Source organism: Aspergillus novofumigatus (assembly GCF_002847465.1).
Source record: "Aspergillus novofumigatus IBT 16806 chromosome Unknown P174scaffold_1, whole genome shotgun sequence".
Lineage (NCBI taxonomy): Eukaryota > Fungi > Ascomycota > Eurotiomycetes > Eurotiales > Aspergillaceae > Aspergillus > Aspergillus novofumigatus.
This window is the reverse complement of record NW_020194274.1, coordinates 2,685,832-2,915,590: the sequence shown is the minus strand read 5'-3', so window position 1 is coordinate 2,915,590 and position 229,759 is coordinate 2,685,832. Positions and strand designations below refer to the sequence as shown.

At 50.1% G+C, this 229,759-nt stretch overlaps 81 protein-coding genes and 2 non-coding genes across 83 annotated transcripts; 33 read left to right on the top strand and 50 right to left on the bottom strand.

The window, feature by feature from the left end:
- Nucleotides 1–970: 970 nt before the first annotated feature.
- Nucleotides 971–4,730, bottom strand: P174DRAFT_437327 (ATP-dependent 3'-5' DNA helicase). The gene is made up of 14 exons (XM_024826266.1): nucleotides 4,597–4,730; nucleotides 2,305–4,549; nucleotides 2,195–2,283; nucleotides 2,058–2,173; nucleotides 1,999–2,033; nucleotides 1,948–1,974; nucleotides 1,822–1,926; nucleotides 1,720–1,794; nucleotides 1,579–1,698; nucleotides 1,436–1,545; nucleotides 1,375–1,414; nucleotides 1,325–1,350; nucleotides 1,209–1,300; nucleotides 971–1,187 (listed from the first exon to the last, which is right to left on the bottom strand). Exons 1-14 carry the CDS (start codon nucleotides 4,710–4,712, stop codon nucleotides 1,096–1,098), a joined length of 3,288 nt encoding a protein of 1,095 aa, XP_024687485.1. The 5' UTR covers nucleotides 4,713–4,730; the 3' UTR covers nucleotides 971–1,095.
- A 134-nt stretch (nucleotides 4,731–4,864) lies between these two features.
- Nucleotides 4,865–7,463, bottom strand: P174DRAFT_437325 (Ran-binding domain-containing protein). Its single transcript, XM_024826265.1, has 7 exons — nucleotides 7,352–7,463; nucleotides 6,975–7,135; nucleotides 6,872–6,910; nucleotides 6,228–6,772; nucleotides 5,646–6,162; nucleotides 5,273–5,580; nucleotides 4,865–5,217 (listed from the first exon to the last, which is right to left on the bottom strand). Exons 2-7 carry the CDS (start codon nucleotides 7,009–7,011, stop codon nucleotides 5,152–5,154), a joined length of 1,512 nt encoding a protein of 503 aa, XP_024687484.1. The 5' UTR covers nucleotides 7,012–7,135; nucleotides 7,352–7,463; the 3' UTR covers nucleotides 4,865–5,151.
- Nucleotides 7,464–7,590: 127 nt separating this feature from the next.
- Nucleotides 7,591–9,302, bottom strand: P174DRAFT_447457 (Yip1 domain protein). Its single transcript, XM_024828665.1, has 4 exons — nucleotides 8,893–9,302; nucleotides 8,362–8,779; nucleotides 8,144–8,296; nucleotides 7,591–8,077 (listed from the first exon to the last, which is right to left on the bottom strand). The coding sequence occupies exons 1-4, from the start codon at nucleotides 8,978–8,980 to the stop codon at nucleotides 7,828–7,830; spliced, it is 909 nt and encodes a 302-aa protein (XP_024687483.1). The 5' UTR covers nucleotides 8,981–9,302; the 3' UTR covers nucleotides 7,591–7,827.
- Nucleotides 9,303–9,411: 109 nt separating this feature from the next.
- On the bottom strand, nucleotides 9,412–12,331 carry P174DRAFT_437323 (pentatricopeptide repeat-containing protein). The gene is made up of 3 exons (XM_024826264.1): nucleotides 11,466–12,331; nucleotides 10,228–11,388; nucleotides 9,412–10,198 (listed from the first exon to the last, which is right to left on the bottom strand). The coding sequence occupies exons 1-3, from the start codon at nucleotides 12,078–12,080 to the stop codon at nucleotides 9,677–9,679; spliced, it is 2,298 nt and encodes a 765-aa protein (XP_024687482.1). The 5' UTR covers nucleotides 12,081–12,331; the 3' UTR covers nucleotides 9,412–9,676.
- A 1,667-nt stretch (nucleotides 12,332–13,998) lies between these two features.
- P174DRAFT_416591 (putative C2H2 transcription factor (Con7)) lies at nucleotides 13,999–15,706 on the bottom strand (the record flags this gene model as incomplete). The annotated part of the gene is made up of 4 exons (XM_024824515.1): nucleotides 13,999–14,348; nucleotides 14,652–14,832; nucleotides 15,012–15,278; nucleotides 15,362–15,706. 4 exons carry the CDS (start codon nucleotides 15,704–15,706, stop codon nucleotides 13,999–14,001), a joined length of 1,143 nt encoding a protein of 380 aa, XP_024687481.1.
- Nucleotides 15,707–19,713: 4,007 nt separating this feature from the next.
- On the top strand, nucleotides 19,714–20,190 carry P174DRAFT_32608 (uncharacterized protein). Its single transcript, XM_024821656.1, has 3 exons — nucleotides 19,714–19,813; nucleotides 19,869–19,987; nucleotides 20,056–20,190. Exons 2-3 carry the CDS (start codon nucleotides 19,877–19,879, stop codon nucleotides 20,131–20,133), a joined length of 189 nt encoding a protein of 62 aa, XP_024687480.1. The 5' UTR covers nucleotides 19,714–19,813; nucleotides 19,869–19,876; the 3' UTR covers nucleotides 20,134–20,190.
- A 3,901-nt stretch (nucleotides 20,191–24,091) lies between these two features.
- Nucleotides 24,092–25,319, top strand: P174DRAFT_362021 (SGNH/GDSL hydrolase family protein; the record flags this gene model as incomplete). The annotated part of the gene is made up of 4 exons (XM_024821827.1): nucleotides 24,092–24,204; nucleotides 24,270–24,402; nucleotides 24,484–24,623; nucleotides 24,677–25,319. The coding sequence occupies 4 exons, from the start codon at nucleotides 24,092–24,094 to the stop codon at nucleotides 25,317–25,319; spliced, it is 1,029 nt and encodes a 342-aa protein (XP_024687479.1).
- Nucleotides 25,320–26,122: 803 nt separating this feature from the next.
- Nucleotides 26,123–28,707, bottom strand: P174DRAFT_363402 (DEAD-box ATP-dependent RNA helicase DBP2; the record flags this gene model as incomplete). The annotated part of the gene is made up of 6 exons (XM_024821918.1): nucleotides 26,123–26,343; nucleotides 26,408–26,590; nucleotides 27,026–27,133; nucleotides 27,193–28,161; nucleotides 28,220–28,374; nucleotides 28,655–28,707. The coding sequence occupies 6 exons, from the start codon at nucleotides 28,705–28,707 to the stop codon at nucleotides 26,123–26,125; spliced, it is 1,689 nt and encodes a 562-aa protein (XP_024687478.1).
- A 1,150-nt stretch (nucleotides 28,708–29,857) lies between these two features.
- P174DRAFT_468065 (putative thiamine biosynthesis protein (Thi-4)) lies at nucleotides 29,858–32,318 on the bottom strand (the record flags this gene model as incomplete). Its single annotated transcript, XM_024830558.1, has 9 exons — nucleotides 29,858–30,423; nucleotides 30,462–30,677; nucleotides 30,735–30,834; nucleotides 30,912–30,977; nucleotides 31,034–31,184; nucleotides 31,236–31,780; nucleotides 31,841–31,923; nucleotides 32,022–32,203; nucleotides 32,266–32,318. The coding sequence occupies 9 exons, from the start codon at nucleotides 32,316–32,318 to the stop codon at nucleotides 30,245–30,247; spliced, it is 1,575 nt and encodes a 524-aa protein (XP_024687477.1). The 3' UTR covers nucleotides 29,858–30,244.
- Nucleotides 32,319–32,640: 322 nt separating this feature from the next.
- Nucleotides 32,641–37,493, bottom strand: P174DRAFT_447451 (DNA-directed DNA polymerase alpha catalytic subunit POL1). Its single transcript, XM_024828664.1, has 5 exons — nucleotides 37,013–37,493; nucleotides 35,243–36,961; nucleotides 34,636–35,193; nucleotides 33,835–34,575; nucleotides 32,641–33,782 (listed from the first exon to the last, which is right to left on the bottom strand). The coding sequence occupies exons 1-5, from the start codon at nucleotides 37,397–37,399 to the stop codon at nucleotides 32,799–32,801; spliced, it is 4,389 nt and encodes a 1,462-aa protein (XP_024687476.1). The 5' UTR covers nucleotides 37,400–37,493; the 3' UTR covers nucleotides 32,641–32,798.
- Nucleotides 37,494–37,688: 195 nt separating this feature from the next.
- On the bottom strand, nucleotides 37,689–39,971 carry P174DRAFT_500471 (uncharacterized protein). The gene is made up of 7 exons (XM_024830973.1): nucleotides 39,742–39,971; nucleotides 39,467–39,682; nucleotides 39,296–39,420; nucleotides 39,160–39,264; nucleotides 38,934–39,081; nucleotides 37,952–38,877; nucleotides 37,689–37,894 (listed from the first exon to the last, which is right to left on the bottom strand). Exons 1-7 carry the CDS (start codon nucleotides 39,882–39,884, stop codon nucleotides 37,854–37,856), a joined length of 1,704 nt encoding a protein of 567 aa, XP_024687475.1. The 5' UTR covers nucleotides 39,885–39,971; the 3' UTR covers nucleotides 37,689–37,853.
- Nucleotides 39,972–40,181: 210 nt separating this feature from the next.
- P174DRAFT_416585 (putative DNA repair protein rad9) lies at nucleotides 40,182–41,849 on the top strand (the record flags this gene model as incomplete). Its single annotated transcript, XM_024824514.1, has 7 exons — nucleotides 40,182–40,295; nucleotides 40,357–40,506; nucleotides 40,557–40,692; nucleotides 40,760–40,975; nucleotides 41,032–41,603; nucleotides 41,656–41,778; nucleotides 41,823–41,849. The coding sequence occupies 7 exons, from the start codon at nucleotides 40,182–40,184 to the stop codon at nucleotides 41,847–41,849; spliced, it is 1,338 nt and encodes a 445-aa protein (XP_024687474.1).
- Nucleotides 41,805–43,349, bottom strand: P174DRAFT_32333 (RCC1 domain-containing protein). The gene is made up of 2 exons (XM_024821655.1): nucleotides 43,259–43,349; nucleotides 41,805–43,208 (listed from the first exon to the last, which is right to left on the bottom strand). The coding sequence occupies exon 2, from the start codon at nucleotides 43,101–43,103 to the stop codon at nucleotides 41,967–41,969; it is 1,137 nt and encodes a 378-aa protein (XP_024687473.1). The 5' UTR covers nucleotides 43,104–43,208; nucleotides 43,259–43,349; the 3' UTR covers nucleotides 41,805–41,966.
- A 114-nt stretch (nucleotides 43,350–43,463) lies between these two features.
- P174DRAFT_437312 (putative MFS phosphate transporter) lies at nucleotides 43,464–46,278 on the bottom strand. Its single transcript, XM_024826263.1, has 4 exons — nucleotides 45,640–46,278; nucleotides 45,392–45,559; nucleotides 45,191–45,333; nucleotides 43,464–45,125 (listed from the first exon to the last, which is right to left on the bottom strand). Exons 1-4 carry the CDS (start codon nucleotides 45,954–45,956, stop codon nucleotides 43,753–43,755), a joined length of 2,001 nt encoding a protein of 666 aa, XP_024687472.1. The 5' UTR covers nucleotides 45,957–46,278; the 3' UTR covers nucleotides 43,464–43,752.
- A 4,759-nt stretch (nucleotides 46,279–51,037) lies between these two features.
- Nucleotides 51,038–52,580, top strand: P174DRAFT_32291 (SUR7/PalI family protein). Its single transcript, XM_024821654.1, has 3 exons — nucleotides 51,038–51,320; nucleotides 51,377–51,763; nucleotides 51,855–52,580. The coding sequence occupies exons 1-3, from the start codon at nucleotides 51,201–51,203 to the stop codon at nucleotides 52,170–52,172; spliced, it is 825 nt and encodes a 274-aa protein (XP_024687471.1). The 5' UTR covers nucleotides 51,038–51,200; the 3' UTR covers nucleotides 52,173–52,580.
- Nucleotides 52,581–53,806: 1,226 nt separating this feature from the next.
- Nucleotides 53,807–54,973, top strand: P174DRAFT_362226 (mannitol-1-phosphate 5-dehydrogenase; the record flags this gene model as incomplete). Its single annotated transcript, XM_024821839.1, has 1 exon — nucleotides 53,807–54,973. The coding sequence occupies one exon, from the start codon at nucleotides 53,807–53,809 to the stop codon at nucleotides 54,971–54,973; it is 1,167 nt and encodes a 388-aa protein (XP_024687470.1).
- A 252-nt stretch (nucleotides 54,974–55,225) lies between these two features.
- On the bottom strand, nucleotides 55,226–55,937 carry P174DRAFT_32196 (enoyl-CoA hydratase/isomerase family protein). Its single transcript, XM_024821653.1, has one exon. It carries the CDS (start codon nucleotides 55,737–55,739, stop codon nucleotides 55,416–55,418), a length of 324 nt encoding a protein of 107 aa, XP_024687469.1. The 5' UTR covers nucleotides 55,740–55,937; the 3' UTR covers nucleotides 55,226–55,415.
- Nucleotides 55,938–56,580: 643 nt separating this feature from the next.
- adaB (chromatin-binding transcription regulator ADA2) lies at nucleotides 56,581–58,835 on the bottom strand. The gene is made up of 3 exons (XM_024826262.1): nucleotides 58,357–58,835; nucleotides 56,889–58,283; nucleotides 56,581–56,831 (listed from the first exon to the last, which is right to left on the bottom strand). The coding sequence occupies exons 1-3, from the start codon at nucleotides 58,447–58,449 to the stop codon at nucleotides 56,763–56,765; spliced, it is 1,557 nt and encodes a 518-aa protein (XP_024687468.1). The 5' UTR covers nucleotides 58,450–58,835; the 3' UTR covers nucleotides 56,581–56,762.
- Nucleotides 58,836–59,617: 782 nt separating this feature from the next.
- P174DRAFT_360972 (serine/threonine-protein kinase) lies at nucleotides 59,618–61,908 on the top strand (the record flags this gene model as incomplete). The annotated part of the gene is made up of 6 exons (XM_024821755.1): nucleotides 59,618–59,639; nucleotides 59,728–59,871; nucleotides 59,995–60,763; nucleotides 60,819–61,234; nucleotides 61,292–61,656; nucleotides 61,711–61,908. The coding sequence occupies 6 exons, from the start codon at nucleotides 59,618–59,620 to the stop codon at nucleotides 61,906–61,908; spliced, it is 1,914 nt and encodes a 637-aa protein (XP_024687467.1).
- A 1,243-nt stretch (nucleotides 61,909–63,151) lies between these two features.
- On the bottom strand, nucleotides 63,152–66,228 carry P174DRAFT_509024 (coatomer subunit beta'; the record flags this gene model as incomplete). Its single annotated transcript, XM_024831512.1, has 7 exons — nucleotides 66,045–66,228; nucleotides 65,868–65,930; nucleotides 65,791–65,812; nucleotides 65,704–65,735; nucleotides 64,375–65,643; nucleotides 63,351–64,314; nucleotides 63,152–63,321 (listed from the first exon to the last, which is right to left on the bottom strand). Exons 1-7 carry the CDS (start codon nucleotides 66,060–66,062, stop codon nucleotides 63,152–63,154), a joined length of 2,538 nt encoding a protein of 845 aa, XP_024687466.1. The 5' UTR covers nucleotides 66,063–66,228.
- Nucleotides 66,229–66,774: 546 nt separating this feature from the next.
- P174DRAFT_437302 (complex I NDUFA5 subunit family protein) lies at nucleotides 66,775–67,808 on the bottom strand. Its single transcript, XM_024826261.1, has 3 exons — nucleotides 67,195–67,808; nucleotides 67,029–67,133; nucleotides 66,775–66,973 (listed from the first exon to the last, which is right to left on the bottom strand). Exons 1-3 carry the CDS (start codon nucleotides 67,740–67,742, stop codon nucleotides 66,898–66,900), a joined length of 729 nt encoding a protein of 242 aa, XP_024687465.1. The 5' UTR covers nucleotides 67,743–67,808; the 3' UTR covers nucleotides 66,775–66,897.
- Nucleotides 67,809–68,311: 503 nt separating this feature from the next.
- P174DRAFT_416576 (putative disulfide isomerase) lies at nucleotides 68,312–72,307 on the top strand (the record flags this gene model as incomplete). Its single annotated transcript, XM_024824513.1, has 8 exons — nucleotides 68,312–68,553; nucleotides 68,614–68,695; nucleotides 68,755–70,278; nucleotides 70,333–70,688; nucleotides 71,605–71,760; nucleotides 71,930–71,983; nucleotides 72,096–72,243; nucleotides 72,299–72,307. The coding sequence occupies 8 exons, from the start codon at nucleotides 68,312–68,314 to the stop codon at nucleotides 72,305–72,307; spliced, it is 2,571 nt and encodes an 856-aa protein (XP_024687464.1).
- A 1,303-nt stretch (nucleotides 72,308–73,610) lies between these two features.
- Nucleotides 73,611–75,417, top strand: P174DRAFT_363148 (amino acid permease; the record flags this gene model as incomplete). Its single annotated transcript, XM_024821900.1, has 3 exons — nucleotides 73,611–73,857; nucleotides 73,918–74,029; nucleotides 74,094–75,417. 3 exons carry the CDS (start codon nucleotides 73,611–73,613, stop codon nucleotides 75,415–75,417), a joined length of 1,683 nt encoding a protein of 560 aa, XP_024687463.1.
- A 2,172-nt stretch (nucleotides 75,418–77,589) lies between these two features.
- P174DRAFT_437298 (uncharacterized protein) lies at nucleotides 77,590–78,519 on the top strand (the record flags this gene model as incomplete). The annotated part of the gene is made up of 1 exon (XM_024826260.1): nucleotides 77,590–78,519. A coding segment is annotated over exon 1 (283 nt), but the record flags the coding sequence as incomplete, so codon positions are not given.
- Nucleotides 78,502–78,973, bottom strand: P174DRAFT_32048 (uncharacterized protein). The gene has a single exon (XM_024821652.1). The coding sequence runs from the start codon at nucleotides 78,883–78,885 to the stop codon at nucleotides 78,595–78,597; it is 291 nt and encodes a 96-aa protein (XP_024687461.1). The 5' UTR covers nucleotides 78,886–78,973; the 3' UTR covers nucleotides 78,502–78,594.
- Nucleotides 78,974–81,403: 2,430 nt separating this feature from the next.
- P174DRAFT_437296 (uncharacterized protein) lies at nucleotides 81,404–81,883 on the top strand. Its single transcript, XM_024826259.1, has one exon. The coding sequence runs from the start codon at nucleotides 81,577–81,579 to the stop codon at nucleotides 81,754–81,756; it is 180 nt and encodes a 59-aa protein (XP_024687460.1). The 5' UTR covers nucleotides 81,404–81,576; the 3' UTR covers nucleotides 81,757–81,883.
- Nucleotides 81,884–83,327: 1,444 nt separating this feature from the next.
- Nucleotides 83,328–84,873, top strand: P174DRAFT_361828 (putative C2H2 transcription factor; the record flags this gene model as incomplete). The annotated part of the gene is made up of 2 exons (XM_024821814.1): nucleotides 83,328–84,024; nucleotides 84,092–84,873. 2 exons carry the CDS (start codon nucleotides 83,328–83,330, stop codon nucleotides 84,871–84,873), a joined length of 1,479 nt encoding a protein of 492 aa, XP_024687459.1.
- A 1,881-nt stretch (nucleotides 84,874–86,754) lies between these two features.
- On the top strand, nucleotides 86,755–87,991 carry P174DRAFT_437293 (uncharacterized protein). Its single transcript, XM_024826258.1, has 2 exons — nucleotides 86,755–86,882; nucleotides 86,946–87,991. The coding sequence occupies exon 2, from the start codon at nucleotides 87,217–87,219 to the stop codon at nucleotides 87,853–87,855; it is 639 nt and encodes a 212-aa protein (XP_024687458.1). The 5' UTR covers nucleotides 86,755–86,882; nucleotides 86,946–87,216; the 3' UTR covers nucleotides 87,856–87,991.
- A 224-nt stretch (nucleotides 87,992–88,215) lies between these two features.
- P174DRAFT_456495 (MFS transporter) lies at nucleotides 88,216–90,134 on the bottom strand (the record flags this gene model as incomplete). The annotated part of the gene is made up of 7 exons (XM_024829437.1): nucleotides 88,216–88,296; nucleotides 88,470–88,900; nucleotides 88,968–89,070; nucleotides 89,140–89,774; nucleotides 89,838–89,895; nucleotides 89,950–89,970; nucleotides 90,030–90,134. The coding sequence occupies 7 exons, from the start codon at nucleotides 90,132–90,134 to the stop codon at nucleotides 88,216–88,218; spliced, it is 1,434 nt and encodes a 477-aa protein (XP_024687457.1).
- A 1,181-nt stretch (nucleotides 90,135–91,315) lies between these two features.
- Nucleotides 91,316–92,582, top strand: P174DRAFT_382564 (urate oxidase; the record flags this gene model as incomplete). The annotated part of the gene is made up of 3 exons (XM_024823124.1): nucleotides 91,316–91,455; nucleotides 91,516–92,162; nucleotides 92,223–92,582. The coding sequence occupies 3 exons, from the start codon at nucleotides 91,316–91,318 to the stop codon at nucleotides 92,342–92,344; spliced, it is 909 nt and encodes a 302-aa protein (XP_024687456.1). The 3' UTR covers nucleotides 92,345–92,582.
- P174DRAFT_437290 (mitochondrial 54S ribosomal protein uL13m) lies at nucleotides 92,351–93,509 on the bottom strand. The gene is made up of 3 exons (XM_024826257.1): nucleotides 93,334–93,509; nucleotides 92,908–93,268; nucleotides 92,351–92,852 (listed from the first exon to the last, which is right to left on the bottom strand). Exons 1-3 carry the CDS (start codon nucleotides 93,352–93,354, stop codon nucleotides 92,716–92,718), a joined length of 519 nt encoding a protein of 172 aa, XP_024687455.1. The 5' UTR covers nucleotides 93,355–93,509; the 3' UTR covers nucleotides 92,351–92,715.
- A 206-nt stretch (nucleotides 93,510–93,715) lies between these two features.
- On the top strand, nucleotides 93,716–95,015 carry P174DRAFT_437289 (40S ribosomal protein uS9). Its single transcript, XM_024826256.1, has 4 exons — nucleotides 93,716–93,810; nucleotides 93,886–93,908; nucleotides 94,091–94,162; nucleotides 94,256–95,015. Exons 1-4 carry the CDS (start codon nucleotides 93,765–93,767, stop codon nucleotides 94,544–94,546), a joined length of 432 nt encoding a protein of 143 aa, XP_024687454.1. The 5' UTR covers nucleotides 93,716–93,764; the 3' UTR covers nucleotides 94,547–95,015.
- A 398-nt stretch (nucleotides 95,016–95,413) lies between these two features.
- On the bottom strand, nucleotides 95,414–97,011 carry P174DRAFT_362550 (RNA-binding protein; the record flags this gene model as incomplete). The annotated part of the gene is made up of 4 exons (XM_024821867.1): nucleotides 95,414–95,923; nucleotides 95,987–96,448; nucleotides 96,858–96,867; nucleotides 96,959–97,011. The coding sequence occupies 4 exons, from the start codon at nucleotides 97,009–97,011 to the stop codon at nucleotides 95,414–95,416; spliced, it is 1,035 nt and encodes a 344-aa protein (XP_024687453.1).
- A 1,403-nt stretch (nucleotides 97,012–98,414) lies between these two features.
- Nucleotides 98,415–100,691, bottom strand: P174DRAFT_509016 (putative ATP-dependent protease (CrgA); the record flags this gene model as incomplete). Its single annotated transcript, XM_024831511.1, has 2 exons — nucleotides 98,942–100,691; nucleotides 98,415–98,682 (listed from the first exon to the last, which is right to left on the bottom strand). The coding sequence occupies exons 1-2, from the start codon at nucleotides 100,552–100,554 to the stop codon at nucleotides 98,415–98,417; spliced, it is 1,881 nt and encodes a 626-aa protein (XP_024687452.1). The 5' UTR covers nucleotides 100,555–100,691.
- A 752-nt stretch (nucleotides 100,692–101,443) lies between these two features.
- On the bottom strand, nucleotides 101,444–105,866 carry P174DRAFT_31414 (putative cytosolic regulator Pianissimo). The gene is made up of 3 exons (XM_024821650.1): nucleotides 103,753–105,866; nucleotides 101,862–103,700; nucleotides 101,444–101,806 (listed from the first exon to the last, which is right to left on the bottom strand). The coding sequence occupies exons 1-3, from the start codon at nucleotides 105,496–105,498 to the stop codon at nucleotides 101,636–101,638; spliced, it is 3,756 nt and encodes a 1,251-aa protein (XP_024687451.1). The 5' UTR covers nucleotides 105,499–105,866; the 3' UTR covers nucleotides 101,444–101,635.
- An 848-nt stretch (nucleotides 105,867–106,714) lies between these two features.
- Nucleotides 106,715–108,933, bottom strand: P174DRAFT_437286 (prephenate dehydrogenase (NADP(+))). Its single transcript, XM_024826255.1, has 7 exons — nucleotides 108,803–108,933; nucleotides 108,375–108,435; nucleotides 108,213–108,324; nucleotides 107,999–108,147; nucleotides 107,337–107,940; nucleotides 107,139–107,269; nucleotides 106,715–107,025 (listed from the first exon to the last, which is right to left on the bottom strand). Exons 1-7 carry the CDS (start codon nucleotides 108,895–108,897, stop codon nucleotides 106,867–106,869), a joined length of 1,311 nt encoding a protein of 436 aa, XP_024687450.1. The 5' UTR covers nucleotides 108,898–108,933; the 3' UTR covers nucleotides 106,715–106,866.
- A 395-nt stretch (nucleotides 108,934–109,328) lies between these two features.
- On the top strand, nucleotides 109,329–110,241 carry P174DRAFT_437283 (40S ribosomal protein uS11). Its single transcript, XM_024826254.1, has 4 exons — nucleotides 109,329–109,414; nucleotides 109,471–109,543; nucleotides 109,656–109,816; nucleotides 109,892–110,241. Exons 1-4 carry the CDS (start codon nucleotides 109,348–109,350, stop codon nucleotides 110,026–110,028), a joined length of 438 nt encoding a protein of 145 aa, XP_024687449.1. The 5' UTR covers nucleotides 109,329–109,347; the 3' UTR covers nucleotides 110,029–110,241.
- A 128-nt stretch (nucleotides 110,242–110,369) lies between these two features.
- On the top strand, nucleotides 110,370–112,504 carry P174DRAFT_509013 (AAR2 splicing factor family protein; the record flags this gene model as incomplete). Its single annotated transcript, XM_024831510.1, has 2 exons — nucleotides 110,370–110,393; nucleotides 110,792–112,504. 2 exons carry the CDS (start codon nucleotides 110,370–110,372, stop codon nucleotides 112,208–112,210), a joined length of 1,443 nt encoding a protein of 480 aa, XP_024687448.1. The 3' UTR covers nucleotides 112,211–112,504.
- P174DRAFT_437280 (branched-chain amino acid aminotransferase, cytosolic) lies at nucleotides 112,504–114,251 on the bottom strand. The gene is made up of 3 exons (XM_024826253.1): nucleotides 113,556–114,251; nucleotides 112,889–113,490; nucleotides 112,504–112,833 (listed from the first exon to the last, which is right to left on the bottom strand). The coding sequence occupies exons 1-3, from the start codon at nucleotides 113,968–113,970 to the stop codon at nucleotides 112,657–112,659; spliced, it is 1,194 nt and encodes a 397-aa protein (XP_024687447.1). The 5' UTR covers nucleotides 113,971–114,251; the 3' UTR covers nucleotides 112,504–112,656.
- Nucleotides 114,252–118,093: 3,842 nt separating this feature from the next.
- Nucleotides 118,094–120,307, top strand: P174DRAFT_362800 (putative C6 transcription factor; the record flags this gene model as incomplete). The annotated part of the gene is made up of 5 exons (XM_024821879.1): nucleotides 118,094–118,246; nucleotides 118,395–118,991; nucleotides 119,047–119,198; nucleotides 119,285–119,863; nucleotides 119,920–120,307. 5 exons carry the CDS (start codon nucleotides 118,094–118,096, stop codon nucleotides 120,305–120,307), a joined length of 1,869 nt encoding a protein of 622 aa, XP_024687446.1.
- A 1,650-nt stretch (nucleotides 120,308–121,957) lies between these two features.
- On the top strand, nucleotides 121,958–123,533 carry P174DRAFT_360911 (putative eukaryotic translation initiation factor 3 subunit EifCl; the record flags this gene model as incomplete). The annotated part of the gene is made up of 2 exons (XM_024821750.1): nucleotides 121,958–122,266; nucleotides 122,412–123,533. 2 exons carry the CDS (start codon nucleotides 121,958–121,960, stop codon nucleotides 123,531–123,533), a joined length of 1,431 nt encoding a protein of 476 aa, XP_024687445.1.
- Nucleotides 123,534–124,255: 722 nt separating this feature from the next.
- Nucleotides 124,256–124,806, bottom strand: P174DRAFT_31063 (HesB/IscA family protein). The gene is made up of 2 exons (XM_024821647.1): nucleotides 124,798–124,806; nucleotides 124,256–124,655 (listed from the first exon to the last, which is right to left on the bottom strand). The coding sequence occupies exon 2, from the start codon at nucleotides 124,536–124,538 to the stop codon at nucleotides 124,290–124,292; it is 249 nt and encodes an 82-aa protein (XP_024687444.1). The 5' UTR covers nucleotides 124,539–124,655; nucleotides 124,798–124,806; the 3' UTR covers nucleotides 124,256–124,289.
- On the bottom strand, nucleotides 124,650–125,536 carry P174DRAFT_31047 (uncharacterized protein). The gene is made up of 2 exons (XM_024821646.1): nucleotides 124,828–125,536; nucleotides 124,650–124,655 (listed from the first exon to the last, which is right to left on the bottom strand). Exon 1 carries the CDS (start codon nucleotides 125,435–125,437, stop codon nucleotides 124,934–124,936), a length of 504 nt encoding a protein of 167 aa, XP_024687443.1. The 5' UTR covers nucleotides 125,438–125,536; the 3' UTR covers nucleotides 124,650–124,655; nucleotides 124,828–124,933.
- Nucleotides 125,537–125,685: 149 nt separating this feature from the next.
- bna5-1 (kynureninase) lies at nucleotides 125,686–127,597 on the top strand. The gene is made up of 4 exons (XM_024826252.1): nucleotides 125,686–125,997; nucleotides 126,072–126,418; nucleotides 126,486–126,969; nucleotides 127,031–127,597. Exons 1-4 carry the CDS (start codon nucleotides 125,808–125,810, stop codon nucleotides 127,471–127,473), a joined length of 1,464 nt encoding a protein of 487 aa, XP_024687442.1. The 5' UTR covers nucleotides 125,686–125,807; the 3' UTR covers nucleotides 127,474–127,597.
- Nucleotides 127,598–127,650: 53 nt separating this feature from the next.
- Nucleotides 127,651–128,367, bottom strand: P174DRAFT_427096 (ER membrane protein complex subunit 4; the record flags this gene model as incomplete). Its single annotated transcript, XM_024825415.1, has 3 exons — nucleotides 127,651–127,726; nucleotides 127,798–128,147; nucleotides 128,227–128,367. 3 exons carry the CDS (start codon nucleotides 128,365–128,367, stop codon nucleotides 127,651–127,653), a joined length of 567 nt encoding a protein of 188 aa, XP_024687441.1.
- An 897-nt stretch (nucleotides 128,368–129,264) lies between these two features.
- On the top strand, nucleotides 129,265–131,656 carry P174DRAFT_362757 (putative AP-2 adaptor complex subunit beta; the record flags this gene model as incomplete). Its single annotated transcript, XM_024821877.1, has 5 exons — nucleotides 129,265–129,512; nucleotides 129,581–129,656; nucleotides 129,715–130,079; nucleotides 130,138–130,566; nucleotides 130,618–131,656. The coding sequence occupies 5 exons, from the start codon at nucleotides 129,265–129,267 to the stop codon at nucleotides 131,654–131,656; spliced, it is 2,157 nt and encodes a 718-aa protein (XP_024687440.1).
- Nucleotides 131,657–132,061: 405 nt separating this feature from the next.
- Nucleotides 132,062–133,568, bottom strand: cwc25 (U2-type spliceosomal complex subunit CWC25; the record flags this gene model as incomplete). The annotated part of the gene is made up of 3 exons (XM_024830972.1): nucleotides 133,466–133,568; nucleotides 132,453–133,396; nucleotides 132,062–132,417 (listed from the first exon to the last, which is right to left on the bottom strand). Exons 1-3 carry the CDS (start codon nucleotides 133,489–133,491, stop codon nucleotides 132,062–132,064), a joined length of 1,326 nt encoding a protein of 441 aa, XP_024687439.1. The 5' UTR covers nucleotides 133,492–133,568.
- A 190-nt stretch (nucleotides 133,569–133,758) lies between these two features.
- On the bottom strand, nucleotides 133,759–138,369 carry P174DRAFT_437272 (SH3 domain protein). Its single transcript, XM_024826251.1, has 5 exons — nucleotides 138,270–138,369; nucleotides 137,755–138,153; nucleotides 136,212–137,716; nucleotides 136,049–136,144; nucleotides 133,759–135,989 (listed from the first exon to the last, which is right to left on the bottom strand). The coding sequence occupies exons 2-5, from the start codon at nucleotides 137,943–137,945 to the stop codon at nucleotides 134,149–134,151; spliced, it is 3,633 nt and encodes a 1,210-aa protein (XP_024687438.1). The 5' UTR covers nucleotides 137,946–138,153; nucleotides 138,270–138,369; the 3' UTR covers nucleotides 133,759–134,148.
- A 124-nt stretch (nucleotides 138,370–138,493) lies between these two features.
- Nucleotides 138,494–139,942, top strand: P174DRAFT_437271 (Rtr1/RPAP2 family protein phosphatase). Its single transcript, XM_024826250.1, has 2 exons — nucleotides 138,494–139,281; nucleotides 139,323–139,942. Exons 1-2 carry the CDS (start codon nucleotides 138,804–138,806, stop codon nucleotides 139,784–139,786), a joined length of 942 nt encoding a protein of 313 aa, XP_024687437.1. The 5' UTR covers nucleotides 138,494–138,803; the 3' UTR covers nucleotides 139,787–139,942.
- Nucleotides 139,943–140,151: 209 nt separating this feature from the next.
- P174DRAFT_382534 (40S ribosomal protein eS17) lies at nucleotides 140,152–140,902 on the bottom strand (the record flags this gene model as incomplete). Its single annotated transcript, XM_024823123.1, has 4 exons — nucleotides 140,152–140,336; nucleotides 140,408–140,605; nucleotides 140,669–140,794; nucleotides 140,882–140,902. The coding sequence occupies 4 exons, from the start codon at nucleotides 140,900–140,902 to the stop codon at nucleotides 140,262–140,264; spliced, it is 420 nt and encodes a 139-aa protein (XP_024687436.1). The 3' UTR covers nucleotides 140,152–140,261.
- Nucleotides 140,903–141,199: 297 nt separating this feature from the next.
- Nucleotides 141,200–142,804, bottom strand: P174DRAFT_437269 (mitochondrial 37S ribosomal protein bS1m). The gene is made up of 2 exons (XM_024826249.1): nucleotides 141,979–142,804; nucleotides 141,200–141,902 (listed from the first exon to the last, which is right to left on the bottom strand). Exons 1-2 carry the CDS (start codon nucleotides 142,762–142,764, stop codon nucleotides 141,348–141,350), a joined length of 1,341 nt encoding a protein of 446 aa, XP_024687435.1. The 5' UTR covers nucleotides 142,765–142,804; the 3' UTR covers nucleotides 141,200–141,347.
- A 192-nt stretch (nucleotides 142,805–142,996) lies between these two features.
- Nucleotides 142,997–144,382, bottom strand: P174DRAFT_437268 (SDR family oxidoreductase). The gene is made up of 5 exons (XM_024826248.1): nucleotides 144,311–144,382; nucleotides 144,202–144,253; nucleotides 144,007–144,139; nucleotides 143,637–143,927; nucleotides 142,997–143,577 (listed from the first exon to the last, which is right to left on the bottom strand). Exons 1-5 carry the CDS (start codon nucleotides 144,330–144,332, stop codon nucleotides 143,071–143,073), a joined length of 1,005 nt encoding a protein of 334 aa, XP_024687434.1. The 5' UTR covers nucleotides 144,333–144,382; the 3' UTR covers nucleotides 142,997–143,070.
- A 688-nt stretch (nucleotides 144,383–145,070) lies between these two features.
- Nucleotides 145,071–146,040, bottom strand: P174DRAFT_437266 (uncharacterized protein). The gene is made up of 2 exons (XM_024826247.1): nucleotides 145,269–146,040; nucleotides 145,071–145,150 (listed from the first exon to the last, which is right to left on the bottom strand). The coding sequence occupies exon 1, from the start codon at nucleotides 145,739–145,741 to the stop codon at nucleotides 145,478–145,480; it is 264 nt and encodes an 87-aa protein (XP_024687433.1). The 5' UTR covers nucleotides 145,742–146,040; the 3' UTR covers nucleotides 145,071–145,150; nucleotides 145,269–145,477.
- Nucleotides 146,041–146,284: 244 nt separating this feature from the next.
- On the top strand, nucleotides 146,285–153,629 carry tor (putative TOR pathway phosphatidylinositol 3-kinase TorA; the record flags this gene model as incomplete). The annotated part of the gene is made up of 4 exons (XM_024821902.1): nucleotides 146,285–146,411; nucleotides 146,477–147,428; nucleotides 147,478–153,163; nucleotides 153,240–153,629. 4 exons carry the CDS (start codon nucleotides 146,285–146,287, stop codon nucleotides 153,627–153,629), a joined length of 7,155 nt encoding a protein of 2,384 aa, XP_024687432.1.
- Nucleotides 153,630–154,220: 591 nt separating this feature from the next.
- P174DRAFT_361611 (uncharacterized protein) lies at nucleotides 154,221–156,032 on the top strand (the record flags this gene model as incomplete). Its single annotated transcript, XM_024821798.1, has 4 exons — nucleotides 154,221–154,504; nucleotides 154,585–155,014; nucleotides 155,088–155,224; nucleotides 155,288–156,032. The coding sequence occupies 4 exons, from the start codon at nucleotides 154,221–154,223 to the stop codon at nucleotides 156,030–156,032; spliced, it is 1,596 nt and encodes a 531-aa protein (XP_024687431.1).
- A 142-nt stretch (nucleotides 156,033–156,174) lies between these two features.
- Nucleotides 156,175–157,633, bottom strand: P174DRAFT_30818 (uncharacterized protein). Its single transcript, XM_024821642.1, has 3 exons — nucleotides 157,581–157,633; nucleotides 156,543–157,524; nucleotides 156,175–156,487 (listed from the first exon to the last, which is right to left on the bottom strand). Coding segments are annotated over exons 2-3 (930 nt in total). The 5' UTR covers nucleotides 157,471–157,524; nucleotides 157,581–157,633; the 3' UTR covers nucleotides 156,175–156,485.
- A 445-nt stretch (nucleotides 157,634–158,078) lies between these two features.
- Nucleotides 158,079–158,150, bottom strand: P174DRAFT_t8. Its single transcript has one exon. It is a non-coding gene; the product is annotated as a tRNA-Glu (tRNA).
- A 384-nt stretch (nucleotides 158,151–158,534) lies between these two features.
- P174DRAFT_437262 (putative NAD binding Rossmann fold oxidoreductase) lies at nucleotides 158,535–160,120 on the top strand. The gene is made up of 2 exons (XM_024826246.1): nucleotides 158,535–159,243; nucleotides 159,303–160,120. Exons 1-2 carry the CDS (start codon nucleotides 158,917–158,919, stop codon nucleotides 160,041–160,043), a joined length of 1,068 nt encoding a protein of 355 aa, XP_024687429.1. The 5' UTR covers nucleotides 158,535–158,916; the 3' UTR covers nucleotides 160,044–160,120.
- A 520-nt stretch (nucleotides 160,121–160,640) lies between these two features.
- Nucleotides 160,641–161,867, bottom strand: P174DRAFT_30735 (inositol oxygenase). Its single transcript, XM_024821638.1, has 2 exons — nucleotides 160,866–161,867; nucleotides 160,641–160,803 (listed from the first exon to the last, which is right to left on the bottom strand). The coding sequence occupies exons 1-2, from the start codon at nucleotides 161,754–161,756 to the stop codon at nucleotides 160,747–160,749; spliced, it is 948 nt and encodes a 315-aa protein (XP_024687428.1). The 5' UTR covers nucleotides 161,757–161,867; the 3' UTR covers nucleotides 160,641–160,746.
- Nucleotides 161,868–163,086: 1,219 nt separating this feature from the next.
- On the top strand, nucleotides 163,087–164,446 carry P174DRAFT_437260 (putative glycerol dehydrogenase). Its single transcript, XM_024826245.1, has 5 exons — nucleotides 163,087–163,258; nucleotides 163,314–163,610; nucleotides 163,664–163,896; nucleotides 163,962–164,043; nucleotides 164,111–164,446. Exons 1-5 carry the CDS (start codon nucleotides 163,195–163,197, stop codon nucleotides 164,308–164,310), a joined length of 876 nt encoding a protein of 291 aa, XP_024687427.1. The 5' UTR covers nucleotides 163,087–163,194; the 3' UTR covers nucleotides 164,311–164,446.
- A 323-nt stretch (nucleotides 164,447–164,769) lies between these two features.
- P174DRAFT_467948 (uncharacterized protein) lies at nucleotides 164,770–166,944 on the bottom strand (the record flags this gene model as incomplete). The annotated part of the gene is made up of 4 exons (XM_024830557.1): nucleotides 164,770–165,265; nucleotides 165,289–166,015; nucleotides 166,079–166,591; nucleotides 166,653–166,944. 4 exons carry the CDS (start codon nucleotides 166,942–166,944, stop codon nucleotides 164,770–164,772), a joined length of 2,028 nt encoding a protein of 675 aa, XP_024687426.1.
- A 973-nt stretch (nucleotides 166,945–167,917) lies between these two features.
- P174DRAFT_30713 (uncharacterized protein) lies at nucleotides 167,918–171,711 on the bottom strand. The gene is made up of 2 exons (XM_024821637.1): nucleotides 171,670–171,711; nucleotides 167,918–171,559 (listed from the first exon to the last, which is right to left on the bottom strand). The coding sequence occupies exon 2, from the start codon at nucleotides 171,442–171,444 to the stop codon at nucleotides 167,938–167,940; it is 3,507 nt and encodes a 1,168-aa protein (XP_024687425.1). The 5' UTR covers nucleotides 171,445–171,559; nucleotides 171,670–171,711; the 3' UTR covers nucleotides 167,918–167,937.
- A 3,872-nt stretch (nucleotides 171,712–175,583) lies between these two features.
- P174DRAFT_500426 (uncharacterized protein) lies at nucleotides 175,584–176,812 on the top strand. The gene is made up of 2 exons (XM_024830971.1): nucleotides 175,584–176,086; nucleotides 176,154–176,812. Exons 1-2 carry the CDS (start codon nucleotides 175,837–175,839, stop codon nucleotides 176,711–176,713), a joined length of 810 nt encoding a protein of 269 aa, XP_024687424.1. The 5' UTR covers nucleotides 175,584–175,836; the 3' UTR covers nucleotides 176,714–176,812.
- P174DRAFT_437257 (acyl--CoA ligase) lies at nucleotides 176,762–179,074 on the bottom strand. The gene is made up of 3 exons (XM_024826244.1): nucleotides 178,529–179,074; nucleotides 177,838–178,473; nucleotides 176,762–177,779 (listed from the first exon to the last, which is right to left on the bottom strand). Exons 1-3 carry the CDS (start codon nucleotides 178,626–178,628, stop codon nucleotides 176,809–176,811), a joined length of 1,707 nt encoding a protein of 568 aa, XP_024687423.1. The 5' UTR covers nucleotides 178,629–179,074; the 3' UTR covers nucleotides 176,762–176,808.
- An 816-nt stretch (nucleotides 179,075–179,890) lies between these two features.
- Nucleotides 179,891–183,372, bottom strand: pex1 (AAA family ATPase peroxin 1). Its single transcript, XM_024826243.1, has 2 exons — nucleotides 183,328–183,372; nucleotides 179,891–183,266 (listed from the first exon to the last, which is right to left on the bottom strand). The coding sequence occupies exon 2, from the start codon at nucleotides 183,132–183,134 to the stop codon at nucleotides 180,021–180,023; it is 3,114 nt and encodes a 1,037-aa protein (XP_024687422.1). The 5' UTR covers nucleotides 183,135–183,266; nucleotides 183,328–183,372; the 3' UTR covers nucleotides 179,891–180,020.
- Nucleotides 183,373–184,180: 808 nt separating this feature from the next.
- P174DRAFT_437254 (DNA replication licensing factor MCM7) lies at nucleotides 184,181–187,126 on the top strand. Its single transcript, XM_024826242.1, has 5 exons — nucleotides 184,181–184,618; nucleotides 184,672–184,802; nucleotides 184,852–186,229; nucleotides 186,256–186,768; nucleotides 186,832–187,126. The coding sequence occupies exons 1-5, from the start codon at nucleotides 184,298–184,300 to the stop codon at nucleotides 186,904–186,906; spliced, it is 2,418 nt and encodes an 805-aa protein (XP_024687421.1). The 5' UTR covers nucleotides 184,181–184,297; the 3' UTR covers nucleotides 186,907–187,126.
- A 137-nt stretch (nucleotides 187,127–187,263) lies between these two features.
- On the bottom strand, nucleotides 187,264–188,168 carry P174DRAFT_437253 (putative adhesin). The gene has a single exon (XM_024826241.1). The coding sequence runs from the start codon at nucleotides 187,721–187,723 to the stop codon at nucleotides 187,367–187,369; it is 357 nt and encodes a 118-aa protein (XP_024687420.1). The 5' UTR covers nucleotides 187,724–188,168; the 3' UTR covers nucleotides 187,264–187,366.
- A 514-nt stretch (nucleotides 188,169–188,682) lies between these two features.
- Nucleotides 188,683–190,391, bottom strand: P174DRAFT_437251 (ATP-dependent (S)-NAD(P)H-hydrate dehydratase). Its single transcript, XM_024826240.1, has 6 exons — nucleotides 190,217–190,391; nucleotides 190,109–190,148; nucleotides 190,005–190,051; nucleotides 189,935–189,945; nucleotides 189,845–189,877; nucleotides 188,683–189,785 (listed from the first exon to the last, which is right to left on the bottom strand). Exons 1-6 carry the CDS (start codon nucleotides 190,305–190,307, stop codon nucleotides 188,904–188,906), a joined length of 1,104 nt encoding a protein of 367 aa, XP_024687419.1. The 5' UTR covers nucleotides 190,308–190,391; the 3' UTR covers nucleotides 188,683–188,903.
- Nucleotides 190,392–190,496: 105 nt separating this feature from the next.
- Nucleotides 190,497–192,233, bottom strand: P174DRAFT_500420 (uncharacterized protein). The gene is made up of 2 exons (XM_024830970.1): nucleotides 191,989–192,233; nucleotides 190,497–191,939 (listed from the first exon to the last, which is right to left on the bottom strand). Exons 1-2 carry the CDS (start codon nucleotides 191,992–191,994, stop codon nucleotides 190,932–190,934), a joined length of 1,014 nt encoding a protein of 337 aa, XP_024687418.1. The 5' UTR covers nucleotides 191,995–192,233; the 3' UTR covers nucleotides 190,497–190,931.
- A 163-nt stretch (nucleotides 192,234–192,396) lies between these two features.
- On the top strand, nucleotides 192,397–193,392 carry aspf8 (ribosomal protein P2). Its single transcript, XM_024821635.1, has 4 exons — nucleotides 192,397–192,421; nucleotides 192,473–192,551; nucleotides 192,639–192,804; nucleotides 192,876–193,392. Exons 3-4 carry the CDS (start codon nucleotides 192,646–192,648, stop codon nucleotides 193,047–193,049), a joined length of 333 nt encoding a protein of 110 aa, XP_024687417.1. The 5' UTR covers nucleotides 192,397–192,421; nucleotides 192,473–192,551; nucleotides 192,639–192,645; the 3' UTR covers nucleotides 193,050–193,392.
- Nucleotides 193,393–193,704: 312 nt separating this feature from the next.
- On the top strand, nucleotides 193,705–194,385 carry P174DRAFT_437249 (uncharacterized protein). The gene is made up of 3 exons (XM_024826239.1): nucleotides 193,705–193,734; nucleotides 193,811–193,829; nucleotides 194,048–194,385. The coding sequence occupies exons 1-3, from the start codon at nucleotides 193,717–193,719 to the stop codon at nucleotides 194,254–194,256; spliced, it is 246 nt and encodes an 81-aa protein (XP_024687416.1). The 5' UTR covers nucleotides 193,705–193,716; the 3' UTR covers nucleotides 194,257–194,385.
- On the top strand, nucleotides 194,279–194,712 carry P174DRAFT_456465 (40S ribosomal protein uS19; the record flags this gene model as incomplete). The annotated part of the gene is made up of 2 exons (XM_024829436.1): nucleotides 194,279–194,586; nucleotides 194,643–194,712. 2 exons carry the CDS (start codon nucleotides 194,279–194,281, stop codon nucleotides 194,710–194,712), a joined length of 378 nt encoding a protein of 125 aa, XP_024687415.1.
- Nucleotides 194,713–195,119: 407 nt separating this feature from the next.
- Nucleotides 195,120–197,278, bottom strand: P174DRAFT_399802 (S-adenosylmethionine-dependent methyltransferase). The gene is made up of 3 exons (XM_024823885.1): nucleotides 196,655–197,278; nucleotides 196,292–196,591; nucleotides 195,120–196,216 (listed from the first exon to the last, which is right to left on the bottom strand). Exons 1-3 carry the CDS (start codon nucleotides 197,057–197,059, stop codon nucleotides 195,287–195,289), a joined length of 1,635 nt encoding a protein of 544 aa, XP_024687414.1. The 5' UTR covers nucleotides 197,060–197,278; the 3' UTR covers nucleotides 195,120–195,286.
- Nucleotides 197,279–197,382: 104 nt separating this feature from the next.
- Nucleotides 197,383–201,978, bottom strand: P174DRAFT_399801 (carbamoyl-phosphate synthase (glutamine-hydrolyzing) CPA2). Its single transcript, XM_024823884.1, has 3 exons — nucleotides 201,204–201,978; nucleotides 197,939–200,994; nucleotides 197,383–197,874 (listed from the first exon to the last, which is right to left on the bottom strand). The coding sequence occupies exons 1-3, from the start codon at nucleotides 201,565–201,567 to the stop codon at nucleotides 197,767–197,769; spliced, it is 3,528 nt and encodes a 1,175-aa protein (XP_024687413.1). The 5' UTR covers nucleotides 201,568–201,978; the 3' UTR covers nucleotides 197,383–197,766.
- Nucleotides 201,979–202,985: 1,007 nt separating this feature from the next.
- Nucleotides 202,986–204,814, bottom strand: P174DRAFT_437244 (uncharacterized protein). Its single transcript, XM_024826238.1, has one exon. The coding sequence runs from the start codon at nucleotides 204,705–204,707 to the stop codon at nucleotides 203,085–203,087; it is 1,623 nt and encodes a 540-aa protein (XP_024687412.1). The 5' UTR covers nucleotides 204,708–204,814; the 3' UTR covers nucleotides 202,986–203,084.
- Nucleotides 204,815–206,033: 1,219 nt separating this feature from the next.
- Nucleotides 206,034–207,230, top strand: P174DRAFT_437241 (uncharacterized protein). Its single transcript, XM_024826237.1, has one exon. The coding sequence runs from the start codon at nucleotides 206,480–206,482 to the stop codon at nucleotides 207,146–207,148; it is 669 nt and encodes a 222-aa protein (XP_024687411.1). The 5' UTR covers nucleotides 206,034–206,479; the 3' UTR covers nucleotides 207,149–207,230.
- A 269-nt stretch (nucleotides 207,231–207,499) lies between these two features.
- vip1 (putative actin cytoskeleton protein (VIP1)) lies at nucleotides 207,500–208,800 on the top strand. The gene is made up of 3 exons (XM_024826236.1): nucleotides 207,500–207,639; nucleotides 207,698–207,784; nucleotides 207,896–208,800. Exons 1-3 carry the CDS (start codon nucleotides 207,557–207,559, stop codon nucleotides 208,521–208,523), a joined length of 798 nt encoding a protein of 265 aa, XP_024687410.1. The 5' UTR covers nucleotides 207,500–207,556; the 3' UTR covers nucleotides 208,524–208,800.
- Nucleotides 208,801–208,840: 40 nt separating this feature from the next.
- P174DRAFT_447393 (uncharacterized protein) lies at nucleotides 208,841–209,209 on the bottom strand (the record flags this gene model as incomplete). Its single annotated transcript, XM_024828663.1, has 2 exons — nucleotides 208,936–209,209; nucleotides 208,841–208,906 (listed from the first exon to the last, which is right to left on the bottom strand). The coding sequence occupies exons 1-2, from the start codon at nucleotides 209,059–209,061 to the stop codon at nucleotides 208,841–208,843; spliced, it is 192 nt and encodes a 63-aa protein (XP_024687409.1). The 5' UTR covers nucleotides 209,062–209,209.
- A 479-nt stretch (nucleotides 209,210–209,688) lies between these two features.
- On the bottom strand, nucleotides 209,689–214,079 carry P174DRAFT_437239 (putative nonsense-mediated mRNA decay protein (Nmd5)). Its single transcript, XM_024826235.1, has 8 exons — nucleotides 213,718–214,079; nucleotides 213,559–213,637; nucleotides 212,969–213,429; nucleotides 212,726–212,910; nucleotides 210,797–212,664; nucleotides 210,568–210,746; nucleotides 210,396–210,513; nucleotides 209,689–210,341 (listed from the first exon to the last, which is right to left on the bottom strand). The coding sequence occupies exons 1-8, from the start codon at nucleotides 213,805–213,807 to the stop codon at nucleotides 210,175–210,177; spliced, it is 3,147 nt and encodes a 1,048-aa protein (XP_024687408.1). The 5' UTR covers nucleotides 213,808–214,079; the 3' UTR covers nucleotides 209,689–210,174.
- Nucleotides 214,080–214,380: 301 nt separating this feature from the next.
- On the bottom strand, nucleotides 214,381–218,902 carry P174DRAFT_382493 (SKI complex RNA helicase subunit SKI2). Its single transcript, XM_024823122.1, has 6 exons — nucleotides 218,369–218,902; nucleotides 215,813–218,315; nucleotides 215,475–215,754; nucleotides 215,236–215,423; nucleotides 214,994–215,173; nucleotides 214,381–214,937 (listed from the first exon to the last, which is right to left on the bottom strand). The coding sequence occupies exons 1-6, from the start codon at nucleotides 218,596–218,598 to the stop codon at nucleotides 214,437–214,439; spliced, it is 3,882 nt and encodes a 1,293-aa protein (XP_024687407.1). The 5' UTR covers nucleotides 218,599–218,902; the 3' UTR covers nucleotides 214,381–214,436.
- Nucleotides 218,903–219,567: 665 nt separating this feature from the next.
- Nucleotides 219,568–222,080, bottom strand: P174DRAFT_456459 (uncharacterized protein; the record flags this gene model as incomplete). The annotated part of the gene is made up of 5 exons (XM_024829435.1): nucleotides 219,568–219,652; nucleotides 219,708–221,327; nucleotides 221,383–221,856; nucleotides 221,920–221,988; nucleotides 222,058–222,080. 5 exons carry the CDS (start codon nucleotides 222,078–222,080, stop codon nucleotides 219,568–219,570), a joined length of 2,271 nt encoding a protein of 756 aa, XP_024687406.1.
- A 1,846-nt stretch (nucleotides 222,081–223,926) lies between these two features.
- Nucleotides 223,927–226,534, top strand: P174DRAFT_437235 (Hsp70 family protein). The gene is made up of 4 exons (XM_024826234.1): nucleotides 223,927–224,066; nucleotides 224,139–224,250; nucleotides 224,307–224,375; nucleotides 224,480–226,534. The coding sequence occupies exons 1-4, from the start codon at nucleotides 224,040–224,042 to the stop codon at nucleotides 226,258–226,260; spliced, it is 1,989 nt and encodes a 662-aa protein (XP_024687405.1). The 5' UTR covers nucleotides 223,927–224,039; the 3' UTR covers nucleotides 226,261–226,534.
- Nucleotides 226,535–228,327: 1,793 nt separating this feature from the next.
- On the bottom strand, nucleotides 228,328–228,429 carry P174DRAFT_t7. Its single transcript has one exon. It is a non-coding gene; the product is annotated as a tRNA-Ala (tRNA).
- Between the last annotated feature and the right edge of the window lie 1,330 nt (nucleotides 228,430–229,759).

Sequence of the window (229,759 nt, the reverse complement as noted above, 5' to 3'; positions counted from 1 at the left end):
TCGGGTCTACAGCCTGCCGCAGTTATGGAAGGTAGAGTTCCTGTTTCCTAAAGCTCATATTGAAGTTCTAAGCGCATGTTATGTTGACGCAGCGGCTTGCTATTAGGTGAGATTCGAAAGAAGGAGGAAACAGTAAAGACGCAAGGTATGAGAAACACTGTTAGCTGTGCTTGCTATCATACTCAAGCAATCAGGGGCAGTCTCTCTCTTTGCATAATTAAATTAACACCCACCGCCATTCTAGGAACCACGGCCGAAGATAGCCACGAGTTGGATAACAATGGGACTGAGCGTCCTGTGTGACAGAAATTGAAGGAGATGTCAATCGATTCTAGTCAGCAGGAAGCAAACACCAAGAACGATAAGGAAGTGGCCGGTGCGAAGGTGACGTCGACTACAAATGCACAGCAATCAGCGGATATCAACAACACCACCGAAGTCGGCGGAGGTTCGAATAGCCGGTGGAGCAGCCGACGATAACAATAGACGCTCTACAATCTGTTTGAGAGATGACTACTTCGTCTCTCGAACCTGTCAAAGGTGTTCGATACAAGCTGGATCTGTCTCAAAATCTAGCACATACGACCATAGGGTGTGGAAAACAGGGCTTCCCGTCCGCTCAGCCGTACTTAAGCCACACGCCGGCCGGTTAGTAGTTGGGTGGGTGACCACCAGCGAATCCCGGCTGTTGTATGTTTTTGTTTCTATTAATTATTTTGCTTCGTTGGCGAAACCAGCGGAGGTCTACGCCTGCGGTCAGATAAGATAACTTTCAGAGTGATTTGGGCTTGCAGAATGAGGTCCGCGCACTGAGATGCATCTACTTGGACAAGAAACTTTACGCGGACCTGTCAGCCTCCATCAGAAATCATTGCTGTTTTCTACAGCCGATGGAGAGGACTGGCCTGATTTTGAGTGCTGCGTATGTGGCCGTTCCATTGCAGAGAGAGAACAGAGGCCATCCAAGAGAGGACCGGGAAAAGGTCATGACTTTACTCTAAGTACTATATCATATACACAGGAGATAGAAGGCACGGACAACAATGCTGGATGATATGCGCACTGTGATACCGGCAATACACACTGGAAGTGTAATCACGCACCATCGTTACGAGACTGACGACGTAACGGTACTTCAGTCGCCGGGATGACGGTTTCCAGTCCCCCCGCCAATTCCCTTAGTCCGTCTTCGCCCTCAACGTCTTCACCCCAAGGCAGAGCATCGATGTCGACATCCCAACCAAGCAGACAGCGCAGCACGACGCGGGCCCCCGCCTTGCTCATCACGGAATTCAACTCCCTGCATTTCTCATCGCAAACGCACTCCATACATCCCTGCGGTGTGATGCACTGGCACGCTTCGATGCGCGCCACCGCGCGGCGAAGCAGGACGTCGATGAACTCGAACGCTTTACTCGCAATCCCGGAGCCGCACGAGCCGCCCTTGGCGTCGTAGAAGGTGAGACGCGCTGGTCGTTGCCGGGCCGGGGGCTGAAGATTCCTGACGTTCTCTTTGATTTGTTGATCGCGCATCTCGTTCGCGATCTTGAGGTTTCTGCCGAGTTCCTTCTTTGCGACTTTGCATTCCGTTTTGACGTCGCCGGGCGAGGAGATGACGAACGTAGGGAGCAGGGAGAGGACAGCATGTTCGGCTGCGTGAATAGCGGCAGCGATGTTGAGGCGTCTTGATTCGAGGATCTCTAGCGCGCGTTTAGGCACATCGAGCCACATGCCTTTGGTGAAGATGTCGATCGGCGGGTTGTCCACCGCCACGGCATCCAGCACACGTCCGCGCTTGTCAATTTTGAAGAAGCCGTACACAACTGCGTGGATCTGCACCGAGCCGTAGAATGCGCGAGAGGCGGAGGTCTGATTGATCTGCCGCATCAGTTCCGTTTCAATGGGGTCAATATCGGTGTAATCGCGCTGCATTGTGCTCCAATCCACGTGAACCTTGAGAACGCGAGCGAACCGCTGATCAGTGTTCAGTTCCTTGACGAGGTATGTCTGGCCCTGATGCAGAAAGATGCCGCCTTCGTAGATAGTGAAGAAGGCACGAGAAGCCTCCACTTCCTCCAGGATGACATTGCGTGCGTTTGTCGCGTCAATGATGGCAAAATGCTGGTCCTCTGTATCACGAATGGGCACACAACGGGAAGGATGAGGTCGGAATCTCTCGTGGCAATGGTAGAACCCAAAGGTGTCCTTCACGAGTCTCGTGGCCGCGAGCTCATGCAGTTGCTCTCCAAAATAGACTCGATCCTCGTCTGGCCGGATCGGCATCTCGAATGCCGCGCATTGAACATGTCCTTCGAGAATCAGCTCATTGGAAAGATCAATTTGTAGCTCGCAGTTGGGTTTTGTGAACAGTTCATCTGGATTTTGCATGTAGTATTGGTCGGTCGGATACCTATCGCCAACCAACACAGACAAAGAATCCTTGTTTCGACGTCCAGCTCGACCGCTCTGCTGGCGCAGGTTGGAGATGGAATAAGGGAAGCCAAGAGTGATTACAGCATCGAGAGAGCCAATATCGACCCCCAGCTCGAGGGCGTTCGTAGCGACAATCCCTAGTAGGTGGCCCTCGAACATCTCTTTCTCAATTTTCCGTCGGTCTTGCGGACTGTAGCCGCCCCGGTAACCCATGACGAGTTTTCCAACTTCTGGTCTATCGATGGCCTGAAACTCGTTCCGTACGGCTTGTAGTAGTATCTCGCACGTTTTCCTGATCCTGCAGAAGGCAATTACTCTCGCGCCTCTGAGGATCAACTGACAGAAGAGGCGGGCAGTTTCAGCAACACTGTCTCCGCGTCCTGATGTGGAGTCATTAGGGTCTTTGTAAGGGGTGTTCCAGCATAAGAACTCCTTGCGGCCTGACGGTGAACCGTCGAAATCAATCAGTCTGACATCGTCAATGCCAAATACTGCCTTCATATGTTCTTCAGGGTTGGCTACGGTCGCAGAACAGGATATAAACCGGACGTGTCGGTTGCCCACCGCAGCACAGATCCGATGCAGCCGTCGCATGATGAATGCAACGTGTGATCCGAATAGGCCGTTGTAGACATGCAACTCATCGACGACAACAAATTTCAGGTTCTTCAGAAAGGTGCGCCAAGAACTTTCCTGCGGTAATATCGTGATGTGCAGCATGTCCGGATTGGTGAATATAATGCGGGCCTCGTCACGAATGAGGTTGCGACTCCCCATCGGTGTATCGCCGTCGAATGTTTCGACCATGACGTCCTGCAAGCCGTCCATAAATTGCAGAAGCTCCTTCATGCTGCGCTTCTGATCCTGTGCGAGAGCTTTAGTGGGGAAAATGTACATGCCGCGGCTGTTAGGGTCTCTTCCAAGCTCATGAAGCATTGGGACCTGGTAGATCAGTGACTTGCCGGAGCTTGTAGACGTAGATACAATGACATCTTGACCGGCGTATAAGGAGTTGATCGCTTCCGCCTGATGCGAGTAGAACTGTGTTATGCCCTTTGTGTTGTACAAAGCATTAACGAGATCTTGCGAGAGCTGAAAAGTCAAGTCTCCGTAGACTGGCAACTGAGCCTCAAACACTCTATGGCCTTCAGGTACGATTTGAGCGAAGTACCAATCCATTGCACGAATCTCTTCAATAATCTCTGCCATGGATTTGCGCTCCTTCGGTATCTCGCGAGGCGGCATCGAGAGGAGTTTCGCCGTTTCTAGGTTGTCATCCTCAGACACAGGAGGACTCGGAATCCATGCGTCCTTCTCCCTTTCCAGCCTCTCAACTGGATCGCTGCCGTCATCCTCGCACCGCACCAGGAACGCATCAATCGCGTCAGAGAACTTTTTATTCCGTTTCTCAATCAAAGCAAGCATCTGCTTTTGACTGTACACGGGCATCTTCAGATCCTCGTCCTTCATCTTCCGCACGGGTTTCGTGGGCTCCCCGTTCTTCGGATGTCGCACCTCGCGCTTCAGATCCCCGTCCAGGAACTCAAACAGCAACACCTCCTTCGTCTGAACATCCGCATCAATGTCAGCCGCATCGCATTCCGGATGCGAGAGGCCATAAGACTGATTCCTCGCCGTTTCCTTCTCCCCCACCGTCATAACCTCCAACTTGGCCTCGTCCACATACTCGAATTTCACCGCCCGAGGCACAAGAACCCTCACCCGTGCAATATCCTCGACAGTCAGCTCGCGACCATGGCCCAGTTGCGCCTGCACCGCTTTCCGGATATTCTCGAACGTCGTGGCGAAGTGTTTGCGCGTGCAGCAGAATGTGTACACCAGGTTCAGGGCGCGGTGGGTCTGAGCTAAACTTTTGAAGGCCTCCGGCCAGGGTGCGGAGGGTGTGCGCTTGGGTGATGGGCTCTTGGTCACCTTTTGGGCTCTCGTTCTGGTAGACTTGGAATTTGGCTTCGCCTGTTCAGATTTGCCGGTCTGGGCTATCGCGTCGCGGTTCGAGTCTAGACTGTCGCCCTGGTCGGTCGCTGTCTTACTGGACGCGGTCTCTGTTTCGAGCGCCGCATCCGGGGTAGTTGCCTTTCGCGGTCTTCCGCGTTTTCTTTTGGTATTGGGGCCTTCTTGCAAAGGGGGTTGTGCTCCGTGGACGTGTTGCTAAATTCGGGTGTGTTTGATCCGAAATCGTCAATTCCGCCGAGCTCATCGTTTCTTTTCCTTTTCAATGCGAGGCTGGAGGGAGCTGAGTCTGGCATTGGGCCAGTCATGTCGACGCTCCATCGTGGTTGTTGTTGGGATGCGACAAAGCTGAATTGGAGGTGGGCAAAGCAGAGTTATTCTAGTAGGGGAGACGCGATATCACGTGTTATCGCATTCCATATAGCCACTTACGGACTAGCGTACTCTACCACTCGCATAGGTAGAAGTGCAATATGTATTAAAGAAGACAGAAGTTACTCCTCAGTCTAGGTAGTTCAAACCATGCTCCAAAGCTTCATGCTCCAGAACTTCAAGCCCCAACAACCCAGCCAGAAAATGCAAGAAAGTCAGCCCACATCTCCAAGCCCGCTCTGTCAATTGCCCCATAAGATCTATTGTCGGCCCAGGTATCGTAAAGGTTTTCAAGTATGGACAACTAATAATTTGGTGCAATGTACCATCGTCGAATGTGTCGCGTCGTTGCAACCGAGCCTTTAGTGACATAGTCTACTGGTGCTGTAATAGATCCTGAATGACATGGTAGAGCTCTTTCGCGGCGTCCTCACTTCCCACCTAGTGTTATGTCAGCAACGATGTTACGATGGGCACTTGTAGAGGAATGCCTTACCCTGAGCAGGAGGGGGACAGTACGGCCGTCCTCGACACCAACCAAATGAATCTGCTTGGACTTGGGTTCATTGCCCGACGGATCTCCGACCTTCATGCCCTTGAAAAGGGGGGTGTTGAGCATGACCCTCAAGACGCCATCCGCTCGCATGATCATGCGAGCCGCCTTTTTATCCTCCTGGCCGTCCGTTACTTTCACATTCACCTTGAATGTGCCAATACCGCGCTCCTTCCATTCCTTGTTCGTGAACTGGAAAAGCTTCGCTTTGCCGCTGAAGTACGTCTTCTCTTGTTCCTCGCCTGTCTCAACTGTGGTAGAAAGAGAAGACGTCAGTTTTGGAGCAGTCCGTTATGAATAGGACAAAAACACATACTCTGCCGCTCGAAGAATCTCTCGTCGGGTTTCTCTGCCTCGAATTCTTTGGGACCTGTTTCGGCTTCGTCCTCTTCCTCCTCTTCTTCATCCGCATCCGCCGCTCCAAATGGCTTGTCCTTACTGCTGCTGCCAAAGGTGCTAGGCGCAGTGCGAGAAGCGAAGCTGGTGAGCCCCCCGGATTTAGCAGCTGCTCCGAATCCACCACTGAACCCTGAAAAACCTGATCCTAAGCCCGCAAAGCCGGAGGTACTTGCTCCAGCTGCAAATCCCGTGGCTGCTGGTTTCTCAGTCTCGGACGCGGCTGGCGACTTGAAAATAGATGGAGTGGACGCTCCAAGCGAACCGAAAGGCGACTGCTCTGACCCAGCAAATGCTGCCAGGCTTGACGAGGCAAAGGCAGAGGGAGAGGTTACAGCCGCCGCTTTGGTAGGTACTTCTTCCTTGGATTTTGATGCGCCAAGGGAGCCGAATGGAGAGACTGCGGACGTATTGGCAAAGGCGCTCGTGACAGGGGCCTGCCGAGCCATGCATGTCAGCGCCATTTCCCGGCCAAGGATACAATGTGACGATCAACACTTACCGGCTTTCTTTCTGTGGAATTGTCACGGTGTCGCTTCTTCTCAGGCTGTCCTTCAGACTCGGGCTTCTCTTCTGATTCCACATTCTCGGTCTTCGTATCCGTCTTCTCCGTAGCACGTTCCCCGGACCCGTCTTCATCGAGCTTGTCCCGACTTCTCTTTTTCTTTGGGCTCAAGATCTTCCTTGGAAGGTCATTCTCGCTCCGTGGCGGCTGCTCGTCACCTTCGCTGGTAGAGTCGCGCGATCTCTTGCGTCTGTGACCATGTTCCTCGCCATCACTTTCCGCTTCTTCGTCATCGAATGACCTCTTTCTGCCTCGGCTGCTCGACCGGCTATCCGAACCTCCGCCGAGTTCCATGGTGTGGTTGGTATCCGCTGATTGCTGCGCATCTGTAGTTGATGTCATCTTCACATCGGTTGCTTCCTCGCCGTTCTTGGTGATTGTTTCCTGCTGAGCAGAAGCGATTGACGTCTCCTTCAGTTTCTGTCGCACGGGACGCTCGGTTCCCTCGTTGTCAGACGCCTGGCTATCTTCCACCGTGGTTCCTGTAATCGCATTAAGTATTAATTCAATTGTGCAAAGAGAGGAGGCTTTCGGTGATCGCTTGAGTATGATAACAAGCAAAGCGACAGCGTTTCTCATACCTTGCGTCTTTCCCGTTTCTTCCTCCTTTTGAATTTCACCTAATAGCAAGCCACTGCGTCAACATAGAACTCCAATACAAGTTCTAGGAAATAGGTACTCTACCTTCCATAACTGCAGCAGGTTGTGAATCCGACGCCATATTTACCAGTTATTTCCACCAGTAAACTCATTCGATAGTGTAGAGACGATTTTTCCACGGCCAGCCCAGATCGGATTATCGTAGCGCTGAGCGGCTGAACTGGTAGATAAGGCTGTGTATGAAACTGAGACCTGCCGTGTCAACTCAATGGGCACATCAAAAGGGTCATTCGACAAATATAAATGTCGTCTCAAGTGCGAAGACTCAGTCATAAATCCAGTAAGGGTCGAGCGAGGGGGAGAAGGGAGAAACAACACAGAGTAGCTGCAGTTTAAGCCCCACGCACGGTACAGTGAGGTTTGTACCAACACGTGCGATGCGAACCAGCCGAACGACGTACCTCTTTGTAGACGATTTATTGAGAGGCTCTGGTTCGGAGCATCCAGAAGACGAGCAGCGACATACGCCGATACAGGAAGGTGATGAAGCGGCAGACCGAGACGCAATCGAGTTCCAAGAAGAGTGACGCTGAGCTGTGTTGTCTTATTGTCACTCCGGCTTGTCGCCCGGTCACCGCTCGGATCCACCCCGCTTACCTTGAAGCAGATGGCAATGGAGTTTGGGCAGAACATTCGATTGGATATCTTGAAAATGCTAGAATATCTTCTAAAGTACAATACTTGTGAATTCGGATATGATAATAGCTGACACAAACAAAGAAAAAGAACTCATTCACTGATGATATAGCAGCATACATGCCCAAATGTTGTGTTCCTGTCCCTTTTCAATTCATCTGGCGCTTGACTGTAGACTGGAACCTTCGTTCGCAACTAGATTGCTAGGATACCTGGCCGGCCGTATCGATCCTCCAATCTTCTAACTGATAAAACAAAGACAGCCGATCGCGATGTAGAATACGAACAGCGGATAGACCGCAATGCCTACCCGGTTCTTGATCACACCCGACCCACCCAAAATGCTCACACCTGCAGCCAAGGACCATGCAATGAGCGCTAGGTACACCGGTATCCGGGCAATAGTCGGGAGACCCAATGCGCTGAGCATAGCAGCGATGACCAGAGGGAACAGAGTGTAGCCTATGATGCAAACAGATTGAAAGAAAGAACTAGTAGCCGAGGATGCAACCGTTAGTACACTCCGGAGCTTCATATACTTCGAAGGCAAAACATACATATTCCCACCGAGCAACTTGATCTGCAAGGTCACAACAGCCTCTCCAATCCAGACTATGGAGAAGACACCCGAGAAGACGAGGGATGACTGGTCATCCTTTGCGCGCATCGATAGGAACATGCTCAGGAGCAAGCAGAAAATGAGCGGACCCCTGCACATAGGTTTGAACATGTTAGCCAGCCAGCCCGCCGTTTCAGTCGACCATTTCCCACTTACCAAAGATCCCAGTCACGCAGACCCTCACTCATTCCACCCTGCAAGACCACATCGGCATCCGGCCAGCGTCCTACAAGGCCTCTTAGTCCGCCGCCGAACCCGGTCGCTTCTCCTCTCTCGGCGGCCCCGATTCCTCCGCCGCCGCGCTGCAGCATACCTCCCATCAGGTACTTAGGCCACAGCACTTGGCGCATCTTCTCCCATACTGCTCGTAGATCTCGTGAGAGCGTCTCCCAAACGGTTTCATCGATGGTGTTCTGCGTTGCGCGGCGATCCTCCCCCGGGATGGTCGATGTCAGGTAATTGCTGGATAGATTGCTTCCGAAACCTCCTCTGCTCGAACTCGAGGGTTCGGACTGGATGTTGCCTCTTAGCGGAGCGGTATCGGAAGTGTGAAGAGGGTCGTCGGCTTCGATGGCTGGCATGGTAGAAAGGTCATGAAGCGTCAGTACATCGTAGTAGCACGGGTAAACAAACAAGAGCCGATCTGATAATAGCGAGGAAAGAACCTCGGAAATGAGACGTACTCACCATCATCGGCCTCAATTAGGTCGTCATCAAGGATCGATTCATCATCGTGTAGATCCTCATGGAAACGACTTTGGGAGGTGCTGGCCATGGTAGGCACGTAGATTGCTTGAGCTCCGACTCTGGTCCAATGGTATATTTTCGCACTCTGTCAAGCCGTATACTCTCCGAACACCTTGCCCCCTTGGTTGAAATACGTTAAAAGGTATGCTAATCCTCAACAGAGTATTTTGATGGTGCGTCCCTTGGAAACAGCAGTAAAGTCTCCCTCGTGCTGCTGTCTCAGGCAGAGAGGCTAGAGTGGCATTACGTACGCGCACGGGCCGAAAAAGGCAGGCGGAACAGTACCTCTAATGAACGATTTGAGGATAAAACAATCCGTCCTTTCCAACAGTAGTACTGGTAACTCATACTATTAATATGTCTTAGATTATGTGCTGATTTATCAGAAATTGTATACTTCAGCTGGTGCTGTCATGAGTGCACGTGGGCTTATGCTTGGATCAGTTCGACACAATGTGACCAGTCCGATCATCATCACCGATTGTCCGATGTGATCTAGAAGTGATTCTGGAGATGAAATATTTACAGGCACAGATCTTCAATGCCATGAGAAACAGAAGGATCATATAGTATACATGTTAGTGTTGCAACGCCGACCCCTGTATATGCATGCAATATGCCAGACAAAGATGGGATATGGCAATGAGATGGTGTTTATACAAGCTGTACAAATCAAATGGGCTTTTGAACAGCCCCGCCATAAGCCTTGCTATAGGTACGAAGCTTAGTCGGCCTCGTCAGCGGCCTGGGCCTCGTCAGCGTTCTTTTTAGGGTCATGCTTCTCCTGGAATGCCATGACCTGTTCGAGGGTTGGATGCAATCGAGCGTATTCGAACTTTCGGACCATCTCGGCATTCGAGTATTCGCGGAGTTTCTGCGACTCTTGCTCGAATTGCTCACGGTCCGATTTGGAAAGGAAGGACGCATTCTCGGGCTTGAGAATCTCGTCAATCAGACCTCGCGTGCGATCCATCACCGTGCGAGCGGTCGCACCAGAAACCGTATCGCCCGCGCCCGCCCGCGTCCGCTCAGGCTGTGAAATAAATGAAGTCTTTCCATTCTTCAGAGCCTCATGAAGCTTGTCAATGTGAGGACGCAGGTTCTCCAAAGCAACTGTCAGCAAGCTCAGCTGTAATCTCCGACCCACGATGTCGAGGCTGTCGGAGGGTTTCCGCGCAATCTTTAGACCATTCAATGATATGAGGTGCTGTGGATTGTCCTGTAGTGTTTGCACGAGGTTTAGATACTTTTCAAGCGCCCGGGGTGGGGAAGGACCATGGACTTGTCCATGATTCCCAAAAGTTCGTTGGCATTTTTGAGAATGTTGATATTCCTGCGATCGCGAAGACAACAGCTCATCGCGATGTGGAACGTTTTCCATCCTGGTTCGGGCACCTGGTCGCGCACAATTTCGACCGTAGCACGACTAGCGCGATACACTCTTAGTAGTCGCAAGTATGCATGCAACGAAGGCATGTCTGGTTTGATGGTATACTCGTGATCCTCGAGCGTTAGATGCTTCCAGTAAGCTTTTCCAGTACCAAGACCCTGAGTCATGGTATAGCAAGTTTCAATGAGTATGGTGAGCTCCTTGTCACCTGGAACAACGTAGGATGGACCAACGGTGCCTTTCTTCATTTTGGAAGCAGAATCAGTAGACACCACTGGGTCAAAAAGGTTTTCAAATTCCTTATCGTCTTCCTCTTCCTCTTTTTGCTCTGCCTTTTCTTCGCGTTCTTCAATTGCGGTCTCTGCTGGTTTATATGGTCGGTTGCCTTCGTCTACAAAGGGAACGTCTTCCATCTCCTTATTTTCCGCGGATCGGCTCTTTCGGCATCTGGCCATCTCAGACTCCCGCTGGCGCTCAGGTGAAGGCTTCTTTGCCAGGACGGGAAGCCCAGTAGTTTGATTCAAGAGTGCGAAGACATCGTAACAATCGCGCTCGCTGCCGCCTTCAAGCAAGAGGCGGGCCATTGTACGCACGAGTTGGATGTCTAAGTCGAGTTGACCTCTGCTCCACCGGTAGACAACATCAGACCAGATTCGTTTGCCTTCCTTGACGCCCTGAGCCCTTCGCTCCAAGATGCGATCAATCTCAGACATCTTACTCACGTCAGTACCGACGGCGTCTCTGATGGCTCTCAATATAAGGGTGTATGTCACAGCATCGGGCGAGCATGGCCCCTCCTCGGGTAGCTCACTCGCAATCTCCCATAGTGTATCTGTATGCCCATGGCGAACACATACGGTGAGCATGGCGTTGCTGTGGATGATTGAAGGCTTAACTGCAGAGTTAAGCTCATAGATAGATCTGTAAATTGACAAAGCAGTTTGCACGGGATTCAATCCTATGTGCACGTTTTTCGGCACTGTGGCAAGACCATACAACATAATCGTGTAAGTCCAGGAAGTAGGCTTTCGTCCACGCTTCTTCATCTGCGAGTTCGCGGAGAGACGACAGTCAGCAACCGTGCAAGAAGAAACTTGCGAAGGGGGAAAAGAAAACTACTCACTTCATTGTAGAGCTTCCATGCCGCTTTAGGTTGCTTCTTGTTCATACAGTACTCCAGTAAGTGATTCCACCCCACTGAGCACTCCATATTCTCCTTCTGCGCCCCGCGAACAATCGCCACCGCGAGAGCAAAATCGTCGGCTTGCAAGATTTTAGCGACCCGGTCCGCCAGCGCCTTGGGATCTTGCAACCACTGCAACTCCTTCTTTACCACCTTCCTCCTGACTACGTCCGCTAAGGGACCGCCATCGGGATGCGCCCCGCCGCTGGCAATCTCCAACAGCACATGGTCCTGGAAGAGTTTCCTCTTGCCCCAGGTCGGTTTCCTTTTCTGTTGTGGTTCGTCGTCCTCAAAATTCGCCGTTGAATCAGCAGCACTTTGCTCTTCCGCATCGGCCAACCTCGAAGCCTCTGTCGAGTACCGCTTCACGCCGGAAATTGACCCCCAGGCTACAGATTGGCCCACAACTCGACCTCTCTGTGCGGCGCGCGCAAGAGGAGCACCGTATAGGACGCTCTGAGAGACTTGAGTGGATCTTGAGACCGGCAGACTCCTCAATCCGACAGTGTGCTGGACACTCGTCCGAAGCGCAGCGCCATTGGTACAGCGAAGCATTTAGGGCCTTCAGGTCCTGATCCTACCGTATCTCCTCAATCACTAACACTTGATCCTCTAAAGACCCCTTTGTAAGGTCCAAACGTTCGACCTGGCGTAGTCGAATGCGCAATCGTCGACTCCGAATGTTGAGGCTGGGCCGGCAGATCGAAATTTCAAATGATTCGCTATTTGAATTTTCGCAAGAACAGTAATCAACAAAGATTACTGAGGAAGAGAAGATAGGACGTTGGAGATAACACCCTTGAGCGGCCACTGGAAGAAATCATACAGACCAGGCCCAAAAAAGCGTCTGGGGCTATCGCAGTTATCGCTGCCATCAGCCCTAGGCAATAAAACGTTAGCGCAATGCGATTGCTGCATTCTTGCGGGAGAACATAATTCCGTTCGGATTATTTCTTACTTAAAAGCCAGGCAACTACACTAGCCACACTACAAGCCACATGATACACAGCTTCGCCACACTGCGCTATGCTCTTAGTTCAGCCTTATGAGACCACGGGCTCATGCTTACTGTTAGCCTCCTCGGTAGTCCCGTTTCTTAGTCCCGTACATGCTTCAGGATCGACTAATCGTTGCATTTATTATTTACGGCTAGGCCACTTAGGATACTAGTCTGTCCTACCTTACCGATCTCTCAGAAAAGTGGGAACCCTCCGCTTGAACGTTAAGAGGGATAAGCAGCGACTAACTCGGGTTCGACTTAAAATGACATAGAACATGCAACGGCAACTGTCTCATTTAGTGGAAAAACACGATTGAATCAAGCACCCCAAGGAAACTTCAAATCATAGTCAAAGCACATGACAATGTCTTACTTGATACCTCTCTAGAGTGCGGCAAGAACAGTATTCTCATATCTTCTACAGCGTCACTAACCCTCCTAGTACTTCAACCCGTTCATGGACAGCGCTTCCCCGTACCTGAGTCATTCATAGGGGTTGCGAGGTCCACCCAAACTCTTGAATCCAAGTGATGTTGCCTAGGAATATTAATTATTATACGAGGAAACCGCAATTAAATCTTATTGGACATCATCATTTGAGCTATCAAGCTTCGATTATGCACCACATCACGTGTCTCAAATTTCAAAGGCCCAAGGAGGTGGCAGTTGCCACCAGGAGGGAAGAGCGGAATAATCAAGATCGAATTGTAAGACTTTAGCCACCAGACAGGGTCATGACTGCGTGGAAGGTCCACTGAGCAAAGGACATAATGCACAAGTTCAAACCAACCCAGGGTAACGAGGAAAGAAAAAACATCAGTCAGGACAAAGGAGAAAAAAGTACAATGCGAAGCGAAGCAGAGTATCAATGAAAGGGGCTCGATAAAAAATATGCGGCATGTATCACAGGAGAATGCTCAGCTCATGCAAAGTGCCTCGCCAGGAGTCCAAAATCACAACAGTCCTGGAGCCAGTTTTTGCAAGGACGAGGGCATGTTGTCTTTTGAGTGCAAAGGGGTAGGTTTTGTCTTCTCTTTTCATGTCAAGCGATCTAATTCAAAAACAACAACAACGTGGACAGAGCGTAAGTCGCAAGGCCGCTCTTCGAGAATAACGAATCAAGGCCAGATGGTATCATGTGCGCGTGACTTTAAAGAATTAGATCCGCGATGGCGACACGGGATTAGGGAGGTAAGAGATATTAGAATATGCAACCTGAGAGAACACAGGAATGATGGGCATCTATTGTGGGTAGCTGGCCGATTGGTTTTCTGCAAGAAGCCATCGTCGATCAGCTATTGTCCCTTAGAGCAATAGATCCAAGGACCTCGTCGAAACGTATTTCCATCCTGCCTTGGGGCATGTTGACAAGAGAAATTTTTTTTTTTTTTCTTTTTTTTTCTTTCCTTCCTCTCTTTTGTGTGCATTTCCTCGTGGCTCGGTCCTGACAATGCAATGATAACAAAGGACTGACTACTTACGTTGCTGATACACCTGCCCGCTTTGTCCATACGGAGAGTGAGGGTAGTTTGGAGGATAGGCCATCTGGCCATTACCCTGATACACCATGCCACCGGCACCGCCGTACTGCCCCGGTACTTGGCCGTCGGCAGGTTGGTAGCCAATTGGCGGCAGCTGAGGGCGGACACCGCCAGCGTAAGCAGGAGGTTGAGCCTGCGCAGGATCGGTGGGACCGGGAGCGTCAACCTGGTTCGCCTGAGCAGCTTGAGCGGCGGCAGCACGTTCACGCTCCTCGGCAGCTTTACGCTGGGCTTCTTCCTCCTTCTTTCGAGCTTTCCATTCCTTGCGGATTTCTTTGAATTCTGTGGCAAAGGGCAAGATTAGTTAATAGAACACAGTCGAGGGTGAAAGCGGGCAAATGAAACAAAATGCTCCACATTCTGGGCATCTAAGTTGAATCGGTATGTAGAATTTAACTCCACGCCAGTGCCTTGCGCTACTGCGATCCGCAGCGCTAAAGCAGTGTAACTCGACTAGTGTGAGATACCCGCACTAGTCTAATCGAAACCAATGGCGCTATTAAGAACCAAGGAAAATCCGTGACATTGTAACTGGGCTTTAAAAAGAGAGAGAAAAGGAGATAGAGGAATATATCGGAAACATACCTTCGGGAGTCCGTTTGGCTCCGTGCGACTGCATAGTAACGTGGGCATTCAGGTGGTTGAGAGTACCATAAGCCTTTTCGCACCCGTTCCAGCCACACTTGTACATACGTTCGATTTCTTCATAGCGACGTCGGGGTCGTTTGTGCTGTTGCGCCCCAGGAATGGGCACAAAAGAGTATACCTATAGAAAGAGTCAATGAGCTTTTGAACAACATATTCGGTGCAGATGAAGAGTGCGCCGTGTTCCACAGCCCCGTCAGGCACGCAGGCAGCGGCCTCCAATTTCAGAGGCGTCCAAGACAACAAAAAACGCAGACGCGCAGCCTTTGGAAATAGACGCCAAAATTATCAAAGACATACCTGGCCAGGGCGCGGCCCTGCGGTCGCAGCAGGGGAGGCGGGACCAACCGTTGTAGCAGGAGCGCTATAGGGTCCAGGAAGACCGTGCTGGTGCTGTCCATAACCATGCGACCATTCCGGACGCCCATACATCTGAGGAGGAGGCGGGGGAGGATGGCCTTGATACTGGGCCATGTCATGACCCTGAGGCTGATACGGCGAATAGGGAGGAGGATAGGTAGGGCTAGAGGCCGCGATTGAGGGATCTATAGGAACGTCCGCGTCAGACTTCACGTTCGTGTGATTGCGATGGTCATTTTGGTGCCCATCATGGAGGGTGGTCATGGACGGACTTGTTGCTTGAGCCATACCTGCCGCACCACCGGCCTGGGTGTTGGGGCGTGATGGTATTGAGGCGGGCGAGCGAGGTAGTCCGGATAAGCGGGTGAGCGCGCGGCGGGCGGCTGGTTCAGACCGTAGTCCGACTGCGGTGTGTTGGAGGACGAAATATTGGCGGCGGCGGCAGAGGCAGGTCTAACCTCGGGTTGAGGCGTGTACTGAGGGGTAGGACGGACCTCTTGCTGAGGCGTGTATGGAGCAGTGGCAGCAGCAGAAGCCTGGTCTGCAGCTGGGAGTTCAGAATGCGCAGCGGCAGACGGAGGATACGGAAAGTGCGAACCTGACTGCGCGTACTCGGAGGCAGGTCTGTTGTCCATAAAACAAGATCTCAGCTGGAACTGAAGATGTTCCTAATCTTCCTCCAAACTCGCGTGTCTGCTGTTTCTAGACGCGTCGAAAAACACAATGAGCTTTATGGATATAAACACGAGTATGTTGTATCGCGATATGAAGGAGGGGAAGGAAAGATTGGTGTACAAGATCGCGATATGATCTTGTGACGAAGTCTTTCTCTTTTTCCTTTTCTTTCTTCCTTTGTAGACGTACTTTTCAGTAGTGAATCTGGATGGAAGTTCCCCAATCCAGAAACAGTATCGACAGAGAGGACTCGCGCAGGCGCTATTCACACCTGAGCCGATGATTGGAAGGTGAATAGAAATTGAAAGAAAACAGACAAGATCAAGCGCGTGATCACGTCGTAAACAAATGACACCGACGGGCAGAAGTAATTGACAGATTGAGTTAAGAATATGGATATCAGACGGTGCTGGATTTGAAAGATATGATGCTTGGATCAAGATGATGCTTAATTGCCTTAGTCGCCTTTTAGGGTGGATGGAGGATGCCTTGCAGGTGGCGGTAGGCACAGCAGCACGAGGAACCAGCGGGAAGAAAAAGGAACCGTCGCTTTTAGGCCTGGGGACGAGGGTTAAGAAAGTAATCCAGGGCCAAGGCCAGTCACAGCACCCACAAGCGAAACGAGGAAATGATTAGATAAAAGGTTTAAGATTGAAAAACAAATAAAATGGACCACCAGACTCAAAGAGAGATAGCGCGAGAGACGGTGTCTTGATCGAGTGGCGACCCAGGATATAAATCACCCTAAAATCGAGACGGAGGGAAATTTGGTCGGACTCGAGCCGGTAACGAACCTGGGTGGAGGAGGCGGCCTAAAAAGCCTTCGGACGAACCAAGTCGCGATTCTTTTCACCAGCAGTGAAAGGAAAAAGAGGGCGGAAAAAAAACGAACAGGAAGAAAGAACAGAGACCACTGGTCAAGAGCACCTCGTGGGTTCCGAGGGTGTGGTGGAGTGCGTGGGGACGTAATCTTTCACAGTGGTGAAAAGGAGACGGAGAGGGAGAGGAGAGGAAATATTGGAAAGCCACCGCCCAATAGATGCTCAGGCTTTCAGACTTGGAGGCGATAACAGGAACCCTCCCAGAGGAACGTAAGAGGGGGTCAAAGATGGGATTCTCGCAAGTTGCGTTTCTATTCGCCGTTCCTCTTTCCCTTTTCTTTTCTTTTTTCTTTTCTCTTCCCTTTCTGCTTCGAAACTTGAATAGCCGGAGTGCTGTCGCTTTGTGGTGATGGGTCCGTTACCACTCAGTAATTCCGACCCACTTTTTCCGTGAAATATCAGGGCTCTCCGACGGTAAGAAAAAAAAAAATAACAGTTTCTTCCTTTTGATTCTCCAATTGTTTTTTACAGCCCTTCCCCTCAGTAGTATCCAATCTAGTCGCTAGGCGGATCTGTGTTTTCGTGTCTTCGAGTAAGCTGTACTGTTGTAGGCTCTTCCCCGGCTAAGCTTTCCTTGTCTGACTTTCTTTTTCTCTTTTTCCCTCTTTCTCTTGTTTGAGAACGGAGCTCTCCGCAGAAAAAAGTGGCGAGATTAGAATTTTACCGAGCACCCCCTTTTCCTTCTATTGGGTATGGCTCTTGTTATTCGCCCACCCGGAATCCTCGCACGCAGTTGTCTGTTGTGGTGTGTCGCGGTGTTGACACCAATTTCAAGATGTTGTTGAAAAAAACTTATAGTAGGACGAATTGCTGTTAGAGGCTTAGAGCTTGGATAGTCTAGCCGCGACTTGGGACAGACGGTGTGCGTGTCGAGTACGGCCGCAGGGAGACTGTCATGAACCTAGCGTGTGCGCCCGTGGAGACCATCCAAGATCACTGGTCGTGGCCGAAGTAGTCAGGCTTTACTTAGAGTAAGGACAGATCGAAGAAGGGCTAATATGGCGTGCCCGAGGAACGGCTTGAACGGTCTGGGTAAAGGTCCAAGTAGCGCGGCCCTAGTGAAGAAGAGGGTGTAGCGCAAATCGGGGAAAAGCAAAGAGCGCGTGCAGGTTCCCCTACTCCGTCGTAGTGGAGGCTTTGACGAGGGAAAATCCAGGGCAGGAAAGAATAACGGAAATGGTCAGAAACAACCAGTGGTTCACCAATAAGTAATGTAATAATTATGACAAATATCTTCGAGCCAAGTTGTCCCTCAGATAAGTGCCTGTGTAAATAGGACACAGTCCAGAATAATAACGGAGAAATTAAAAACAAATATGGAGTAGATGTTGTTGTATTCCTTTGGAAATCAAAACGGCGGCTGATGCCGGTAGTAGGTAGCTTTTTTCTGCTTAGTCTGAGGGACTGTTCAGTCGGGAAGGTCATTAAAGGTATGGATGGGCAGATTGAAGGTCACTGGTGGAAAGGGGGAACGGAGAAAATAATTATTACCTACCTCCCTATGGGGGTAGCCCGAGGTCGTCATCTCACTTGTCCTTGGGGAGTACCTTGAAATACGATGAGCAATTGACAAAACACATCGTCTGCTACTTGACCACAACAGCTTAATCATTTACAAGTCAGGAACGCGTCAGTGGGGCACACGATGGCAGTGATCCAATCATCAACAGCATTGAATCACTCACACAGGCAGAAAGTGACTGAGGAGTTTTGACTATGGGGTACTGTGTATCCATAGAGAGAGGGAGCAGTAATCGAATTTCCGAATCACCCCATTGCAGAGTACAAGCGCACAGTAGACTATAAAGTTGTGATTTAAGTAGGTCGACCTACCTAGAAGAGCAAGCGAAAGATCAATCATGGATCAATGGTTACTTAGACAGGTACCTTAGGTAACCTTGAAGTGGTGTGTTGGTGGGATCGATCATTTGTCGCGTCGTTGAATCCCACACTGATGTTGGAGGTCTGGAGTACACGATACACATTAATACAATAAACAAGTTGTGGTACTTTTGTCGTGTCAATTCTTCGTTAACATCATGGCTTTTATCCCACGTATTTGATACGATGTGTAGTTTGGGCACTCGATGATACTGGCTAGAAAGTGCCATACAACCTGATGACGGCAAGAAATGCTACCGGGTAGCATAATGAACATGTGATCAATAATGATATTGAAAAAGCAGTGGAAGTGGCAGCACCAGATGTTAGTAATGAGATAGGAACGGAGTGATCAATGTCCGGAGTAGTTGAAATTCTTATTATTGTGATTTTACAAAGATGCTAAACTCCATCAAGTAGGATACCGGCAGTACTCTCTAATTCTGCTCCTTCCAGCACAATCATAAAATCAAAATTCATTATCATTACAGTGCCAGACAATTAGCATCAGCTTGTCTGCTAAAGGGGCCTAATATGAAGGTCAGCCATGCATGTTGAAGGGGAAGAGAAAGCTACCTAAGGAATGCAAGAATCATGCAAGGCTCCAACCTCGGAAAGGCTTTTAGCCTGGGCAGGCCTGGGTCCCTAATTTGGGCTCCAATTGATTGGTGCTCTGACTTGATCATACCCCGCGCAGGTGGAGCCCAAAACACCCTCGCCCACTAATGCCTCCCGGTGAAGAGAACGGCCAGCAGGGAAACAACTTGAGAAATCAGAAAAGGCGCCAGCCATGCTTGTTGCTTAAACAGTTCAACCTCACATCATGATGACTTTTTATGTATCTAGAGTTACATTAGACGAGCTGTAGAGTGATTACCAGTGTTCTGTAGGGTGTGCACTAGGCTCCTTAAGGTGATATTGTGAGAGTTAATGTTCTTATGGGAGTTCTACATATTTATTGAGTAGACATACTCACGTACCTGCTCTATCGTTATTACAGTATAATATGACCGAAGTACTAATCCAGAAGAGTGTGATATCAATGTCCCGTCATACTCGCCAAGTCCAAATATCGCAATAGCAGGCTTCTGGTCCATATCTTACCCATCCACCGAAAACGATTTCTGTGCTTTTGATGTTGGTGATGTCGTTGCTCCTCTGCTTGTATCCATTTACTAGCCTTTATCTGGGCTGTTGTTCAGAAGAAAGCATGGATTAGGTGGACGATGGGAACACAACAATCTATTATAATGACCTGGATTGCATCTTGTCTCCAAATGCGTGGGTTAGATAAATACCATTAAGGTATTCATCATGTCTGGACTTGATTTATGGTCCCATATCTTACAGAGAACCATAGTGTTTCGGATGCTGGCCGATTACCGTCGCCTTTTATGGATCAGTGTCGATCGGTTTAGACAATTGTCCTTCAATCACTACTCCGTACGCCAACTGGAAAGAAACCAGCCACTACCAAGGGTACGTAGGCCTCAAAGGGTGGTGTTGTACGAGAGCTTCGAGCTTCAAGTAACCATCCAAAATCTCAGGACACCACAAGGTCATTTTTACATGATCATCACGTCCACAATAAGTTGGTTTGCTTGAAAGCACTTGATGCTCTGTAGGTGTTCGCTTCATACATGCCTTGCATTTTTGGAGACCAACTAGATCACTGGGGCCAAATACTGTATGACCCACACCATTGACAGCACAGTGCTCTATCCGAATTTGTGATATTACTAATTCTTCTTCTCTCCCACTTTTACTGCAGCATCATGCAAAGAATAGGGGTAAAGACTCGGCACCCCGATCCTCAAAGCGGCCCCTGTGGTCATAATTTCTGTCAATTGATCATTTTATATTGAGTGATTTTACTTCGTACATTCGCCTCTAAGAGTTATATTCATCCGCATCTATAGAAATAGACTACCGGTGTTGATGAGCCATGGTACCATTATTTATGCGGCTAGTGCGCTGTCACGCTATAATCATGACCATGTCGGAACTAGTCAATAATACTCGGCTCCACGTGGGTAACAAGGCACCATCTGTACGGGCTACAAAGTTCCATCATTCTACACAGTATCTACGGAGTACCTTACCTACCTTACTCCATTCGGTTGTATCTGTTGTATGATTGTATGGCTTGATACTATTTTATTTCTCAACACTCCTGCGTGATATTTACAACTTTATTCAGAACTGCATTTTCCAACCACCTCTGTCTGATCTTGATAAGTAGTACCAACAGCCTACCGGTATCTTGAGTTACTATTGTTAGCATCCACAACCGTACTATGTTGTACCTTGTTTCGATGTTCCAGATAAAAAATATTGCAGATTATTTTCCGAAGGCGTAGGATCCTGTGGCCTATAGCTGCTGAGATGGTCAGCCTCAGACCGAAATACACTTTGGACTATGGAACTATAAAACATCGCTTAGAAATGATTTAAACTTAAGCAACCTATCTTACAGGGTGAGAAAAGGTTACACTACTGAAACAAAGTGTTGGTTAGTCGGTGCGAGCTCTTGTCCGAGATGTGGGGAGCGAGATGGGGCCATAATTATGGTTATTATTGTTGGTTCATTTCGCAGAAGAGCGGTCTTGAACTTGAATCCAAACTCAAATCAACCTCAAAACTCAAGAAAGCCCAGGAAGTAGGCCGGTGCGGGCCAGGGCCAGCACATAACTCAGGTATCATTGTCTTTTACAAATATCTGAATGGTGCGCTCAAATTGATGATTCGGATAGTCGGCTATCTGATAATCAATTTGTCTTGCTGAACAGTGACTCGTCATTCATGAGGATAAAGGTACTTCCCTTGTATTATGACCTCCGGCGGCTGCTATGTGAAACTTGCCAATTGAGCTATCGCGAGTACCAATTACCGTATCAGGTACTTCCATACTCACGGACTCCAATTGACTTTGATCATAAGCGACACCCGAGGTTCGCAAGTTAGGTGCACGAGATTATGAATGCAAACAGGAAGCATAGCTTGACTGCTCTACGACTCCATGACCACGGTCCATTGAAGGCCATCGGGTAATAATAGCGATATCATGATAGCACGGACAGTGTGCCAAGCTAGCCACTATCCACACAGCAGGATTCAAGACTATCCGTAAGTAACCTCCAAAGTCACTAAATCATCAATGACAAATCATTGAATTGAAATTCAACTGTATATTTGCGGATCCGCTATGGCAGTTTGGTCTGCTGACTAGGGAGGAATCGCCTACCTTAAAGAGGGGATTAGTACGGAGTATGTACTTGTTTCATTCGTTTACAACCCCGGCGGAGGAAGGTCAATATCTCCGAGTCTCCGACTTTGTGATCCACCCGTCCACTAGCAGGACGTGGCCTGAATCATGTTGGTATCCTGGTAAGTTGGTGTCGAGTAGGGAGCCTCTCAGCCTCTCAGGTACCCGAAGTAATTTGGTTCTCCGCGGATGTCTCAATAGATTGAGACTTTGAAAATTTACAAAGCTGGCTTCTTATATCATCTGCATGACAATTGCATAAGGAGGACATAAAACTACCAGGCACTGTAGCGGCACAGTAAAGTCCTAAATATAATAGTTGAGGTGTCAGTGACTCAGTGTACATGTTCTGTGCATGATCTACGGCAGCTCTAGGAATTTAGGGACTAAGGAGTCAAGCCAGGATAGTCAAGGGATAGTGGCAGCTGCATCCTTTACTTCTTTTGGTAGAGTATGACAACTTTGTTTCTACCTCCGGTGCCTAGTCTAACTCCTAGATGCCTAACTGGTGACTATTATCAGCGTCTTCAGTGCACTGACTACTTTGTCTGATGAGATTTGGGTGCCGTATCCCTGACCCTGGTTGAAGACTTTACTAAGGTACCTGTACGTATTCAAGATTCCAACATACACACTGTATTAATACAACAATAGAAAATAATAATACTATCATTTATCAAATTATCAATGAAATGCTTCCGATATCCGCGCTTTGGGACCTCCCTGATTTAGACTCATTTGCACCCACTTTAAACAAAATATTAATAGTATTGATAATAATTCGGTACACGGTCTTCGGACTGGCCTTGACTGCCTCCACCCGAACCAGCGCCAGTTCCGCTCAAATCACGGCCTAAGCCCTTTTGGCCTCGCAGCATATGCCTTAAACTGCTTTTGCTTGGGAGGCCGTCATTCGTTGACAGTTTGTGTCCCCAGGAAGCAGAAACAGAATGATAAGGTAGAATTGAGCATCTGATCCGTCGCACCTGAAGATACAATTCCTCATCGTCAATGGGGAAATTACAAGAAGAAATCTACGAGATGATTTGTTATGATCTTATGGGAAGACCGGCCCAGGAGCTTGCTGATAATAATACACCTGATATATCTCCAGAATGGACGGAGCATGAATACGCCGAGGGGTCAGGGCACGAAGCTCAATCCCCTATGACCTCCTTGGACGCGGAGTGCTGAGTCAGGACTCCCACATGCACCCATATCAGTAGGCCCACAAGGTACGGACTAACCATGCCTAGGTTGCGGATATACTGCTGTTAGCTCAAAACAACTAGTGTCCAGTCATATCTTTGGTTAGGTCATTTTACCTTGCGCAAGGCAAAAGGATGGACTCGGCCTTCCGACGCGACATTATCGAAAAGTGGAAAGCTTTGCCAGTTGGTAACTTGAACAACTTGAGGCTCCTGCAGCGGCACGTTGTCGTTATGTCATGCTGCTATGCACAAGCTGAATGCCACGACATGCCTGGACAAATCAGTTGACAAGATGACTAACATCCCAAGTACCAAGTAGGAACAAACCACTGCCGTACGAGCCCACCATCTACCTACTAGGCATTGTCTAGCCTTTTGGATTTGGAGAGAGCCGCAGGAGGCCCCGCAGGAGGCCCCGTAGGGGAATTGAGCCTCAGGCTTCAATCCAGAGCGCGGATGGCTTGGCCGCCTTAGTTAACCTCATTGTTGGTTTTCATCATTGAAGCAGGCGACATATCAATGATTCGAGACTGGATTTGACCGTCGATTCTCTGTCATCGGTGTGACCAGCAAAAACTACTTATAATATGGGATGAGGTGATGACTGAGTCAATCCCGGCGAAATAGGCAACGTTATACAAAACTATATATTCATGTCTCCTTCATTCGAGGCGACAGATAGCTGGGACATAAACCCGCCTCAATCCCTGTCTCCCCAGAGACTGAATTCGAAGATGCTAGAGGTGGGAAAAACTCGTGACCCAGAGATTGACTTCGAAGATGCTAGAGGTGGGAAAAACTCGTGACCCAGAGATTGACTTCGAAGATGCTAGAGGTGGGAAAAGCTCGTGACTGCTTGGCCATAGACCAAATCATCCGCACCTGCCATCCAGTACCATCAATTGACTACGGAGAAATATTGTCCGTCGACTTGCAGAAACATGGACTACTTCCCCACATACGCAATTGATATTTGCGGGGTTGAGGACATTGATATCAAGGTCTCAATCCCGGTCTGGGGTAAACCGGTCTCTGAAATGGTATATTCATCAGATGAGAAGAGCTCAAATATTTCTCTTTGGGTGATAGAAGACAATTGCGGAGGACATGATTGCGGGAACAAGGAACCTGGCTCTTGCAGCCCTCGTCTCTGTGGCAGCAGCGCTTCCTGCGCAATCGAGTCGCAAGCACGCGTTTGACTGGGATGCCACCAGATACCTGTTGGTTCTTTATAATCCTCAGCGTGTACCTTTGAAGAAGATTGTCACTGACGCACATCCTGCAGACTCGCATTTGGCGACTCCTACACATACGTCCAAGGAACACATGGTCACCAAAACTACAGCTTCATCGGCGACCAGCTGAACTTCGCATACGATTGGAAAACGTTACTGACCAACAAGATTGTTCAGAACCAGGTTCGCTCCACCGCAGCGTCCACGAAGTCTGCTGGCTGCTAAAGACGCCGTGATTGCTGACAGTACCACGCTTCCTGCTAGACCGCCACGGCCGAGGGAGGCCCCAACTGGGTTGAGTTCCTGACAAACTGCGGCGTCAAGAAAGGGTCGACATCACCACTGAGCTGTGAGAAGCAACTTTGGGACTTTGCCTTTGCTGGAGCAGACATCTCTGTTGAATAGTATGAGCCCTCTATAGAAGCCCTCGCGCACCACTCATCTAACTCTTCCCCAGCACGCCCCTACACCACAACTACACCGTCTCGCTCGTCAACCAAGTGACACAATACGAGCAATACGGCCACCCCGTGCTCAAGAACATCATCGACCCATCCCGCACCCTCGCCGCCATCTGGATCGGCATCAACGACATGAACGACTCAGCCAAATACGCCGTACACTTCCCCACCTTCTACAACCGCATGATGACGACGCTCTTCGCCTCCGTCCAGGCCCTATACAACCTAGGCTACCGCTCCTACCTCTTCATGAACCTGCCCCCTCTGGACCGCACCCCCGCCAACCAAGCGCGGAGTAATCCCTCCCCCAACGCAACCCAGATAACCTGGTTCAACGACGCGCTGGCCCAGCACGCACAGAGCTTCGAAAGAGCCCACGCCGGCACCACCGTCCACGTCTTCGACGCCCATACAGCGCTCAGCAACATGATGGACCACCCGGCCCGGTATGGCATCGTCAACACGACGAATTTCTGCGCAGGGTACAACCAGCCCGACATCGAGACGAATTACCAGGCGTATGGGTGTCCTACACCGCTGGATACATACTTTTGGTTCAACTCGGGCCATCTGACGAGCCATGTCCATAAAGAACTCGCGGAGATTCTAGAGGCGCAGTTGAAGGCGTGGTCGACGTGATTTGTCTGTTGGTGGTTGATTCGTAGAAGATTCAAGATTCTCAGACTTCGAAACCGTGGTATGAGTATGAATTGTACTTCTTGAGAAGACTTGACTGTTCCGAAAGTCGCTGGATTGGAGCGAATATGACTTGTAGGTCCTCTTCTTAGCTCCCATTACTGTGGCCACTCCCGGATGCGATCCATCATTGATACTGGCAAGACAAGTATGGGCTCGAACTGAACTACATGCAATGTTAAATATGCTCTGAAAAGTAGTGACTGCTTCATATAAGGATTCATATTTGATTCACAGGAGTGCATTGAATAAAGGCAAGGATAGTCAATTCCGGCCGGCAACACTTGGCAAAGTAGAGAATGATATGCAATATATTGGCCTCAATGGACGGAGTATTTTACTGTGAAGAAAGAAAAAGGAGGATGGTCCCCTCCAACTTATTCAATAGAAACATCCAATATTGATGCAAATGCAAACTAATTGCACTAAGACCACTGAACGAGCGAATGGCCCCAAGTTAACAACTTTTGAGATCAGAATTAAGACGCATGAATAGGATCCGCAAATTAGACAATTCCAGCAGCGGTGAGCCTCTGCGGCTCATTTCAAAGCCGATGACGAGCATTTGTAAAAACAAAACCATAACTCGAAAAAAGGGACAAGGTCTATCGTCTCTTCGAAAAACGCCTTCCGTACCGAATTACGTAGAAAAACCCCGAGGGAACCATGAAAAAGCAAAGTCTACCGGTGACGATGAGTTACAAGCTCGATGACGAGACCGGACGTCAAGGTCAAGATCAGTCAGTTTACCAACGGCGAGCGTTGCCAAGCGGGGCAGTGTTGGAAGCGGTGTAGCTACCACCACGACCACGACCACCGCCGCGACCACCACCGCGGCCACCCCAGCGGCCGTAACCGCCGTGACCGCCACCGCCGCCGCTGTAGCGTACCATCTCAGCGAGACGGGGGTCAATCTGCTGCTTGGCCTCAGTGAGGATAGTAACCAAGTCACGAGCCTGCTTGGAGTCTGCATTGAAGGAATCATTAGTCATGACAATTAGAGACAGGGGTAGTCGTAAAGAGAAACTCACTTTCAGTGGTGAAGAAGGTAATGGCAGTTCCCTTCGCACCAGCACGACCAGTTCGACCAATACGGTGAATGTAGTCCTCCGAGTTGTTGGGATAGTCATAGTTCAGCACATGAGTGATGTCGCGAACATCTTTAAACAGATTCAGGTTAGCAAACAGAGCATTAGTGAAAATAGCAACGAGGCCTAGGCGCCCTTTTGAGTCATGTGAGACTTGATGCATCACTCTCTCACGGACTCTGTGGTCGAAATCCGTTTGTGGCAAGAGTCCATCGCCTGGGGCAAGATCGCGGTCCTAGAGTAACCTTGGAATGCAGCCTCAGCAAGTCGAAGGGAGAGAAAGCCCATCTCTCGACCAACGAGGTCCAAGAACAGAGATGGAAAACTCAGAACAGAAAGTACGAATCAATCTGCTGCACTGCACTGTAAGTCCAAGGTCCTCATGGTATGAGCACCATTTTCAGGAGACCCGACAGAGCCTGGACGAGTCATGTTATACCAACATGGTTTCTTTTAGAGGAGAGTCAAGCACCGTGCCATTGTCACACGACGTCAATGTAGGTGAGGGAGCTTAGGGAGGAGAATAGGGAGGGGAGGGGGAAAGTTGCGATTCAATCATACCAATACCACGGGAAGCCACATCAGTGGCCACCATGATTGGGCTCTTGCCCGCCTTGAATTCGTTCAAGACCCAATCTCTTTCTTGTTGTTGCTTGTCGCCGTGGATAGCTGGGCTCGTTGTTAGCAAGAGCATTAGGAAATGAGGAACTGATCCAGGAAAGACTTACAAAGTGCGGGCCATCCGTCCTGGCGGAGGAAGCGAGTAATCTCATCAGCAATGCGCTTAGTGCCGGTGAAAATGAGACACTTGTTGCCACGGTTTTCCATGATTTTCTCGAGGTGCTTGATCATCTTGTCGCGCTTCTCAAAGTCGGAAACGACCTCGACAATTTGAGTAATTCTGTGGTTAGCAGACAAGTCCATGGAACCGATGTTCACCTGGATGTAGTCGTTCAGGAAGTCAGTAGCGAGCTGACGGACTTCCTTGGGCCAAGTGGCGGACCACATGCAGGTCTGTCTGTCAGGACGAATCTGAGAAATGATCTTGCGAATCTGAGGTTCGAAACCCATGTCCAGCATGCGGTCAGCTTCGTCAAGAACGAGGTAAGTGACACGGCGGAGGTTGGTCCGGCCAGCTTCCAGCATGTCGATCAGACGACCAGGGGTTGCGATGCAGACTTCGACACCGCGGCTTAGATCACGAATCTGAGGACCCTTGGGAACACCACCGTAGACGCAAGTGTTGCGAATCCGGGAAGACTTTCCGAACTTGCTAATTTCGGTTTGGATCTGAACAGCAAGCTCACGGGTAGGAGCAAGGATGAGAACGATGGGACCATCGCCAGGAGCGAGGAGAGGCTGAGCGTTGATGTGAACGATGGCAGGGAGACAGTAGGTGAGGGTCTTTCCGGAACCAGTTTCGGCGATACCGACGACATCCCGACCAGAAAGAGCCATAGGCCAACCCTGAGACTGAATGGCAGTGGGACGCTCGAAGCCTTCAGCCTTGACCTCACTCAGGACGTACTGGGGGAACCCAGCCTCGTCGAAATTCTCGACGGGACGAGGCACATTGCGTCCCTGTACAGTCATCTCGTGCTTCTTGCGGAACTCCTCAACCTCGCGCTCAGAGCGAGCGGCAACATCGGGATGCTCCTTGTAGAATGACTTTTCGAACTTGGGAAGAGTGTCCAAATCTAGGGATAGCAAGTCAGCACCAAAAGTCAGAACAGTAATCGAAGGTAATCAACTTACCCCAATCTTGCTTCTTCAAGCCAGCGCCCAGGTTCGACATGCGATCACCACCAGCGGCACCTCCACCGCGACCATAGCCACCGCCATAGCCACCGCCGTAGCCACCACCGCCAGAGTAGCCGTTGCCATTTTGATAACCGCCATCGTGACCACCTCTAGAGCTGTATGCATTTGTCAGTCATTAACTGAATCACAGATGTGAAGTTTCCAGATTTCTAGAGATAACTCAAGCCATCATCGACGCCAAACAAAGGTTTTGCAGGGCTATTGTCGCGCAGAACGCTAGCATAGCAACATTGAGTTGGCCAAAGGCGAGCGAGGGAGAACCCCAGCGAGTGATACCCAACCCAGGCCAGGGCAATACATTTCAACAACATATCACTTGCGATATCTCCGGAATCTGATGGATTTTGTCTCAAGAATGATGGAACTTACCGATAAGAATCGCCGCGCGACTCGCGCTGATAACCGCCACCGTAAGAAGACATGGTGTAGTTTTGTGTTATTTTGATGAAACAGAAAACGACGACGATGAAGGTGGAAAGGGTGACAGAAGTAGACTAGAGAGTACCAGAAGTAGGTAACAAGACTACTGAGAGAGAGATGAAGACGGAACAGTGTCCGATTCAGATGAAAAAGAGAGAGGTAAGGGGATAAAAAGAGAGAGAGAGATGGGCGAGGAGGAAAGGAAAAAGATCTCAGCGGCAAGAAAAAGTGGAAATGAGCGGGTTGAAAAGGAAGAGGAAGCGGCGAATAAGGGACTTTCCTGTTGTGGTTAGCGTGGGCAAGACTTTTCCTTTACCGCCTCTTTTGCCACAAATCACGTGAGAGATAACGCCTTCGGTGTTACCTTGGGGTTATCAACAGAAAGGTCTTCGCTAATGCAGGCTCGCTAATGCTACAATTTCCGCCTGTTTAGCAGAGCCACCAACTCCGCAAACCCCGGTAACGAATAGGGATCAGGCATGGGATTTTGCCACTTCTATTGAAGCGACTCAATGATTTTCAAGACGACCAGATTTTGTCGCTCAGTCCAATGTAGTCCGACCTATTACGTCCTTGATCCTGGTATCTGCCCCTATCTGATCAGATAGTGTACTGCATCTACTTTACCTAGATCTGCTGCTTTGTGTAGAGCGGTGCCGAGGCGGATGAAGTGAGATAGTCTCTATGAGAAATAATGATTTTCATACGTCTTCGGGTTCAATGGCGCACCCCTTCAAGAAGCATGGCTTGCACATAACGACATCAGCCTGTTGGACAATAGCATGATGGACTAGTTGTCCCTTGCGGATATCTCCACGATCACGAAGAAGCTGGATATGAAGCGAAGCACGTTCAACGACGGAAGACAATGGCGTGAGGTCAATCAAACATTGACCATATGGATCTGCTCCATGTTTAAGAAGCCGGATGGTCATCTCATCGTCTTCAGTAGCATATCCGGGATAATGATGAGTGAGGAGACTACATTTTCTAGGTTGTACAGCGACTTACCCATGCACTGGAGGTGTCTGCTCGCTTGTCGGTTCATTGATGTCCCATTCGTTTGGAGGAAGATGTCGAGCGTGGGCTTTGATTTATGCTTTATTGCCTCTTAAAGCATAATCTTGGTGCATTGGCAAACCCGCAACGGAATAGTTCGGAGACAACTTCCGGTAGTCTTGTTTCAAGGCTTATAGCATCACTGAGGCAAGGTCACATTTGTTGGATCTAGCATAGCTAGAGACCCATGAGACTAACATCGTTTTAAATCTCCGGAAGTCTTTGGTGGTGCAGACAGCCTTTGGTTCTTCGATTATCTTGACTGGCGTATCACACGCGATACAAAGTAGGCCGGAAACATGCTGTCCTAGTGAGCGGAGGATATACATGCCGAATAGAAGAGGATTTGAGCTGTAGAGAAGAGGGTTGTGGTTGATCGTTGTCTGCGCCCGGAGGTTTCTAGAGGCTGCTGGACTTGATTAAACATCTAGCCTTGCCATTCTATCCTACAGTTTAATAGTCATCTCTATATAAGATTTTCTACGTGCTCAATGAAGTCATATGCGCTCGTGGATGGTCACCCAATCCCATATCCCAGAAGCTGATTTCCAACTCCGTTGCCCGTATGAAGATCTTGATCAGTTCCTCCATCCGACTGGGTGAGACCTGTCGCATGTGTGTCTCCAGTAGTTCTAGAACACTTTTGTCAGCCACATATGCTTAGGTACGATTGCGAAGGAAAGAATTGTATCCCTACCGGAACCCAATCGAACAGCTTCCGTATACTCTTCAGCAACATAATTCTCAATCCACTGCCAATAGCGATTGCCCTCTCGAAGGGTCTCCTTCTCAGTGTACAGTCGCCTGGCAATGGCTCCGTAACCGATGAGACAGGGTGCAAGAGCCATCTGCAGTGCGAGCCAATCCTCCGATTGTCCCACGTCGAGAATGTACCGGCTGTACGCCGTACAGGCTAGATTGAGAGTCAGCAGCAATCAGAGAGGAAGCAGTTGAAACCTTGAATACTCACCAAGGCTTTCAGGGTAACTCTCCATTTCTGCCTTGGACAAGCCAAAGGAGGCACAGTAGTTCAAATGCAGAGCCGTCTCCCGTTCAATATGTAATACGATCTTTGCAGACTAGAATTTTTTTGTCCCGTCAGCGTCGATTATTTCAATGAAAACATGTCCTTGGTGAGCGAACTAACTGCGGCAATAGACGCCATGGATTTTGCTTTATAAGCAGCCAGCGAGTTGCTACGGGCAAAATGAACCTGAAGGAACCAGCAAGTCAGCAAGATGGCTGTCAAAAGTATCAGGAGGTTCTCACCAAGTAGAGATAGTCCTGCACCAGGTATTGCTTAAACCGCTCCACGGGAAGCTTGCCACTGCCCAGGCCGTGGACAAACTCATGCTCTGTAAACTTCTTCCAAATCGGACGGATATCAGGTCGGGCTAGAGCATACTCCAGGAAACGATTGCTGAGGTTGTGTTAGTCACATGGACCAGGGAACTAGAATAGCAGGACCTACGGTGCAAAAGGCAAGGAATACACGGAGTGAAAGTGGTTGATTGGACCACTTCCCTTGCCCATGTCGACACTCGTCTTGATTCCCGCTTCGACAAATCGGACAGCACTGTGAACTGCTCGTTTCATATCCTTCGCAAGGGCCAGATTGGCCGCAATGGCTGACGCCAGAGAGCAGCCCGTGCCATGAGTGTTCTTGGACACGAGGAATTCGGTTTCGAAGAGAGTGGTGTTCTCTCCGTCGTACAGAATATCGATCACTATTGACGCATCCTCAGGGTTCTGAGCCGCCTCGTGGGCTGCTGTAAGAGGTAAATGACCGCCTTTCAAAAGGACAGCCTTGGGACCCAAAGCACGAACTTGCTTTGCGAGTTGAGTGAGCTCGGAGAGGTTCTTCGGTTCTTGTACGTCCAGTCCGGCATCTTTCAGTAAGAGGATCGCCTCAGGGATGTTAGGAGTGAGAATGGTCGTCAGGGGTAGTAGCTTTGTGCGCAGACTCTGAACAGCTGCTTCGGGTAACAGTTGAGACCCGCTCGTAGAGACCATAACCTGTTTATGCGTTCAACCTCAGATACCTTTACTTCGAACAGTTCAACATAATAGAATTACCGGGTCCAAAACCACTGAGGGGATTTGATGCGAAGTCAAAGCCTCAGCGATGACATCAATCGTCTCTTCAGAGGAGAGCATGCCTGCGTCTCAATTAGCTGCAATTGCCGGACAGACGGGTGGGATTCGGAAGGCAGGCGACAGTAACAAAGGAAGAAATATCGATGCATGATACTCATACCTAGTTTGACAACATCTGCTCCCACATCCTCCAACCCAGCATTAATCTGCTTCTTCACAAACCGTGCAGGGACGATGAAAATGTCTTGCACCCCCAAGGTGTTCTGGGCGGTTAACCCCGTCGTCGCTGTCAGAGCATAAACACCATGAGCAGCGAGGACCCTCTGATCAGCTTCTAATCCGCTGATTCATTTCATAGCGTTAGTCGGACATTTACATTCCTTTTTTAGGAAACGATGACATACGCGCCGCCTGAGCTGTCCGAGCCGGCGATGACCAAAACCCGCTTGACGGCCATGGTAGGGATGGCGATATCTCCGAGCTGATCGATTCAGGAACGGCTGATGGAGATAATTGATTCAAAGAGTTTGTCTGAGAATGATTGGATGCGTCGTAGAATGCACGGCACTAAGACGAGAGAAGTGCCGACTGCCACCAGTGGGGAAATTTCCATTGCGGGGCTTTATTCGATAAGAGGCCGATAAGACAGAGCACCCTAAAACAGAAGAACGTCGCTTTGTAGATAACTGGAGCAAGGGAACTTGGTTCGTTCGGAGCCTGATGACTGTACAAGCACAACCAGTCTCAAGCAGCCAGGTTTCTTTTGCACATTATAAAATGCCTTTCATGCATTGGTCAAGCGAAGAAATGCTACCACTCATTATACAAACAGTGAAATCATTACGCTATCCACAGACAGAGCCCAAACCATCCAAATGCCCCTGTATATACAAAATCCAAGAATCCCAGTCAGAGACCGCATGACAGCAAAAATCGTTTATGGAAGCATGAACCGGAAAAGGGCATCCATTTCAACCCATTGTCGGCCGCATTTCTTCAGGTAGCCATCCACCACACCCTTGATGGTGCCGAAGCGAGTGCGATTGAACTCGACCAGCGCTGCGATGCTGTCTTTCTTTTCGCCGCTGGCCTCCTTCTGAGCATTGGCTTTAGCCTTGTCCACATCCCAAAGACCTGCAAAGTAAAGCAACTGGTTGTACATCTGCTTCTCCGAGTACTCATACGTCATACGTCCAAGGCAGCCCTCAGCGCGGCCACGAGGCCCCAGGCACCGGTGTCCATAAACGCTCATTTGGCGAGTTCGGTTGCCGCATGCAGAGTCATCACAAACCAGCCAGCCTTCGTAGTACTTTGACGTTTGAGCACGAATTTGGCTCTCCAATTGTGCAATTATCGTCAGCACGGTGAAAGGTTTTTGACATGCTTGGTTAGGGCAGACAATGCCATTGGCTGTACACATATGAGTCGAGGCCACGAGTCCCTCAAAGATAGACTTCTCTTTGCAAGATCGACAAGTCAGCGTAAGCCGAGCAGCATTCTCGAAACGCACAGAGTCTGGAATCTGGGACTCTAACGGAAAGATATCCGCATTCTGCTGGTTGCTTCCACTGGACGTATTGATCTGATACTTGCGTACATCCAGACCCAGACACTCAGCTAGCCGAACTGCATCAGTTCCCGGAATAGGCGCACAAAGACGCTCAATGGGAGGGAAAATCTGCTTAAGGAGGTAAAATTCAATATCGGGCTTGAGACTGTTGTCGGACTTCATGACATCATGAAGGGTATACGACCGCTTCGCTGGCGGTAACGATGAGGTCTCCGAGTCTCCATTCGTCACAATGTATGAAATGACATCGTTGGGTCGAATTGTCTTGCCACGGGCGAGCTCACGCAGGGCAACTTGTGCGGGAGGCATCGTCTCCTTGTTCGGGTATTCCTCTGGCCGTTTCGACAGTTTCTGTAGAGAGCATTAGCAGTGCAAAAGAGATCGTCAGGGGCTGGAAGCTTACCGTGTAGATCACGTATTTCTGAACTGGAATCTGGTACCCGCGCATTTTGTCGCCTAGGTCTCGAAGGTAGTCGTGAACTCGATTGAGAACCAGCTCTTGGTCTTCACCGGAGAGAATTTCATTAAGAAGTTTCTGAGATACTTCCTTCGACAGGGCACAGTATTCACGACGTCTCATATCCAAACCTTTGACCTCGAGCTTATCCACAAACTTTCCGTCCACCTCGGTCATGTTGACGGCTGCATACTTCTTTTTAGCGTGCAATAACAGGCGACGGAAGATGTTGTCGATATCTATTTCCAGGAGCCGGTATCGTTCGTTGACGGATTTCTTGAACTCCTCGCCAACCTTGAGTGCATCACTGATAGTGTCCATGTTGGTGTTAATCATAACAGAGTCGGTATCACCATAGATGACGCGGAGCTGCTTTGATTCCGCAAGCTCCTTGGTGCTCCTCAGAATCTCACGACCCTTGAAAGTTGTGAGCATGGCCAGAGGACGAGCATAGAAACGACTCTGTGTATAACCCAAACATCCGTACATAGAGTTAGCGGTCAACTTAAAGGCCAATTGTTTGGTATCCCACAACGCAAGCTGTTCAGGTGTTGCGGATTTGGATTTCATCAACTTCTTCACTTCGCGACGGCGACCAACAAGCGTGGCAATGAGTTTAGGAAGAATACCCTGCTCTTGATCCGAGGAAGGAACTTCCGGCACTTTCTCTTCGTTCTCATTTTCAGCCTGACAATCACGTTAGTAGGGTGCGAGTAGGAATTGTCAAGGCAACTGTTGAGTGCTTACCGTGGCGGTCCGGTCCACGGTCGTGAAGCAGATATTGTACTCTTGGATGATGCTCGGATACAAACTGTTGAAGTCCATGACCAAGACAAACTTGTCATAGAGACCCTTTTCGGGCTCGAAGACAAGACCGCCTTTGTATTTGTCCTTCTTCTTCTTGTCGCCGGCATCATCATCGTCGCCATCCTGATTCTTCTCTTCCGCCTTCTGTAGCTTGGACGAGTATTTGTCAGGGCAGATGTATTTGTTTCGGTGAAACTCATGCAGCAAAATGTATTCGTTACGCTCAGCGCGAGTACCACTGAGGGTTCGAGCCCAGGAATTGCCAGCAATATTTGTGAGGACTTTTGTGAGGGACAACATTTGCAGCCGCAACACCAGCGCAGCAATAAAATAGGTGTCCGCATCGCAGTGGTTCACAAAGTTCATGAGACCTTCTTTGGAGGTAGCCCAAGTCTTCAATGCCGCCTCAGTATCCAGTTCCTGCCGTGTATTGCCGTCTCCAAGGTAGAGTTCGCACATTTCTGTTAAGCTCCACGATTGACATTTCATCATGAGAGACTGGCGATGTTAACATATAATCCTCGACTTATTGCCACGAGAATCTTACCTTTCCCATGTCATTCGCTACATCGCACATTAATCTTCCAGCGATCAGGTGCCTTTCAGCAAAGAATCCTCCGCCTTTGTTGAAGCTTTTGGGCCACTCGCCACGCTTTAGACGTCCAATGCGATGCCACCCGGGGGTCTTCTTTTCTTTCAAGCGATTGAGCAGAATGCTGAGGTCGACTTCTTGTAGTTGATGTCCCATAAGGACATCAGGATCCATTTTTTCGAACAATGCCAGGAATTTGCTCAGCAGAAATTGTTCGCTCTTTTCCAGCATGAAAGTGCCTCGTTGCTTGCGCGTCTCAGCCTCGAAATGAAGTGGGTACGAAGAGCCAACTGGTCGCATGACAGTGAATGTCTTGCAAGGGAGTTTCTCTGGAGGAGTAGTGTCTGTGAGCGAGACATTTTCGTAAACACGTGCACTTGCCACCAAAATTTCTTGCTTGTTCTCCTTCACATTGAGCTGAGTCCTGAAAGCAAGACTCATGAGTGTAAGGGGTGGCGGCTCCAGATTCTCCGTGTCAGGCACAGGTGTAATGGAAGCAGGTCTAGCAACCTGGCACTCGAACTTGCACCATGACGCATTGTTGACAGCTGTAAAATCGGCATCCTCAATCTTGAGCCAACATGGACCCATGATGTTTTTCCAAAGCACAAATTGCTCGAAGAGAGAGGTGTTGGTTCCGAAGACATGAGAGAATGTTTCGCCCTTGGTTTCCATCGGTAATGTCGGCTTGTCGTACGGGTAGAGCAACTTCAAGTACTCTGCTTCCTTGGGAATATCGGGCAATTCAAACGCGTACTTGCGTGTGCACGGTTTGATCTTATGCATCCCGACTTTGAGCCTGGACATCATCTCGTCAACCTCTTCATAGACATCTTTCATATCCACCTCCTCATCGGTCACTCGACCATGTTTATATCTGTACTCGCGAGGAAGGAAAAAAAGCTTTCGTAGAATATTGTCGATTTTGACGAAAGCGCTGACATGAGAACCGGTGTGCTTGTTCTTCACCTTGCCAAATAAGCATAAACTGCCGTTGACCTCCGTAAAGTCGAGCCAAAACATGCGCAAACTTCCGTCTTCTTCAATCACATCCTGTGCACGAAGCTTACCGAAAGTCCGTGATTCCGTTGCTGGACTGCTAAGGACGTTCAGTTTACTCCGGACGTCGTTCCAAGAAGCATTCAGAACGTCCACAGGGGCTTTTGCGGGAGAAGAGTTGGTAGGAGTGGTATAATTCTCTTTCTTTATCTTCGGAGGCGGACGGCTTCCAGCCATGTTAACACTTGTCATTTTGGCTTCACTTTGTCCTGTTGCCGGAGCAATCTCCATGAGATCATTGTCCTCTTCATCAGATTCCTCCTTCTTCACGTTGATGTTCGACTTCCTCTCAACTACTTTGCTGATGGGGGAAGATGGCATAGGATCACTCATGGCCACATCGCCGTCATCCATTGTAGGGAGGGGTCCGTCGTCGTCTTCGAATTCGAGGTCCGGTGCTTGGTTAACAGGCGAGACCGGCTCGCTGTTCTCGTCCTTTCTGCTGATCCTCTCATTTCGTGGCTTCGAGACTAACGGAGGCGAAAGAATGCGGACTTTGCGTCGAGTTTCCGACTTGATCACATTCTGTGTAGGAATATGGTTCGCAACGACATTGGTATCGACTTCTCCGAGCAGATCTGCCATGAAAGCTTCGTCTTCTGCCGTGACAACGGGCTATTCTCATTAGAAATAACGCTAATCATCGTGCAAGTAAATAAGACTCACTTTCGGCTTCGGAGCAGACGCAGCAGGTCCAGTGTTGAAGTATTTTGAGATGCCATTGTTGATTTTCTCTTTTCTCTGCTTCTCCTCTTCCCGTTTCCTTTTGGCAGCTTTGCTGCGCCCTGGTAACTCGCCATCGTCGCTTTCGCTGTTGTAGTCCGCTACTCGTTCATTCCATACTTCCCGTCCATCATCCGCGTATCCTTCACCGTTGTCGTCGACCACGAAATCATCCTGATCCAGCCGGTTACGGATAATTTTCTTGTAACCTTCGTCATCGACCTCTTCGTAGATGTCGTCTTGCTCTTCAATCTCGTATGTCGATAGACGTTTCTTTCCTGCTGCACGAAGAGCTCGCAGCTCTGCCAACTTCGCGCGTGCGGCAGACATGGCGCGATTATCTCGGTTGACCTATCGATAGATGGTCATCAATGACTTCGCCGGTGGTGACTGGGTTCTGCAATTATCCAGTAATTGAATCTTGAATAGTGTGGACTGGGGGAGGGATGGCAGTCCATGCGGGCTATCGCGCAAGGAAATGACGACGCGTTTGGGACGCGGGTTGGACGCGCCTCCGCCAATCCCCATTCGGTTAAAGTGGGGGTACGACTCCCACGATAAGAGGATCATCCGAATTAAAACATTCGAGCTGATCGGGTTGTAAATTCGGAAAGATCATGGCTGAAGGCTAGGTTTTGAGTAATACATGAATTTCAGACTCTGCGACACGGAGATTGCTCTACAAAAAACCGACAACTATCTCTACATTTTGGGCATATCGAAAATATGAGCCCAAGGTAACTCTAGCTCCTAAGCTGGCTCGTTCAAGATGTATTCTCGTCAATCAGTCTGACATCCCTTCCGTGTCGGTGTCGCTGAATTCTTCTGTACCACGCACGTCAGCAGCTAGCATCGTCTATCAGGCTGAGATCTGGCGCTCACCCTGTGCAAGACCGAAGTCAAAGGTCCCATCAAGCTTGTGTTTCAAAATGTCGCGGATTAAGCTCTGTGCTTCCTCTGTGAGACTTGTTATTGAGTTCAAAATCGTGAGACTCATTCCTGTGTTACCGGGCCCCAATTGCGCGATGAAATCGAGTATACCCTGAGCCGTGAACTCGCTGAGCGCATGGATGGCCAGACTTCGTAGCTTTGGAAGGCATAAAAATGCATTCCATACGTCATCATTGAAGAGGTCACCTCCGATCCACAATTTCTCCAAATGGGGAAGATATGGTGTGAGTGATATGAGATGATCAGGTGTGAAATAATCGGAAATATCCTTGAGCTCAAGTTCATGCAGATTGTGTAGCTGGCAAATGGCTTGGACAAGCAACTCATTATCTTCGGGGATCTCGGACCCTTCACCTCGGAGACTGAGACGTCGCAGTGAATCTTGAGATGCCAAAGCTCTGTGGAACCGACGAGAGCCAACCATTGTATACCCAGTCAGAGACAAACTCAGTAGCTTAATGTCCTCGGCAACCAGGACACGAGCCAGTAGAAACGTGTCATCGACAAATCTTCTAAGCTCCAGGTGTCGCAGTGCCTTGCAGCTACCAATCCAATCGGCAACTCGATTGACTGTGGAATAAAAGTCTTCGTTCCGCGCTGCTGGTATTGAATCGGTCAACACAAGCACCTCCAGCACTGGCGGCGCGGTTAATGAAAGCAACTCTGCAATTGCTTCGATCCCAAGGCTTGTCAATTTCAGCTCTTTTAGTGATTTCAACTGCGTGCCGATAGCTCTTATCGAGCGTGGCCCTAAGTGACAAGAGCTCAGCATCTCGAAATACTCAAGACTGTGAGGCTGGAGTCCGTGGAGAAACTCCTCAGCATCAATCTCCGAATTTCGGCCTTGTTCGTCGATCCTGGCCGACTCAGTGAATATACTGCTTTGCCGAACACTAACACTCTGGTATCTTACCATCGATATATCGTGATTTGCTTGAAATCAGGGCAGTAGGTTCGGATTTTGTCACCGGCATGGTCAGTTAGGGAAACTCCAGACCAGATAGTCAGATTCTGTAACAATGGCAGTTTCCCCAGCCACTCGGCTAGTAGTGAAGGTCTGACTAGAAGTAGTCGAGACGTCAAACTTGCTTCTGGAACAGAGGCCCCGTTCCGCTAGATATTTCGGATTTCCCACTTACTGTCGCAGGACATTCCGCGTATCGAGGTAGTTCTTTTGATAATAGCTTTGATCTTCTCAGCTTTTAGAAGGACAACCATGAATGGGGTTGCATATCCAAGGGAGTCTGGACACGGTACATCCGGGAGAAGACTGACCAGTACCGATCTTGGATAAGATCCAATCATTGTCAGGCAGATTCCGCTGTGAGCGAAGACGTTTATTTCCCTTGAGCTCATAATCGTGAGACACAAGGTCCCGAAGTTCGGGAGTAAAGAACTCGCTACATCTTGTCAAATACAGTTCCCGCAAGTCTCGCCAGGACATACTCTTTAATCTTCCCGGTGAACGAACTATGGCTGAGGAGATTCGATAAATCGTTGAGATCCAAGTACCGGATGTAACTGTAGTACGGAAGATAGGTTTGATCAAGAGCAGAAAGCACGATAGAGCGCCACATAGTGGCCCATTTTCGTCGAGTATGTGTCGAGTCCAGGCTGCCAAGTTCAGTCCCGCCGCCTCTGACAGGAGAGAGTTCGTGTGATCTGTATTCACACGGTCAGAAAATCTGTAGAGGACAATAACATAGAACATATGGACCTACTTATATATAGTGGTGACAGCTTGCTCAGTAAAACATTTCGCAGACACAGCACACTGGAATAGGCTGTTGAAGTCCCTCTCTTGTCCCAGGATCTCGACGATGAGGTAGATAATGTCACCAGGCAACCTTGAGGCCATACTCATGGCGGATTTTCAACCGTCTCCGTCGAAACTGCGGAGAATAACGCTGATTAGACGCAACATACAAACAGATTGCTCAAAACTGAAGACTTGCCTGCTGTTGATGCTGCCCTGGATTGCGGTCGAGTAAGCCTTACTTCCAGGCCCAGATTATGTAAGCTCGCGTCGTGACTTGGAGCGCTTGAACGAATCGATGAGGAGGAACGATAAACATCATCAGGTATTATGGGGTTTCAGCAATAGGATGATGACATTTTGATAACACTAGAATCTCGCGTCTTGATCCCTCTAAAGACGGACATGACATCGCTATTTTTCTCCCTCAACCCAGAGGCATTAGGGCGGATGCATGATGCCCTTTTATGTCTGGCCAAATTCAGTGAGACGGTCTCTATAGAGGCCGAATCAAGTTTAGTGAGATCATACTGAACTATCTGAAATTCAATGAGTGTCACGATGACTGACGAAATGGTAGCTTCGACTAAGCGTCATCAACTCCAGCAAGACCGCCTATGCTGCATTTGTCCTCGACGGAGCAAGTTTCTTCACAACTTACTCATTCAGTCATAATGGTCAGAGCGAAAATGTCCGCTTGGACAGATTCTGCTGTCAAATCTATCTCAAAGTCAGAATCGCCCAGAACCGAGCATTGAGTGACGAGGCTGATTAAGAAAGGCTTTGCTGTCCATCTTCAAAGGGAGAACCACTGGACGAGATAAGGACACAGCGGTCGAGAGGTGCGAGTTTGAACTCAACGAAGATCCTGGCGAGACAGAATGCAGGCTCGTCATTAGAATGATCTGTGGGCTGGGTGCGTCTTTGCAATCTATCTCCGTCACTCAGGGGTCCAAAGTACTTATTTTTTCTTGACTTGGCAGGAGTCATCAGGACTTACAGGCTCACTTATGAACCGACTACAGCTCAGCATGCCATCTTCGACAGGTCTAGCGCAACTAATAAATGGAGCATTGAGCCCAGGTTTTTGAGAGAAATTACCGACCACTTTAGTCCGTCAGCAGAGCAACTGGATATCTACTCCGATGGTGGCAAGGCCATCTTTACAAGCTTCACGACGAAGATCACTGATGGTCAAGGTCTGCGCCATTGAGTAGCTCTGTTGGTCAACTGGAACTGACTAGTTCGCTTGCAGAGATTCTCAAACAACCAGTACACACCTCCGTGGCTATCGATAAAAGAGACTTTGAGGCTTTTTCGGCTGAAGATGAACTTCATATTGCCATTACTCTGAAGGACTTCAAAGCGATTATAACCCATGCAGAGACAACAGGCGTGCTGATCACAGCTCGGTACGCTCGCCCATGTAGACCACTGCAGCTTGCATATGACTTCGAGGGGGTTAGGACCGAATTCACCTTGATGACGACAGGCGAAGATGATAGTGAGAACTTCCCATCATCACGAGCAGCCGTTCCCGAGCTGTCCGCAAGACAAACGCCCGCGCCGGTGCACGTCTCTCAGAACAATGCTGCGTCGAATAGGGAACAGATGCCACCTCCTCGCAGTCGATCAATTCGGCCGCTGACTGGGACAACCGACCGCGTCAAGGAGACTAATGTTGTGAGTCAGCAGCCACCGCCACCGTCAATTCACTTTGACAGTCTGTTTGTCCCAGCGGATGATGACAGGCAGTGGGATGTGCCGAATGAGGAGGAGGAGACTATGGCTGAGGACACGCTTGGCTGGGACGCTACAGCTGATCAGGTAAGGACTCCAAGGTGTCTTGTGGAAGGTAATTATTGATCGTGCTCTTCAGGAAACTTTCAACGCAAGCCTTGGGCCTCGCTTGCGAGACACTGAACCCGTTCTGCCACATGGCTCAAACCAGCAAGGGCCTCAGGAAGAAATGGGCATTCCTCCAACACAACGCATTTCACAGGTTGGTCGACGCCTCTTGTCAAAGGACGAGCTAACAATCAGCAGGTTCGTGGACTCGGCCTCTTCGATTAGATTGTTGATGTCCATTATCGTCAATTTAAAGTCCAGCGGGTGGATCGTACGGGATCCAGTCCGCAAGTTGACTCAACCAGTCATTAAATTTCCTGGCTTTTGCTAGTTGCAGGGTGGTCATGATGTTATAATCCAGCTTGTTGCACAGCCTGCAGCAATGCCGACAACCTTAGAGCCATGAAGCGTCGCAAGCGGAACTTGCTTGTACGTTCCATTCACGTTACCTTGCGCGTCGATATCAGGGCCACAGTTGCCATGTTCGCCCCACCCAAATGCCGCAACAGTGTGCTCATCAACAAGTGCGAGAACATGTTCACTTCCCACAGCCAGTTTCTGAGACCGAGGCAGGTCCGGAGGAGGAAGCTGGCCTCGATCATTCCGTCCCCAGGCGATGACAGAAAAGTCGTTCTGATGTACATAAACACCATGCCAACTGGCTGCTATACCTCGGTAGTCTGTCAACGATTGGGATGCAGGAGCATCAGACAGTATATTCCACTTATTATCGCATGAGCCAATAATGGCATATTCCCCTGCGGCCTTGTTGCCCGAAATTACTGTAAACTCGCGCCCACATACCGCACCCTTGGCTTGAAAGGGAATCCCTTCCACTTTTGTAGGACACCATACAATCTTCATTCCCCTGGCTGATTCCCCAAGTTGACCCTTCCTTGCTCCTCCCCAGCCATAAACCTCCCCATTCGACAACACCACAACGGTATGCCCCATGCCACTGGCAATCGACACAACTTTTGTTCCTCGAGGAGGAAAATCAGGGATCTTTGTCGGCTCGACGGCCTTCGTACATCCTTGTCCAAGTCCTAGCTCTCCTTTCGCTCCTGAACCAATTACAAATATACTGTCCGCCTCACCAGACGGGTCCTCAGATCTAGCAACCAGGAACGTCCCCTCCCAGGTCGCCGACACGTGCTTGAACGTATCATAGCAAGTACCATCATCTCCACTTTTGACAATCACGCGCTTGAACATCTGCAGCGTCGCTGTTGCGAGATTATGTGCGCATCTGCCATCCTCGTTACAGCCGGCGACATATACCGATCCGCCTTCATACAAGATCAGGCTATGATTTCCTCCGGCAACGATACGGGAGATATTCTTCGCCTGTGTGCCATCTCCCTCTTCAGAAGATGTCTGGCCTTCTTCAAACAGGCATCTTGTAGGGAGCGAGACATCTTCATCATGTCCGATGCCCAGTTGGCCCGAGCCGTTCGAGCCAAATGCAAAAAGCGGCATGCTAGATGGCTAATTTGACGACAGTGGCTCAATATCGCATTCGCTTAAGTGTGTAATTGGCGACAGTATCATGGAGTAGTTGAAGTCCAGATCTCGATGGGCGTACTCCGTCAGTGTAAACAGCAATCAAACCCACCGCCTCCTTGAGCGCTTACTATTAACGCACTAGTCCTTCTTTCCGGCTGGCAGAATTCGTCGACTAATGGGGTAGATCACGTATTTTCCGGTTTGGAAATTACCTAGGTATGATTGTTGAAGCTTCCGCAAGTCTACCACACGATCATCATCACTACTATAGAACAAGACCGACAAGAGAATTGATCACTACCTTGGAAAATATATGTATCATGAAGTGAAAAGAGTCGCTAGAAATTCATTGCCCAAGAGGGTTTCTAGACGGGAATTTAGATCTATTCACAGTGGATAACCAGTCCAATCATCTAGACATTGAACAGGAAATGAGGGTATGAGAACATTAATCCAACAGTGCCAAGCAACAATCACGCGAGAGGGTATGTACCAGTTGAAGAAAACAAGGTCTTTTTCCCAAAACAGGAGGGATGGAGAAAAGACCCTTCCTCAAAAAAAGAAAGTAAATGGAATATACAAGTTGAATTATTTTCAGAGAAGTGAAATTTGTGGTGGCGCTCTACTGTTGTGTCTTCTCATTGAAAGAATCAGTAGAGTCACCTCCTTGCGCAGCAGGGGGCAGGGCGAAGTTATCAGACTTGGCGGGCTTTTCCTCCATACCCCGGAACATGGGGCTGGTCCGGTGGAAGTAAGAGTGGACGTGACCCTCAAGCAGAGACTCGTCGGTGTCGAACGCGAGATCCTCTACCTTGTCGTTCTCAGAAGCCTTGCGGGCCATTGCTGCCTCCCACTCGGCACGGAATTCCTCGACCTTCTGCTTGTAGTCGAGTTCGGCATCGTAGTACTTGCCCTTTCCGCGAAGACGCTCCCAGACGGACAAATGCTTGGAATGAACAGCAGGGCCATGGTACTCGTGTTCACGACCAGAGCGGATGAAAGCCCAGCGACGCTCCTGCTCCTTCAGGTCAAGACCAGTGGTATCGGGAAGGAAAAGGTAGGTCAGGACCACACCCGCCAGACCGAACCAAGGTACAACGTAGAACTTCGTCTGGGTGTCGATATAGTTGTACAGGATGGATGCCAACAGAGCACCTAGCTTACCAGCGGCAGCAGACAGGCCGTGAGCTGTGGCACGAATTGGTGTAGGGAAAACCTCCGCAGCGACCAAGAAGGTGACCGAGTTGGGACCGAACTGGTTGAAGAAGGAACTGAGGAAGTACATGGCCTGGAAAGCCTTGATGTGCGCCGGCTCTCTGTAGTATTGGAAATGGAAAGCGGGAATGATGAAGAGGATGAAGTCCATCATGAAACCGACGATTTGCATCCATTTACGCCCGTAAAGTTTGTTGTCGATAAGGAAGGAGGCAAGATAGTAACCAGCCAGCGACACGCCGACGTTGACCAGATTCCAGAGCCAGGTGGGCATAATCGATGTAGTCTCGGGGCTGATAACCTTGATGAACTCACTCTGGAAGAGCTTGTTACCGTAGAAGAAGACATCGTTGGCGAACCATCCACCAGCGGTAGCCACGATACGGAAACCAAAGTGACTGAAGGCCAGCTTCAGAGAGGTCACATCGTAGCCGGTAACCGAAGCCTTCTTCTTAGCGGCCGCGAGCTGCTTGCTAGCCGCCTTCATGTGGTAGGTACGGTAGTAGACCAGCCACAGGGTACCAACAGCAGGGATGGCGAAAGAAATACGGTAAGTCCACTGCGCGGCGACGCTGGAGTAGGGAGGATTGCCACTTCCATGATGGAAGCAGAGCAGCAAGATAATGAGGATGACCTGGTTGAAGAACTGACCCCAACCCTGCATCAAGAAAGCGCTAGTGACCTTTCGACCACGGTGCAGACGATCCTCCTTGGTGGAAACCTTTCCAGAGCCAACGGCATTTTCCATACCGCTGGTGGCAGTCATCGGGTACTCACCACCTATTATTGCAAGTCAGACAACATGCACCTGGAGGAAGAAAACCGAGAGAAATAGGAAGACTTACCAACACCAATACCGTAGATGAACAGAGACCAAGCATAGCAGATTACCCAGCCATTCTGGTTAACACCCCAGGCGGCGACGAGCATAACCAGACCGAGAAGCATAATAGTGGCATCTTGAATAAGGCCCCAGCGACGGCCAATCCTGATAGCCCAATTAGCATGGCTTTCCACCGATAATATTGAGGATAGAGATATCCTACCAGTCACCCAGAACTCCGACCAGAACCTGACCAACAATGATACCGACAATCTCCAGGTACTCAACGGCGTTGATCCATTGAGGGTTGCAAATCTTGTGGTCCTTCCAACACGACTTGAAGGCGGCTTGGAAGAGTGGCTTGACGTTTCCGATCGAAAAGAGCACATAACTAATCGGAGAAGACACCGAGATGTTAGCATTTGATCCTTCCCCGCAGATCTGTCTGCTTTGACAAGGCGGAGCGCTTACCCTTCCAGACCAAGACCAGCACCAGGAAGCACCATGTTCCGGAAATAGTAAGCCACAGGTGACAGAGGGTCCTTCTTGGTCATATCCCAGATGCCCTTGAGCTCACGCTTGGCTTCCTTGGCATCGTATGAACCAACGAACTTGATCTTCTTCACCAGGGGAAGATCCGCCCAGTAGACACCATCCGGCGTGTAGCTGTCATCTGGACGAATGAGAGCATCGAAGGCGCCCTTCTCATGAACATCCATGTCCTCCAAAGGATCATGGGTTCCCGTCATATCGGGCCCATGAGGAGCACGTGGGCCAAAGTCAGCCATTCTTTCGTCGAGTTGCTGAAGGATAAGAGATCCGAGACCCTGACGGAGAGCTTGGCCTTCACGACAACAAATCGTGGCAGACGCTTAGAACGTCCTTGTAGGACTAAAGGTGATTGCGAGGCGGTTGCACAATGCAAGCCAAGTCGAACGGGCTTGATGAAATCTTATATGCGGGCGGCTGATGGTAGGGGAAAAATTTCTGGGCAAAAGGCAGACGACGGCCAGCACGAGAGGTCGCCCCCGACACATGCGCAATTCGCGTTTTGTGATAAGTCGACAAAAGGTCTGGGCAGATCCAGAGTAGTGGCGGGTTCCACGGCAGCCTGCACTCGAAGTCGTCGAGAGGCAATCAACCATCAGACAACTCCATAGCGTCCCGAGCTAGAAAGAGGGACCACTCCGGCCTCGAAAGTTTGTTAGAATGGCCAAACTCATCTTAGCTGGAGGGTCCCTCCGGCGAGGGCCATTGGGATTGGCTGCCTCTCTCTTTACTGTCCGAATTCATACCATAATTGGTCGAAAATTCCACTTTGATTTTTATTTTATTTTCCGTGTTTAACAATAACTCCGTAAGCTAATTTGAAAGTCAGCAGCGGAACCAGTTTTGCCTGGATCGGAAAGCGGGACGAGATAGTTTACCAGCCTCCGCTGGCCAATCATTGATGCACGTGGTGGCAGAATCTGCAGAGAAAACCCAGATCGGCCTTCACCGCCTTCTAGAAGAATTCTTTCTGGTCCTTATATTAGCCAATCAAACTGTTCAATGCCACCTTTTCTCACCCCCACATCCGGACAGAAACGCCGCTTGCAGAGGACGAGAGCGGTCACGCCAGTAACCATGGACTACATCAATAAGGGCATTATGAATATTGACTGCAATTAATATCCTGAGACATGCATTAAGGTGTCAGTAGATATCTACCTAGGTAGTTCGGGTATGGTCATTCATTGACAGGGATCGATATCAACTTCGACGTCAGTCGCGATGGCAATATTTTAGAAAAACTTCATCTTGTCGAAGTTACGTCAGTTTGACGATTGGTGTCACACTGAATCGGTAACCAATTCAATACCTCGAATATGGCTTAGCCTATCTGGTCGGGGAGTACGGAGTACGGAGAGATTGAATAATAATACACACGATTTTGCTTCCGTTTGTGTATCACAATTATAAACTCTGAGAAGCTCGTGGTCAAATGTCCACCCCTCGCGTGAGTCGCATGTCATAATCCTTTTAACTAAAAAGCGCTTAACGTGGAGATGACAGTTAGTGGAATCTTGGCATCTGGACATCAAATCGGCCATCTTCATCAACCAGTGAGCTTCGTTCTTTCGAACACGTTCCTACCTGTCACCTGTAAAAGGGCAAGGTGCCTCGTGTGAGATGCCCATTTCTTGCATCTGCGCTAATAGCAGCCACTTCACCATGATGGTATGTCCTACGAAGTAGGATTGTTTGTTATGTCACTATTCCTCTCATCAGTTGATTTCCATGATGTTGATACTGGTGCTCTGTAGGTCATATGAACACATGCCTTGAGATTATCCGTGGTGTCAACCAAGTACATCAGTATCTATTCAGGTTGGAGATAAACTGGGAGCTTTTGCATTGCAAGATCATCAGCTCAGATCATCGAGCATTTTAGCCCATGATCAGACCTCGAATCAACATGCATTATTAAATCATATTCGAATTATTTGCGCCACATGAATCATAGTTCCCATCCAGCAAAATGTTTGGTCAAGTCCCACTCGCGATTTCAATATCTGCCAACCTTTCGGGGACGCAAGAGGGATCGAGCTCAGCGAGCTTTTGCTCGAGACTACCACTTCTATCTACATGAGCCGTGAAGACAACTCGCACGATGCAAACGTGGTCTCCGTTATCTCTTGGCCACGCTCCGTCTGTCTCAGTCCACGGTAGAGGATTTGAAGAGTCAATGCCAATAATAAATGTCGATCGTCATTCGCACTCAGCCATACTCTTGATTCTTACGTATGAGAAATGCTTAGCAATGCTTAGCAGTCTGTTACCTTTATTCACTTTTTGCTCGTGTGACATCGTAAGAACAGCCTCCTCAGACAGCCCTTTTCTTGAGCCGGAGTTGCCGCCCACTCAGCAGGAGATATCCAGTTTCTCTGCCTCAGGTGGTCGAGCCCACGCGTTGAATGACTCCAATTTCTATGAGAGAAATGAGTGGCCATGCTCCCTCCGTGGAGATTCCGTTCTCATTCTCTGAATACACTTTGGAGGAAGACGCTCCTGGTGCTGCATCTGCTGGTAATTGGTTGACGCTGCGAGCTCATTTATCTTCTGGACTCAAGAGAACGTCTACTAGTCTCTCCTGAATCCTGGTCATCCTTCTGCCATCCATATGGATTATGAGGATTTCGATCCTCAACTAAACTTGTACTAGTGATATCGTTTCCGCGATATCCAGCGGCGACATCAGCCACTGCGTCACATCCGTGTACACAATTCTTGGCCCACATCCCGGTTCGGCCTCGACGGCTGAGGCAGTGAGACTGCATCGGGTTCCGATTTGCGATCAGCAGTTCGCAGCCCCTTTCCTTAGCCGTGGATGGACCTGGCGCCACCATGCTTGATGCATATGCACGTTTGACTTCTAAGGCGCCTTCTAGAAGGTCAACGATGCTACCAGGCTTAGTCTAGCCACCAGAGGGAGGACTGGTCCGCTTGGAGCCAGTTTGTCACGTCAAAAAGCTCCTGACATAGAAACGTGGTGCAATATGACGGTCTTATTGGTTCGCATCCGGATAGACAATCTAGGTCGTACCCGACCTAGCTTAAGGTATCTCTTCTCTGCCCAATCCCATATCCAAATGTAGATGCTGCGTCGCTTTGCTTGCATGCCTGCTTCTCATTGAAGTCTTTACCATCTCTATCTGCGAAAGGGACGGGAGGAATGAATCGGGAGTCAATACCTTCCAATTGCTGTCTTGAATTCATTGGCCTTTCCATTTGCATGGCAGTCAAATGATTAATCATTCAGCCAATACAATAAGCAGCAGTGGCTGCCATGTTTCTTTCTCTGCAGCATATTGTTTTCTGTTACTCGAGGATATCAAGATATCACTCTGTGCGCTTCCGGGCAGCCTGAAATGAGTTGAGCTCAGCTTCTTAATGTTTAGACGTCCAGTTGTCCTTCACAGGCTACCGTCGGTGACAGCGGAAATGACTACCTCGGTCATTGGCCGATTGACGTGCTTGTTATGATCTGTTGATGGCAAAAACCGTCATGCCTGTTCTCTGTCAACCCGTACGCGTATGTATACACGTCTATGACTTGTAACCCAACAGGAAAGCAAGGCATTGAACTTCTCGAGGCTTTCTTCACAGTCGGCTCCTGCTTGCTTCAAGTCACAGTCTGTCGACGTCAAGGTGATTGCAACCCAAGATGAGCCACAGCTTCACCCTTCGTAATCGAGTCTCCCTGATAACTTGGACGTCACTGGACAAACTTGAAGATCTGGATTTGCGACCCGTTTTTCCTTCGATTCTCTGTCTTTCCTGGACATCCTCCTGCGATTAGTATTGCGATTGTTTCCGTTTTGTGTCCGTCCTGCAACAATGACCCCGTCGACTTCGTTTGTATTTGCAAAGACCTCACATTGAGATGAGGGTCTTCCCTGCTCGACGCACCGATCAACAGCACATTGCGTAACAGACATCAGGGAAAACCTTCTTTTGAAGTCTAACCCTCAGCACGAAGGTGGACTCAATGTCATAGTGGCGACTGACGCAGTCAGGAAGTGAAACCATGATGTCAAGCAGACTGGAATTGGTCCTTAACCACGGGCTTCTCCTCCAAAGTGTCTGCTGATATATTGACCAAATTCGAACATACTTGGTTATCATTTCTCCGAGAACTTTGGTCTGCGAGGACCTCTCCAATCTTCGTCGTCTGATTTTACCGATTGGATATTCAGCCCTTGTCCTCCAGACTATTGGCTTGATATCGAACTGACACCCTCAAGTGCTAGACTTTGCCTGATGGCTCAGTATTTCTATCAACAAACCTCAGCTTCTGGAATCGTGAACTGTGGACACCACTGTTTAGCTGGGTCTGGATAGTCCTTCAGACACGCTTTCCAGCTCACCTTGCCTCATGTTGCGGCTTCTGGAACTTGTTTTGAACTCATGCGTCAGAATCTTCAGCAGGTCAGGCTCATACCTCTCTGTCTTGCTGTTGTTCCGTGTGGGGTATCTATCTAAACTTAACACCACATGGCGAGAGCTGGCCTTCAGGGCCACGTTCTAGTTTCAGGATGGATAGGCCCTGTAGTGTTCCATTACACTGGGACTGAACGTCATCATCGAGCATAAAACACAAGTTTGTGTCGATCAAGTCTAAACATTTTGAACGATCTCCCCGAGCACGAGGGCTAGAATGCTTAGCACGAAGAAGGTTACGAGCTGTACATATCATTTCGGGTCACGCTGTTATTTGCAAGGTTGGCTTACAATTGGCTCACATAGCCGATAAGTTGGTAAGGCATGTGCCAGGAAAATGACCGGCGAGTCCTGGAACTACCTACAAATATTAAGGTACTATATGTTGTCGCATAATTTTTCCACACAACACCACTGGTAGAACCTTGACATGATCTCTATTAATCCTGCTTGGATTCCTTATTTAATTCCAGAAATTTAATAGGAGGTCTCGTGTCATCATGATCGTGCCCGATACTTGTGGTTGGGTGGTTGGACATTCTGAAGGGTCAACAAAAGTTCCTTACCATCAACCCTTCATTTCTCAGGGTGACTGGAGTATCTACAGGTTAGCGCTATCTAGAAACGCCATGTTTTCTACATCTGAGTCACGGTCAAACACAGGTAGTGACGCCACAAACACTACACTATCTAAGGCTGGGTGGGTGAACGGGCATGCCTGAGGCTGGTCATACATTCCTCACATTCCTCCATCCCAGCCCACCTCACTTTGACTGCTAGCATTCCACGGCTATACCATTCTTCCAGTAATCAATGATCCGGAAGCGGTTCCAGCAACCGCAGATATGACCAGGCTTCAACCACGTGTACAGGAGCATGCTTTCAATGTTGATCTGCCATCGCCAGGAATGATCTCCTTGCTCGAGCTCTGAGAAGAGAGTCTATACAAAATGAAACAGGTCGTCCCTCGTCCTCGGCTGTCAGACAGTACAGCCGTTGATCAATTCCCTCTTTGACACTGAGTTAAGAACGCAAAGCTAGTCATTGAAATGGCTCGACTGTTGATCTTCCTACCTACCGTGTGCGCGTTCATCGCCTTCATACTGAGCATATTATGTCTTTTTGCAGGGACAAAGAAGGATGTCCTCTCGGGGGCGGATATTCTCACCGTGAGTTGGCTGTCCCCCTCTGCTGTGTGTTTCCCACGTGCTGATGAGTGTGCCAGATCTACACGTCTACATTAGCAGCGAAGAAACCGGGAATGCACGATTTCTACTCAATACACGTTATGTCCTACTGCGAAGGCTTCCTTGACCTCAACGAGACTGGACAACGAAAGAACCTGACGGGTTGCTCGGACCGTACCGCGCTCTTCTCATTCAACCCGTCCGAAGTGCTGCTGAAGGAAACGGGAAATACTACTTCGCTGGCGGACATGGGATGGCCAACCGCGGTCAGCGACGATTTCCGCGCCTTCAGGATCACCAGCAAGAGTATGGGAGTCTTCTACTGCATTGGAGTAGGGACTGCCGGTCTGGTCATTCTGGCGAGATTGTGGTTCCTTCTAGTCAAGGGACCACGACAGACAATTGCCGAGGTGTCAGGTCTTCTGGTATGTAGGAAGCTGTTTGGCTGGCTCCCGAGTCCCGACTGAGGTTGCATGGCAAGGAAACTAACTATCATGGTCTTACTCGGCACTACAGATCAGTTTCACCAGCCTTAGCATTGCCTCGATAGTCGCAACCGTGATCGCATTCCAATTCGTCAACCTCGTCAACTACCACGGCAAACACTCGGGCGTGACCGCCAGATATGGCAACCAATTTCTAGGCATGACATGGGCGTCTGTCGGGCTGTCGCTCGTCGGCGGGATCGCGAGTCTGCTGTTTGTCCTCGTCGACCGTTCCCGACCTGATCCGAGACCCGAACCCGAGGCGGAGGCCGAAAACGAGCCCAAGGAGCGGATCCTGTATCGTGAGGAGGATTCGGATTCGGTGAAGACCAAAGTGAACACGGATTGATGAAAGAGGGAAAGCCAGGGGTAATGGAGCAGTGGATTTCGATCGGTTACGGTGGTGAGAGAACGGAAGAGAATTGTAGGGAAATGAGTTATGGAAAGGAAGAGAAACGAAGTGAGGCCAGGAACGGAGGAATGTGCAAATAGTATTCGTTGGATATAGCTTTGATGACCCACTGGAAGCGCCATTCTATTCAATTCTAATGCCTAGCACTACCTGTAGCCGTCATGGTGGACCATAGAGAGCCCTGGGGCTTCAGGCTCAGCCCGTCAAGGCACACAGAGCGAGCAGAATGATTGGGTCTTGCGGGAGTTGGCGACGTCATAAGTGGACCCCGATGGGATCAACGTCGAATGACTTGAACAACGACCACTTCGTAATGTCTCTTCTCTATCGAGGAGGGAGTGAGTGATGGTGAAGGGTAGTGGAGCATAGCTGATCAACCTGGAGATTAAATTGATGACGTCCGAGGCACAAAGTTCTGGATTCACCGTGTAGATAGTACTGGTAGAAGAACGTCGAATGAGTGACATAACATAGTACTATGGATGAACTCCACTCAGACGGGATTGATGGTTGAACCGCGAAACCACATCATTCAGTCATTATATGGATATTGTAGAAGCGGGATACTTGAATCATGACCGGAAGGGCGGGCTAATTCTCCGGCAAAAACATTTCCAAAGATGCCCAAGAAGTTTAGGCAGACAGTTGAGTTTCTATGATGCATGATTTTGGACAGGACTGGGAATGCGGGAACCACCGGAGCAGCGTCCGAGACCGGGTTTCATGTGCTAATGGAGGTCCGTCCCCTGGAAGATGAGGCCTTTCCGCTCCATTTGGGTTAGGATACACCTTGGATCGGTGTCTCATTATTTACTTTGTATGGTACATACTTCTACTCTCTTCCATGAGGCGGATCCCCCATCCGAGGTGGAGGAGAACCACCAGTACAGTGGTCATGTAATCATTATCCTACAATTTTCTACAATCTGCACAGCATTGGATGATGGCTAGATGGGAAAAGCCACGGAGCACAGTGCAACGGAAATGTCTCTATCTCAAGGATGCTGATCAAACTAATATCAGCCACAATAAGATAATTCAAACTAAATGAAGCCATCCGGTGAAGTAACCAGCCATCGACCCCTCCCCCGCCATGTCAACAGCCCCTCGGGCCTCAGCTCTTTTTTGGGCCTTAGCACGCATGCATGTAACACATCTGAGGATAGGTAGGATCCAGTGAATAGCGTCAATACTCGATCGAATCCACGCTGTTCCTTCCAATCCGGTTTTAGGTTTTGGGTTTCGTTCCATCATCGCTCTTTCCCCTCTTTCTCTTTTCTGTTTTCCATCTGCATCTGATCTCCTCGTTGCTGTAATAAATACTGCCTCTCTTCCCCTCTTCTGCATCATTCTTCATTACATCACTCACATCCCTCACTTCATCCGACTTCCTCGTCTTCCTTTCTCATCTTCTGACTATCTCTCTCTCTCCTACTCTTCTCTCTTCTACTCATCTACTCTTCTACACTTCCTACTTTACTCTACCCTTCCACTCTCAGGTATCACTCTTCCTCTCTTCACACCACTGATCTTCCTTTCTTCACCTTCTCCAACTCGTCTAACACAACATCATGGGAAAGAAGGCTATCCAGTTCGGCGGTGGTAACATTGGCCGTGGCTTTGTTGCTGAGTTCCTCCATGAAGCTGGCTACGAAGTTGTCTTCATTGACGTCGTCGACAAGGTCATTGATGCGCTGAAGAGCACTCCTTCATATGAGGTCACTGAAGTCAGTGAAGAGGGCGAGAAAACCAAGACAATTACCAACTACCGTGCCATCAACTCCAAGACCAACGAGGAGGACGTCGTGAAGGAGATTGGTACTGCTGACGTTGTCACTTGTGCCGTCGGCCCTAACGTTCTCAAGTTCATTGCTCCTGTCATCGCCAAGGGTATTGATGCTCGTACCGCGTCCAAGCCCGTCGCCGTGATTGCCTGTGAGAACGCCATTGGCGCTACCGATGCCCTGCGCGGCTTCATCGAGCAGCACACCGATAAGGACCGTCTCAGCTCTATGAGTGAGCGTGCTCGTTTCGCCAACTCCGCTATCGACCGCATCGTCCCCAACCAACCTCCTAACGCCGGCCTCAATGTCCGCATCGAGAAATTTTACGAATGGACGGTGGAGCAGACTCCTTTTGGCGAGTTCGGCCATCCGGATATCCCTGCCATTCACTGGGTCGACGATTTGAAGCCCTACATTGAACGCAAGCTCTTCACCGTCAACACCGGCCATGCCACTACTGCCTACTACGGTCGCGTGCGCGGCAAGAAGATGATCGCTGACGCTCTTGCCGACGCCGAGATCCGCAAGATTGTCCACGACGTTTTGGAACAGACCGCCAAGCTCATTACAACCAAGCACGAGATCACTGAGCAGGAGCAGAATGAGTACGTCGACACCATCGTCAAACGGATGTCCAACCCATTCCTGGAAGACAACGTTGAGCGTGTAGGACGGGCTCCCCTTCGCAAGTTGTCTCGCAATGAGCGCTTCATCGGGCCTGCCTCGCAACTCGCTGAGGAGGGCTTGCCGTTTGATGCACTGCTGGGCTCGATCGAGATGGCTCTTCGCTTCCAAAATGTGCCCGGCGATGAAGAAAGCGCTGAATTGGCCAAGATCCTCAAGGATATGTCCGCCGATGAGGCCACTGCCAAGTTGACTGGATTGGAAAAGAGCCATCCTCTGTATGAGCCCGTACAGAACGTCGTGGCCAAGGTGCAGAAGGACAGCAAGTAGAGGGTTGAACCGCTCGATTACAAACCTGACTCGACTTTCATTATCCGTACCGTCTTTGCAACCCTTTCGCCAACCAGTCTTTGTTCTCACTGACACTCCGTCGTGACCACAAAAGCTTGAGACAAGAGGGCCCGAGTCGACTACGTATTGTGAACGGTCCATGAAGACACGTTATGATATTTCACAGCGACGTTGAACTGGTTCATCCGCAGGACGGATACTGAACCGCATGGGATACGGCGAACAACTGGTCGGCGCGACGGATTACTGGGATTATGGGATTAGCATACAGTATCATGACCTCGTTACCCCGACTTGGATGCAGAGCACCGAGTCTAATGAATTTCTTTGACTGCATTTGTTCTCTCCTTGTAGTCCGTAGACTGAAAGTTCATTGCTCGTATGCATAGATCGAAGATACCTGGCGCAAATGGAGTCAGATTTACAACTTGCTGTCCACCCACTTGGGCTTCCTCTTCTCGACAAACGCGCGCAGACCCTCCTTGATATTCTCCCCCTCATATAGCCTCTTTGACCAGGTATCGACGAGCAACCGACTGCCATCTTCTGCACCGACTCCCTCCCAGCCCAACTTGATGCCCTCCCGACTCACCACTACGGCATCGGGACTGTTAGCCGCAATCAGTTCCGCGATCTCGATGGCCCGTTTCACCACCTGGTCTGCCGCATCCACCACTTCATTGACAAACCCCCACTCTTTCGCTTCCTCCGCCGAGACCTTCCGCCCCGTCAACGCCATCTCCATCGCCCGCTGCCGCCCCACCGTACGAACCACCCGCGGCAGGGCCCCGCGATGGCAACCACCCCGCGCTGCACCTCAGGCAGCCCGAAGTACGCCTGCTGACACGCCACGACCATATCCGCGTTGACGACCATCTCGCATCCACCGCCGAGGCACAGCCCGTTGACGGCGCAAATGACGGGTTTCTTGCCGCTGCGTCTTGATAACCCGCCGAAACCGCCCTCCGGCATGGGTTTCCGGGTACTGTTCGATTGAGCTTGGTTGTTCCATTCTACGAACATAACATTAGCATCAATCTCCTCATCTTAGCTCGAAAAAGCTGTGGCTGGTAGGTAATAAATATGTGAGAGGAAAGGCAAGTTTGTACCCTTTAGATCTGCGCCTGCGCAAAACGCCCTCCCTGTTCCGGTTAGGATTCCCACGCGCAGCGAGGGCTCGTCGTCTAGCCACTGCCAGATGGAATTGAGTTCTTGGTGGCCGGTTGTGCTGATGCAGTTTAGGTCGCGGGGCGGTTGAGGGTTACGAGGAGGATGTGCGGGGAGGGGAAGGAGAGGGTTGCATCTTGCGGGTTTGGTGGGGGGGTTGTGAAGGGCATTTTCGGTTGATTTTGTTTATTTGAGTCCCTCAATGGGTTGGATGTAGAAGGAAAAAGAGGTTTTAGGTGTTGTTGGGGAGCGAGATGATATAATATGGTGCTACCTTTTTCTAGCTCTAGGTATGGACTTCGGTTGATGTGGAGAGGCCGAGGCCCGAGAAGGTGATAATGCGGAGTCGCGGCGTGGTGGGTGTACATATCCGATTATCTGATATATTAGACTCCGGGTTGAAATACAAAGGATGAGTGGTTCGAAGATCATTATGAGAATAAAAATGAAGATATATTTACAACTATTTACTCGCTTCAGACATGCCATACTGAACTCGTCAAATTCCCTCCCCCGTCGTCAACGCCCGAACTCCTTTTACGGCAGTGATCTTGGATATCAAATGTACGCATCAACTTGTGTAAAGATCGGCCCAGGTTAATCACGCCTTGTTGATCCATCCGCTGTGCACCATAAAATCGTAAATTCGACTTGTTTTTGTAGTATCAATCTATCATACCATGATCTGTTAGCAAAGGGAGCGGAACGACAAAGATGTAGATCCTACCTTGCAAATAGCCCGTGCATCCTTCTTCTTGAGACTTCCCCCTTGCTTCATCGCCTCTTTCAACAGCGTCTCTTTGATCACCAGGTATGGCTTGGGTTGGATGTGTAGTACATTGCAGAGCTCCACTTCCTCCTTGGTCAAGAGATGCAGATCTGGTGCGCCCTCGTTCTCTAGCTTCCACGGGATCACTCCGTTCAGTGGTTGCACCACAAATTTGGTTTTGGTGGGCTGGGGTGTATTCAGTCCGTCTCCGTTACTGGCGAAAGCCCAGTCGAAATCGTTCAAGGGGACGTTGGCTGGCTCGGGAGCCTTGTTTGCACCTGAAGCTTTTTGTAAGCGCAGAGGAAGCTCGGGTGTTGTCAATTGACTGGCCGCGGTCGGCTGCTCAGGCTGCTGCGTCTGCTTCGGGCGTGTGCTGGCGAAACGATCGAAAGATCCCTGCGGCAGGAGTCTTTGCGCACGCTGCTGTTTCTCTTGCTCGTACTTTTCTCCGCCCTTGAGGTCGCCAATGCCCATCTGGCGCCATTCCTGCAGCTGCGCAATGGCCAACCGAAGATTGTGCTCGTACTCTAGGCCCTTGTTGAACTCCTCAAAGTCGTCATGGTTCATCATCCGCGCAAATGGTTTGGCCTTGTTCAGCAAATCCTTTTCTTCCTTGGTGCGCTTCTTCTCCAATGCCGTGTTCTTCCGGTATTCCAGGAGATTGTGTTCGAACAGAATCTTCTTCCGCTCCGTCCGCGCAGTCAGACGCGAGTTGTAGATGTCGACCACGGTCATCTTCAGTTCCATCTCCGCATCCGTCTCCCCATTTGGCGTCTCTCCAGCGCCCGGTTCAAAGGTCATGTGCTGCACCGCCTCTTCGGCCTCGTTCATGAACTCGGTTTCGAACTCCAATCGACCAGGCATGTAGCCCTGTACTTCATGGCAAGCTGGTACACTGGCAGTGGGTTTCTGCTTGGGTGTGGTTGGAGGAGCCGCCTTCGCTGCTTCCTTGCGCTCTTCAATACGTCGCTTCTTGCGGGCCTGGAACTCCTCCTTGGAAATGGAATCCTGTAGGCTCGTATCATCGGGATCCGCTCGTTCGGGTAGGGGGAAATTAGAGCTTTCGATGTACGTCCTGATGTAGTGATCGCGCACTTCGTCTTTTGTGCGATATCCGCCGATGTGATCTGCAATGTCCGCCCATGATCCCAATCCGTAGATCTCTGCACCCTCCAATAACAGTAGTTCCTCGTCGGCGCCCCAATCTTCTTCAAATATGGGGACCGAATTCTGTTCGATGACCTGGTACGGATGGGCGGATGGATCGTGATTTTTCGATTTCTCACCAGCCGCAAAGCAGGGGACACAGAGGTCGTATTCGTGGCAGGCGGGATGGGCGCATGATATGCGAACCTACACTCATCACGTCAAATCAGCGATCGCTTGTTATGCTTCTATCGAGCAGACAATCAAAGAACCTCCATACCGTCGACGTCACATCTGCCGAGCAGATATCACAGTGATACTTGGTGCCTGCTTCGGTGCCGCGTGAGGCGGTCTTCTTCCGTATTACACCCATCGATTGTGAGTTCCTATCATCCTCCTCAGTACCCTGATCCGTTTCGAACACGCGTATGAGCCCTCCAGCAATCTGAGAGGGCAACTATTGTGCGCTGGGGCCGAGGTTCATCAACAAAAGAAAGAAATTAAAGTTGTCGAGGGGGTTTGGCCGTGAGGCTGATAACAAAGGGATATGTATGTCTCCGCAGCCGAAGCGGAGGTACGCGGGGAGTTGTAACTGGTCAATCAAGCCACGACTGGGATGACAAGGGAAATAGGCTAGTGTGATTGGAAGACAATGATTGCGAATGATACCTAGATGATGATTGATTCACCAGGATTTGGGACCTATTGTGTTGACTCAGATTGATCAACAGATTAATATCTCTCTCACTCTGTGATTCAGTGGTCACCTATGGAGTAGTCTCCAGAAATACCAGTTAGATTGTTTGAATCTGGTGGGCGACGACTGGGACTGGGGCTGTGGCTAAAACAACCAACTGGGGCTGAGGGAAATTGCACAGCCCCAATTGGTACCCAAAACAGAATGATAGTTGCCTCAGGCATAAAGGCACATTGACAGCGATGTTTCTGTTGCCGAGAGCCAATCACGGGACTCTCTTTCCTTTCCCCTCTTCAGTCTTCAGCCTGTCAGGATAGTGGAGGTACGTCCGTTCTTACTACGCTACGGGCTACGGCTAACTGAAAGTCTCGGTCTTAGTAGGACGGAGTGTCTGATCCCCCTCCCTTCTTCATTCCTATTATTGTTATTTTGAACCTTAGACCTCTCTTGCTACCTATCTCAGAAACATCAATCAACCTAGGGTCGTGTTCACTTTTCCGACCGACGACTCCCTTCCGCGGCCCTGGTTGTTCTCACTGGGATTCTCCTCATTCTTTATCCCTCCCTGTGTTGTGCCTCAATTGCCTGTTATCGATCATCTTAGGAGATTCCCTCTGTGTCTTGCATGTCCGCTGTGGCTGTGGCAACTCAGTATCCTCTCGCATTGGATTGATTCAATTATTTACTTTTACAACGGTGATTGTGTTTCTAAAAACAATCATCGACTTATCCTTTCTCTCTCTCTCTCCTTTTCTTTATTTTGGTTCCGTTCTGAGGACATCCATCTATCTTCTTTTATCATCACCCCTCTCCTTAAACCTCTCGCCCCAGACTCGCCGTCACAATGTCGTGGAAGCTCACTAAAAGTATGTTCAGTTGGTCTTCCCATTCCCTATTGATAGTAATGTCTTGTATTTGTACACAGTACTGATATTTTTTGCTCTTCTACCGCAGAGTTGAAGGAAACGCATCTTGCGCCTCTGACAAACACCTTTACCCGCTCATCCTCCACATCCACCATCAAAGGTGAATCCGGCGAAGAGACTCCGGTAGTTTCGCAGACTCCGAGTATTTCATCCACAAACTCCAACGGAATCAGTATGTGCTCTCCTTGTCGCTTATCACTCCCGCCCTGCATAGCCGGCTGTTTCCCTCCTGTTTTACCCCAAATGTTCTCTCTCGTCGTATCACATAAACATATCATCTCTAACATGGTGTAAGATGCCTCGGAGTCGCTCGTTTCACCACCTGTCGACCCTGTCAAGCCTGGTATCTTGATAGTCACTCTTCATGAAGGGCGAGGCTTCGCCCTGTCCCCGCATTTCCAGCAGGTTTTCACTTCGCACTTCCAGAACAACAACTATTCGAGTTCAGTCCGTCCCAGCTCCTCTTCCTCCCACTCTACCCATGGACAAACGGCTTCGTTCGCGCAAAGCGGCCGCCCGCAGTCCACCAGCGGTGGCATCAATGCTGCTCCAACCATCCACGGTCGCTACTCGACCAAGTACCTCCCCTACGCTCTTCTGGATTTTGAAAAGAACCAGGTTTTTGTCGACGCTGTTTCGGGTACACCTGAGAATCCTCTCTGGGCCGGCGATAACACCGCTTTCAAATTCGATGTGTCTCGCAAGACCGAGCTGAACGTCCAGCTGTATCTTCGTAATCCGTCCGCTCGACCTGGCGCCGGTCGGAGTGAGGATATCTTCCTCGGTGCGGTCAGAGTTCTCCCTCGGTTCGAAGAAGCCCAACCGTATGTGGACGATCCGAAGCTCAGCAAGAAGGATAATCAGAAGGCAGCCGCGGCTCATGCAAATAACGAACGTCACTTGGGTCAGTTAGGCGCAGAGTGGCTCGACCTTCAGTTCGGCACGGGATCAATCAAGATTGGTGTCTCCTTTGTCGAGAACAAGCAGCGCAGTTTGAAGCTGGAGGACTTTGACCTGCTGAAGGTTGTGGGTAAGGGTAGTTTTGGCAAGGTGATGCAAGTCATGTTAGTATTCAGCTCGACAACTCCTTCTTTAACGATCGTGCTGATCTTTCCACAGGAAGAAAGACACTGGTCGAATCTACGCTCTCAAGACCATTCGTAAGGCCCATATCATCTCGCGATCGGAAGTCACACACACCCTGGCGGAGCGGTCCGTGCTTGCCCAGATCAACAATCCCTTTATCGTTCCCCTGAAGTTCTCGTTCCAGTCTCCCGAGAAGCTGTACTTGGTTCTCGCTTTCGTCAATGGCGGAGAGTTGTTCCACCACCTTCAGCGGGAGCAGCGGTTCGATATCAACCGAGCTCGTTTCTACACGGCTGAGTTACTCTGTGCGCTGGAATGCCTGCATGGCTTCAAGGTCATCTATCGTGATTTGAAGCCCGAAAATATCCTGCTTGATTACACCGGCCACATTGCACTTTGTGACTTTGGTCTGTGCAAGTTGGACATGAAGGACGAAGATCGGACGAACAGTAAGTCGCCTATTTTGAAGATTATCCTTTCCATTCAATGGCTGATCGGTCGTATAGCTTTTTGCGGAACTCCTGAATATCTTGCGCCTGAGCTCTTGCTTGGCAACGGTTACACGAAGACTGTCGACTGGTGGACTCTGGGTGTCCTTCTCTACGAGATGTTAACTGGTCTTCCACCGTTTTATGACGAGAACACGAACGACATGTACCGGAAGATTTTACAAGAGCCCCTGACTTTCCCCAGCAGCGACATCGTTCCTCCGGCCGCTCGTGACCTTCTGACGAGGCTGCTTGATCGTGATCCTCAGCGTCGCCTTGGCGCAAACGGCGCCGCAGAGATCAAGTCGCACCATTTCTTCGCCAATATTGATTGGAGAAAGCTTCTTCAGAGGAAGTATGAGCCAAGTTTCCGGCCGAATGTGGTATGTATTAATCTCCCATTCTACCAAGCCCTGCCACTAACCATACCATCGCAGATGGGCGCATCTGATACCACCAACTTCGACACGGAGTTCACTTCGGAGGCACCCCAGGACTCGTATGTCGATGGGCCTGTTCTGTCACAGACAATGCAGCAGCAGTTTGCGGGCTGGTCTTACAACAGGCCTGTCGCTGGTCTTGGAGACGCTGGTGGCAGCGTCAAGGATCCATCCTTCGGCAGCATTCCTGAGTGAGCAGCTCTTGAGTGTTGCTAACAGGCTAGCCTGGACCAAGAGGTAGAATGGCTTTTGGATTACGGGTTAAAGGGGAATTGTTTGATACAATTCTATCTGCCTTCGTTTCTCGTTCCCTTCGTCTTCTTTCTGAGTCCCCGGCACCTCTGCTTTCTCATTCTCTGTCCTCTCTTGCCCTTTCCTTTTAGCACAAGGAGTCCATGGCATTTTCAAATTCTCCTGGAATTATTCCCTTTGAGTGATCTCAATTCAATTGAGCGGCTTGTGTTTGTGTTTTTCCCCTTTCCATCTTGCATTTGAGATCAGTCAAGGCAGGTACCTCCAACCAGTTCTTTACTGTCTCTGATTCGTGTTGACTCGCATCATGTTTCGGCATTCTACATAACATCTGGCCATCTTTTTTTTATGCCCGGAAGATGTTGAGGAGAGCGTACAGTCAACTTCGAACCTTGTCTGAGAGTGTGTTCTGAAGTCTATGACCTCTGTGAGCCGCTCTGTTTACCTCCCAACGCCATGATCTGCTGGTCTGATCCTATCTTGCCGGTCGGGAGAAAATGTCAACGTCTCAGGCATGATTGATCACTTTGTTGATCTTGGGAGACCTGCGTATTCGACATCCTGACTTGGTGTATCACTTTTCATCTCCGGTTTTCTTTCTACAATCTGGTGAATTGGTTTCTCTTCCTTCTGGGCCACTTCAGCATACCTGGAGGGCCTTTTGTCATCCATCGCAAAGCGAACATGACTGGGTCATAGACAGCAATGACAATTTTTTTCATGAATGCCTTTATCTAAAATGTGGCAATCAAGCCTTTTTAAGCGGATCATAACTCGCCAAGGACGCCTCCAGGAGCGGAAGTCTCTAGGTGAAGCTGAAAGCTGTAGGGAATTATTACATAGACCAACTTAAGGCCAGCGGAAACCCTTTAGTATAATCGGCATCAATGCTTCCCCCGGCCTGCGATACAGAGACGCATTCTTTGACCTCATTTACCCAAGGTTATTGTCGACAATGGACTTGGTCAACATCGGACAAATACACAGTCCGAACCGGTGGCCATGATGGAAATATATATGGATGAAACGGCAAGGGAAAAATGAATCAATAGAAACTCTGCAATAAATCTAGGTAGTTATGTAAAAGAGAATCGTTCCCGAGGTAATCGCTCGAGCTTTGCTTTGAAAAATTGAAGCGACATTACCCTCTTTTCTGCACATTATTACATCCCACCGCTATGCCCATCTAGGCCTCCGTTTCCACCTCCGCAGTTCCGTTCTCTGCACTCCCGGTGATCGCCTCATCGTCTGCGTTGATGTCGATCAGAGACTCAGACGACGGTGGTTCAGGGACGACACCTTCCTTCTCCAAGCGCAGGTACTCGTCCCACTCTGGGAACAGATCGTCGTCTGTCGCTACGACATCGGGAGCACCGGGGGAACACAGATGAGACGAGCGACCTTCGATTTTCCAGATTGCTCCAGCGACGCCTTCCACTGGACCACAAGCTCGGGAGCCCGGGACGGCTTGTAGGTCTGTGCGAAGAGAACGGCTTCAGCGAGGCGGTTGGTCCGCACCAGGAGGTCGATACAGCCATCGACATCCCCGAGCGACCACAGGCTAGAGAAAGCAACGTTTTGGAGACCAGCTTCCGAAGCTTGCTCGGCCAGCTGGCGGAGACCGGCGCGGTTGCCGCTAGCGGTGTGCAGAAGGAGGAGCGACCCAAGATCCTTCGCGTTCGTGAAACACTCCTCGGCCAAAGCAAGGTTCCATACTGCCATAGCGGCATCGCCGACGATCTTCCACTTGTGCTCCACATTGGCTTCACGGGCAATCTCGAGAGCCGTGTCGAGGTTGTTCAGAGACAGAGCAAGTTCGAAGCGGTGCTCTGGATCGGTGGCCACCTCCAGGGCCATTTCCTTATAGCCTTGACCCTCAAGGAAGCGTGCAACCTTGTTCATTTGGTCCTGAGGAACATCCTTGAGCAGCTCGGCCGCCATGTCCATGTCACCACGCAGCACCACTGTCTGGTACTCAACCATGCTCAGCGACAAGCCGAAGGAAACAACGTTGACATCCTTGTCGGCAAGGTAGATACGACCGTCGCGCGGCAGATACCCCAAGACATACATTCCCTGGTCAAAATGAGAGATTGTGTAGGTCTGGTCACCAACAAGGTAATTAAGGCGATTTGTCGAGTTGGTGTAAATAAAGCAGTCTCCAACCCATTGACCCGTCCTGACAGATTCGTTGACGTCGGTAACAACCTCAAAAGCAGACTCAACTCCATCTTCATCGGCTTCGCCAGCATTCAGCCCGTTGATGTAGTTCTCCTTTGAAAATCGCAGAACGTAAAATGTGTCTTCACACGCAAGTGTGACCAACTCTCCGGACTCAGACCAGTAGACCTATGAACTTTATGTTAAGGCAATGCGACATGTGAACCGGGCTTCCGTTCTTAGACTTACAGCTTTGGGTTCGACTTCAATGCGGCGGACAAGGTTCCCTGTCTCCCAGTCGAACATGCCAATTCCTCCCTGGCCCTTCACACCCAGGAGCACGCCGCCCGTGAGTCCTTCGGCCTGGAATCCCACATCGAGGCCACCGGTTACTTCCTTGAAATTCTTGAAGATCTTGACACTCGTCGGTGACTCTCGAATGGCATAGTCGTTGCTGTTGTCCTTTGAACCCCAGGCAAAGTCCAGAGCCTGACCGAAAGCCTTATTTCTCCAGGCAAGAGCAGTGTAGATGATGTACTCTCCATCACCGCAAACCGAAACAAATCTCCCATTAGGAGAGTGCGATAATGTCTGAGGATAGATTTCGCAAGAGCCCAATTCCTTTGTGGGTAGGGAAAGCGGCGCTCCATCTTTAATGCTGGGGTCACCACCCTTGATAACTGTCGATACGACTTCGTTATGTCTTGCCCAAACAATCTTGCCAGATCCGTCCATCGAGACAGCAGGCTCTTCTCGTCCCATCTTCACGACCACCGCACCGTCATCGAAACCCATAGCAATACCTTGTCGGCCACGTTGATACGCAACACACCACGCTCTCTCCAGACCGTAGCTCAATGATTGCTCCAATCTGTATGTGTTTGCGTGCCATAGCTTGATGGTGCCATCCTCGGATCCGGAGATGATAACCGGCAATTCAGGGTGGTAACAGGCGAATGAGACGTTGCTTGTGTGACCCTCCAAGGTCGCAATGAGTGCCTTGGTCGTGTAGTCCCAGACTTTGACGGTTCTGTCATCAGAAGTTGTGAGAAGGTATGGTTTGTCGGCTTGTGGGTAGTAGTCAACGTGGTTCACACCCTTGGTCTCGTGCGCTTCCAGAGTGAAGTTGGCATGGGGGGAGCCCAGGCTCCAGATCTTAACAGTGCGATCTAAGCATGCAGAAGCGAATGTGTTCGTGTCCTTCGGATTGATGGCCAGGCCCATCACATAGTGACTGTGCCCTTCGTAAACTTGAACACACTTCCAACCTTTCTCCCAATCCCAGAGTTTAATGGTCATGTCATCGGAGGCTGTGAGAACAAATGGTTGCGTGGGGTGGACGGCGATTGATCGAATATAGTCCGGGTGAGCTTCGAACGATGCGATCTTCTCAGACGTGTTGTAGTTGTAGACGCGGAGTTGGAAATCATCGGAGCCGCAGACGATCCAGTTCTTGCGTGCAATGAATCGTCCCGCTCGTACAGGGACATCGGTAAGTTCAAAAGTTTTGATGATTGACTTGGGGAAGGATATTGGTCAGTCGAACTTCGAAAGAGTGTCTTCTCAGTTAGAGCTCACCTGGGTCTCATATGACCAGATGTATACGTGACCTGTACGTCTTCATCAGCGCATTTGCGATTGCAACCATTCAGGTCGCTATCATACCGCTATATAAAGTCGTCAGGATCTGATAGCAGGTCAGCATGTTATAAGAGCCTAGAATCACCGAAAGAAGTACTCACCCATGGCTCCGTGGGATGGAAGTCGATGCCCTTCACCCGCTCCGAGCGGGCGAAAAGCTGTCTCTGTTAATCGCAACAATAATCAGCAATCATGTCAATGGGTATTCAAGCACTCGCAATCTGTGTTTCAATCCGACAGCATGTAGACGTATATGCATCTGAGCGCTTGCTGCGTACCTTGACATCCAATCTCATGGTGTATGTGGGGGGAGACTCTTATGTGCGGCGTCGGGGGTGCGGCCTGTGAGAAGGAAGCGGAAACCGGGCCACGAGCCGCTCAAACAGTCCAGCCTGGGATTGAAGAGGACTTGAGTGAGAGGGGATGAATTGAAAATGTGGTCGACAAATGAAAGATCGAAAGTCCCCGGACAGAATGGCCTGCGGAGTCGTCACAAACATTCAGGGACTGGCAGCGATGTGTCCACAAGGGAACGGATTCCCGCCAGCTATCTCGAATGGGCTAGCGACGCTCACCGCTCACCGCCTACGCTATTTGGTTCATCTACTTACTCCAGGGCATGGATATCTACCTGACATTCAGAGATTATAATTCGCAAACAGCTGTTCAGAATCAAGAATATGATCTCGCAGTAAGATTCGCCTCATACATTGGCGCAAATGCGCACACTGATGAGTGTCGTATGTGGTGAGGGAACTCGACGGGCTAGGGTCACTCATTCGCTTGACGATGTGTGATGCATCCTCGCAATGAATTATATGTCAGAAAATGGAAGCGGCAACTATGGCCTCACCGTCAATTGAGTCCAGGAGGTGTGTCCCGGGTTCTGCAACGCAGGGAGTCGGCCGCGAAGAGGACAGCATCTTCACGCCATATACAGCCTCGTTCCGCGGGCAAGCCTCAGCATGTAGGACCCATGCGGCGCAACTATGACCAATAATGGACCTTCAGTCTCGTAGAAACGGTTGTGATTGTCTCAAATGGGTGCCCATTCTAATGTAGGGCCACGTTGGCTAATAAATACAAGTAATTTTCATTCGAACAAGTAATATGCGAGACATCAAAAGTCTACTAAGGCGAAGAAGGGGGGACACGATCGAAGTAGACCCACTGACCCGGGCGAGGCTTCTCTTCCAGTTCCTCCCACCTGTAAATGATTAAGTATCAGCTCCCCGAGTGGTAGGGTGGGTGCAAAAACTTACACTTTAGACTTGTACATTTCGTCGACAAGCTTCAGCTCATTTTCGGCGACCTGGATGACCTCCTCAATCAGACCAGCACCGATCTGCTTCTCAATCGCGGCAACCCTGCGATCTATGGTCAGTTGCCCTGCTAGTGACCGCAGAATAAGGGCGCAGCTCGACGTACTGTTCTGCCTCGAGGGCTGGCTCATTCTCCCACTTCATTTGTTCGGTAGCAAAGTCTGAATCTTTCGCCTGTGTCGTGGCAGTCGCTTCTTCAATAGCTTTGTGCCACCGTGCTTCTTCTTCCGCTGTACGAGCAGGTCCCTCCGTGGTTGGCTCCAGGACTTCACCGTCCCACTCCTCACCACGGGGATTGTCGGTTCCATCATTGCGCATAAATCCCGCATAAGTTCCATCGGCGAGGCGTAGAGAAGCGAAGCGCTCGGGTTCGGCACTGACAGCCTTCTTCACGCGCTCTAGCCAAGCATCATAACCTGGGGGCTTAACGGACTCGACGATCTGCAGGCGGTGGCGTGTCAGTGCTTCGGTGGATTGCCGGTAGACGGAGGACTCTGGGAAGCTCTTCAAGTTCTCCAAGGTGGTCCTGTAGAGGTGGATTAGGGTGGGACGAGGGCTGGGGTGGGTGACAAGGCCGGTCAAGCCGGTAGGAGCAAAGGGCTCCAAGTACCGGGCCGACTTGACGTTGGCCAGCAATCGAAATGTGGATCTCATAGTGATTTGAGGATATGTAGGAGATAGAAGAGAATTGGCCCAGAGGAATTCAGTGTTCACCCTCAATGGCCAAGAGATTCGACAATAGCCGGACTATCTGTCTCTGCGGAGTGATCGCACGAAGGTTGAGGTTCCGTCGGTTAGCGGAGAAACAAAGACTCCGGGGCCTCATAATGCAGTAACCAGTCTTAGGTAGTCTAGTCCCTCCAGCGAATTAATTCATGGGGCCAGACTTGAGGTCTACTTGGACTTTATCAGCCAACGCGCTAAGGGGGCGTCGACACTCACCCGCCTTCTCATCCATTCCGAGGGTCAAATTCATCTCCCAGTTCGCAGTTCGCAGTTCGCAGTTCAGTCTTCTCTATTATAAGCAATTGCTTCTGTTGCACTGCTTATCGCGCTCTGACACTGCCTGCTGGTGGATTGAGCCGTTCGATAAACGTGGAGTTTGGATCAATGTGCCTACTGTGAAAACCTACTTCAACCCCTTCTTCTTCGACGATTTTCCACTTTCGTTTTCAGCCTTAACCTATTGCTTTTCAGGTCTTTGACCTTGACCGCCTGCCAGTATGAGGTCCTCTTTGCTGGCGTGGTCGCTCCTTTCGCTTCTCTCTATCCCAACTTTTGCCATTCCTTCCGGCGATATCGCAAATGATCTCAATCTTGCGAACAATCGCCTCGTCAAAAGAGCGGAGCCGGTTGAAAAGACTGAATCGGGGCCGCCGTCGACAACATTCAATGGCGTCGAGGTGCCACCCCTGAAAGACTTGACACCAGAGGACTTTGAGGCGCTTACCAAAAACGGTTACTGGTTTGTGGCTATTGTACCCGTAGCATTTACCCTTGATATAGTATTATTAACAGGCAACAGGTTTGTGAAGCACTATTCTCCATCATGTCCCCATTGCAAGGCGATCGCTCCCACATGGCAGACTTTATACGAGTACTACTATGTGAGTGCTATATCCACGTTCGGCGCGTTCGTACTTTGGCACTGTCTAACATGCGCTAGACATCGAAACCGATATCCTCCTCTTCCGAGCCCTCCGATACTCAATCCCTTAACTCCTTTCAAAATTTTTACAACTTTCACTTCGCTTCGATGAACTGTCTTGCATTTTCGGATTTCTGCAAGAGACTTGATGTCAAATGGTTTCCGACATTTTCCCTTTACCATAATGGCAAACTGGTCGAACAGTTTGAGGGTGCTAAGACTATGGAAGGTCTAAGTGAGTTCGTTGAAGGCAAGCTAGAATCAATACGACCTGGGTCCCGTCCTCCGAAAGGCGTAAAGCTTCCCGAGCCGGGCGACAAACAGGTGGACACGGAAGCTGCGCCGGACGTTCCAGCCGCCAAGGACAAGGACCGTGTGGCGGGAGTCAAGGCTGGTGAGAAGCATAATGAACAAGTCGCTCAGCTCGCCAGCGCAGAGGCTCCGGTGAAATCTGCTACCCCTAAGGTGAACTCGAAACCATCCGCGCCTGCGAACCCTCAAGGGATCTCCGTTCCTCTTACAGCAGAGAGCTTCCAAAAGCTGGTCACGACTACCAGAGATCCCTGGTTCGTCAAGTTCTATGCTCCGTGGTGCCATCACTGCCAAGCACTGGCGCCTGTTTGGCAGGGAATGGCCCGGGAGATGCAGCATGTCCTCAACGTTGGAGAGGTGAATTGCGACGCAGAGCCCAGGCTCTGCAAGGACGCTCGGGTGAACGCCTACCCGACAATGTACTTCTTCCGTGGCGGCGAACGCGTTGAATACACCGGTCTACGCGGTCTTGGCGATTTGGTCAACTACGCGAGGAAGGCTGTGGACATTGGATCTGGTATTCAGGATGTCGACGCGGCTCAATTCAAAGAGCTGGAAGAAAAGGAAGAGGTGATCTTTCTGTACTTTTACGACCACGCAACGACCTCTGAAGATTTTGAGGCCTTGGAACGTTTGACTCTCAGCCTGGTGGGTCACGCCAGATTGGTCAAGACAAGCAGTGCGGCTCTTGCCGAGCGGTTCAAGATCACAACCTGGCCTCGTCTCTTAGTATCCCGAGATGGACGTCCCAGTTACTACAATGCTCTGGCTCCAAAGGATATGCGGGATGTCCGCCAGATTCTGAACTGGATGCGCTCCGTTTGGCTGCCTATTGTCCCTGAACTCACAGTCTCTAACGCCCGTGAGATCATGGACGGGAAATATGTCGTTCTGGGGATTCTGAGCCGGCGTCGCTCGGATGATTTCATCCTTGCCAAGAGAGAATTAAAGAGCGCCGCTCTGGAGTGGATGGACAAACAAACCCAGTTGTTCCGATTGGAGAGACAAGAACTTAGGGATGCTAAGCAGCTACGTATTGAGGAGGCAGAAGACCGCAATGACCAACGTGCATTGCGGGCTGCTAAGAACATGCGCATTTCTATCCGGGAAGATGACAAGAAGCAAGTTGGATTTGCCTGGGTTGATGGCGAGTTCTGGGAACGGTGGCTGAGGACCACTTTTGGTATCGATATCGAGAATGGAGAACGGGTCATCATTAACGACCAGGATGTAAGTATCATTCGAGAAGTGCAGTGTTTGCCATTACTGACCACATCTCCACAGAACCGACGCTATTGGGACGCCACTTCTAGTGGAGCTCCGATCATGGCCTCGCGAACCTCCATCCTCGAAACGATTCCGCTGGTCATTGCCGACTCGTCGAAGTTGAAGCCCAAGTCCACAGTCGGAACATTCGAATACGTATTCTTCGTCACTCGGTCCTTTATTTCCGGCCATCCCATCATTTTCGTCGCATTGTTGACCATGAGCATTGTTGCCGTCACCTACTTAGCTCGAGCAAGGCTGGCAAAGCGCGGTCTCAGTCGTGGTGGCATCCTCGGTGCGGTTCAGAGCAACAGTGCCGGCTTTTTCCGTCTCGATGGGAAGGAAGGTCTATTGAATGGGGCGGCACCGGAAAGGTCGATTAGATCGACCGCATCAAGCGCATTGTACAGTTAGGCTTTGTTCCCCCGCTGTTGTTTTTTATTGCGTATCTCCATATTGGCTTTCTTGATTTTACCATAATCACTAAATGGGTCTCTTCTTTTGACACGGACGATGCCCCTCTCATCTTCTTTTCCCTTATACAACCCATTTTCTTTTATCGTTATCGTTGATTTTGATTGATTTTGATTGAAGCGGTGTTGGCATGTGGTGCACTCTACAAAGGAAACCTGCTGTGGGATTTTGTTAATACACGGCGGGCAACAGACACATAGACAGCTATGCAAATGAATACATGTCTGTTTCCTGTTAGCAGGGAGCAGATGGTGCGAAGTGTCAATCTCATATATTCATGAATGTCATCACAAAATAACTCGAGTAACTTGGGACAATCGATACTCTACGCACATCATATTCCTGCCATGTCTGCTTCTTCTTAGTTTAGTTCCATAATGTCTTCTCAATATCCATCAATCTAGATCGTCTTGACTTTGTCTACCTCTATACCTATTGAAAGAATCGGAAATCCAAAGCCTCTTATTTGACACCGTCATTGTCACGTGAGAGTTTTTTGTGTCTGCTGATTGGCCGCGGGATTGCCGCAAGTTGCAACATCGGAGCCTCTCGGTTTTCCTCGAACAACCATTGCTCTCGACGTTCATTCCATCGCTGGAGTAGTCCTTGTGTCCAGTGTACTTATACACAACTAATAACAAGATGGTACGTGTTGTATGGAAACGATTCTTGTCGATTGAGTTTTCAGCATGCTTGCGAGGGGAACATGAATGGTGCTTAGCCGCCTAACTACGGCCTTCGGCCTGCTATGCCATCCCGATGCTGTCGAAGAAGAGGGCAGAGTGTTCAATGGCTGACGAGTTCCTGCCTTTCTAGTTCTCGCAAACCCTCCGCCGCGCTGCGTCCCAGTCTACTGGCGCCTACCGCTCTCCTTTCGCTCCCAAGTGAGAACCCCTCGAGAATTGATACCCTACCTGGCATGTTACCTGGAGGCATTTGGTATTCGGGCGTGGCCTATGGACTGCCCAGATCGTGGGTCAATTGTTTGTGGCATTGACAAGTGATCTGGCCCCCATTTATATGCCCGGACTGGTGATTTGATTTGATGGGCTTCGTCATTTAAAAGCACAGCCTGGCTGTCGCAGAAAAGACGAACAATGGAAACAGGGCTTTACTGACTGTGATGCTTGATGAAAATTAGGTACTATGTTCCTGCCCACTTCGGGGGTGTGAGCGTCAACATGGCCACCAAGTAGTGAGTCTCACCTTTGGTGTTTCGATCAAGATGCTATACGAGCGGACAGGCTTCCGGAAACCCTACGCGCTCGTCTTATTACCCTTCCATTCTAACAGGCTTTGATATGTAGCGCTACCATTGCTTCCACCTTCGGTGTTGCTGCTGGTACCTTCGCCCTCTTCTTCTTCGGTGAAGTGCCCCGCGTGCGCAACGACATCCTGCGCAAGGTTCCCTTCCTTGACGAGTACTTCGACCGCAGCATCCCTGCCGAGGACAACGTACGTACCTTTGAATCATGCTGACTGTTGTGACAATTTGCTGACCGTTCACTAGCCGTTCTAAACGTCTTGCAACTTCCGCGCCGTTTTCCTTGACCCAAAATGCCACTTGTATGGTTGGTCATCTGCCTGCGTTACCGGCTCAGTGGTGAAAACAAGGAATCGGTACTGTATTGTGTAGAATAGCGATGGGTTTTTGATAGCACATAGACACGCCTGGTCACCATCAAGATTTTCTCCGTCTCTTTCCTTCTTTGGCACCGAAATAAGGCTTGAATGGCAAGCAACAGCAACATATGAATATGACTACGATCTGTTCGAATATCCCAGGAGTCCTAATATTACACTAGTACCAGCGACCTGAGTCTTTGCTTGGAGATCATTTCTGCATGGGTAAGTTCAGCACCGACGCCACACTTATATAGGGGCATGTCCTGTCATCATCTGTCAAGCACCATTCCATCAAGCCTGTCATATCTTTTCCCACATAGGCAGGTGTAGCCTGACGAGCAGCTCAAGTCAAGCTACTTTTGCTCTAGAGAGAATGTGATGGTCCAATAAATCAGCGTCTTCCGGGACGCTTTGACTGCATTTCCCCGGAATCCAACGAAAACGAACAGGGGCGCTTATCTGGCACGCGTATCTCTCTTCCTGTTATCAGCCACCGTGACTATCTGGCACCTCGAACGCAGCTTATTCAATTTGAGGTATTGATAAGCGGATTTGCTCTGATCAGGTTTCTGGCTTGTTAGTCACCTGTTGACCTTGTCGAACCCCTGGGCCTTGTTTGTATCCCCACCGCCTAAAGTTTCCTCCTCGAGTATGGACTCCTCGCCAAGCTTTCTCTTGAGTAGGATATCTACGAGGTCATCCATGCTTTTGAAGCATTAAAGCAGCAGTAGGGCGGGGAATCTATTCTTATTCGACATGACACTCCAATATGACCCGCCCCTTGCGGGTGATGATCCCGTCACAACTCTGATAGAGAGCCCAGCGTGACCAATGTCTCAGCGTATCAGAAACTCCTCCCCTCATTCTCCCTAATCTTTCAACGTTATCTCCCAGGTAGTTTGGTCTCAGTATCGACAGCAATGGCCCAAGTGTCTGGTTTTTGTGCCAACGGGCGGGCTTTATGGTCGGCGTGGATGAATATATGTACTGCTAGGGCATCCTTGCTTTTTTTTGTTGAGCGACAAGCGTCAGCTCATGCAAGGTGATATCATCGGAACTACATTTGCTGGTTACACAAAGGCTGGACTTGACTGCTTTAATAAGGTACTGAGACGCCTTGATCTCGTTTCTTCTGCTACCCCTGATTTCCATCGTGGACACGAGCAAGACCTGCAGTTAGCCTTGAAGTAGAGGCGATGTCGTCTACCAAGGTCGCTTCGAAACAGGCAGTTTACCAAGATGTCGACCACGATCCCGTCACGTCTGTCCTGCCGAACGGGGATATCCCGTACACGGATCATGAGATGGACGCGGATGAGCAGGTGATTGTGGCCCTGGGTTATAAGCAAGAATTCAAGCGAGAGTTCTCTTTGTGGACTACGTTCTGCGTCAGCTTCGCCGTCCTAGGGCTACTTCCCTCGTTCGCGAGCACTCTAAACTATGGTAATAAGACCTTGCTCTCCTATCACGGTGCATCTGCCCGGCGCTGACAGTGGCTTAAAGGAATGGGTTATGCGGGAACAGCAGGCATGGTCTGGGGGTGGATCATCGCCATGGTCTTCATTCAGTGTGTGGCAATGGCAATGGCTGAACTGTGTTCTGCAATGCCGACGAGGTGAGTCCATGGGATTCTTGCTTGTATCGTCGATGAGACGGAATGGAATGACTTACGGGATTAGTGGTGGCTTGTACTACGCAGCGGCGGTCCTCGCACCTCCAGGGTACGGACCCTTTGCGGCCTGGCTGACAGGTTGGTCCAACTGGATTGGCCAAATCACGGCAGCGCCGTCGGTAGACTTTGCATTGGCGGCGATGATTCTGGCTGCTGCGTCGATTTCCAACCCGGACTATGTCCCAACCAGCTGGCAGACCTTCCTGCTCACGACGCTGATTATGATTATCCACAGCTTCATCAGTAGCATGCCGACGAAATGGGTCGCGAGGTTCAATTCATACGGTTCGACCTTCAACATGATGGCCCTCGTTGTGGTTCTCATTGCCATTCCTGCGGGTACGAAGAACGAACCAAAATTCAAGCCGTCAAAAGAGGTATGGGGCACCATTACCAACGGGACGGAGTTTCCGGACGGCGTAGCTGTGCTCATGGCCTTTGTCGGTGTCATCTGGACCATGTCAGGCTACGATTCTCCATTTCATTTGAGCGAGGAATGCTCGAATGCAAACATCGCCTCGCCGCGTGCCATTGTGATGACCTCCGGGGTCGGCGGCCTGATGGGCTGGTTTCTGCAGCTGGTAGTCGCCTACACTGTCCTCGACATCGAGGCCGTAATTGACTCGGATCTCGGACAACCTTGGGCATCGTACTTGCTACAAGTCATGCCGCGCAAGACAGCCATGGCCATTCTCGGACTGACCATTGTCTGCGGGTTCTCCATGGGCCAAGGCTGCATGGTTGCCGCATCGCGAGTGACCTACGCGTACGCTCGCGACGATTGCTTCCCCCTGTCACGGATCTGGAAGAAGGTCAGCGAGAGGACCAAGACCCCTATCAACGCTGTTATCCTCAACACTGTCCTGGGTATTCTGATGTGCCTTCTTATTCTAGCGGGCGATGTGGCCATCGGAGCCTTGTTTTCCATTGGCGCCATCGCACAGTTTGTCGCCTTTGCCATACCCATTTCAATTCGGGTGTTCTTCGTGGGGAACCGCTTCCAAAAGGGGCCATGGCACCTGGGGCCATTTGGTCCGGCGATTGGAGGGCTCGGCGTCTTGTTTGTTCTGTTGATGGTGCCCATTTTGTGTCTTCCCAGCGTGAGAGGGGCGGATCTGACGCCTGACCAGATGAACTGGACTTGTCTGGTCTGGGGTGCGCCGATGCTGGCGGTGACTATCTGGTGGATCGTCGACGCACGCAGGTGGTTCAAGGGTCCCAAGATCAATGTGGAGCATGTTATCCATGGCGTGGAGGCGATCGTGGATGTGGGGGTGGAGGTGGAGGATCAACGGAGCGAAAGTGAAGATGATGCAGTGAGAAAGCCTTGAATATGTAGCCTGTTGGTAGCTATATCTATCATGGAATTTCTCTTACTACTCTTGTAACCTACATATTAGTTGCTTGGTATCCTAATGGAATGCGGCAGCAGACCAAAAAGAGTACCTCTCTAGATTCTTTCATAAAGCTTACATGCAACACCCAAGCGACTGGTGTGCTTGTCTACAAAAGCAGCGATATTTATATATATATATATATATATATATGTCTCTCAATAAGGCAGCAACTCGAACGTCTTGGATCCCCCAATAAGTAGAGTCATGGCCAGAAGACGACGTCAACTCAAGAACATTGTTCCTACGCCCACTGCAGATCAGAACAAGACTTCCTCAGAATATATATATGTATATATATATATCTCACTCATGCGTCTGAATACCACTGTCTTCTCTAGTCTCAACACTGAATTGCCCGAGGATACACGATTCTGCTGCCATTCCATCTTAACAAGGGTCCCACCCAGCTTATCCCCCTGGCCACTGGGAGCATAGGATGAGCTTAGCAATAACATGCATGATTGACTCTACCGATCATTCCACTGGCTTGATGCAGCCTGCAAGCTCCACTCCATCCTGGAAGAATGGAATATCTGCAACTCGTGCGATGGCTGTATCGTAGGTGCTCAAAACCCCACATACCGCAGGCAACGTAGTCAAAATAAAGAACTCTAGACTACAGCGGATGGATCGCATGTCAAATTGAGTCAATCATGAGTCTGGAATAGAGATATTGCATTCAACTACGGAGTATGAAACTCATGAAGGCCATTGATTGTCTCTATTTGTTCCCGTCCGTACCGTGTCCCTGTCTAGATAAAGTAATCAGGACTGATAAATATAGTAACCTCCCTGTCTACCTTGTATCAGATCTATCCTCATTTACTGGGGAAATTCAGGGGCAGGTAATCCGATCCTACTACCACATCTACTGTTTATTTCACACAAGGGACATTACCTATAGATTACAGAGCTTTATTCCATGCTTATCCTGCCGAAAACTCACCCGACAGTCACTCGGTCCATAGCACATGCAATGCGGCAGACTGCTAGTGCTATCCTCTCACTGAAAGCCCGACAACCACATGCTCGGCCTACAGGTTACAGGCTACAGCCTACAAGCTATCGTGGGGTCCATTGCAACACACTATCAAGTTTCCAACCATGGGGCTCAATGAGGTTATCCAGGCTAGGAAAGTATAATTTTGCCCACGGCGTGTAGTTTACTAGATTTGTCGATCACTGCGCCATTTCGGTCTCAGGATTGACAGGGGTTCGTAGATAATACTCGTGTTATTGTTACGACCTAGAGGGGTAGACGAGACTTTCCTCCAGGTTATTAGCATCTTGCGACTCGACTTTGTCTGAATAGAGTGAAAAGGGGCTATAGTAGTTGTATGGCGGAGCTTCATATATTGGGCCATTCTCTTGGAAATGTCCGTATCTAACCCCTGCTCCTTAAGCTCAACTCCTTTATGTCCAAAGACAGAGAGAGCGCACGGCCAACTCACAGGGCCTGGGGCTGCGCGGTACGGAGTACCTTCTTCGTTTCTGTTACTTTATGACGCGGCTAGTGATGATAAGAGGCGGCTGAGACCGATGATCTGATACACTAGAATACTAGGAATCCCTCGTACGATACTAAATGCTGATTGCTGACCCCTATGTATCAAGATGATCTACAGAGTACTTACAAACTGTAGAGTGTCAGAGATCCTGTAAACAATGACGTTGGCGGGGCTCGCTCCGTCGTAGACAAGTCCAAGCATAAGCAATATGCAAATAAGCTGATTACTCAGCTATGCAGGCAAGATCAGCTAAACATCCTTAGTGCTAGCACAGGGCAGATACAACCTCGGTGACCTCAACCCCTCAACAAATCAGATACATTCAGCGCGCGCAACTACCCGAACAAGTCAAGACTCCGCTTGGCATGAGGTGTGTGGCGCATTCGCCTTCGAAGGTTCTAAATTTTCTCATTGGCTGGCGTGCTGGACCTGAAAACTGGGCGATCCAGACAAAGTCTTCGGGTTTACTCCGGTCCAACTTACAGGGGCAAAACTACCGAGGGAATCCCTGGGCCGAGACAAACCCGGATGGGTCGGAAGCCTTCAAATTTGCATGTAGCGCGATGGATTGAACGATCTGTACTCATGCAGTGTAGGTAGAAATCAGAGCGGTTGTTGCCTGCGGGATCTTTCTCTTTTGTCATTCAAGCTTTGATGAAGCTAAAGGATATAAGGGGCAAGGAGCATCAGACGCAATCGGCTCTTGTTTCGTTGGGGCAATGGTTATTTGAAGACTCGCATTACGCAACTAACCACGGAGTAAAGGAAAACAGTCTCAGGTGGTTAACATGGCTTAGTACAGCCATGTAACTCCAAGTCTCGATACCTTGATGAGTTGTCCAAGGTTCGGGAAATTCGTGAAAGATCAAGCAATCAAACCAAAATTATGAAACAATAATGATCTGAGGGAATTGTCAGAAGAATGTACGGTAAAGGACTCCAGATACCACCCTACAGAGTACAGATTAGGCCACACCGCCAAGTGCCAGTTGCATATTGGACGGTTAGACCACCCATTGAGTGGTCCTTCCGTGGAAGTTTCGATGAGCGGAACCAGGGCTTCTCCAAGTGGGGCTGGATCCCCTTTGGGTTACCAGGATTGGACCGCCACATTGGGCGAGCTGCATTCTCCATCCTGGGTAGTGGGATGCATCACGCATCGCGCTATCATCCTCAGACATCTCACATAGGCAGTTGGGCCCTGAAGTGATGAAACGCTGCTGTTTGTAACCATGGATGCACCGTAAGTGGCAACTCGAGCGAGTAGATTTAGACTCGCAGTGCAATATCTGTACGTTGTTAACAAATTGGCTTTGGATTGAGTTCCATTTCGGCTTGTTGTGGAAGTATGATTCGGTGTACCAAAATAGGAGGGTCGTATCATATTGATCGTGTCACGGAATTCCTCCACCTGCATAGACCGTCGTTGATAGTACTCTGCCGTGCTATGGATTGTATTGGTAGCTGCCTGAAGTAGCAGACTAGCAGGGGAGGTCGGCGGAATTTTGTATGAGAAACGATATTGCCGCGCTCTTTCCGCGCACCACAGGACGGGAATGTAATAGGATGTATTACGGAGTACTGCCCTGGAAATAGCTTGAAATTATGGTGTATTTGAATACTGAATTGCTAGAATATGCAAAGGAGAGATATGCTCCTTCATTCCCCTTCTCATTCGTTGTCTGATGAATATCATTCTTTTGAAACCTACTGATATTGATTTAATTATCCCCAAGCAGATCAGATAGGCAAGCTTGAAGAACGATCTATGCAAAGAACCCGCCTCTGGTTGTGCCGTAGTGGTCCACAATCGAAGCGGGAGAAGCTCCCAGCGAAACTCTCCCGGTGGAGAATAACCGCCGGGCTTGTTGGGTCTAAAGGATGATGGGCCCATCTCATGATCTAGCAGTTGTAGAAGTAAACAGCTACATTATTGTCGAGGGACTTCTTGACAACAATAACAACTTCTATCCTGGTCAATTGCACCCCAGTTGACCGATTTGATGACAGACTGGTAATTGCTTTGTAACAAGAATCAAAATCTCTCAGACAGACTCTCCGTCTATTGCCGATATGATTCATCATACTTTCCTCATTGGGATGGTGGCGAAAGGCCACGACATCAGAACCACGGACGAGCAAATTAGGATTGGACGGTTTGGGTCGAGCCTTTCTCGGTCGGTATTTGAGTCGGGCAAGTACGTAAGGTACTTTACAGTAGTGTAGATACTCTGTACTGCCATTCTCCGTTGCATTCTACCTGGTTGCTAGATACTACTGCATAATTGCACAGATTACTGGGAAATATTGCGTTGCATCATTAAGACTGAATAGAATGCGAGGACAAGAGTGATGTTATATAGAGTCCAGATAGTCTTTTAAGGCCGATGGCAGTGATCAGCCGTTTTTGAGAATTTTGTTGCATGAGGATAGTCATAGCTGTGTGCGTACTCGCACCTGGTCATCTTATTGTTGTTGTTCTTAGAACAGAGAACATTCTCGCTTCTATTTTCAGCTCGCAGGCCAAGGGGTGCGAAACTATTCGAGTCTCATCCAATGGAATTGATATAACCTCCTGTGAGAACCGGACTCATGACATGGTACTTTGGTCGTATCGAATTATCTTCACGCCCAATCTATATATGTGAATCAGGTGAAGGAATCCAATTGCATGATCATATTGACTGAAAGCAAACTACAATGCGGAGGCCTGAGACGCATATTATCTATGTGAGCCGTTGTGCTCCACAGTAGTGACACTGCAGAAAGACAGAGGTCTAGACAAGACAGGAGGAGTAGTCGGTACTTTGTCCATGACAACTGGTCATGAGCCATTATGTATGAAGACAATATATTGGCGTTGGTAGTCTACAAAATATTGTTCTGGTATCCGTACTTTAGAGAGTATTTGCTGTCTCAATAGGTCTAAGTGACCGCAAGCACTCCGTACAGACCGTCCCATCATAATATATTTCCAGGGAAGGATTTGGTCAAGTTATGTCCATACTAACAGGCATCGATATCGCCAAAATAACTGTGCAAGGCATCCGGTGCTGTCAGGTCGATCTAAATATGCCAAAAGATGGAGTAAGGGGCTATGACCCATATTCAGGTTGATCTTGTTCACTGAATCTAGGATCCGAACATGTACCACTCCACTCATTTCGACAGCAGTGATGACCATGATAAGGTTCTACCGCTGCGAGCTACCATCCTCGCATGTGGAATCAATGTGGATGTGCCATGAGGATCCCGTCGAGCCCCTGAAGAACATCTGGAAGGGCGGGACTGTCAATTGCGGAGAATTGGTGCAAGAGCTGGAGACCCTCCACTTGAGCTTAAGCTTGACTATATCAACGACTGCTGTGGAACAATAATCAGACAACAGAAGCGCTGAAAGCCAGAAATAACTAATTAGAAAGCACAAATAACTTTGATCAGCAGTTCTTGTCGCTGATTCTCCGTATTCGGTACAAGCTAAGGATGAGAAAGCCTCAGAAAGGAACTGAACGCGATCGGAGCAGCGCTTGGTAAGTACGGTTACGTATGTCCCTGTCGTGGACGAGATAAACCTATCAGTTATTATTAAATTATTAGATACCTAGGTTCAGCACGGAAGCATGATCCTTGTCCTGAAAGCAGCATAGACCATAGGTTAAGTTCCTTCCAGCCTCCCACAACAAGGTAGCATGCATGGCGTAGGGCGAATGGCTTGCTTCCTCTTTCTTCCGCTGCCCCCTTCAACTTTAGGATCTACCTAGCTACAATCTTGGTAATGGATAATCCATCCTATTATTCTCCTTGAGATATATATTTCTTGTCGTGTAGGTAATCAGCTGCATATCAAAGTACACTATGGCTATATCTGTAAAATATCCTTCTGTACTGAAGTCCTGAAATCTGGATGCCTGTCGACGTCTGGTATTGTCTGATTGCACGATAAACCAAAGGCCGAAATCTAGGCCGACCAGAAAAAGCACTCAACCGCTTGCGTTCTCGCTCAAGATTGGCAGGCTTCTCAAGAACCCTGGCGCGTCACCTGTGAACAAGTCACTGCCAAGTATCTTTTATGTGTCTGTATGCGGCAAGTGTACCACAATGGTACTTCCCGACGACTGTCTTCGGAAAACGCCCGACCGCTTCCTGTAAACAACCACATTCATCATGGGATTGTTGCACGGATTTGGATAATTAGCATTTGAAATGGAATTTATTGAAAGCCGGAATCATATGAAGATTTAGAATTCATCATTACCATGGAGTACAGTAGGTATCATAAGGTAGTGATAACAAATCTCACTAACCAAACAACGATTCCATCATGATTTTCCCCTGCTTGCCGCCGCTGCCAACTAAATTCAATTCTGCATCCTCCTGCTTTCCGGATAGTCAACGTTCGGAATTAAATCTGATTAGGTGCTGGGCCGAATTTGCCGTTTTCCCTGTGCTAGTAATGAAATTCATTGGATGTTTTTTTCATGGCTTGACCGTTTCCATACTTTAGCAGGGAAAAGAATGATAGACTAACTACCCTAGGTACCAAGTGCTGGAAACTTATGTCACAGAATCACGAGTAGTCGGCAGTATGCGAGCATTCGGCTTTCAATGGTCCCAGAAATCAGAAATTTGTATGTTCTGGTACATTAGAAATCCAGGCATTCTTTCTCTCTACAACCCTCGAAGCTCGGCTCCTGGGCTGCTGGATGATCGGGAACCGGACGAAGCGCGAATCAGGTCAACGGCACACAACTGTTCCAAACGGTAGGTGCTTGCTTATGTACCTACTTTTACAACGTACAGTACTCCGTAGCTCCTTGCGATATTTATGAGTTTAGAAGTCTGAGATGCTTTCTTCGAGTCGAAGTTAGCAGTCTGGACCTCTGCAGTCTTCAATAATCATAGAAATAATGATAATTGATCGTAAAAAGTTGATAAATCGTCCCGTTGTCAGAATAATATTTGTTGTTTTGCGCTTCTGTAACCGTTTTCCGCGTTTTGCCTCCCAGAGTTAGTTATGATCGGCCACCGCCCGTCCTCGTCGGTATGTATGTAAACTATCTGATCTCTCATCCTTTTTCTTCCTCTTAACTATCTATTCGTCTATTCCTTTCCCTTTCTCCTCCCCGAAAGGTGCCAACCAATTTGCTCCTAGTAAGTCCCCCTGCTCAATTATCTCTCAGTTCTTTTTGCATTCTGATTTTCTCGCCGGTCTTTTTCCTCTTCTTTTCTTTTTTTATACTTTAAGCCGCCGTTGTTCGTCGCCCCCCTCCATTCCCCGTGACCACCGACCAGACGGCGACACCGTACGTACCTTGGTGCTGTATTTTTGAATTTTTATCATTTTTATTTTATTATTATTAATTCTCTCTCATTTTTTATTTTTTTTATTTTTATTTTATTTTTTGGTTTTCAAAAAAAAACTTTTCTCTCTTCCTTTTCCTTTGCCCTGGGTCATTTTCTATCAAAGCTCTTGTACTTTTTCTTTTTCCCTCCCTTCCTCTCTCTCCTCCACTCTCCTAAACTCCGCACCTATACGCATTGTTCTTTACAGCCCTTCATCTGTTGTTGTTGTTGAATCAGACACCGTCCCTATCCGAGGATCCTGGTCCCCATCTCGCGCATCTATTGACGCGAAGCAGATTTTGGCTAGTATTCTGCCCACTCTAGCACTGCTGGTTGTGCTAGACCCACTTGCACGCCGCTTCCCTGGTGGATACAGAACCATTGACTCTTCTGACAACGTGCGGATAAAAAGAAGTTCCCACAGAACTTGATTTTCTTGTGGGTGACCGTGGGGAATTCAGATTAAGCATTCGACTTCAATCCTGACACTCTTTTTCTGCAGTGGAGTCGAACTCGATCCTGTACACATCCATTGTTGCTCCAGCAGTTTCATCCTCGTCGCTGCTTTCGATTGTTGTGAGGGACTGCCTTTCCGTCGCAACCGACCTTGTCCTACCGTACTCTCTCCGTGTTACAGGAGGGAAAAGTTCCTCAGTGATCCTTTCTGGAAGGACAAGTGAACAAAAAAAAGTTTAAGCAAAGGAAAGGTTGTCACCAGTTGAAGCTGGACGACATTGAAAGGATTTCAGTAATCTGCTGAGCTTCGTTTCCTGTTCGAAAAAACGTCAGGGAAGAGGGATTGTCTTGGTCTGCGATCGATGACCGGGATACCGTGAACCTTTTGTCCAGTTCAGCCCTATCCTATCTCCCCTCTCGCGTCTTCACCGACCCTTCCTCCGCTTCATGATGGATCCCAGATCTCACCCTTCACGGCCTCCATCCACCAGCCTTCCCCAAGGCTCCACGTCTCTTTCCTCGACACCCATATCGAGCATGCCAATGCCTCAGTACACCATGCAGCCTCAGTACCCTGTGTCTCAGCCGCACACCCTTCCTCCGCTGCAGCCTCATCACAGTCAATCTCCTGCCCCTCATTCCTACATGGGTCAGCCACCATACCGGCCGGATCTGTCGAGGTATCCCGCGTCTACGCATGATGTTTACGCGTCGTCGGCTGCACCCATCATGCCTCATACCACCATGGGTAGCTTGCCACCTTCAACCTTCCTCTCCCACCACAATCACCAAGCGCAGGCACAACAGTCGCAGCACTATCCTCCTCCTCACAGTGTGCTACCCCCGGCTTCGAGCGCGCAGACTTACCCGCAACCAATTGCGCCCGCTCCGCCACGGGATCGCCGCCCCGACTTCAATGGTATGCCTTCCGGCGCTTTCAGCTACCCCGACGGCAAGGCTTCGCCTTGGATGAACCCCGATCCGGTGGCGTCTGCAAACGGTGCCGGACCTTACGGTGCAAAGGAGCCTCCACGCACTCAAGTGGTTGGATCCCAAGGCCGACGTGGTATTCTTCCGAGCGTTCCGGGTCGCGCGACTCCTGTCACCAATGGTGTCAATGGTACCGCTAAAAACACGACGATCCCGGCCAAGGACGCGGACGGAAAGTTCCCTTGCCCTCACTGCAACAAGACATACCTTCACGCTAAACATTTGAAGCGCCATTTGCTAAGACGTGAGTTTTTGCATTCCGATTATTATTATTAGGCATTGACTAATCAAATTTTAATTTCACCTTCTAGACACTGGTGATCGCCCGTACATGTGTGTTCTCTGCAAGGACACGTTCTCTCGCAGTGATATTCTGAAGCGCCATTTCCAGAAGTGCTCCATCCGACGCGGTAATCCCACAGGGGCGACCCACTTGTCGCATCCTCAGGCACATTTGAAGCGGTCTCAGGCTCAAGCTGCAGCAAATACTGCAAAAAGTTTACAGGAGGAAGTCAGTAGTACCGTCCCGCCTTCCAATGGCATCGCGGGTGCGACTTTCAGCGAGGGGGCCGTGAACGGGAATGGTCTGGGTACAGGCCGACCAGGTTTCACGGACCAGCAGCCTCTAGGCTTTACGATGCAGTCTGTCAATGGGTTGGGCCGTGGTCAGCCAGACGACGCCTACGCTCATGGACAAGCTCATCAGAGAGCATCCTGGATGGCTACTCCCAAGCAGAACCCGTACCTTGTGCAGCCTGGCACTGAAGCACCTAACCAGCAGCTGAATGTTGACCGCCCTTCCCTTGAACAGGCGAAACCCCCTGTCGTTGATCCCAAGCGTCCCATGATGCCTGGACCCGACCCGAATCACGGTGGTGGACTTGATTGGACTTCCATGTTCCAGCCCGGAGCCTCCGACGGCTATATCAATCATGTGTTCCCCCAGTCCATGGCATCCGGCCAGGAGCCGATTCAAGCCCAGGTTGAAACTGAACGAAAGTTCTACCCTACCACTACGACGGCTGGCCCTCAAGAAGGTGGAATGAACGGTCTATACTTGGCTTCGACTACTCTCAGCGGCGATGGTAAGTAAAATGAGAACGCGCGTGGCTATGTCCGAATAAACGTTTTAAGAATAACTTTCTAATTTCCTTCACCCAGGCACCGTGCAAGCCGCCAGACAATAGTCAGTGGCTGAAGGGGATGGTTGCGACCCGACTAGTAGTGAAGCCTGTGGATATTGTTCCTTCAGGTGTTCCTTTGGGCCTGATCTACCGTCCGGAAACTCATACGAGGTGTATTTTCGCGGCTTCTACAACAAACGGGTCATTTCATTTTCTGCTCCAAAAACGAAAGGTTTCTTCCGGTCAGCATTTTTCTACGGCGAGCGCAGTAGTGCGGCGGTTCTGAATCGGGTTTGATTTTCTCCGACTCCATTACGAGTGGCAGATGGGTCGGTGTGTGGTTTATCCGGCGTCCACAAATAGACTTGGGCATGTGTTATTGTGTTTTGTGTTGTTGTTCACTTTCCTCATCTCATCGACGCGACATTCCTCAGGGGAAAGTTGCCGTCGCCTTCAGGTCTCGATTCGCATGACCTTGTACTTCAAACGCCGAATGCGCGCGTGGAAGGACAGTTGTTGGGATTCTGATTGCATCACTTTACGGCCGTTCAGATCCGCATTTCATTTCCCTGTCGACCATGTAAGTAGATTCTGTACGCTCTGCTCGGACATATGAGCTTGATTTGGTCCAAGAGACATTTGTGGTGTTTTTATCTTCCTGTTTTTGTTTGTTATTATTGTGTGCGTGTGCGTGTGTTTTTATGGTTTTATTCTCATTGTGTTGTTTCCCATGCCCCCTCCTTTGTTCTGTTTGCCATCTTCTCCTCTCTGCAAAAAAAGAGTGTGATATGTCTCTCGAGGGTCATATTTTTCATACGATCGGAGGCTGGTTTGCGTTCCGGGAAGCCGAGCGTCGCCGTCTCTGTTTTGAGTGCTGAAATCTCTTGTCAGCCATATGAGATGGTTCTATACGTGCTATGTGCTGGGGTGTGCATTCTGTGTTCGAGCCATGTTCGTCTTTCCGTCTTCCGATCGGTTTGAATCGACCACAGTGGTGGTGTACCGATTCAACCGTGTCGGATACGAGCAGGCAAACAACGCCTGTGCATGTTGCTTTTTGACGAAGCAGTATGGGACAGATGAGCAACGGCAACACAAAAAAAAAGGGAAAGGGAACCAGGAACACCTGGGAGGGGGTAAAAAGGAAGGATTTGAAAAAAGAAAATAGATTATAGACAGTCGATGTTCGATTAACCTGCAAAAGACGGGCAAATGGGAAAAAATATGCTACTACAAACATCCTAAATGACCTAAATTCACTCTGTAGACACCTTGTCCAGCCTCGTAGCGAAGACAAACGGACATCATTCTTAGGGGGGGGAAGATGCACATGTGCAACGCTGTTGGACTTCCCTTCTGCCCGGCGCGGAGATGCGCTTCTGGTTCCGATATTTCCCTACCTCAAGCTGCAGCTGCCGTTCGTCTAGATTTCCCCTCATCTCATCCATCGGATGATTTAGATCGCATGCAGGGTATCTACATGCCGTCTAGAAATGTAACGATCGATATTTTAAGCCGTTTCCCCTCATGATATATTGAGTACGGAGTACATCTGGTAGAAGAGAAGCCGGTTTAACCCCCACAGTTCCCCTCCATCCATTGTATTATGCCCCTCCGAGTATTCCCTTCCTTACTCCAGGGTCATGACTTCTTTGTGAAACCGCTCAAGCGAGCCATTCAGTCTGAGGGATCCGTTCTTCAGCTCCTGCCTCTCTTATCATCAAGTCAGTATTCCCAAACTATCTTATTTTGCAACTGTTTTTCCTTCTCAGCGTAGTGCTCATACTAACGGACCCCAAGAGTACCTAAAGCGAGTGAAGACGTCACCGCCGAGTCTCTTTTCCTCCGGGGCGATATCAGCAACGGCTGATTGGCTCGTCCAGCGGCAAGCACCACAGCGGGTCAAACTTCGGAGTGACTTTGGGGGAATCCTTCGTCTCAGAACGAACGTCTCGCTATATCTACTCTGTACAGCAAAGTATCACAGACCTCCGAATGATTCGTTTGTCTAGTCGTCCCGCGCAGGCTGAATATTAAACAGTCGATCCAGAGGCGTTTCTCTGCCAGATCTGCTCTCTCTCCCTCTTCCTCCCGTCACCGCTGCCAAAACTGGGAAGCCCACGAACTACCGCCACTACTAGTCCACTACATCCCATCGCCTCATTCGAGTAATATACGTGATTTAAGGTGCTTTCTGGCCCTTTACGAACCCGACGAGACAGGTTGGATCCAGGATACGTTTCTCGTTAGGGTCTTTCCCATTCGAGTGCTACTTGACAGACTGTTGCCTTCCGAAGCCGAACAAAATCATCATGTCCAACATGTCAACTAACAGGCCTTTTCTGGCCAACTTCCTGGCGGCGTTTCGAGCACAATCGACGTACAAGGCCTCGACAGCTGGTACTCAGTCCGCCGCAGGTCCATCCTCCTCACTCTCTGCCGCTCAGATCTCTCAAGGGGCCCGAGCAATAGCCACCAAAGCCGGTGCCGGCTCGAATGCGGCCACTTCAGCAGAGCAAGCATCCTCTACCACTGCTGCCGTACAAGCGGCATCAAACCACCATTATCATCACCACTCTTCCTCTGCGGCTGCCGCATCTTCACATGCTAGACCTCATTCCCACCCTCGACCGTCGCTGAATCAGACTTCCCCGAGTACAGAATCCCCTGCTTCTTCTATCTCCACCCCTCTAGCTCCCTCTTCCCCGCCTACACCTGCCTCATCAAATCCCATCCCCATCGCGGACGGTCATGACCGCCAACGGCGAGGGAGTGACAGTTCCAGTGGATCGGGAGGCTTCCGGGATGCCCTTGGCCCGGAGAAGTGGTATATCGGCGGTCGAACAGCTGCAGGAGAGGAACGCTTCTACCGGTTAGGGATGGTGACCAAAGGTGGTGGACGACTGGGAGGCAGTGGACGAGTCGGGAGCATTGATCAGTTGAGCCTTTGATCTGCGTTTGCTCCGATCCATTGGAAAGCTTCTCCAACTTGATGATCCTTATGATTGCGAAAATTATATTATGGATGGGCGTTTGAGTGATTGGCATTGGTTTGGGTGTTTAAGGGCGTTTCCATCTTACGACGGGGAAGGCTTATGCGGGGGCTGGGAATGGGATTCGTGAAGAAAAGAACTAGTGCTTCATCTGTCTTCACTATTATTTCCTTTCTTGTCTACCATTACTCCGCTCATTGTCTTTTGACTGTTTCGAGAGTATAACTATCGATGCGTCTGTACATGAGGATATAACTTTGTTGTATGTATGCATACGGAACAGTGAACATTGATCATGACAATTGACCAGCGTACACCTCACATAGCTGATAGGTCTGTCTGGTGCAGACCTCTCATTTTGTTCTCTCTCGCGGTTCCGGACGCAGATGATGCATATGACTGAAGGTCGTACGAGCGCGTCCCGATGTCAGCGCATAATCCTCCGGGTAATACGGTCATACATAGAGAACAACACAAGTATAGGGACCTAATGTACACACTCAAACATTCCTATCAGCCTCCTCCCTCCTCTCCCCGCCAACAACCCTCCCTCTCCCTCTCCGTCCCTCAACCACCTCGCCCGGCGGCCCATCACTCAGCCAAAGCATCGGCACAGCCGTCACCGCGGCCAACGACCCAAGCGTCCACGCCATCGTCTTCCACCCATACCGATACTCAACGAACCCACCCCAAAGCGGACCCAGGAACATCCCCATGAATGAAGACATGGTCTGGATGCCGAACGCCTGCGCCACGGCCCCCCGTTTGCCGAAGATCCCGGGCCGTGCGCGCTCCATTTCTTCAAGGACCTGCTGCGTTTCGACGTACAGCGCGGGCACGCAGGCGTTGATGAACAGGCCGATGAGGGTGAGGAGGACGAGGAGGAGGATGATGTGTGGGGTTGTGTTGGATTCGACGAAGCGGAGGCTGATGAGCGGTGGGGAGAGGAGGAGGAAGCCGGTGAAGGTTACGATGCGGGCGCCGTATCGGTCTGAGATGGAGCCTGTGGTTGCTGATTAGAGTGTGCTGGGGGTTGTTTGGTTTGCTGGATGGCTGGCTGGCTGGCTTACCAAAGTATGGTTCGAAGAGCGCTGTTATGGCTGAGGGGAGGAAGGCCACTCCCGCGCCGAAGGGGCTCCAGCCGAATTTGTTTTCGACAAAGACGGGGATTGTCTGTCGGGTTGATGAGCGTGAGTATGATTCTCCTGAAATGTACCAGTTTGAGGACTATGGACAGCGTACCGAGTCAAAGGCGGAGTATAAGATGCCCTGGACGAGCAGGGCGAACGAGGAGATCATCACCCGTGGCTGGCGGGCTATGCGCAACAGAGCAATGTTCCTCCATCCCGTTGCAGATTCCGAGATCCCTGATGAGTGCTGAGGGCATCCCTCACCTGCGTTCTCCTCAGGGCAATCCGACAACCATGCGCGGGCGACCTTCTTCTCGATTACGGCCACTCTCATGACGAAGTCGACGCCGACGATGGCAAACGCCATGGCAAACACCGCATTGTACCCGGCAGCATTGTAGACTAGTCCGCCAAGCAGCGGACCAAGGAGGAAGCCCAGCGCGATCGACGACCCCAGATACCCGATCGTCTGACCCAGGTTATCGAACGAGACCGAGTCGGTCATGAGCGCCAGGCCCGCGACGGCCACCATGGCTGTCGCACCGCCCTGGAGCAACCGCGCAACTATGAACAGCCACACGGTATGCGCAACAGCCAGCATCCCCATGGAGGCGCCGAGCAGGATGAGCCCGAACAGGTAGGGGAACTGGCGCGTCGGTGCGATGTCGACGAGGTACCCGAAGATGGGGCAGCAGACGAACGCGACGGCTGCCTCACACATCAAGAGTACGCTGACCCAGTATTCGCCTGGACATGGAACATGTCAGCAACAGCGTCATTTGAAGACAAGCAGCTTTCTGCGCGACATACGTTCATCGTATGGAACTCCTGCCCTATCGACCAGCGCAGTTGGCATCACTGGAACAATCTACCATATCTGATATCAGCAATTGCGAAGACAGTATGTTCCATAGCTGCTCACCATTGCATATAAGAAGTAATCCTGGAAGAGACAGTCAACGACCAGACGAGTAACAAGGCTAGCTTAGATGTCCCACTCACTGTAAATGACGATGTCCATACGGTGGCGATAATGAATGCTGTGGACGACCGTATTTGTAGAAGCCAAGGAGGGCGTTTATGCCCTTTGCTGCTTGAGCAGAACATCGTCTGCTTGAATTCTGTTCAGGAAAGTAGCAGTTGAACGAGTGTGTGTTGTCGCTTTGCTTTTGTCAATCTTCAGCTGGCGCCATCGAACTTCGTAGCATAGCAGACTTTGATGCATCCACTTAGAGCTTCCTTTCAACAGCAACCCTAGCTCATTTTTCGATCCAACCAGTCCAGTGATATGATATCGGGAAGACAATGACATCTGCTCTCGCCAATGATTCAAGAACTTGTCGAGACGATGACAAACAAAAAAAGAATGAGCAGTGGAGCAATGGATCAGCGGCCAATTAGAATGATGAGTTGCGCTCGATAATTGCTTCAACTTCATGGAGCTACATCAATGCCGTGATTTCTTGCACAAGCTAACACGCAGCTTCTCAAGATAATCTGATACTATCTCTGCTAACAGATAGTCAACAGTCATGATAATCCGACAATCAACATGTTGATATGTCTGGGGTTTTTCCCTGCATTCCTTCCTGTCATTCTACGTGGTCACTCCACAGGCCAGACAGACTCCCGAAAAAGCGAAGTAGGACTCTCACATTTCGGATCCTAAGACCAAGAATGTATGAGCAATACGCCAACATTGTGGAACTAGGCCTGTCCATGATGAGAACTGATCATCAGCCCAGTTCGTTTGTCCAGCGGCTGGCATCTTGACTCCATGCGGACAGGTCGCCGCATGTATACCTCAAGGATTCAAAGAGCATCCTGATTACCACCATCATTCAACGGTTTTCATCTACTAATCGTACCATGCGATGGACTGTTGGGGAGTCGCCGGCCTTTAAAATTATCAGGCACCAGGACCTTGGAGTTCCAAACACCGCGCGATAAGATAAACGGCGGAGGACAGTAAGGAGGATGGCCGCAGCCGTCCAAATGCGCGGCTTTCGGAGGTGGCCGACATGGACAGCCAGCACCCATCATGCGATGGTTTTTCGCGGTTGTCCCTTCGTGACCGGATTTAAAAGCTCTTGTGTCGCCTGCTTGCGTTGAAGTACCAAGCTTTCCTTTCTCCTTCACCCGCATTGTTAGATCGTGAGCTTTGGCTTGCCCGTACCCCCGATTTCCTTATCGTTCTTGAGCTTCCCCGCAGGACTATTTACCCCGACTCTCCAACTACACTTCTTTCTAGACAACTACGGCTACTCAGCTCCATTAAATTGATCAAAATGTCGGCCTCTGTTACTGCTGCTCGCTACGGAAAGGACAACGTCCGTGTTTGCAAGGTCCACCGGGACGAGAAGACCGGTGTGCAGACGGTGGTGGAGATGACCGTCTGTGTGCTGTTGGAGGGAGAGATTGAGACTTCGTGAGTCGGAGGTTAGAGCACAGAGTCAGACAAAGAGTACTAATCGGGGATTTACGACAGCTACACCAAGGCAGACAACAGTGTCATTGTCGCTACGGACTCGATCAAGAACACCATCTACATCCTCGCCAAGCAGCACCCCGTCACTCCTCCCGAGCTCTTCGGCTCCATCCTGGGCACCCACTTCATCCAGAAATACAAGCACATCCACGCCGCGCACGCTCACATCATCACCCACCGCTGGACGCGCATGAACATTGACGGCAAGCCCCACCCTCACTCCTTCGTCCGCGACAGCGACGAAACCCGCAATGTCCAGGTGGACGTGACCGAGGGCGCCGGCATCGACATCAAGTCCTCCATCTCTGGCCTCACCGTGCTCAAGAGTACCGGCTCGCAGTTCCACGGGTTCCTGCGCGACGAGTACACCACCCTCAAGGAGACCTGGGATCGGATCCTCAGCACGGATGTCGATGCCTCGTGGCAGTGGAAGCGCTTCAGCGACCTCGCCGAGGTCCGCGCCAACATTCCCAAGTTCGATGCCGCCTGGTCCGCGGCCCGGAAGATCACCCTCAAGACTTTTGCGCAGGACAACAGTGCCAGTGTGCAAGCTACTATGTACAAGATGTCCGAGCAGATCCTAGCGGCCGAGCCCTTCATCGAGACTGTCGAGTACTCTCTGCCTAACAAGCACTACTTTGAAGTTGGTGAGTACTGACGATGCTTCCTCTGACTTGGGTCCCATTGCTAACGTTGTTTTTCTGCAGACCTCAGCTGGCACAAGGGCCTCAAGAACCTCGGCAAGGACGCCGAGGTGTACGCGCCGCAGACAAATCCCAACGGGTTGATCAAGTGCACCGTGGGCCGCTCATCCAAATCTAAGCTGTGAGAGTGTCTCAGTCAAAGGATTGCATTTCATGATTTGTCACGGGAGTTAGCCAAGGCATAACTGTACATAGTCTCTGGGAATAGGGTATTTCATCTAGCAATCATCCATCTTTCACTTGCGTATAGTACAGAAAGCACCGAACATGTAGACGACTGAATCCCGCTTCAAAGGAGGAAACTGTTGGGAATGATCGAATAGAAGATATCCTGAGAAAGAAAAAAACAATAAGTCACAAAACTCCCACCCATGCGCTAGTAAAATCGGTCCTAAAATAGCACAGAAAATATAGAGTTACAGAAGCAGATGGCGTCGCATCCGAGCGGGAGAATAATTCGCTTTTGTTCGATTTCGTCCCCCTGACCAGGCACCGTTCACGCAGACTGCTTGGCCTCAGCCTCAACCTCAGGCTTCTTGAAGGCCTGTTGCACCTCCGGCAAATTGCCAATAACCGACTTGTTGCCGAACTTTACGATATTCTCCTTGTAAGGATGAGCCAGACCCTCGAAGGCTGCTCATGTCAGCAAGAGAAGCGCAATCCAACAGCAAAGACCCAAAAAACTCACTCTTCAAACGAGCCAACCTCTTATCCCGAAGCCGGTTCTTAGGCAACATCCCCCGAACAGCCCTCCGCAGAACCTCACCACCGCCCCATTTCTCGAACATCTGGTCCATGGTCATGCTTCGCAGGCTGCCGGGCCGCGTGGTGTGCGTGTAGTACTTCTTCTGGAAGCGCTTCTTTCCCGTAGTCCGCAGGTCGCTGCAGCCTACAGCGACGACGTAGTCTCCGCAGTCTGTCGAAGGGTCGTAGATGGGCTTGTGCTTGCCCATGAGGAACAGGGCGATGGAGGAAGCCAGGCGGCCGAGCGAGCGCGGGTCAGAGCCGACGTCGACATAGTGCCATGTACGAGAGTAGGCGAGACGTGTCTATACGTATTCATGTTAGACCAGATGGCAGAAATGGAGCTGCAAAACAGAGCGGGCTACCGCACCTTTCCGATGGTTTGCGACATCTTTGAACTGCTCTCCTCAACGAGGATAGACCGGGGTGAAAGTCGAAATCAGAGCAATTGATTGAACAATCAAAACTGAATTATGATGAAGTCCCCAGAATTCGAGTCCCAAGTTCCAAGTTCCCAAACTTCCGGAAAAACCTCCGCTGAGTCCGCTCCCTACGTCCAACCTCCAAACTCCATCGCCGACTCCCGCAGGCTCTAGTCTCACGTGACCGCAGCCCCCGACAAGCCCTAGAACGGCACTAGCGCGGCGCACTAAGCGAGTTTGTCCGCACGGATTCTGCCCATCTCGAATCGAACGCCGCGAGAAATATAGCCCTGCGACGACGACAACTTTCCAACCCCCCCTTCGAACCCACCCTCCGGCACACTCCTTCTCGACACCGACAAGGGCCATTCTACACATCATGGCTTCCGTCCCGAGTGTGCAATGCTTCGGCAAGAAGAAGACGGGTAAGTTTTTTCAAAGGGGACAGGAACGCGGAGATGAAGAAGAACGTGATCACTAACTTAGAATTATCTGTATAGCCACCGCTGTCGCCCACTGCAAGGTATGAGGAGAATTCTTTCCATTTCCCTATGATGTCGCCCCAATGGCAAACTGTGTGATTTATCGAGATGGAATATCCGGAACGTGAAAGAGAAGGGTTGATATGGAGGACAAAAACGGGGATTCGCTTTTTCATTCGCATGGAATCAACAGAACAAATGCTGAGAATTTTGTTATCAACAGCAAGGCAAGGGTCTGATCAAGGTCAACGGCCAGCCTCTCGGCCTGGTCCAGCCTGAGATCCTCCGCTTCAAGGTACGACTACAAAACCCAACGGAAGGCGTCGCAAAGATGCGAAGGAAAAGAAGATAGAAAGGAAAAACAGAAATCTGACGACAATGCAAATAGGTCTACGAGCCTCTCCTGATCGTCGGCGCTGACAAGTTCGCCGGTGTCGACATCCGTGTCCGTGTCTCCGGTGGTGGTCACACCTCCCAGATCTACGCCATCCGCCAGGCCATCGCCAAGTCCATCGTCGCCTACTACCAGAAGTACGTCGATGAGCACTCCAAGAACCAGCTGAAGCAGGCTTTTGTTCAATACGACCGCACACTGCTCGTCGCCGACAACCGTCGTACGGAGCCCAAGAAGTTCGGTGGTCGCGGTGCCCGTGCCAGGTACCAGAAATCCTACCGTTAAACGACCCCGCCAATCAAAAAGCCACGAAAAAAGCGCAGAATGGTGTTGTGTTTCTCTCATGGTGTACTGGGGAGGAGATCATGGTGCAATCCCACTGGGCAATCGAAGAAGGTTCGAATTTGGTTGTGGCAGTGGAATGGGTTACTGGCTCTGTCTCGGATGGATTTAGTATAGGCCAGGAATCTGAAATATTACCCATTTTTCTTGTTTGTCATTGATCTGTCCCTAAACAGAGATAAGCGTTGCGGATGTTATCCTGCGTTGTCTGTTTGGGTCATCTTTCTAACTGTATGGTCTGGACCAAAAAAGGAATGCAATTTTCGGATATACTGTGACCAGGACTGACGCAGGAAAGGCGCAGTTGTCTTGATGACTTTCTACCCTTACAAGACGCGGAAATCAAACACCATTCTGCCTATGATCGTTGATGACCTAATTCTACAATTTGCTAGAAATTATTGCACTTAACTTGCCTCGCAGTATATGCCGAATCGGGACCTCCCGTCACATACATATGTAGAAAGCATCGGACGCTGAAGGACGCGACAGAAGCCATATCCTATGGACGCTTAGCATTTGGCAATGGACGACATCTGCCTACCAGAGGCGGTCTTGCTCAAAGAGTGCTGCGAGTCCCTGCATCACTAAGAAAGTTCCGCATCCGCATTCACTAGATATGCACGAGACCAACTGGAAGAAGCTTCGCCTGCCGTACCAACTTCCCTCAGTCAAGATATTTAGAAATATTCGAGATTGTCTCATGCAAGGCAACAATATCAAGGGGAAACGCAAGGGAGGAATGAACGCACTTTGCCATTTGAGCATCCATCTGTCTTCGGAACATCCATGCCAGATCGGCCACCAGGGTTAGGCTGAGACTCTATTCTCCACAATGTTAATGCTACCGTTCAAACACTGGGTGCCCAATGCGCCAGGTAGACTCTCGTGGTTTTCAACATCATCGTCTCCGGACTCATCAAGGTAAAGAAGTTGAAACCGATTTGAAGCTGACAATGACTTCTTTGAAGCTGGTTGCACATCTCTTTTTGGGCCAGAGGGAAGCTTGGAGAGTAGCCCTGCGCATTCGTCAGGGTAAAACCCAATGCGCATACCCTTGTAAGAGCCTCGAGACATCATGCAGGACCGAGCAAATAGTGTATTGTGAACGGAGTTGGTGGAGATGTATGCATTTGCTTGCTTGAATTTCACAGTGATCACAATCAGGTTGTGGATATGCTCAAGGTCCCTCCGGATAAGTGATTCGGTGATATTTGCATTCACATTGTAGATGACTAGATTCCGAGTTGCGCCGTTCCTGATCTTCGATCCAACGTATGGGGGAAGGTAGAATTGCCGGTCATTCCAAGAGACCTCGACCTATGAAGGTGAGGAGTGGTCAATTACAGGTACACATGCAATGGCTTCGATAGGCTTTCTTACGCGCTTCCCGGCAATATGACAGCCATGAGTTTTTGCGTGCTGCAGGAATTCGGCAGCGGCAGCTGGTTCAACAAACGAGACGTAAGCGGCGCGATCCCGAGCCCGAAGGTAAAGATGCAGCAGAGCACCGCCTCTCACTGTATCAACGACATCTTGATGAGTGGCCCGGTCCGGTAAGCCGCGAATAAAGACTGTGCGTTGAGCTCCCGGGGAAGAAACAGAATCTGCGCTTCTCGACTCGTCATAGTCATCCTTTTCGGCACTGTTTGGGGAAACGATGCCATCATCTTCAGTATCCTCCTCATAGATCTCGCCGACCTCATAAGAAGCATTTTCATAATCGTTGGAGCTCTTGAATTGGGTAACAGAGCGATTCTCGAGTCCATCAATATCCTTCTGCTCATGGAGCTCTCCAGAAACTTCGGAGGACTGAGACGGAAGATCTGCTCCGTAAACCAATATCTGAGGAGAGAGTGGTCAGCAACCACATGGCTGTGCGGCTTGGTATGCAATCATACATCGAGAGTTTCTTGAGATAGACCCCCACCCAAAAGAGAGTCTTTCAACTTCTCTGTATGGTGATAGATGAGCATATGGGCTTGCAATATGGCCTTATGATCCGTCAATCAGCGTAGGATGTGTTGACTCACTGAGATGATTCGATGCTTGCAGCTAGATTCATTAGCAAATGCGCTGAATAGGAATTGGACGATGTCTTTCTATCTTACCAGCTGCTGGTATTCTGATTTCAGAATAGTAACATAATCTGCGCCGAGCAGGCTGGTATTTGGAGGTAAAGTTCGCTGGTTAAGAGTCACGCGAGCATGAGCCGGGGTAAGGAATCCTCGCGTAGAAGATAGGAGGAACTCACAGCTTCAGTTCTGTCAGAAGCATCAGTACTGTTATTTTCGCTTTCTGATTCTTAAGACATGCTAGCAGAGATGAATGGCAAAATGGAGCATGAGTACTTACTTCTGAGCAAAGGATCTAGAATAAAGGCCACCATATGAGGTGATTGAAGACATTGTATCTAGTACCAGAGTTAGTTGATGATGGAGTAAAGAGGAAGGAGGGAGGAAGAAGCAGACCAGTGAACTAAAAAATGGCATCTAATAAGTAGATGCTTTTAGCCAAATCAGAAATAAAGTAAGGTAGAAAAGAGTTTAGGCAGAGACAAGGTGCATGAAAGGGAAAGACAAGATAATCTCCTCGTCTCTGGGGACAGGCATATCGCAATCATTCAATAACCCCACGTTGACTTTGCAGGAGCGATCGACCAGAAGACCAAGGGAGTTGCTCATTTGGTCGTTTCCAAAGTATACTTCTATTTTCTTCATGTTCTCTCCACGCCCTCTTATCTCAGGCAACTTGAACAGCTTGAGTCTATTGCCATACTTACTCCCGCGATTGTTTTGATGAAACAGAAGTCCAAGGTGAGTACATCGATGGCCATTGCTATCCTATGAGAATACCTACCATCACGACTATCTACGTACTATGCGGAGCTCATCGATATACTCAAAGGTAGGCCAAATCTGAGTGTCAATCTGCTATGTCGTTCTCTCTTTTCAAACGTCGAATATGGGCTGTGTGACCCAACACTCACTTTTCCAGACTCACCCTGTCTAGTGGCGCTGGACAAGTCAGACCAACTGGTATCTCCAAAGAAAGACAAGGTCAAGTAAATGATGGTTCGCAGGACTTCGCATCAATCAAAAGCGTTCCACCATCCCTATGATCTGCCAACTCTTCCCATTGGCGGCGATGCACAACCGGTGAGCGGACGCAAGGCGCTTGCTTGCTACGATTGCATATCCAACTAGCACCAGCCACAAAGCTCATCGCCTCACTGCGGATGCTCCATTGCTCATCTGCAGTATTCTGTACAACCAGTGTAAAAATTGACAAGGCAGCTGATTTGATTTTCCTGCAACCTATATCCGAGAAAGAAAGCGGCAGTGAACAGATTTGCGCAGCCATCCAGAAATTTGAGAAATGTCCGCAGTTGGCGTATAAAGATAAGCAGACTTTTCCAATAGTGAATCGTTTGGATATGGAGAATTAGCACGACCATATTTGGCGGTCGTGGGATTCAGCTGGCATGATGAGTGTCCTGTTATTCCTGTGAACTGCTAATGGAACAGTATATGAAACAATGAGTATCTCAAAGCGGCCTCACGTCATGACGACGTCTGATTTGCACTAGCTGACCGCTACGCACATAGTGCAGGATGCATTATTAATCGTCAGACAAGCCCATTTTCAGCCAAAATGGGATTGGATGTGAGGCCGAGCCTCGGGTTGCTTCTTGCTTAGCTCACATCGGTGAAGTGTGAAGATATCAGCGATTGAAGAATGTGGCATGTGTTATAATCTCAAAGTTTCTCCTGCATGCACATTCAAGCGAGAGGATTATCTATAAGAGGCTCTACTCAGTATCTGCTGTCTGTGACTGAGCCTCTCTCTCATCATCCTCCTGTGGCCTTTGTAGAGCTCTTGGAGGCTCCGGTTGTTGCTCTATGTTTGATCTAGTATCCACTGCTTCCCTTCGTCTGATTCTCATTATCTGACCGAAATTGGCGGCAACCTGAAAGAGAAAGGTGGCAATGAAAATGCCAATGATGAGGGTTTGTGACAGATATGATTCACCGTCTTGCGGCGCAGTCCGCCGTTGGTTGCTTTCATATATAGCAGGGCTGGCGGAACCGAACGACACAGAAACAGAGAAGGAGAAAGGCGAAAAAGAGGTGAGGACACTTGTAGATCGCACTGACATGGACGATGTTATCGGACCTAGAGCCAAGGGAATGAGACCGAAGACGAGAAATGGGACGGCTAGTCATAAGAGAGAGGCGAAGGATTGTGGAGTCGGCCTGACCAAAAAGGTGTCGAAGTGAGTATAAAGTGCTCTCTAGAAGATTGATTGAGAACCGGTAAGGGCAATTGAGAACATACCACTCCCGGGCCTCTGCCCTTCTAGCCCACTGTGCGGTGATCTTCAGCCGCTCCCTAACACTTGTTGCTGACAGAAGCGCGTACTTTTCCTCTTCGGATACTGGGAAAACACAGGCAAGCCACCAAGGGAACTGCGCTGGATCCGAAGGTATATCTCCGTAGGCCATCAAGACGCGCGGGTGCAGCCATCTGGCACCTTCGCCCCGCCGCTTTCGTACAAAGTCCAGTCCCAACTGGAACAGTTCTTGCGTTGACATGGAGTCTAGTGGCTGTTGGGATGGCCGGGCTTCTGTTGAACGATGGGAGATGGTCGCCGTCTCCAAGGACTCCAAATTCTCCTCTTCTGCGATAGGAATATCGTCAACACGCTGTATTTGGCCAACGTGGTAGCCATCCACTATGTGAGATTTGAGAACTTTGAAGCGCGATACACCATTGGCAAAAATCAAGCTTCTGCCGCCAGGAAGGGGCTCAAAGCGCTCGACCCTAAGAACTGTTCCATATTGCATGAATTGGGATGCTCCTAGTTGTCCTTGCGGTCGTCCTAAGCGGTTATACATGACCATCCCAAACTTGCGATCTCTACTCTCCATGACTCTTCGTATCATGAGGCAGTAGCGAGGTTCAAAGATACGCAAGAAAGTCGGCATAGTTGGAAATGATAGAGAATTGACGAACAAAGGAAGAATGGTTCCAGCCTCTGAATCAGGCTGCTCCTCAGCCAGACTCTGCCACTGTGAACTGATCTGGTCCGAGAAAAACAGCTTTGTAATGTCGGATACCCTCTTATTGACGGGCTCAGAGTTTATGGTCGAAGCCATATTCAATTTGCGCCGGCAGATAGGACAGAGATCACTATGATCTAAAACGGTTGCAACACAGCCGCGGCAGAACGTGTGGCCACAGGGTGTGGTGAACGGGTCTGTGATCAGCGAGTAACAGACCTGACAGTCCAGTTCATTCCGGATGGAATCTTTCAATCGCTCAAACAGTGCACTTGACTGATCGACCTGTCCAGAGCAGTCTTCGAGAGCTCTCTCGTATATTATCTCCGTCGCATCGCAATCGAAGCGTCCCTGCTTCACCAAGTTGTATACTCCCCTCAATACATCGGGACCGATGTCCGCACAGTTCAACGTTAGCTCCTGATCCTTAAAGCCCTTCCAGGTCATCCGAAGCCCATCCTCCCCCTCATTGCTCGTATCCGACGCTGCCGCAGTATGCGCGAGAACTTCATCAAAGACGTCCACGAGCCTGCTCAGTAATACATCGACCCCACAGTCGCCCACACAATGTTCCCCATGGCAGTTATGCTTCCCTCTCCAGTAGCACCTGAAGCCTTGCTTTCGTCCCTCGTCTGCCGGATACGTGATTCCCTTCCGCTCATGAAGCGGGGGAAGACAAGCTCGGCAGAAGGTATTCCCACATGGCAGCCTGAGCGGTGACCGGAGAGGCCGCAAACAGTGCGAGCATTGAATCAAGCGTATGAGAGAATGCGCTAGGATCGGCTGAGAGGTCGTGACGCTGTCGGGGATCGTGGGTGCGGCGCTGACGGAAGTGCTATCTCCATCGTGTGGAGAGTGTGGAGAAAAGGTCACTCGGTCATCTTCCATTGGTACTGGGCCAGTTGATGGTCAGGATACGTGAGTGTGACGAATATCTACGGTGCAAGTAGTATTGAATATTCCACTATTTTTAGTATAAATTGCTGGAGTAGATGGCACGATGTGATAGATGACTAGCTTGGAACAGATCAATGTTAGTTGGGGTGCTAAAGGACTGCGGAGGCATAAGGCCTCGGCCATCCCGAGGTTTAGTCACTCCACTCACTCTTGGTTCCAACCAATCTGACATCGAGAGCTAAGCTACATCATACTGCACTGAAAAGCTTTCAGAAGCACGACCGCAGAAGTATCAGTAGTAGCCCACTCATGCTGGATATGCTGCATAAAGGATAGAATGTGTATTTGTATGTACAGAATTGCTTATGAGACGCTTCGTGAGCCGACGAGGAGCTCGAAGCCAAGAGTACCGGTGAGCCCTTAACTGTTGATCAAGTCTTCGCCCGTTGAACTCCTTCTCCTCAGTTGTTCTGGAGTCTGGTCTCAAGCAGATGGGGGAATCCTGCGGAGTCTCAAGTGTATAAGAGAACATAACATGGTGACATCTTTCATTGCTCAGGACTGGACATTCCTGAACGCCATACCAAGACAGAAGGGGGTACTCTGGAAGAAAACGTAGCAACTCGCGTAAAATGCCTAACCTTGAAATCGGGAATGCAATAGTGTGGTTCGTAACCATCGTCGTCATTCACATTCAATGAGAGGAGGGGAAGGAAGAGGTATGTATCGATGATGATTTTAACGTAGGATGAGGGAAAAGGTTACAAAGGCCCAAGGCGGGTGGTCCAGCCATAAACAGTCCATCAATCGGATTCTTGCGATGAGGCCGTCTCGGAATCAGTGTCTGAGTCTTCTTCCAGCACGATACGTCGCATTACACTCTTGTCAAACAGATCAAGGGCGAAGCGTCGTGCCGGCAGTCGATAGTGATGACCCTCGAGGATGCTGAGAGTCTTGCGGAAAAGGTGAGGTTGCCGAAACCGATCCGGATCCTTCGCTTTAATGCTACAGATTCACATATGTCAGCTTAGTTTCTATTCGAGATAACCGTGATCTTGAACACTTGATCCGCTTACTTATGAAGATCTGTGGCTGCTCTTTTGGATAGAACTGTATTTCCCATGTCGACTATTAGTTTCAAGATCTTCTGATTGGTAGGATCTGGATCGGTCGTGGCCGCCTTGAATTTTTCATGAGACAAGCGTTTGGCTTCAACCGGCCGAGAATGAGAAGGGAAATCGACCTGCAATCAGAGTTCAGTATACTTTGGATGGCTTGACTGCTAATGTGTTACCTACCAAGAACAGCTTTTTGAAGTCCGTGGGCAAACTCAGCCCGATCGAGTCCCCTTTCTGGTCGACTGCGGAGTCCCATCCAGCTTCCCGGAGTACTTTCAAGCCATGTCGACTGCGAGAAATTAAGCCAAGAACAAAGAAAGCAGTGCCCCTCATCGTCAAGACTTCAGCACTTTCGGCAATCTTCACAATATGTTGGACGATGTCCGTCTCAAGAAACGGTGCTCCCAATTCCATGGAGCCAACGTTGCCGACAGCCCAGAGGCAGCCCTTGACTTTGAGAAGCGCCTCGGTATCTTCTTCGTCCAATCGAAAGTCTCGAATAGTCCAAGCGAATTCACTGAAGTGGCCCGATTGTTCCAGAAGTCGACATCCCTCTTTCGTCCTCGCAAGTTCTCTGTAGAAATGGGGCGGTACAACTCCAACGTCCTGCAAATCCACGAAATCCTCAGGCGCAAAGCTCCCCCTGCGGGGTTGGTCAACGTAGGCTCTCGAAAGCGCAGCTTCCACGAGACCAACATAGGCGTCGTTCCGCCCTAAGAACCAATCATCCATTTCTTGCGTGATATAGTCGAGGCCGTCCAAGTAATGATAGCCAACTGATGTCGACAAAAATCGTAAAAGTAAAGGTGCTCCAATCTCACCGAGGTGATCGAGAGAAGGTCGGCATTTGACAACATATTCAAGGTAGTCTCGATGGTTGCACGCTTCCTCAAGTATCTTGACGGCAATCTGACATACGGAAACATCAGGATCGTACAGCTGGGTTACCAAGAGCTTAACAACCCAGTCCGCTCTACCCAGTCCCCCTTGAGCGGAAAGATGCACATTTCCAACTGCGTACTTCCGCAGCAGCTTCGTCGCGAATATGCGGATATCTTTAGAACCAGTAGTGAGAGCTTTAGACAGCAGAACTCTCAAATGGCTTTCTTGACTATAGTCGAGGTTACCCAAAAGAGTTTGTATCAGATCGTCCCGATCCCGAAGTTCAATTATATGGTAGAACATGTTGAGCATGTGCCATCGCTCCATCATAGCAAGGCCGTTGGGGTCGCCGCTTAGCGTTCCTAACATGGCAAAGTATCCTCCGCTCAACGTGGTAGCCATCTGCTCTCGCGAAAAAAGAGGCGAGGAGGAGGTCAGTCCGCTCATGCGGTCGACCTGTGCGAGACATTCAGCGACCTGCCTTAAGAATTTGTTCTCCGCCAGGTACTTCGTTCCCTCTGGGACTTGGACTAGAGTGCGCATCAACGCGCATCCAGTCCGAATATAGCGCTGATTCGGCTTGGTGTTCGGAACCATAGAGAATCTGTATTTGAAAGGTCGATAGAATCCTATGAGCCGTTTCATAAACTTTGAGCCCTTTATGGCCTCGTCTAGTCTCTTCGGGTTTGTTAGGGGCCCTTCGACAATACGATGGATCAGGTCCCATTTCCATTTAATGTAGTTGACAGTATTCAGGACGTTTGTCTCCAATATCGCATTGCGAAATTGCGTCTCATCCATGGCGGGACTCAGTCGATCTTTGCCTTGGTCGCCAGACAGAAGTGAAGCAGAAATGTCTACATCGACGTTATAACGCCCTGCTCCATTGGAGTAGCCTACCGAGCGAGCTAAAGTTCGGTTTATGCTCTCAATTTGATATATGGTTGAGCTGCACACGTCGTGGTTCTCGACATCAAATTTGACGGCTGGTGGGAGTAAATGCGGAAGAACTTGGAGTTTCGCGCTGATACGTTGAGGTAAGGAATGGTGTGCCAACTTTAACACCTCTGTCAGAAGCAGTGTGGCTTTCCGCCTGAGTGACTGATCAGTTTCTTCCTCGATGAGATCTGAAAGAGACTGTTCCTGGTTAGAGTATGTACGGAAGGAGAAAGATTCGTGAGAAGCATACCTGTGAAAGTCCGGCATCAATCAGCGTCGCGAGAATCAATGTCGAAAAATGCGCCGTCAAATCAAACCTATCACCATTGCTGTCGTAAAATGCGCGAACTGGTTTTGCGTCGGACTCGGATCTGAGGTTAGCGACTCTGCCATACGTGGTGAGTCGGCGGCCTGCGAGAAAGGAAGATGACCATGAAGGTGGTTTGATTCGGAGGGCATCAAAGAGTAATTCCATAATCAGATTTCTTGCCTGTGGATCTGGGTAGTGAAGCGATTCTAGGAGGGATTGAAGGGGTTTGGCTTCATGTCTTGCAAGGATTATCAACCCGGGCCATGTTTTAAGCATTGCGGAAATGGCCTTGGCAGACGATTTCAATCGTCCATTATGAATCGAGTCCGAAAGGGAGTCAGTAAACGGCGCGAGTACGGCCTCGAGTTCGCATCCTCCTTGCAGGTGTTTTCTGCTGTGTGGTGTATCGAGAACATGCAAGAAGCTTGCAATCAGACTTTCCGACGCGCCAAAAGTCCCCTCTGCTAAAGCATCGTGCAAAGTTGCAAATCCTCCAGCATAGGCGATCAGCTCCGGATCCTTGACCAAGATTTCAGCGAGAGTCATAATAGATATGTTTCGAAGACGGTCCTCATTATGTTCAGCAATGGAGACGATCGTTCGCACAACAGCTCGCGAGATTTCGTGAACGCCGTCTTTCACATCCAGAAAAGCTCGGACGAACTTTAATGCCTGTTCGCGCTCAATGCTAGCTTTGCTCTCCTTGACTAGAGATAGTATCACCAGCTCATCTGTGTGCAGGGACCGGATGATTTGAAGCGACTTTCTATCAGCTATGGCGTATCGAGTCAAGCGGTAGCCAGCCGCTACGACTTCTTTGCTGTCGCTTAAGAGCATGACTTGAACGCGCAAGCCAAAGACGGACCAGGCAAGGTCGTATTTTAGGGTTGGGTGACGTCTAAAGAGTTCGACCAGACTGTTGGCGCGTTCGACATAGTAATCTGGCGCCATCCCTTCAATCTCAAGCGCCTGTAATGTTTCCGCGAGGACGTAAGTAGGGGACTCCATCTCCGCCTCGGCTTCTTCCAATCGATCATCGTCAAGTGTGAGGTCGTTGTTCCGGGAGGGCGACCGCCTGGGGCTACCCCGAAAAAGAGACATCGAAAAGCGATTCCGCGGAGGAGTTGACGGCGCCTGCGCACGTAGTAATTCCTCCTCGAGCTCATGGTGTAGTTCCGCAAGCTTGCGATTGGACGAGCTCAGTTCGGATTCTACCCTCAACCGCTGATCCTTGGTATGTTTCGGGTCCTTGGCCAGAAGTGCCTCAAGCATGTTCTCGGTTCCCGTTTTGATCTTCATCTCTTTGGCGATCTTGTCGCGAATCGCAGCCTGGCGCTCCTCGGTGCTCGACAATTCATCCAACTCAACATTGCTGCTTCCTCGTCGCCTGTAGGTACCATCGGGTCGGGGTGTCACACTCCGCGACGTAGTCATGCTCTTAAGCTCCGAGCTGAAGCTACCAGGACCCCCGAGGGAAGGCGCTAGAGAGCCTCCAGAACCTCCCCGAGGGCGGATACTTGCACTGTTTCCAGACTGTGAGCGACCATTCCTCCCAGGTCTTGACGCGGTCTCGACCCAGCTGCCATTTGCGGAGGCATCTTCCTGGCTGGCATACGACCGTCCATCACCCAGGTCACGGTGCTGGATCGACGTTCCGGAGAAACCTGAATTATATCCGGACGCCATAGGTCTCCATCTAGTCGCAAGTGGGAGAGTGCGTATCACCTATCGCGCAAGAGATAAAGGATGAAGGACCGCATTGAGCTCGAAGGAGGTGTATCAAAAGACTGTATGGATGATGCTGACACGGGTGTCTTGTAAACAAAGGCCGGTGACTGACTTCAGGTCAGAATGAGGCGCTGTTTGGAGAATGACGAGTTCGAAGGGAGGGGATGCGTGCGCCGCGGTCACGGGGGGCAGCTTTCCGGGAGTGAAACAAGACCGTACCGCAAGCTATTCAGATCGGCAAAGGTTCGATGTAGGTATCAGAATAACGGCATCATAGTGTCGCTTCAAAGGTTCGAAGAATACTCCAAGAAGGGACTATACTCTCCCCTGTTGATGGTTTCCAGCTGGATCTCAAGTCTTGGCTACCACTGGCTGACTAACTCGGGTGACAACCTTATCGCCTAAGGCCGCTATTCTTAATTGGGCTTTTGCTTGTACGACAAGTAATAGATCTTGTTCTTCTCGGTGCCCTTTGAGAATTAATGCATAAATTTATGCACCTTGTTTGGCTTAAATTCGGGTTGTCCAAAATGGACCCTGCATATCCGAACTAAAAAGGCTGTTTTGGGATCATTGCTCTGTAGACGTTGATGCACCTCTGGCTGGGGAATATATTCAAGACAAGCGGGCCAGGCACTCTCTGCCAGCTTTAACTTTAGAAGACTAGTTGGTCCGAAGCGGATCCAACACTCAGAGAGGGTTATCAAGAGGCCACAAGAAGCTAGTACAACTGAAAGCAATAGTGATATGATATTCAACTTCCCACTGACAATAGGCAGTAGATGGGCATATAAGATACCTCCCACCGTATCTCTGACTGCCAGCTATCCAACTTCTTTTCTTGCATACTCTGTCCCTTCCCCTGCGAACCACTCTTGTTACGTTTACAAAGATGCCTTCCATACCACAAGACAAGAAATGCCATGGATGCCCTTGCACAGATGACCGTGGTGAGAGGGCCCTTGCCATCTAAGTGCTGTCATCGCATTCATCTTAGCCCAGACTTCGCTTGAAACACCATGGGTGATGCGTATCGGACCGAGAACTGATATGTCTTGCGCATTAGGCCGTGGGATAGGCATGAAACGAACCAAACTGGTGGTGCCGAGGGTTCGACCATTCTGAAAGCTAGTAATAAGATTACTTCACGGGTAACTTCCCAAAGGAAGACTCCGGCAAGCAGTGACTATACAGAGGCGTACATGTTCTGATCCATGGACATTTCCCGCGAGAGATTGAAAGGTTTATGTAGTATCATCTATGCCCTCTTTCTGTCATTCGTGGTTCATCACATCATCATGGTTACCCATCAACTTCCAAAAGCGCTTATCGAGTCCCCGTTGCTGTCTTCTCCAAGATCGTCTTCATCATCTCGTTTCCAAGCTTAACTGCGTCAGGGAAACGAGGCGCGAAGTACTGCTGAATTCGCTCAAAGCGATCACGGTAGGATTCGAAATCGCCAAATGAAACGCAATCAGACCAGGCCTATTGATTGTACGCAATATGTCAGCTATCCTGGGCTTTTGAAGACAGCATGGAAAGCCTCCTGGCCCACGACATCACTGCCCTTAGAACATCAGGCGAGATTTAGTACTCACCCTGGCAGCGAATGTGAACTCTAGATCGTCTGAGCGAAAGGTTTTGTCGTCAATTGCGGTATCCAATGCCTCATCGAGGAGCTTAGGGTTGCGGAATAGATATTCAGTGACCCCAACCACAACCGGAAGAGCTTCACAGAGCAATTAGCAACTCAACATGGAACGATGTAAGCAATGCAGCTGCGGTATTAGCGTCACTCACAGGTGTTGAGCAGATCATATGGTCATAAGGGACGATGCCCAATTTCGACCAACAGTCGACAATTGCAAGAAGACTCAGGTGGTTGTTCGGCGGGTGATACTCCCGAGGCCGGTTCGAGAGGGAGAAGCGATCCAGGACTTCATCTTTGAGGAGCAATTCCTGACCTTCAGTACCGTCCTTGAAGACAGCCGCGCCGGCCGCCTTGACTCGACGTTTCAGCTCCTCTCGCTGTCCACCGATCATCAGTTTGTACAGCTCCGTTACGGATTGGGCATAGGTGCGGATCTGTTCTTTTGCAGCAGGGTTGAGGATGGCCAGGCCAGCATAGACATGCCATTTGTTAGAGTAGATGCGCAATGTGATGTTGATCTTGACGTTTTCAATTCCGCCAACCCAGCGCGACATTTCCCAGGGGAACTGATTGTTTGCTTGCCAAGCCGTTCCCATGCTTAAAAAGGCTGCATGTGTAACCGCTTGGGTATCTGCAGTGATCCGGTCATGCATCTCGCCTGAGAGGTAAACATATTTGGAACCGAACGATGAGAATACTTCTTCGACGAACCGCAAACTCTCGTCCGAGGCACGATGCTGAATCAAGACCTGAAGCAAACCATGTTATTATGCAGGAAAGACTCGCAGTAAGACATGCGTGTCGTACCAGAGGTTGTCCTTTCGGGTTGACCTGGGGTCCATGGAGCGAATGGCAAGATAGGATTTCTACATCTGGAGGAAGATGCTTCTCAAATGCAGCTAATTCAGGCGCCTTGCAGGATGTCTGGCCGCCGACGATCGCACCGACCTTGGTTGCTTTCCACAAGTCAGAAAAATCGATACTAAGAGTGGTAGTATCCTTTGCTCGAACAAGGACATACATGGCCCATACTGTGCAACTACCCTGTCGATGACAGCAGCCTCTACACTGTATATAATATAATCGCTAATTCTTGAAACCAGGTGTCCATTCGGGAGTATAGTGACACCTTGCTATATATACGATGAGTATGGACAGCATTAGCTGTGAGCAAACGACGTACTTGAGAAGCAAACTCCTCCTTTAGACGTTCATAATTCTGAGGCAGATCACATGCATTTACCCTTATAAACAGATAGTGGTTAGTGAATTTCAGCCGCTTGGACAGACTTAGTACCAGTACGATTGAACCTGAGAAACTTGAGAGTTAGCACTCAGTTTGAGGACGGCAATATCAGAGCTTTGAGAACCAAGGAATCCTTAATGAAGATTTCAGACAAAAGAAATAAAGGTAGCTGAGATTTTACATCATTGACAACCTGACAGTCAACCACATACCAGAATGGCGTAGCGGTGCAACCGTCAGGTCATGCTCGAGCCAAATGCACTCAAGTCATCATGTAAAAGGAAAAGAAAGAAGAGAGAAAAGAGAGGATGTCTTACCTATTACAAGCAAATGATGGTGGTCATTAGGGAAAAGTGATGATTTACCTCCACCCTGCGAGACTGAGCCGCTGGGCATACATCTTGCCCATGTCTCCCAAACCAATGATGCCAATTTTGGCATTTTCCTTGGTGAGGACCATATTGATTCTTATTTAGCTGCACCAGGCTAACTAATGAGCGAAAGTACAGCCAAGACAGTAGACAGAAAAGAACACGGATATCTCTAGAACCATCAGGCTATGCTGACTATTCAAATAAAAGAGTGATTCGAGAAAAATCCGCACTGTTGATGTCTGATTGTCCAGAAGATGAGAATCCGACAGTGCGGTGGAAAATTTGACTCTTAGCTTAAAAGCTCCTGGCTGACCGCCCACCGGCCCGACTGCTGCCGTCTCACCCATTCTTTCTGCCTTTCTGCCTCAGGCTGTAACTCGCTTGACCGCCGCGAATTAACTTCTGGCCAATCAGCGCGGTGCAGCATTCGTAGGGCACACACAATCTCCACTTTTGTATATCCAACTCCATCAGCGGATCTTGATTTTCTCTTCTTCTCTTGCTCCATATTCCATCCCACGACCAGCACACCCAAAATGCCTCCCAAGAAGACCACCACTGCCGCCAAGGAGAACGTCTCTCTCGGTCCTCTGGCCGGAGATGGTATGTTTGAGTAATGCCGAATTTTGCGCATACTTGACTCTAACAGTCGTGTACAGGCAAGCTCGTTTTTGGCGTTGCTCGTATCTTCGCCTCTTTCAACGATACCTTCGTCCACGTTACCGATCTGAGGTTCGTTTTTGACCTTCGCAACTTTTGGCCTCGTGCGATTGATGCCCTCGAAGAGCGATGCGCAATGGGGTCTCCTCTCAGACAAGGAACTAACATGGTTCTCAAATAATAGTGGTCGCGAAACCATCTGCCGTGTCACCGGTGGTATGAAGGTCAAGGCTGACCGTGACGAGTCTTCTCCCTATGCTGCCATGTTGGCTGCTCAGGACGTCGCTGCCCGCTGCAAGGAGCTCGGCATCAACGCTCTCCACATCAAGATCCGTGCCACTGGTGGTATGTAGCGAAACATTAGGTGACGGTGTGGGTTGGGACAAAAGAGCTAATTATATCACAGGTAACGGTACCAAGACCCCGGTCCCGGTGCCCAGTCCGCTCTCCGTGCCCTTGCTCGTTCTGGCATGAGAATTGGCAGAATCGAGGACGTGACCCCCACTCCTTCCGACTCTACTCGTCGCAAGGGTGGTCGCCGTGGTCGTCGTCTGTAGACGTGTGCGGGTGTGTCTTTGTCCATGTCGTGCAATTCGTTTGCACGGCTGGGCTGGAGGCTACCGCCAGGGCCTTGTGCCCGCGGATGTGGATGGAATAAACGCGAAGAACGGCCCTTATCGCCTGGTCTTCAATTTTTCTCATGTCCAAAAGTTTTTGTCTTCAGTTCGGGGTCTCATAGTCTGTTAGCCAGTATAGCAGCTATCTCTGCCAAAATAACCAGAATTGGAGCATACTCAGACTTTCGTGATGTAGCGGGGTCATTGTAGAAGGTTGATGTAGATCGCCATATAAATCCTAGCAGTCTACCGTATCATACAGATGTCGGTTTAACGTAAAAATGGAATTAAAGATGGATCTGCAAGTCAGTTCAAAGCCGATCTGAAGGCTGAATGGTGAAGCGGCACTTGTTGAGGTGACTGCTAGTGTGCGCGGAAGTTCAAATTCGATAAGAACTTTGGAGCTTTAGCCACTCAATCTTTTTCACCAACCCATGAAGCACAATCATTCTCCTTTAGAGTATTCCAGTCATCAGATCCTACTAACTCTGCCACCGCCCGCCTCTTTTGACGTTGTCGCGGACAAGTCCACCTGAAGGACGGCTGATGCTATGTACTGACGTCAAGGCTCAGATCTGTATCCGGGATCAATTACACAACGGCAGATCCTTGAAAGGCTTGAACAGAGCAGTCGAATTTGCTGCCTCTCCAAGTGCTCGCTGAAGTTGAACTTACAAGAATAGCACTGCATCCACGTCCACAGCCATGCCTCTTCCTCTCTCCCCTCCCCCACCATCCTCGTCCCCACCTTCCGCCAAAGACTCTCGTCGGCATTGACCTTGTCACCTTCACATCGACACCAAATTTTCATGGCATACGAGACCTACCGAATGGTTGGCACTTTTTATACACTGGAACAACAGAAAGCCTTTCTCTAAGATCCGGGGGTTGGTTCTACGTTGGCGATATCAGCGTCTTTGACGAGAGCCACAATGGGGCCATAGTACCGGCGTCATCCAGAAGTTTGGGGTCGGATATTTTTGTGTGGAAATGGAATTGGGAGACAGAAACACTGGAGCCTCTGCGAGCAAGCAGCGACGCAGACAGGCAGGAGGCGATGCGACATAAAGCGAATTTAGGCGCTGTCTGGCAGCGTGGTGGGCTGTTCCGGTACCGCAGTCGTGTCTCGTCATCGCGGACATCGGAGTCCCAGTCGCAGGAGCAAAAGGAGCAACAGAGTCCAGTTCAGGAAGACATTGACGAAGATGACGAGGACCAGGGCCGAAAATATTGGGCGGACTTGACGAACAATATTTCCCCAAGGCTTCTGTCGCGGATTGTTGGCGACCCTGAACTGGACGTCGATGGTCGGCCTCGGTGGATGGTGACATCCGGTAGCTCTGCAGAAAGGGATAGTGATAAGATTCCAGGGCTTCCCGATCCCAACTCAGAGGATCTGGCTAAGGTTACCGGCGAGCAGGAAACTGCATTCTCGTTTCTTCCTGTTGACCTCAAGCGCACATGGAGAGAAGGAGCTATTGGACGGGAGAGGACCGAAGCGGCACAAGATCGTTCATGGGCACTGGGAGACCTGATTCAACGACACTCCAGTGGTGGAGACAGTGGAGAAAAGACGGGGGAGGCACAGATCCTGGGTGAACTTCAATTCAGTTTCTTGATGGTTATGACGTTGATGAACTACTCATGTCTGCAGCAATGGAGAAGATTGCTGGAACTAGTCTTGACCTGCCAAAATGCAGTCAAGGATCGTGAGCCTTTCATGGTGAGCGTGCTCCGATTGCTTCTGCTACAGCTCGAACGGTGTGATGATGTCGAAGGTGGACTGTTCGATATTGACGGAGCCGATGGCGGGGAATTTCTGCGCAAACTCCTGATGAAGTTCAGGCGAACCCTGTATGAAGTCGTCGACAACCCTGGTCCTACGCTGAAGGCCGAATTCGACAAGCTGGCTACGTGGGTCAAAGACGAATACGACTGGGAATTGGACCGCGAAGCCTTTGTTCGCCGGGGCATGGTCCAGCTGGAGGACGGTGAAGAAGTTGAGCTAGAAATGGAAGATGATGGAGACGACGAGACAGGGGAGTATGCTCCCCTCGTTGTCGATCCCGGCGAAGGGAACACAACGCAGGATCTGGACATGGATAATGTGGGTACGCCATAGGCGAGTATCCTCTGCTTAATGACACTCTAGTATGTAATTCAGTCGACTCTTTACACGCCATCGCGATTCATTATTGAGTCTGTGCTCCATTCACCTGTGCATCTCAAGTAAGCGACTTCATGATGATTGGAAAGACTCTATACCACCAGCAGTTATGTGACGAGGGAACAAATTGATCGGACACCTTCTGGGCGAGGTACCATGCTCACACCTCACTCAGGGCGAATTAAATCAAGTCATTTTAACAATCGTCAAGGATCAATCCTCCATGCTAACAACAAAAAAATTTGAATGGGTATTTACAATTCCAAGAGCTAAAGCTCGGTACATATGTATAGAAAACTGGCGTGCTCAGCATGGAAACACCGTTCTAACAATCATCCCGCATGCAACACTTTTGTCACTTTGAGTCTATGTCTATTGGCAAAAAAAGGGATGCATCCACCTTAATTTTCGACCTCTCCTTCAATCACATAAGACCATTCATGGTTCTCCTTGCCATACATGATGGCGTCCAACCAAGATCTGATCTGGGCAGCGTATCCTGCACGCTCAATGCCCGCATCAACCATGTCCATGTCGAGATCACCGTTCCTGACGAGCTTCACAGGAGTGATAAAGTACTATTTTGTATTAGCGAAAGGATGCGTGACAGTTGTCGAGCGAAGAGTGACTTACAGCAGTGCCGGAGACGAATGCCTCAACAATGCGCCCTTCCTTCCAGGCCTGCTCAACATCTCCGATGGTAAGCGCCTTCTCCACAACATCAACAGGTGCAAGGCTTCCGACAGGCTTGGCCAATCTTGACCGCGCCAGCTCCAGCACGCTGCGACGGGTGACACCGGCGAGGATAAGCTGGTTCTCAAGGGGTGCGGTGACGAGCTCGAGTCTGCCGGTATCCTTGTTCTCCCAGACAATGAAGAAATTGCTGGCGCCGGCCTCGGTCACTTGGCGGTCCTCTCCGAACAGCCAGAGGACCTGGTCAAAGCCCAAGGCTTGAGCTTGACCGTGAGCTGACAGGGAAGGGCCATAGTTAGCTCCGAGCTTCGCGTAACCGAAGCCACCAGGCCAGGCACGGATGGTTTCAGGGCGGGAGGCGAGAAGCTTCAGGCCGGGCTTGGTGCCAGGCTCGACGGGCTTCTTGGACGGGTCAGGCCAAGGCACGGCAATAATGAAGAGAAGGGCTTCTTTGGGTGTTTGCACGCCCAGATGAGGGCCGCTGCCGATCAAAGTGGGACGAAGGTAAAGGAATCGACCGGGTTGGTCCTTGGGGAGCCAGCCTATTAGGGAAAGAAAAAGTCTTGTTAATCCATGTCAAGAATTCCTTTGGAGCAGGGGTGCATACGGGGTCCATCGATCTGCATCAACTTGGCGATAAGCACCTTGAGCTCCTCAAACCGAAAGGTGGGCAAAGAAGTTCTCTGGGCACTCATGACAAGTCTCTCGCCATTGCAGTCTGGCCGGAACAGACGCAATTTGCCGTCGTATCCTCGGTACACCTTCATGCCCTCGAAGCATTCCGTAGCATAGTGCAGGCAGCCGGCGGTCGGGGGAATGCTGAGATTCTCGTATGGTTTGATTTCAGGGGTCTCCCATCCATTGTTGACGGTCCATCTGACGGTGACCATGTGGTCTGTACAGTGCGAGTGACTGAGTTCCTCCGGGGAACCGGGTTCAGGAACCAGACGCAGGTTGGTGGACCGAGTTACCTTGACGGTCGAGGCATCAAGCTCTCGTACTGTCTGCGCGATTGAACCCATGACTGGCTTGGTGTGATGATAGCTGAGACGGTTCGAAAATTGGATTATCGCAGAACCCGGTTATGACGAAAGGTGCAAAGGTCGAGCGAGTGATGAAAGGGGTTCGAGGTCTATTGACTTTCAGTCGGGACTTGTGAGTCACTATCAGATCCGGCGGTGGTGCCGAACTATAACAACCGCAGGAACCAAGTTGAATCCGCCTGCGATAACGGAGCCTGAGGGATACAAACAAACGATGCCAGTCTACAGAGGAGGACAACCCGCTTAGATTGAGTCCAGATGATTGTTACTATATAAATGATTGACTATCTACTCCATGTTTTCTCCGATTGACAAAAAACCGGGAGGGGCGAAAGCAAAAGTTTTCTTGCCGAGCGGAGCCATTCTCTGGGACTTCGCCATCGATATCCGCAGCACAGAGTAGAATCTATTGCGATGATCTAGCCGTTATGTTCTCTTGATGGATCTCTCAATGTGGTTACAGGATGCTTCTGAGAACATCTATCTTTATCAACATCCCTATCTAGCAGCTTTGTTCATGACAACAACATAAATTGCTTCATCGCTTTCCCTGTTGATGACTTGCAGCAGCAATAGGACTAAACCGCGCTAGCCTACTTCCGGTATCGCGCGACTGCGTAAATGGGCAATATTCAGGCCGTTTGTAGTAGGCGGAGAGATCTATGGCACTTACCGCCTTCTCTTTTACGAAACCTGGCAAGGGATGCCGATTCTAGCCGGGCGGCTATCAAGGGAGACGTTTGATTCCTGCAAGATTTCAGTGAAGATTGAAGTACCGACAGTCAGATACCCTTCAAGCATTCACTAAGTGCCAAGATCTGAGATACGACTAAATGATTGGGTTAACAAGGTAGAGCTATGTATTTCTTAGTCTTCTATCAAGTCCAAGACGCACAGTGACGACTAAACGCACCAGACACTGATCTGAGCACCTGCGGAAGAACAACAGACGCTGTTGAATAACCTTCATTGGTCAAGACTTCTCTCCCAGGAATATGGAACTGGATCCAATAGTTCAGTTAGTACTAAGCTTACTGAGGACATCTTCATTGTTGAACCAAGTATCTTCCCAGCCGAAGTCCGGACCTTTCCCTTATCAGTTGAAGCCATAGATACCAAACCCCATGATTCGTCACAGCGGGCCCTTCACCGTCAGACTGGAACAAGGTGCTTGGTAGAACCAGTCCATTGGTACAGACCTTGATCTGGCAGTGATATAATGTGTACAAACGACGCAGCTTGGGCCTCAATGACCACGATCGTGGGTAATGTACCTAGGCGTATAGCACTTATCACTTCCTCAGCACTGGGCCTCGAATCCATGGTGGTAGGTACCGAACCTCACCTCAACCATTTCGAACATGATGTCCAGAGATCATCCATACATCCACCACAGTCTTAGATTTAGATGCTTTGGCATCTGTCACACTACAAACTCGACAAGGAACCTACCTGTGCATCACCAAATTGAAGTCCACTAGGATGATGGGTATCTGAGGTCGAGCTGTTAGTGGCTGGCTACTACTAACCGGATACCCTAAATGCTGAAAAGCAATTCCCATCATCGTTGCGTAGTCAGGTAAGTACCTTGTACTGATGAATATGAAGCCAAGTGATTAGATAACTCTCCAAGCCGTCAAAGGGATTGATGTGCATAAACACCTGCCTATTCTATGGGTACATCTGCCCTGACTCGTGATCCATGAGGCAAACATCATCTCAGCGTGATGTAAAGTTCCATATTACGGAGTAGGTATCAATATCCGCCGCGGATGTGATCTGGCAGTCCTCAACCATCAAAGACCTAAGATTCAGGTGTTCTGTACGACTGCACAGGAAAGATAGGTCGAGGCTGGGGTCCCCTATTTTCCCGTTTTGGTCGTCCTTCAGATAGTCGGATTGGAGGCTCGTGGGGAATATTAGTATTCGGATACAGAAGTTAATAGGCCAGAGGCTGTAGGACAAATTAAATAGTAGTGAGAATACCAAGGCCATGGTTGTCTCTTAATACTTCTTTCAATCAAGAGGCATTGCTATGATAGGCGGATGCAAGGAAAGCTACATATCGCCACGGCTGTGACGTTCCTGTGCAACGACCAGTCAGGTTGACGATGAGTGCAACGGACAACTTCCGTTGAATGGTTGCCATAGGACATTATTTTATATTTTTGAGTCAGCCATACTCGCTGGTTAACTAGTGGTTGAGGTACTCAGCTGAGTCGCATTTTGGTGGTCGGCTCTACCCTTGGATTATGGATAGGTACGTACCTAAGCTACGGGTCGGTTGTGATATCCGCAACTCTGTTGCCACGCAGGTCCACGCTTCACGGCTCCACATTATGAGTAGCCAAATGAAAAAGGACCAAGACGAGCAAGAAGGGCGGGTCTGGCTTGGTTGTCATATTGACATCAAATGCGGACACCTCTACTTGGATGCTAGGTTAATGTATACTCTGTACTCGTTGGCTACCCCCTTTGCACGAGCTAGGTAGACTGGCGGGTCTGATGTAAGTCCAGGTAGACAGACTTGACACTGGATAGATAGACATACAGACAGACAGAAGGCCCAAGCAATGAGAACGAAGAACAACTTGGATGGAACTCGAACCCCACACTATCCATGGCGTTTCGGATCCGGTGGTCTCTTCCGCCGTATTATCTCATCCCTTTCCATGTTTCTCCACTGCCAGATGACTAGTAGATGAATTTGCATCAATACCTTTATTTTATGCACCTGTGAGTCCTGGACGTTCGGTCTGTTAGTGCGAGTGGGTTCATCAAGGTCGAATTTCTTGCTTGTGCGTCTTGATGGACATAGTGCGATACCAAAGAAGTAAAACCCGCGTCAATACAATTTGCTGGGTAAAGCCCGTTGTAAGGTCGGTAGTTGACCAATTCGGAACATTCGAGGAAGGGTTGTGCGGTATCGTTTGGGTTCCGAAATTAATCAAGGGGATGGGCACATTTTGTATACCTCAACACACTGAGATGGCGCTTGGTTGTATAGACAGTTGTAATCGAGCCAGGCTGGATGGCATGGCCGTTAAAGTCGTCAGGCGCGTGCCTACTCGGTTAGAATGAGAGGAAGAAGGATGTGATGGAACTGATGGATGGCGGAGAGCGCGGTGGACCAGAAGTTTGAATATATACACAGAGGAAAGTTAGATGCTAAGCCAGCAATCAGCTGATGTGGACTGATTGCTCACTCGTGGTGGTGTATGAAGGTTACCAGGTATGGTGTAGCCTGGTCCCTCTAAAAGGGGGTCTTTTTCACTGTTGGACCAGAAACATTGAGCTTCAGGTCTCTGTCCATGGACAGCCCGATCCCTGCCCACAGGAGACTGTCCACAACGGTCTCAATTCGCCTGTGGTTGTCTCGTACCTTACTTTACCTCAGCATGCAAAAAGGAGGCTCCATCACTGTTAGTAGTACCTTTGGTCCACATATGATTTAGTAGGTAGTAGGCTCGGACCACAGCCAAATAAGACTGGCTGGTTTGAGTGCGTCTTAACTTCTTCCGGCCAATCCAGGCCTGTTACCAGCAAGCTGTGTTGACTATCGGTACCAACGCCATGTCTATGCCTCGCTACCTTTCTGGATTTCCCTCATCCTTCAAATATTGCCACAAAGAGTTCCTATCGGCCGTAGACGGCAGTTCAGTCACCTTTTCTTCAACAAGCTTCCCCAGCATCTGCAACGAGGCTCCCTACTGCCATACCGACGCCCACAACCCCGAGTAAGTCCGTCCGTCAGTCCTTCCTGTCGCTACTGCGCTTCGAGAGGATTGGTCAATTGAAGCGAGACACGATAACAAGTGGGGTCTGGAGCAAACTGTGATCGTCACGTATGGAGTTCCCTCTCTGGTCCAAGTGAAAGCTGCATGAGTCTGGATAGGTTATCACTGCCGCCAAGCCCTTATTGTTTGTCAGTATCAACATCCCATTCCTCTTTTACTAAGGAGCCTCGTCCCGCAATTACCAGTTCTTCTGGAGTGAATCAAAGAAGAGAAAAATGGAATAATGTTGCGCCCTGAGACCGTCTGTGTTCGCGTCGTGCGGTGAGACAGTTTCCTTTCTGCCGAGAGTGAAGGTGTGGCCCGAGATGGCATCCGATGATCAGGACAAGCATCTTCCAACCCTCGCCCCGGGCCCACGAGGTCCCATTACGCTGAAAACTACCACCGTATCACGGCCAAAGAAGATTTCCACAGCGTGCTTACCATGTAAGCAGGCGAAAAGAAAGGTAGGACTAGAGGTTTTCTCTGTCAACTATAATCGCAGAACAAACGGGACAGGTCAATTAGGCAAGGTCTTTCCGCGTCGTTTCCACCTCCTTTGGCTTCAACCAACCCTAATACGCCAGCTCATAGCTAATGGTCATTGACTTTCTTTTGAAATTGCAGTGCAGCGGCCGACCACCACCCTGTAAATCCTGCAAGACCGCGGATGCCGAATGCGTCTTCGATGAGTCCCTAGACCTGAGGCGAAAGGTCGCGGCTAAACGAAACCTCGAGGAGTTGTCCTATTACCGAAGCCTGTTATACGCTCTCCTTGAGTCACTTCGCAATTCAGACGAGACCGAATTAATCAAACTCCTGGATCACATACGCGGTTCTCCATCGCTCAACAGCATTGCGGCCATCGTGGCAGGGCCGACCATAGACCCAAGCGATGTCAGTTCCGAGGACCTCAAAGGTGGTTCTGAGGAGTCCAGCTCGCAAGCCGGCTCGCAGGAACCCGTATACCCTGATATACACTCTCGAATAACCATGGAGAAGCTTTGCGATATTCCTCTAGTCCAGGTCCCTGCTAAGCCTTGGACAGCCGTCACCGATGATAGTCAACTTGTTTCGCATCTGGTATCTTTATACTTTACCTGGGACAACCCACTAGTGCAGATCGTGGATCAGAAGGTCTTTCTGGAGCATATGAAAGCAGGGAAGACGAACTCGGAGTTCTGTACGCCGTTACTGGTGAACAGTGTTCTGGCCATGGCAAGTGTACGATGTCTCCCCGACTCTGTTGAAGGCTGCGTCCAGTTTTTGACTTTGGCAGCTGTACTCTGATTTCCCTGATGTCTTTGCTGTTCCCTCAGAAGTGGCTTCGCGCGGCCGGCATTTTTTGATGGAAGCAGAGAGACTTTGGAGAGCCGAAGAAGGCCAGACTTCTCTGGCGAATATCCAGGCGGTAGTCCTGATGAGTTATGTGTATGTCGCCTGCATGGAGCGTTGTCGGGCTGTAACGTCTCCAACTTCACTACTCGTGGTTCAAGACGCTAATGTTTCTGAATCAGTTTGAAATCTCAAGGGAAGGGTCAACTCGGCTGGCTCATGCTTAAGCAAGGTGTGCAACTTGCCCAAGACTTCGGACTCTTCCAGGCATCAAGAGCAGTACCTCATAGGACGTGGTCCGTCCAATCTCAGCGTGTTGCAGCAATCACTGCATGGGGAATTTATATCATGAACTCGTATGGCCGAAAGTATCCAGTGGCGCATGCATGGCTGATCTTTTGTGACAGGCAGGTATCTATGGAACTACAAAGGGCGCCGGCCTTGAAACATCCCGACTCCAACCTGTTCAGCGAGGAAGAAGCTACCGAAAAAACCATGTGGAGTCCATACCCTCTTACGAACAGGCTCGACTATGTCAGAAAACCGGCCCGTCTTCGTTATGCCATGCGGAGGTTGGCCGACCTAACGCTGATTACGGTGGACATCCAGGAGCTGTTGTTTGAAAAGGTGTTCGAGATAACCGTCGAGCAACTCTGGGCAGCGGCGAGGGTGTTCTTTTCGCGCTTAGAAACGTGGCTCGTAGATCTGAAGGGCGCTATGGAAGATGAAGATCAGTTTATGCCACACATGTCGTTCCTGCGGTAAGCCTGTGGTCTGTGTCAGTACGAAATAATCAAGTGCTCACCCATAATTGCAGGATCAAGTGTCACCAAACAATCATGTCGATGTTCAGCTTTCTTTTGGAGCACATGATGCCCGAACAACCACAACACTCACCAGAGATCCAAGAAGCGACTAAAATTCGACTTCGGGCTGCGAAAGAAATCGGTTGTTGTTTGCGTCAGCAGCGCCAGACTTACGGTCTCGAACAAATTCCACGATACCTGCTCGACGCTATCAATAGCAGTTGTCTTGTTTTGGCCACCGATTTGTGCGATGAGGAATCGCAAGAATTGTTTGCTGAGACGTGTCGGTACCTGGTCGCGTTGAAGAGGAGGCTGACGAAGGTGGAGGAGATGATCGTGAGAATTGAGTCTCTAGTGGGCGCTGATACCTTTGCAAGGGCCGCGGGTTACTTGCATTAGGCTCTGGGTAACCCATCTCCATTATGCTTTGATGACCTCCAGGTAAGCCAATGTACGAAACAGATGGAATACTGATGAAGCAAATGAATAGGGCTCAGTCGAAGTCTTGTGAAAGGGGCCAACGAGGCGGGAGACGAAGGGTGGGGACGGAAGACGAAATCTATCTGATGGTAAAGCGTTCAGTAACGAGCGTCAGGAAGCAGTCAGTTTTGACAAAAGATTCCTGTTATCAGACAGGACGTGTATGCTGAAGAGCATGCATCATATCGAAGATGTACAAAAACGAAGCATGGCCGATTCCTGTGTCATTTGGCAGTCATGATAGAACAGCGTCCTTGGTTGGAAGTGCTGGCTTGACCAGATACAGTCAAGAAATTCAATGAACTCTATGACTGGAGACTTTGTTTGGAATGCTCGCTTCCTGATTTCTTGGAGAGATTATTCGAGTTCGTGTCAAAGCAATGGAGGGAGGGAGGGATGGGTGGCATATGGACGACAAGTGTGCTACCCGACGGGAGAACGGTAAGTTGAAGCTACGGGGTATGGTATCCTGTATGACTTGCAAACCGACTTGCAACACGCTACTAGGTACTATGGAATTTGTATGGTAGATCCAGCATGTAAGCATGGTAAGTACGAGCTTCTACGAATATTGCTGAATAGCTGCGTCATGTATCCAAGCATTAATCCATGGTTGACACCATACTTCACACTACCTATTATCCACCATATACCTGAACTCACGATCGTCCCGTATGGTATGGCTGTCATAGAATAGTCCTCCTGGAGTAGACTATTTTACAGGCTTTTTTCCCCCCCAAAATGGCAGGGCAGGACATGGCACTCCAGGAGTCCAGGGCCACCGGCACTCCACATGGGAGACAAACTTGATGTTGCACTGAACCCGGAGAAACCCCTGGAGCTTACCTTACCTTAGGTCTTGCCCAGTTGAGTGATTCAAGCCCTACTTATGCATGGTCCTTCACACGAGCAGCTTTGGAGAGCTCCAATGACCTGGTTACGAAACCCAAATATGTTATCATGACACACGGACTCACGGAGAGGACTACTAGTCTATTTCCGCTTGCTAGTTTGCTCTAGGCTCTGCATGTTCGTGATTCCTACCCATTTGGAGGTCTCATATATGATAAAAATCTCAGTCCTAATCCGAATGATGGTACAGAGAAAGAAAAGCCACGGAGCTTCTCATCTATAGCCTGAAGATAAGCACATTCCAGTTTGAAGGAAGGAAAATTTTTTGTTGGTTCTCGGCTTAGGACTTCTTTCGCTCCGTCATGGCCACATACCTAGGTAGAATTCACACCTGGCAAGGACGGGATATGCACGGGATATGAAAGCAACTTCCCGATTTGGAAAGATTACTGTATGACAGTCATTGAATATCACGTGATGTTTACGGCATAAATGCATAGATGACTCAGCTCACTTTCTATGCAGAGATAAGATAAACACAAACCTCTTCAAGCGAAAACCCTCAAAATTCGACGCCGCCGAAACAATTATCCCACACGCCGACGTCAACCAGCACCGCCGAACGACGTATCTCCCTCCGCAGCTCTCGCTTGCCGACCGATACCGATACGATCTCACTGGATATTTTCCCGTTATCGGATTACCTCCAGAGTCAATATGTCGTACGAAGAGCGCGTCAATGCGCACCCTAACCTGGGCGACGAGTCCGATGTCGAGGAGGAGGCCCTCGTCAACGACTACCGCGAGCAAGTGAATTTTGACGATGGCATGAGCGAGCTGGAGCGGACAACATCCCTTGGGACTGGTTCCCAAACACAAGATCTCCAGGCTCAGCTTGCCGCTGCTGCCACCCCGCTTGAATACCAGGCCACTCTCGAGACCAAGTTCGCAAGCTATGACAACTACTGCAGCCTGTTCCACTACATCCTGAACTCCGAAGGCCCTGTCGAGCTGGAGGTGCCATCTGTACGTACTCATTTTCTGGCCCACTTTGCTCTATGGAAGCAAATCTCCACGGGCTCTGTGTATCTTCTCCGCGGTTTCGCCAATGTCATTTTATGGCCGCTGTTGAGACAATTGCTAACTGCGCATACCTGTTTCTTTCATATAGTACTACTGGGCCTGGGATGTGATCGATGAATTCATCTACCAGTTTGAATCGTTCTGCCGCTACCGTAACCGTGTCGCCCGCAGCGGCTCCAACGAAGAGGAGGCACAACTCCTGCGCGAGAACCCGAACACATGGGGCTGCTACTCCGTCCTCAACGTTCTTTACTCCCTTATTCAGAAATCGCAGATTAACGAACAATTGGCTGCTATGAAGCGCGGAGAGGATCCGTTGGCATTCGCTGGTGAATACGGCTCCCGCCCTCTGTATAAGATGCTGGGATACTTCTCTATCATCGGTCTGCTGCGTGTCCACTGCTTGTTGGGAGACTTCAGCCTTGCTCTCAAGACCCTCGATGACATTGAGATGAACAAGAAGGCCATGTTCGCTCGTGTCATGGCAGCCCACTTCACCACTTACTACTATGTGGGTTTCTCGTACATGATGATGCGTCGTTACGGCGACGCCATTCGCATGTTCAGTCACATTCTGGTCTATGTCTCGCGGACAAAGAACTTCCAAAAGGGTGGCAACAACTATGATGCCATTGCTAAGAAGAACGACCAGATGTATGCTCTGATCGCGATCTGCGTGGCTCTCCACCCCACTCGTCTGGACGACACTATCCACTCGGCTCTGCGTGAGAAGTACGGCGAGCAGCTTCTTCGTCTCCAGCACGGCGGTCCCGATGCTCTTCCTCTGTTCGAGGAGCTCTTCCGCTCCGCTTGCCCCAAGTTCATCAGCCCCACTCCCCCTGACTTTGACAACCCGGCTCTTAACATCGACCCTGTCGACCACCACACCGCTATTTTCATGGACGAGGTCAAGAACACCTTGTACAACCCTACCATCCGGTCGTACCTCAAGCTTTACACGACTATGGACCTGAAGAAGCTCGCCGGTTTCCTTGAGGTCCAGCCCGAGGTTCTCCGCTCTTGGCTGCTGGTGAACAAGCAGCGCAGCCGTCAGGTGCGCTGGGTTGAGGGTGGCCTGTTGGAGGGTGAGGTCGTCAGCGCGAATGACCTCGACTATGCGTTGGAGAATGACCTGATCCACGTCAGCGAAACCAAGGCCGGCCGCCGTCTGGTGGACTGGTACCTGCGAAACTTGGCCAGAGTTTACTAGATGGCCACTTCCTTTCACTCAGAACCTCTGCCTGAGGCTTTGAAATGAGGTATGTTTTATGTCTGAGGATATGTCAGGCATTCCATTGGACACCGAGCAGTCCAGCGGTAACGCCTCAACCGCTCCAGGAGTTATGAAAAGCCGATCAGGGGGCTAGAGGTTGCAGCTAAGTGGTCGATGGGAATAGGGCGTTTGGAAAACCCTAATCTTGAAGTGGTGCCAATCATTCTTCCTTGAAAGAAAACAGAGGGGTAAAAGAGGCAGTAGGGGGAGGATTAGCCACTCTCGTGATAAATCTTGTTCCGTGTCCCCCATTTTCTCTTTATCTTCATTTTCAGTTCTCGTTTGTTCTTAACAAGCTGTATCCCAGGTTTACGGCCTTGATTTTCTCGGGACACGGGTTCGTCGCGATCAAAATGAGTTTAGATGGTTGATTCAGGGGCGTAAATGTTACATTTATGTTTCTCTAATTCCTTATTATACGGTCTATGCATCATGTTTGCAAATAAAAGAAATGTCTCACTTCAGTAATGGTTCCTTGAGACTGGCCCGGCCAAGCTTCAACTTGCACATAATATATATTTATAAGCCTGTCACAAGAAGATTCGGTGGGTATAGAAGCCCAGCTCATCACCCAAACGAGAAGTGGGGTATGGTATCTATTACTCTATCTGATAAAATATTGTGATATACATCGAAGAGAATGTGCAGTCGGTTCTGATATCTCACCATCCAAATCCTGGCCAAGGAGATTGTTTAATCCTTGACATCGAAACTCGTTCCGCAACCGCAGTTGCTCGTTGCCCGCGGATTATCAACAATCTTAAATTGGCTGCCAATCAGTTCCATCGTATAGTCCACCGTGCTCCCCGATAAGAGTTCCAAAGAGGGTTCATCCATGACCACCTTTGCTTCGCCGGGCCCCGAGGTCGTGCCCTGTTCGGGTTCCGCTTCGAATACCGTGTCTTCCTCGGGGTCTATCTTCGAGGCTGCCTCGAGAGACATGAGGTACTGGAAGCCGTGACAACCTCCGCTGGTAACAGTGATCCGAAGATGGTGGTATGGATTCTCCTCCTTTGTTGCCGACGGGGAAGAGGATGAATCCGTGATTTCTCGAAGACGCTGGCCAGGAAGTCAGTACTCTTGAAAAATGATATGCTCCTTGGGAATGAGAAGTAAAAGAAAGAAAATAAAATAAAATAAACAGGTGAAAGAGAAGACAAATTGGACAAGCCAAAAACAGAGAGGTCATCAAAAAACATACAACAGCCGGGATTCGCTGGTGGTCACCCACCCAACTACTAACCGGCCGGCGTGTGGCTTAAGTACGGCTGAGCGGACGGGAAGCCCTGTTTTCCACACCCTATGGTCGTATGTGCTAGATCTGTGTTCAACGAGGCTTATACCCCGGTGACGCAGCTCTTCACCTCTCGATAAAGCGCTGTTATGTAAATCCCGAGGATGCCACGGCAGATAGTACCCTTCATGGTCTGATGCACGATTTCCGGAAAGGGGCAGAGCCACAATTTTAAGAAAGTTATCCAACATACCTCCGCTGCCCGAGGAGAAATATTGATCATCAACGTGTTCCCTTCATCGTCCATCCTCGGATTCTGTACAACTTTCGCGCCTGCCCGAGCAGTTGATGCGGAGAAAGCACAGCGTGGGCGGTAATTCAGAGAACGTCTTGTGGAGGGGATCCGAAACAAAGCATTGGCTGTGGAAGGGATCAGAGAGCTCGAAATAGACCGAGGAATAGTGGTGCTGCATGAGGAGAAAGGCGCGGACAAGCGGCAGGCCGAATTTGATGCTCTGCTGGATGTGAAGCGTACGATCGCCACACCAGGCATGTTTTGGCGTCGCGATAGACGAAGAACGGCTGAGGATAACGCTGGCTGAGACATTATTGCGGTAGAATTTAGGAGTTGTCAAGATGTTTGTCGAACAAGTCGCATATTATTTTCAGGTCCTTTGCATAAGGCAATGCTTGTTTGTCATCGGCAACCTTGATTATATATCCTGCAACACCAATAAGTTTCCCGTTAGTCAGATGGTTCCGCATAACGCCATTGGTCAGTTGCATCGGTAAGCAGCGGCAGAATAATGATTTCCGTCGACGATAGTCGTCATGGAGGGGTGACAACCCCGAGGCGCAATGGACAATGTTGCCATGAAGTGCCTAGCCCATTCACGAAACTGACAACGTCTTGCAGTAATCTGTGGCGTCTAGGCGAGATATACTTTACACCATCGCTCACGCAAAGTCCACGCAGAATGGGTTCTCGACTACATGTTCAGGAAATTCAGGGCGGACCCCCGCTTCCTTACGAAGATGATATCAGGGCATTTTGCAAAGAGTATGCAGAGTTACTAGATGCACAAGACCCTTTGCGGCGCTTCAGAGACGAGTTTATCATTCCATCAAAAAAGGATCTAAAAAGAAAGACTCTGTTCCCAAACGATGGTATGTACGTACGGCTTCGTGTGGACGCCCCATTTGCTTCGCTAATACAAGCTGTGTCTGCGTCCATGCTGCAGAAACTGAAGAGACGTCCGATGAAGAATGTATTTACCTCTGCGGCAACTCGCTTGGCCTTCAACCCCGTAGCACCCGGAAATACATCGAATACTACCTTCGGACATGGGCAACCAAGGGCGTAACCGGTCATTTTGTTCCGCATGACGACCAGCTGCTTCCTCCATTTGTTGATGTCGACGAGGCTGGAGCCAAACTCATGGCCCCGATTGTGGGTGCACTAAAAAGCGAAGTAGCAGTGATGGGCACGTTAACGACCAACCTACACCTCCTGATGGCCAGCTTCTATCGACCCACTCGGGAAAGATATAAGATCGTCATCGAAGGCAAGGCATTTCCGAGTGATCATGTACGTTTTCTGGAGATGATTCCGTCTTCAACGTTATGCGGCCAAAGCTAACAGGAATCCGAGTTAGTATGCCGTTGAATCCCAGATCAGGCATCACAAGCTCGACCCAAAGGATGCCATGGTCCTTATAGAGCCAGAAGACCTTGATCGGCCCATTCTGGACACAGACTATATCCTCCGAGTCATCGATGAGAATGCGCATAGCACTGCTCTGATCCTCCTATCCGCAATCCAATTCTATACCGGGCAATACTTCGATATTCAAAGGATCACCGCTCATGCCCAGTCTAAAGGTATTCTTGTTGGCTGGGATTGTGCCCATGCAGCAGGCAATGTTGACCTACGACTGCATGATTGGAACGTCGATTTTGCTGCTTGGTGTACCTACAAGTACCTCAACGCCGGACCTGGAGGGATGGCAGCTTTGTTTGTCCATGAGAGGCATGGCCGAGTGGACATGGAACAGGCCGCATCTGGGAAGGAGGCTTTCTATCCGCGGTTTTCTGGCTGGTGGGGAGGGGATAAGCAAACTCGTTTCTTGATGAACAACCGTATGTTGATCTCGCCGATTCAGATGTGTGTTATATTGAATTTCTGACTTTGTATGACCAGACTTCGTGCCCCAGCAAGGAGCGGCCGGGTTTCAGCTATCCAACCCATCAGTTCTGGATATGAATGCAGTAATGGCATCACTGGAATTGTTTAATCAAACATCGATGGCTGAAATCCGCAAAAAGTCCTTGAACCTCACAGGATACCTGGAACACCTCCTTCTCTGCGACCCTAAAACCGAGAGTTCCGAGAAAAGACCATTCACCATCATCACTCCCTCAAATCCAGCAGAGCGTGGAGCTCAATTGAGTATACGTCTCCAACCAGGCCTTCTCGACCGTGTCCTTGAATCGTTGGATGAGGATGCAGTAATCATAGACGAGAGGAAACCAGACGTCATTCGGGTTGCACCGGCACCTCTGTATAACACGTATGTAGAGGTGTGGCGATTTGCCCAAATCTTCCACCTTGCCTGTGATAAAGCGCTTCGTGGTCGAGAGTAACATAGCAACACTGTGATGGCAACAATATTTTTTACGAGCCACGGATGTACATACGTTGACCGTATATACAGTTGAACATCAGGGGCATCATGAACCAATGTAGCAAGTGCAAAGAAGAGCAGAATTTCCGTTGCTTTCTTATTGTTCCTATTTGAAAGATTTTTGTGGATATACACTTTAACCGAAAGCAAAATAAGCTCGCTCCAGAGGTTGTCGTTCCGACTCCCAAGCAAGCCAATCTGATCTGGTAGTCCTGTTTTGGAATTTCGTATTAGTAAATCTGCGAGAGATAACCGCGATGAGCACAAGGGTGATAGATCATACGGCAAAAGTCCCATGGCATTAACCTTCCAAATTCCCAATCCCAGCAAAACCAGTTGCATCAGGACATAAACGGCCTTCACTCCGATCAACTGCCCGCGAATACCTTCGGTGTCAAACTTCGAAAAGACAGTATTCGTGTTCATCAAACCCTGGATAGGGCCTTTGAACAACATGAAGACCATCATGATACTGAAGATCTGAAGGCTGTTTCCAGACATGTACATCATGATCGCATTCATGGGGATCTGCTTCGAAGGAGCGAGAGCAATCTCCCATGCTTTTTTCAGCTTTAGAGTATCGGTTTCGCCAGGCTTAGCGGTGGTGGAGGTAGTTGATTGCTGTTGAGCACGCTAAATAACAACACAGTTAGTCTGCTTCGGAAGATGACTGCGCTCACGCAGACAATTCTACGCATAGAGAGTGACTTACGCCCTTGCCTAGTACTTTGCTGCTGGAGAATCCCGGAGGATCAGGGATACTGGATGCGGCCTTGGTAGGACGCGGCATAGGGGTGTTCAGCGCAACCACCCATTGCGGCGGTGGTGGAGGATTGAAAGGTTTGGAAGCCATACTGGATGACTTGGCGCAAGGACACGGTCGGCGCCGTTCTTTTGGAGCCGAAATCCGTGAGAGACCGGCGAGTTGGAGCAAGATTGCAAATGATGCAGATTGATGGTCAGGACGGAGTTGATCTAATCGGTGGTCAAAACTCCCCACAAGCACGCGGAGCTGGCGGCAGCCGATCCACTCCTGATTCCCTAAACCGTTCGACGGATCCAGAACGTTTAAACCACAATGATATCTGGCACATATAATTTCATTTTCTTATTTTGAGTCTTTGTGTCTATTACTTGATATCCCCGACGGCGCGATATTCCACGCCAAACCCAGACTTGATTCAGAGAAGGCTTGAGCATCTGCCATACGGACACTTTGTGAAAACGACTTAGGCACCACGACGATTCCCAAAGGCATGGAGGCGTTGAAGGAGCAGAGCAGCTGAAGGGAAATAGCACGGCCACCTGGAACGATCATCCGTTCTTCTAAATCGCCCTTGACAAGATTCATGTGAATCCGCGATCGAAGCCGAGTCCGATCCTCACACGGAAACGTTTCGCAGACTTGAAAGGAGCTAAGGAGACTCTATTTGCCCGTCCGCAAAGCCACACACCATGAGTTCCAGCGGGGTGATGCGAAGCTGTTCGCTAGGGTATGTTAATATGCTTGCTTTGGTGGTCATCGGACCTACCCAGGTAATGGAAGTGCGACCAAGCACTCCATTGACGCATTGCCTTATCTTCCCCTCGCTTCCCCCTCACATCGAGTCTTGTCTTGAAGAGTCGTCTAATGACGAAGCTGGCTGGCATTCTTGCCCCTTGTATTCTCCCAGAAGCCCACCTGCCGTTGTATACTTGCTTCCATCAGATCGATTATCTACTTATATGATTCAAAATCACTTTTCCCTCTATGTTCATCGCCGTGCTTCCTTATGCGACCAACTATGGCTTACCATTCACTCAATCTTCACAGGGCAAAGTTGCGGAGCTGCGACAGGAGCTCAATAGCGGCGGCAAGAAGGACAAGAATTTCTCGGCGAAGAAAATAGCGCTCAAGAAGATCGTTGCCAATATGACCATGAGCAACAATGACATGGTCGCCTTATTTCCCGATGTGATTGGTTGTATGAACCTGCCCAGCCTGGAGATAAAGAAGATGTACGTCCCTGGGGAGGATCGCAGATACAAGGCGCAGGCACCTATGGACGACTGACTCTGTACAATAGGTGCTTTCTCTTCCTGGTCAACTACTCAAGGATGAAGCCCGATGTTGCCTTGAAGGCGCTGCCCATATTGGTAGATGTATGGACGATCTTGTATTGATAAATGTTCCTATTCATGAGCTAACATTGGGTCTCAGGATATGGACGACTCGAACCCGCTTGTGCGCGCGTTGGCTCTGCGAACCATCTCATATGTGCACGTTCGCGAGTTCGTCGAAGCAACCGTTCAACCTCTTAAACGTTTGATGGGGGACATTGATCCTTATGTTCGGAAAACTGCAGCTTTTTGCGTTTCAAAGCTGTACGAGCACGATAAGAAGATGGTTGAGGGCTCGGACCTCATCGATCGGCTCAATCGAATGCTCAAGGATGAGAATCCAACCGTCGTGTCGAGTGTTCTTGCTTCTTTGACAGATATCTGGGGACGAAGTGAATCGATATCCCTGACGATTGACTATGCAAGCGCCTCAAAACTTGTTTCTATCCTACCAGACTGTTCTGAGTAAGACGATCTGCCCTTGATCCTTCCGTATGCTTTGTCCGCGCTGCTAACTAACTAGATGGGGGCAAACTTACATCCTTGATGCTTTGATGTCATATGTGCCTCAGGACACAGCAGAAGCACTCCTCCTCGCTGAGCGTGTAGCTCCTCGCCTTTCCCACTCCAACTCCTCTGTTGTCCTCACGTCGATCCGTGTCATCCTCTATCTCATGAACTACATAGCCGATGAAAGGCACATCACTTCTTTGTCGAAGAAGCTATCACCACCTCTTGTTACTCTGCTGTCAAAACCTCCAGAAGTGCAGTACTTGGCTCTCCGAAATGCCATTCTCATTTTACAGAAGAGACCCGAAGTTCTAAGGAACGACATCCGAGTCTTTTTCTGCAACTACAATGACCCGATTTATGTCAAAGTGACAAAACTCGAGTTAATATTTATGCTGACCACGAAGGAAAATATTGGAATTGTGTTAGCGGAGTTGCGAGAGTGAGTCCAATGCTCCCCAACAATATGTCCATTGACTGATTCAGTATAAAGATATGCAACCGAGATCGACGTTCATTTCGTGCGAAAAGCCGTTCGTGCCATCGGGAAACTGGCCATCAAAATTGAATCTGCAGCACGGCAGTGCATCGACACTCTCCTGGAGTTGGTTAATGCCAAAATCCCTTATATTGTGCAAGAGGCGACTGTTGTCATTCGGAATATCTTCCGCAAGTATCCCAACCAGTACGAAAGCATTATCAGCAACGTCATTCAGAATATCGACGAATTGGATGAACCAGAAGCAAAGGCAGCCATCATCTGGATCATCGGGCAATATGCAGACCGCATTGAGAACTCGGACGGACTGCTCCAGGATTACCTGGCCACCTTCCACGACGAGACGGTTGAAGTGCAACTCGCCCTCTTGACAGCCACCGTCAAGCTCTTTATCCAACGCCCCACCAAGGGCCAACAGCTCGTACCTCAGGTCCTAAAATGGTGCACAGAAGAAACAGACGACCCGGATCTCAGGGATAGAGGGTACATGTACTGGCGTCTGCTGTCGACCGACCCGGCTACCGCGAAGCAGGTCGTGATGGGCCAGAAACCCCCTATCAGCGCAGAAAGCGAGAAGCTGGATTCGCGCACCCTAGAAGAACTCTGCTTGAACGTCGGCACGCTGGCAACTGTGTACCTCAAACCCGTCCAGCAAGTTTTCCGCTCTGCGCGGACCCGACGACTGCAATACAGCCCTGCCCTGCAGAAACCTCAAGACGAGAACGGAAGTAGTGCTTGGCAATTCCTCGCCGGTACTGGGGCGGATTCCGGCGCTATGGCCAATGCATCACCGACGAACGGTTCTGGTACCGGTGCAAGCAGCATGAATGCCGCCGTGAGCGCCGCAGACATGTACTTCAACAGCGTCGGAAGCCAGCAGATGGCGGCACTCGACCTGGGTGGTCGAGAAGATGGCGGTGCTGGCGGTGGTGGAGCCTCGCAGACTCAATACGTGGTCAACCAGAACCAGCAGCAGGTGTACCAGCCTCAGCTGGCTGGCGGGGCGGCGACAGGCGAGTTGCTATTGTTTTAATGTAGGATAGGTTTTTCGATTCTTCTGTAGGAAATGTTTTTTATACTTAAATCTAGCGTTGTCAACCGCAGCCCTTCGTGATACCTGTATAATCCAATTATGGCATTCTCATTCCTGAACTCCGCTGTATTACTTCAAGCCGATAATATACTGAATCTTAACTTTGGCGTGGAAGAGGAACCGATGCCCAAGGCTCGAAAAAATTACTTTTCTTTTTCTCAGCCGGTGCGCAACGAGAGCAAAGCTATTGGTTTGCTGCGAAGTCCAGGGTATAACAGCTGCTTGAAACTAATTTCATGCCCCATGCCGGAATTGAACGCCATAGAGAAGCCCCAATACATAATAACCAATAAAAGAACCAAGAACATAGGTGATGACGACGCCCAAGACATGGTATGGCGTTCCTTAATCCTCCATCCTTTCCAAGCCACCACGACTGCGTCGAATCCGATCGTCCAGACTATCTTCCTGGAGCTGACGATGGAGTTGACCAACAAAGCGACCTCGTTCAGAACGCTGCTTTTCGTCTGCCTCGCGCTCTTTCTCTTCCATAGCTGTGACCTCGACAATGCGCTGAAGACGCTTTTGTTCCAACTCGTCTGCGTTGGACATCATCTCAGCCAGCTTCTTTTTGCGTTCCTCCTCCAGATCCTTTTCTTTGTTACCAGCAGCTTCATCTCTAGTATTCCAGGTCCGTTCCCTAGGATTCGAGTCTTTGGGTTCCTTGTTATCTCTCCTGTCGTTGCCTCGGGAGGATGATTCTGGCCGACCAGGGTCTCTCGAGTCTCTGCGATACCCATTGCTCCTGTCCTCTGGGAGGCGTCTATCGGAGTGATGATTGCCGCGTCGAGGAGATGGCGAACGATCTTCATAAGACTTTCGCCGTGTGGAGTCGTCATATCGGTCACCACGGCTCTTGTATCTGCTGGAATGACGGTCTCCGTCTTCCCTATCTGCTCTGCGGTCTCTCTCACTCCGACGATCATGGCTCCGATCACGGTCTCTGCGCTCATCTCTGCGATCATCCCGTCTATCTCTCTCATCTCTGTAAGCTCGATCATCCCCCGTTTCCTGTCGGCCCGGTCTGGCGACAGGGGAGACCGAGACCTGTGCCGATGTGATCGATGACGGTGAGAACGGTGTGTATCCTCATCTCCATGTCTCGAGCGCCTATGGCTGCGATCCCGATCGCGACTCCGATCTCGGTCACCACGGTCACGACGGCGTTCCCTATCCCTATCACCACGATCCCTATCACGATCCTTGTCACGGATATGCTGACTCCGTCTCACTGATTCCTTCACCATATTCTCATAAGCAGCCTGCTCGCGTTTCTTGATCTCGAGTAACGGGTCCGCCATGACCTTCGCCATAGTGTCACGGGGGTTATTCACGGGTGGCGGGGTGGCATTAGCCGCCACGACATCAGTCCCCTTCTCCAGCTTCTTGCTCTCATCGTTTTTGAGCAGAATCCCATCAATACGGCGTTTGCCTAATAGGTATCCCTCCATCTCTTCGGCATAGTGACCTGTTGCGCTCGACGGCGCCTGGTACATCCAATCGACCCGATTCAGCTGGCGACCTTTCCCCGAAGCTTCTTGCAAGCGCTGTAGTTCTTGAATCTGGCGCTCTTCTTCCCGTTCACGTCGAAGTTGCTCGATGCGTTTGCGTTCCTCTAGGGCTCGTTTCTCTTCCGCCCACACGCGCTCCTGATTGCGGAGCAGCGATGGGTGCCATGATCTGACATGTTTGGTGAGTAAGAGCGATACAAAAAGGGATAGTTGCGGCTGTGGAAATGTAGGTACTTACTTCTTCAAATTCAGATCGCCACCCATTTTGACAGTGATGACGCCGTGACGCTGCGTTGGTTGCGGGGCAAGAGTTGGTTGAAGCTCTTGAAGATAAGGAAATCGGAGTTGGGCTGAATGCCTAAACAGGAAACGACGGAAATCAGGTTGCCACCGTTATTGGTGCCTTTAATTTCAGGCATCAGAACTGGCAAACCTGCAGCAAACACAGGCCAACGGACAACATATGCTCCACTATGTTATGTAACCTCTGATATGTATATTCAGTGGGAATTATGCAGTGATAGACGGCCATTACAAACACTTCATAGGCAGTTTGATTGAGACAAAGCATTAGTAGATACATGGAAGCAGAAAATAAATGGCTTGAAAGTGATCAAATGGTCGGTGAAGGAAATCTGATAACTGCAGGCAACTAACGAAGCAGCTCCCTGCCATCCATGTACATGAAAGAAAATTAAACATGTACCCGAATCGACTTGAAAGCTTAGGTATCTGCACAACCGCCCGCGCTTTCGTAGATCTCTCGCAGAATATTAAAGGATGAAGGAGACAAGGCAAGGGCAGATAGAGATCATATCTCCTCCCGTACACGTAACACATACAATCTCCCACTTCGATGGCTGCCCGTAAATCTCAGGGAGAGTGCTTTTGCAACTGACGTAGCGTCATGGCCAGGCATTCTCAACTCTCCCAGCCTACCCAGATTCGAGGCATAACTCGCCACACCTTGCATTCTCCACTTCGCAAATCATTGAGCTTGAAGCTCTCTACCTTCACCTTCTTGCTTTCTCTGCCTTGCTCCCATGCGCGGATCTTTTTCTTGGTACCATCCCAGTCAACGACAATACCGACATGATCCGGCTTACCGACTTCAGCATTGTATTTCTGGTGCATTGTGCCTCGGTGGCCTTGGAACCGCGCGTTGCGGAAAGTGACGATATCTCCAGCTCGGATCTCGTCGTTCTGTTGCACAGATGCATTGGCCAAATTTGCATAAACCAAGGCACCATAGGCGCGTGTACCGACAGGGAGGAGTGCATCTTTCAATGGACTAAGCAGATGCTGGACCAAGCCAAACGGAGTACCATCCGAGACAGTTGTATTCTGAATAGCGTTCACAGCATCCGAGATACGGGTACCGAATTGCGCATGCGCCTTCTCAAGCTGGTCCTGGCGCGGCTGCAGCGGTGGAGGTTCGTGACGCTGCTCCAAGGACACATCGGAAGGATTTCGGGCGTCATATGCCACTGTGATCACGGTCTGCGAATAGTCCATGAACAGGACATAGACATCTTTGGAAATCGTGGTCTTTCCGCCCCGCTTAGTGGACGTCGATTCCTCCGCTTCAAAGAGAACATCCTTGCGATTTTGGAAAACAGGCGGAGGGGTATTAGGCTGTGTCCACCAGAGAGAGCCTTCCGCCAGATCCACATCCATAGCAATGAAGCCTTGATCTATGGACGGACGAGACGCATCCATAGATCTCCGCAGATTAGGCTGGCCCCTAGGAATGTCTAAAGATGCACGATTACTTCGTGGCGCTGACGGGGGTGGCGCGCTAGGTGGCAGAGTGGGAGGAGGCGCAAAAGAAGATCTCTTTTCCAGAGGCGGAGCTGCTGATCTCTCCGAGGGGCTTTGGACGGCGGGAGACGCGTCGTACATGTCCTCGGAATCATGTTCAGCAGCCTGGGAAGGAGCCACCGGGGGTGACTCTGGGCGGCCAAGAGGCACAGGTGGAACTCTCGGTGCGGGCACACCATGCTGAGGGGCAGAATAGCGATATGGATCATATTCTTCTTCCCCTCCGAATGACAGCTCTCTGTGAGGAGGCGGCGGTGGTGGTCCTCTAGGAGACTCAAGAGAAGCGCCTCCGCTGCTCTTCGGTGGCTGAATGGGTGGCGGCGGTGGAACGGCTCTGGGCGCAGAAGGAGGTGGTGGAGGAGGAAGGCGCGTCTCTTGAGGGCTTCGTGGAGACTGAAGAGAATGGTCATCGGTTATAGTACCTTCGTCAACGCTAGAATCGCGGCCATGAGATTTCAAGGCATCTTTGAATTTGGCCCCAGACGCGATATCCGTATCGTAATCACCATCATACTCGGTGACTTCTCCCTCAAGGTCTTCACCAGCTTGGCGAGGTTGCGAGACCGCGCTCGCTCTGCTATCTGCAGTTGATCTACGGCGGATGTTGCCAGGAGGTGGCGGGGGAGGAGCCCTGCCCTGGAACTGTGGTGACATCGGTGGATTTGTTGGGATCGGCGGAGGCGGGCGACTCATTCTCTTCTCCGAGGGGAGAGTAGGAGACTTTGGAGAGGTAGGTTCGTAGGTTGAGGAGCGCCGCGAATCGAGATGGTCCGGAAGGGGAGGAGCCGAAGCCGACTGAGCAGCTGCAGGCCGTTCCTGCTCCGCTTCGGTGGCATTCAAAGAGAGATCCGTCGCACGTACAGAAAGTTCGTCGTCCGATTCTTCACCGAGATCAGCAGAAGTCGTCGCAGTCTTCGGCGGAGGAGGGACAGGTCGAGAATCTCCTAGATGTCAGCGCTGCCAACCTCGAGATATAGGGAGACATAATCATTAGACTCACCACCTGGAACAGCCGGTGAAGACAGCGGCCGGTCTTGAGGAATCGGAGGCGGGGCGGGCCGTGTTTCTCTCGGCGGAGGCGGGGGTACTGGACGCTCTGTAAGATGTAAGTGATGGTCCAAAGGTGACTGCGATCATTGTCCGCAGGAAACAAGGATGCGTACCCTGAGGTGCGGCAGGCCTCTCATCAGGAGCGCGACGAGAAGGATCCTCCTCCACGACGTCCTCTACATCAGGAATTTCCTGAGGAGGATGCTGTTCGGTGACGGAAGCAGGCTGAGGCACATCCTCTTCCTTCTCTACGCTTGGAGAAGCTGCTGTTGGCCTAACGGCGTTCATTCCCGGCAGCGCCATCACGGGGACGGGTGGAGCAGTTGCTGGAGCAGCCCGATCTGAGTCTTCCGTCTTTTTCTCTGCCTCCGCAGCTGCCTTTGGTTTGCGAGGTCCTGCGCCCGGAACAGGCATCCCGCCAGGAGGACCAAAGAACCCCATCATACCCATACCACCGCTCATCTTGGCCATCCTTTCCCTGAGCTCCATCCTACGCTTGATTTCGGGGTCGATCTCTTCCTCTTCCTCGTCCTCTTCTTCATCACTCTCATTTCCCTCGTCCTCTTCAAGCTTGTCGCTAGCTTCTTTCTTTTTCTCAGGCTCCGGTGCTTGACGAGTCTCGGTCCCAGAACGATCTTCGAGGTCCTCCTTGCTTGTTGAAGTCTCTTCCGCATCTTCAGTATCAGCGGCGGCGGAGTAGTCAGCGTCGTTAGCATCACTGGCCGGCTCCGGTCCAGGCGGGGGGGTTCCTGACTGTCCCTCAGGTAGAGGACCAGGCTTCACGGTCTCGACACTGTGATCCCTCGCCGATGGAGCTGCACCAGAGCCTTCATGCTCCTGTTCTTCCACGGCGGTGCGGTCCTCGTGAGATTCAATACGCTGCTTAGGTGGCCTCTTAGCCTTCTCCTTCTTCTGAGCTGCTTCAGCATGGCGAGCCGCTTGCTCCAATTGCTGCTTCTGCAAAAGAGCAATTCGCTCCTTTAAGCTGGTTGGCTTTGGCTGATCTTCCGCCCCTTCTTCAGTTGCTTCGGTGGGTGCAGGTCTGCTTTCAGAAACCGGAGGCTCGCGCATAGCACGCTCCTGTACTTCCGTATCCTCTTCCCGCCGATAGATCTTCGGAGGAGGCTCTCTAGGCGGAGGCACAAAGGAATTCTTGCTTGGAGGGGGCGCAACAAATGGTTTCTTGATGAACGATGTCGGATTCTGGCCGCCGAAGCCCCCTGGCTTGTAAGGCGCGATAGGCGGCGCAGCGGGTTTGTTGAAAGCCGCGATCCGGTCCTTAAATGATGACCCACTAGGTTTCTCTGCGACCGGGGGAGGTGCTGGTTTAGATGCCGATTTGGTGGCTGGCTCTTTCGGCTCACTTGACTCCGAGGGAGCGGTTGGCGGGGCCGCCGGGATTGGAGCTTGAGCTTGAACTGGCTGTGGCGGAGAAGAGACCTCAAACGCCGGCGCTTGCGCAGTAACCGGAGGTGATCTGGGCGGTTCGAGAACAGGTTCCTGTTCGAGCGAAAGGGCGCTCTCCGGTGCTGGCCCCGGAGAGGGAAGGCGTTCTGCACGAGTTTCCGCAGCAGCGGGTTCGGACGGAGCGGCAGCATTGGCTTCTTTCTTTGGTCTGCTAGGGCGTGTCGGCCGCGGGGGGCAGGAGGTTCATACCTCTCCACGAAATTCTTCGGGAAGATGCCTTCTACCTTGACCCCCGAGTCATTCGTGTACTCGCCATAGTACCACTCCGCATCTTCCTCGGCAGTAACGGTTATGATTTGGCCGATTGGGAAATTAAGGTCATCATCATGGTCCGAAGTATACTCGAAGACCGATTTGACCGTGAACGGCGGGCTGGACATCTGGCAAGCCGAACTCTGTTGCGAAGGAATTGTTTGTAGTCGAAATATTAGGCTAATCGACACGAAATGGTAAGGTGGAAGCGCTGCGGGTGGTCCACAAAGGAGGGACGGAGAAAGGAGCTCTATATGTTATTAAGAGAAGCCTTCCTGGACGATCTCAATGCAGTCGGTCATATGGAAATGCACTTTGCGAATGAAGGAATGTATGCTGGATGCAAAAGAGAGTAATCTGTCAGCCTGATCGATCCACAGTATGTACGTCAGAGTATATGCCCCTAAGGCAAGCGAGCACCCTGAGACTGGTAACTGAAATAAGTCACTCACTATACAAAGGGGAACTGATCTTAGATGAGACACAGTGCCTGTGTGATTTAATGCCAAGGATGTAGAAAATAACAGGACGAGGGGTTTAGAGAAGACGAAGAGGAGGAGACATCGAGGGGAATCACGGAGGTGGCAGTAGGCTCGTAGCAGCGAGTGGTGGTCGTCACTGTCAGGCGGGACAGGGTGCTCCACCACGGGCGATCAGCGGCTACCTAATAACAATGCTCACTTCTATTTCACTTTTTACAGAAATGGTGGTTATCCTTTAACAAGATACATTGGATTAAGGCACTACTACTTTCAAGTACTCAAATTTTCAACTGTATTTTCCTTTGGTGCTTGTTTTTAATTGAATCTCAGCTACATCATCCCACTGCTGGCTCAGTAAAAGCTTTCATCGAATCCGGGGTTTGCCTCGTGCCGGCCCGACAAAACACCACTACTGTATCAGCTTCATTTTCTTTGCTTTTCTTACTCTGCTACTGAGCACAACGATAGTGTCGCTGCTGAGGTCATTCAAATTCAAAGCTCATCATGTCCGCGAATAAACCTATTCTCAAAACTTCTCTTCCAACTGCACATGCAGCCTCCTCAACAGCAGCACTACAAAAGCCCAGCAATGCCCGTCGTGCGCCATCCAAGTCGAAGGCGCCCGAGCAGCAAAAGGGCCAACCTACGAACAGGTCAAACGTCGACCCACGACATCTCGCAATCGCCATGCATCATGCGCACCAGATTCAGGCACAGAAAGACACAGAAGCTCTCATCCTAGACCGCATCCTCGAGCTGGTCAATTTTCCTTCTTCGCCGTCGGCAGACCCCGCCACTCCGTCTGCTGAAGACGCTCGAGCTTTCAAAGCAGCCCTCGTTCCCTTCCAACCTGCTGACTACGATAATTTGATTCTTGAACGTAACATCGAGGGCCTCTGTGGATATGGTTTATGTCCCAACGAGCACCGCAAAGAGGATGTTAAAGGCAAGTTCAGGATCACATGGGGCGCCAAGGGTAGTGGTCCTGGGGTCGTGGCCGCGAGATGAATATTGTCCCGAAAGAGAAGCTCGAAATGTGGTGTTCGGACGAATGCGCCGAACGAGCGATGTATATACGGGTGCAGTTGGCAGAGGAACCTGCATGGGAGCGCCGGGATGGGAGCCACGCCAAGGAGCTCGTATTACTCGAAGAAGACAGAGCAAGGGCACGGAAAGGAAAGAGCAAGATGAGCAGTTCAGCCACCTTGAAAGAAGTCACTGGTCAATTGGAAGACCTTCACATGGAAGGGACTGAAGGGCCGAATGATCTTGCAAGCGGCATCTCTGGCATATCTTTTCTTGATGCCGCTCGCTCTCGTGAGCTCGCCATGGAACGTGGAGATGCAAATCCAGCTCTTCGAGCCGGCAGAGTGGACATAGCAATCCGAGAGAATGAGGATGTCTCCCACGAGGTCACCCCTCCGCAAATGCGGCCAGGCGATGACAAAGGAGGCTCCATTGAAGGCTACGTGCCAAAGGAGATGTGATTTCGATATGCACCAATCTCGTCATTTGACATGGGCCTGGTCGCGGCAGAGTTCGATGGGATGTTTCGTTTTGTGATTCTACGGCGTCTTTGTGTTGATGACGATACCCAATTTACTGTTGTAGATAGACTGGAATAAACTGAATTTGATCCAATGCGGTGCAGTCGATGGTGCAGTTCGCACAAAAGAAAGGTTGCGACTCTCTGGTGACATTCTGGACATCATGCAGAGAGAACCTCCTACGCAGCGTCCGCGCCGAGGCGGATAGTAAGCAAAAGGAGAAATTTTGGCAATCAAGCGTCATCTCCACCAGGAGAATCGGCGACACCTTTCTCAGCGAGAATTATGTTCATTCCTGTGTCTCTAGGCTACATGATAGCTGCGAAGCCAGCCAGAGCAAGCATGATTGAGCACGCCATAGACCGACCGAAGACAATCATTAACTTTTTTCATTGAGGCCCGAGGGTGCGCGTATCTACCGGAAGCGGCGGGGGCGCTCCTGAACCTGCTGCTGGGAGACGTTGACAACGTTGACCTTGAGGTTGTCGAACTGTAGTTGAGAAGATGAGTTAACGGACTGCTTTTAAACCACGAACAAACGCGTCGAGAAGCAGAACTTACGCCCATGGACTTGAGGAGGTCCTTGGTGTCGGCATCGACATCGAGCTGGCCGGACTCGGTCTGGGAAACATCCAGAGCGGAGACCTCAGGAACGTACTGATCCTTGCGCTCACGCTCCTCCTCCTGCAGCTTGAAAGAGATACCGCGGACAGGGCCACGCTGGATACGCTTCATAAGGTGGGTGGTGTAACCAGCGATCTAGTTTTTCGTCAGCAAGTCATATTCCGACAGCTGTTTACGGCTCAATATTAGATTGCCTACCTTGTTGCGAAGACGCTTGGAGGCAATGATAGCGATCTCATCACAAAGACGCTTGTTGGTCTCGAAGTCGAGCGTCAACTTGGGGTAGTAGCGCTCGATGATGACCTTGGCGGACCTCTTGACTGTCTATTGAAGAAAAACCCACTTCGTCAGAATTGACACTCTTTTGGCTCTCGTTCGAAGATAACTCATGATGCTTTATCTCTAACTTACCTTGGTTCTAACGCGACCCATTTTGGCGGTTGTGTGCTGGCGGGATGGATGTTCGGAAGACGAGACCTAATCGATCCTATTTTCTTGCTATATTGGAGAGCCTGGTGTGCGGAAACCCTAACTATGATCACATGATAAGCCTTACCCTCACTAAAGCGCCAAGAAATTAGTCGCCAGTCTAACCTTGCATCGAAGTACACCTTTCCCAATGAGGTAAGTAGATATCTAGGTAGGTTATTTTCGGACTTATCAACGAAGTACTCAGATGAGTGTTGAATTGCCAAGCTTGTGCCATTGACAGCACTTCTTGTGAGTTTAGAATGATATTCGATATGTTCATTTGCCCCCAGAATTTAATTTACATAATGCATCCAAACTTTATATCAATAGAGCAGTAGGAAATAAGAGTAATCTAATCGTACAGGCAGCCCTCCGTATCACCAGATATAGACCTCGTGACAAGCTCTTAAATAGAGCTGAGGGTCCTCAAAAGGTTTCGTGCAACGTCTTCTCTACCTTTATCGGGCTGGTCTGCTGCAGACATATCCTGTCCCCTCCGAGCATAGGGCAAATTTGCCAGTTTGTCCAACCTGGGCACCACACGCTGGTCCGCACGGGCGGCCGGGGAAATACTTGTCGAGCTTGGCTTCTGGTATTCTTCAATACCATAAGGCGCCTTAGCAGTGGCACTAGCCCGGTATGACGCGAGGCCGATTCTACCGTCCGAGTCAACCGAAGCACGGATGGGAGTAACCCAGTACTTCCCACCACCGGGGATGGATGCGTCGAAGTACCCAAGACCTGCTGGCGAGCCTTGTTCAATGAAAGTCATGGCGTTGAGATCTTCCACCGCAATACCACCAACACCAGCAATAGCCTTAGATGTTTTGCCCTTGAATCGACCCTTCGGCCGCAGGATACGGGCCTGCACGGGGCGTTGGTATGCCTGGGGTCCGAATTTCGGGTGGTTGTAGATCAGAGCGTGAGACCGCGTATATGAGAGACCAGCAGAAGGGTGTGTCTTCGGGGGCCAGATACAGCATACTCCGCAGAGGAGAGTTTGGTACCAGGAGATTGGTAGTACTTGTGCCCGATACGATCGCTAGGGACGGCGGGGGCGATGGAAGATCCAACAGTTCAAATACCACGGGGCCAAGAGAGAAGGGATCGGCTCGCAGCGATTTGATGTACCTTTGGAACTCTTCCTCGGTGACGTTGAGCGGACCAAGTGCTTCTAGATCCTCGCCGTTATCCTGGGCTTGCTTTCTGCGTTCAGCAGTTCGCTTGGCAATGAAGTGCTCACGAAGCTTCTGAAGTAGCTCAGGCTTCCTCTCGCGCACTTTATTTAGATAAGCCTTGAATTCCGCCTCTGTCTGTCCCGCGAGCCAAGGCCCAGAATGTCTGAACTGTTTAGCACCAGGCTGCTGAAGGCCTTTGCTCGTATCTGTATTGTCAACCACGGATTCGAAAGGGCTTTGATGTCTAGGCACCATGCTAGTCGCGTAGTTGACCTTGGAAGGAAGGGACATGGGCATGTGAAGCTCCTGGAATTTCTCCAAGGTCACCGTGTGGTCGGCGGCAGATTCGAAGTCTGTGACATGTTCAAATGTGTCGAGTACGTTGAGGCGGACGACAGGCCGGGACGACTTTTCCGATGTCGACTTTGCAGGTAGCGGTCGCTTCAAACCCCAATCTCCTCTCGCTAGCGATGAAGCCGGGGTGACAATGGATGCTCGGATCGGATGAGGCAGGGTTGCGGTGTCGGATTCGAAAACGGTCTTCGAGGTTGCATCTTGCTGGGGCAACGGTAAGGCTGAGGGAAGCGCGAAAAGACGGGACTTCCGAAGAAGATTCGCCGTCGGCGATAACCTGGCTGTCGCCATGGGCGTTATTGAAGACAACTGTAATGTCTCGATGTTGTCGCTTCGATGCGGAGTGAGCTGGAGAAAAGTTGATTGCACCATGCATGCCAAGCCGAGTACGGTGAGTGACAGCGCCCAGAAGCGCAAATTATTTGATTTCCCCAATAATTACTGATTACACCGTTGTGTCTCTGAATGATCCAGAGAGGTATATTATTATTCTTATTTCGTCATGGATTCAAAATGGTTGAAATATTTTTTTCCAAGGCCCAAACTATATATGCATTGAGCTCTATTTCTACACTATACTCGACCTTTTCTTGCTGTTCATGCCCCAACAGCCAACAACGACTTGACTGTTTCTGTAACCGATTGCTCCAATGACCGGTACTGGATTCCCAAGACCTCGATTGATTTCTTATTGTTAAAACCGTATACGTCAGCCGGAGTATCATCTGGCGAGTCCTTGGGGGGTAGTCTATCAGACAGCTCAGGATATGCTTTGCGAATGATATCAGCGACAGCCTTATTTGAGAAATAGCCGGCTGTGAGGAAAAATCTTTGGCCGCCTGCTTCCGGGACTTCTATAGCTCTGACGTGTGCCAGAGCAACATCACGGACATCTACCCACAGGAATGTGCCCGTAGGGGGAAGACCGTCTTTGCAATGGCCACGGACCATCTCGGCAATCCGCTTATTGGAAGTGTTGATGGCGTCGAGCGAGTTCAAGTAATGCACGATTGGACCCAGCACCAAAGGTGGGTTGATGGTTGCAATGTCAAAGTTGGGTTTCTCTTTTTCGACAAAGTCCCAAGCAGCCTTTTCTGCAAAAGTCTTGGGGTAGGCGCATATGTCAGCCAAGCACAATGCGAAATACGAGGCTGTATACATACCTTACTACCTCTGTAGGTTGCAGAAGGATCCAGCGCTTCTTCCCAGGTAACGGGGTTCCAGTTCTCCTCGCTGTACTCCTTGGCATGCTGCTTGGGATTGACAATCGCCGCAAAAGATGAGGTGATAACGACTCTCTTGACCGTTGGTGCGTAGGCCTTGATCGCCTTGAGAATACCTGTCGTTCCCTTGATTGCAGGGTCCAAGAAATCCTTCACGGGATCGGTAACATTGAAGTGGAAAGGAGAGGCAGTGTGAAGGACATAGTCGAATGGTGGATTAGATTTGACAGCCTTAAAAGCGATTAGCTTAGAGCTGCTGGACGGACCACGCCAGTGACATTGACGGCCTCAAGAAAGAAAAAGCACTTACCTCATCGAAAGCTCCATCTGCTGCGACATCTTTGACAATAACAAACGACAGCTTCTCCTTTGGCGTATTGGGATGAGCTTCGAGAATCTTCTGGCCCTTCTCCTCGGATCGAACAGTTACCACAACATCATATCTGTATTGTACCCCGGTCAGCTAACCCAGAACAGCCCATGGCATTAGGTATCCTGCACTTACCCGCGTGCCAGCAGCACATCGATACAATGAGCAGCGATGAAGCCACTTCCTCCTAGACCGAGCATTAGGCTACAGACTCAAAGGCAGGATAGTACTTGGAGATGCTTACCAGTCAGAAGAACTTTAACCATTGTGCCAGTGATTGAGAAGGGTCTGGTTGCACCAAATGCCTAAGTGAGGGATACAAGTCAACGTACGTCCTTGAGGAGACACACTGTGTTTAAGTACCTAGTCTTGCATCCCACGTTGTTCCTGATCTTCCCCACTATTGTTGTGGTTGTCAATGGACTAGCAAATCAGAGGTCTCGTGGTGATTACAAATATCACAGAAAGTTTGCGTCAATGAAGGCGGAAATAGATGGAAAGAAGACATGTTAAGTCCGTCGGATTAATCTCCTGGAGGCTAACACTCGGGATGAAGTCCATTCAATATCTCAACCTTCTTTGGGCCTGAGCCATTTGGGGAGGGTAAGATATCGGTTTGGTGGGGTTTCTCCGACCAAAAGCAGATGACGTCGAACACTGATAAGTACAAGGTAGGAACTTCAGGCGCTAAAAGGAGTCAGTTCTCCGGGGTATCATGGCGCCGTTATAACAGCCGATTTGAAAATGGGCTGCAAAATATATAGAGGCTTTTATACATTGCAACTAGCGAAATACTAGTCGATTATGGCTACTCCATGCTGGCAATATCACTTCCAATGTCTTGACTCTCCGCTCTAGAATCGGAACTATAGTCTCCTTATGAATACATGGCTGATTTCTCGACTAATCCAGAGTGATTTACTCCTCTATCAATTCCGAATGCCGGTTCGAAAATACTTTAGGGCGTACCTTGTTTCACCGATGACCTGCTGTGCTCAGAGTTGCCGGGTTGACAGGGCCCTTGTGCTCCTTGAAGAAAGCAAGGAATGCACAACTATTTCAACCCTTTCCTGTGTCAATTGACCTAACCAATCAGAGTGAATCTCTTCAGAGGTACCTTGGCTGTATTGCGAGCGGAAGCTCTTCAAAAGCGAAGAATCACGCGCAAGCTTGCTACAAAGGCAGGAGCCGCAATACATTACCTTCCCATAGCTTGATTTCGTCTGCATTGGGATATACTGTGCTCTGGAATCAGATAGCACATGCTGAATGGACTGGTGCCGGACTTGAGAGACGTCAATGTCTTGTCCCTCGAGTAGGGCAACCGTCCAAAAGGTCAACCCTGTTTGGAAATCGTTCCTTGTCAACACACGCGACAGGGATTCGCGGCAATGGATCCTTAGTCTGCTTGCTAACCGAGCTCGGATGGTATGCTCTTAGAATGAATCAACCGTTCGTTTTGTGAACATGGGATTGCCACGGTGCTTTTGTTCCGATGTAGAATGCTTGCAATCAGGCGTAGTATTCCAGGAGCGACTGTGTAAATATTAGGCATTGGAAATAGCGCAAAGAATGAATTTGGGCTCTGCTCTAGAACGTTGCTTGCGCACACGTGCAAGACACCAGGGTCATCTGATGAGGTCACATTTGGGACCCCAGTAGTGCCCGAGTCCATGGAACAGAAAGCTTCGGTTGCACAGTCTGGAATCCAAGTTGTTAATAGATGAAGCGCATAATGAGAGCCCCTAGCGTCTTAATGCTTTCGAAAACTCTAATCAGCTTGTAGTCCCGAAGCTTTTATTGACCGATCCAGGCGATTTGTATGTAGAACCGCAGTAAGGTATCTCTCGGCTAGATATCAAACCGGTGAAGAGTTGCCTCAAGAGCATCTCAGCTCCATGTACAAATAGCGCCTTGCAATAATCATCCATACTAGAAAGGGTTGTTGTAGTTTCTGGAAATTCCAGAAAAGAGGTTGACCAAGTAATAGCCAAGTGAGTAATCAGTTTGGACTGGATACTGAGCAGATGCCCCAGGCGAGAACAGGTGTGGTCCGTGCACGATCCCGCCAGGCTCTTGAGACGTTCACCTCATCCATCACTGCTACTGATGCCCACTGCTGTCCCATCGACCTCCTGTTTTTTATGTCGACCTCGTGTTAAATTGCATGCCCTAGAGGTTGACTTCAAATGTCCACCCTGGGGTGTGGTTTACCAACATGGCGCAAGCAGGTCCTATCACGGACATCACTCAGCGACTCTTCAGTGAGTTGAAGTCCAAGAATGAGGAGACGCGGGTAAGAGCTTCATTTGAGCTCTACGATAATGTCCTGGCTATCTCGAGAGGTAACACTTCGCACTTCGGTCGCATCCCGAACTTGGCTAATATTCAATGATTTCGAACCCCGCAGATTGGCCTCCGGAGAAGTTCCTCGAATTCTATAACGCTGTCAGTCAACGCATCGCGCAGCTCGTGGTCACCGGCAGTGACGCACATGAACGGATCGGCGGTCTTTTGGCTCTCGATCGCTTGATTGATTTCGATGGTGTCGATGCGGCTCAGAAAACCACGCGATTCGCTAGTTATCTGCGCAGCGCCTTGCGCAGCAACGACAATGCAGTGTTGGTCTATGCAGCTCGATCTTTGGGACGTTTGGCGAAGCCGGGCGGCGCTCTTACTGCAGAATTGGTCGAAAGCGAGATCCAGTCAGCATTAGAATGGCTTCAGTCTGAACGACAGGAAAGCAGGCGCTTCGCTGCTGTGCTTGTCATAAGGGAGCTTGCCAAGGGCTCGCCAACTCTTCTTTACGGCTTCGTTCCACAGATCTTCGATCTAATCTGGGTCGCTCTGCGGGACCCCAAGGTTCTTATCCGAGAAACAGCCGCGGAAGCGGTCTCTGAGTGTTTCGAGATTATAGCTGCCAGAGACGCTCAAGTCCGACAATTGTGGTTTGCAAGAATATACGAGGAAGCACTTCTGGGCCTTAGGTCAAGCAACGTGGACTCGGTACATGGATCGCTCCTAGTACTCAAGGAGCTTCTCCTCAAAGGAGCGATGTTCATGAACGAGCATTATCGGAATGCATGTGAGATTGTCCTCCGTCTAAAGGATCACCGTGACCATAAGATTCGGGCCCAAGTTGTCCAGACGATCCCTATACTCGCCTCCTACGCGCCTGTCGACTTTACAGAAACATACCTACATAGGTTCATGATTTACCTGCAGGCACAACTGAAGAGAGACAAGGAACGAGACGCAGCATTCATAGCGATTGGAAAAATCGCCAATGCAGTGGGTGCTGCCATTGCACAGTATCTTGATGGAATCATTATCTACATACGCGAAGGATTAGCCCTGAAAGCGTAAGTCTTTGTGGTCTCATGTCATTGAAAGTGAGCTAACATTTGCCAGTCGAAATCGAGCTGCTGTAAATGAAGCACCAATGTTTGAGTGCATCAGCATGCTATCTTTGGCTGTTGAGCAGGCGCTCAGTAAATACATGGAATCTTTGCTTGACCCTATATTTGCTTGCGGGTTGAGCGAATCACTGACGCAAGCGCTTGTCGACATGGCTCACTATATCCCGCCTATCAAACCTACCATTCAGGAAAAGCTCTTGGATATGCTCAGCCTGATCCTTCATGGGACACCGTTCCGTCCCCTCGGTTGCCCAGAGAGCAGGCTACCTCCCATGCCGTCATTCGCAAAGGACTTCGCTCCTCAAGAGTTGCACTCTGATGCAGAAATTGCTCTGGCGCTTCATACACTGGGGAGTTTCGATTTCTCCGGTCACATTCTCAATGAATTTGTGCGCGATGTGGCTATTAATTACGTTGAGAACGACAACCCTGAGATTCGGAAGGCTGCAGCGCTCACCTGCTGCCAGCTTTTTGTCCATGATCCGATCATCAATCAGACAAGCAGTCATTCCATACAGGTTGTCAGTGAAGTTATTGATAAATTATTGACTGTCGGGATCGGTGACCCAGACCCAGAGATCCGACGTACCGTACTATGGTCGCTGGATCGAAAATTCGACCGTCATCTCGCAAGACCAGAAAACATCCGCTGCCTGTTCTTGGCCGTAAACGACGAAGTATTTGCCGTTCGGGAAGCTGCAATTTGCATCATTGGCCGCCTTTCGAGCGTCAACCCAGCCTATGTGTTCCCGCCACTACGAAAATTGCTAGTGAATCTTCTGACAGGGCTTGGGTTCGCGAGCACAGCCCGACAGAAAGAGGAGAGTGCTCAACTCATCAGCCTATTCGTATCGAATGCGACCAAACTTATTAGGTCGTATGTCGATCCTATGGTGACAACGTTACTTCCGAAGGCGACGGATACCAACCCAGGCGTCGCCTCGACCACATTGAAAGCTGTCGGGGAACTTGCGAGTGTCGGGGGTGCGGAAATGAGAAATTACCTCCCGCAGCTCATGCCAATCATCCTGGACTCGTTGCAGGATCTCTCTTCGCATGCTAAGCGAGAGTCGGCTTTGCGGACGCTGGGCCAATTAGCCAGCAACTCTGGCTATGTCATCGATCCGTTTCTGGAATATCCTCATTTACTTGCCGTTCTCATTAATATCATCAAGACTGAGCAAACTGGGTCGCTGCGCAAAGAGACCATCAAGTTGCTGGGAATCCTTGGTGCTCTTGATCCGTACAAGTACCAACAAATCAGTGAAATCGAACCCGATGTCCACCATATCAACGAAATTCAGACAGTTTCTGATGTTGCCCTCATAATGCAGGGCCTCACGCCTTCCAACGAGGAGTATTATCCAACCGTGGTCATCCATACCTTGATGCAGAATATCTTGCGTGAGAATTCTCTCGCTCAGTACCACTCTGCGGTCATTGATGCGATTGTTACAATCTTCAAAACTCTGGGTTTGAAGTGCGTGCCGTTTTTAGGACAGATCATTCCCGGCTTCATATCGGTCATCCGAGGTTCGCCGCCTAGCCGCCTAGAATCCTACTTCAATCAGATGGCTATCTTGGTGAATATTGTTCGACAGCATATTCGAGCCTTCCTTCCGGAGATTATCGAGGTTATCCAGGAATTTTGGGATTCATCCTATCAAGTGCAAGCGACTATCTTGTCACTTGTTGAAGCGATAGCCAAGTCTCTGGAGGGTGAGTTCAAAAAGTACCTGGCAGCCATGATTCCTTCAATGTTGGACACTCTTGAGAAGGACAACACGCCTCGCCGCCAGCCTTCAGAAAGGATTCTCCACGCGTTCCTCATCTTTGGCGCCAGTGGGGAAGAATACATGCATCTGATCATCCCATCTATGGTACGGCTCTTTGAGAGAGCCCAGAATCCTCAAAGTATCAGGAAATCGGCCATCGATAGCCTCACAAAGCTGTCGCGACAAGTAAACGTCTCTGACTTTGCATCTTTGATGATTCACTCATTGGCTCGGGTTGTTGCAGGCAACGACCGGACCTTAAGACAAGCAGCCATGGACTGTATCTGTGCTCTTATCTTCCAGCTCGGCCAAGATTTCTGCCACTACATAAATCTCCTGAACAAGGTCTTGACGCATCACCAGATCAATCATGTCAATTACCAGATTCTAGTTTCCAAGCTCCAAAAGGGCGATCCGCTGCCACAGGACTTGAATCCCGATGAGACTACGGGTACACTGGCGGATGAATCTAGCTATTCTGACATCGGCCAGAAGAAGATGGTTGTGAATCAGCAACATCTGAAGAATGCTTGGGATGCCTCTCAAAAGTCAACGCGTGAAGACTGGCAGGAATGGATACGAAGATTCAGCGTGGAGCTTTTGAAAGAATCACCTTCACCAGCACTCCGAGCATGCGCCAGTTTGGCTGGTATCTACCTGCCATTAGCAAGGGACCTCTTTAACGCAGCATTTGTATCCTGCTGGACGGAGCTGTACGATCAGTATCAAGAAGAGCTAGTACGCTCAATTGAGAAGGCTCTTACTTCACCCAATATCCCTCCTGAGATACTCCAAATACTTCTCAATCTTGCTGAGTTTATGGAGCATGATGATAAGGCTCTTCCCATTGATATTCGTACACTTGGCAAGTACGCCGCAAAGTGTCATGCATTTGCCAAGGCACTCCATTATAAAGAGCTGGAATTCGAGCAAGACCAGAACTCCGGCGCCGTGGAGGCTCTGATCACCATTAACAACCAGCTTCAGCAGTCTGACGCCGCTATTGGTATCCTTCGCAAAGCCCAAGCCTACAGGGATGTAGAGCTGAAGGAGACATGGTTTGAGAAACTTCAGCGATGGGAGGAGGCACTTGCTGCTTACAAACGCCGTGAGAAAATTGATCCAGACTCGTTTGGTGTCACTATGGGCAAAATGCGGTGCCTGCATGCGCTTGGCGAGTGGAAGGTATTATCTGACCTCGCCCAAGAGAAGTGGAACCAGGCTTCGCTAGAACATCGCAGAGCCATTGCTCCCCTTGCAGCAGCAGCAGCATGGGGACGGGGTCAATGGGAGCTGATGGATTCCTACTTGGGTGTGATGAAAGAGCAATCCCCGGATAGGTCTTTCTTCGGTGCAATTCTCGCGATCCATCGAAATCAATTTGACGAGGCGACAATGTACATTGAGAAAGCTCGGAACGGCCTCGACACGGAACTATCAGCTTTACTCGGAGAGTCATATAACCGTGCCTACAACGTTGTCGTCCGTGTTCAGATGCTTGCTGAATTGGAGGAGATCATCACCTACAAACAGAACATTGGGGACCCTGAGAAGCAGGAGTCAATGCGTCAGACATGGAACAAGAGGTTGCTCGGCTGCCAACAGAACGTTGAAGTATGGCAACGCATGCTCAAGGTCAGGGCGCTCGTCACTTCACCCCGCGAAAACCTTGATATGTGGATCAAATTTGCCAACCTCTGCCGTAAATCCAATCGCATGGGACTTGCCGAGCGATCTCTTGCATCTTTGGAGACTGTTGTCACTGACAACAATGGCACAAGGACTATCGCTCCTCCCGAAGTGACCTACGCTCGCTTGAAATTCAATTGGGCTACTGGTCGCCAGCGTGAAGCTCTTCAGATGCTAAAAGAATTCACAGCAAATCTGACGGATGACTTGAATCGCTTTAACACGCTCATGGTATCACAGTCCGATCATAACGGAATCAATGGTGTCAACGGAATTACAGAGGCAAATCATGCGGATATGATGGGTCTCCGTGAACGTATTGGCGATGTAGCCAAGTTCCGCAAGCTGCTTTCTAAGAGTTATCTTAGGCAGGGAGAGTGGCAGACAACTTTGCAACGAGGCGACTGGAAGCCCGAACACGTTCGCGAGGTTCTTGGCGCATATTCTGCTGCCACGAAATACAACCGCGACTCGTACAAAGCCTGGCATTCCTGGGCTTTGGCCAACTTCGAAGTCGTGACAACGATTGCCGGTCAGACAAGCAGGGACGGGAGTATCAAGCCCGTAGTCCCTGGCCATATTGTGACAGAGCATGTCATACCTGCCATTGGAGGCTTCCTCAGATCAATCGCTTTGTCGTCCACCTCGTCTCTCCAGGATACCCTGAGACTGCTGACTCTTTGGTTCAATTACGGCGGTGACCAAGAAGTTAATAATGTTGTCACAGAAGGCTTCACCGCAGTGAACATTGACACCTGGCTTGCGGTAACTCCACAACTCATCGCTCGTATCAACCAGCCAAACCTCAAGGTCCGAACCGCTGTTCATCGCCTCCTGGCCGAAGTGGGCAAGGCCCATCCGCAGGCGCTGGTGTACCCATTAACCGTTGCGATGAAATCGCACATTACCCGCCGTTCTCAATCCGCCAGCACCATTATGGATAGTATGCGGCAGCACAGTGCTACTTTAGTCGAGCAAGCCGATCTTGTCAGTCATGAATTGATTCGAGTCGCGGTTCTGTGGCACGAACTCTGGCATGAAGGCTTGGAGGAAGCCTCTCGACTCTACTTCGGTGACCATGATGTGGAGGGCATGTTTGCAACTCTGGCGCCACTGCATGACATGCTTGACAAGGGTGCGGAAACGCTGCGTGAGGTTTCTTTCGCCCAGGCGTTTGGACGGGATCTTGCAGAAGCGAAGCACTATTGTATGCTGTATCGTGAGACGGAAGAAATTGGCGATCTCAACCAAGCTTGGGATCTCTACTATACTGTATTCCGCAAGATCAGCCGGCAGCTCCCACAGTTGTCGACTCTTGACCTCAAATACGTCTCTCCCAGGCTCAAGGACTGTCATGACCTTGCCCTTGCTGTTCCCGGAACCTACCAGAGTGGCAAACCAATCATCCGGATCATCAGCTTTGATCCTATATTGCACGTGCTTCAAACTAAGAAGCGACCTCGACGCATGACTCTGAAGGGAAGCAACGGAAGCTCCTACATGTATGCCCTTAAGGGACATGAGGACATTCGGCAAGACGAGAGAGTCATGCAGTTGTTCGGACTTGTGAACACCTTACTTGATAACGATGGCGAAAGCTTCAAGCGACATCTTTCCGTCCAGCGTTTCCCTGCAATCCCCTTGTCTCAGAACTCCGGTCTGATAGGATGGGTTTGCAACAGCGATACATTACATGCGCTGATCAAAGAGTACCGTGAAAGTCGCCGCATCCTACTCAATATCGAACATCGTATTATGCTGCAGATGGCGCCAGATTATGACAATCTCACTCTGATGCAAAAGGTCGAGGTCTTCGGATACGCCATGGACAACACTACTGGAAAGGATCTGTATCGTGTTCTATGGCTCAAAAGTAAGAGTTCCGAGGCCTGGCTTGAGCGTCGGACGAATTATACAAGATCTCTGGGAGTCATGTCGATGGTGGGCTATATTCTGGGTCTGGGTGACCGTCATCCGTCCAACCTTCTGCTGGAGCGCGCCACCGGAAGAGTGGTCCATATCGATTTCGGTGACTGCTTCGAGGTGGCAATGCACCGTGAGAAGTATCCAGAGAGGGTGCCCTTCCGGTTAACTCGCATGTTGACTTTCGCCATGGAAGTCAGCAATATCGAGGGAAGCTACCGTATCACTTGCGAGGCTGTTATGCGCGTGATCAGAGACAACAAGGATTCCCTTATGGCCGTTCTGGAAGCAGTACGTTTTGTCACTTTTTTAACTCAATATTTCACGAGATGGTATTTTGAAACTAACATTTGATTTTTTACTATAGTTCATTCACGATCCCTTGATCAACTGGCGTCTGAACATTCGCGAGTCACCAGAACGGCCGCCGTTCAGCACTGAGCGCCGACAGTCGATTACGTCCGTCATGAATCTTGAACATGGCGTTCAGCCCAGCAATTTCTCCCGTCACCGTCGCCCATCCATTCTCGACGGTGGTATCCTCGATGTCCAGGAGGGCATTCCGCCCGAAGCCCGTGAGGCACAGAATGCACGAGCAGTGCAGGTGCTTGCTCGGGTCAAGGAGAAGCTCACAGGTAGAGACTTCAAGCCCACTGAAGAGCTCAATGTGAGTGATCAAGTGGACAAACTTCTCGCGCAGGCAACGAGCGTGGAGAACATATGTCAGCATTGGATTGGATGGTGTAGTTTCTGGTGATCTTCCTTTTGCAGTCTGAATTTTCTGGAGTCTTATAATGGCGCGCATCGTGTTACGGTGGATTCTTGCACGGCGTTGATATTCCCCCTTTCTTCCCCTTTTTTGTATGTATGTCTTCTTGCCGTTATTACGTTTTTCTCTTCCGACTCTTCCGACTCTTCCGACTCTTCTCGACTGCCTCATTCTCGATGCTGCGTCGTCGTAAGCAGTTTTCCCGAGGAAATGGGGACATTCAGGGATCTGTATGTGGTTTAATGATTGTTGACACTCGCACGGAGTAGAGCAGCATAAATGTCCTGCGATAGACATCATTACAGTTGTGAATCTTTAAAGCTATTTGAATCAACTGTTCTCCTGCAGTTCGTTTCGACCGACTGTTCTATGAGTGGCACTTGCATGAGCATCCACTCACAAGCCGAGGTCGCCAGCGGTCCGTGACTTCAGCTTCCACCAAAGAAGCGGAGAAATTCTGGGCAATTCATTTCGTTTCCTTCTGCATCCTCACCTCTCCTCTGTCTCATCCCTCTGTTCGCGACTCTATTCCAAGCGGTGAAGCATCTATTTTGATGCTTACCCGAAGTCGATGAAACCATGACGCCCGCCGACGCAGACGCTCATCCTCTCGTTCGCAACGCTCTCCGCATCACCCTGAGCGCCAAGGAATACAAGCTCCTCCACGAATACATCATCCAGCGCACACCTCCTTCCATCCAAGACAATGCTCCCTCGCCATCTCGATATGAAACCATCGTCCGATCAAAGAACAAGCACAATGAAGCCGCGCTGCGGGCCTCCCTGCGAGTCTTCCTAGTCTCCGGCGGAGTACTGAAGCTCGTAGAAGCCATCGTCCGCCGCATCCAAGGTGATCTGTCCAAGTAAGTTGTGCAACATCGCCGGAACAAAATCCAGAATGTTAGTAAAGAGCGCTAACACTGACGCTTTGCTCCAATGCTAGGAAGAAACCCCGCTCCTCAATCCTGCACTCCCCCAACTTCCGTCTCTCCCTCTCGCTCTCCCTTGTCGTCCTCCTCCACCGTTTCCTCCATCGCTTCTTCGTCAAGCTCCGCACAAACCTTCGCACAGATGACGCGAGGCCGTTCCGCGAGCGTAACCCGCGCGTCTCAAGGGCGCTGACGTCGCGGTATGCCCCTGCCGTCGGGGCAAGTATGGCCGGTTTCGCGCTGGGCATCTGTCCGCAGACGCAGTTGCGGATTACGGCGGCTATTTATGCGGGGACGCGAACGATGGAGTTTGTGTTCAATGCGCTGGACGAGAAAGGGTGGTTTGGGGACCGGCCTTGGTGGTTCGGGAGCTGGTTGTTGATGCCTGTGTCGTGTGCGCAGCTGTTCCACGCGTTTGTTTTTGATCGCGAGACTGTGCCCAAGGTATGTTCTCTGCGTGTTTGCGGACTCTATGAGAGCTTCTGGCCTGAGAAGGCATTTACTGATTGATGCTTAGTGGCTCGGAAACATTCTGTTCAGATTGTCCCCCAGCTACATCCGCGGTCGACCAGAGACTCTACCGGCGGGATTTCCATGGCCGGACAAGGAAGCTGTGGTCGATTCACTGGCAAATATTGCCAGGTTGCGATGGCCGTGAGTCCTGCATTACTATGGAAGGCATATGGTATGCAATTTACTAATTCTATAACGCGACAGAGCATTTATTTCGCCGATTCTGCACCCTGCCGACCCGAATACTCTGCCATCGGCAGTCAAGTTCATTTCACCTATAACTGGGCCCGCGCACCCATCTATTTCTAACCTGGCATGTGCTTTGCTTCACCCGAGCAGCCCCAGCTGCGGCACAGCATTCCTGCATCATATTCTCCTCTCAGTGCCACCCCTAGCTCGGTTCCTGACTACCGTCACCCTGGCACTATCGGTGCTCAAATTCAAGACAATCTTGTCTCACCCAATCTCGGCGGTGAATAACCTTTCAAAGAAGATCATCAAGCTGACAGCCATTCTGTCCGCTGCGGCTGGGTCTGCATGGGGCACCTTGTGTCTCTGGAATGCTATCCTGCCACGCTCCGTCCTCCCCACGAAGCGCTTCTTCCTCAGCGGTGCAGTTGCAGGCATGCCATTTGCCTTCTTAGAAAACAGTCGTAGCATCTTCATGTACTTCTTCCGGCTGGCCGTGCGCTCGAAGTGGGATGTTGGTGTCAAACATGGCCTTTGGAAAGGCTGGAAGGGTGGAGACTTGTGGATCATTGTCCTCGCCTGGGCGGTCATGGGCTCTTTGCTGGAGAACAGACCATCCGCTGTCCAGGGCAAAGGTGTCAGAAAGTCTTTGGCGTGGTTGCGAGGAGATGGTTTCGTTGACCCTGTGGAGGCTGCGGCGAAGAAGAAGGCCAAGAAGGCATCTACTCAGAAGCAATCTGGCAATGAGTCACGAGGGTGATGTACTCGAAGCCGTGGTCTTGAGCGTCCTTTTTCCCATCAATTCGCATATGCACTGCTCCCACTTCACTTGACTCCTGTTTCGCTTTCGATTCTCTTGCTCCTTGGCGATATGTTTCTGTATCTTAGTCCCATAGCGATGAATATGTGTTACGTCTAGGCATTCTGAACAACAACCATCGTAAGGGATATGATGAAAGGCGATCTGCGCTCAGGCGAATAGAGTGTGTTAGAATGTGAGTGAACTTTTCACATCGGCAGCTGGTCTTTCGATACCACTATGATACCCAAATAGCCCGGCACTGCGTCAGGAGCATCAATTATTGCATTCCTGTGAGCCTTAGCTGTTCCTCAACGTATTCTTGCTTGACCACAAGAGGGGACGAGCGCGGGAAGCATTGTTCGCAGAGGAAGGCGAAGGTAGCGGAGGCGTTGATTGGTTTTGTACATCTTCTCCTGCTGGCCTCCGGTTAGTGACCCTGACATTCAGGCTATATGTAATCACGCTCACATTGTGCAACCAAATAAAAAACAGGATCCCGGCCACCTTCGGCATGGATCTGCGAGTTTATCGCACCACGCCACTGACTTTGAGTCGACAATGGTATCGTGATCGGTGGTAGGCCCAGCGAGCGAGACACCACGTTCGCTGGAGGGCGATATTCCAAACGATGCGCAGTAAAGTCATAGCCACATTGCGCCTCAACTATCGAGAGCCAATGGTCAAAGTCCAAGTCAATGAGCCGCGGGATGAAATCGATTTTGCGCGATTCTGGGGTTGTAAGAAGGTCTTGCATCGAGCAAAGGCCATGCTGAGCGGGATTCACTTCGTTCAGAACCCATATGTTCCGGGAGAGTAAATCTGGCAGGGGAGGTTGGAGTGGAGCAGCTTGAGTCGGTGTTGTCCTGGCTTTTTTGCTCGGGGGCTCGGCGACAGTCTCCTCCTGCACAGGGACTGCAGGCCCGGCCTCTTCGACTGTATTGGCATGCTGCTCAACCACATTGCTGGGAATACTGCTGATGGGCCGATCCACCTCACGATTATCCTCCCGTTCGACTCTCTGACTTGCGGGGACAACGCTGCTGCCCTGGTCGACGGTGCTCGATGGGTGTTCGACGGCCTGGCTCGGTCTTCCGCGTGCCGCAAGATAATGTACATGTTCGTTCTTGATCTTATAGGCCATCCCCATTAGCCCGTCCATCCGGGTCTTGTTGAAACAGGCATCTTGGACGAAGCCGGGCAGTCGGTGCAAGTTCGACTGTATCCACTCTTGCAGTTCCGTTCTGGCAGCCTTCGACTTGTACCCTTTGTCCAATTTGCCATGCGCGCTCATCAACTGCGTCAGGACGCGCCTCAACTCGTGGATCTCCTTGTCCGTCCCGCCCAAATACGTGGCAAATAACTTTTGGTTCCAGTTACGGGGACGCGGCGAGTCCATGCCGGGTATTGCGAGGTGACTGTACGAGGGGCCGAAGATTGAGAGATGAGGAATCTATAGACATGTGAGTGAGATAATTCATCTTGATTTCTCGAACAATCATTACTGACCTACCTAGAACGAAGAAATGGCGGCTCGTGCACACAGCTTTGAAGAAGCTAAGCTCTGCTCTTACTCCAACCAGGACGCGACGGATGACGCGTGGGTAAGAGTTTATGCGCCGAATGGAAGAGATTCTTTCGTGAGAGCTGAAAGCAATTCAGAACGCCATCACAATGTATCACCAGAGTCTGTCCAATCAGGACCTTTAATTGACGAAAGACGAGTAGAGCGTTCAAAGACCGCACCCATACTGCTAGAACGATCCAAACCATGCGGACAGCTCTGCGGGGAATGGAGAAAGTCCGGCGGTGAGCATGTGAAAGGCCATGCCACTGGCAGGAGATATCTGGCTCTGTCCATACTTTTGAGTCCTAGGCAGAATACTGGTTAACTATGCAGTGATGTTGATTCATTGTAGGCTCGTGGCACAATGGGAGCATCAATGAGACAATGAACGCACCATTTGGCCAGTTGATAGGAAGATGAACAAAAACAAAAGCACTGTATTCCGTTGCGGGGAATCGAACCCCGATCTCCTGTGTGAAAGACAGGTATGATAGCCGTTACACTACAACGGAGCAATGATAGGCTTCATTATCTCGACATAGCTCTAAGGAGTATGTCTGAAAAAAAGGCAGTAACGTCGCTGCTCTTGTGCCTCTATCATGGCGACTAGCGCATCGTCCCATTGCTTATGCTCAAGTCCCAACCAGGATCGATTAGCTGACAAACAGCATCAAGGATTGTTGAATGGCTCAAGCTCTTGTCAGCTCTCCATAGATCGCAACTTAAGGCACCACGGAGGAGATCATACCCATAGCGCATCCTGAAGCGGGGAAAGTTGCTTGATTCAGGCATCCGCTGGAGCAAATCGGCAATGGAAGCTCTTTTCCGACCTTTTCCCCGCTGGTGCTCCAAAGTGGATAACTACTCTGGAACAATCTGGATACTACTCCAATAATGTAGCACTGCCGGAAGTCATTATTCAGATCTGGGTTCCTATTTCCTGGTCCAAAGCTCATCAGTAATGGAAATGCCAGAGGACTTTCTCGCCTATTTGGGCCTTTTGACCTCTCCAACCTGAGTTGCACGAGTTCTCCTCCTTGTGTGGGGTAAGAGACTTCGGTGTCGCCTGTCCAACAATCAGACGCAGGAGACATAGCGGTCTGCAGTTCTTAGAGCATAGAAAGGATCTCCTGGCTGATTTAAGTCTTCTTGCTCGTCCCTGATCTGGGTGTGTTTCTTTCCATTATTCTCGTCCTTCACTGACCAATTGACCTGAAATCTACCAATTTCAACCTTGCACAGCCTATTATCTCACTCATCCTTTTCTCTCCTCCCAAAATGTCCGTCAGAAAGTTGAAGGTTGGCTGCGCAGGTCTCGGTCGCATGGGCAAGCGCCATGCCCTGAACTTTTTGGAGCGCACGCCGCGAGCAGAATTGGTTGCTGCCAGCTCCCCGGACGATGCAGAACTAGAGTGGGCAAAGGTTCACCTTGCCCCCTTCGGAGTGAAGCTGTACAAAAATTACGACGACATGCTCAAGCACGAAGGCCTCGAAGCTGTCGTTGTGGCTTCTGCCACTGCCGTGCACGCGGAACAGGCAATCAAAGCTATGGACGCCAACAAGCATGTCCTCTGCGAGAAGCCGCTGTCCACAAGTGTTGAGATTGTAAGATCCTTTGCACCCTTTTTTGTCCTGCAACTTTCAGCTGACACTTAGCCTGCCAGTCACAAACCGTCCTCGACGCAGCCGCCCGAAAGCCCGAACTCAAGGTCATGTGCGGGTTCTCCCGGCGATTCGACGCTTCATACCGCGACGCGCACAAGAAGATGACCCAGGGCTCCATCGGCTCGCCGTCCGTGATGCGCAGCCAGACCTGCGACAAGCTCGACCCCACCGGCTTCTTCGTTGCCTACGCGGAGTTCTCCGGCGGCATCTTCGTCGACTGTTCGATCCACGATATCGATCTGGCGCTCTGGTTCTTCGGCCAGGACAGCAAGGTCAAGTCCGTCTCAGCCGTGGGCATCACGGCGGTAGAGCCGGACCTCCGCAAACACAACGACCGCGATAACGCGGTGGGTCTGGTCGAGTTCTACAATGGCAAGATTGCGTACTTCTACGCCTCGCGCATGATGGCAGCGGGCCAGGAAGATACCACCGAGATCATCGGCACCCGGGGCAAGCTCTCGGTCAACACTCAGCCGGCCATGAACCATGTCAACATCTTCGACAGCACCGGCGTGCGTCGAGAGATTCCGCAGAACTACTACGACCGTTTTGAGTACGCATTCGTCACGGAGGCTAACGAGTTCACGGCCGCATGCCTGGACAACAAAGACGTCCCTGTGAAGCTCGAGGGTGCTGTCCAAGCTGTTCGGATAGGATGCGCTCTCCAAGAATCTCTGATTACCGGTCAGAAGATTTTCTTTGATGAAGCCGGCAATCGTGTCGATAAGCCGAGGCTTTAAACCATTGATCTATTTCTGGTAATTGCATGATTGCATAGTATATAGATTAGACATCAATTTACGAACTGAACTACGAGACGCCTTTGGGATACTTCGTGTCCTACCAATGATAACCCCTTTATCTGAAGATCAAATTTAAATCTCTGCAACACAGACTTGTCCTCTCGTCAATTTGCCACAAAGACTACCTCTCGTAGATCGTAGGGGAAAAGAGATTTCATCGTTTATTCCCCGCCACCCACCCGGAACCTTATTTCCGAGACCCCGTTTCGTCGACAACATGCAATGGGATGCATTAGATACAAAAGCATATGAAGTCATATATGCTGAAAAGCAAGAGCTGTGCATATCAGGGATTATTCCTATGCTTGCCACGTAAAACGAATACTACAATCACGAAGTAGATCTTGCAATAAAGAAAAGGTCATTGAAGTATTTTTCTGCTTGTATACAAGAGAGAGTAGAACTGCATTAAACTGTGCCTGCAGCTAATCTAGAGTCCTCGCTCAGGAGGGCAGGTAACAAAGACAAAACATCTATTAAATGTCGAAGAAGCATGCATGCATGTAATCGCATGTAATCAAGTCGTAAAATCATCCATCGCTTTCGTCAAATGAGGGAGAAGGTGTATGAAAGAATGAAAACGGAACGCCGAAATCCAAATGAGATGAACATTTTTTTCAAGATGCAAGACGACAGATGTCTACCACTTGATCACCTTCTTTGGGAAGAACTCGTCGATGAGGTCGAGGTAGTAGGGCTGTGAAATATGTGTTAGCTTATATGACTCTGGATGTGGAATGCGAGGATGGATAAGCTCACCTTCAATTCTTCGACTGACGGGACATCGTCGCTCTTGCTGTATAGATCGTAGGGGTTGAAGGCCTTAACGGCTTGGAGCATCTTCTGGTCCTTCTCGTTCATGAACTCATGGTAGGCGCCAGCCTGGTGCCAGGGGTAGAAGGAGTGGTAACGGATCATGGCAAGGGCTTCATCAGGGAGGCTGGACTGGTCCTTGACCACGTGGTAGAGGTACTCATCGTGACCCCAGGAGAGCATGATGTTGTCAAGACCGCAGCCAGGGTTGTAAATTCCGTACTTGGTGCCATATATCTCATGGTCGTAGTCGGGGTTCTCTTTGAAAGACTCTTTTCCGTAGATAATGCGGTCGTCGAATGCGCAGCCCACTGGGAAGGTGTCTCCGACAACATCCCACTGTCCCTGAGCGTCGAAGAAATAGAGGAGCTTGCCAAGGTCGTGGATGAGACCGGTCAGCTGCATCCATCTGGGCTTTCCATCGCGACGGATGGCCTCGGCTGACTGTAGCAGATGGTCGATCTGCGAGAGGCTGGTGTCCGGATCAGACTCGTCAATGAGAGTGTTCAGCTTCTCCATGGCCTCCCAGATGGTCATCTCAGCGCGGGTCTTGGAGTGGAAGTCATTGCGAGCCTTGAGGTTATAGGCAACTGTCTGCTTTGTGTGTTGTTCGCGATAGAAGTTCTTCACGCGGTCGCAAGCATCCTCGTACTGCCGGAATTGAGACTTGTCCTTGTTCTTGTCGAACTCTGATTCTTCATACAATCCGCGTTCTTTTTTCATCTCGTCCTTGAGGACGTTGACCGTGTCGATAGCGTCGGACAGGTCTTCGAGTGCCTGTCCATCGCGCTTGGTGTTGAACGCCGCGGGTTCGGGGCTCATCGCAACTGGTGCCATTGTGTGTAGATAAAGAAGGCTAGATGAAAGAACTCTTTTGTACTGCTTCTTGATCAAGATTGAGATGGATGGAACGGGTGATGGTGCTTTGGAAGAAAGGAAGAAGAGATGCAATGGGTGTCGCGATGTTGTTATATGATCGATGGAGAGTATTCACTGCTCAGTAGCAGTGGCCGGGTATATAGGCACCTTATTTACTGTTCAGCACGAATACCAATAGATTCAACGCCACGTGCCCGTGGGAATCCATGACCCGACGTGAATACATGCTGAAAATTTCCTGAAACGGAACCCACAACGGTGAATATGGACTGATTCGACAAAAGTCTGACTGGGAGTAGCATGAACGCACGGATTCTGGCTTCCGCATATTCGAGAATCCATGACAATCTGATTAGCTCCAGACAAATCTCCACAGCTGCAAGGATAGGGCAGATCGAAGACATAGATCTGGACCAGGGGGTTCAGGGACAGCCATTCAGTCTGGAGTATGCGGGCATTAGTGGAGACGCCGCGTAAATCATGCTGACCATTGTTGAGTATATCTGGCTCGGTACTGGCCCATGTTCCATGTCTGCTGACTTCATAACCGCGGGGCAAAGTTCGGATGTCGGCCGTTGTGGCCACAGTCTTAAGGATTCTGGTTTCCGAGAACCATTGCTGCATTCTTCCCGAGTCCCTGGATGTGTTTATGATGATGACAGACTCCGCGTGGGGTGGACGGGGTTAATCCATGGATTGGCACGGCCCCAGAACATCATTCGTTTATAACGGAATTCTCTGCTATTTCTTGAATTCTCCTCAACCTTCGTCCCACTGTCAAATTCCGTTGACTTTTGTCTTTGTTTCTGCCCTGATAACAATTCACATGGTCTGGCGGGGTGGAAGTGAACAGTTCTCTGACCCTTGTCAGCTCTCAATGAGAGACTGCAGCATCAGCAGATGGCTCATCTAGTTAGTTAGATCTTGTCTGCTGAGTCCGCAGAGGTCAGAAAATGGCGATAGTAAGATGACTGGGGACAGCCAGCGGAGGGAGACTGGAAATTCTCGTCATCCACCATGTCCATCGATCATTCTGTAGCAGATCATAGACAGCTGACGTATAACTTGTAAGCCTCTCACAAAAGTAATAATTCTCATAATAATGATATCTTCGGTAGAGATGATGCCATTCATCTCGGGAATTGTCGCCGTAAAGATAGACCGACCCCACGCTGGTGCTGATTGATGGAGAAACTCCGGCGTCTGGTCCGTCCGCTTTGGCGCGCGGGGTGTCCTTTATACCTATGAGGGGCAGCTATTCTCCTACGTGTCTGAATCCTGATCCTTTCCACTCTTTGACACTCTTCGTTCCTTTCTCGTTCTTGTCTCATTATCTACAATATCAAAGAACAATATTGCGCCCTTTCACTTCCATCGTCACTTGAAAAGAATCATCATGGCTGTATACGAAACTCGCTTCAAGCTCAACACTGGTGCGGAGATCCCCGCCTTGGGTCTGGGTATGTTGTTCCCCCACGTTCGTCCGCAGTGAACAGGCAAGCTTATTCAAGACAGGAACATGGCAATCGAAGCCTGGAGAGGTTGAGAGGGCTGTCAGTCATGCTATCTCGGTGGGATACAGACACATCGACACTGCCTACTGCTACCAGAACGAAACAGAGGTCGGCAATGGCATCAAAGAGGCGCTGCAATCTGGAAAGGTCAAGCGTGAGGATCTTTTTGTCACCACCAAGCTGTGGTGCACATACCATACACGCGTCGAAGAGGCTCTGGACAAGAGCTTGAAGAACCTGGGCTTGGACTACGTTGATCTCTACCTGATGCACTGGCCCTTGGCCATGAACCCTGAGGGTAAGAACGTTACAGCTCTTTGACAACCACAGAGGAGACTAATGGTTTTAAAGGAAACCATGAGCTGTTCCCCAAGCACCCCGATGGCTCCCGGGACATCGTCCACTCCCACTCCCACATCACCACCTGGAAGAGCATGGAGAAGCTGCTGGCTACCGGCAAAACCAAGGCTATCGGTGTCTCCAACTACAGCAAGAGGTACCTCGAGCAGCTACTGCCCGAGGTGACTGTTGTTCCGGCCGTCAACCAGATCGAGAACCACCCATCTCTTCCTCAACAGGAGATTGTAGATTTCTGCAAGGAGAAGGGGATTCACATCACCGCATACAGCCCTCTGGGAAGCACAGGAAGCCCTTGTTTACCGCAGAGCCCATTGTCGCGGTTGCGAAGAAGAGAGGAGCCAGCCCGGCCAGCGTTCTCCTCAGCTGGCACAGTACGTTTCCATTGCCAATTACAATTTCCCTTCTTGTCTGCAACCCACTAACAATCTACTGCAATAGTCGCCCGTGGATCTTCTGTTCTGGCCAAGTCCGTCACTCCTTCCCGTATCGAAGAGAACCGCACCAGCCTGATCAAGCTCGACGATGAGGACATGGCTACGATCGCCAAGTACACAAACGAACTCGCCGAGAAGAAGGCCTTCCAGCGATTCGTCTATCCTCCTTTCGGTGTTGATTTTGGCTTCCCGGATAAGTCGTAAGCGGCTTTCTTCCTATCGCCGCCCTAGACCGAGCAACGCGGTTGTACTGTCAACGAAGATTGTATATAATGAATAAACAGTGGTCCTTGCATGTCTAGAATCTAGCATTGTATAGAGAGAAGCTCGTACAGATCAGTTGGGGGGTTTTTTTTTTTTTTTTTGAATTTATGGATAAGAACTCCAGTACTCAAGACATCTTGCCAAAAGGAGATGTTCAAAAATCGACAGATACTCCTTTCAGAACAGTAAATCCACAAAAACAAGCTATGGCACATGTCAATCAGATAGTAACCAAGAGCAGAAGCAATGTCAACTCACCCTCCATCAAAGTCAGTCTTCCTGCTTTTCCTAATAACTCACCCGCTGCCAATTATTCAGCTCACTGCCAGTCCTGTTCCTTAGATCACGAGATGTAAAAATCAGACACTAACTCGGTGGTAGATGGGAACGCAAGAGGATCTATCCCTTTGCCGTTTTAATCACTCTGTGCTTGACGACCACCTCTCCAACAGCCAACCCAATCCATTCCCTTTCCAGAGAAATCTCCAAAGATGCGGTAGGCGAGTCATCCTCGGTATCAGAGAAGACGTTCCTCGAAGTAAAGAACTCCCGATACCCCAGCTCGATTATCTCCGCCGGGATCTCCTGCTCGCTGTTCTGGGCCCTCAGCCGAGCAAACGCACGCAGGGCCTGAACCCGTCGTTGCTCCCGCTCTAGCAGGATCGCCTGGGCCAGGCTACTCGACAGAATCCCGCGTGCGTGCATCTTGACAAAAGCTTCTTTCAAGTGCTTGAAGGGCAGGCATACGAGCACCGCGGAGGTGGTCACGATCTCCGTGCTTTGCTTCTGTTCCTCGAGAGCCGCGAAGGAACCGAACTTGACCTCTGCCAGTTTCGGGTTGGGGAGAGAAGGTGTTGGAGAGGAGTGTAGGTATTCGGGATCCGGTCGGGCATGCCTTTGCAGTGGGCCTGAGGGAACAAGGTGAAGTCGGATTCCATGCGATTGACGACAAAGTCCAACGCGGCGGTTAGCAGATGCGCAGCCCACTTGGTCTGGAGCTCGTCATTGGCGTCGTTGACCTTGGATGGTGTTCCCTGGTTGTCGATGATTTGGGATTTCTCAAGCTCTGCGATCTGAGGAGCAGTGATGAGAAACTTGGATATGCAGAAGCCAAAGTAGAAGATCAATTCGATGTTGTCCCAGTTGATGACTTCCACAATCAGCTTGATACCCATTCCGACAATATCACGCCGCTGAAGGAAAGCCCCGGAGCTGGCGTAGCACATGGCGAAATCCGCCAGTGCCGTGTTGATTGGGTATGGAGACGACTTGATACTCTCTTCGGTGTAACCCAGACTGAAGAGTGTCATGGATCTGAGCCGTTTCTGGTTCAGGAGCGCCAACCCGTACAGACTCTGAAGCGCAATTCCAAACGCCTTGACTAATAAGAAGTTCTCTCCTGCCATCGCTACTATTTCGGGTATATCCTGCTTGGCTGCAGATGACTTCAAAATCGAAGCGAGAAGAGGGCTACGGGCGATCAACACCTTGTGTGTGCGGATGGTGATCGGTGGGAAGTTGTCTTTGCCCGACTCCAAGAGGATCCGGCAGTCGTGAAATTCCTCGCTGTCATAGAGGCGAAGGACGTACGCGGCGAGGGGACCGTCGTCATACACTGTAGCGGCTTCAGGATGCTTCTTTGCGACTAGTTGCGGGACACCATTAGCCTCCAGGCTAGCCATGTTATAACTCACTCGATGAGACTCACCTCCATTTTCAGCGGCATCCTTAGAGATCGTTCCGTTATCCTTTAACGGCCAGTTTTTAGATATGTCATTGGGATCCGCTGAAGCCACCTCCCCGTTCTTGGACACTGGGTGCGGCGCATACGATGGCAAATCATGGCCTATCAAGCTGTACGCTCCATTGACATATCCGCTCCGCGGTGTGTACACGCAGGTACAACAATCTCCAGCGTGATGGACACAGCAGCATGAGGGCCGACGCGGGCAGTCGCAATCGGCCCGGGTCCTGTGAACACAGCATGCGGGATCGAACCGGCAGGTTGCCGTTCCATGAACCTGGCAATACGGGAGTTTCTTGGGGGCCGAGGAAGAGAGGCCCACGTCCCCAGGGCTCCCACTCTGCACACTCGAGGCGCGGATTGTCTCTTCAGTAGTTGCGGCAATGGAAGGGGAATGCAAAGGCGCAGCGGAGGTTTGTGTGACGAAAGTGGTGTCATGGTAGGAGTGCGAAGCGGGATGATTAACACCGTAGGCATCTACGAGCGAACGATCAGGACCATCCTTCTCCACTGAATAACATTCAAAACTCTCACTCACACTGACTCTGAGCCTGGGCATGTTTCTCCCCCCAGGACGCCCCATCAACAATCAATGGGAGGCGCAGCGTATCCACAGAAGACGGAGCGCGCGACAGGGCAGCATAAGCATCGTCAGCCGTACTCTTGTACGACGGAGGAGACTCGCTGCAACTCGGCGCGTTGGAGTCCCCCTGTGATGACTGCTTCTTCTTATTCTGTTTCTTCTTTTTCTTCTTCTTCTTATGAGCGTTCTTCTTGGCCCTGCGGTTCTCTGCGTATCCGTCTAACTGCGGGAGCACCATCGACGCCATGAGGGGAACTGAGCAGCAGTTTCTGCACAGGGCAGATCTGCAGTTGGGATCGCGATAGTCGAACGAAGGCTCGCCAGCGGATCCGGAGACCTGAGGGCAAGATGGCAAATCAGTGATGCAGATGGAGTAGCGCCTAAGCATAGCCTTCTTCCACTCTGTTTCCTTTATCTGTTGGAAGGCAGTCAGGAAAGGAAGATGGAAGATATGTTTGGGGTTAGGGGTATATTCCCTATGAATGAAGTAGGAATCTGAGGATGGAAAATTTATGTGAAATGTGGAAAGGATGAAGAGCATATAATGTGTTGATGTATGAAGAGAACTCTTGGTCTGTTACTGCTTGGTCGCTATAGCGATGTCATCTGGTCTGAGACTTGGACTGAGCTTCACTGGCAATGCAGTCAAAAGGCAACCCTTCTAACACTACACAATACGTTTCAAATCTAGCTTGCATCTTTCATGTGCGAAGGATATGTCCTATCATCTCTCTTTCATTCTCTTGAAGTACTAATCGGGAGAGAGGGCTAATTTTCACCACGTGATTCACCTCAACGTGAAATAACGCTCACCTCACCCATCTCAGGTTGTACTCTTTACCTTCAGAGATAAGACAAGTTTCAGATGTCTCATACGCTTTCTATCGTCATCCAAATTCACAACTTGTCTTATTTTGTCCATATTGACAATGTACCACAGTGCTAGTTCAATGTGGATGACGTTCAAAACGAAGAGGTATCTGAATGATACATGGAAAACAAGATATATATGAATAGTAATCCCAGTAAGCAACGAAAAAATTCCATTTCGCCCAACAAGAAGAGAACGCAGTTGGTATATAGTCGTCGACGAAAAGAATCAACCCTGAATCAAGAGGTATCGGATACCCGAGGAAATATAAGGAGGGAAATTGAGAAATCCGGAATGCTAGGCAGACAAAAAAGGAAAGTAAGTATATGAGGGCATGTGAAAAAGACCTTCGGCAAGGAGATAATACGCCTAGAACATTCCACCTTCTATGGGGACATTGGGCGGCGGGTATTGCGGGACAGCTGGTGCAGGGGGCAGAGGGGCAGCGGCCATCGCTTGTTGCCGGGCCTTGGAGTTCAGGCTTACGCCCTCGCTGGAGGTCTTGCGGAGCTTGTTGTGTTTGGATTTGGGCCGCTTGTTCTTGTCGTCGTCGAAGGTGCTATGTTCCTCTGGAGGGCTGCTGACTGTCGAGGCCGGATGGTACGACTCGTGCTTCTCGCCCTTGAGAGCGCCAATGATGGTCTGGGTGGTAGTCTGGCGGCGTCGTCGTGGGTTCATAGGCGGGATTGGGGGCGTCTCCATGCCGTTACTTAAGCTTGCGCCTGGGGGAAGACCCACAGTCGGCACGTTGGATGTGCAAGACACAAAAGTTGGCTCGGAGATCTGCGTCTTGTCGATGACCCGCTTTTGAAGACCGCCATGGCCTGGGGCTCGCTGAGGCAGAGGATGGGCGCCGGTTGCCTGGGTGGGTAGAGATGTCGTGGAAGGATTCGGGGACATTTCGTGTAGAGGTGGTGTGGCATTGGCGGAATAAGGAGCAATTGGAGACGGCCGAGGAGACACTCCAATCATGGAAGGGTTGGTAGAGGGCGGAGGAGGTCGATCAAAGTAGCTCGATGCGGCAGACCGACTCCCGCTGCGGTAGCGTCCAGATGCGGCTGACGAGCAACGATCGTAGGATGCCGAACGATCATTGACCTCTACCGACGGACGCGTGGAGGATGGAACCGAAGGGGCGGCTCGCGGGTCAAAGTGCGGGAACGGCTCAGGGGAGCCGGCAGCATCTTCTTTCAGTGTCCCTAGATCATCGCGATCGCGGTATCGTGTTCGGCTCTTGGAGCGGCCGGAGGCGTCCGAGCTCGAACGATCCCTCTGCGACCTCATGCTTGAATGCGGTGAGGCGCCACGGCTGCGGCTCGATTCGCGGGAGCCTTCGTGACTGCCGCGGCCAAAGGCCGCCACTCTGGATCGAATAGACTTCTCTCCGGCGATTTGCGGTGAGCTGGTGTTGGAGTGCTTGCCGAAGCTGAAGGGCATCTTCTCGTCCTCCTCTCGCCAGGGGTCGTCCGGTACCAAGGCTGGGGTGGATGCGCTGGCGAGACCGACCGTCTTGGCATTCTTCGGGTCTTGTTTGCTGAAGAAGGGATGTTTCGGATTCTTGCTCTTCAAAAGGGCAAATGCGTTGCCGGGCTTTGCTTGAGGGGGGTGGTCTGGTGTTCTATGCCCGGAGATCGGGCTAGCTGATCGACTCTCGCTTTCAGCAAACCCTCTCAGCTTTTCCTGCACTCTCCTGCGCCGTTCCGCGAGCTCGATCTCGAATTCTTCCCGCTCCCGCTGGGTCTCCGTGCTTCCTTGACGTCTATGCTTCGATTTCAATTCGTCCTCCCAAGAAGGGACCTTGGAGTTGTCCTGTGAGTCCCTTGAGCTGTTTCCGTCTGTGGACGCGCGCTGAGAGTAGCCATCGGCCGTATCGGATCCGTTGGCCACGGATCCATCAACCTCGTCATCGTGGGGTTTCGGTGGGAATGCAGAAGAGTGCGGCACGTGGAACGACGAGCGATCGCTGTCGCGTCGAAGATGGGTGCGAATCAGGCCACTTAGTCCAAGGCCCGAGGGTCCGAGTGTGGGCGAGTCGGGCTTCTCCGGGACAGCAGTGCTGTCCTCCGCAACGCTTGTTCTTTCCGATGCTTCAATCTCAGCAATAGGCTTCAAATCACCGAGGTCGGAGAATCGAACTTCAGGCAGAACGCTTTGATGTTCTTCAGGGGGAGTTGCAGGCTTGGATGGTGTGCAAGACCGGAAAGCAGGATGGACAGCGTCAATAGCAGCCGCAACGTCCCTTGCATTGAATTCATCACCTTCATCGTCGGATGCATCAGGACTGGGGTTTGAGAAAAAGGTGCCATTTGCAGGGACGGCGGGAGAAGCGTCGATGCTCGGTGCAGTCGAATGATTCGCTGCACGATGAGACTCACTGTAATGAGAGGAGGCAGACTCAGGTCTAGACCAACCGCTCGTGTTTGAGAGACCTCGGGAACGTCCAATGCGTTCCTGTGGAGTCGTCCGACCGGGGGGTGATGGAGCTCGTCGGAGGGGCGGTGTGCTGCTGCCCTGGTGCATCTGCAGTTGACGTCGCGTAAACTGACTCTCATCAAAAGCGGTTTGAGGCTTGTTGAAGAGGCCCATCGCCGTAGCTTTTCCATGATCTTCCGGTTGCAAGGCGGCCGCCAATGTTCCTAGGTCTTCATTCTCGCTGACAGGTGGACTCAGTGGCGGTACTCCATAGCCGGGGGTCAGTTGCGACGTTGGTTCCTTGGGATCGCTGTCGTTGCTCGGCAGTTTTGGTGACACGGCTGAGGAAGGAGGGCTGGTCGGACGGGAAGACTCAGGAGTGGGCTCAGCGATCGCGAGATTCTGGAGGCGGTCACGCAGATTGGTCGCGCTCCTGGAGTACGCCCGGGTAAGAACAGGCGACTCTAACGTACCCGCACGTTGGCGGCTCAGACTCTCCAGGCGGTGCAGCGTCGTGTTCTGCTGGTTCTGTGCGGACTGTGCCAGACCTTGTCCATAGAGACGTCGAGATTTAAAGGAGCCACGTTCTGAGGCCATGGCCCCTATGAATCCTGACTTCAGATTTTCGCCAGGAACCCCAGTCCCCGTGGAAAATGATTCTCCATCGATCGAGGTAGCTGCCGTTGACGTGCGACGATTGGCAGTAGGGCCCGATGCAGTTGAGGACGATGTTGTCCGCTTCATGGAGGAGATGCTTGATAGACCATCCTCCGATTCTTGGGCTAGAGATTCGTTCTGATTCTCTTCGGCCTCGCGCTCTTCCTCCTTTTCCTTTAGTCTCAAGCGTTGGAAAGCAGACATGGACAGGTCGTGCTCATAAAGGGCGCGTCCCACCGGTGCTCGACCCGACTCGGATCCGGAACCATTCGCTGTCTTGGTCGGGATCTTGTAAACCTTCTGCCGTCCACCAAATAGATTATTGCCCTCGGTTCGTCGGGACCGGCTCATGATACTGCCATTGTGCGAACGATCATCATCGGTCCCATAGCCACCGTCGCCGCCGGAGACGAACGAATCGGTACGGCCCAGGTTGATCGATGGCCTACCATCTAGAGAAGCCTCGTCAATGTCTGCCAAAAGGTTGGGACTGTGCCCGAAAAGATTCAACCGGGAAGCGCGCTTGGGAAAGAGGACGCTATCGTCACTCGCTTTGCCGATCAATGAGTCTGGGTCATCCTGTTCTCGCAGCATGCTGAAACGTGCGGACAGCTTCGGCATCAGCAAGCTGGTGCGAAAGTCATCCTTAGATGGTAGGGCATTCGCGAGGTCTAGCTCCGGTTTTTCTTCTTGTTCTCCTTTCTTGCTCTTCCATGATAACTTGGAGGTCAGCGATGTCGGTACACTCTCCATGCTCTCGCCATCCTCCTTCACTTTCTCCTTTCTGTTTTTCCGGAATCGATTCATGATTCGGTCGCAAGACACGGATTATGCTGGTAAGGCGAAAATATCCGTCCAAGTAAGGCTCGATGATCGTAGCACAATCAGGAGTGGCCACTCGATCGAAAGATTATGTGAACCGCTACGCCGTCAACGATTACCAGTCAGAAATGAAGCCATCGACTGTTGACAACACTGTACAGACAGAGAAAGGGCGCGGAATTGATAAACGACGGGTGAGCAATGACATACAGGATAACTGAGAAAACAGAAAGTGATGAGAGTGAGAGAAGAGATATCAATGTATCACAATCATGAATTCATCCCCTGCGCATAGAATGTCGGACTCCGCAGCTGCGAATAGTACTTTGGCTTGCTCCAAAAATAGCCAATTAAAGATAGGGATGGGCTGAGGTATCGACAGACGGGGAGACAGGAGAGTCACGAAGCAGATGAAGAATTCTAGGTGGGATAGAACTGGTCGGAGCCGACTAATGGGGAGCCCGCATAGGATGGTTGAATGTGGCTGCAATGCAATGTTGAGGGTGGCGGAGGTATTTGGTTGGTTGTACAGTTTAACGTCTACAGTGGAGGAGACGACCAAAGAGAGCGAAAGAATGGATCGTGAACAATTGATTCGATTCGAGCAATTGGTGATCAATTGGAGATATCAGAAGGCAGGATAAATGAAAGACGGAAGTTGGATACGAAGGATGCTGGAAATGTGTTTAGTCCATTAAGGAGCGATAGAGTCGAAGTCGAAGAAGGGGAAAAGGAAGGGAAAAAGTCAAAGTAATATTGTCATGCGTTCAGACGATTTTATTGTTTTATTATCCTTTACTCGGTACTTTTCTGGGTTATTATTGATTTGTTAATCAGGAATGGGGCGAAGGAAAAGAATAAAATAAAATAAAAAATAAAGAAAAATAAAGGATCTGGATCCGATCGTCCATGATACTTCCTATTTTACACTTTTCTCTTTTCATTTTCATTTTGTCTTGTTCTTCCCTTCTCTTCTTAAGTGTTCCAGCGCATAGGTACCGAGCTTGGATACAGACTACAGAGGACTTTACTCGGTGCTAGTCTGCCTTGGTGTGCAGGTGTGCTTGATAGTACAGTCAGAGAATTTCTGGGCCTCATTAGCGACACTGGCGAGTGTTTGATTGGTAGGGGATCGACAAAGACATCAAATTTCGATGCCGAAGTTGAAGAACACCTCCACTTGATGGGCGCAGAATTAGTTGTGAACATTCCTTTTTGATGCCTCTATACAGCCTGATTTACCTATTATTGAACAGTCTTATTCCCGTGGTTACATGCCCCTGGTACGACGTCCGTCATATTCAATTTCGACCACAGGAACACGAGATATAAACTGTTAAGAAACCATGGGTGACCTTCTGATACTGTACGGTACCTCATACTAGCGCGGAGCGTCCCTTGCAGGCCCCGCAACTCAATAGTCCAATAGGATGATGCAATAACAGCGGGTATGAGGGATGGTTTCAGCTACTATACGGTACGAAATGTTTTGATACGCAATTAATGTATGAAATATGAATCTGTAATATTCATCTTGTCCTTCATGACAGACTTGGAGAGATTTCTCTGCCGGTACCTGCTTATTTTGGTACGGAGTCATGATGCTTAATGATTCAATAATCAGGTTTGCAGCAGCTCACGTAATGTAGATTTGTTCAGCGAGATCACCAAATCTGGTTCTTTCCACGGGATGTGACCGATGTGGGCCGATCTGGGGCTGAGGACGAAGGCTGAGCTGGAGCCTCAATGAAGAATAATTGGAAATGGAAGGCTGCATGAGGATGCATCTCAGTATCCCATCAGTCTTGTGTACTCAGCCTCAGTTTGGATTCATCCATTGAGCAGCCGCCAGCCTATCTACTTGATGTCTCCGAGTCCAAAATCATGATTTTAAGGGATATACGCACGGTAGCAGCGCTCATGTGGACATTCATGTATTTGATTTCTTGACGAGATTCAGGTACACTTGCAATAGGGACAAGACACTCCATGATGATCTCACAAATAGAGCTCAGGTTGTGGCTCTGCTCCGGATACTGGAGGTTCGAAGGATTCGAACACTGACTCTGTTAGTGCTAGCCTGCTTGGACACTTTCTAAATTCCCGGTTTTGTGTCCTCGGCGTGTCCATCTCAATCGATAACATCAAGTAGACGTCATCACTCGAGTAACTAATATTGACCTTGAGATATAAGAGATATTAGTCCCAGAAAGACTAGTAAGAAATTGTACGCAAAACCGGATAATACAGTGAACAAAGCCAACTGAGTGCCTCGTGACAAACTCCAACTGCGAAAAGTATATGTTCTCCGTGGAGCCAAAAACTTGACGCGTTTTAACATCAGACGATATTCTCCGAGTCGCTGGTTTGGACGTATCACACTTCATATCATGTGTGGTCTTGCATAGGCCCACAGGTCAACCCGGCCATAGCACGCTCAAATAATGGGAGTATCCAGATTTTAGGCGAGATGAGCATGTTTAAACGAGGTCCATCTCACCATCCGAGCTTTGACGATCGTGTTTCTCAGCTCGAGCATCTGTCTACCCAGTGAACCATTGTACGACGATCAATGAACCACTCGCCGGATGATGGTAGCGAAATGAACCCGTTGATCGGAATGCTGAACAGGAACAGCAAGGAAAGATCGAGTATCCCTGTTACCATATAGATACATAGGTAGGACTACCTACGCGCTAGGTAACGCCACGGATTGACTCCAACTGGAAAATCCTTCGTTATTGGTGTAATGGCAGCCTGACAGCCGTTGGCGAGGTAAATTACCGGCTCTTAGTATCAAGCCTCGCGAAGTCCTGGATGGATGGATTCATAGGAAACTTCTAAGCTTGAGTCGAAGGAGTTGGAAGACCTCCTTTGGTGCCCAATGGCAATTATTGAGTCCTCGGGGCCCCTGCGGCTGTGGGACATTAATATTGTTACAGGCAAGCTTAGTGTGGTTTTGAGTTCGTGTTGATACGTACCTAATACAAGACAGCACTGTAATTGAGTTTGCCAAACGGGTGGGTGCCCCTGACTAGTACTAGAAAGGATAAGTGGTATTTCACTTTGACAGACCCAGTCGATCCATACATATTATATTACCTTTACTTCATCTCCAGTCAGGTCTGTCTCTTGCGTACTTCTTTAGTATGTGGTAAAGGTAGACTCCATCCTGACGAATCAAGTAGATAGACTTAATTAAGGAAACTCTGTGAAATGTAGGGTCATTCTTTATTAAGTAGTACAGTACCGGCCAGGAATGCTGCGGTTCTTTCCGTACAGGGTAGTCAAACACAGATTCAAATCAGACATCCTCATAATCTCCCAGGCCTGGACCATTCGGGTCTTTGGGTCCTTCATTAAACAGTTCCCTCGTCAGATCATCATTGGTCGCCTTCCTCATGGTCATTATCCAGACTCCACCGCGGCATTATTAAGGTGTCAAGGCTGGAACTCACCATCTCACTATCTACGGAGAATCTACCCCATGTCTCACAGTTCAGATGCAGGAATTCATTGTTGAATGATGCGAATCAAGCAAAGCCGTCCTCTAGTCACCGACCAAGCTTTACACATGACACAAGCGACTCAATATTCAGACTCCCTCTTTCGATCCATTTTAGAGGCTTAGTTTCATCATGGTATCATACTCTTACTGAGAAATCAGTAGTCACAATCTGGACGTATACTTCTCATTGATTCCTTCTGGTCCCTACGTCACCAGTGCACTTAAAGTAAGACATTTAATCCGGTTTAATTACGATCTGTCACCTTGTCAGCCCGAAGCGAAAACTGGGGATGTTCGGTGTTGATACTCGAAGGGGGTCGAATCTTCAATAAAGGGCTTCTGAGACTTTCATGTATTTGCCATACTCAGAAGGGTAGCTATACTGACTAGTTATATCCATTTTCCAAATAAACAGATCCCTTACTGGATAATAAAATTTGCCAATCGAGTGGACAATGCTGATACTCTGTTGTTCTGAGTTGTCAATGGTGACGGATTGCCTTGCTGCTACCACGGATATATATATAACTCCGTATCTAAAAGTAAACCAAAAGTATATATGGAAAACTCTAAGCAGCAACGAGAGGCGAAATGTTGTCTCTTCAACAATCTCTGATGTTAGTTGATCCTACATGAGCTATCCATCTCGATGCGATCAAGTCCAGGGGTATATCGACCAGCAATGCAATAAAGCCCCAGCTCAAAACAATCGACAAGTGCCAAGTCCATGACGCAATGAAAACACCACCACAATCATCAACCCACATTGCACCAACTTCTCTATACCATCACCTCCAAATAATAGTCCTCTAGTTTACAAACCCGCTGATAAGTAAATATCAATAAACCCACCGATACCCCCTTACACAATGCAAGTCCTCCTCCTCGGCGGCCACGGCAAGGTAGCCCAGAAATTAACCCCGCTCCTGCTCGCCCGCGCCTGGAACGTCACCAGCGTCATCCGCAACCCCGAGCACGAGAACGCGATCCTCGCGTTAGGCAAAGGCGCAAGAGGCAAACTGTCCGTTCTCATATCCAGCCTCCAGGACGTGAAAAGCGACGATGACGCGAAGAAGATCATCGACGCCGTGTCGCCGGATTATGTAGTTTGGTCGGCCGGTATGGTATCCACCCTATTGCCATGTCCAGCATGCGGCAGTTGATTGACTGGTCAAATAAACTACAGGAGCCGGAGGCAAAGGCGGCCCCGAGCGCACCTTCGCCATCGACGAAAAAGCGGCAAAGCACTTCCTTGCTGCGTCGTTCGACTCGCCTCGCGTCACCAAGTTCCTGCTCGTCTCGTGGCTGGGTAGTCGACGGCTCCATCCGAGCTGGATGTCAGATGAGGATTGGGCGAGTATTCAGAACGTTTTTAATAATATTCTTCCTGTGTATGCCAAGGCCAAGCTCGAGGCGGACGAGTACATGACTGCGTTGGCGGCGCGGCGCAAGCAGTCCGACGGGCCGAAGCTGCAGGCGATCTGTCTGCGGCCGGGGACGTTGACTGATGAGCCTGCGACGGGACGGGTGGCACTGGGGAAGACTAGGGGCCAGGGGAAGGTGACGAGAGAGGATGTTGCCAGAGTGGCGGATCAGCTGCTGGCCAGGGCGGATACAGAGGGTTGGTATGATTTGTTGAATGGGGAAGAGCCGATAGAGGAGGCTGTTGAACGAGTAGCGCGGGGAAAAGTGGATGCGGTTGATGGGGAAGATGTTGATGGCATGGTGAAGCGCTTCTTCCCGTGATTGTGCAGCTTACAGGTTGGCCTTATAATGAAGAAACTACGATTGTCATGACAGGTATCCTCATGTTTCTCGATGTTCGTTATATACAAGATCTATTACAGCTTGGCCTTGGGAGCAGAGGCCCCTAGGGCCTTGCTGGCATCCTCCTTGGCCTGCTTCTTGAGAAGCCGTCGCAGAATTTTCCCACTCGGACTCTTGGGGATCTCGTCCACAAATCTCACACCTCCACGCAACCGCTTGTGGTATGCAACCTTGGCATCCAGCCACTGGACGATCCTCGTGGCCTCCTCCTCGGCAGTGATGTTCGAGCTCTTGCTCTTTGCGCTTCGCACAATGTAAGCAAGTGGCACTTCAGTTCCGTGTGCTTCGCTCTCCACACCAAGGACAGCGACGTCATCGACCGCCTCGTTGTCCACCAGAATTCCTTCCAGCTCCGCCGGAGCGACCTGGAAGCCCTTGTACTTGATGAGCTCCTTGACACGATCTGTGATGTAGAAGTTGTTATCCTTGTCTTGGTAGCCCACGTCTCCCGTCTGGAACCATCCGTCCTTAGAAAGGCACGTGGCCGTCGCCTCCGGGTTGTTGTGGTAGCCCAGGAAAACGTTGGGTCCGCGCAAGTACAGCTCGCCCACCTCGCCCACAGGCACTTCGCGAGGTTCGGACCCATCTTCAGGCATGGTCATATACTTGGCTTCCATGTTGGGGAGCAACTTGCCCACGGAACCAATGCTTGTGCGCCACTCTCCCCATGGCTGGGTGTGTGTAGTCGGGCTGGTCTCGCTGAGACCGTATCCCTGTTTGATACCAGTCTTGATACGTGAATAAACAGTCTCGACAAGTTCCTGCGTGAGTGGTGCGGCACCAGAGTTCATCATACGGAGACTGGACAGATCGTACTTGTCGACAATAGGATGCTTGCCGAGCAACAGTACGACCGGGGGCACCACGTAGCTGAACGTGATACGGTAATTCTGCACATGGGCACACCACTTCTCGATGTCGAACTTTGGCATGACATACAGTTCGTACCCTTGGTAGATGGTCTGGTGGACCAGGCAGGTCAACCCTAGAAGCTTTTGTCAGTATGATAGGTTAAGACGATGTGATGCAGCCGCAGGACGGACCGTAGATGTGGTAAAAGGGAAGGAAGGCCAAAATTCGATCTCCCTTTCCATCTGTGCCACCATTCCAACTCAACTGCTTATCCTCTCCTGCCGCAAGTTGGAGAGAATTGGCGACAATATTTCGGTGACTCAGCATAACTCCCTTAGGCACACCAGTAGTCCCCGACGAATAGACCAGGAATGCCAGATCCGTCGCAGGATTGATTTTGGTCTTGCGGTACCTAGTCGCCCCCGAAATGTTCCTGATCGAACTGAAATGCTTAAATTTGGCTTGTGGGTCGCGGTCATCGCCGATGAGGATGATTCGGTCTTCCGTGATCCCTGCCTGCTTTGCAGCCGCCGTGGCGACTGGTAGCAGCGCCATCTGAGTGATGAGAGCCTTCGCACCAGAGTTCTTCAACTGAAACGCCAGCTCCTCCACGGTGTATGCGGGATTTGCTGGAGATACCACACCCCCAGCCCAATGAGTCCCCCACATTACAGCCGGTGTATCAATGCAGTTGGGTGTGAAGAGGGCAAGCACATCCCCCTTCTTCCAGTCCAGGACGGCCTTCAGGCCTTTGCCGAATGCGAGCGCCGTCTCTTTTACATCTTTGTAGGTATATTGTCGCTTTGTGTCGGCGTCTATGTAGATGACTGTTTACAGTTAGTTTTCAGGTCGGGGCATGGAAAGAACAAGGGATACACGAACCCTTGTCATCCGGAAAAGGCCTGTCCTTCCTCTCAAAGAGAAAGGTCCAAAGGTCGATATTGGGGATTTCTATCGAAGGATACGGTGAGGAGACGGGCATTGTGGCTAGAAGATGCGGGGTAGTGTCGACAGAGATGAGGAGAACCGGATGACTCGAAATGAAGAGGACGAGTGTGAGCGTGATCGTGGAGTCCAACTGGAAGAGTCGCAGTCTTTAACGGGAGATAAAGAAAAGACAAGGTACACCAGATGACCGTCTCTCTAGATGACGAGGGACAATAACCTTGGAACTACTAATCAACATCCGGACACTGCCTCGGTATCCTCGCCGTTGAGACGCCAATACCCGAGATGCGTCGGCCATCAGCGGCGATCAATACCAGTTACTGATAGACCTGAGTAACCCGCGATAGACTGTGTTTGAGTCTTCCAAAAGAGCTTTTAGATAAGATTGATCGTCTTGATGATGGATTTTATCATGTATCAAATTAACAGTAGATAGAACATCACTTCTACCGGATCTCTCGGTATCTGCATCGGTGCAGTAGGCTTTTTGGCTTTTGCGGCTTTACGGCATTGCGATGCTGGGGGATTCTGTTGCATTTTGTGGGGAACTCGGGATGACTAAGAAAGCAACACTCATTGGACTGAAATTAGACCTGTCGGATGCCAACTGATATCCCTCCTCTGAAGGCTCTTACTCTTTGAATCCTAGCATTCCTCACTCTCAGGATGGTATCTCTTCATGACTCCTTACAAAACGGGGTACCTACATGCTCAGCAACTGACACAAGCAGAATGTACTGTTTGGAATACATAGACCTCTGCACCTAGTCCGACCTTTTACCAAACAGAGAATCTCAAGTCTCTTTCCTGAAATGGACAGTGCAGTCGATCATCAGACTTCTCACTGAATCCTCCTATCGCTGCCTCGTCCTGCTTGACAACCGTGAAGCATTCCCAACTGACAGTGTGTGACAGGGCATTTTGATGTTCTCCGCCATCGCTTGGCGGGCCAATCGCAGCCCAGAGATCCCGCTTCAAGAAAGGCATATAGACCACTTTAATCTCTTCCCAAGTGCCTTCGGGCATTTGGTCAATTTGAAACGATACAGAGAAGATTAGCATGGCCCCTGCACTAAGGATGACACGCTCAATCAAAGAGAAGCTACCAGTTTTTTTTTATTCTTACAGACCTCATTTGGAGGTGTTGAGTTTTCTGTACCTTTCTATGTGTGTGGAAAAGGTCCTGGGTTCGAGATGGGGCCGAGTACTTTTTTTTTTTTTTTTCGCTTTGTTTTTCTCTTATGTCTTTGGGCTTGACCGATCTCTGGGGAACTGTACGGAGTATGTCAAAGAATTCCATGTCTCATCGTAACACATCGCTCTCTAGCTATGCATGTACTCCGGAGTATACTGCTGAAACATAGCAATGTAGTTCTAATACATGATCTTGAAATTGTAAAAGAGAAAAGAAAAGATATGCACCCATCTACATCAGGCTCGTCCGCCCACCGATCTCCCGACCTGCTTCACCATTCGGCATTTCGCCATTACGTCCCTCCACGAACTCACGATAGATTGCTTGCAATCGCCTGCGTTCATGCTCGCTGAGTGAGCAGCGTGTGGTGGAAAGGGATCGTTCCATGTGTTCCCATCGGACCACGATCTCCTCGCGCGGCGCTTCTTCAGAAGCAGCGCCATTTGTAGTCGGTGCAGCACCATTCGTGCCCTGTTCGATCTGGCGTTGACGACGTCGAGCGTTCTTAATGGCTTCGATTTTGGCAGCGACGACGGCTGGTGGAGGTAGAGAGACATCGCCAGCTCTTTGTTCCGACGTAGAGTACAGGAACTGGATGAATGACTTGCTGCTGGTGCTCGATGTAGGCTTGGAACTGTTCTTTGTTGTTGATTTGTCGGTTGTACCAGAATGGTCGCCAAGTGCATCGTGGACAGCTTCTAGGTGGGCATTATACACGACGGCTTGCAGATCAGCTCCGGAGAAGCCCTCGGTTCTTGCAGCTATTTCGTCCATACGAGCAACAACCTCGGCGTCCATCACAAGCTTTGTACTCACAGCTCGAATGATATCGACCCGTTCCGACTGACTTGGCATGTCGCAGAGCAGAGACTTGTCCAATCGTCCGGGCCGGAGCAACGCAGGGTCAATCAGGTCAGGCCGAGAGGTGGCAGCGAGAACATACACGCCTGAAAGACCTTCTGCACCGTCCATCTGTGTGAGAAGCTGGTTGACAACACGATCCGTGACGCCGGTAGAGTCGTGGCCACGCTTGGGAGCAATACTATCGAATTCATCAAAGAAGAGAATGCACGGTCGGGCGGCCTGGGCTCGTTCAAACAGATCACGCACACTCTTTTCACTCGCACCGATGTACTTGTTCAAGATTTCGGGACCCTTGACGCTAATGAAGTTCAGGCCACATTCGCCTGCTATCGCACTAGCCAGAAGGGTCTTCCCGCATCCCGGAAAGCCGTACAGGAGCAAGCCAGAACGCAAACGCAGAGGACATTGCGCAAAGATAGGCGCATACTTGGTCGGGTACTGCAACGTCTCCAGCAGCATTTTCCGGGTTTCGTGCAGACCGCCAATAGCTGAGAATGTTGTGGTAGAGGAGGTGAGCGTGACATTGCGCAGAGACGCCGGCGTGAACCCTTTAATGGCGTTCTCAAAGTCCTCAGCGCCGAGAGTGACTGCTTTGGATGCGGCCTGAGAGTCTTGAACGGACCGTATAAGAGCCTCATTCCGCGCCCGAGCGACAAGCAAGACCAGATCGCCGGGCATGTATCCATCTGTCTTCCCAGCCAGATCGAGAAAATCGATGTCTCGTGCGAGAACGAAGCCATCTCCTCCAGCGGAGCTCGGACGGCTTCCAGGATTCGAAGGATCTAACCAGGAGTCTTGAGTGGACGCGCTCGCCGTTCGCGCATGTCCATTGGTAAGGCTGGTGGAGGCTCGATCATGGCTCGTCAGCTTCTCAAGCACTTTGCGCCGTCCTTCCTTGTCAGGCGCTCTCAGGTGGATGATCTCTCGGACCACATGGCCCCCGATGATGACGTTGTTCAACGACTCTTTCGATTGGGCGGTCGCTAACAGCACCACAGAAGAGTTCATTGAGCAGTATTCTCGCACCATCGAACAGATTACCTCGCTATTTTGACGGCTGCGGCCATTGTCTCCTCCTACCTGCAGCTCAGTTTCCACTGGGCATAGCTTATCAAGGTCGTCCAGAATCACAACGGACTGGCCGCCAAGACGAGCACACCAAGAAGCAGACATGAACAGGCGATTGAGGGTCTCCTTGATATTCGAGATTCGAGTTTCATCAGTGACAAGTTTTCGACAAGAGAAATATTTCACGTTGAACAAGTGGTCTTTTCGCAGACGATGCGCCAGCAAATGCGTCAGTGCTGTCTTTCCTGACCCGAGACCGCCCGTCACCAAGACAGAAGATGATTTGGTCAAGTTGTCAAGGGACTGAGAAATAACCTGGTCGATGCCAACCATCTCCGGAATACCGCTGGGAAGCGGCTCCTCGGTGGGTAAGGACAATTGGCCTTGTTCAGCAGGCCTAGGAATCTCAGCTTGCACCTCCAGCGATAGTTTCGCTTCGGACCCCAAAACCCATCCGAGCGTCTGTTTTGGGCCATCAGGACTGCTCTTCAAGGGAGGATCAAATCGGACAATAGCGCCATCGAAGGCGGACACCGTTGGACTTTCGAATCTTGGTAAAATCATCCCGTCGGTTAAAGGGCCAGACAACAGCCCTTTATCCGTCCCGGTGCTACCATAAATCACTTTGATACGCTCAAGCAGCGCATCTTTGGCTGCTGCGGTGTCTGCTCCAAATTTGAGCCCGTCCTTTTTCTTAGTAGAATCAAACATGAAAGGGTAGATTTTAAGCATCGTGAAAATAGACCGTTGCAACTGCGGAGGAGCTGCTTCGACACGTATAACGCCTCCAACCATACCTTCAGCGCCCAGCGCGGAGCATAGCGTGGTAGACATGGCGATATGCTGACTATCTGGCGAGTCCACCCAGGGCGCTAACCTAGCCACCAGTTTTGTCGCCGGCGCCCCTGCTTCGCTTGCCTTCTGCTCAGCTTGGTTCATTTGTTGTTGGGGATCCGGTGGTGCCTTCAATCCCGCAGGTTGGACGACAGTAATACAGACCCAGCTGGCCCCACGAAGCTCACTTGTTGCAAGCATGTCGGGGTCGACCCAGACGCGGAAGCCCTCATTGATATCATCCTCGAATTCCCCATCGAAGTAAGGCTCGACCAAGCGGCGGTCCACCCCTCGAAAAAAGAGAGCGCCTCTACTTGTCGAGTCACGGCCGCTCTTGGGTCGCACTGTGCTTCCACTGCTTCTCCCACCGACACTTTTCCTGCTGCTGCCGTTCACGCTTCGGCTATCGCCCCTTGGACCTCTGGAGGCAGATTTAGGCCGCACCTTTGGCGCAACAATAACTTCTGCGTCAGGTGCTATTTTCGCAAATGGTGATGTATTAGATGGTGCGGGAGTAAGCGAGGTAATGACGATGTTAGCGGTGGATGTCGGGGAAAGGTGCAGCGCAAGGGGATGCATGTGCTCTGACTGTGCCGAGCTGTACGTAGGATTAGGGAGAGCGCGGATTTGCGACAGGAGATTGAGTTCCAGGAAATTCGCATGAAGCTCAATAACTAAAGGCAACGCGTTGTCAGCGGACGCGATCATTCAGTCTCACATGGTGGCTAACGCATACTCTCCCAATCTTCCGGAGTTAATGGCTCGATATTAATGGTGTGAGCGACTGGCGGATCAAGGTGAATATATATCCCAACCTGGACGCGCGTGAGAAACCCGTGGTAACCAGAATCTCCAAGAGGGGCTAACCTTCTGCCCTTCTGAGAGGCCCACAACTCTTCCGAACGTGGTATCTACCTCAACAGTAGATACGTCCAGCTCCCTCGTAGATGCACTACTAATTCCTTCCCGACCAACGACGGGTGCAAGCTTTCGCTTGCTCGGCATTCCCGTCCATCCTAGGTAACATGATCGCTGCGCCTGGTTGCTGTTTGCCCTCCCCGAAGCGGGACGATATTGTAGCTCAACTATGACATTTTGTGCAGCCTAGCAACAATATTAGATGCTTGTAAAGTCAAAATCAAGGGTTTCACGTGAAGGCGACGCACCGTGTTGGCATTGACCAGCAGTGAGACAAGCGACGGAGGCAAGTTCACTAGACAGTTCTTCAAAGGCACGAGTGCGACCTCCGCTGTGCTCGAGGGTTTTCTGGGCGCCATTCTCCGGCGCTGATATTCAGAACCCTGCTGTTAAATAAGATCAGGAGAGAAGTTTCGCGATGTCCGGAGGAAGAGAAACATCGACAACCGACAGATAGCATCCCCCGGACTTCAGTGACTCCGCAAATCAAATGCCCGCACCTGCTGTTCGCCGAGTCGGCCCGCCTGATGTATTTCGGACCGAGACATTTTCCGTTCCGCCCCACGTGCTATTTACACTAGCCCAATATGAGCCTAGTGCAATATGAGGAATGGAAACGCGTCTCTTTCGCGTCGCGACGTGTTTTGCGCCAAAAAGCTGCGGGCGCCAAAGATCCACTAATGAAGTACACTAAGGTACCAGCCAACCCTCACTTGAGTCCTTGATTTCTTCTTGCTCTGATCGGTGGAAATCTGATCCTGTCGCCAACTGCACTACTTTGCCAGGTCAAGCTCAATTGAATTGGCTTGCTCCATTGCCTCACGATGGCTCTCGTTCAGTACCCACCGCCAGTCGACTATGCGGCGCAATTGAACGCCTTCAAAGACTTTTTACAACATTTCAAAACATTTGAATCGGCTTCCGAAGCTGCTGCAACCGAGGCGATTGAAGATCTTCACATCGACGGAGATGCTACCAGCGATGAATATGACTTCATGGACGATGTGGAAAATGAGAACGGGCAACAAGGGACCAGCGCACGCCGCAGGCGTCGAGAACCGAAGCTCAAGTACATGCAGATCCTGCAGGACATAGCAGATCGGGAACGGTCAAACGTTCTGATTGAATTGGATGACTTGGCTACAGTAAGACTCCAGGACGTCCAGATTGCGAGGCAGTACCTAATCCTGTGTACTAGTTCGAGAAATCCCTGCCGGAGGACACAGATTTGAAGCTCGTCGAGTCCATACAACGGAATACTAAGCGTTACATCGATGTTTTCTCTGATGCGGTCGATGCTGTTATGCCGAAAGAGACGAAGGAAATCACGTATGTCGACCGGTCTATTCTTTGAAAGCTTCCATCTAACAGCCTATAGCTTCAAGGACGATGTTCTCGATGTCATCATGTCGCAACGTGAAAAGCGAAACGAGGCCATGGCGATGGCTGCGGAGGCCGATATGGATGCGGCTGCGGCTCCCTCGATGTTTCCTCCTGAGTTGACTCGCCGATACACCCTCAATTTCAAGCCTCTTACTCCATCTGGGTCGAGCAGCGACCGGGACTCGAAGGCCCTCGCAGTCCGTAATGTGCGAGCAGAACACCTGGGTAGTCTGATCACGGTTCGTGGTATCACAACTCGTGTCTCGGACGTCAAACCATCAGTCCAGATCAACGCCTATACTTGTGATCGGTGTGGATGCGAAGTGTTTCAGCCGGTTACCACAAAACAATTCCTTCCTATGACTGAGTGTTTGTCTGAAGAATGCAAGCAGAACAACTCGAAGGGACAATTGTTTCTTTCCACTCGTGCTTCGAAATTTGTTCCCTTCCAGGAGGTCAAGATCCAAGAAATGGCAGAGCAGGTTCCTGTTGGTCACATTCCACGAACATTAACCATTCACTGCCACGGAAGTCTGACACGACAGCTCAACCCTGGAGATGTTGTTGACGTTGCCGGCATCTTCCTTCCCACACCTTACACAGGGTTCAGGGCCATCCGTGCCGGTCTCTTAACCGACACATACTTGGAAGCTCAGCATATCACACATCACAAGAAGTCTTACAATGATCTGACGATGGACAGTCGAACGCTCCGGAAGATTGAACAGTATCAAAAGTCTGGAAATATGTACGAGTATCTGTCTCGTTCCATTGCTCCCGAGATATACGGCCATCTTGATGTGAAGAAAGCCTTACTTCTTCTGCTTATTGGAGGTGTGACAAAGGAGATGGGCGACGGCATGCACATTCGTGGTGACATCAATATCTGCCTGATGGGTGATCCTGGTGTTGCCAAATCGCAGTTGCTGAAATATATCACCAAGGTTGCTCCACGAGGCGTGTACACTACTGGACGAGGTAGCAGTGGTGTCGGTCTTACGGCTGCTGTTATGAGAGATCCTGTAACGGATGAGATGGTGCTGGAGGGAGGAGCCCTGGTTTTGGCGGACAATGGCATTTGCTGTATCGATGAATTCGACAAGATGGACGATACCGATCGAACGGCCATCCACGAAGTGATGGAACAGCAGACCATTTCCATTTCCAAGGCGGGTATCACAACAACCTTGAACGCTCGTACTTCCATACTGGCTGCAGCCAACCCTCTCTATGGACGCTACAACCCGCGGATCTCTCCAGTAGAGAACATCAACCTTCCCGCCGCATTGCTCTCGCGTTTCGACGTCATGTTCCTCATCCTAGACACTCCACAGCGGGAAGCCGATGAGGAACTGGCCAACCACGTTGCGTACGTCCACATGCACAACAAACACCCGAGATCGACGATGCTGGAGTTTTGTTCACGCCAAATGAAGTCCGTCAGTACATCGCTAAGGCGCGCACATATCGGCCTGTCGTGCCCTCGTCAGTTTCCGATTACATGGTCGGAGCTTACGTGAGAATGAGGAAACAGCAAAAGAGCGACGAAGCCAGCAAGAAGCAATTCTCTCATGTGACTCCGCGTACTTTGCTTGGTGTCGTTCGTCTCTCGCAAGCTCTTGCCCGCCTTCGCTTCAGCGAAGAGGTCATCAGGGAGGACGTCGATGAGGCTTTGCGCCTTATCGAGGTCAGCAAAGAATCACTGGCCAATGACGGTCAGTCCGGTGTGGACCAGAGCCCCAGCAGCAAGATCTACAACCTCATTCGCGGTATGCGGGAGAGCGGTGCTGCCGCTGTTGGGGACGGTGAAGAGGGTGAACTTAGCATGAGAAGGATCAGGGAACGCGTTCTTGCCAAGGGCTTCACAGAAGACCAGCTCACAATGGCGATCGACGAATACGAAGAGCTTAATGTACGTGTTGTCAGCTTTGAATACCCCCCCATGGCTCTTACTAATATCTTTGCTCCCTTGCAGGTTTGGCAAGTTGTTAACAATGGAACTCGCCTCATTTTCTTGGACCTCGGCGGTGATGAGGCAATGGACATATAATAGACCAGCGAACGATTGCAGTTTAGAGTGGCAAAAATAATCACTGAAGTCTGCTGCAACTCCTTGGTTTTAATCTCGATCACTGTTCGGTCGTTTTGGTAGGGCTTGGTTATTGTTCCTCATATGAGCAAGAGCATGGGATTACGCACGTTCGAAGGTAGATTTCGGAGACTGGTGTTATGGCGTATACTACATTATTTTAGGCTCCTGGGATAAGAACAATGCTTAATTGCTTCTGATTCACTAATGTAAGCCATATGACAAGGTTTATAGGCCAAGGATTAGACTAGAGCAGTATTCACATTGGTAAGGAGTGATATATACGAGTCTTCCATGACATTAGGTACAGAACAAGCAGATCTCATGAAGGAATGTTGTCGTAGAACACTCAACACTCAACACTCATTCCCAGCAAATAATCCAGTCTCAGCACAAGAAGCACGCCTCACGACAGTCCCCATCAAATAGCACACTTGTCTTGGATAGGAACCTCAGCGCACAGGTCAGGGCTTGCGCCGTAGGGGTTGTCACAGAGGGTGTTGCACTCGGTGCTCTCGGGGGTGAAGACCAGGAACTGGTAGTTGGGGACATTCAGACGGAACTGCTTGCTGACGTCGTGGTTGTCCTTCGAGGCCTTGTAGCCGGCGCGGCAGGCGCAATGGAAGCGGGTGCCTGTGTTGATGCAGGAGGTGGTAATGTCGCAGTGGTTCTGGCCGGAGAGCGGGTTGCAAGTTCCGCACTTTGGGGGGATGCTGGAGGAGAAGACGAGGGAGGCGGAGGCGAGGAGGAGGGAGGTGAGGATGGAGAGGTTCTTCATGTTGGTGGTTGTAGATGTGGGTTGGTTGAAAGGTACCTCAGATGGTGTTGAAGGATGTTTGGTAGGGTTGGAAGTGTGCTATGATGCTTGTTTTCTGGGAAAGATGCCTTGATGCTTGAGAAGAGATGGGGTTGTTGATCGAGTATCCTCACCCTCTTTATATACCTTTGCATCGTTCGGTAGGAGATCGAGTCTCCCATACATGGACACATACATGGACACCAACATGCAACTGCAAGTAAGGCCATCGATGGCCGTGAGACACTGCGCAGGTCATCCAGACGGCATCTTCTCTCCGACATCCACGTCATAAGATGGTGAAGGCGCAAAAGGTAACAAAGAGAGGTCACTGAGACATGTCTCTCAATCGCACAGCGGACAGGCTTAGGTGACTGCCGTCATAGCTTGGATCTTCCCGGCTGAAGCTGACTGGACCTGTGTCAAGTCATGGCTTCTTCGGATTGGTAGTAGCAATACGAGATCTGGAACATGGAGGTGAGTGGCCAATATTCCCCCGCAAATGCATCTGACGTACCGAGTCCAGCCCGGCAAATGAGACGCAGAGATACCCGTCAGAAACAGTCATCGAGTCCAAGGGAGCCTCATCCGAGATGGCCCTGTCAGCGTGTGTTGTCATCTGTGATTGGAAGTGTTCGGGCCATATTTAGCAGCAGAACGCCTTGTAGTCAATGTAGAATTGGATAGAACACATGACCACTAGAATATAAGAAATCTCTTGTTAGACTTCCAGCGGCACTTGGTGAGATGCGGTGGAAGGTACCTTAGAATAGCGGACAAAGATGTGCAGGCTTTCAGGCCGTCAATGATACTGGAACTTGGCGAATGGAAATCAACTATAGGCGAGATCAAGAGAAGAAACTCAGACACCTCATATGTCAGATCCAAGAGATGCATCGAGTAAGCGCATGAAGTAGAACTCTTCGATTGAAATCTACAGCGTTGGCTATTTATAGGAAGGAGAGTAGATTTATGTATCAATGTATCACGCTCAGTTCATTCGAGGTTCAACAACTGAAATCCGCCTTCGTGGCAAACTATCGGTCATTTGATCCCCCAAGGGATCTTCTCATCGCGAAGAAGAAAACTTGGGCCAGTTATCGGTTCCATGACCGGCGACACTTGCAGGTTGGATATGCACGAGTCCCAGATGGCGAACAGCCTACAGATGGGTCCTGGAAGCCTCTGGTTCCCCAATCAATTCCAGGAAGCTTTCATAAACTTCGTCGGTAAGATCGCTAGCCTGCAGGCTCCTACCTTTGGCATTGAACGCCCGTCGAGAACATTCCCGAGTGATGCCACTGCCTGCCCATGCAACCAGTAGTAGGGTTGTCGCCGGGGACATTCTCTTGTTCTCTGACTCAAGCTCAGCCAACACATCCTGCTTAGACTGCGCTTCTTTCGGGTTCTCCTGCTCGCCGGAGTCCCATAATTTGTTATGGTAAGCAGCCCTCCAAGCTAGCAGTGTACCAAGAGATCCTGTGAGTGTATCTCCTTGTCCTCCACTGCGCTTCAAGCCTCCTTTCAAGTCCGAGATCAGAGTAGTCACACCGTTTGAAATCACATCGTGCGGTCCTTTTTGGATAATTGTCACACCGCCTAAAGCCTGTGAAAGTTGCTCGCAAGCCTGCGATTCTTTGTTGGTCTTGTCGCCTTCATCAGTCTGGGCAATCTGCGCCTGACTGGGAACTTCAACGCCCAACGCCTTAGCCAATCGACTGAATTCGTTGACATTGGGTGTCAAGATACAGTCCTTGTAGCCTTTGACCAGGTCGGGATCCTCCGTCACGAGAAGCAGACCGTCAGCGTCTAGAACAAAGGGTATCGAGCGGGACCGCGCCTCTTTCATAACTTCGGTGACCACTTTGAGAGTCACTCCATCACGGCCTAGGCCCGGACCAATTACTAACGCATGCAGCCGAGATAGCATGGAAACAATAGGGCTGGCAAGTGCGGGAGCATCAATGCTACCAGGGTTGCTAACCGAGTCGGTGCTCGGAAGCAATGGATGTACCATCAGATTCGGGGAGTAGGACTTGATAACCTGGCAAGCTACGTCAGTCTGGACATTTAAGATTTACTACGACTTGAGTGGTTACAAACCGTAGCTGCAGATTTCTCACAGATGACATGGCTCTATACTTGGTTAGAAATCATCATACTGGAGCCGCAGCAAAAATTCGTTCAACTAACCATGTCACATCCTGCATCATAGTTAGTCAACCGATACCAAGTGGTCAGCTATACTACTTTGCTGACATACCTAATCGAGCTGATGCCATTGAAGAGAAGTATGGAGCTCCTGTGTAGCTGTATGATTATGAATAATTGCACTCAAACAGTTGCATAGGGAGCCATTCGACATACTCTAGAGAGCCTCCAATGACAGCCACGCGTCCATGTTGGCCTTTTCTCGTCAGTCAATGTTCTTCTAAGAGAAAGGATTCTGTGAATTCTTAACCCAATTGAGCATACCTTTGTGGAACTTCTCTAGCAGAGGAGGCACAATCTTGCGCACTTTTTTGAACAGGACCTTCGTGGAGGTCGATACATGTACCGGTTCCATGTTCGAGTCTGTTGCGAAATCCCAAGGAATGATCTATAGATGAATCCAAGGACGATGAACTCCTCTTTCGGGTGAGAAGGAGCTATGGACTATCTAAGTGATACTTTAATATGGAGGCAAGCCGGAATGGGGCCGGTGATGTCACCGCCTATCAAGTGGGGCAACCAGCAGCTCCAAACACCCAGTACAACGGTTGATAAATCGGTTTCATTCGGCCATGGACCACAGTAAATGTCATGTCTTATCTATCTAGCAGGGAACAGAAAAAGGGAGGATAAATATGTAAGAATGACGCCCGCTCTCTGCAAGTAAACCGCATAAACCAGGTAGATCGAACCAGCTAGTAAGAAATAGACGAGTAACCCACCTTCTATCGACACCCTGACGCTCGCTCGCTGATGCCAAGTAGAACACAAATATATTGAACGCCATGATAAAATCAAAAGTGACAAAAGAAGAGACTAGGCCAGGAGTGAGGGACTAGTGAATATGCACAAAGGAAACAATATGGTTCGTATGTATAATGTAGCCACGGGGTATTCCTCGCTGATGCTCCGTACGCATATGATTAGGAAATTTGCTTTTCAAAAGTAATGGATCGCCGAATGAAGGTAACGGCTGAGCTCAAGATCGACTCTTAGCAACCAATGCTGCGAGTTTCTTCCGTCGTTCAAGCTTTTCCTGCTTGGCTGCAAGCTCAGCGCGCAATTCCTCCTCGTCCTCTTTCCTTGCAGCTGCTAATGCAGCAGCTTCTTCCTCCGCTACATCATCGTAGCCAGCTTCCATGTCGGATGATGCGGAGTAGTAGTCATCGTAATCGTCCCCTTCGTCTTCTTCATCTGTTGCCAGATACTCATTCATTCTAGCGCGCTTACTAGCCCGAGACTGTGCTTTCGGTTCTTGTGAGCTGCGTCGACTTGGCAAGCCGGCTGTTCCCCGGTACTCCAGCTGCGTTGGGGTCTGCAACGGTCTTGCTGTGCCCTTGTAGGTTAATTCCTCGTGTTCCCGTTTTCTGGAAAGTTTCCCATCACCAGACTTGATTCCGGTTGCTCCGCCAGAAACAGTGCCGGGCTTCTTGGCCAGCCGTGAATCTTTCTCTTTTGTCTGTGCCTCCATTGCTCGTCTTTTGCGTTCCGCTTTGCTGAGCTTCTCCTTGGCTACCGGTTGATGTTTGAACATGCCCACTTGAGTTGGAGCTTTCGTCTGTAGTTCCTTCGCTTTCATCATGAGATCAGCATACGATCCTTTAGGAGGGGGCTTCGAGGAGATCTGAGGCGGTTTCTGAGTAGCGGTTGCAGTATTTCCGTTCGTAGACTTGATGGAAGACGAAGTGGCGACGGGGCGAGACTTTGAAGCAATAGAAGCATTAGGAGGTTTGTTTGCCGTTGGCTTGGTCGATGCTTCAGAGTCAGGCTTCTGGGGTCGACGCAACTGATCCTCTGCTTTCCTTTTCACCCCCGCAGCAACATTCCCCTGCCCTGTAGCATTGCTACCATGTCCATTGGTAGGCTTGTGTGCTTGAGATCTAACATTTGAGGACGACACGGGTGGCGCGGGCGTCCGAACTGGACGGGGAGGAGCGATGGGAGCTGGTCTACCCGTCTCAATAGACGAGAGAACGGAGTCAAGAAACTGTCAAGTGTTAGACATGTCAGATACTACAACGTGGAAGAAGACTGACACTCATGGTGACCGCTGAGGTACACGGACGAGCTTCAGCAGCTGAGTCTCTGGATAACGAGATAGGAGCACTGATAAGGGTAGGTTCACCGTCGGTGGTTAGTTTGACGGGTTAACCTCATGACTTCATGAGCTGCGAGATTGAGAAAAAGAAGAGGGCTCAAGGAATGAATGTGCGTAATTTACCCCCCTGTTGCCGATGCAAGACCTAGCACATAGTGATGGCGTCTGAACGAGACAGCAAAGGAAGAGCCGTAACGTTGCTGCCAGACGCCATCCTGTTCTTCTAGAAGCAGCTAGTCACGTGGACGTCTCAGTCACTTGGGAAGTTTAATTGGATACATATGCGCCACAGACCCTCGCTTAGCTTAAAGGATTCTGATTGCACTAGCCACACCCACCAGCCGCACCGCACTTTTCTCGATATTTTGATGGTTCAATTCTCTAATTCTTACTTTCTCTAACCACTTCGCTAAATCTCCCAGCGAACTCGACGTCTCAGTCTCCGCCCAACTTGCGGTTAAATCGATTGATTCTCGTGTTCGATATATCTCGATAACATCAGTACGTGCTCTCGGCCTGGTAGATATTCTATCGGCATTACAATTGTCGCATCTCAACCCGTGCTCTAACAGCGGATTTCCGTCGCAGATTCAAAATGAAGCACCTCGCCGCTTACCTCCTCCTCGCCCTTGCTGGCAACACCTCCCCCTCCGCTGAGGATGTCAAGGCCGTCCTCTCTTCCGTTGGCATTGACGCCGATGAGGAGCGCCTGAACAAGCTCATTGCTGAGCTCGAGGGCAAGGACCTCCAGGAGGTTAGTACACACCGCTCGAAGATTACAGGCCGAGAATCTTGGACTGTCGCTGACATCGCACTCTACAACAGCTCATTGCTGAGGGTTCCGCCAAGCTCGCTTCCGTTCCCTCCGGTGGTGCTGCCGCCGCTGCTCCTGCCGCTGGCGGTGCCGCTGCCGGTGGTGCTGCTGCTCCTGCCGCTGAGGAGAAGGAGGAGGAGAAGGAGGAGTCCGATGAGGACATGGGCTTCGGTCTCTTCGACTAAGCGCGTTCATATATACAAGCGCAGCAAAAATCATGAGATTTGGTGGGGGAACAGAAATCTGGCGGTTATTTTCAGTATGGGGAGTAAACTCGCCCATTGGTGCCGATCAGTCTGTATGCCTTCAGGCTTTTCGGATGCAGTTACGAGCATGCATATAAGAGCTGGAAAGAGCTTTTAGGCCAATACAGATTATGTGACCCTCTACTAATTCACGTTCATGTTCGACGTAGACTTGTCCATGTAAGCTCAAGATATCGAAGCGTATAAGTACGTGTGAGTGTAGCGGGAGAAAAATAATTGAACGCGAGTCACAATATCCTATTGTCTAAAAGCGCAACCTCGCAACAAAATTCTCGAATATCAACGTGTTAATCATGCATCTCGAGTCCAATAAGCAAGTCTGAATGTTATCATGTAATGATCTAGATGCCTGAAAAACCAGGCCGAGAGCGGAGACTGATGGGAACCCAATCAGTACTAGTGGCTTAGGGTTTGACCTAGTGCGGTCGCTTAGACGAGCCCTCCAGCCCACCTCGCAACCTGAAGCGTAGGCACAAGACTAGCCCCGACGAAGGTCCTTCAGCGACAAGACACGACACGACAACCATATTCCCTTCGCTTTTCGAGTAACGTTCGGAAAGCGACCTTGAGAGGAACATTCGCAAAGATGGCTGACACCGAATACGTGAGTGATAGTCCAGGATATAAATGGTTTTTGGTACTTGGTTCAAGGGAAGCTAATGTGAAATCTTTGCTTGCAGAACGCCGAGGAGGCTGCCGGTACGTTGTCGCAGGACACCCTTTCTTCCAATCCCTATCCTACTACAGAAGAGCGCGGAGTGTTGTGGGCTGTGTCGTGATGGAATACTGCGAAAAATTGATGAATCGAGATGGACTTGGTGCATAAGAGCGACAGGAGGGATACGGCTACGGACAACACGGACAACCACACACCAGGGTTAGGATAGACACGCTGACAGACGCTTTTCGCCGAACAGAGATCAAGAAGAGAAGACAATTCCGCAAGTTCACCTACCGCGGAATTGACCTCGACCAGTATGTCCAGCAATCTCCCATCCAAGGACCCCTGTCACCGGCCAACTATCCGACTCCGAACGAGCGAGGCCATCAATTGTACCATCTTTGCATGGGTCATCCTTGTCGGAGTCTGGAGTTGAGATACAGGGACAGATTGGAGAACCCATGAACGAACCGTTTTCTGACATGGAATGTGCTACAGGCTCCTCGACCTCTCCTCCGAACAGCTCCGCGATGTCGTGCACGCCCGCGCCCGCCGCAGGTTCAACCGTGGTCTTAAGCGCAAGCCCATGGGCCTGATCAAGAAGCTCCGCAAGGCCAAGCAGGAGGCCAAGCCCAACGAGAAGCCCGACCTCGTCAAGACCCACCTGCGTGACATGATCATTGTCCCCGAGATGATCGGCAGCGTCATCGGTATCTACTCCGGAAAGGAGTTCAACCAGATTGAGGTCAAGCCCGAGATGGTTGGCCACTACCTTGGTGAATTCTCCATTACATAGTATGTTCCCTTGCGTCCCCCTTGCGATATTTTACACAATTCTAACAACCATACAGCAAGCCCGTCAAGCACGGTCGTCCCGGTATCGGTGCCACCCACTCTTCTCGTTTCATTCCCCTCAAGTAAAGAAGAAAAGCTTTCTGGAGTGTTGCGTGGAGGATCGGGCGTACGGATGTGCTGGGAGAACAAAAAAGGGATGGATACCATTTGCGTCCATTGGGATTCATCAAACTTGTATGTCAAGTGCGGGTCAGCTGTTTGCATCTCAATATAAAGATCTTGTCGCCATGAAACACGAACGAACCAAAGACCAAGCGGGATCGTCAATCTTATGATGATGAAGTTTTGCCCCTCCGTTCTGCGTCGGCGCAGGCGGGAGACTTTCACCTGTTCCTTTCACTGAGGATAGTTAGGAATGGAAGTATAATTTACGAAGTCGAATTCATACGTCTGTATCTGTAGGTACGCCGTTACCAGTTTTGTAGACATTCGCATAGTAGTTTACTGCAGTACCTGGTAATTGTTATTGATTTGTCCAACTGGCCTACTTCCCTTTTGCTATTGTCTTAACGATTTTGAGGGAATATAAAGGATCCTCAAGCATCTATTTATTTCACCTTCGACTGTAGAGCTTGGGACGGATCCTGACCCAAAACGCACAGCACTACTAGATTCATCGCAAGCCATCGGTTTTCATGAATCAAGCCTTCTCCTTCTCCAATGCCTCATTAATGATTTCATCAAGCTCGCTCCACGCTCTCCGCATGGAATGGATCAACTCGCCAGGACTCCGTCTCAAGCCATGGTTATACATCTGCACCGGCCCCTCGGCGAACGCCCTCCTGATTATTTTCTTCAGCGTCGGCACAGCAGAACTCATTTCGAGTTCATTCATGAGATAGAAGAGAACAGACTGCCAGATAGCCGCGCACACGGCAGATGAATCCTTCTTCCCGCGTAACGCCGGCACCCCCTGCATCATCAGCTCATTGGCGAGCATCGCAAATACCCACGCATGCATCTGCCGAGTCGGATGCCCCGGTTCAGGATACACAACGGGATCAACAAGCCGGAAGCGGACCGCAGCGTGCACGAATGCCTCGTAGGGTTCGTCCTCTGAAAGAAGACAGGTGATCAGCTCGTCTCGCAGGGCGACCATCGGCTGCCGGGTAATCGGCCACGCAGCGGTCCTGTGTAGGGCCTTCATGGCTCGTTTGATCTCATCGGCGGCCTCTGATGGGCTCAACCGTGAACTACCGACCCGGTTTAACACATTCATTGCGGCGCTCTCGGCGTCTTCCGGGACAGAGACGTCGTGCGGTTGCCCGAGGAAGCGGTCTTCGCGTGTGCTTGTGCCTTTTCCGCACTTGGGACATCGGCATTTGAAGTAGTATCGCTCCGAGAGCTCGTTCTGGCGGGTTTTGTACGGGTTTGTGGCGTCGATGTACGATACGAGTATCTCTTCGCCTTTTTGGATTGGGCGAAGAGCTTTCACGTAGAGGGCGTCGCCGTCTGAGCCGACGACGGAATTGTAGTCGCAGCTGTGGTTGATTAGAGCCGCGTATGGGTGCAGGTAGAATCCCAGACGATCAGCCAAGGGACTGTGGAAGTTGTACGAATTTAATTCCAGCTTTGAAACGTAGTCAAGTCAGCTCGTCAGAACACTGCTACAGAAAAAGAGAGAGAAAGGCGCAGCTTAACTCACCTTGGCACCGTAGTGACATATCATTTCTTCATCCATAGCGCATCCAGAGTACTTCTTCACGGCCTTCGCCGTCAGAGATATCCGCTGCCACTGTTCCCAGTTCTGCGCTTGGATCTCGTCCATATGACTCTCCAGTTTGCGGAAGAGCTCCAGCTCCTCCTTTGGATATTTGCCGCGCTCACTACGCAGGACCATCCGGAGAATAGCCCTGGCATTGCTGGGAAGTACTCTGGGCATCAACTCCTTGAAAATCCGACATTCGAACGAGTGAGCGAACTTCCAGTCTTTCGCTTGGCAGGTCTACGTCGTCCAGTTAGTGAGACGCGAGCTCAGCAGGAAGATAGGTGGTAGGTTTCAGCTAACCTTATTACAATACTTCACAACCCGACACCCCGTACAAGCCTTCAACTCGACGTTGGCATCTCTGTTGTAATGATGCTGCCCAAGGCATCCGGAGCAGGTATCCTGCAACCGCTCAGTATCCAAGACTGCCACGAACGGCCTCTGGATGAGCATGACGGTCCCTCCGACCGGGATATCCGTCCCAGAAAAAATCCCTGTCCCGGCGCCCGGCGACGGGGCAGGATAGCCTCTGGTGTAGACTGGAGGAATAGGGTTCTGGAATCCCCCGTCCGTGATGTTCTCATTGTCCTGGTTGGGATCCGTGCTGGTGATGGTTTGGTCGAGTAGACGCGCGAGAATATCCTCGTTTAGGATGTCTTCAGGGACTTTGCCGCTGCTCCGCTGTAAGTCCGTTATAGATGCCATTTCTAGGTCGTCTGATGTTCATGACAAGTTGTGGATAGCTCCAGTTACTCAGACTTTACTCCGTTGATTTTGAGATCAAGAGGCCATTATGATAGTAGGTCATATGATTTGGCGAGAACTCTAGCTTTGGTAGGCTACTCCGTAGACCATTTCAATCGAGGATCCTTTCTCAGCATCCAATTTTTGAGGTTTCTATTCGGTGATGCTCTGAAAATGTGTGCCGACCTTGTAGATTGTGAGAAACAGGGCAAATATCAGCAAAACAGAATCAACCGGAACCGGTATCACGTGTTCTCATTGGTGCTGAAGTGTTGGTATTGAGTGAGATAGCCGAAATACTTAGAGAATACATACCATACATCTTGAATCATCACTTACAGGCTGATCAAGCTAGGTAACGAATGAAAGTAAAATACAAATCAGATTCTTTTCGCTCAAGCACATGGCCTGCCTACTCAAAAACCATGTAAATATAACAAAGCCGAAGAAAGAGAATATGGAACACCGCAGCATGGCCATGATCCTCATACCAAGTCCAGACCAAGACCACAAATTCTATCAACACGAAGCCGGATCCTCTACGCCAAACAGGACGGGCTTTTTGTTTGCCTGAAAAGAGAACATAAGCCAAACCGATTAGATCTATGAATAGAACATGACTTTTTCCCCTTTTTTCATAGTTTTGATGAGATCGTCGATATTCGGATTTACATCAGCCTGTGGCCAGTGAACTCTGACCAGCTGCGGACCTCAGGGGGGATGCCGTCGGGACGGGGCAGTTTAGCGTTCATGGCCTGAGCGAAGAGAAGAGCGGTCTGGTATAAATGATTAGTAAACGTGACCCGCGTACATGGTTAAAGGAAATGGACTGCTACATACCTTGGTCTCCATGAAGAGAGGAACACCGAAGTCGACCGCGTTACGTCTCATAACATAGTCCTCGTCCAGGAGGGTCTTGCCACGGGTCTTGGCAAGGTTGAAGCAACCGCGAATGTCATACTTCTGGAACACCTCACGGAGGGCTCTCTTGTCCTCCTTGGGGAACTCGATCACCTGCACGGAGACCTTGTCCTTGGTAGCGGACTGGAGGTGAGCCTGGACCTCAGGGCTAGCAGCGAAGAACTTGTAGCCGAGAGGGTTGAGGTAGTCAACAATCTGAGCCAAAGCAGGGTTGTTGATGTCACCGCCGAGCAGGATACCCTCGCCGGGCTCGGGCACGCGGAAGTTCATAGTGGACTGGAGAGAAGCCCAGTAGGCCTCAACCAGATCCTTGCCGAAGCAAGCAATCTCACCGGTACTGGCCATCTCGACACCGAGGAAAGGATCGGCACCGGCAAGACGAGTCCAGCTGAACTGGGGCACCTTGGTAGCGAGGTAGTCACGCTTCTCGGTCATGAGATCGACGGGCTCGGGGACATCGCGGCCAACAAGAGCCTTAGTAGCAACGTCGATGAAGTTGGTTCCCAGGACCTTGCTGACGAAGGGGAAGGAACGAGAGGCACGAAGGTTGCACTCGATGACCTTCAGCTGGGGCTCAGCACCTTCCTGATCGGCCTTGATGATCTGCATGTTGAAGGGACCGGTGATGTTCCAGGCCTTGGCGACCTTCTCAGCGATCTCCTTGACACGGCCCATGACCTTCTCGTCCAGAGAAGCAGGAGGCAGGACCAGAGTAGCATCACCAGAGTGCACACCAGCGGGCTCAACGTGCTCACTGACGGCGTGCAGCAGGAGCTTGCCGTTGTTGGCAACAGCATCGATATCGATTTCCTGAGCGCCCTCAATAAACTTGGTGATGACGACGGGGTGGTCGGGAGAGACAGCACTGGCGTTGAGGAGCTTCTCCTTGAGTTCGTCACCGCTGTAGATGACGCTCATGGCAGCACCAGACAAGACGTAACTGGGGCGGACCAAGACGGGGTAACCGACAGACTCGGCGAAGCGCTCAGCCTCGGCAACCGACGTGAGCTCCTTCCAAGCAGGCTGATCAACACCGATGCTGTCCAGGATCTGAGAGAACTTGTGTCTGTCCTCAGCCTTGTCAATGTCCTGAGGATCGGTACCAAGAACGTGGGCACCGCCAGTCTCCTGCAAGCGGAGGGCGATGTTCTGGGGCAGCTGACCACCGACGGACACGACAACACCGCTGGCGCTCTCGAGCTCGTAGATATCCATGACACGCTCGTAGCTGAGTTCCTCAAAGTAGAGCTTGTCAGCAGTGTCGAAGTCAGTGGAGTATGTCTCGGGGTTGTAGTTGATCATGACAGTCTTCTTGCCCATGTTCCTCAGGGAGAGGGTGGCGTTGACCGCACACCAATCGAACTCGACAGAGCTTCCAATACGGTAGACACCGCTTCCGAGAATGATGATACCGTGGTCATCGAAGGTGACATCGTGGGACGTAGCGTTGTATGTGGTGTAGAGGTAGTTGGTATCAGCAGGGAACTCAGCGGCCAGAGTATCGATCTTCTTGACCCAGGGTCTGATGCCGAAGCTCTTTCGGCGAGCGCGGACATCGTCTTCCGTGGAACCGACGAGGAGAGCGATCTGCTTATCAGAGAAACCAAGCTTCTTGGCCTTCAGCATCATCTCCTTCTGGATGCCAAACAGGCTGCCGATCTCCTTGAGTTCATTGTTGCAATCAACAATGTTCTGGAGCTTGTAGAGGAACCACTTGTCGATCTTGGTCAGCTCGTGGACCTTGTCAACGGAATAGTTCTCGTGAAGCATAGCCTGACCAACGGCCAACCAGCGGCGGTCTGTGGGGTTCTTCAAAACCTCATCCAGGTTCTCAAACTTGTCACCCTGGAAACCGATGAAGCGAGGATCAACCTGGCGGATGGCCTTCTGGAACGACTCCTCAAAGGTACGACCGATGGCCATAACCTCACCGACAGACTTCATGGCACTGCCAATGTCGCGCTTGACGTGCTGGAACTTGCTCAGATCCCACCGGGGAATCTTGGTGACAATGTAATCCAGACTAGGCTCGAAGTTGGCGGTAGTGGTCTTGGTGACGGCATTGGGAAGCTCAGGAAGAGTGTGGCCCAGACCGATCTTCGCAGCAGTGTAGGCAAGAGGGTAACCAGTAGCCTTGGAGGCCAGAGCAGACGAACGAGAGAGACGGGCATTGACCTCAATGACACGGTAGTCAAGTCCATCAGGCTGCAGAGCGTACTGCACGTTACACTCACCAACGACACCCAGGTGGCGGACGATCTTGATGGCCGCGGTACGGAGCATGTGGTACTCTTCGTCAGAAAGGGTCTGACTGGGAGCAACGACGATACTGTCGCCGGTATGGATACCCAGAGGGTCGAAGTTCTCCATGTTGCAGACAGTGATACAGTTGTTAGCGGCATCACGGACGACTTCGTACTCGACCTCCTTCCAGCCCTTGAGGGACTTCTCGACCAGGATCTGGGGAGCAAGAGTCAGGGAACGAGAAGCCAAATTCTTCAGCTCCTCAGGGTTCTCAGCGAAACCGGAGCCCAGACCTCCGAGAGCGTAAGCCGAACGGACAATGATAGGGTAGCCAACTGTTTCAGCGGCCTTCAGAGCCTCGTCAACAGTGTTGACGGCGATGGACTCAGCAATGGGGATGTTGATCTCCTTCAGAGCCTGGGCGAACAGGTCACGGTCCTCACTAGTCTCGAGGGTCTTGACGCTTGTTCCGAGAACTCTGACACCGTAGCGCTCAAAGATGCCCATGCGATTCATCTGCACACCAAGGTTCAGGGCGGTCTGACCACCGAACGAAAGGAAAATGCCGTCGGGGCGTTCTCGCTCAATGACGTGAGTCACATATTCGGGGGTAACGGGGAGATAGTACACTTCATCGGCGAGTTTGTGATCGGTTTGGATAGTCGCGATGTTGGGGTTGATCAAGACCGACTTAACACCGGCTTCCTTGAGAGCCTTGAGAGCCTGAGAGCCTGTAATTTGAAGAATGCAATGTTAGTCACCTGAATTCTCATTGCTAAACAGCTTTGCTGGCCCTTTTGTTTCTTCCTCTTTCCTTCCGGTCCATGATGGCATTTCCTTTGCAGCGGAATGCACATCGACGCTGCTTTTGGAAGCCACGCGCAGAAATACGAGCCAAGTTGCAATGCGAGCCAAGTGAATTGCGAGTCGCGTGACCTACCAGAATAGTCGAACTCTCCAGCCTGTCCAATAGCCAAACCACCACTACCGATGACAAGGACCTTCTTGACATCAACCAGATTGCTACCGGGCTTGACAACTCCGCTGGCGAGGTAGCTGTCGGCAGAGGGCGGATTGTTTGCCTGCGAGGCCAAGCGACGAAGGGCACTGGAGAAGGAACGGAGCTGCTGGGATCGCAATGGCGAGGCAACCTTTTGCTGCAATCGCAGACTCAACGCCGTCGACCGGGCCGTAGTCTGAGCGGAGAAGGGGCGCAAAACGAAAGCGGAACGACGGGTTTCAGTCAGACATCGCTGACGCAGAAGGGAGGACGTAGCCTGCCCGCAACGAGCGGCGAGGACCATTGCGCACTGCGCTAAGGGAAAGATAATAGATATAGAAGACTATTTAGTGCAATAAGCGAGTCAATTGACCACCAAGGCGATGACTCTTATTCTGTAATCCCTACTCTCCCGCTTTCTGTCACACACCCAATAGACAGGGGAGGACTAAAGAGGAATAGGAAGAAGTGATGGCCTTGGGCCTGACGTACAGGAAGCAATCTGGGAGGAATTGGAGAAACAAGGAGAAGAGAGGAGAGAACAGAATACGGAGGGAGATAAATGGATGACTCGTAGAGGAGTAGGGTAGGTATGAGTCAATGCGGTTTTCTGGAGACGGACAGAGAATCGGAATCGGTCCCAGAGGATTGACCAGAATCTCCCGCCAAAAAAGGTACAAATACCAGAGTATTTCCTGGGACTAATGATAAGAGCTCCGGTGTGCGGAGGCCTTTTTTTTCACTTTTTTTTACCCTGGTCCTCTGCGATTTTCCTCCCGTTGGCTGTTGCCCTGCCAATTTGCCGATTTGGTGCTCACCGCCTACGATTACCACCAATCAAACTATGGCTCAGTGGATGCGGTGGGACTGTTTGCGCATAGAGACCATCATCGCAGTTCCCACCCTAGGCCTTTCCGTGTTTCCTCAGTGGTGGTACGTAGATTGGTAGTATCATTGAGCCCTCAAGGACTCAGCCAGACTTGGGGAATCACTCCAAATCAATTGCTAAATCCTAAATCACTATGGATCTATCACAAACGCCACTAATGACATTGACTTGTTTCTGACCATTCAGTAACTCTCTTTTTGGAATTGCCGTTCCCACCAGACTCTTAGTGTTGAAGAGTAACTTACCTACCTTAAAGGACGATCCCAATTGGTATTTCCCTTCTGGTGGCTGGCTCAAGTAGGAGCCTTGTGTAGTCTCGCTGTGCGCACTATCAAGTCCCATCATCACCCTAGGGCCGAATCCTCTCCACAGGTCTGGTGGATGCCGGATCGTCATTGTCTCATTATTCATAGAGTCATTGTCCTGCATCCAGACTCTAGAATACTGACTACTGCAGGGTGAATTGGTTCAATTCCTTGTCCACGATAACGACAGGGTCCTTTTTCTGGAAATACATGCTGACCATCTATCTCTCAATTGATGTACTGCGAACCTAAGGTAGGCTATTATTGCATTGACTGTTGTTACCCTTCACAAACCACTTCCTTGAAAATTTTCATGGATGGCCGATCAATACTGTTCCTGGTGTCCAGTTCGCGTCCACTTCCTCGCTACTGGCAGCTTGGCATGAAATTGCGGAAATCGGAGGGTCCGCACGTTCCAATCCTGGATAGAGGAGCTGGATGACCAACCGAACTGGCTCTTCTGTGCTACCCTTCCGGGCCGATATTATAACTTTATTTGTAAATCATATTATTATTTCTAAAGAAAATGCGCCATTAAGAAACAATTGAGGTTCATGATAACACTTTAGATATATACATCAGATGGAAACATAGCAATCCGGTGGATGTAGCGCTTCCTTCATGCAATCACTCAGTGATATCCAATTGCCCATTGAGCCTGGCCCATGGACCTCTGGGTTGCTTTTGTGACCTGGTTGCCCTCGTGCGAGACCAGGTCGAACGAGTCTCAGACGCCCAGATGTCGTTCGAGTCCTCTACGGATGACTGCGGATCTCGGAAGGTCTCCTCGAGGTCCTGATTCAACATGTTGTACACCTCCTGCAGTACATGCCCCGCGTCTGCAGCCGCCTCCTGGCCCTCTACCAGCCTCTCCTCGACGTACTGGTGTTCGTTCGTCGCTGCCGCTTCGGACGCGAAGGCCCATGATTCAGCCAAGGTAACAACTTCGTCGGGTTTCGGCAAACCAGTCGCGCTCGGCGCATGCCTCGAACTGATGTGCTTGAAACGGGGTTGATGAGTCAAGAGAGGGTACTCCGGAAGAAGGTGACTTTCATCGCTCAAGCGATTTAGAATACGGAGAGTCGCAGACCTTTCCTTGGTCAGCAACCCCGATAAGTAGTTCTTCTGCAGAGCCAATGCTCGCTGGGCCTTAGATAGTGGAAGAAGATTCTCGCTTGTGAAAGACAGAACCTCCAGCGGGTCCAGTGAAGGTCGGTCCCCAATCGCCAGCTTCCCTAGGTCGACCGATTGGCGTGACGGCTTCGTAGATGGCATTGTCACAGGCTGACAGGCTCGAGAAGCAACATCCAACAATCGCTTACGTGCTTCCACGTAGGCAACATACTGCGCCGCAATTTCTGCCTTTTGGTCTTCGACAAGCTGAGTGGACTCCTCGATCTCCTCAGGCGAAAAATCCTGCACTGGAGCATCGTCGGCGTTACCCACGCTCACTAATTTCTCCTCAACCCATTGCACCAGCTCGTCTCGCGTCCGCTGCAGTGCCGCGACTTTGACTGCCGGTGGTACATCTGTACTGTCTGGCGCGAGCTGCGACTTCAAACCCTCCAACAGACTTCTCTCTCGGTCCAGTTGAGCCTTGGCACGTATGACGGCCCTTTCCAGTTTATGTACCAAGCCTTCAATGCCATCGTCTGCGTCACGTCCCATCGCCGTCAGTTTGCGTTCCTTCTCGGTCTCCTCCAAAGACACGATTTGCTGGCCTTGGCTCGCTCGGTCACCGATGCGCTCGGAGATATTCGAGTCTCGTTCTTTGAGCTCCTGTAGATAGTGCTGAAAGACCTGCAACTTCGCATGCCGACGGCGATCACGAAGCAGTCGGAGGTACGTCTGTAGTTCTGAACTGTGGTCGATAGACGGAGACTCGGTCTTCAAACCTTTTGTGTTCTCTTTTGCCGACGCAACTTTCTCAGTCAATGAATGATACTCCTTCCGCGCGGCCAGATCCGCCTGAAGTGCTTGCAAGTATTCCTTCCTCAGCCCGGTTAACTCTCCCGGAATTCGCTTGACATTGACCACAGCATCTTGCGGTACGCAGAGGGTAAGATGAGATTGGGAATGACAATTGGGATTTTCGGAGTCATCCTCTGCGAAATCTATTTGCGAACGAAGGTAGTAGGTCAAAGCCTGTCGGATGCGGAGCGCTTCCTGGCGAGTTCTGATGTAGGGAGCCAACGGCCTGGCAAAAGGAGGAACATCGGTCGGGATACCAGCTTCAGGTCGATCAGCCATGACGAGTGATTCGCTCAGGAGCTACAGGCGGACTCTGACATCAACCTAGAATTTCCATGGATTGTTGGATATCAAAGCCGATCCTCCTTGCGATCTTCTGACTTACCTGTTTCCTGTCCAATTACTCGCATCTTCAATTGTTGTTTGTTTTGTTGTTGCTGGAGGTTGTAGATCGTTTTACGTAAGCAGATACATACTGTTTAACTACCTCAATTATCTGCGAGCAGAAGCTCTCCTCGCTGCTTATGAGACATGGGAACTTGAGAAGGGACTTTAATTGATCTATAAGTATAATATTTCACACTCTTTGCGATATGGTCTATACTGATTTTCCTCGTTTGAGCACAATCATCTGTAGCTGATTGTATGGACAGTGCACTCCTCCGTCCCAGGTATATAGACCACAGAAGTAAGGGATATATCCAATTATCTACCCTCATAGCCCATCTAAACAATCAGATGCGTCCACAGATTCAAAATGAGATCTTCCCTAAGTGTGGAGAGGTTGCGAAGGACTCAGACCGTCTATAATCACTCATGTGTCCCAACTATCTTGGCGCATTGTATACATAGAGGCGGGGAATATATTATGTCGACAGATTGGTCAAAATGGTTCAAAATCCATGGCTGAAGTCAGACAATCACTCTCAGCAGGAAGCTTCTGACCATATCATGTCTGGTAACTAAATGAGACGTCATAATGCTGACGAACAGTTTTCTTCGAGCACTTCGGAATGTACAACGATCTGACAAGGATACAATGGGAGATGACACCTCAACTATGTCTTCTCGCTTCGACTGGCTAGGCACAGCGTTTAGATTCCCGGAGAAAGTTGGCATACTGGTCTACTTGCAATGTCCACATCGTCTCTTTTTCGATGATCACAGATCCTATCACTGTTTGAGACCTAGCCGTCTCTTTGTAGCCGCTCCAGACATCAAGTACGGGTACCACTGTGAAGCTGACCGCATTGACCTGCAGAATGCAGTCTATGAATGCTGATTAACTCCGAATGTGGATGGACACCCTTTATCATCAATGACTTATGAAGCTCCACAGATTTGCAGGCAAAATTGGCGACTCCCACCATATCTGGTATGTTTTGAGCTCATTCTTCTGGAATTTCAATCAAGGGGTTGCCTTGCTTCCAGGCTTTCAGCGTCCTCGCTTCGAAGCCCCTCTTGACCCTCCATCTTCGTTCTTCCAGTTTACTGTTCTCAGAGCAGCTCTTTTCTGCAGAGGTCTCGGTTATTACTGCGACTTGCCGCCTCTATATAGTTCCAAAGCTCTCCGCTTCAACTGACAGTACTTCATTAGAGATACATGTGTCCAGGAAACAAGGATGGCTGCAGACCCGAGTCTTGTTCCCACCTCTTCCCCAACTTCTCGCCGCCGTGCCGCAACTGCAATGCAGCCGTCCACAACTCCGGCCGTCATCTTTCGACGGCCATCGCAGGGAATGGGCACCCCCGGCATCTCTCTTCCCCAGACAACTTATGAAGGAAGCTCAATGCCAGGGGCGGGAGAAAGCGGTGGTGCAGGAGTAGTGTCACGTAAGAAACCGGCTGGACCTGTTCCAAAGAAAGCATCACACTGAGAATAGGCAAGCTCCGCTGCGACATCCAAAGCCCCTTACGCCATCCGATCTCCACTCCTTGGTTGAGCGAGAGCAAGAAGCGATGGTAAAGTACAGACGTTCTCAAAACAACGCTGCAACTTTCTGACACCATGGGCTTGTTGGCAGGTAAACCGGCTTTCCAGAGAGCTGTCTATGCTACGCCAGCAAACCGCCTCTGTTGCATCGACCACCTCCTCCACTTCCACCACGCTCAATGACTCATTGGATGGATATCATAGTACACCGTACTTAGTTAGCTCAGCACATCCAACGGCGTCGCGGCGACATCGCTCCTCATCGAGTCTAAGCTCGTCTTATGTCCCAGTAGTTCAAGGATCGAGAACAGGAAATGGGCCCGCAATTGCACGATCTCGGGAGCCCAGTTTGTCATTCCCATCGGCACGCCCAAATGACCCTTCAAAGCCCGCTCGTGCCTTGTCGACCACATCGCGGCAGCCGGATCAAGTCCTGCCATCCTTGGCTGCATTGATACAACCGCAGCCACAACAACAAGGCGAGAATGTGCCAAGCAACGTGACCGGACCTCAGAATGCCCGTCAGAGATCTTTCTCCCCGCAACAAGTGCCAGCTTCTGGAAATCCGCCTCGCCAGGAAATACTGGTCCAGCGAGGAGAGTTGGAAGCCATGAAGCGAGAAAACGAGGCTCTGCGTCGTCGCGTACGGGACCTCGAGCTTGTTGTTAAGAAATACCGAGAACGCGAAGTCACCTCTCCAGAACAGCCAACAAACGACGACGAGGCCACATCGAAATTGGGAAAACTGTCCATTTCCTCGAGGGACGACGGGAAGGATTGTCCTTGATTAGCCTTTAGGATTAGCTAGGATGCATCTTGGATAGCCAATATATCAATGGATGTTGAACTCACAACCATCTGACTCTCCATCCATTTAGTTTTCTATTTAATTCTGCCGACTTTACTGGACAATAATTGACAATTGCATATTAGCCATCTATTTTTATCGACTGTCAAACTCGACGTCTTTCACATGTGCGACCAAAAGCTACTCCACAGTGGCGGTGCACGCAACCCCTCACAACGTCATATGTGGCGCAATGATGGGCTAGGCTGCACGCCAAAATAAATACACCTGTTGTCATCCTCTTATATTTCACATTCGATCATCCTACAGCTTTCTGTGAGAAATTGCGAATCCATATCTACTCAAGCACATACTTTCATATCCATCTCGAACTATTACTCAATCAAAATGTCGGAACGCAGCACTGTCCATGTGTCGGGAATCTCATCCGCCACCACTGATAAGGAGGTCAAGGACTTCTTCAGCTTCTGGTATGGCAGTCGCTCAGGAACCTCTTGATTAGGTTGCTAATATTCTCTCTACTAATAGTGGAAAGATTACTTCGATCTCTGTGACTCCTGTTTCTGGTGAGAAGGATGCGACCAAGTCCGCAACGGTGACGTTTGAGAAAGAAGCGTAAGCCTACCCCGCACTGTCCACGCCATCGAAACTTGGTCATGCCACACATTCTTTTCTATTCTTTTATTTTTTAAAATGAAACTGGAACCTGAATTAACGTTCTTCTAGAGCAGCAAAGACCGCCTTGCTCCTGGATCAAACCCAATTGGGTCCCTCCACAGTGCATGTCACCGCCGCTCACTCCCTTGACGAGATCGCTGGAGAACATGCGGCCACCCCCGGAGAGGCCAAGGATGAGAACGGCCAGGACCTCGAGCAGGAAGACAAGCCCAAGTCCCGGATTGTCGCAGAGTACCTTGCCCACGGCTACGTGATCAGCGACAACGCCATCCAAAAGGCTATCGCCCTGGACAAGAAGCACGGCTTCTCCTCCCGCTTCACATCGGCCTTGACCAACTTCGACCAGAAGTACCATGCTACCGATCGTGCCAAGGGGATTGACGAAAGCTACAAGATTACCGACAAGGCAGCCAGTGGCTGGCGCGGTCTCAACTCGTACTTCGAGAAGGCTTTGGGTACCCCATCTGGCAGGAAGCTCCGCGATTTCTACGTGCAGACTGACAAGCAGGTTCGCGACATCCATAACGAGGCCCGCAGACTCGCAGACTTGCAGAGCGGAAAGCAGACAGAGGATGCTCCTGCTGCGGCCGGTGCAGAGGCTGCCAACGTTACTCCTAGCGCTGCGCCGACATCGCAACCGGCGGGTGCTGCACCCCCCGCTGAGCCCAAGGCGTGATTAGGGATTAGTGATTAAGCAGATTATGATTTATTTATGTATTGCTCGCAAGCCGATTGTTTGTTCTTATTGAAATTCCCCAGTATCTGGTGTTTCACGGCAATTCATGAGAAGTAATTCACAGAAGAGTTTTGTAATCGCAGTCACTACCAAAGGAACCTCTCTCCTGTACTTAACACCCCTTGAAAACTTTTCATCATCGACCTCCCAGGAGGAGAACGAAAGGAGAATACTTGTTCAATAATCGTAGGTTTCATTCACACATCAAGTGGGGTCTAGAAATACATCATAAAAATCAAATCTCCCCTTCCGCGCAATCAATGTACCTTCGAGTACTTTGCCGCCTCAATATCCTCGAGCGGATGCTTGGGGTTACTCTCCAGCTTCGACTCCTTAGTCTCGTTCGACTCACGCTGCGAATGCTGCGGGTCGCCACGAAGCTCGGGCTGGGTCTTTCCCGCCGAGGGGGATCCTGCTGCTGGGCGCCGGACTGGGTTTCAGGAGGAGGGGACTGACGGCCGGAGTTTTGGGCGGACATTTTTGCTCTGCGAAGCAACCGGTTCTAAGTTGGAATCCAGATTCACGGGAGGGGTAGAGGACTTACGATGTTGTGTGGATGGATTGGAGGATGTGTCAATGGTAGGTATCAGAGTATAAGTTGCAATGGAGTGTGGTTGATAGTTTTTGGATGATTTGACGATGTGAGGGATGTCTGGCAATATCCCTACCTAGGCTTTTAAGTGTAGACGACTTGCGCTAAAACGTTTTGTGAAGAGCTGGAGACAGGGTCGCCTTGTTGGAATTCATCATCATGACGTCTGGGATGGGGCCCACTGTTATCATCAACTTGTCGCTGGAGGTACTTCTGATAGTACGAGGAGTACTTCGTGCATGAAACACATACTAAGTTAGGAAAACAGCTATAGAAAGTCATGCTGCAATTGAAAGCATTGACGAGGCAGTATCAATTCTGGATGCATCGTTGACCACTTGACTCTGTCTACATTGTACCTCTAGCAGGCATGATTTCAGATATGGCGTCATAGGCCTGTTACTCCGTAGTTTGTGCTGTTTGCACTTTTTCATCACGTGACTTTTATTGTTTGTGTAAGTGGAGTCAAATCCTCAGCCAATAGAGACCTAATGAGTGGAAAAGTATTTTGGAGCTTCCTTCTTCTTTAATCATAGGTAGAATGCATCTTATTTCGCTCATGCCAAAGCATAAATGAACCTAAGCCAAATGCTAGGATTAATGGGGGGAATCTGATTCTGTGCAGTACATGGATGCAGGGGAAACGGAATCAAATCACAGGTAATCACAGTGGTGGGACTTTTTGTGTAGAGAGATCATGATGACAATTATAGACGAACCAAGATGACCATGACAGCATCCAGACAAAGAAAAGGAAAACGATCTAAATGACAAAAAAGGAAATGGGGCGAGGAAAAACGAGCACATGCGGCGTGAGAGCCGTATTCAATCCAGGCGCCTGCTTGAAAACAGCCAAACCCAAGAGCTGTAGCCATGGCATGTTCTTATATCATCAAATGTGGAAGATTCAGCAATCTCGACTGTTTCATTTCGTCGACGGGCCGAACATCTCTTCTTTTCTATTTTTTTTTGTTTTTGATTCTGCTTGCAAGTCGTGTCTCATTGGGTGCCGTTAGCCTGAACTCCAGCAGCGGCAGCTTCCGCGTTAGCTGCTGCCATGGCCTTGGCATCAGCCTCGTGGAAGACAGCCTGAATGATCTGCTGTTCTTCAGGGCTCAAAATCTTCGTGAGATTCTCATAGAGCTGTGGCTGTTCCTGTTGAAGGCCTAGTAGGGAATTAGCCAAAGCGCCCCATACTCCATCAGGAGAAGACAACATACCCATGAATACATGCTTGAACATGCCGTACGGCTCAATCTTGTCCAGTGGCGTCTCAAGTAAACTCTCCTCATCCAGCTCGTCATCATCGTCGTCAGCAAAGGAGCCGAACTTCTGTGCCTGGAGAATACGGTTAGTGTGATTTTCTCAAGACCAAAACCATGATGCGCTCACCTCCTGGTTCAGGAAATCGAGGTAGGCGGCACTCTCGTCAGGGACGTCGACCTCGGCTGCCCCCTCGAGCTCATCCCCTTCGGTCCACTCGACCTCGCCGTCCCAGTCATTCTCCTCGTCATCCTCTTCACCTTCGTCATCGTATGTGAAGTCGGACTCTTTCGTGGCGTCCTCGCGGCCTTTCAAAAGCTTAGTAAGATTCAGTGGTAAAAGGAAGTCGGGCACTTACTCTTGATTGCTGCAGGCAGAGTCTGGAAGAGTCTGGTGACTCCCTGAAGGAGTCTAGGCCAACCTTGCTGCACACTGGCAGGAACGTCTCCAGCCTTCAGAGTGAGCAAAGAGCTGATCGCTGCAATCGACAGCTTCTTGTCGTGAACACGTCTGAAGTTGTCAATGTTGGAGAACCACGTGCTGAAGAACTTGTTCGTCCAGCCCTTGGATTCCAGAACTTGCAGACTAAGGACAGGGTTGTAGTAAATGGCGTTGATTACCATCTCCATCAGATGAAGACGGTAGGACTTTGTCCTAGCCTCCCCAGCCTCAATGACGCGCATTGGGAGCTCAATGAAGAGAGGGATGTACTGGTCAATATAGCCGCGCAGATTTAACATCACGGTCTCTGCGAGTTTGCACCCACATATCCGGTCGACACCGCCGACTTTCTCGTCCCTGAAGATATCCTCGACCATGCCAACGACGGCCGCAAGGTATGCAGGGTTCTGAACCAGCATATCTGAGCCATAGGCGACGTAGTTGTCAAGGGCAGGCAGCATATCTTCCAGATACAACTCGGCACCTGCTTTGAAGGTCTTGTGAATGAGTTCAAAAGCCTGCCACATTGTAGGTGAGATGGACTTCGAGGCGAAGGTGCAGCTGTCAATGATCTCAAAGATCTCGTTGTAGAGGTCGTAAAGCTTGTTCTCAAGCGTGATGCTGATAACAGGCATGAGAATCGTCTCAAGATGCAGGAGCACATCAGGAGTGCTCTCGAGAGTCAATATGAGCGTTCCGATGGTCTGCAGTACACCCAAAGCAGTGATGCTCTTATCGTCCAAAAAGTCTCCATATGTGTCCTCTTCGCCCTTGGCAGCATTTCGCTCCAGCAATTCGCCAACGATACGCATGTACGTATCACGGAGTTGTTCACTGAGAGCCACAGCAAACGGCGTCAGTTCGGCCGAGAAAACTTCGACAAAGTCCTCCATGACATTGGCTAGAGCGTCCACGTCAACCTCGTTGGCGAGCTTGAGCAGCTGCTGCATGATCTGGGGAATGTTTTGCTGCATCGACGTTCTGATAATGTCATGACGAATGAGAGGCTGCAGAGCAAGAGCGGCCTCCACTCGGACGGGCAGCTCAGGATCGGTCATCGATTCCAAGATATTCCGGTAGATGATCATGAGGTTGTTGGGGTCCTGGAAATCGAGCTGCTCGAATTTCTCCAGAGTGTCGCAAGCACGAGCTCTGAGGAAGCCGTGAGGACTACGGAATTCGGGGAAAACATGACGAACGAAGAAGTATTCGACCTGGTTGGCGATGGGACTCTTCTTGCCCAAAATGACGGAGGCCAGTGAACCGATCATGCGAAGAGCACCTTCCTTCTCTCGGGGCAGCTTCTGATCGTCTGGCGCAGATTCATACTTGCTAACGACGCTGTTGACGAACGTAAGGATCGAGAAAGTCTGCTTCTTCCGGTTCTTGGTGAGGGCGACCAAGAAGTTCGTTGCTGCAACATCTGGCGCCGAAACTTCTTCGTAAAAGTTCAACTTCCGGTGGAGATATTCCGAGGGGTCGGTCTCGAACAGCTCAATATCCTCGTCTGATTGGCACATGATCGGGAATATGAAGTGAGCGATCAAATTGTCCATGTGCGGCTTCAGGTGCTCCCACATCGCCTTAGGCTTGACACACTCTTCCAGGAAGATCAAGGTGTATGCAAGAGCAGGGTTGCTGAGCCATTGTCCCTTTGACACCCACTTGTCAATCTCCTGCAAATATCCCTTGAGAATCTCCGGAGCAAACGTGCTGATGAACGTCTTCGCATATTGAGAGTAATCTGGGGTGCTGGACTTGGTCATTGTGGTGGGATTTCCGTATCTACGGACTCCTGTAAATAAATTGTTCGCCGTCAAACAAAAAGGGAAGAACATCCACTAACCTGATGAACAGACGGTTCAAGTTGGCATACGACCATTTCTTGCACTTCCACCAATGATTGAGTTCCCTCTCTTCCTTGGATTCCATCATGGAGTTGGCAGGAGGTTGCTTAGCAATGATTCTCAGGAAGAGTGTGCACCAGTCGACAGTTGCTTGGTGGGTTTGAAGATGAGGCGAAAGCTCGAACTATGATTACCAACAGTCAGCCCTTACCCCTTCTGCATCTGATTTCCGGGTCACCCACATAAATGGCATGTTTGTAGGACTTGACAACAATCCGGAGCATTTCAGCTGCCTCCAGGCTCTCCTCGTCGACCAATTTCAAGCCAATGTTCAGGAGTTGAGGAAATGAGTGCTCGACAATCTTGTCGAATTCCTCCCTCTTCTCTCCAGCCTTGAATCTGTAAACACGGCAGATGGCCAGCAGACATTGTAGACCAGCGTAGACGGAGTTCGCATCGTTGGTGCCCAGCAACTGAAGCGTAATATCCAGAAAACCCGGCCACTGCTCAGGGAAATCATGCTGAAGGATCTTTTGGAGGAGAGGAACAAGCTGTGCGCGGACATTGGGAGGTGTCGATGCGAGCGCTGGGATCAGTCTCTCTCGGAAGCCGGGCTTTTCAGCCTCTGGAATCGGTGCGCGCAGGGGGCTGTCTTCGACGGGCGACCATCCGCGGTTGATTCTGTTCTTCAGGTAGACACCGGCTGCAAGTAATTATTCATCATCAGTTATGCCCAGCGAAAAGGCCGAATATTCCATCGATCTTCAGGGGCCCGAAGAGGAAGAAGAAAAGGAAAAAAAAATTCTCGGAGATTCCAGCGGGGTCAACATACCCGAAAGTTGAACAGCATTGTTCTGCTCCCCCTGCAAAATATCCAGAAGCGCATTTATGAAGCCGGGTTGTGTCTCAGCCTAGATAATGACCAGTATTAGATTTATGTCAGAAGAAATTCCACTGTCAACCCTCATTCCAGAGTCCTCTCCCCACATACATATTTTAAATCCAATTCAGCTTGGCGTCGATTATCCGCATTTGCGTCGAGAGTAGACTGAATGCGGTCTCGGAGAGCTGCAACATCCATCTCGCACCAACAACAGACCCCTGGAAAAAAAAATCAAAAACTCCGAATAGAAGAAACCACGTCACGAGGAGGTGAACCCGGAAGGAAGATGGGGCGGAAGGAAGAGAGGAGAAGAGGAGAGGGAGGAGAGGGAAAGGAGATAAGTAGCGGATATTAGACAGTGGTAGAGAAGGATAGGGTGCAGATTATTTTCCTGGTAGTCAGTCCAGTAGTGACAATCACAGGAAAAGGGCAGAGCAGAGCAAAAGCACAGACTACTAGGACTGGGCCACAAGAAGAAAACATTCAGTGGTTAAAGTTGGGTTTGCTTTTCATGAATTTTGTGCCCGCCCCGCGCCTATCGCAATCGCAGCTAATCAGAATGCTCGCTGCCTTGCGCGGTCAGAGAATTTTCTCCCGAATTACCTCCATGGTTCCTGGATTACTTTACAAATGCTTCACAAATTATAAAGGATCCTTATTATATGGAGCAGACTGAGTGCATTGTTGTTTTATGCTCTCCCTAATCAGGTCTATTGGAATATGGATGATTGTTTTGTTTTCATTCTCCCGTGATTATCATCATATTTGCTTACAATATCATTTAATTCGTTCTACTCTAGCGTAATGAGGAGAGGTAAGAAAGTACGCTACATGTACAAAGACGCCGCAAAGATGACATCGCGCTTGATCAGCTCCTGCGCCTGTTGCATCTTCGTGTATAACGTCGGATCTCCAACCAGCTTCGCCGCGTTCCTCACTTCGCGACAAGTCTCATCTAGTCGAGTAATCGTCCGAACAATGGTACCTTCCATCACATCCGTCAAGTCTGTGATGCGGTTGAAGGACATGCCCTTGGCCCATTCGTAAACTACCTCTGCCAGACCAAAGCGGGGCTGGCTGGCGAAGTCGTTGCTGTCCTCGCTAGACTGAATGACCTGGTATTGGATTTGGAGGTCGTTCACCTTCTCAGCGATCCGAATAATCGCCTCCTTGCCCTTCTCCAGACGTGGGGTCAAGGTAGGAACGTTCTCCGTCTTCTCCTGGAAGACAAATGCGGACAAGAGCGCAACAATCTCTTCAGGCTCGTATTCAGCCAGGACGTTCTCGAGAATCAACTCCGTCAGGACCAGTTCATCTGCCGAGTGAATCTGTCCATAAATATTAGCTCTACACTTCCAGCCTCGCGGAAGATTGGATGACTCACCTCACATGCGACTTTGCCCTTTAGCTGAACTCGGGATTGCTCATCAATGAACCCTAGGTCTCTTAGCACTTGGATGCGCTGCTCGTAGTCCGGTAGTAGTTGCAGGTTTTGGTCCGACATGAGCTGTTTCAGCTGGGAGATATTCTCCTTCACCTGCCATTCATCGTGTTGCATCTCAAACTGCTCGAAGTCAGTGACAATCTAGTTTACGAGAAATCGGTGTGTAGGCGATGGCTACTCACGTGCTTCAAGAAAGACGGGCACTGTAAGCAACGGCAAGATTGAGTGATAGCTGCCTGTGCTTGCCGTTTTTCTAGTATGTCTCGCACTTGTAGTTCTTTGATCCGAGCCCAGTCCATCTCATCCCAGACAGGGCTTGTCCAGGAAGCGCAAAGTTTCGAAAGCTCCTTGTCCGCGAATTTAATTGCCTCTGTGAGTTTCGAATTAGCTTCTGCTAGGATGATGGGCACAAAATTCAAACCTTTCTTGATGTTCAGATACCATGTTGGACCACCCACTTTCACCATTGTGTTGGTAACACACTCTAGGTCTGAAAGAGGAACCTTGCAAACTTTCAGCGTCATGTCTGCAGCACGAGTCGGCAAAGGGTGTAACAAGTGTCGGAATCTTGGAAGGAAAGGCAAAATGTCGCTTGGATGGCGTCTGTGGCTCAATTTGCCGATCTCAAGGACCTGTATGCTAGGAGTGGCACCTCCTCCAACACCTTCTCTAACAATGATACCCGCAGTTCGGAAACCATCCTATGAAAAGTTCAGTAATCTGAGAACAGAGGGTAGTAACATCCGCAGTCCAACAAACCTTTCGATACACAACAAGCCGCTTCGGCATGAAGAGACGCTTGCCCACAGGAGAGGCAAGTAGACCAACATGAAGTTCGCTCGTTAGCTTCTCATACTCAATAGCTGCATCATGGCAGGCCACTAGGTCAATATCGCAGATATCGCAAGGTTCTCGTTTGATCTTCGCCAGACTTGCTTCAGAAAGCTGGACCTGTTTCTCATGCTCCGGCAGCAGAGCCTGGGTGGCATTCTCACTGAAGCTTCGCTTGATCATTTCTTCGATCTTCAGAGCTTCCACACGCAAGAGGTTCAAAATCATATTGTAAGTGAGTCTGAACTGAGACCGGAGTTTTGTCGGGTCACCAAGGATCATCTTCCTCAAAGCACCCGCAGGGGGCGCCTCGTCTCGGCCAACGCTCACAATGATGACATATCCAACAGTGTCAAGACCTCTCCGTCCAGCACGTCCTGCCATCTGAGTATACTCGCCCGGCAAGAGATCTCTAAAGGCCCTACCGTCGTGCTTTCTGAATCCAGAGAAAACGACGGTTCTTGTGGGCAGATTGAGACCCATTGCAAACGTCTCGGTAGCGAAAAGGATCTTGACCAACGATTTTGCGAACAAGATTTCCACAATTTCTTTCATGATTGGCAGAAGACCACCGTGGTGAACAGCAATACCTCTGCTTAGCAGCTCCCGCAGCCGAAGAATTTGTGGCAGAGTTCTGTCTTCTGGCTTGAGTCGTGTCAGGGACTTCTCGATGAACATATGAATCAAACTCTTCTCGGAAGCATTGCAGAAATCTTGATTGGAGAGTGAGTCTGCATTCTCTTCACACCTCTTTTTCGAGAAAACGAAGATGCAGCCTGGAAGCAAGTTCTCTTTTCGGAGGTGCCCCACGAGCTGTACCCAGATTGTCTTATCCTGAGCAGCCGTTGTGCGTCCTCCACCCCGTCCCGTACGAGCGATATTGCCAGTGCCCCTGTTAGCTGGTTGGCCTCTGCCGCGAGGAGCACCGCCCCGCTGAGCGTTTCCACGAGGAGCTCCTCTACCAGCAGGCTGCCCACGTCCTCTGCCTTGCTGTCCTCCGCGCTGTGCTTGAGACTGAGCTTGAGCTTCGGCGGCCTTTTGTGCTTTGATTTTGTCTCTGCCCGAGATGATGTTGTCTGCTTCTTTCCAGCCAGTCTCGAGAAAACGCTTGTTCGAGTCGACAATTTTATACTTATCTTTGCCTGCCCAGATATAGTGCTCCAGTGGAACAGGACGTTTGGCGGTGGAGATGACGTAGATATCCTTCTTCTTCGTACGACCAACCCATGAGGCAAATTCATAGGTATTGGGGACTGTAGCAGAGAGCAGGATGAGAGTGACATGCTCCGGAAGCATGATGATGACTTCTTCCCAAACAACACCTCGCTCGAGATCATTCACATAGTGCACCTCGTCAAAGATCACAAATTCAACATCTCTGATCAGATCCGCGCCTCGGTAGAGCATACTCCGCAAGATCTCGGTCGTCATGATCAAGCAGCTGGCCTCCGGGTTGATTTGAACATCTCCGGTAAGAATTCCAACATCATCGAACTCACTTCTGAAGTCTCTGAACTTTTGATTGCTCAGAGCTTTGATAGGAGATGTGTAAATCGCCTTGGTCATATGTTTTGAGGCCAGAGCGATAGCGTATTCTGCAACGACAGTTTTACCGGCTGAGGTATGAGCCGCGACAAAGACTGAATCGCCATTCTCGAGGTGATACACTGCCTCCTTCTGGAAGGTATCCAGTTCGAACGGCCACTCCCGAGCCATGTCAGGCACGAGTTCATGGAAGTTAGGGATGTGTTTATTGACGTCCACGACGTGAGCCCACTCTTTGCCACCCTGCCTTTGCTTGACGCCGCCGAGTAATGGCGCTCGAGGCTCCAAGGCTGGGAACTCGACAGGGAGGAGAGAATCGATATCCTCTTCGCCACTCAGTTCATCATCCTCGCCAATCTTCACCCCACCTTCAACGTCCGAGACGGCGTCTTCATCTCTCTCCACATGAAGATCACTTTCTTCTTGCTGGAGGGCATGCTCAACTTCCTTGTCACCTTCCGCTGTCTCCTTGGTCTTGGCCGCCTCGAATTGCAACCCGCGGGAAAAGCCAGGGGCTATCTCCAAGAGGCCACCCTCGGCTCCAAAATTGATAATGCGGTCGAGACCGGACTGTTTGCCACCGGTTCTTGAGCGTTCCGCAGCCTGTGCTTCAGATTCCATTTCAGCAATAGCCTCAACACCGTCGAGTCCTCCCGGCGCAAATGGAAAAAACCCTGCTGCGCCTCTCACGAAGTCAGCACGACCCGCGGGCCTGCGCAGTAGAGACGTCGAGTTTTTGGCGTTGGCTGCAGCAGCAGGGACCGTGACTTCGTGGTAGCCCGTGACTCGACCCTCCAGACCTTCCCGGGTAAAACGAACAATAGTCCGTGTTTGGGTGGGAGCAATCTCGTAGAGGTCGGTGTAGTCGACCGGGACATCCCATCGTCTGCGAGGATGGTTAGTAATAATACCAGCCAGGCGTAGGTTGTCAACACAAACTTTTGTAGGCGGTTGAGCCATTCTGGGCTGAACCGTGGTGATGGTGTCAGAAACTCTCTCTCTAATTCAGCTTTGAGGTCTGAGGCACTCTGTCGTGGCCGCTGTCGAGGACCCCGGTGTCTGTAGGTTCCATTTTCCTCTTCAGCAAGCTGAGCATCGAAGGCCGACCCGCTTAAATTCTCGGAGTTGAGGCTCAGGTCGGCCAAGATGGAGGCCACCGTTTCTGCCATTCGGAGAAGCGGTGCAGAGAGATGTCAGGATGATAAAAAAATCTGCCCAGTCTGCCTGGGATTCAGTGCAATGCTTGCTTGATTTGAGGGATGATCAATCTGGAGACCCGGAATAGTTGGAACGACCCTCCACTCCAGATTCACAGTCACGTGGCTTGCCAGTGAATACTTTGACAACAGTCTATCTTGGGAGGGGAAATGATTAACACAGAGAAGACGGCTCTCAGCAGCTGATATTCATAAACGATTGAGGAGACTAGAAGCCAGCAACAGTGAGAGTAGGAGTGTCTCATGTAATGGCGGCCATGAATGGCAGTAACACTAAAGCGAGCCCACACACAACTTTCGCTGACGTCGGGTGGGGACTGTGCTGCATATAATGCTACCAGGTAGTACACCACTATACTTCCCTGATCACTATCAAGCAGTTGTTCTCTGCTTTCAAAATCTTTACCGTACTTTTTATTTATCCACATATTGTAATAATTATTATCAGTTGACTCGAGAAGAATTTCTGCCACACCATATATCCAGCAGCTATTACTGCATACAAAAATGACCATGTACAGACGCCGTAAACGCCATGCATAGATGCAGTATGCCAACTGAACCATTCATGCAAAATTCGAGGCTCACACACATGCATACTCAAGTCAGGATGCAAAGACGAATGTCTCAAAATACGACAAGAAACCTGTGGTATATTCCAAGCCGTCTAATGGGCTTTCCCCGGTCGCTGTACTGCTCCGTAAGAATGGACACCTCTGAGCCTATCATCTTCAGTATGTAACCAGGCCAGAAAGACGGGAAGGAAATCAAGATAAGTATGAAGAAGACGAAGGAGATGAAGAAGAATCACGATGAAAAGGACGAGGGATGGCATCGTTCACGAGGTGTTGCCACCTTATCATATCGATAGTAAAAGATCAAATGAGAATGATAGAGCCCCGGTTTCTGAATATGCTACACTCATCGATACGACATAACGGGAAATGTCTTTCGGTCGGCAGTATTGATCTGGAATTCAAAAATGCCATCTACTGTGGCAATGTACCTGCTCAAGTCAGTTTCCCTCCTCGAGCTTGAAACAGACCAGGGCCTCAGCTTACAGTGTCCTTCCGTCGGCGCCGAAACCTAGTCCAGCCGTGCTACCTGACTCCTGGTCTCTAGCTCCGGGCCCTAGACTCCTGTCTGGGAGTTCGTTCAAGACACTCCTGATCCATCTAGGAGAGCGTGTCTGTTCAAAACCCAAGAGCTGTTGACGGTATCGTTGTTCCCGTTGACTGTTTCTTTGTTGCGCCTCGTTGATAATTTGTCGTTGTCTTCGAAGCCTCTCTGCCGCGACGTTTGTCCTCAATTCTGAAGTTGACAGACGTCCCAAGTCATGCCGACTATCGGATGCCGTGAGTCGCGAAGCGCTAGAATGGTCAACGGTGGCAGACGGGCGAGTTACAGATTCATGGGCTCGAGTGTCCGAGCCTTCTTCGCTATTAGAGCTGCTCGGACCATCGGCATCGCGGTCTGCAGGATGCAAGCGATCAAGAAATGTGGCAGACTGAAGTTCTGACGGTGAAGCTGTCCAGCTCAGAGTGAGACTTGGCTGCGGTCCAACATTGGCCCCAATAACCGACCTACTACCCTCGGGATATCCCCGTGAAGGAGTCACAGGGTTGTCGCGCCCTGCATTCAAGTTCCGGCCGGAGATTCCTGTGTGGCCAAGGTAGTTTTCCCGAAATGTATCAATAAGAGCGTCGCTTCGGTGTGGTGGCGAGGTAGGACGGGATGGTCGACGAGTTCCTTCGCTGGATGCTTGGAACTGTGAGCGAGGTGCAGGATGCGGTTGGGCGTTGACTCTAGCTCGCCGTTCAGTCAGACCCTCTTCTAACCTCGACGTCCAACGTGCTGTATTTAAGAATTCCACAATCAGCCTCTCTCTCTGTGTGAGGTCCTGTATCAAGCTCTCACGCAAAGGAGAATGATCCGCCCCATTTCCCCGCTCATCCGAAGTACGCTCGATCGAATCGAGAATAGCCCGGTGGGTTGCATCCGTTCCATGCCGAGATTCAGCGAGAACACGACCGTCAAGGTCAGATTCGAGTTCTTCAGAGTCATCTAGTATCGGCTCTGTGTATACTTCTTCCAAATCGGGATCGTTCATATCCAGATTTAGAATCTGTCTGCGTATGAAAGCCTGGCGAACGTCCGCAACCCCGGCTCGTCCTTTGTCTTCAAGCCACACCAGGAGGTCCCAAGGCTCAGGTGCAAAAGCCATGCAACGCACAGCACCACCGTTACAGCACGGCCTTGAGGAATTGAAATTGCATATTATCGCGTTCTTACCGTTTGCCTCGCCTGCTGTGTCTCGAACTGTGGCCACGTCGAACACTGTAATAACTCCCGACTGTGAACCGATAGCGCACAGTCGACTGAATGGAGAGAATGCAACAGTGAAGCAGCAGCCATCATCGAAGCGTGTGCCAATATCCATCTCTATGCAACGGATAAGATCCCAATCCCATGCAGGAAGCTTCTCACCGTTGTCTGTCAGAACCGTTGTCTCCAAATCACATGTAACATCGTAGAAATATGCACGAGTCTCATCTCCAACCGCAGCGAGCAGGGTGGAGTCCGGTGACATAACAGCATAATTCATGCATGCTTGGTGAGGAAGGACCTTGAGGACTTTCGACCGAGTCAGAGAATAGATTGTAACAGTCTTGTCATTATTACTGCCGCACATTCAGCACCAACTATCAGACGGGGAGTCATCTATGGTGGGAATACCTTAGGATCATAATGTCCTCATCGGCGAATCCCTTGTCGGCACCGGGCAACCGGTGAACAGTCACCGAGTTCACAATGCTGCCCCCGAACTTGTGCAACTGTACCTCGGGCATAAGCGGTCTTGAAGCCTGGTGAGTGGACTCAGACTCTCCTCGAGACGGCCAAGGAGGGGAAAGCCTTATTGGAGGTCCCAGGTTGATGGGTAAGGCACTATCGACATCTGAGGACGGCAAAACTGATGTATCGCCATGTGCGGTCAGATCAGCGACCCGTACAAAGGCGCACTCTCCATTATCGGAGCCGCCGACACCTATCCAACCATACCCCGCGGTGAGGCATTTCGGTTCAAACGGTATGACCGCTATCGTCTCTCGCTTTTGCGACGAAATGTGAATCGAATATATCACTCTGTCAGCGACTAAGTAGATTCTGTCCGGGTCGGCGGTACTGATATAGTTGCGAAGTTGTTGGTGGCTATGGTAGTGTTAGCATGATTCATTCATGCGACAAACTCGCCAGTATAGCAGAGTGACAGACAAGTTGGGTATCTTGAAAGGGAAAAATCGGCGTTTTGTTGCAAGGATCAGTGACTCAGTTGAGCGATGTCTAATAAAACAGCGAGGTCAGCCAGGTGAAGTTGAAACAAGCCAACACTAAAGGCAGGATTGGACCAACGGGAGAGTAGAATCCGTAGTCATGATGGTTTTGTCAAGATCACGCTGACATTGTTGGAGCGGGACTGTGGTAGACGCCGCGGCTGCCGAGCGGGCTGCAGAGAGAAGACGAGGGAGACGACGAAGGTGACTGTGATAGAGGTAGTGCTGTAAGTGGCGATGGACAAGATTGCAAGTTGCCTTCTGTCAGTGAGGTACCCTACAACCTGGTAGTAGCGGCACCCGAACCAAAGGTGGTTGTGATTAATGAGTTCCTGGGCTGGGGATCAGAATCGGAAGATAAATTGCTGAGACTACTGCGACTACCTAGGTATTGGATCATCGTCAACCGTAAATTCAGCTAGGGTAAGGTAGATAAGAGGTATAGGTAAGGTAAGGTTGTAGTAGGATGATGGTGTGACTGAGAGTGACGACTTGGGAATGGTCGAGGCCTGGGGTTGTGATCACTGGCCCCGAGCTGATGACGTAAGTCTTGTCACAGACAAATCCGGGGGATCCTTCAGCGAATAATGCGGCTGGCCGAGATCTCATTCCATTTCCATCTCATTATCATCTTGTCGAGTCTCCGGAATCAGACTAGTCGGTCTATTCCGATAGTAGATGCATCTAGCACGTTGAGGAAAGCTTGATGAAGTCTGTATAATATGCTCGCAGGCCCTTGGACACCGGATTCTCTCTTCACACAGCGGAAGCACCAAGATCGCGTGATGAGTATCGTGCATTTGCTGTAGTGGAAGTAGTTGTCATTCATTGAGCGACATATCTTGCGCCTAGTTACAGAGGTACCTCTTAAACAAGCAGACTTCTGCAGCTATCAGCAGATAAATATGCCCTCTGCAGTCGTTGAAGAGAGCTAGTCGTCACGCTGGGACCCAGAATGCTAGAAAGATCTCCGAGGCACGTGACATCAATTGGGAAACATCAGAGACAATTTGGCAAACCCCTGTATCGGGACGAACAAAGCTGACTGACGAATTGTATTCTCGGAATGGCATTAAGCAGCTGTAGATCATGGGACAGTTGGATGGAACTCCTTTGTCAACGCCGGCTTCGGAGTACGGCGTATATGAGCTTCAGATTTGCCACAATACTATGGAATTCCATTCTCTACCCGACAAGAAGGGATTTCTCAGCTGATTCCCGGTCTTGCTGTATACCACTACTATGATGGTATAGGATACGCACATTCCGTAGGGCTGATATTGGCAGTATACTCTATAGTCCTCCTAAAGAGAGAAACTATGCGAAAGATCTACCGCGTGGTTGTTGTCTTCTCCTCTGTGTCGTCAGTGTATACAAGGAATTTCATTACAACACAATTCGATATAAGTATAGCAAGCTGTTGCAAGGTTCATCCATTAAATGATATAGGACTCCCCTTCTTATAGGCATAACAACGCCAAAGACTAGAGCTGCATCAGCATTAAAATGGTAGCTCAAGTCCTGCATTCAGGCCATATTATTGCCTTCCCCCGCCCAGTCGTTCTCCTACACTACTTGGGCACTGAGAAACACATAGCATATAAAAAAAGCATACAAGTATTAAAGATTTTTGCCTTGCTCATTTTCGTTTGACTTAAGAGTACCTGCTACTGCCAGCCAGGCTCAGTAGGTTAGGTACCTTACCAAGAATTTTATTTGGACGGACAGCTCTCACAGCTGGCGATTGGCCCGGCTAGGAGGCGGTCTAAGGCTAACTCGGCTATCATTGGGCCAGCTGTGATTCTACCAATTTCGACGACGGGCCGAAGCTCTCCGTGCAATTTTCTACTACTACCCACCCATTCTCCCTTCTTCCTTTTGAAGTCTCTTTTTCCCCAGACATTAAAAAAGTCATCTATCTCCTTTCCTCCTCTCATCCTCCGTACCTTTCCCCTATATCTCTTCCTTTATCTCGTTCTCCCTTCGATTGAATCGGACCGGAGTTCTCGCTACTTCATTCTTTTTGAGTTTCTGTATTATCTACTTTTTAATCAAGTCACGATGATGCCATCTCGTCTCGTCCGCGCTGTATGTGCATCCTCTGCCGGAACATCATCGCAAGCTCGATTTTCTGGACTAACGCTTCATTTTCTCTTTCAGTTGCCGCGTACTGCCCGCACCCCTGCTTTCAGAGTTCCCGGCGCCTCTTTCCGGAGATGGAACTCGACCGAGGGTGAGAAGGTTAAGGGTCAGGTCATTGGTATCGATCTGGGTATGTTATTGCGGCAGTGTTCATGCTTGAGATTTTCCTTCTAACGGCTTTCCTAGGTACTACAAACTCGGCCGTCGCCATTATGGAGGGCAAGACCCCAAGATCATTGAGAACGCAGAAGGTACGTTATTAGAAAAATTTTTCATGCCGTGATCTGATTGGATACACGGATCCAATGCATCTGCCGTGATTCTGGTTTCTGGCAGTGTAGCTAACTTGAGATGAAAAGGTGCTAGAACAACACCCTCTGTTGTTGCTTTCGCCCAGGATGGTGAGCGTCTGGTCGGTATTGCTGCCAAGCGTCAGGCCGTTGTCAACCCTGAGAACACTTTGTTCGCCACCAAGCGTCTCATCGGTCGCAAGTTTACCGACCCCGAGGTCCAGCGTGACATCAAGGAGGTCCCCTACAAGATTGTGCAGCACACCAACGGCGATGCCTGGGTTGAGGCTCGCGGTCAGAAGTACTCGCCGTCTCAGATCGGTGGCTTTGTCCTTCAGAAGATGAAGGAGACTGCCGAGAACTACCTCAGCAAGCCCGTTAAGAACGCTGTCGTCACTGTGCCTGCTTATTTCAACGACTCCCAGCGTCAGGCTACCAAGGACGCTGGTCAGATCGCTGGTCTGAACGTTCTCCGTGTTGTTAACGAACCCACCGCTGCTGCCCTTGCCTACGGTCTGGAGAAGGAGGCCGACCGTGTTGTCGCCGTCTACGATCTGGGTGGTGGTACTTTCGATATCTCCGTTCTGGAGATCCAGAAGGGTGTGTTCGAGGTCAAGTCCACCAACGGTGATACCCACCTTGGTGGTGAGGACTTCGATATCCACCTGGTTCGTCACATTGTCCAGCAGTTCAAGAAGGATTCTGGCCTTGATCTCTCCGGCGACCGCATGGCTATCCAGCGTATCCGTGAGGCCGCTGAGAAGGCTAAGATCGAACTTTCTTCTTCCCTTCAAACCGAGATCAACCTGCCCTTCATCACTGCCGATGCTAGCGGCGCTAAGCACATCAACCTCAAGATGACTCGCTCTCAGCTTGAGTCCCTCGTCGACCCCCTGATCAACCGCACTATTGAACCCGTCCGCAAGGCTCTCAAGGACGCCAACCTTCAGGCCAGCGACATCCAGGATATCATCCTGGTTGGTGGTATGACCCGTATGCCCAAGGTTGCCGAGTCCGTCAAGTCCATGTTCGGTCGTGACCCTGCCAAGTCTGTCAACCCTGATGAGGCTGTCGCCATCGGTGCTGCTATCCAGGGTGCCGTCCTGGCTGGTGAGGTTACTGACGTTCTGCTGCTCGATGTCACTCCCCTTTCCCTCGGTATCGAGACTCTCGGCGGTGTCTTCACTCGTCTGATCAACCGCAATACCACCATCCCCACTAAGAAGTCCCAGACCTTCTCTACCGCCGCTGATTTCCAGACTGCTGTCGAGATCAAGGTGTTCCAGGGTGAGCGTGAGCTTGTCAAGGACAACAAGCTGCTTGGAAACTTCCAGCTTGTTGGTATCCCTCCCGCCCACCGTGGTGTTCCCCAGATCGAGGTCACCTTCGACATTGATGCCGATTCCATTGTCCACGTTGCCGCCAAGGACAAGTCCACCGGCAAGGACCAGTCCATCACCATTGCCTCTGGCTCTGGTCTCTCTGATTCTGAGATCCAGTCGATGGTTGAGGATGCTGAGAAGTATGGTGAGCAGGACAAGGAGCGCAAGGCTGCCATTGAGGCTGCCAACCGTGCCGACAGCGTCCTGAACGACACCGAGAAGGCTCTCAAGGAGTTCGAGGACCGTCTTGACAAGGCTGAGGCCGAGCAGATCCGCGAGAAGATCGCCACACTGCGTGAGTTTGTTGCCAAGAACCAGTCTGGTGAGGGTACCGCCACTGCTGAGGAGCTCAAGCAGAAGACCGATGAGCTCCAGACTGCCAGCTTGACCCTCTTTGACAAGATGCACAAGGCTCAGTCTGAGCAGCAGCAGCAGTCTCAGGGCCAGCAGGGTGAGAACAAGCCCTAAATGTACTACTAACTATACCTGAGCGACATATTCAAAAGTTCATGGGTGATCTTTTGCGATTGTTTCTCCATCAACTTCTTCCTCTCTTCATCACTGTCTTAACACGTGTATGACATGTATACATATTGATAGCTTTCATGTTTTTCGCTACCCTTTTCATGTACTCTTCTTCCTCTCGGTGTATGGTGTTTACATTTCCTTTTCTGCCTTCATACCTCTTGGGTCGGGTGAGCATACTTGAGATTTCATTTTTCTTGGGGCAGTTCTTTGGAAAGGCTTAAAGGATTGCCTGAAGTGTAACTTAATGACATGACGGCTGGGAACCACTAAACGGATGTGGTGGGCTTGTCTATCAGGAGCATACAATATGAAAATTCTCCTCTCTCTTCGAACATGACTATATTTTTAAAAAAAAAAAATTTAACATTCAAATAAGTCGCTTTCTTAATCTGGCTACTCCTCGGTTCGTCGAACGGTCAGCGTTACTATCCTTTGCTTACCATTTGTTTGATTCTCTAACCAAAGGATCGCATGCTGGCCACTTCGACTTGATTTGTGGTAAATTCTGAAATACTCCACATGAAAGTAGGCATCCTTGAGCCTCGCGTAGACGCCCGGAAGATGTAGATTACTATGATCTTTGAAGGGATTGAGCTATGGGCCAAGCAACAAATACGTGGTACGGCTCAGTTTGCTCATAATAACAACATGGCAAAAAGCTGAACCAGAGCTCGCATGGTCTTGATCAATCGATGATCTGCCAGTATTAGCTTGCCTTTGTTGACACAGGCAGGGAAGGTATGTCTATGTCACCTTCAAATTAAGTGCTATGGCACTTGATTGGAACCGAGATGTCAGCTATGACGCCTTGATGGATGAAACGTAGGTCTATCAATTATTGTCTTAGAGCATTAAAATCCTTTAACAGGATCTTGGGCTGTCCATTTTTTGTTGATTTAATTCACACGCTAAACAAACTAGTACAAAATCTACTAATTAGCCTGTGGAGACATTGGTGATTATGATAGTCATGTGATAATAAAAAAATTAGAAAATAGGAATGAAATGCAGCATCTATCTATACTGAGTAGTACAAGCTGGGGTCTGTTAAGATGGACAACTTAGACAGTATTTCCAGTTATTATTGACTTAAAGAATTAACTGCTAGGTGCCAAATGCCATTATTGTCGTAATTAATGGTCAGTGGTCCCTCAACTCATAGTTTCATTCCTTGCATCCACCCGACTTTTGATCCATCGATAGAGTTTTGGCAAGAAAGGGTCAAGGAGGAATGTCATTTCCTGGTAATTCTGTACGCCTGCGCTCCCAGGGAGAAACCAGCTGAGACACTTCCCCAGACTCCAACGGAAGGAAGCAAAGGGGCGGGAAGAGCCTATACTTCCGTGATTCGAGCTATTATTATTTATTCGGCCTTGATCATTCGCAACTCGAGTGGATCACCACTGGACAGCAAAGGATTCGTTTACATGTTACAGATCCAAGTGACCTCCAGGCTCTCTCTGTCCATTCGTAGACGATACAGAGGATCTATCTAGCTGATATCCAAAGCCAATATAGGGAGCGCCCCGGTCAATCAAGGCAGGAGCGCGACCATAATCGTCGAATGATGTCGTCAATAATAGTCATGCTGACAGGATGATGATATGTTAATGTTAGCTCCATTTCTATAAAAATGGTGTCAACTTTAAGGCCTGGATTTTCTCTTATCGGATTCCCACAGCTTTAGCTGAGCTCCACTGGGAGACTTGCAGAGTTGCAGTAGCAATGCAGAAGAATAAACAAATCAACTACTCGACCGTCATATTTTGTGGGGTGAGGAATTCCGTCAGTCGATACTGATTGCTTTTGACTTGGCTCAAGTGTCCTGGATGCTTCGCACGGTATGATTATATTGAACCATACTAGCGGTACACCTCACGTCCAGTAACGCAATGTAGCTTTTCCTGGGAAATCATTCCATGTCATTATTCTACTAGCCCCAATCCATCATTCTTTATTATTAAAAGAAGATGGGGTAAAACTAAGAAAAAAAGATTAAAAAGTTAATGGACTCACGGGGGATTGAACCCCGGACCTCTCGCAATTATGGTCTGAAGACCTGCATTTATGAATGCAAAGCGAGCGCTACTACCACTGAGCTACAAGCCCATTCGTTGGTGGAATTCCATCCACAAAAGTCTTACGTAGACAAAATCTCCGTCCTCATTACCGAGTCGATCATGCGTCAGCAGTTGGTGATCCAAAGCAGCAGATAAGCGTTATATCTGGAAGATGGAAAGAGGCTAAATAGCAGGGAAATCAAAGTAAGAATAATAAATGGAGTTGAAGGGCTAGGGATGGTTACTAATCCGATATGTAATGAAGTTTTACTGTAATGCTGTCGATCAGTTGTCAATAATAATAATAGTAATTATTATAACAATAATGTATCGATTTATTTGACTCTCTGGCTCCCCCCACTTGGTCATAATTACATTATGGTGACTTTGAAGGCTCAACCCCCTGAGAAACATGGAACGCAGACGCTCTTAATTTCTCTCCATAATGAACATTATCAATGCGAATTGAATTTGATTTCTCATGGCTGGTTCTGGTGGCCTGGTCAGTGTTTCCGAGCTTGAATGTAGTTTGGCTCCTCTTGACCAGGGGTTCTGCACTCGAGAATCAAAGACATTCTGCTGCAATTGTACCTTTTAGACAGGCTATGGAGTATCAGCTGGGACTTGATCCGACTTCTATGGCATTCTATCTGCCCAGCTCCTTTGATTGTGTGACATACAAAAGTAGATCGCCCGATGCTCATTGGCTGATATCCACTATAAATAAATTAAGTGGAGGGGCTATTTTCTTCATACCCTTTGCCCATTTTCTTCGCATTTCTGGTAAAAATGAAAAACGCAATGAAAGGAGATCCCATCAACTGAGAGATGTACACCTAGTCTACTCGGTCACAAACATTCTTGAAGATAAGAGTATTATCTACCATTTATTACGCTCATCGAGTCTACCAGTAATAATAATTCCATGATGTCAAGAATGCATAAGAGTAATAATCAATGTTGTTATTGTGTTAGAAACCTGATCTTGAAACTTCTGATACATGTCAAACTTTAGCCATGGCTCAGTCCTTGATTCCCCCTCTTACTTAGATTTGGCGATGTTTTATCTATCCCATGAATAATGATTCTTACTTCTTGGGAAGCTGGGAGAGTCTGTATTGCCTACGGTAGTTGGTCAAGGCACCAATTGATTCTTTTCTCTTCTACCGTTTTAATCCTGGAAGTCAACTTCACCGCCAAATATGAGTAGCCAGTCTGGATCCAGAAGACAAGGCCCCGTACATTTAGTCCTAACATTTTATGGATTGTGTTTGTCACTAGTGTGACAGTAGTGGTCTTGTTTTTAAAGGAGCCCTGATTCAATCTATTCAATAATAATCGATTGCACTACGCCTGATTTGTAGGCCGGCCAAGTAAAT

Bases quoted from the DNA above. Each gene is read 5' to 3' on its own strand.
- P174DRAFT_437327 (XM_024826266.1), bottom strand. From the start codon at position 4,712: ATGACTGGCCCAATGCCAGACTCAGCTCCCTCCAGCCTCGCATTGAAA. The intron at 1,795-1,821 runs GTGTACGGCTTC...AAAATTGACAAG, and splicing joins CGGTGCAGATCCACGCAGTT to CGCGGACGTGTGCTGGATGC. The intron at 1,301-1,324 runs GTGCGTTTGCGA...TGAGAAATGCAG, and splicing joins ACACCGCAGGGATGTATGGA to GGAGTTGAATTCCGTGATGA.
- P174DRAFT_437325 (XM_024826265.1), bottom strand. From the start codon at position 7,011: ATGGCGTCGGATTCACAACCTGCTGCAGTTATGGAAG. The intron at 6,163-6,227 runs GTAAGTGTTGAT...ATGGCTCGGCAG, and splicing joins ATTCCACAGAAAGAAAGCCG to GCCCCTGTCACGAGCGCCTT. The intron at 5,218-5,272 runs GTAAGGCATTCC...ACATAACACTAG, and splicing joins CTGTCCCCCTCCTGCTCAGG to GTGGGAAGTGAGGACGCCGC.
- P174DRAFT_447457 (XM_024828665.1), bottom strand. From the start codon at position 8,980: ATGGCCAGCACCTCCCAAAGTCGTTTCCATGAGGATCTACACGATGAT. The intron at 8,780-8,892 runs GTGAGTACGTCT...CTACCATGCCAG, and splicing joins CCTAATTGAGGCCGATGATG to CCATCGAAGCCGACGACCCT. The intron at 8,297-8,361 runs GTAAGTGGGAAA...ACCTATGTGCAG, and splicing joins CTGCGTGACTGGGATCTTTG to GGGTCCGCTCATTTTCTGCT.
- P174DRAFT_437323 (XM_024826264.1), bottom strand. From the start codon at position 12,080: ATGCTTCGCTGTACCAATGGCGCTGCGCTTCGGACGAGTGTCCAGCAC. The intron at 11,389-11,465 runs GTGAGTAGTTTT...GCGAACTCGCAG, and splicing joins CATGGAAGCTCTACAATGAA to ATGAAGAAGCGTGGACGAAA. The intron at 10,199-10,227 runs GTCCTTCCCCAC...GCGCTTGAAAAG, and splicing joins GAATCATGGACAAGTCCATG to TATCTAAACCTCGTGCAAAC.
- P174DRAFT_32608 (XM_024821656.1), top strand. From the start codon at position 19,877: ATGCTGGCCGATTACCGTCGCCTTTTATGGATCAGTGTCGATCGGTTT. The intron at 19,988-20,055 runs GTACGTAGGCCT...CCAAAATCTCAG, and splicing joins GAAACCAGCCACTACCAAGG to GACACCACAAGGTCATTTTT.
- P174DRAFT_447451 (XM_024828664.1), bottom strand. From the start codon at position 37,399: ATGTCTGCCGCACGCGCGAAGTTGGCAGAGCTGCGAGCTCTTCGTGCA. The intron at 35,194-35,242 runs GTAAGATTCTCG...TAACATCGCCAG, and splicing joins TAGCGAATGACATGGGAAAG to TCTCTCATGATGAAATGTCA. The intron at 34,576-34,635 runs GTAAGCACTCAA...CGTGATTGTCAG, and splicing joins CCGTGGACCGGACCGCCACG to GCTGAAAATGAGAACGAAGA.
- P174DRAFT_500471 (XM_024830973.1), bottom strand. From the start codon at position 39,884: ATGAGTATGGCCTCAAGGTTGCCTGGTGACATTATCTACCTCATCGTC. The intron at 39,421-39,466 runs GTATGTCCTGGC...GACAAGATGTAG, and splicing joins TTCACCGGGAAGATTAAAGA to CGAGTTCTTTACTCCCGAAC. The intron at 38,878-38,933 runs GTAAGATACCAG...TGAGTCGGCCAG, and splicing joins CAAATCACGATATATCGATG to GATCGACGAACAAGGCCGAA.
- P174DRAFT_32333 (XM_024821655.1), bottom strand. From the start codon at position 43,103: ATGCCGCTTTTTGCATTTGGCTCGAACGGCTCGGGCCAACTGGGCATC.
- P174DRAFT_437312 (XM_024826263.1), bottom strand. From the start codon at position 45,956: ATGGCTGACTTTGGCCCACGTGCTCCTCATGGGCCCGATATGACGGGA. The intron at 45,560-45,639 runs GTAAGCGCTCCG...TTCTCCGATTAG, and splicing joins GCTGGTCTTGGTCTGGAAGG to TTATGTGCTCTTTTCGATCG. The intron at 45,334-45,391 runs GTAGGATATCTC...TTGGGCTATCAG, and splicing joins GTCGGAGTTCTGGGTGACTG to GATTGGCCGTCGCTGGGGCC.
- P174DRAFT_32291 (XM_024821654.1), top strand. From the start codon at position 51,201: ATGGCTCGACTGTTGATCTTCCTACCTACCGTGTGCGCGTTCATCGCC. The intron at 51,321-51,376 runs GTGAGTTGGCTG...TGAGTGTGCCAG, and splicing joins CGGGGGCGGATATTCTCACC to ATCTACACGTCTACATTAGC. The intron at 51,764-51,854 runs GTATGTAGGAAG...TCGGCACTACAG, and splicing joins CCGAGGTGTCAGGTCTTCTG to ATCAGTTTCACCAGCCTTAG.
- P174DRAFT_32196 (XM_024821653.1), bottom strand. From the start codon at position 55,739: ATGGAGATGGCGTTGACGGGGCGGAAGGTCTCGGCGGAGGAAGCGAAA.
- adaB (XM_024826262.1), bottom strand. From the start codon at position 58,449: ATGGGTGTAATACGGAAGAAGACCGCCTCACGCGGCACCGAAGCAGGC. The intron at 58,284-58,356 runs GTATGGAGGTTC...TGATGAGTGTAG, and splicing joins CGGCAGATGTGACGTCGACG to GTTCGCATATCATGCGCCCA. The intron at 56,832-56,888 runs GTAGGATCTACA...ATGGTATGATAG, and splicing joins ATGCACGGGCTATTTGCAAG to ATTGATACTACAAAAACAAG.
- P174DRAFT_437302 (XM_024826261.1), bottom strand. From the start codon at position 67,742: ATGAGATCCACATTTCGATTGCTGGCCAACGTCAAGTCGGCCCGGTAC. The intron at 67,134-67,194 runs GTACGTCGAGCT...CATAGATCGCAG, and splicing joins CCAGCCCTCGAGGCAGAACA to GGTTGCCGCGATTGAGAAGC. The intron at 66,974-67,028 runs GTAAGTTTTTGC...AATCATTTACAG, and splicing joins GAAATGTACAAGTCTAAAGT to GTGGGAGGAACTGGAAGAGA.
- P174DRAFT_32048 (XM_024821652.1), bottom strand. From the start codon at position 78,885: ATGGGCCCATCATCCTTTAGACCCAACAAGCCCGGCGGTTATTCTCCA.
- P174DRAFT_437296 (XM_024826259.1), top strand. From the start codon at position 81,577: ATGCGAGCATTCGGCTTTCAATGGTCCCAGAAATCAGAAATTTGTATG.
- P174DRAFT_437293 (XM_024826258.1), top strand. From the start codon at position 87,217: ATGTCCAACATGTCAACTAACAGGCCTTTTCTGGCCAACTTCCTGGCG.
- P174DRAFT_437290 (XM_024826257.1), bottom strand. From the start codon at position 93,354: ATGTCGCAAACCATCGGAAAG. The intron at 93,269-93,333 runs GTGCGGTAGCCC...GAATACGTATAG, and splicing joins TGTCGCAAACCATCGGAAAG to ACACGTCTCGCCTACTCTCG. The intron at 92,853-92,907 runs GTGAGTTTTTTG...TGACATGAGCAG, and splicing joins GAGGTTGGCTCGTTTGAAGA to CCTTCGAGGGTCTGGCTCAT.
- P174DRAFT_437289 (XM_024826256.1), top strand. From the start codon at position 93,765: ATGGCTTCCGTCCCGAGTGTGCAATGCTTCGGCAAGAAGAAGACGG. The intron at 93,811-93,885 runs GTAAGTTTTTTC...TTATCTGTATAG, and splicing joins CTTCGGCAAGAAGAAGACGG to CCACCGCTGTCGCCCACTGC. The intron at 94,163-94,255 runs GTACGACTACAA...CAATGCAAATAG, and splicing joins CTGAGATCCTCCGCTTCAAG to GTCTACGAGCCTCTCCTGAT.
- P174DRAFT_31414 (XM_024821650.1), bottom strand. From the start codon at position 105,498: ATGGCGTCCGGATATAATTCAGGTTTCTCCGGAACGTCGATCCAGCAC. The intron at 103,701-103,752 runs GTATGCTTCTCA...AACCAGGAACAG, and splicing joins TTGATGCCGGACTTTCACAG to TCTCTTTCAGATCTCATCGA. The intron at 101,807-101,861 runs GTAGGTAACACA...CTCTGATTGCAG, and splicing joins ACTTCAAAAAGCTGTTCTTG to GTCGATTTCCCTTCTCATTC.
- P174DRAFT_437286 (XM_024826255.1), bottom strand. From the start codon at position 108,897: ATGGTCCTCACCAAGGAAAATGCCAAAATTGGCATCATTGGTTTGGGA. The intron at 108,148-108,212 runs GTATGTCCTTGT...ACTTGTGGAAAG, and splicing joins AGTTGCACAGTATGGGCCAT to CAACCAAGGTCGGTGCGATC. The intron at 107,270-107,336 runs GTGACGCTAATA...TGCTCTGTGAAG, and splicing joins GATCTGCTCAACACCTGTGA to CTCTTCCGGTTGTGGTTGGG.
- P174DRAFT_437283 (XM_024826254.1), top strand. From the start codon at position 109,348: ATGCCTCCCAAGAAGACCACCACTGCCGCCAAGGAGAACGTCTCTCTC. The intron at 109,415-109,470 runs GTATGTTTGAGT...AGTCGTGTACAG, and splicing joins CGGTCCTCTGGCCGGAGATG to GCAAGCTCGTTTTTGGCGTT. The intron at 109,544-109,655 runs GTTCGTTTTTGA...CTCAAATAATAG, and splicing joins GTCCACGTTACCGATCTGAG to TGGTCGCGAAACCATCTGCC.
- P174DRAFT_437280 (XM_024826253.1), bottom strand. From the start codon at position 113,970: ATGGGTTCAATCGCGCAGACAGTACGAGAGCTTGATGCCTCGACCGTC. The intron at 113,491-113,555 runs GTATGCACCCCT...TTTCCCTAATAG, and splicing joins GATGCAGATCGATGGACCCC to GCTGGCTCCCCAAGGACCAA. The intron at 112,834-112,888 runs GTAAGTCACTCT...AATACAAAATAG, and splicing joins CATTCGTCTCCGGCACTGCT to TACTTTATCACTCCTGTGAA.
- P174DRAFT_31063 (XM_024821647.1), bottom strand. From the start codon at position 124,538: ATGTCTCTCGAGGCAGCCTCGAAGATAGACCCCGAGGAAGACACGGTA.
- P174DRAFT_31047 (XM_024821646.1), bottom strand. From the start codon at position 125,437: ATGTCTCAGCCAGCGTTATCCTCAGCCGTTCTTCGTCTATCGCGACGC.
- bna5-1 (XM_024826252.1), top strand. From the start codon at position 125,808: ATGGGTTCTCGACTACATGTTCAGGAAATTCAGGGCGGACCCCCGCTT. The intron at 125,998-126,071 runs GTATGTACGTAC...TCCATGCTGCAG, and splicing joins GACTCTGTTCCCAAACGATG to AAACTGAAGAGACGTCCGAT. The intron at 126,419-126,485 runs GTACGTTTTCTG...AATCCGAGTTAG, and splicing joins AGGCATTTCCGAGTGATCAT to TATGCCGTTGAATCCCAGAT.
- P174DRAFT_437272 (XM_024826251.1), bottom strand. From the start codon at position 137,945: ATGTCCAGCCCGCCGTTCACGGTCAAATCGGTCTTCGAGTATACTTCG. The intron at 136,145-136,211 runs GTACGCATCCTT...TACATCTTACAG, and splicing joins GAGGCCTGCCGCACCTCAGG to AGCGTCCAGTACCCCCGCCT. The intron at 135,990-136,048 runs GTGAGTCTAATG...GACATCTAGGAG, and splicing joins TTCACCGGCTGTTCCAGGTG to ATTCTCGACCTGTCCCTCCT.
- P174DRAFT_437271 (XM_024826250.1), top strand. From the start codon at position 138,804: ATGTCCGCGAATAAACCTATTCTCAAAACTTCTCTTCCAACTGCACAT. The intron at 139,282-139,322 runs GTCCTGGGGTCG...TTGTCCCGAAAG, and splicing joins ATGGGGCGCCAAGGGTAGTG to AGAAGCTCGAAATGTGGTGT.
- P174DRAFT_437269 (XM_024826249.1), bottom strand. From the start codon at position 142,764: ATGGCGACAGCCAGGTTATCGCCGACGGCGAATCTTCTTCGGAAGTCC. The intron at 141,903-141,978 runs GTATCGGGCACA...TGGCCCCCGAAG, and splicing joins CCCCGCCGTCCCTAGCGATC to ACACACCCTTCTGCTGGTCT.
- P174DRAFT_437268 (XM_024826248.1), bottom strand. From the start codon at position 144,332: ATGGTTAAAGTTCTTCTGACTG. The intron at 144,254-144,310 runs GTAAGCATCTCC...TGCTCGGTCTAG, and splicing joins GGTTAAAGTTCTTCTGACTG to GAGGAAGTGGCTTCATCGCT. The intron at 144,140-144,201 runs GTAAGTGCAGGA...GGTACAATACAG, and splicing joins GATGTGCTGCTGGCACGCGG to ATATGATGTTGTGGTAACTG.
- P174DRAFT_437266 (XM_024826247.1), bottom strand. From the start codon at position 145,741: ATGGACTCGGGCACTACTGGGGTCCCAAATGTGACCTCATCAGATGAC.
- P174DRAFT_30818 (XM_024821642.1), bottom strand. From the start codon at position 157,470: ATGGACTCGCCGCGTCCCCGTAACTGGAACCAAAAGTTATTTGCCACG.
- P174DRAFT_437262 (XM_024826246.1), top strand. From the start codon at position 158,917: ATGTCCGTCAGAAAGTTGAAGGTTGGCTGCGCAGGTCTCGGTCGCATG. The intron at 159,244-159,302 runs GTAAGATCCTTT...TTAGCCTGCCAG, and splicing joins TGTCCACAAGTGTTGAGATT to TCACAAACCGTCCTCGACGC.
- P174DRAFT_30735 (XM_024821638.1), bottom strand. From the start codon at position 161,756: ATGGCACCAGTTGCGATGAGCCCCGAACCCGCGGCGTTCAACACCAAG. The intron at 160,804-160,865 runs GTGAGCTTATCC...CATATTTCACAG, and splicing joins CGTCAGTCGAAGAATTGAAG to CCCTACTACCTCGACCTCAT.
- P174DRAFT_437260 (XM_024826245.1), top strand. From the start codon at position 163,195: ATGGCTGTATACGAAACTCGCTTCAAGCTCAACACTGGTGCGGAGATC. The intron at 163,259-163,313 runs GTATGTTGTTCC...TATTCAAGACAG, and splicing joins GATCCCCGCCTTGGGTCTGG to GAACATGGCAATCGAAGCCT. The intron at 163,611-163,663 runs GTAAGAACGTTA...ATGGTTTTAAAG, and splicing joins CTTGGCCATGAACCCTGAGG to GAAACCATGAGCTGTTCCCC.
- P174DRAFT_30713 (XM_024821637.1), bottom strand. From the start codon at position 171,444: ATGAATCGATTCCGGAAAAACAGAAAGGAGAAAGTGAAGGAGGATGGC.
- P174DRAFT_500426 (XM_024830971.1), top strand. From the start codon at position 175,837: ATGCAAGTCCTCCTCCTCGGCGGCCACGGCAAGGTAGCCCAGAAATTA. The intron at 176,087-176,153 runs GTATGGTATCCA...AATAAACTACAG, and splicing joins TTATGTAGTTTGGTCGGCCG to GAGCCGGAGGCAAAGGCGGC.
- P174DRAFT_437257 (XM_024826244.1), bottom strand. From the start codon at position 178,628: ATGCCCGTCTCCTCACCGTATCCTTCGATAGAAATCCCCAATATCGAC. The intron at 178,474-178,528 runs GTTCGTGTATCC...AACTGTAAACAG, and splicing joins GCCTTTTCCGGATGACAAGG to TCATCTACATAGACGCCGAC. The intron at 177,780-177,837 runs GTCCGTCCTGCG...AAAAGCTTCTAG, and splicing joins TCCCTTTTACCACATCTACG to GGTTGACCTGCCTGGTCCAC.
- pex1 (XM_024826243.1), bottom strand. From the start codon at position 183,134: ATGCATCCCCTTGCGCTGCACCTTTCCCCGACATCCACCGCTAACATC.
- P174DRAFT_437254 (XM_024826242.1), top strand. From the start codon at position 184,298: ATGGCTCTCGTTCAGTACCCACCGCCAGTCGACTATGCGGCGCAATTG. The intron at 184,619-184,671 runs GTAAGACTCCAG...CCTGTGTACTAG, and splicing joins AATTGGATGACTTGGCTACA to TTCGAGAAATCCCTGCCGGA. The intron at 184,803-184,851 runs GTATGTCGACCG...AACAGCCTATAG, and splicing joins AAAGAGACGAAGGAAATCAC to CTTCAAGGACGATGTTCTCG.
- P174DRAFT_437253 (XM_024826241.1), bottom strand. From the start codon at position 187,723: ATGAAGAACCTCTCCATCCTCACCTCCCTCCTCCTCGCCTCCGCCTCC.
- P174DRAFT_437251 (XM_024826240.1), bottom strand. From the start codon at position 190,307: ATGGAACCGGTACATGTATCGACCTCCACGAAGGTCCTGTTCAAAAAA. The intron at 190,149-190,216 runs GTATGCTCAATT...TGACGAGAAAAG, and splicing joins GCTAGAGAAGTTCCACAAAG to GCCAACATGGACGCGTGGCT. The intron at 190,052-190,108 runs GTATGTCGAATG...ATAATCATACAG, and splicing joins GTCATTGGAGGCTCTCTAGA to CTACACAGGAGCTCCATACT.
- aspf8 (XM_024821635.1), top strand. From the start codon at position 192,646: ATGAAGCACCTCGCCGCTTACCTCCTCCTCGCCCTTGCTGGCAACACC. The intron at 192,805-192,875 runs GTTAGTACACAC...ACTCTACAACAG, and splicing joins AGGGCAAGGACCTCCAGGAG to CTCATTGCTGAGGGTTCCGC.
- P174DRAFT_399802 (XM_024823885.1), bottom strand. From the start codon at position 197,059: ATGGCATCTATAACGGACTTACAGCGGAGCAGCGGCAAAGTCCCTGAA. The intron at 196,592-196,654 runs GTTAGCTGAAAC...TGGACGACGTAG, and splicing joins TTGTGAAGTATTGTAATAAG to ACCTGCCAAGCGAAAGACTG. The intron at 196,217-196,291 runs GTGAGTTAAGCT...TACGTTTCAAAG, and splicing joins TATGTCACTACGGTGCCAAG to CTGGAATTAAATTCGTACAA.
- P174DRAFT_399801 (XM_024823884.1), bottom strand. From the start codon at position 201,567: ATGGTCCTCGCCGCTCGTTGCGGGCAGGCTACGTCCTCCCTTCTGCGT. The intron at 200,995-201,203 runs GTAGGTCACGCG...TTCAAATTACAG, and splicing joins TGGAGAGTTCGACTATTCTG to GCTCTCAGGCTCTCAAGGCT. The intron at 197,875-197,938 runs GTATGTAGCAGT...CATTTATACCAG, and splicing joins CTCTCTTCATGGAGACCAAG to ACCGCTCTTCTCTTCGCTCA.
- P174DRAFT_437244 (XM_024826238.1), bottom strand. From the start codon at position 204,707: ATGGCTGATCGACCTGAAGCTGGTATCCCGACCGATGTTCCTCCTTTT.
- P174DRAFT_437241 (XM_024826237.1), top strand. From the start codon at position 206,480: ATGCTACGCCAGCAAACCGCCTCTGTTGCATCGACCACCTCCTCCACT.
- vip1 (XM_024826236.1), top strand. From the start codon at position 207,557: ATGTCGGAACGCAGCACTGTCCATGTGTCGGGAATCTCATCCGCCACC. The intron at 207,640-207,697 runs GTATGGCAGTCG...CTCTACTAATAG, and splicing joins AAGGACTTCTTCAGCTTCTG to TGGAAAGATTACTTCGATCT. The intron at 207,785-207,895 runs GTAAGCCTACCC...ACGTTCTTCTAG, and splicing joins GTGACGTTTGAGAAAGAAGC to AGCAGCAAAGACCGCCTTGC.
- P174DRAFT_437239 (XM_024826235.1), bottom strand. From the start codon at position 213,807: ATGGATGTTGCAGCTCTCCGAGACCGCATTCAGTCTACTCTCGACGCA. The intron at 213,638-213,717 runs GTATGTGGGGAG...GTCATTATCTAG, and splicing joins CTGAATTGGATTTAAAATAT to GCTGAGACACAACCCGGCTT. The intron at 212,665-212,725 runs GTTAGTGGATGT...AGGAGTCCGTAG, and splicing joins TTGAACCGTCTGTTCATCAG to ATACGGAAATCCCACCACAA.
- P174DRAFT_382493 (XM_024823122.1), bottom strand. From the start codon at position 218,598: ATGGCAGAAACGGTGGCCTCCATCTTGGCCGACCTGAGCCTCAACTCC. The intron at 215,174-215,235 runs GTGAGTAGCCAT...GACTTCGAGCAG, and splicing joins GCCCGTCTTTCTTGAAGCAC to TTTGAGATGCAACACGATGA. The intron at 214,938-214,993 runs GTGAGTCATCCA...ATTTATGGACAG, and splicing joins AGGGCAAAGTCGCATGTGAG to ATTCACTCGGCAGATGAACT.
- P174DRAFT_437235 (XM_024826234.1), top strand. From the start codon at position 224,040: ATGATGCCATCTCGTCTCGTCCGCGCT. The intron at 224,251-224,306 runs GTATGTTATTGC...CGGCTTTCCTAG, and splicing joins GGTCATTGGTATCGATCTGG to GTACTACAAACTCGGCCGTC. The intron at 224,376-224,479 runs GTTATTAGAAAA...TGAGATGAAAAG, and splicing joins ATTGAGAACGCAGAAGGTAC to GTGCTAGAACAACACCCTCT.